General features: G+C 43.9%; 1 protein-coding gene across 2 annotated transcripts; it reads left to right on the top strand.

The window, feature by feature from the left end:
• Positions 1-71,756: 71,756 nt before the first annotated feature.
• CHRM2 (cholinergic receptor muscarinic 2) lies at positions 71,757-242,133 on the top strand. Of its 2 annotated transcripts, none has more exons than XM_082240576.1 (4): positions 71,757-72,591; positions 98,376-98,534; positions 128,351-128,489; positions 238,369-242,133. In XM_082240576.1, the coding sequence occupies exon 4, from the start codon at positions 238,409-238,411 to the stop codon at positions 239,813-239,815; it is 1,407 nt and encodes a 468-aa protein (XP_082096702.1). In that variant the 5' UTR covers positions 71,757-72,591; positions 98,376-98,534; positions 128,351-128,489; positions 238,369-238,408; the 3' UTR covers positions 239,816-242,133. The 2 variants fall into 2 exon arrangements, with proteins under 2 accessions (XP_082096702.1, XP_082096701.1); XM_082240575.1 differs by lacking the exon at positions 71,757-72,591 and adding an exon at positions 97,303-97,480.
• Positions 242,134-288,358: the final 46,225 nt, after the last annotated feature.

The raw sequence follows: 288,358 nt of genomic DNA, 5'->3' as shown, positions 1-288,358 counted from the left end.
TGCATGGGGGATGTTGTTCGAGGCATTATGAAACAGGACGGCTTGCAATACTCTTAGAATTAAGTCCTTGCCGGGAAGGCTTCATATGAGGTATGCTGTAAGATAATCCTCTTATTAAATGGATGTAGGAGGACATTTTTACAGCCAAAACAAAAAAGTAAATTAAAACGGAACTCGGAGTCATTTGTTGAAACGGGGCTCTTTCAATAGCTCAGAATGGCCTGTTGCCATCCCATCTCCTAGTTACTTGCTGTCGTTCCCTTTTAACAAATGGGCTGTTTATAAGGGAACCACTTACGCGTTACCAAAGTGGGCAAGGGGAGGCATAGATTTGCATAAAAATTGCACCTGCTCATTTACATGTATAGGTGCAAATTTAAAGATGATTACTATGATTTAAATAGAAATGCAATGGGGAAGAAGACTGTACAGACGTACCTTGGTTTTCAAACAGCTTAGTTTCCGAATGTTTTGGCTCCCGAACACCGAAAACCAGGAAGTGACTGCTCCGGTTTGCGAACTAGTTTTGGAAACCGAACGTCTGATGGGGCTTCCACAGTTTCTGATTGGCTGCTGGAGCTTCCTGCAGCTAATCAGAAGCCACACTTTGATTTCTGAATGTTTTGGAAGTCAAACGGATTTCCAGAATGGAATAACTGGCCCACTTGATAGCTCCATGTGTGCATGACAGGGTTGCCTCATTTTTTTATTTAATGATATTTTGTCACTACAAAACAAACAAACAAAACAACAACAACAAACACCAAGTTTTTAAAAAGTTTAAAAAACAGCATTTGTGTTTTCACTGTGGCATTTTAGGGTAGAGAATTACTGATTTAACTATTAAAAGAGATGTTGAAACCTGGAGTTGCAAACACTATACAGTGGTACCTCGGGTTACATACGCTTCAGGTTACATACGCTTCAGGTTACAGACTCCGCTAACCCAGAAATAGTACCTCAGGTAAAGAACTTTGCTTCAGGATGAGAACAGAAATCGTGCTCCAGCGGCACAGCAGCAGCAGGAGGCAGCATTAGCTAAAGTGGTGCTTCAGGTTAAGAACAGTGTCAGGTTAAGAATGGACCTCCAGAACGAATTAAGCACTTAACCCAAGGTACCACTGTACATATTTTCCCCTTGTTCCTTTGTTTCAGTATCAGTTCTAAGGAGTGCTGTTGTCATGAGAGAATGCATGTTTTCTGGGGCTTTCATATATGTATATGTATATGTATATGTATATGTATATGTATATGTATATGTATATGTGTATGTGTATGTGTATGTATATGTATATGTGTACTCTCTCTCTCTCTCTCTCTGCTGTGCTGGGACAGCTGTCTATCCCTTACTTTTTCCCTCCTAGATGCTCTCCTATTTATTGATTGATTTAAAAAGGGACATGGTAACGCAACATAAGGCTTGGCATCATCAAAGGAAGAAAAGCCTTTCTCCCCTGGTTTGGACAAATCCATGAGCTCCCTGGCCATTTGATGGAGGATTGCATCATTGTGAAAGGTTTTGCAAACATCCACTAATCCTTCCCCAATTCTAGGCCCACTGTAAGGTGGAATGAGAAGGCAGCGAAGCAAAGAGACACCATCTGCAGCTACATGACTGCATAGCAATAATCTCTACACATCAAACGTTCGCTAGGGGAAATTGGAAAGAAATCCAGTTCTCTGAATGAAGCTCTTGACAAAATCTCCATATTTGGCATGGCAATTGGCTCTTGCAGTTTCCCCACCCCCGCCCCTTTGTTCCTGATGAGTGACAATAGCTTGTTCTCCATTCTGTGCAAACAATTGCAAGACTCATCCGCATGGTTAATGTCGCTACCAACTTTTCACCTAACTATGTTCTTGGAGTTAATCCCAAGCCAATAGAGATTCAAAAGATCTCTCAGGCCCACCGTTACATTTTGTCTGACTACTATTCATACTTCCTATGCCTCCCTTTACTGCCCTCGCCAAGCAGAATGTAAGGTCTTGCAGGCAGGAATCTTCTTGTTGTAAATGTTTCTCTGAGTGACGGCAGCTTATCCCCCCCCCCCCCGGTTACTGCCTAGGAGAGTAACAAGAGGATCCAGCAAATTCCACATCTCAGAAGGGTTTATGACCCACAGCAGTGGTGCAATCGCTCCCAAGTCTAACAAGCTTTGCATGGGAACAGAAGATGGCGTTGCAACTGAGGCTTGTCAAAGTGAGTGTGTCACCAGGAAAGGCAGGTTGTTGCAACATTGGGAAAGGAGTACTACAAGGCTGTATATTGTCTCCCTGCTTATTTAACTTATATGCAGAATTCGTCATGTGAAAGGCTGGGCTGGATGAATCGCAAGCTGGAATTAAGATTGCCAGAAGAAATATCAACAACCTCAGATATGCAGATGACACAACCTTGATGGCAGAAAGTGAGGAGGAATTAAAGAACCTTTTAATGAGGGTGAAAGAGGAGAGGGCAAAATATGGCCTGAAGCTCAACCTCAAAAAAATGAAGATCATGGCCACTGGGCCCATCACCTCCTGGCAAATAGAAGGGGAAGAAATGGAGGCAGTGACAGATTTTACTTTCCTGGGCTCCGTGATCACTGCAGATGGTGATAGCAGCCACAAAATTAAAGGATGCCTGCTTCTTGGGAGAAAAGCAATGACAAACCTAGACAGCATCTTAAAAAGCAGAGACATCACCTTGCCAACAAATGTCCATATAGTTAAAGCTATGGTTTTCCCAGTAGTGATGTATGGACGTGAGAGCTGGACCATAAAGAAGGCTGATCGTCGAAGAATTGATGCTTTTGAATTATGGTGCTGGAGGAGACTCTTGAGAGTCCCATGGACAGCAAGAAGATCAAACCTATCCATTCTTAAGGAAATCAGCCCTGAGTGCTCACTGGAGGGACAGTTCCTGAAGCTGAGGCTCCAGTACTTTGGCCACCTCATGAGAAGAGAAGACTCCCTGGAAAAGACCCTGATGTTGGGAAAGATGGAGGGCACAAGGAGAAGGGGACGACAGAGGACGAGATGGTTGGACAGTGTTCTCGAAGCTACTAGCATGAGTTTGACCAAACTGCGGGAGGCAGTGGAAGACAGGAGTGCCTGGTGTGCTCTGGTCCATAGGATCATGAAGAGTCGGACACGACTAAACGACTAAACAACAACAAGTGCAGAGGAGTGTAACTTCAGGGTTCAATAGGGCCAGCTCTGCCTGCTCCGTTGCACCTCCTTCAAGAGTGTTTTTTTGTCTGGATAGAACTTCCACTTATAGGGAATACCAGAGGGGTAATGATATGTGGTACCCTGAAAGGGAACACCCAATGCTGCAACATTTTGCTGCAGCTCCCACTTGCATTTGTTTGTTTGCTTGCTTGCTTATATGAAAACAAGAGGGTTGTTTGTTACTTCCTATGGAGTCAGAGAGCACGGTAAAGACAAATTGCTTCATCCCATCTCCAATGATGTATCCTCACTAAAGGAAGCTTTGACTTAATTAAAGGCAGCATAAAAGGTAAAGGTAAAGGGACCCCTGACCATTAGATTCAGTCATGACCGACTCTGGGGTTGCGGCGCTCATCTCACTTTATTGGCTGAGGGAGCCGGCGTACAGCTTCCAGGCCATATAGCCAGCATGACTAAACCGCATCTGGCGAACCAGAGCAGCACATGGAAACGCCGTTTACCTTCCCACCGGAGCGGTACCTATTTATCTACTTGCACATTGACATGCATTCAAACTGCTAGGTTGGCAGGAGCAGGGACCGAGCAACAGGCGCTCACCCCGTCGCGGGGATTCAAACCACCAACCTTCTGATCTGCAAGTCCTAGGCTCTGTGGTTTAACCCACAGCGCCACCCACATCCCTAAAGGCAGCATAGTGACTCTCAAAAAGAAACAGGTATCCAGATTGGTTATACTCAGAGAATAGCCATTGAAATCAACAGACACAAGGCAGTTATCTAAGTTCACTCATTTCCATGGGCCTACGCTGAGTATGTCTAACATTCTACATCACCCAGTCTGTTCTTGCATCCTTCTATGTAAATTTGCAGCCACAGGGAGGTTATGGAAGTACACAACACTGCTGAGCACAAATAAGGTGGAGGCCGTTTTACATCCCATGATAATCACTCCTAAGGAGGGTAAGATAAGGGTGATCGAGGCACAAGTCTCATGCTGCTCCCTGCAGGAGATTTCAAACATCACATGGCAAGAACTGCGGTTAAGAATTGAGGATGTGCACTTTATTTGTTTTCTTTCCTTTGCTTTCACTTGGAAGTTGAAGCACCACCCACAGTTAGAGACATGACGCCCAGTTTTATCAAGCGGAGGCCTCACTCAGCACAGCAAAGTGTGGAATGTGCTGAGTTTGACCTTTGGAAATGTTTCAGGTGGTGTGCTAAGACAATAAGAACATCAGCATCCCCAGGAAAGGAAGGCTACACAAATGACGACCATAAAACATTGCCTGTCCACCTTCTGAATTAGAGCCAATCTAGAGGTGATGTTCACAGAGGACTGTTATTTTCTAATAAATATATAGCAGGAACCAGGAGCTGTGTGTACGCCAAACCAGATCATGAAGTATAATGTCAGGATCAAGGGAAGTCATAGTACCACTCTATTCTGCCCTGGTTAGACCCCACCTGGAGTACTGTGTCCAGTTCTGGGCACCACAGTTTAGAAAGGATATCAACAAGCTTGAACGTGTGCAAGGGAGAGCAACCAAGATGATAAAGGGTCAGGAACCAAGCCTTGTGAAGAACAGTTGAGGGAGTTGGGTATGTTTAGCCTGGAGAAGAGGAGACTAAGAGGTGATGCGATAGAAATTGGATGGCCATCTGCCAGGGCTTCTTTAGCTGTGATTCCTGCATTGCAGGGATTGGACTAATTGACCCTTGGGGTCCCTTCCAACTTTGTGATTCTATAATTCCCTGTAATCAGGTTTATTTGAGGCTGTTCCTTACTCTCCAGGCTTTAGCGTCTGTGGTTTAGAACATGAGGATGCTTTTTCTGTGCTGTAAATATTGTTTTCTGTCACTAGGTGTCACTATAGTGCTGCTTGCATAGCAAACTGCGCTGTAGCAGCAGCAGGTGGTGAATAAGATTAATAAAAACACATTTCCTTGAAAACAATTGCTCATTTATTCTCTGTGGTTTTAATGAGAACCCACTTTCATTCCATGTTCTCCTCCTCACAGATAACCTCCACAGGTTAAGCTACAGCCAATCAACAACATGACAGAACTCTTAATAAAATTGAATATTTAGTGAGATGGGAAACATTTTTGTCACATATCTTACCTGTGGTATGCAGGTAAGCATACAGACCCACAAACAGGCTTCCACACTTCTATCACATGTTGGTTTGGAACTAGGGCTGTAAGGAGGCAGATATTTCTAACCCATCCCGTGCTTGTTGCAACCAGAGCAGTTGTCAGAAGCAAGGCAAGTTTTGTAGCTGGAGTCAGTCAGGGCCTTGCCCTCCCAGACCAGGTGGAAAAGGTCTGCAAGGCAGAGAACAGGTCTTCTAGGACTCACAGCCAAGATATACCATGAATCTACACTCAGGAATGGATGTTGTCTACCTAACACCACTGTTTCCAAGGAATGTCCATCCCTTTCCAAACTTTGGCACAAGTCAAGTGTAACACACTGAACACATGATCAGAGCTGGACTGGGTTGCTCACAAGCAAATTCACAAAGGAACCTGTTCCAGGCTAGGAATGTGGTGAAGCTTGGCCAGAAAGTAAACCTAGATGCCAGAAATCAGGACCTTGGTCAGCTCTTTGAGATCAAGGATAGAGCAAGACTCTGTGTTCAACTGAGTGCTTTAATAATTCCACAGGCCGGATGTTCTCACTACCTCTGCCTCCTCAAAGGGAAGCTGTTGGGGTTTCCCCAGATGTGGCTCCAGCAGGGCTGCTGCTCACTTCTGGTGGGTGGTAGTGATAATCTCCTAAACCACAGAAGATTTTGATGTTGAAGAGTTCTCAAGATCAGATGCTGGTAAAGCTGGCTCAATGGGCTCCATTCACAGAGTTTCCAACAAGACAGGTGTTTGTAGAGATTTCTGGCAAGTCTTCCCTGTCTTCTGAGTCAAGAGTAGCCAATATGGTGCCTCTAGATGCTGCTGGTTTCCAACTCCCATCAGCCCCAACTGGCATGGTCAGTGGTCAGTGATGATGAGAGCAATAGTCCTGGGGTGGGGAACCTATTAGCCCCAGCAACCATGGCCAATGGTCAGGAATGATGGCAGCTGGAGTCCAGGAACATCTGGAGGAGCAAAGGTTCCCCATGCCTGTTGTAGTCCAACAATTTATGGAGGACACCATACTGGCTACCACTTCTCTGAATCATTATGGCCCAATTCCAGGTCCATAACATTTGGCCCTTGGCTATGTAAATTTTCCTTTACAAAGAACACATGACAAGGCTTTAGCAACAAGGAAATTTGAATTAAATAAAGCCATAGAGGGAGTTGTTCCGAGCATGGTATTTTATCTTTGATCACACAGATCAGAGTGTTCCACTGAATATCTGCAAAGGGCCTGAAATATTTATCTGAAGGACTTTAAGCTTCTTTTAAAACACCCTCTTTTAACAGATATTTTTAACTGCACTTCTTTTAAAACAACAGATATTTGCTAAACACTAATGCCAAGCAAATTCTTTAATTCAAACCTAGCCATTCCTTAGAGGAAGAAAATTAGACAAAGCTTCTAAATGGGTTTTTTCAAAGTGGAATTTAAATAAGAAAGATTACTCATAGATCAGAACAGATATAGAGAGAATAATTAAATGGATCCAAGGTCTGTCTTCAGCATCTAAAGTGGATTTGCTTTTTGTGTGTCTATGTTGTGAGGGGATTCAGTATAAGAATCCCGTGTGGGTGAGTGTACAACAAAAGAATTGACTGGGTGCCTAGATTCAAAATGTGGAGCTACCACACAGAAAGACCCAACAGAGTTTAAACTCACAAAAGTCAAGTGTTAGGAATATATGTTGTTAGACCTTTCTTATCCTGTTTACAACACTCCCCTCTTTCTACCACTTTTGCAAGGAACAGACCACACACTTCTAAGTAAGTTTAAAACGATTTACTTATAGGTTCAAAGGTCTGATACATGTGTTGTCCCATGCAGCTGCAAGGAGAACGTAGGCAAAATACACTTGGGTAGATAATACAGAATATAGTTCCAAGCACATGGTCTAAGCTTGGGAGGAAGCTAACACAAGTCCTCCTATGTCGGTTACATGTTGTATACAGAGTGTGTGAGTGAGGGAAAGGAAGAGAAGGGTTCACTTTCTCCCTCTCCAGATGAGAGAGGGCATGACCTAGCTGAACTTAGGACTCTAACCCTGTGCTCTTAACCCCTTCATGCACTAACTAGTCTAATAATAATAATAATAATAATAATAATAATAATAATAATAATAATAATTTATTTATACCCTGCCCATCTGGCTGGGCTTCCCCAGTCACTCTGGGCAGCTACCAACAGAATATTAAAAACACAATAATTTATGTTATGCTTGATGCAATTTCCCACATATATAACATTATGTATAAGTTTGAATGTGTGTGGGGAGGATTGAGCAAAGAGATGAGGGGTCTGTGAGCATCCATTATCTACATAGTTAGGCATCCCTGCTTAAACTGAATGCTTGCCTTATTCTTAGCACAAAGGTTGCAAGCAGAGCCAGTGGGTGTGATCCTGCTCCACTGCATGCACTCAATCTATTGAAGATCTATAATGACTGCTTAGAACTGTAGGATACTGATTTAAATGTATACAGTGCAGACAAGACCTCAGTTGCAAATCTTTTTTGTTTTGTTATTTAAGTAGGTCGTTAATATTTCCCGCCCCCCGCAGCATCTAAGAAACATCCAGCTGTTTAAAGCCTTTAATTGATTAATCTGTACTTTGCGTACCTCCTGCGGTTGAAAAACAAATAATTGTGATGTTTTCAAAAGCAGAAGATGAAGTCTGAGGAAAGAATCCTCAAGGCAGGCTTTCCCAGTTACAGAGAGTGTTGCACATATGTTGAATTTATTTCATGGTTCATCATCTGACTATTAGTCTGGGTTGGGGATAGAAATCTAATGGAGTTTCATGACCCAATGTTCAGATTGAGGTGGTATTATATTAGTAGGACATGACTAAGCTTTTATATGTATGTATTTTCAGCATTCCCATCCAGCATTTCAATAAAAATGAACCCAACAAACAAAATTATATAGATAACCAAAATCAATCAAATTAAAAGTACAGAAATATAAATATTATAACACAGTCAAAACAAAAACATTATCAGTCAGAATTTAAGAGCCACATTATAATCACATTATAACACATTAAAATGTGTGGAACATCTTTCTATCAGATGTCAAAGAGATAAATAATTGTATGACCTTTTTTGTAGACATCTGAAGACAGCCCTGTTTCAGGAAGCTTTTAATGTGTGATGTTTTGTTGTGTTTGTGTAAATTCTGTGTGAAGCTGCCCAGAGTGTCTGGGGCAACCTAGTCAGATGGTCAGGTTACAATTATATTATTATTATTACTACTAAAACTACTACTACTACTACTACTACTACTCTACATTTCTATTATTCTATTATTATTATTTTGAGTAGGAGACCACATTGTCCTGCCCTTAAGTATGGATGGTAACCAACATGGTGCCCTCTAAATGCTGATGGACTACAAATCCCATCAGCCTCAGTCATCATGGCCAGTGGTCCATAATGGTTGGAGCTGTGGTCCATCAACATTTGGGCATCGTCTCTTGGCTATTCCTCATGTAGCAGAGCCCATAGTGTCCTTCTCCAAACAGCCAGGGGAAGAAGGGTGACTGGACGGTTCTCCATACGCCCTCCATTTCAGGGGTATCAGCTGGGTGCAGTAACAGGCAACAGAAGACTCTCCTGGGGATGATAGATGCTCTGTGAGGCTTCTCATTGCCTGCAGACGAAATGCAAGACTCATGGGGCATGAGGAAATTGACCAGAGAGAATCCAGAAAAGTTTTCTTAAAGAATGATCTTACTAGACTGAATCAGCCTGGGACCATCTTCCTGGCCTAGCCAGCCGTCCCCAAGTCACCCATGCAGGTCAAGGGCCATAAACACAATTTCCACCATCCTCAGCTGGGTCTGACAAGAGTTGTAGTCCAAAATATAAGGAAGGCTTGCCATTAGCTACCTCTATTTTAGATTATTGTGAGTTCACCCCCTAAGGTATTGAAACCCTTGCCAATGCAACAATGATTCCATGCCTGAGAGTTAGGGGGAAAGCTTGCATTCCATTCAATGAACTGAAAGCAATTTAGGCACATGAATGAATCTATCCTTCCCATAATCTTGTATGGTAGGATAAATGTCTGTTTTGTGGCCTTTTGAATTACAGAGACAAACACTTAGGTTTTCAAAGCAGTATGGCGAATTTAGTTAGACATATCTTAAGCTCTTCTAACTAGCATATAGCCTCTAGCTTTGCATTTCCCAGATCTCCACATATCCAAAACACTTCAGCTGTCCTTATCTAGCTTCTATAGGCACTTTCCGCAGCACAGCTTCTGTTCATGCACAGATCAACAGCACATAATTTTAGAAGCTACAATATATTTTATTATTCATTTTTATTTCCTGTATTTACAGTCAGGTTCATTTTTAATCTTAGCAAGGGGATGGCCACTGCCAATCAATGCCAGCACTCCATCACCGGCAGCGGGTAGAACATAGAGACCACAAAACAGGCAGTGGTACATAGTGAGGCAGGAAGCTGCCTTTGTCCTTCCAACTTAGTTTTGTCTACACTGACTGGCAGCGGCTCTCCAGGGTTCCAAGCAGAGGACACTCTCAGCTCTGCCTGGAGATACTGGGGATTAAACCTGGGACCTTCTGCAAGCAAGGCAAATGTTCTACCACTGATCTAAAGCCTTTCCTCGGCAATGTTAGGAGCCAGTGTGGTGTCGTAGTTAAGAGCGGTAGATTTGTAATCTGGGGAACCAGGTTCGCTTCCCCGCTCTTCCACATGCAGCTGCTGGGTGACCTTGGGCTAGTCACACTTCTCTGAAGTCTCTCAGCCCCACTCACCTCACAGAGTGTTTGTTGTGGGGGAGGAAGGGAAAGGAGAATGTTAGCCGCTTTGAGACTCCTTCGGGTAGTGAAAAAGTGGGATATCAAATCCAAACTCTTCTCTTCTTCTTTTCGGCCCTCAAACTTCAATGCAAGACTTCACAACAGAGAACTTTTAGTGCCAATGTTCTCCATTCCCACATTTGACCCTATTTGTGAGTGATCAGCTGTGAGGCATAGGTACTCTGCACAAGTTCTGAAACACTGTCGTTCAACTCCCACTTCACACAAATCTTGGAGTGCAGATCACAGGCTCGAGCTCCTACTTCAAATAAAGAATGTCATAATTGCACACTGGTGGGTGTTTTGTTCTTTTTTTAAACAAACAAACAAACCAAAACAGCAGCAAAATTATTGTTCACTTTGCATACGTTCCTTTACGAAACACTGTTCAATTTGGAGCTGTCATTTCTGCAATTTTGCTTCTCCGACTTTGGAATATCAAGCTGCATTCTTTCTACATCAACTTTTCATCATGAAGATCCTGCGTTCAAAACTGGCCTGACAAATTAATTAGCGATGTGCAGAATAAAACCAAAGCCATCTCAGTCATCCATAAATCTTCTGGTCCTGAAGTAAAATACACACTCTCTCTCTCTCTCACACACAAACACTTTCTCTCCAACCGACACTGTGTACATTTTGTAAGCATAGATATTATGCTCCTAAAGACTACTGGAATCCTTCCAAGGCTGATTCAAAGGTGTGAAGGGCAAGAGATCCATCATAGCTCAATGTACTTTTCTGTGTGTGCTTTGCTCTTCCCTGTGTGTAGAATGCTACCTTATGCTGAGGGTATATGCTTCTGAAATTACCCACAAGCACCTTACAAATTTTGGGGGATATTCTGACTATTGCTTGCAGTTTGACACCAATGTGGACCGATTCAGCTTGGGCTTGGGCTATGTCTGGTGGACAGCTCTAGCAGACATTCATTATTACTATTTTCCATCCTATTTCCACCTTTGATGCATAACAAATCTTCCTTTCCAATATCCACACCAGTCATGAAGTTAGGCATGGACTTTATTGTCTCTCTCCAACAGGAAGAGGACAGACAGAAGAAACTTCTGACTCCACCCAGATACAACTAAGTCTACTGCCATCTAGTGATAAAACAAGGTAATAACGCTGTTCACAGAGGCACAGAATTGGGGAAACAGTGATCTCAGCAATGACTATTCAGATACAAATGCTTAAAAATTCACCTATAGACTCCTGCACTCAGATTTGCCATGTGGTGAGAAGAGCAGAAGCTGTTAAATGACTGGTTTTAATCTCAAAAAAAGCATGTAGCCACAAGGTAGTTCTGAGGTTCAATGGAAAAAAGAGATTTCTCCTGCAGTTGTTCTAAGTATGGAGTGGGCCTTTCAGGCTAGCATTAGGTGGCTGTTCATGCATTCCATTCCCCTCTGAAGAAAATGTGTGCAGTAAAAGAAATTGAAGTGCACGCTTTGATGACAGCGGGCCCCAACAGTTGCAAGATATCATTCGGAAAGGAACGGTTGTGAGATAGGTGAACGGAATTTCACAAAGCTCATTTTGCAGATCCTTAATACTGACTTACCAAGTCTACTACTACTACTACTCCATGTTCCCTCTATTAATGAAAAGATTCATTTGTAGCTTGCAAAATGTGGCAAGTTTTGGGTATTTTTTGAATAGCAGCACACAGTATATTTCCTCTGTGGATACATGGGCTGAGAAATACACAGATTGTACCAAGGTTGCCTAGTTCACTCATTCTATAATTTATGCTTTAGTCCAGGGACTAAAAAACTCTCCAGGTAGGTTCTCATGATACCATTAAAATGTTACAAGTACATACTTGTTGAACACAGAAGTCGCTGGGAGAGATCATCAGGGGGTTTGGGCTGGGTGTTCATCAGTATGCAGATGACACCCAGCTCTACCTCTCTTTTAAATCAGAACCAGTGAAGGCTGTGAATGTCCTGTGTGAGTGCTTGGAGGTGGTTGGAGGATGGATGGCAGCTAACAGATTGAGGGTGAATCCTGACAAGACAGAAATACTGTTTTTGGGGGACAGGAGGCAAGCTGGTGTGGGGGGCTCCCTGGTCCTGAATGAGCCATGCTTGCTTGAGTTGATGGGATCTGTAGCTATCGTTTATTATTATTATTTATTAAATTACACTACAATGCAAATGTCATTTGAAACCATTTCATTATTTTTTAAAATTAAATTTGCTCATCACTTTATCTTGCCCAGTGCAGCCCAAAATGACTTACAGCCAACCAAACCTTTGGAACCATTGCAACCTGGATCCTTTAAGAGCTGCCTCATAATGCTGGAACTTTGTGGTTATGTGGGAGGAGCATGTGGGGGTATTTGATTGAACCATTACAACTACCTACCTTATCAGAAATCATGTGTCCATGAGCCCATGTCATGAATCCAAGTTAACCCATAATGTGCCATTTTGTTCTACTCCTGGATGCAGATAGTTTGGCCTCCGTTGCTGAATTATTTCCCGACCAACAGCAACTCAGATGAAAGCTCTGTATTGCCTTTGATTGCTCTGTTGGCTCATCAGTGCACTTGTTCCAGTTGTTCCAAAGAACAAAACATGAATAGCTCACTGGTTGCAGAGGGTTGATTATCCTCAGTGTGGTGGCTTTAAAATGCACCACTTGGGAGTCCCTGCCAAGCCCCAAAGCATGAGTATGTCATGGAAACCATAGAGCAGGTTTGCTTTAAAATGCCTTGCTAGTGAAGGGTGAAAGGGTCAGTCAATTTACCACTGTCCCTTCGAAGAACAAGAGACGTGCCAATCATGCCGTAAATACTTTCTCTGAGTTAACCTGCATCTCTAACCCTAAAGGATCCCTACAGAAATCTCTTGCCACTGCTCTTATACTCCTGGCAGATGAACAAGGTGGCTGGCACAATCAGCAGGGCATAAACTCTGCAGATTTAAATTGGTTTAATGTTCAGCTAACCATGAGTGGTGGTTCTGAGGAGGAGGGATCGAACAGAAAGCTCACAGTAATGTCACCAAAATACAACCCACAGGTTACTTTGCGGGAAGCCAAGGGAACTAAGTTAGTATAAAATTGATGCAAGTTTTTTTTGGGGGGGGCACAATCACTGTTCGGCCCACTGAATTGAATGGAGCTCACTCTCAGGTGTATACAGGGCCAGATTTAGGTTTGATGAGGCCCTAAGCTACTGAAGGTAATGGGGCCCTTTATTTGTCCAAATGTCCTTTGTCAACAACAAATTGTCACTGGTTTTTTGTGTGTGTGTTGTTGTTGTTTAGTTGTTTAGTCGTGTCCGACTCTTAGTGACCCCATGGACCAGAGCACGCCAGGCACTCCTGTCTTCCACTGCCTCCCGCAGTTTGGTCAAACTCATGCTGGTAGCTTCAAGAACACTGTCCAACCATCTCATCCTCTGTCGTCCCCTTCTCCTTGTGCCCTCCATCTTTCCCAGCATCGGGGCCTTTTCCAGGGAGTCCTCTCTTCTCATGAGATGGCCAAAGTATTGGAGCCTCAGCTTCACGATCTGTCCTTCCAGTGAGCACTCAAGGCTGATTTCCTTAAGAATGGATAGGTTTGATCTTCTTGCAGTCCATGGGACTCTCAAGAGTCTCCTGCAGCACCATAATTCAAAAGCATCAATTCTTCGGTGATCAGCTTTCTTTATGGTCCAGCTCTCACTTCCATACATCACTACAATTTATGGAACTAATAGGTATCTAAAGCCATTTGCACATAACAAAATATGTATTTTATCAAAGTAATTGTTGAACTGAAATACAATTAAGAAGCATATCAATAGTGAAATACTGCTTGTTTAGCTGATATGTAAATCCGGCACTGGGTGTATAGCAGGAGTGGGGAATTTTTTCCAGCTCAAGGACCACGTTCCCTTTTGGAAAACTTTCTGGAGGCCACATGCAAGTGGCAGAGAGGGCCAGAGGCAAAAGTGAGCAGAACAACAAATGCAAATTTTACCTTTGTATGATCACTAATTTCTACACACACATACACACATCCCTCTCTATCCAATCAAATGAGAGGCATTATCAGAGTTCAATGGCACATTCCAGCCAGACAAAAACACCCAAGGAGAGTGCAAAGGAAGGCTGGTGAGGGATGCGACCTGGGCAGAGTCTGGAGGGCCAGGTAGACAGGCCTGGAGCCAAATTTGATCCCCTAGCCCTAAGGCTCCTGACCTCTGCTGAATAGAATTGTGGTATATACACATTTGTATGGAAAGAGGTCCCATTCAACTCAAAGGTGATTATTTCTAAGAAGTCACATCTCAAACTATTATTATGACTTTTGTTCATGGATACTAATGCTTCTACATGGCCGGTGATCATAATATATTGCCCTATTTCACTGCCATAAACAATTATGGCATGAAGATCGATGGCCACCTTCTACTGACGTCTACTGTTTGTCCAAAGCCTGACTTTGCTCGACAATATTCTTGCTCCAAATGTGATGGCTGTATAAAGCTGCTAGCTCTACGCCAGTATTCGATGTAGGGACTCTCTAGCAAAATATTGCTAATACTAGAGGGGTTGTGAAAGGTTGTGAAAGGAATATGCTTTTGTAAGAAAATCAGGAATAGGACCTCTGAAAACTGATTCTAGGATTTTACTTGTATAAATTCAATTTAAAAATAAAGTTACTTTGGATCCAGAGGTGGTTTGTGGACCATTGCTTGGCTATTTATGGTCTGGATCTAGCTCATGAAACCTGTCCCTCCTGGAGCTTTTGGTTAATTTTAAGCAATATGTGCTTGTTTTATTCCCCACCTCTCTGCTTCACTTTTAAGGAAAATAGCAGTGAGGCTATTTGACACTTTAATACCTTTCAGATGCCTTTATTGTATGCATAGGAAACATGTGACCCTCCAGATGTTTCTGCAACTCCTATAAGCCCAGTCAAAGATCAAGGATGAAAACAGTCAAAGTCCCACAACATTTCAGGGAGTCATTTTGGGTATCGCTGCTTTAATGCATCATCCCTTTCTGGATTTTGCATGCAATGGCCATAGTTAAGATAGCCCAACTGAGCCCCAATGCACACCTTCTCCAATGGAAGCCAGTTATATCATCTCACTATTCTCACATGATGACATAAGTTGCAAAGTTGGGCTTTTGCAAAGTCATTGCCCTACATCCTAGTTATTGAAAACCCAGCCACTCATAGCAGGCTCTTGAGAAGGTACTGGTGCCTTGTAATGGAGTCCTCCACAGGATAATCCCAAAGGGGGGAAAAAGCTATTTGTTTTGATCATACATGCATTATAGCTCCAAAAATGGCCACAAGAAGGGGATTAACTGTCTTCATCCTTTTATGTTAGCAAATGAGCTTTGAATGCATTTCTCTTGGATATATTGTGTGGTCTAACCATTTTAATACAGGCATTGTTTTGTTAATGCTCACTAATGCCTAAGGAAATGTGCAGTGATGCACAAGTGTCCCCTGTCATTCCCTCTGCGCCCGTGGCTGCTCTCTGCTAGATTATCAGACAGCCTACCAAAAGTGATGATTACACCTTAAAAGAAGTTTATTGCAGTGCTTGTCCTCAGGCCTAAGAGATGCCCACCTTTCGACATAAATATTTTGCCGCTTTCCTTGTGTCTTGGCATAAATACTTTTGCAAGCAGAGAATTGATAGTATGAAAACAGCAGGGTTTGGCACTTCTGTCCTAGTTTCAAATGCCTGGATTCAGCTGTGATCAAATCACAGAATTTCATCCTGTTGACACTGACTCTTCTCCAGCTTAAAGCAACTGATCATTGCTTATCTTTCCAAGAATCAAGGACTATCCTACTGAGTAAGACAGAAGGGGGGAAAAACCAATCACAGTGTGTGTGGTGGGGCAGAGCTGTGGAAGTGAACCAAATTAATCTACTCTCCCTGAAACAATATGAAACCAACAAAATGGCCACACTTCTCCAAATTATGTGATGTGGTTCTCCAACTGTACAAAATGTGTACATTAGTGCAAAGCATACATATGAGTTTGCGAAAATAAAGTACAAAGTATGTTATACTAAGGAAAATTGCTTGCAAAAATAAAAATGTGTCGATTAGGCAGAAATCAAAATTGATGGATTCATCAATCCCTACCTTCAGCTCAGCAGAAAGGAGGCTGCAGCTCCTTCCTCCGCCATGATGGTGCAGTGAATAAGGCACCTTGGTTGTGGTGCCTGCCACAAAGGCCCTCCAGTCTAAGACTTTTGGTAGGCAACTAACTGGTGCACCTCAGCCCCTTCCAATCTATGCCCTGACAATCTTCCAGAGAGAAACTAAATGCAGCATTGAAGTTATGAGGCAGCAACAGGGGCCCAATCAACAATGGCATAATGCATTGGGCATGTCACTCCATGCGCCTCTTTATATATGCAAGAATCTATACAGCAAACAAGCTCCGATCTAATCGGGGACACAAAGATAACGGTATTGGACAGGGCTCTTAATCCAGTTTGTTTGCTGGCTGAGGCTTTGTCAACTTTTCCATTCAGGAATTGGATTAATGCCTGTTAAGCACTAGCCCACTGACACCTTCACTTTATTAAAACGCAATGGCATTTTGGGAAAGATTTCCATTTGCAGCAAGTAACTCAGCTTTATGGGTTGCAGGAGGAGGCTCAGGATGTGGCTATTGATTCCGTTAGAATAAAAAGCAGACTTTAGTCACTATTAGACTATCGAACCATTCTGTCCTTAAGGCTAAATGTTGTATGGTTGTTGGGGAGCTCTATATTTCCCTAGGAAAGAAAGACAATGTGGGGAACTTTTTCTGGAATCATCCCAGCACAGTTTTTTGAGGGAGCAAAAGATAAAAAGTGTATGTCCACAGATGGCATGATATTAGCTACACACAAAGAGCAGGGCTGTTTCAGACCTATGTCTGCCCAGGTCCACAGACTAATCACCCACTTGCCAGATACCGCCTAGCTATCCATGTGTCAAGGACTGCTGGGTCTGTGTGCAGCTTCCCATGTAGTGTAATTCTGAACTGCAAGTGACCAGTTCTGAAGTACCTTCAGACCCTGGATAGACTCTGTCCTCCTAGGCTGGACATTCTATCCTCTCAGGCAGGAAGGAGTAGCCTGTCAGGGTTCAGACTTGCCAAGACCTACAATATAAGGTCTTCTCAGAGAGGGGCAAGGGGAACAGGGTCCTTGCAGTAGATCACCATGCTACCAGCAACCCTAATGAGCCAATGGCTTCAGATATCCTTGGTCTAGGATTGGAGGGCCCCACACAAGTTGCCTGGCTTCCAGGCTGGCTCATGGTTGCTCCTCATATTCCCCAATGAGCAGAAGAGACAAAGAGACAGACAAGAGCTTCAGAACTCCCAGGAGCTTCAGAGAAGCCAGACAGGAGCACTGCAGCTGAAATGCCCAGTTAGCAGAGCGGGAAGAACATGGAAGGCTAGATCAGGGCCTGGCTGAGAGCCAGGAAGGGGTGGAACCACCAGCTGCTACATAAGCTTCCAATACAAGCTGTCTCATTGCTGAAGAAACAATTCTGTCCCAACCTCTAGCATTCCTGGCTGGGGAAATGGAACAGTTCCTTTTCCAGTTGAGTTTCCAATCACAGCACAAGGTCTCCCTGAGATCTGGTGGGTTCCCATATTCATGGTTTTTCTTGACTTCTGGCTTGCTCCACAGTTTTGCCTGCTGGTTTATCCTCTGGCTCTGACTTGTTCTTTGGCCCTTTCTACTGGAACGGGATCAGCCTTGCTCCCATATTCCCACCCCTGGAATGTAGCATTGAAGACAAACCTTACATATTATGAAATAGATATTGAAGGGCATGCACCAGATACATTTTCCCCCCTTTTACTGAAGAAAAGGAGTCTGTTATTGGGCTTTAAAATTCCAAGATGAGGAGCAGCCTTGTATTTTATTTTCACATTTGACATTCTATTTAAAATAGAATAGTAACCAAGGACACCCAATAAGTGGGTGCAATGCTCCTTAAGTCATAACTGACTTTTTGCATATGGATGCATGATATGAAATTATATTTATATTTCACAAGACTTTATGTATTGTACTATATAATTTAAAACAGAGGTAAGTCCTAAGCATGCATATACTGTACAATTGTACAACAAGAATGCTGGATGCAACACTATGGCAGGAGCGAATTCAACAATTCAGGATTGCCTTTTCTTTCTAGTAAATGCAGAGTTGCAGAATGTAGATCCTGAATAAATGTTTCTCTGAAAGGAAGGCAAGAGCATATCCGATGAGCAACTTTAGCACTGTTTTGAATTGGCAGATGAGAACTGATTTGACTCCAATAGAGAGTTTACATCATGAGTACATGATATGCAGAGTTGTTGAGCATAGGATGTCAAGTGGCTCTTCCCATTAGATAGGATGACACCAAGAGGAAAGGAAGGCAGTTTGTAGGATGAATATAATGATTAGGTACAGGCAGCTTCTGATTTAAGAGGAGCTTGAGGAGATAGAATATTGCTGAAGGAAGAGAAAGAAACCTATTAATATAATCTCAACCTTAAATGGAGAAGAAGGGGCTGTTGAGACCCTCATTTAATCATTGGTCGCAGAGCATTCCAGTTCTCCAGTGGATCCCGGGGAAAGAATTTTGTGCATTTGTTAACAAGATATCAGCTTCTAGTTCTTATTTTAGGGACAAATTTCTCTATATTTTTGAAGGGTTGTGTAGAACCATCACAGCCCCCAAGAAATGTTGCCAGGCATCAAAAGGCTCTTGGCTTTCCCTGAAAGCCTCCAGTGTCTTCCCAAGGAGTAACATCAAAATCCGCTTGAAATTTTACACTGGCTCGATACCACCTGCAATCTCCTAGGTATTGCAAAATGCAGACACATGACAGACCAAACTGTCATGAAAATGGGTTATATTTCTTCACAATATAACAATAGACAGGATCTCCAAACCAATAAATCAAAATAATTAACTGAATCAAAAACAAAGTACAATTGTTATGCAGTGGGGGGGGGGGGCAAATGCTGGAGATCCCAAATACTCTCTCATGACTTCATTCTGGTGGAAAGTGAGAATTCCTAACACATAATTTTCACCAGAAAAAAACAAACAGGTAATTCTGAACTTCAGAATCTTGGAAGATATTTGAATGAGAATTTTGGAAGCACTCCTGAGAAAGAGGGCATGGAAGATGAGGCTATGAGTTAACCATCGTTCTTCCCAACTTCTTGTATTAAATTTTTAATGAAAAATACTTCAGGTGCCTGGGATAAGGATTGTATATTGATGATGTGTCAACACTGCGGTGATGGTAATGATGGCGACAGCGCTGTAGGACTCATATTGATAAGACAGAAAGCCTAGTATTTCCCCAGGAAAACGTTGGTTACAGAATGCAAGAAAAAGATAATGAAATGCTTCTGGTCGGAGCAGCTATCTTACCTGAGCTGAATGCTTGAAATAAAAAACCCCTATCTATCTGCAGGTGGAGATCTATTCACTGGAATGCGTTCCACTAATAATTATGATGAACAAATTAATTCCGAGAAAGCCATAAGGTCTTGGGTAGAAATAGTATGGGCTGAGAGAGAGAGAGAGAAAGAGATTCATACAATGTGTTATTTGCTGTGGTTTATTTGCTCAGCTTTACTTCATAAGCTTCAAACTGAACTCTGAATGTATGGCAGTGTTGACTCTTGCTTGCATCCATGGAACAGCAAAGCCCAAGTTCATTTTCTGAAAGGGCATGGGGATAATTATGATTTCACATGAGATAGGTGAAATGTTCTTTCACGGGGGGAGTTGGTGAATGAAGGGCTGGTTTGCTAAAACATGCTGGCCTGCTTGCTCAGTCCAGCTCCTCAGCATGAAAAGTCTCTCACATCTCATCAAAGGAGGTAAAGGGGGTTCACGCATTGCATCCCACAAACGTACAGTCAGCACCTGCATGCCGTAGAAACGAACAAGTGAATACTCCTGCGCACAAACACGTGTCCACGTGTAGCGACAGCCTGTGTAATGTGTATTTGCGGCTAAAGTGAAGAGGTCAGAGGAAAGGGCACTTTTGAAGACTAGGGTTGTGAAGGAATTCAAGGTATTGAAAGTGGGGGGGAGGGGGAAATGAAAGGGATTCTGGGTTGTGGGTGATAGGAGGGGGCAGAGTGATGGCAGATGCGATGAAAAGTGAGTCAAGTTGGAGGCTGTGGGGTGATGTAAGCAAGACAGGTGGGAAGGCAGGAATCATTTCCTGAGGTGAGGAACTTTTTCTTTCCATCTCACACATTTTAGAAGATTTCCACTCGTTTTCTTTAACGACAAGTCTAATTCTGAGCATATATTCAGGCAGGGTTCATTACATTGTGCCATACAGTAACCTTACACAGAATACCTATTTTTAAAAAGGAAATGTGAAACATGCAGACCAAGTCAGTGCCAATTACTTTTTCCCTATTAGCTTTTTTTTTTAACAGTACGACTCAGCAAGTGAGAATTTGCTGAACACTATGCAGTGAATATTCACGAAATCAATAGACAATTCTTCTCATTGCTGAGTCCAAAAGGAAAATGACCCAGCAGAAAATAAAAGATGCTTGGCTAAATCCTTACTAAGTTGTTCTTGTCTTTGCTCAAGCATGACTCTAAATCAGCGATGTGCCACTGTGACTTTTATTTTCCTTTTCTAGCAGGCACAGGTAGGTCTATTTTTCTTCCTGATTGCATTATATGATGTGCCACTCGGCTGAGAAAGTGCATCGGAGGATGGGGCTCTGAGGTCACAGTGATCAGGATGGTTTGTTAAATTCCTATTCTGCTGTTCCTCCCAAAAGGGTCCAGGGAGACAACGGAGCTGTAAAGGCAACACCATTAAAAATAAAATAAAAATAGATTCAAAACAATTAAAAATAACTAAGAATGTCTAAAGACGTTTTAAAACTGGTACATAACTTCACGGCAAATCATTTTAACATTGCTGGGAACAGTATCTTTCAGGCATTAAATACTTGGGTAAAAAGGAATGCTTTTAAAGTCTCCCTGAATGTTGATAATGAATGAGACTGATGTGTCTCAGCAGGGAGGACATTCCACAAGTGGGAACCACCACTGAGAAGGCCCTGTCATGACCTGCGGTGGCATAAAAGGGTGGGGAAGTTGCAGTCCATGGACTAATTTCAGGTGGGTGGCAAGGAGAGGGAAAGATGACAGAAATAGCAGAATATTGCTTCATCTAGCTCAATATTGTCTGCATTGACTGGCTATGGCCCTCCAGGATTTCATACAGGGGTTACCCATAGCCCTACTTGCACATACTTTTTAAGCTGAAACCTCTCAAAAGTTAAAACAAGAAACCATACATAAAAGAATGAACAACAAATCATTTTAAGATCTACCCCCAAATGAACGTAATTCACATTCAGTTCAGCTGGCAGTTATGGGATCTACTTGTCAGGAGCTTGTCCTACACTCGAGTAGGACCTTGGCAGAGACACATGACCAACTGGCATGTTCTCTCTCTCCTGGTCAATCGCTGAGGAGCTTCATTAGCTTTCTTCAGCTCGAACATCACAGCGACTGATGCCAACAGACACCGGCACACTTAGGGATCCGCAGAGTCTTCACAGCTTGCGTAACAGAACCCCAGCAACTCAGCATTTTGGCTAATCTACTTTATTTACATATAAATACACACAGAGCACTGCAACATGGCTCCCTCTCTCTCTAGCATCAGATAGCAGAGAGAAAAAGAACAAAGGACAATAGTCCCACTTCATGGAACACAGTAACACAAACATCCTGTCTCCGTCACTTCCCACTCTGTGGAGTCAAAACATATACCGTCATGTGATAGACAACAATCCCATAACTGCAATCATGGAGCAGGAATTTTAACACTACTTTCATGTGTAGTTCAGAGATTTTAGAATAAATTCAGTGAACTTTGTTGAACTGAACGAATTCATTCCAAGCACTTACTGTAATACAATTATTCTAACACCGAGGAAATGAACTTTAGTATCCACTGAATGCCTCAAAAGCCCACCCAATCCCTTCTGGAAAAACATGAAAACTTCCTCAGCCAACAATATTTTGTTCTTTCCCCTTAAGACCAGAAAATGGAAATGAAACCATTTTTGAATGCAGAAGATTTCCATCCTGATCAACCAGGTCTTGGGACAGAAGGGTCTAAACCCGCAGCCTCTTTCCCCCCAAAATATCAGCCTCTTAAAACCAGCTTTTGGGAACTTTCCACTTGGTTCCTCTTAGGCTTAAGAAAGCTTTCTTACCAAAAGAAATGTCTAAAAATCTCTCTTGGCAGAAATTGAACTGGGAATGAGATCATTCCTTAAGTCCTCTTACCACAAGACGTTATCGGCAGGAAAAAATTAATCAAGGCTTAGACATTTCATTGCACTGTTTTTAAGGGTTGGGATGCTGCTGCTGTAAATATATAGGGGGGGTTCTCTAAGAGTTCTATTAAAACATTCTGGAAACCTCAATTGAAGCTAGCTACTAGATGCACTACAGACCTTGCTGTCTTTTCCTGCAGCGCCTTTCAAGAAGCCCTCGAAAATCTCAGGTCATTCACAGAAAACATCTTTTGCTTTGCTGTGATAGAAGAAGAATTCAGAACAGAGGGGCATGGAAGTAAAATATTGTCATAGTCCTTTCTTCCCTTGTTAGGTCTACTCTTAAGGTCCAAGCAAGTCCATAGTTGTTTGAGGTGCTGCTCTGGCTCCCTTGGGAAAGTACAGCTAGCGAAAAAAGATCAATCCACAGCTTCAGGCTAAATAGTACGAGTCATATAGGACCTTGTGTTCCATAGAAATAAGGCCATAGCCTCATTTTCAGAGAAAACATGACCCACGCTGGCAGTACCACCCAGGAGAAGTACACAAGCTCTGAGAAGGATCAGGCATCAATTTCTGTTCAGTGACAGCATCATTATATCTTAAATAACATGTTCTGTTGGCCACTGAAATAACTCAAAGAATGCTGTTTCCTTTCGTGAATGCAAAAGACTCTACTTCAAGAGCCCTTCTGAGATATTTCAAAAAGCACAGGGCTCACCAAGCCTTTTTGACCCCTGGGCATATTTGTAAAGGGGAGAAACTGTCCTGGGCAACATATACCTCAATTAAGCACAACTACATGCTTCTCTTAAGCCCAGTTTCCCAGACACTGACCAGACCCAGATCTGCTTAGCTTCAGCATGGTTGTGGTTCCCATGTGCTTCGACCTGGGCTTCCCATTGGACTTCCAATGCCCCTTTGAAACGAGAAGAAAAGGACAGATAGAACTGGATATTATCAGCCCACTGAAAGCCTCCGCCATCAGAGATCAGGAACCTTTTTCAGGCTGAGGGCCACATTTCCTTCTGGGCATCCTTCTGAGGACCACATGCCAGAGGTGGGTGGAGCAGCTTTTGTACAGTAGGCCCGCTTCTATTCATGCTCACACACCCCTCTCTATCCTCCACCCTGATAAGGAAGAGTCATGAGCCTCGGCCCAGTAATGTGTGACATTTTGATGTATTTTTAAACTTTGTTGGAAGCTGCCCAGAGTGACTGGGGAAACCCAGCCAGATGGGTGGGGTACAAATAAATAAATAAATAAATAAATAAATAAATAAATAAATAAATAAATAATAATAATAATAATCAAAAAATAAAGGATACAGGCAAATGGAAGCACTTGGATTTGATGCAGGGACAGGGAGGGTTGTGGCTTGAGTAGAGTTCCCAGGGCTATCTAGAGAGGCTTCAAGAGCCACATTTGGCCCCAGTCCTGGCATTCCCCACCCCTGATGCAGACAAGACAGGAACCCAGCATCACCTTTGGCTCCTGTCCTCAAATAAGAGCAGAAACTACACACACAAACCTATTTCCCAGATGCATCCTAACCAGTCTCATTGAAACACTTCCCGCATCCCTTGAAATTCCTCAGATGTCTTATCTGAGCGGGAAGCTGTAAATGTGCCTCCAGATTTTGCTTTAGGCAACATGCAGTGGGAATTCTACCTGTTGTAAATGAAAAGACCGAGAGTTTATTTTGAGACAAGGATGCTGGCAGAGTTTTGATGAGGGTAAAGCAAGATAAAGTGATAGTGGTGACCTTACGTTGGGAGTGGGGAAGAAAGAGTTCTAGAAATATTGTATTGCCAAGTCTAACAGTGCAATCTTATGTGTGTTTGCTCAGAAGTAAACTCTCTTCAGCTGGGCTTCCTCCCGAGTAAATAGATATAAGATTGCAGATTGACAGTGCAATCCTATGCACGCTGAAAGTAAACCCCACAGAACACAGTGTGCCTTGTTGCCTATTGAAACCTTTTAAGCTGACATCTTTATCCAAGTTTTAAAAATAATTTAATAATAATAATTTATTATTTGTACCCCATCCATCTGACTGTGTTGCCCCAGCCACTCTGTATCTATGTTGGATTCCAAATTGTGTTTTTTTAAAGGAATTATTTTAATTGTTTATATATGAAATTGTTTTATAAATGTTTTCAGTTGCTGATGTTTTCATTGTTAAAGATATCTCATAGGAAGCAATTCATGAATGGAATCAAAGAAGCGACTCTTTTATTGGAAACATGCAAATCATGTTTTTGTTTTTAAAGTCCGCTTTCACATTTCTAGTTTGGCTCCAGCTCAGCTCTCCGACTCCTATTTTGAAATCTATATGGCTGATATTTTATCTCAGGACCGATTCACGTGACACTACCTTCCATCTGCCCAGCTTTGAAATTGTCCCCTAATGCCAAATAACATCTATCAACGTCAACAGGAGCTGACCTTTTCAGGAGATTTGCACATGTCACCCTGGTGTTTAGATCACTGCAGATAGCATTGTGGAAAGTCACTGGAAATTGAGTTGAACCAGGAAGATGTGCTGAGTTTCAGATGGGACATGCATTAAATCAGCTACTAGATTGCTTTGTGGTTTGACAGTTCACTGCAAAAGGAACCCCCATGACGATTTCAGCACATTTAAAGGAGTATACTGTTTTCTCCCGTATGATTTTCGCCTTTTTCCTGAGATTACTGCATCAATGGCATGCGTATTTTCTCTTCCTCTTCCAAAGAGGTGAGGTTTGCTTTAAATATTTAACTATATAGGCATGCACACATGCACACATTTGGATGAGCTTGCACAGGAACACTATTTGGTGAATTAATACACACCAGATTACCTGAAAAATGTCCAAGCTTGCCTCAAACTCAATTAATCTGTAAGCCATTAAATAAACGAAAGAGAAAAATGTTTCCTTGTTGTGCCAAACTATCAATACATTAATGCTGTTTGCTCCAGCTCCAGGCCATTAAAATGACAAAGCTAGACTAGCTGTACACGCATCATTTTCAGGGAAACGAGACTCATGTCCTAATCTTCTCATTAGTCTGAAGGCACAGCAAAGTTACCCTTTTGGGGTCCATCTTCTGGAAGTCTTTCCCCTGCAGATAGTGCTTTCCATCTCTTCAGCTCTGAGATTGCCCTCTATCAGTTCACTTATGTTGGAAATAGAGTAGACACAGGACAGAGACAGAGGGCAAACTTTGCAAGGCCTAAGGTGCTGTTGTCACCTCCTTCTCCTCTGAAACTATAGAACAGTTCCCTAGTTAACAAACGGGACTGACATGAACTGCCCTCATGTGTTGAGGGAGGTGTGATGTTGTTTTCCTATTGGCCATGCATCCTATTGACCATACCCTCTTATGGCGGCGAGTATCAGAAGGGGCCCTACTCATGTACCCAAGAAGAGCTCATGAAGATGATCCTGCCCTGGCATAATTCCTCTTTCCCAGCATGTATAAAGGAGCTCTATGTCCACGAGAAGAGTCTCACACTCACTAAATGTGCAGCTGGTGGATAGGGATGGGTGAGTCTCCCAAATCTGCGTGCTCTCTGCTTCTCATTTTTCCAAGCATAAGTTCAATTCTCCACATTTCCACATTTAGTTTGTGGATTTGGCTGTGATTCCTACATTGCAGGGGGCTGGAATAGACTAGGTCTCTTTCAACTCTGTGATTCTAATATATATACAGTATATATATATGCTTTCGTAGATTTTCACGGGTACAGGAATGCAGGTTTTGGTGTCTTCGGGTGTCTTCCCGTGTAAGAGTCGGGGTGTCTGTGCGACGTTTCGACGAGGTCTCACTCGTCATCTTCAGGCTGGTGCTTTCGGCTTCTTGTTACTGGAACAGAGCTCTGTTCCAGTAACAAGAAGCCGAAAGCACCAGCCTGAAGATGACGAGTGAGACCTCGTCGAAACGTCGCACAGACACCCCGACTCTTACACGGGAAGACACCCGAAGACACCAAAACCTGCAGTATATATATATATATATAGAGAGAGAGAGAGAGAGTCATCAACATATTGATGCAAATTTAACCCAATATACTCATGCTTGTGTACATTTTTGCATAATGTACACATTTATTCAGAGTAGTTTACCCCAATATAGTCCATTTGTGTGTATTTTTATTTTATTTGTGTGTGTATTAGTTTTCACTAATATGTGGATTTTTATTATCTACCCCAGGATATGCATTTTTTGTGCACATAACTTGGCTGAAGAAGTGCTTTCTCAGACCCTCCAAATGTCCCTATTTTCCAGGGCTCTCCCTGATTTAGAGAAGCCGTCCCGGTTTCTGATTTGATCCTGGAATGTCCCACTTTTCCTTAGGATATCCCTATTTTCATTGGAGAAATGTTGGAGGGTATGGAGTTATTTGACACACACCCCCCCCGAGCCATCTGAAGGCAAACCTATATAGCGAGGTTTTTCAAAAAAATGTTTGTTTTTTTATTATGTTTTTATATGTGTTGAAAGAGGCCCAAAGTGGCTGGGGCAACCCAGAAAGATGTGTGGGGTATAAATAGTAAAATTATCATTATGGAATGGGACATCCCTATTTTCATCGGAGAAATGTTGGAGGGTATTCAATTCATTCTAAAATTCAGAGGATTGCGCGTTTTGAAGGATGGCTGCATTTTGGTCCTTGTATTGCTTTGGAATGTGTGAATTAGGTCAGTTCACCTTTAACTGTGAACAGAAGCAGATTTATCTCCCCCTGCCCCCAATCCTTAACCACTACAGTGGTACCTCAGGTTACAGACGCTTCAGGTTACGGACTCTGCTAACCCAGAAATAGTACCTTGGGTTAAGAACTTTGCTTCAGTATGACAACAGAACAGAAATCACGCAGCAGCAGCAGTGGGAGGCCCCATTAGCTAAAGTGGTACCTCAGGTTAAGAACAGTTTCGGTTTAAGAACAGACCTCCAGAACGAATTAAGTTCTTAACCTGAGGTACCACTGTATATGCAATCCCTACCAGTGAACGTGTGGTCCACAGACATGCTGGATGCTACAGCAGTTTGGACAGAGCTAGGCTGTATGTTCCCAGAACCCACATCATTCTTTTCAAAAAGTGAAAGCAATGCTTGAGTAATTCCATATTGATCCTACTGGTTTAATGGGCATAATGTGTTTTGGCTGAATGGGTGAAAAAGGCTACGATCACACAGGAAGTCAGGTGCCCAAGCAGAACATAGGACACCACAGAGCCCTGTTTCAGCTCAGCTCTATTTATTTCCAATTTATCATAACACAAAAACACCTACATCTCTTTTTACTGGGTTTTATATCATGACAGAGAGATAATCAGATAGAGAGAGATAGTGCCGAGCTATGTGGCTTTGTCCTTGATAAGCAGGAAGAAAAGGAGCTCTCAACAGACAAGAAGGTGGGGTCAGATGTGCAATCTATTATCAACCCACAGTGATCTTCCTTTTCCTTCCTTTGAAATTTGCCGAAGCAGGTATCACAGTGCAGGGTGATAGCGAGCCGCTAAACAAAAGCTAATTCTTCTCTTTTCTCTTTTAGCTGCTTTTGGGGAAAACCTTAGAACCTATTGTTACTGCTCATTACAGCCCTGGGAAACCACCATGGCAATTTTCAGTTCCATTTACATACATATGTGTTTGAGGGTGTTGGGTGGAATGAATGAATTGAACATTTAATCTGCTCTGCCAAGGGATTTCCCCCCCTTCCATTTAGCACTTATGTTTAACTATTATAAGCCAATTGAGGATTTAATGGGTTCCTGTTTTGTCACTTGCCTTTCTCTCAGGATGACATGTTTGTATCATTGCCACACACAGACCTTGGGGATGGCAGTTAGCTCTGTTAAAAGTAGTTACCGTGCATTTCTATTTCCACTATCTGGTAAATTTAGAGAACTACAGAGGTAGCTCCAAAATAAGGCACATGTGTATTAAGCATTCATACTGATTTGCTTGCACAAACATACAGAGGTGAGACTATGGGCTCTTCCACACTATAGTTTGTCCATTGCCTAGTCAGAGTGGCTTTCTACTTGACCCACATGTCTACGTATATTTGTGAATGGTTTCCCCCTTGTCCCACTCCTTTCTCAAGGAAAACACACTCTTTGGTGCTAAATCAGAGCAAACATCAATCCGGAGAAAACATGAATTGCTCTTTGTTTTGACTGAGTGCTAAAGAAAGGTTTCCCCCAAGGGAAAGCAAGACAAGAGGAAATGTGGATAAGCCCTGTGTCTTGCCTTTATTGAGCATTCATCTTGTTTGTGGGGTGGTTATGCCACCACAAGTATTTATCCTGATTTGCTTGCAGAATAATAGTACAGTGGTACCTCAGGTTAAGTACTTAATTCGTTCCGGAGGTCCGTACTTAACCTGAAACTGTTCTTAACCTGAAGCACCACTTTAGCTAATGGGGCCTCCTGCTGCTGCCGCGCCGCTGGAGCACAATTTCTGTTCTTATCCTGAAGCAAAGTACTTAACCTGAGGTACTATTCCTGGGTTAGCAGAGTCTGTAACCTGAAGCGTATGTAACCTGAGGTACCACTGTAGTAGTAGTAGTAGTAGTAGTAGTAGTAGTTGGGCAGCTTCCAACAAAATATTAAAATACAATAGTCTGTTAAACATTAAAAGCTTCCCTAAACAGGATAGTTGCTGGGGCTGTGCACAGCTGCCACAACCCACCCTGTGGCCCTGATCCAGAGGACATCAGGCTGACCCATCTTGGGTCAACCTGGGGAATACTAGCCCACCCTGGATCTGGCCCCCCCAAAATTCCAGGGACAGGGCTAATGTTGAATGATAATTATCTCCGCCAACAATTCTTAGACTACCTAGACAGAGGCTATACGCTTCTTATTACAGGGGAGAGACCAGGAGCTCACCAAGACAGTAGCCAAGTTCCTCTATTTGATTTTCTGCCGCCAAAGTACGCTACAGGACCCTACCCTTGCTGGACAAGATCGCATTGGGCTATTTATTCTGAATGTTTGTAATTTGCCAATAAAGGTTTGATGATGACGATGACAGTGTGGAACCATCAGGATTCTGGTATATGCCACCCCAGGCTTACCCCAGGCTTTGAGATTCTCTTCCCAGATTGCTAGATCTGACAGATTTTGCTTGTTCGTTTTTCCTTCAGTGCTTCCTGCATTTTCCTTGCTAAATGCAGCAGTGCGGATAGCTGCGGGAGCCCATTGTATATAACTATGATGAATGCTAAATAGGTAGCACTCAGGACTCCAAGTAAAATAGTAACAACAGAAACCATGGGAGCTATTGTCCCTTGAGCCATGCTGTGTGCAGCCTCCATTCATTTCAATGAAGATCACACTGATTTCACTTCTATGCGTATTTTTTAAAAAAACAACAACAGCAACAACCACACAAAGTGTTGGAATAAATCAAGAGGTCATTGATAACCACTCACTACATATTAGCAGGAAATATAATAATAATAATAATAATAATAATAATAATAATAATAATAATAATAATAATAATTCATTTGTACTCCACCCATCTGACTGGGTTGCCCCAGTCACTCTGGGCAGCTTCCAACATATATGAAAAAGGTAATAAAACAATAACTGCTTTGTAGTTAAGGGCATTAGCTATGAGCTGGCAGTTCTTGCTTTGAATCCCCTCTACACTCTCAGGAACTCAGGAAGGTTATATAGCTCCAGAATTGGAAGGAGAACAAGGAATTCATGGAAAAAGAGAGAAGGTACTTCATAGGATCAATATTTTGCACCAGAGAGGGCGTGTCATCTGTGCTGGGTGTAACCTGGGAGTTAGCAATGTTCCCATGTGGATTGTGACTATCAGGCACACTGATTCAGCATACTGCAAATGCAGTACCTGCAAATGCTTCTGCCTGGAAGGACATTTTAACATGATGTATGGCATGGGTGTGGGTAGAGATACGTTTTTATCCCTCTCTCACTAAAACTAGGAGATATCGATTGCAGCTGAATGTTGGAAGGTTTAGGACTTCTTCTCATAGGAGGCAGTGATAGCCACCAACTTGGGTGGCTTTAAAAGAGGATTAGATAAATTCATAGAATCAAACCTATTACCCGCAATTGTCATGACAGCTGAACAAGCTGCAGCCAGGATCATCTGTGTGGTAAAATGTCAATTCCTAATTTCCTTTCTTTTTTATATATAGTAATTTATTTATTTTTATATAAATTTTATTAGTTTTTTAAGATATCATTTTATATCTTATATAGTTTTTCATCAATCATATCTGAAAATTTTCCAGTCTATTCACTTAATTTACATTTCTTACTTTCACTATTACGTTTAAATCTCATAACTAATATCTCTATTCTTTCTCTACTTTCCAATGTTTCATATATTCCTCCTTACAAAACTTCTTGTAGTCCTACTAGTGTAATTTGTTGATTACAGTTGCTCTTCAAATAGTTCGTATATTTCTTCCAATCTTCTGTGAATCTCTGGTCCCTCAGGTTTCGAATCCTTCCTGTCTTTTTATCTAATTCTGCATAGTCCATTAATTTTGTCTGCCATTCTTCTTTCATCGTCAATTCCTAATTTCCAGTCATAGATGGAGATCTTGTGACAACTCCAGTAGTGGTGAACCTTGGGGAAGTGGTGAAACTAGGCTTTATTTCACCCAGGTAAAAATAACCTGGGCTAGTTCCCCTGTAGCTACAGCTCTGCCTTGGGGTCTTGACTTTCAGTGGTGCCCTGGCAATGCAACAATTTAGTGGCCCCCTCACACACCATTCTAAATCATAGTTGCAGTGTCCCCAAGCTCTGTGCCCAGTGGGACCACTCCCCTAAATCTGCCTCTGACTACAGATGTTGTTGGCTTACAATTCCCATCACCCCTGACCATTGATTGGCCATGCTGGCTGGGGGTCATGGGAAAGCCTCGCCTCCTCCTGGAGGGGAGGGGTTGTGAGCGGGAGACTGTGGTGCACCCAACAGGGAAGCTCAGCGGGGGCATGGCTTGCCGCTCAAATGCGGCCGCGCCAGCCATCCCCGCCATTGCACACACATTTTCTTCAAGTCAGTGGCCATCGCCTTCCCCGACAATTTTGGGTATTCCGCTAAAGGAATCCGGTGGTCGTTGTGGCCTTTTCCTTACCTATTAACCTTACATACTGTGTCCACGTGTCTTTATTCCCGAAGCGGGGATCGGGTCCTCGAATCACAACTGGAGTCCAGCAACATCTGGGGGAGGGAGGGCAGAGGTTTTCTCCTCTTTTTAAATTATGCCTGCTTTTGCCTTGTTGTTACTGAGAAGCATGGTGAGGGCTAAGTAACTTTTATTGTACCACCTGGCCCCTTAAATGTTCTGATACTTCAGGCATAAGTATTCAGAGCAAAAGCAAGTTTATTGGATGTTCTTATACTTTGTCATTTTACAGCTGTTCTGATCAAGCGCAAAATCATATAAAATTGTCAATTCCACCTCCAGCCCATCTTTGCTTCAAACCCTCATAACTTTTAAACAATCAGTGAGTCCAATAAAGAAGCATCGTTTCAGCTGCTCTGTTTCTCTGCTGATGTGGGCTGAATGCAGTGACTGGCAAATGAATACCCTGGTCTCCACAGCCCTTTTTCCTGGCAGATGTTGGATTCATGTAGGTAGCTTATACTGAGTCAGTACGTTGACCCATTTACTTTGATTGGCATAGGCTTTCCAAGGTTCCAGTCAGAGGTCTTCCCCCCAATCAGCCCTGTAACCTGTCTGTGGTCCTTGTAAGTGGAGATGCTATGCAAACTCTGCACTCCAACCCTGACCTATGGCTCATCCCCCAAAATTGCACAAACTTCCTTTTTTAAACAACAACAACACTTTTTGTGTAACATACAAAGTAAGATATGCGAGTTCTAGTCATGTGGTCAACACACACATTTTAGCATGGGGAAGAATACATGAGTGGCCACTCCAGAAGCTCTACTGGAAGTTCAGAAAAATGGATGTAACTCATAGACCTTCTGTTGCTGCTTCCTCTTAACATTCAAAACTGTGTACACTTGAACGGACTCCCCCAGAAGGTGGTAGAGATTTTTAAGCAGAGGTTGGATGGTCATTTGTCATGGATCCTCCCAACTCTACAATTCCATGATTCAATGAAGAGAGGATCCACAAAGAGTCTGTTGCCCCTTAAAAATCTGAAAACAACATTGTAGTATAAGCTTTCATGGACTAGAGTCCACTTTTGGCATATATATGATGTGGTTGGCTTGGTAGGTGGATGAACCAGGTTGACTATGGTGGGTCTAATTTGGTGCTTGATGTCTTTATAATGGATCACAGGATATGGTTTGAAGGCTTGTGCGGTCACCACCTTGCTGAAGCTAAGCAGGTCTGGGTTTGATCAGTTCCTGGGTGGGAGACATTCTGGGTTCCATGATGGAAGAAAATGGGGTGTATAAGGAATAACATAAAATAAAAGATTGTATCCAATTTGGTTTAGATATGCTCAGAGTAGACTCACTGGGCTGTATTCAACTAAGTCCTAATTAGAGTAGAGCTATTGAAATCTATGTGCATAAGTTAGTTGTGTCCATTGACTTCAATGGGTTTACTGAGTAGGGCCAATGTTGAATACCACTGACTGAAATCAATGAACCTAAGTTGGTCATATTCATTCATTTCAACACCTCTGCTGAGACTAGGATTAGCAATGGATACCCCCCCAAATAGAACAGGTCAAGCAGGCTGCTGGTCTTGGGTTTCCCATCCCCATTACTTTCATCTGACTAGATCCTTAGCACCTTCAAATCTCTACTTCAGCTTCAGTTCTAATGCCTAGCTGTTCAAGTGATACCAAAAATAGAAGGACAGATCCTCTGAGATATTTTGAAAAGGGCACATGTGACAATGCAATCTGTCTCCTGTTCTTAATAAGACAAAGAACTCATGCAGGGGCTTGGCTACTTCGAAAGCTGGTATTATTACTGGAGGCAAGACTACGCACATAGTGATCTACTTCCAGCCTTTAATATTGTATATAAGAGGGACTAGGTCTGAGAAACAAAGAAACATTGGCGATGATGTGAACAACACACATATCATGCAGTGATGATTAGAATAAACTGCAAGTGCGGGGTGCATTTGCTTAACATTACTAATTTGCACGTTTTTCTGTGTTTCATGTGGGTTGCAGCATGGAGGGAAGCATTTATTGGCAAAACCTATTTGGTGTTTTGCAACTTTCTGACTAGTTGCAGGACCTTAGCCAGACCTAGCAGAGTATACACAGAATCCACGGAAGCAATTGGCGACTTGGCTGCAGACAGGATAGACGAAGCAGGAACCAGGATTTTGTAGTTAGGTGTTTATTATATACAGTGGACCATTTACAGGAACAGAACACAGATCTTTTGCTAGCTCTCTCTGACACGACTCACAACTCCTACACTGACACAGAACTCTGAACTCAAACACTGAACTAACACATTCCAGTTAGTAGGCCATTAATTATCACTCCCTTGAGAGAGCTTGACCAATCAGGGAGCGGTCTCCATGTCTCTGTTATCACCAGGCAGACTTACTCCTTCAGATTGCCTTCTGGCTGTCTGCCAAACCTTAATCGACTCTGTGTGAAACATGTAAGCATCACCTGAGCACAAGGGCTGGCTGCTCGCTCAGCCTGTCCCAATAACACTGTGTGTGGTGCTTTGGAAATCATAGAAGCATAGAACTGTAAAGTTGGAAGGGACCCCAAGGGTCATCTCGTCCAACCCCCTGCAATGCAGGAGTTTGCAGGTGAATCGAACCCACAACCTTGAAATTGTCAGCACCGCGTTCTAGCCAACTTAGCTAAGAAAGTGACACATCCGGCAAGCTCAGGTCAGCAACAAGTAACCCATGGCCTGTCAGGTATATTTAATAATAATAATAATAATAATAATAATAATAATAATAATAATAATTTATTATTTATACCCCACCCATCTGGCTGGGTTTCCCCAGCCACTCTGGGCGGCTTCCAAAAGATTTAGACTTCAGCTCTCATCAGACAAAGTCTAAATGGTCAATAGTCAGGGGCGATGGGAGTTGTAGTCCAAAAACACCCGGAAGGCACCAGGTTGAGGAGCTGAGGGAGAATTGTGTTCATATTTACTGGTCCTCCCCATATCGCTTGCTTGCGCTGACCTAATGTGCCCTGCCTCTTGGAGCTCAGCACAGACAGGCCACCTGCTTTCCATCACTGTCACTCAAGATGTTGCTTGCAGATTTTAGGGTGTTTGTGCCAGTAATTAAACTGTGCCAGCAAAGCACTATTAAATTTAGTTATTGCAGAAAGGAGCAAAAGTAATTGATTGGGTCTGACTGGCTCATCAATCCCCCCCTCCACCTGAACACAATAAAACTGGGGGGGGGAGGAGGGAGGAGTTGGAAAGAAGGGGGCACATCAATTAAAAAGAACATACCAGCATCTCAGAAGACATTAACATTGATTTCATTCTAGGGGACTGGCTCTAGCAGCATGGCAAAAAGCTGGGAGGGTCAATTAAAGAGGCACACACCCCAATATATAAGGTATTTCTAGTGGCAGAATGCAAAAACACTGCAACCCCACAAGAAGTGGAAATGAAAGGGAAGCACTCCAGAGAGCTATAAAGGCTGATGGGCAGCTGTTGTGCTGGTTGCTGTTGTTGTTTGCTGTGTCTTTGTCACAATCTCTAAGCTTTGGTCCTTCTGTTGAATATTTTGCTTTTTGTTATTTTGGATCAGGACTGGCCTGACAGCCCAAACGACCTGAGCAGCAGATTGAACATGAGAACACATTCACCAGGTATGCCAGCTGTGGCTGAATCCAAATCAGGATAACCTGGCCACTGTAGTCCATGCATTGGTAACATCAAGGCTGGATTACTGCAATGTGTTCTACATGGGGCTGCCCTTTGGCCTGGTCTGGAAGCTCTAGCTGGTGGAGGATGCAGTGGTGAGGCTGCTGATTGACACCAGGCAGCTGCCGTCACTCTATTGTTTTTTATGCCAGCTTAAAATATTTTTGTTTAGGAAAGCCTATCTAGACAGGTTGACATTTTCTCTTTTTATCTGTTGTTGATTTTAATCACCTTTTGAATATTTTAAAATACAGTGGTACCTCGGGTTACATACACTTCAGGTTACATACGCTTCAGGTTACAGACTCCGCTAACCCAGAAATAGTACCTCTGGTTAAGAACTTTGCTTCAGGATGAGAACAGAAATCACGCGGCAGCAGCAGCAGGCCCCATTAGCTAAAGTGGTGCTTCAGATTAAGAACAGTTTCAGGTTAAGAACGGACCTCCGGAACGAATTAAGTACGTAACAAGAGGTACCACAGTACCTGGTTTTTTTTACCAAGAATTTTAATGTTTTATTCCTGATATGTTGTAAACCTCTTAGAGGTTGTCACTTTTACAGTCAAGCGATATATAAATGGAGTTAATAAATTAAATCATTAAACTTGTATTGTCCTTGAAGAGTTGTGCGCCACCAAGGAGACATGGGCAGGAAGGCCTCCCACAGCCTTGTAGGGGTTTGAAGAAGGTGAGACACAGCTACCCCTTACCTTCAGCAATGGGGACAGCTTGCCCACATTATCAGGCTTAGATTACACCCACATTTAAAGCGCATGGCTTCTCCCAAAGAATCCTGGGAACTGTGTTTACCCCTCACAGAGCTTCAATTTCCAGCACCCTCAGCAAACTACAGTTCCCAAGATTCTTTGGGAGAATTCATGTGCTTTAAATGTATGGTGTGAATGTGACTTTAGGAGCTACTTGCAGATTAGATTCTCAATCATTTTCCTTACACACAGATCTGTTCTGTATTAATAAAAGGGGCCCTTTATGGCTATCTCCCATTGAAGCAATTACAATTAAGAGAGTTAGTATGGGCAGACAATGGACAACCTACAGGGAACTGCTGGATTTTATGTGTATGTGTGTGTGTATAACCCAAACTGAAATCAATGGAAAACTTAAGGAGCCATGTTACGGATGGGTTACAATATCACCAGTTATATGACTTGCTTAAATTAGATAGAAATAATGGATTTCTAGACCAAAGCTCACAATTTGAAGAAAAAAAACTTTTACAAAATAAGGATAAACTTTTGTCAAAAATGTATAAATTTTCTGCTAGAATGGGAAACAAAAGACAAACTTGTTAAATATTCAGTGACACATTTGGCAATAGATATAGGACACAATATAGATCTCAGTCTCTGGGAGAAACTCTGGAAAAGCGACTTGAAATTTACTGTATGTTATTCATTGAAAGAGAACTATTTGAAAATGATTCATAGATGGTATTTAACTCTGAGTAGGTTGGCTAAGATTTATAAAACAGAATCAGACATTTGTTGGAAGTCTAAAGAAGCAGAGGGAATGATTTTTCGTATGTGGTGGGCATATAAGACGGTAAAAGTGTATTGGGAAATGATTTATAATGAATTGGGGAAAAAATGTTTAAAACTACTTTCCCTAAAAAACCCAGAGTTCTTTTTGTTGGAAATAACCCAGACAGAAATTCCTAGGTGTCAGAAAAGCTTATTTATGTATGCAACAACTGCGGCCCATGTTTTGTTAGCCCCAAAATGGAAAATGAGCAAGGTCTCCACCAAAGAGGATTAGTAACTTAAATTGACAGAATATGCAGAACTTGCAGATTTAACATATAGAATAAGAGAGCAAGAAGAACATACATTTAAAGAAGTGTGGAAAACATTTATTGACCGTATGGAAAATAACTGTATACAGCTGAAAACACTGGCAGCATTAAGATAAATTCAACAGAGTAAATAATTTTTGATGGATGTAAAAGTGTAAAACTGATTTGAATAGTTATAGCAAAATATGCAGGGATGTGTGATAAGTAAAATGAACCATGGAAAGAGAAGAAGGAAAGTCGCTGGATATTTTAAAGTTTATTTGGAATTGCAAAATTGAGAATTTAATAAAAATTACCAACAAAAAGGGGAGGGCCCTAGTTCTCCCATGTTATTCTTGCCTTGCCACTTACTTCCATTCTTCCACTTGCAAAAACAAGTCTTCTAAGGGATCAAAAGCCTGAGAAACACAGACCTAATTGAAACACCAGTGCAAGTGGAAATCCATGTAACTCATTAGGTCAGTTAAAGGCAATTTGTGTTGTTCTGTCCAAATGACACTGACCTTTCTCCACCTGACAGTGGGAAGGAGGAATCTATCTAATCCATGGCACATCTGCCTGTTGGGGAATGTAGGAAGTGACCTTATATTGGATCAGATTGATTTCCCATCAAGCCCAGCATTATCTACTCCAGTCCCGTCCCCCCCCAATAGGTACCCTACAGGTGTCTTGGTGGCCAAATAAATGTTTAAAAAGAGGACTAGAGGATTCCTGGAGGATCAGTAGCTTCTATGCTTTATCTCCAGTGCTGAAGGCAATGTGCTCCATGTTGCTGGGAATCTTAAGTAGAGAGAGTGCTGTTGTTGTCAGGTCCTGTTTGCAGGTTTCCCCGTGGGCATCTGGTTGAGCACTTTGAGAACAGGTTGGGCCATTGACCTGGTCCAGCAGGCTCTTATTAAGTTCCTAAGAAGGGCATTTATAAGAAATGGAAGAAATGGGAAAGTAGGAAGGAAGAATATGCACTAGGAGTCAACAGCTGCAGGGAGAAGGTCAGGTGGGCCAAAGCTCAGAATAAGCTCAGGCTTGCAAGAGATGTTACAAATAATTTTTAAAGGTTTCTTGCTTAAATGCGATGTTCAAAGCAAAAGGAAGAACAAGCAAATGGTAGGTCCTCTGGGTGGAGAAGATGGAGAAATGCTATTGGGTGACAGAGAGAGGATGGAACTGCTCAACACCTACTTCATCTCTGTCTTCACCCAGAAGGAAAGCAATGCCCAACCTGGTGATAACAGAATAAACGATGTAAGGAGGGAGATGCAGCCCAAGACAGGAAGAGGTGGTAAGGGACCACCTAGCTACTTTAAATGAGTTCAAATCCCCAGGGCCTGATGAGCTGCAACCAAGGGTGCTAAAAGAGCTTGCAGATGTAGTTTCAGAGCTTCTGTCTATAATCACTGAGAATTCCTGGAGAACAGGAGAGGTCCCTGCAGACTGGAGCTGGCCAATGTTGTCCCCATCTTCAAAAGGAGGAAAAAAGAAGACCCAGGTAACTTCCTTCTGCCATAGGAAAACATTCCTTCACTCTTCAGCCCTCACCTCTTCATTTGACTCTTATTAGTTTTTGTTGGCTGCCTGAGCTTAATATATTCTCCATGCTGCGCTTGCGAGCCGCTTGACTCATTTCCCCCACCTTCCTGCAATTTACACCATCTAACATCAGCCAGCATGCGTTGTTTAATTTTGCGAGGCATTTTGGGTTGCAGATGTGTATGAAAGGAGCTATGAAAATAAATATGTTTTGTATTCTTAATAGCCCGCTAAGCTGGGCTGGTTCTGCAGCTGTCTGCTTCTTTTGATCCTCCTGTATCCCCATCAGAGCTCCAAGAAATCCTTTCCCAGTGCACACTTAATCTATTTCTCTCTCTTTTTCTGGACTCTTACTTTACTGATAAAGACACTCCAGACCTGAAAATCAAATCCTCCAGCCCAGCCCAGCAACAGGCTTCTCCTCCTTGATCTATTGTGGGGAAGGGCAGGGGGAAAAGGAAATGGAACGAAGAGACGTCACCCAAGTTCATCATTATCTGCTTTGGAATACAAATGTGTCTGGCTCAGAATGCCTCCCCCCTCCCCTGAATGTCTTCTTTAGCTCAGGATGTAAAATGTGATTCCTTTCTGCACATGCACAGAGAACACTCGGGCTGATTTCTAGGTGCATGTCAGCAAATGTTCTAATGTCAACCCTTTGTTGTCAATTGAACTCTGGTTGATCTCTGTGAAAAACTACAAATCCAGTTGCGTAGTAGGGGGAGGCATTTATTGTCTTTTTATCTCACCTTTCTTGCAAGGAGCTCAAGGTGGCATCCACAGTTCTCCGCCTCCCCGTTTTATCCTCACAACAACCCTGTGAGGTCAGTTAGTCTGAGAGAGAATGACACAGAAGGGGTTTTTGTTGTTGTTAATTAAGGTAAAATCTTTTCTTGTTTGCTGTGGGTGGCACAACCAGACCACCCAACAAATCAGTCTTTTCTTTGGTGAGTACGGGAGTAGCCAGTCACCCAATCAGGACCGAGTTCTTTGACCCTGGGTCCCCATGTGTCACTGCACTACAGTTCCCATCATCCCCAGCCATCTTAGCCAACGGCTAGGGATGATGGGAGTTGCAGTCCAAGAACATCTGGAAACTCAAGACTGAAGTCCTTCTGGGGGCTCTGCATTAGGAGACTGAGTAGAATTGGGAGTGGTATTTCCCATAATTTACTGAGGCAAATGTCTTTTCTAACCTGTTCCATACTGTCTGTAATCATGGATATGGTGGGTTCATTTGCCTGATTCGCATTCTGACTTCATTGCAATGGCTAGGTAGTGTGGGCAGAGATTGCTACCCTGGTAGTCACCTTGAGGCACCGGCATGGTGAAGAGATGCTGGCTACCCCTACCTCTCTTTTTCTGTTGACTAAAGGGGGTGAAAGGAGAGCATCCTTTTGGGCCTGGAGGCTTCATCCTTCTGAACAGAGGGAAGGGAGATGAATCAGGTGCTTCTTCATGTTCCCTTTTGGTGAGCAGGCAAGAAAGGGCAAGAGTCAGCCCATCTTCTGATCCAGTACTCAGAGAGGATACAGAGTGAACTGCTCCATTTGTCCAAGGAAAGGGCTGTAGCTCAACATTAGAGCAAGTGCTTTGCATTCAGAAGGTTCCTGGTTCAATCCCTGGCATCTCCAGGTAGGGTTTTGGAGTAGACAGTACTTTGCTGGAGTGGCCAATGATCTGAATCAGAAGAAGGCTCCAACATCCCTCCCAGGTAAGGTTGTCCACATGGACTGAATTAATCACTCCTGCCTCACTGCAAATCCTTGTGCAGGTCATTAATAACGTTGTCATCTTATGTCCTTATTTCAGATTGTGGGGGACAATCCAAAGCATGGTTGTGTAGATGTAAGTCTACATAACAGTCTTACTCCAGCCTTGCAATGCAATCCCATGAATGCCTATGTGGAGATAAGCCCCAGTGAGTTCAAGGAAGCTCTACAGGTGCAGCCCTAATCGGGTTTATTCAGAAGTAAGCCCTCCTGAATTCAGTGGTGCTTTTGACCAGCCGAACAAAAGAAACAGGACACATCAAGTGAAGCAAACTAATTTTTGTCTCATCAGGTTAAGTGTGTCTTTGTGTGCATATGTGTTTAATCTTAAATATATGCCTTTCAATTCCCACCGTCCCTTGCCCCATGTCAATTCCTTATCCATGAATGCATAACTCTGAATAGAATTCATCAATTAAGACAGAAGATTCTTCAAAGTCTTTCATCAAATTCTCATTTAGCTCTCTCTTTTCGTCTCCGCTTTCTGTTTCACTCCTTTTCATTTCGCTTGCAATTACCAGCACGAACCTTATTTATATGTTTAATTCACTTTATGATTACAGGTACCTTCTTGCACTCTCTGGCAATTATCAGCAGGGTGGGATGTGATTGGCATGGGTAATGAGGGCCGCTCTCCATTTCAACAACCAGGTGTCTGATCCTCTGCCTCCCTGAATGAAAAGGCTGTTTTCTTTCTATGAAGGTGTGACGAGTGTCTATGTGCTTAGGTCAACCCACATGAACAGGGGCTTTCAAATGCCACAGCCACCACCTGCTGCACCCATTGTGGGGGACCAAGTTTCTGGAGAGGGCTGAAACATTTGAGCCAATTCTGAGGGTGTAGGAAAACAGAAGGAACATATGAAAGAGCCTTCAATACAAAAATGGTTTATACTAACTTAAACCATTGGTCCATCTAAGACTGTGTACACACCATACATTTAAAGCACATTTTTTTGCCCAAAAGAATTCTGGGAACTGTGACTTATTAAGTGTGCTGGGAATTGTAGGTCTTTGTAGTGGAGAACTATAGAGTCCAGGAATCTTGGCTGTGTGTGTGCTTTAAAAGCATGAGGTGTACACAACCTAACTCAGTATTGTTAACACCAGCTGTTAGTGGCTCTTCAGAGTTTGAGCTGAATCCTGACACCTCCCAGTCCTCCCTGGAGATGCTAGGATCTGAGCCAGAGACCTTTTGTGTATAAGGCATGAACTCTACTACTGAGCTAAGGCCCTTCCTCTAAGTACAATCCCTTCTGAGATACAGTTCAGCTCAGCTACAAGTCTACATGGCCACTTTTTAGAAGTAGCTCCAGAAAAAGTACGTAAAAGAGATCCTCCCCTGATACCAGCCATCTAAGGCCTACGGTTGACAGAGATGACCCTCTGGCTGCTGCCCATTTGGTGATAACCCATTACAGGGCCTTCTCAGTGGGGGTTCCCTGTTTGAGGAACAGCTTCTCTGATGAGCTGTGCCTGTTTCTGTCATCTGTCACCTCTGTTTCAGGAGGAATTTTTAAAAGTTACTCAGCCATGTGATGCCTGAGAGACAGCAGCCCTGAGATTAATAACTGAGGATATGTGATTGCTTTTAAATGCTCATCTAAAAACCATTTGCCTTAAATGTTTTTAGACGGTGTTACATTGTTTTTAGAAGTGTTGGAAAATGTTTTTTGTTTTGTTTTAAATTGAACTGTTTTTATGTTTCGGTGTTTGCCACCCCGAGCTCCCTTGGATGAATGGGAAGAGTACAAAATTCAACAAGTAAATAAGTAAGTAAAGCAGTATAGAATCATTTTGCAAAATGTTAATGTTACTACTTTTCACAAACGAAGGGAGCAGACCCTGTAACAAACCCGTCCCCCACAGGACAAATGGGCCAGTCCCTGCATAAAAGAATAAACACACACTAATCTGTCAATATTCAGATACCAGGAGTCAAACATTTCAGCCTGAAAGGCCACTCTGTGACTAATCTTGACATGTCCATTTAAAGGAACTTCGGATAGAAACTCTACTGAGAAACTACTGGAGTGCAGATGGTCAAAGAGTTCAGTTCTAATCATTTGGGTCTGAAGAGGGACAATGACTCCAGTCCTGCTGCAGGTATTAATTTACTCAGCAGCGTGAAGATTATTCTGCTATCACCTTTTCTCTTATCACCTGCTGAACCAGAGTGTCACTCGGCTCAGTTTGCATACATCCAAGCTCTAATTATATTGTCACTTTTCTTAGCAGTGCTATGTTGACTGGGTCATAGCCAGTTCCTGCCGACATGAAAGGTAATTTTGCATACATGCAAGCTCTGGATGAATTAAAGCAAATACTTGTTATGTTTGCTGCAACAGTCTAACAGGCTTTCCCTCTGGAAAGCATTAATTAGTATTGCTGTGATTATAAATGGCCTCAGCCCAGTATACCTAAAGGAGCGTCACTACCTCCATTGTTCTGCCCGGGCACTGAGGTCCAGCGCCAAGGGCCTTCTCAGTAGTGGTGCCTGCCCTGTGGAACGCCCTCCCATCAGATGTCAAAGAGATAAACAACTACCTGACATTTAGAAGACATCTGAAGGCAGCCCTGTTTAGAGAAGTTTTTAATGTGTGACATTTTAATGTATTTTTAATCTTTGTTGGAAGCCGCACAGAGTGGCTGGGGAAGCCCAGCCAGATAGGCAGGGTACAAATAAATTATTATTATTATTATTATTATTATTATTATTATTATTATTATTATTAGACTGGTTTTAATTCAGCAGTATATGTGCATGGTGTTTGACTTAAAGGTAAAGGTAAAGGACCCTTGACATTTAAGTCCAGTCGTGGACAACTCTGGGGTTGCGGCGCTCATCTCACTTTACAGGCCAAGGGAGCTGGCGTTTGTCCACAGACAGTTTTTCTGGGTCATGTGGCCAGGATGACTAAGCCGCTTCTGAAGAAACCAGAGCAGCACCCAGAAATGCCATTTACCTTCCCGCCAGAGCGGTACCTATTTATCTACTTGCACTTTTTGGCGTGCTTTCGAACTGCTAGGTTGGCAGGAGCTGGGATTGAGCAAGGGGATTCAAACTGCCAACCTTCTGATCGGCAAGCCCAAGAGGCTCAGTGGTTTAGACCACAGCGCCACCCACATCCCTGGGTTTTGACTTAGACCTCATCAAATTTGGCAGCATTTTTATGGTGAAGGGCATCTCTCTCTTGAAGACATCTCAGTTTCAGTATTTGTTTGATGAATGGGTGAATATGTGTAAGTTCATATCTCCAAGATCCCACCTGGCATAATCTGTCCTTTCTTGGAATCACTTCCCTTTATAATGGCCAAGTCTGTGGCATCTCATTTCTGTAGAGCAACTTGCATGCATAAGTCTTACAGAATGCTTATTTTCTCCCTTATCTGATAGGTGCGTTCCTTGGGGACAAACAGTCCATCTTGTAGACGCAGGCAGGAGCAAAAATAAAAATATGGTTTATGTAAAATATGACTAGATACTATAGCAACTGGGGTGAAATACTTAAAGATCAAATCAAATGGCACTTCCTGTGTAAACATAGGCAGGGCCTGGGCATAATCAGTTACTGGTTATTGTTTTATTGCAAATCCGGTTACATACCAACCAGATAAAATAAAACTGGCTTTTAAATATATATTTTTAATTAAAAAAGCTAAAAAAGAGAACCTCTTTTAATAAAGTTCCCACTGAATGTTACCTAAAGTGACATTTGAAGGTGAAATGTTGAAGCAATTTTGAGGGAAAGAAAAAGGACCACAGCATAAGTTCACAGAGTGGCTGAACATCTCTTATTGTTGGAGAGAAAACAGAAATTATAATGAATCTGTGAGATGACCGAGCCTAGTTTAAATGAATGGGGCAGGCTTAAATAGGTCAGAATCAAGAACCTTTTGTCATTGCACAGAACCTTGTAAAAAAGAATGGGCATGATGCACATGTACCAATAATTTGAAAAAAGGAACAATCCAGTATACACTATTAAACAGTAACAGGGAATGGTTATCAGTTACATGTTATACATCAGGGAAGTATTGTTGGAGGTATGTTTTTTTTTTGGGGGGGGCATATCATGTTAATCTTAGAACACTTTTGAGTGTTAAGAGAGTTGTCAAATGGAGGATGGAGCAAGCTTGCTTCCTCCTGCTCTGAGGCTAGGGCCTGAGGCAATGGATTCAGGTTGCAGGATGGGAGATTCCAGCTGAACATCCGGAAGAACTCTCTGACACTGGTTACAGGTGGGTAGCCATGTTGGTCTGCCATAGTCATCTGAAGAAGTGTGCATGCACACGAAAGCTCATACCAAGAACTAACTTAGTTGGTCTTTAAGGTGCTACTGGAAGGAATTTTTTTATTTTGTCTCTGACACTGTTCAGCAGTGGAATAGACTCCCATGTGAGGTGGTGGACTCTCCTTCCTTGGAGGTTTTTAAGCAGAGCCTGGGTGGCCATCGGTCATGGATGATTCCATAGTTGAGATTCCTGCATTGCAGGGGGTTGGACTAGACGACACTTAGGGTCATTTCCAACTCTACAATTCCATGATTCTGTGATAAGCAAATGCTGCAGATTGTCACAATAAAGTGTAGTCCTATACATGCCTACTAAGTTCAATGGGACTTTCTCCCAAATAAGTGGCATTGTAGTCTTACTATTTAAATTACAGTTGTGTTTGAAATTCCAGTACAGTGGTACCTCAGGTTACAGACACTTCAGGTTACAGACTCTGCTAACCCAGAAATAGTGCCTCAGGTTAAGAACTTTGCTTCAGGAAGAGAACAGAAATCCTGTGGCAGCTGTGCGGCGGCAGAGGGAAGCCCCATTAGCTAAAGTGGTACCTCAGGTTAAGAACAGTTTCATGTTAAGAACGGACCTCCAGAACGAATTAAGTTCTTAACCTGAGGTACTACTGTAATATGAATTTTCTCCTGGAATTGGGATCTTCCAGATTATAAGAACTTGTTGCCAAAGTAGAAGCAATAGGGAATATCCAATGTTAATCACATTCACTGAAATCAACGACATTAACTTTAGTTGATTGTGTACAACTAAATCCTACTCAGAGTAGACCCATTAAAATTAATGGTCCTAAATTAGTCATGTTCATTGATTCCAAAGGCTCAGCTCTGAGTCTGACTAACATTAGATACAACCCAATGAGTCAGCTCTGAATATCGCTTAGCCAGATGTCACCCAAAGTTTGGAATCCTCTTCCTTGTTATTTCCAAACTTTGTACATGCAGAGTTTACCACAGATTTTGGTTCCTTCAGTTCATTGGTGCTGTTTTGCACTCTCTCTCTCTCTCTCTCTCTCTCTCACACACACACACACACACACACACACACACACACAAACCTGGACATCTATGTGTTGTTGCAACACTAAGGGGGGGGAGCAGACTTGATATGATCATATTATCCAACTTGGAGCCCCTCTGCATGCAAAACAGAGAATCTACTACTGAGCTTCTTTTTGGGGAAAACATGTTCCTGGCAGATGCAGAGAACTGGACATTTTCAATCAATTACCATGTCCTAATTACTCATACCCAACAACACACTGAAATTGTTGCAGTCATCCATTACAGACTGGATGACTGCACTTCAGCATAATTTCCATTTGGATGTTCAAAACAGAAGGACAATAGTCAAATGCTAACATTTGGCCCAATCATTTTCTTTTTTCTTTCTTTTTTCTTTTTATTAAAGATTTTGTTGATTTACAAAAGTGTGTGCAATGTCTCTCTCTCGTATTTCTCCCCCATGTAACATTTTTACAAATCAGTTTCATTTGTTGAGACATTAGGAAGAAAAGGGGGACAGAGCCCAACAAGACAACAACAAAAATCCACCAAAAGCATACAAATCAATATGGCTAACCTGACCCAGAACACCCACCCACCCCACTCACACACGAAAACAAAGATCACCACAGTCAACCACAAATGAATAACCACACCCTAGGCCAACTCCAACCTCTCTCAACAACAAAGGAACACAAGTGAACATCAAAGAACCTGCACAAGCAATGCTGACACCAAACCCTACATATAGCAAGTAAAATAGAAACATCGCCACCCGACCCCACCCCCACCCATCTTTGACCCAACCATTTTGATATTCCGCAAACTGTTTTGCTTCAACATTAGAGGAGATTTTGCTCAACTGTCTATTTAAGTGTCTGATGGGGGTTTCTAATTCTTCTCCATTTTGTAAACACACCCTACCATGAAATGCCACATAGCATGAGGGAGCGTCAGAATGTAAGAGGACCCTGCTGGATCAGGCCATTGGCCCATCTAGTCCACCATCCTGTTCTCTCAGTGGCCAACCAGATGCCTGTGAGAAACTGGCAAGCAGGACCCAAGAACAAGAGCAGTCTCTCCTCCTATGGCTTCCAGCATCTGGTAAAATGCAGAGTGAAATACAGGCTGGTTGATAATGAAGGGCCAACTGCAAAACTGCTCCCCCATGTTTCCCCCATGCCTCTCCTGCTGCCGGCATCTCCACTTATTACCTTGCAAAAATAAAAATTCTCAGTTTTAATTATTTGCTCCTCTACATTCACCCTCCAGCTCCGTTAGTCAAGGACCTGCATGTCGACTTCCCTGAGGCACACATTTAATTGTTTGCAAACTTTTATTCTATGGACTTCTTGGTGCTGTTTGTATGCTGGGGAAAAGGGTGGCATTATTAATCTGCCCTGTTTTCATAGGAAAAAAGTTGTTTCTAAAACAAACAAACAGAAGACGCAGACCCAACTCTGCAAATGCCTGCTGCCGTATATATTTATTTATTTGTTGTTGCCGTGGACACACTGTTGGGTGCTTTCTAATATAGGAGAGTGCCTGGTTTTTATTTTTTTTCCTTAAAAAACCTCAATTAATTCAGGCTGAAAATAAAACTGTGTGTGGAGCAAGAAACTGCAAGACAGAGATAAGCCTGCCAGGATGTCGAGAAATGGCTAGCTACCAATACCTTAAGTGGAGAATGGGCAAGGGCCCTCCCGGATGTGAAATCCCACCTACAACTACATGGTATCTGTATGTGGTGGATATGCTTCCACCCATACTGGGCTCATCAATATCTCCGTATAAAGTTAGGCAGAGTTTGAAATATGCCAGAGTTGAAAGCACTAATTGCTTGGAGGAACGGAAAAATAATGAAAAACCCCTCTATAATCAAACTCAGCCACGTGAGAGATGCTCTCCCACAGTGCTGTCTTACAGAATTTCAAAAAGTGTGTGAACATAAGACAAACCTGATGAGTCAGACCAATGGCCCATCTAGTCTAGCATTCTCTTCTCAGTGTGGTGAGAAGAGAGCCAGTGTGGTGTAGTGGTTAAGAGCGGTGGACTCATAATTTGGTGAACCAGGTTCGCTTCCCCGCTCCTCCACATGCAGCTGCTGGGTGACCTTGGGCTAGTCACACTTCTTTGAAGTCTCTCAGCCCCACTCACCTCGCAGAGTGTTTGTTGTGGGGGAGGAAGGGAAAGGAGAATGTTAGCCGCTTTGAGACTCCTTCAAGTAGTGATAAAGCGGGATATCAAATTCAAACTCCTCTTCTTCTTCACAGTGGCCAACCAGGTGCCTGTGGAAAACCTCCAAGCAGGATTTGAGCACAAGAGCACTCTCTTCTCCTGTGGTTCCCAGCAACTAGTAAAGAAGGTCTGGGTTTCCTTCTCTCTCTTTCTTTCTCTCTCTCCAGAGGAAATTGACCCATTAGGGAAAATGGGGCACTGCTCCACCAACTTCAGCTTCTCCTCAGCATGCTGTCACACATCTGCCCTCCAGTAAGTAGACCTGCTCATCAGTGCCCTCTCCTTCATCTCAGTGTTACCCTTGTAGGGGGAATGGGACAAAGTTAGAATATGTTGGCTCTGCCTGTCCTTGGCTGTGGCTCCACCTAGTCTTGGGTTCCAATGGGCCTTAGACACCACTGTTTGTAGACCACAAGAATCTGAAGCAGAGGTGGGGCACTCATGGTCCTTCAGACAGGTCTTCCAACATTTTGGGAGGGCAAATTGGGACACACACACCACACCATCCTGACCACCCAATCTCTTTTCTTGCTCCACACCCTTTCTTCCACCGACTTGCCTGATCTCTGCACTCTTTCTCTGTGCTCCTTCTCCCTTCTCCCTTCTCAAACTCCACACCCCTTTGGAAAGACTAGATCTTGTATCATTGCTCCTAATAATGTGTGTGCATTTACAAAAGCTTTAAAATATTTTTTTCAACTATGGAGTTGAAGGAAGAGAATTCTCAGATGAAAGCTGTGATCTATTGCACACTTCCTGGGGAGTATGCCCCTTTAATCTCTCTTGAATTTGCTTCTGAATAATCATTCACGGTATCTGGCTGTAAAGGGTTGTAATAATAATAATAATAATAATAATAATAATAATAATAATAATACCTGTAATTCAAGCATTTTCTTCTTCTTTTTTGAGCAGTATGTAATAGTTGGAAGTGTTTCATTCCTGGGAATGTACTTTGGTTCTGCAGAAAGATCTGAAAGAACACCCTGAACAAATACAGAATTTAAGGAACTATATGTGTGACACGGTTAAGAAAATCTTTTCAGGCTTAATCCCATTACCTGGGGGGATATTTGCTATATTCCAAGCAGTGACAATTTTTGAAGTGAGCAATCAAGAGAATAATTATGTACTATTACTGAACAGCTCAGAAGGGGAATGGAAATTATTTGTTTTGAGGGTATGGAAACAACATGATTTATTTTTGCTCTGCTGCTGCTGATCATTTTCAAAATATTAGTAAAGCTACAAGCCCCCTTTACTCAGATTTCTCTCTCCCATTGCTATACTCCCTGACACCCCAGAGCACGGATGCTGACAATGCCATGTTGGCTATATCTGTGCTAGACGACAGGTAAATCACCACCTTCCGACCTTGTCCTTCACCACCTTACCTTTAAAGCCCTTTCTGGCTTAGCACCAAGCTGTCCAAAGGGGTTGTCCCCTCCCATGTGAATCAGAATATCCATTCAGATGAATTTACATAGTCCTCTGGCATATATTGTTGCCATTGGATCAGTGGTTGGTGGGAATGAGTGAAAGGATTTAATCTATGGTCCACCCCATTTATGGAACTCGCTGCTCCAAGAGTTTAGAGCAGCCTCTTTCCTTGTGTCCTTTCCCTCTCTTTTCCAACAATTGTTGGTTCTGTTGCAGTTTAAGATACAGCCTGCTCTGTGTTATTTTTGCTGCTTTCTGTTTATGTGGTTGTAATACCGGATGTATTTAAAAGGGGGTTAGAACACATGAACCTGTAATTAAAGAGATTTCAAGATACCAGTATAAATAATTCTATTCCTACATTGTGTGGACCTTCATTGCCGCGATTTCTATGTTCTGCAAATACCCTTACAAAAAATAAATTACTCACGGGGGGCAGGGATGAATAAAACAGGAAACGAATCCTTTCAAATAATCTTTTCAAAGAGAGGTTCAGGAATATGTCTAAATAGCTGAATATAAACATTTTTACAGTAATTACCCAGCATTTATTATAATAATCTTTTGATCTAATAACAGAACACTCTAAACTTTTTTTTCTAATTCATTTCTTTGCAGTCCATAGAGCCATTCTTGTGTAATGCTAAAGATGGGGAACTGGACCTTCTGCTTCTGAGTTTCTCAGAAGTTAATCCAATTAATGACAGCGTCTGCTTTTCATTTCAAGTTTTTGTTCTCAAGGCTAGAGAGAAAATACTAAGCATACTAAGACCTGCTAAATAGAGAGCAGTGGTACAATTATGGCTGCAGTCCTAGGCTTACTTACTTGTGAGCAAGCCCTCTGAACTCAGTTGGGCTTCCAAAGAAACATGCATAGGAATGGGCCACCCAGGTACATTTCTTTTTTAACAAGTGTGGGCATAATTCATCTGTCATGAGAATCCATTCAAGCGGTTCATTTCCCAGGTAGGAATCTTGAATAAAAGACAAGACCAAGGGATCTAAAGCAAAGCACCTGGCAAGCACCCTAATTTATTTTAGACTGCGCAGTAAGACTGAAGCAAGTCTGAAGGGAACTGCACTGAGCAAAGGGTCTCCACAGCTTTTATATATCTCTATACTTTTATATGTTAAAGTGATGGTGTTCCCTGTAGTGATGTATGGAAGTGAGAGCTGGACCATAAAGAAGGCTGATCACCTTTTGAATTATGGTGCTGGAGGAGACTCTTGAGAGTCCTATGGACTGCAAGAAGATCAAACCTATCCATTCTGAAGGAAATCAGCCCTGAGTGCTCACTGGAAGGACAGATTGTGAAGCTCAGGCTCAAATACTTTGGCCACCTCATGAGAAGAGAAGACTCCCTGGAAAAGGCCCTGACGTTGGGAAAGATTGAGGGCACAAGGAGAAGGGGATGACAGAGGATGAGATGGTTGGATAGTGTTCTTGAAGCTACCAGCATGAATCATAGAATCATAGAATCATAGAATCATAGAGTTGGAAGAGACCACAAGGGCCATCGAGTCCAACCCCCTGCCAAGCAGGAAACACCATCAGAGCACTCCTGACATATGGTTGTCAAGCCTCTGCTTAAAGACCTCCAAAGTAGGAGACTCCACCACACTCCTTGGCAGCAAATTCCACTGTCGAACAGCTCTTACTGTCAGGAAGTTCTTCCGAATGTTTAGGTGGAATCTTCTTTCTTGTAGTTTGGATCCATTGCTCCGTGTCCGCTTCTCTGGAGCAGCAGAAAACAACCTTTCTCCCTCCTCTATGTGACATCCTTTTATATATTTGAACATGGCTATCATATCACCCCTTAACCTCCTCTTCTCCAGGCTAAACATGCCCAGCTCCCTTAGCCGTTCCTCATAAGGCATCGTTTCCAGGCCTTTGACCATTTTGGTTGCCCTCCTCTGGACACGTTCCAGCTTGTCAGTGTCCTTCTTGAACTGTGGTGCCCAGAACTGGACACAGTACTCCAGGTGAGGTCTGACCAGAGCAGAATACAGTGGCACTATTACTTCCCTTGATCTAGATGCTATACTCCTATTGATGCAGCCCAGAATTGCATTGGCTTTTTTAGCTGCCGCGTCACACTGTTGGCTCATGTCAAGTTTGTGGTCCACCAAGACTCCTAGATCCTTTTCACATGTACTGCTCTCAAGCCAGGTGTCCCCCATCTTGTATTTGTGCCTCTCATTTTTTTTGCCCAAGTGCAATACTTTACATTTCTCCCTGTTAAAATTCATCTTGTTTGTTTTGGCCCAGTTCTCTAATCTGTCAAGGTCATTTTGAAGTGTGATCCTGTCCTCTGGGGTGTTAGCCACCCCTCCCAGTTTGGTGTCATCTGCAAATTTGATCAGGATGCCCTTGAGTCCATCATCCAAGTCGTTGATAAAGATGTTGAATAAGACCGGGCCCAAGACAGAACCCTGTGGCACCCCACTAGTCACTCTTCTCCAGGATGAAGAGGAACCATTGATGAGCACCCTTTGGGTTCGGTCAGTCAGCCAGTTACAAATCCACTGAGTGGTAGCATAGTCAAGACCGCATTTTACCAGCTTCTTTACAAGAATATCATGGGGCACCTTGTCAAATGCCTTGCTGAAATCAAGGTAGGCTACATCCACTGCATTCCCTTCATCTACCAGGCTTGTAATTCTGTCAAAAAACGAGATCAGGTTAGTCTGACATGACTTATTTTTCAGAAATCCATGCTGACTATTGGTGATCACAGCATTCCTTTCTAGGTGCTCACAGACTGTTTGCTTAATGATCTGCTCCAGAATCTTCCCTGCTATTGATGTCAGACTGACTGGGCGGTAATTATTTGGGTCCTCTCTTTTCCCCTTTTTGAAAATAGGGACAACATTTGCCCTCCTCCAGTCTGCCGGGACTTCGCCTGTTCTCCAGGAATTCTCAAAGATGACTGCCAGTGGTTCTGAGATCACATCTGCCAGTTCTTTCAATACTCTTGGATGCAGTTCATCTGGCCCTGGAGACTTGAATACATCTAATCTAGCCAAATATTCTTGTACTATCTCCTTAGTTATTCTGGGCTGTGTTTCCTTTGCTGAATCATTTGCTTCAAATTCTTCAGGTCGGGCATTGTCTTCTTTATCGGAGAAGACTGAGGCAAAGAAGGCATTGAGGAGTTCAGCCCTTTCTGTGTCCCCTGTTTGCATTTCACCATCTTCTCCTCTGAGTGACCCCACTGTTTCTTTGTTCTTCCTTTTGCTACGAACATACCCATAAAAGCCTTTTTTGTTGCTTTTAACCTCTCTAGCAAGCCTGAGTTCATTCTGTGCTTTAGCTTTTCTGACTTTGTGTCTACACGTGCTGGCTATTTGTTTGAATTCCTCTTTGGCGGTTTCCCCCCTTTTCCATTTTTTGTACACATCCTTTTTTAATCTTAATTCAGTTAAAAGTTCTTTAGATAGCCACCCTGGTTTCTTTAGGCACCTTCCATGTTTCCGTCTCATTGGTATTGCCTGACGTTGTGCTTTTACTATCTCCGTCTTAACAAACTCCCAGCCATCATGAACTCCCTTTCCTTTTAGTATTGCTGTCCATGGGATCTCACCCAGCACTTCCCTAAGTTTTATGAAGTCGGCTTTCTTAAAGTCAAGAAATTGAGTCCTAGTATGCTTGGCTGCTACTTTCCGCTGTATAGTAAACTTCAGAAGAGCATGATCACTCGCGCCTAATGATCCTTCCACATCTACCCCACTAACCAGGTCATCAACATTGGTTAGGACCAGGTCTAAAATGGCTGTTCCTCTTGTTGCTTCTCCCACTTTCTGGACAATGAAGTTGTCTGCAAGGCCAGTGAGGAATCTGTTTGACCTTATGCTCTTGGCTGAGTTTGACGTCCAACAAATATCCGGGTAATTGAAGTCCCCCATTACTACTATCTCCCTTCCTTTTGCATGCTTGGCCATCTGTTCCAGGAAGGCATCATCTATGTCCTCCGTTTGGCTTGGGGCTCTATAGTAAACTCCCACAATGAGGTCTCTGTTATTCTTCTCTCCCTGAATTTTGACCCAAATGCTCTCACTTTGGCTTTGAGGTTCTAAATCTTGGATCTCTTCACAGGTATACACACCCCTGACATATAACGCCACTCCTCCTCCTTTCTTGTCTGGTCTGTTTCTCTGAAATAGATTGTATCCCTCCATTATTACATTCCAATCGTGGGACTTATCCCACCAGGTTTCAGTGATGCCTATTATGTCATATTTAGTTTGCTGTACCAAGAGCTCAAGCTCATCTTGTTTATTTCCCATGCTTTGCGCATTAGTGTACAGACATTGAAGTCCATTAATCATTCCCCCGTGTCTCTTATTTAAGGATTTTTTCCTCCCTCCACTAGGTCCGCGTGCTGTTTGCTCCATTTGGTCTATGACATTTGGATGATCATCTTCATTAATTGATAGGCTCCTACCTTCAGGAGCACTGTCTCCCTCCCCCACATTAGTCAGTTTAAAGCCCTCCTGATGAGGTTTCTGAGATTTTTGGCAAAAACATTTCTCCCAACCGTTGTGAGGTGCAGCCCATCACTTGCCAGAAGTCCATCTTCAAGAAACTGCAGTCCGTGATCTAAGAATCCAAACCGTTCCTGTTTACACCATTTGCGAAGCCAGCTGTTCACTTCCACTATTTTCCCCTCTCTCCCTGGGCCACGTCGTTCAACTGGGAGGACAGACGAGATGACAATTTGTGCATTTAGTTGCTTCAATTTCCTGCCGAGAGCCTCGTAGTCTCTTTTGATCTTCTGGAGGCTATTGCTTGCAGTGTCATTGGTTCCCACATGAACCAACAGGAAGGGGTATTCGTCAGTGGGTTTTATGATTCCTTGCAGTCGTTCAGTTACATCTTGGATCTTAGCCCCGGGGAGACAGCACACTTCCCGAGACATCTTGTCAGGCCCACAGATCACTGCTTCTGTTCCCCTCAGTAGGGAATCCCCTATCACCACTACACGCCTCCTCTTGGGTTTGGTCGGGGTTCTTCCGTGAGCTGTCCGTTCCAAGGTTGCCTGCACATTCCCTGAGGACTGACTTTGCTGCTCGTCTTCATATACCTGATCGACTGTAATGAGGGAGAGATCCTCAAATGGAGTCTGCTCTTCGTCTTCCATGCTAGGGGAGAGGACCTCAAAGCGATTGTGTATTTCTAAACAATCAGAGTGAACCCTGGGCCTCCTACTTCTTTGAGTCACGTTTCTCCATATATCTGGCTCCTGTGTTGGTGAACTAGCCTCCTTCTCAGGGGAGTCCCCTGTCTCCTCCCTGGTGGAGACGGTGTGCTCTGTTGCTTCCAAGAAGAGCTCCAGCTCTCTAATTCTTTGGAGCGTAGCTACACGTTCCTCCAGTTGCTGGACTTTGTCTTTTAAGAGGGCAATCAACATGCAATTGCTGCAGGTAAAGCTGCCTGCAACCTTTGGCAAGATGGCAAACATTGCGCAGGAATCGCAGGCGACTGCAGCTGTTCCCTCCCCTTCCATCTTGAGATCGTGTCATTGGGGGTGGCTACAGAGGTCCTCCATCATAAAAAGCTTGAGGACAGGACAAATAACTTCCCCCCCCCCACAAAAAAAACCTAGGTCTCCCCCAACAAACGTTTGAGACTAGCTCCCCTAAATCTAAAAGATGGGTATAACTGCTCTGTTGCCCCCTCTGACCTTTACACAGGGAAAACAGCTAACCAGCCACAAAGAAACACACACACACACACACACACACACACACACACAAGAAAACCCTTTTTGCTCCTTCTTCAACTGCTGCCCTTCAGACTCTGATAAGCTCCTCCCACAGCTAATCCCCTGCCTCAACAGAAACCCTGCCCCCTCTGACCTTTACACAGGGAAAACAGCTAACCAGCCACAAAGAAACACACACACACAAGAAAACCCTTTTTGCTCCTTCTTCAACTGTTGCCCTTCAGACTCTGATAAGCTCCTCCCACAGCTAATCCCCTGCCTCAACAGAAACCCTGCCCCCTCTGACCTTTACACAGGGAAAACAGCTAACCAGCCACAAAGAAACACACACACACATGAAAACCCTTTTTGCTCCTTCTTCAACTGCTGCCCTTCAGACTCTGATAAGCTCCTCCCACAGCTAATCCCCTGCCTCAACAGAAACCCTGCCCCCTCTGACCTTTACACAGGGAAAACAGCTAATGAGCCACAAAGAAACACACACACACAAGAAAACCCTTTTTGCTCCTTCTTCAACTGATGCCCTGCAAACTCTGATAAGCTCCTCCCACAGCTAATCCCCTGCCTCAACAGAAACCCTGCCCCCTCTGACCTTTACACAGGGAAAACAGCTAACCAGCCACAAAGAAACACACACACACACACACGAAAACCCTTTTTGCTCCTTCTTCAACTGCTGCCCTTCAGACTCTGATAAGCTCCTCCCACAGCTAATCCCCTGCCTCAACAGAAACCCTGCCCCCTCTGACCTTTACACAGGGAAAACAGCTAACCAGCCACAAAGAAACACACACACACAAGAAAACCCTTTTTGCTCCTTCTTCAACTGTTGCCCTTCAGACTCTGAGTTTGACCAAACTGCAGGAAGCAGTGGAAGACAGGAGTGCCTGGCGTGCTCTGGTCCATGGGGTCACGAAGAGTCAGACACGACTAAACGACTAAACAACAATATACTTTTATGCATCTCTATAACTTGCCTGCATTGCAGGCAATTGGACTATATGACCCTTGAGATCCCTTCCAATTCTGTGATCCTAAGCAACAAACCAATCAAAGTAAGGTACATGCACCCATCAATTCTCTTTGTATTTGACAACTGGCACCAACCATACACGTGGCACAAAGTCCAAGCTAACAATCTTTGTTCAAATGCAAGGTTTCCAACTGCACACATGGCACAAGGTCCTTGATTGCTTACAAGACAAGCTAACAACCTTTACTCTGACGTTACAGAGAAAGTTAAACTTTAAACAGACAATTACAAAGCACTCCCCCCCCCCATAATTTCCTTCGCACATTCAAAGCTAAGCCCTTTAAAATCTCATCAGTTTCAGAAAGTTAAGTATGTGCCCCCTTCCCCCCCCCCCATTTGATGGGCAGCTGTGCAGCCTTAGGTGGAGCATATCCTATGTTGCTTTGAGAAGATAAGACATCCAGCCGCCATTGATTTGCAGCAGCTGGTGTTTGGAAGGTTAAAGGGGCAGGTTTTAGATTACTGTGAATGGTATTGGGCTAGGGATGGGGTGGAGGTTTTGTTTATCTGCTAATTAGTGGGCAGGGGTGTTAATGCTGTCAGCCCTTCCATCTTATGCTCAGGTTGTATACATGTGTAAATAAAACCATATATCCTAAAGACATCACAGTCTCCAATGACATTTATTTCCATGAAACCGACCCTTGGATAAGTGCTGGCACCCCCAGGATCTCTCAATGCTTGGAGATTGGGGTGTGCACAATGCTATGAATTGCAGCCTAAACCAAGCACACTTTTTTAAAAAAATAAAATAAAATGGAAAATCTGACTTAATTTCTATGGAATTTTAATCCATTTCCTCTTTTAGAAAATATGAATTAGATCCTTGAGAACAAAGGTACACATTTCTTGTTTCTATTCGTGGATACACTCACATCAGCACAATGAGACCCTCTTTGTCTCCAAAGCCTGTATTTCACTTTAGCCCTGAGCCAACCTGAAAAAGATGACTTAGTAATTGTAGCATTTCTTCCTTTGCTTTTGTCTGTGGGGGCTGCATTGCCTTCAGATCCATAGATATGGCATAAAGAGAACGTTTTTAAGAGGAGTACAGGTTACAGGAATCAAACAGGTTTCACTGAATCCCAAAGTTATATAGCAATTATGATACAAAAGGGGGGGGGACGAAAAGCCTCCTCTATCTTGAACCCAATCTGAGAGCTTCTGTAGTACGTGGAGAGACTTAAGAGTTGTTGTTTTTCCTGTCAGTTGAAGCAAATCTTGACATTTCATTCCTACAGACATCTTATACACATGGATGGTCAACAACATCTGAAAATAATCCCTATAAACAAGACAGTATTTTGAATCTCTCGTGCCTTCTAAAGTGCATTTGCTATTTCATAATAAATACATTGGAGGTGGGGCATGCGAGTAGGAATCAGCTGAGTGATAGGGAACCTGGGGCAATAAGACATGGTCGACTGGGACAGTGGTCTGCTTCAGCAGGGACAATATCAGTTTTTCAGAACATCCCTGGCTCTATCCACTACTTATTCTGACTCTTTATGAATGGCATTTTGAACACCTGGCAACCCTTTACAGCATTTTGTCCCAAAGGTGCACAAGAAGCTTCCTTATCCTAGGTCAGAAAATATGTCCCTCCAGCCCAGTATTGCCTACTCAGACTGACAGCTCTCCAGGTTGCCAGGATTCTAAGGACAATCTGAACCTCTTTGGCTTGCCATGGGAGATCCATATTCTTTGAAAACAATCTGTATTGCCAAGTACAGATAGGTAGCCGTGTTGGTCTGCCATAGTCAAAATAAAAAAATTCCTTCCAGTAGCACCTTAAAGACCAACTAAATTAGTTCTTGGTATGAGCTTTCGTGTGCATGCACACTTGGTATCTGAAGAAGTGTGCATGCACACGAAAGCTCATACCAAGAACTAATTTAGTTGGTCTTTAAGGTGCTACTGGAAGGAATTTTTTTATTTTGTATTGCCAAGGTTCAGCACAGAGCTGATGTGCTACTGTCTGGGTTAGAGAACCCATTTCTCTCCTTTTGTACTTTTCTCCTACTAAGTTTCCCTAATGTGTCTGCAGCCCCCAATAAAGGCAACATTTCCGAGAACAGCCTAGCATGGCTTTTACAGGGCTTTAGACTTCGGTTGGCATTAGTTCTTTCAGCAGCTGTTGGCTAATATGATTTTGGATGGCCTTTCAGCTACCTGCCTGAACAGCCAGTTGGTTGCCTAGTGGAACGACCCTTTAACTAAACATTAAACAGGAGTGTCACAGAAACCTTAGCAATCTGTTAGCGTGATCTGTTTGGGTGAAAGGTTTTCTGGTAGAAGAGGGCCTTTAATGGAGATTCAGCACTAAGTGTAGCTCACTGTTATCTGGCAAGAAAATGGGGACTAATGTGCAAGTCAGGATGCCTTAGTTAACATATTTTATCTGTTTTCCCCTGTTATCTACAAAGTAGGATAAACTAAAGCATACCAGCTTGCTAAATACTTTACTTAATCCCAATGAAAGATTAATTAGTAAATATTAGTACAGAGTTGTTTTTGTAAAAAGAAAAGAAGCTGATGCTTACAACTTTTAGAGTTGCAAACTGACTTGTTGCTGGAGGAGGCAGGAGCAAGGCTCCAAAGTAAACAGGGTTGCCAACTGATGAGAAAACTAACGAGTCTGTCCTGCTCTTGTGCTTTGAGCAGCAGTGTTTCCTGGCATAGAAACACTGCTAATGTCTGCAGATCAAACATACGCTAAAAGAACAGTTTCAGGTGCCAGTTCAAAAGCTAGCAATCCTAGAGGCAAACAGCATATAAGCCCTGTTCATGCATTACTCGTGTGTAGAAGGCCGAACACTTAGCCCTGCCTCCAAAGTCACAAAGCTCCTCCTCCAGGCCCCATCTTTATGGCCATGATGTTTTGGTTAATGCATTCAAAGGGGAGCCTTCTCTAAGCATGAATTAGAATTAGGATTCAGGCCCTGGACACTGCTGCAGGCATGGATAGACATGAATGTGTTTGATTTCAGAGTGGATTAACTCTGAATGGCCACTGACCATCACCAAATTTTAATTAGATCAACCCCAATTCACATTTGAGGTGAGGGGAGTCTACCCAACTTTAGTCTGGTCATTCCCACCCCCTACATAATTTGAGAAGCCTTTGGTTCAGTGGTAAGGCATTGAAGAGTGAAACGTTTAAGGAAACACTAGTGCTCTGAAGTCCTTGTCTATTGAGAGTCAGAGGGCCAGCATTCACATCTCTGGAAGCCTTACATACAGTAGAGAACCAGCTGCTAGAGGAAGTTGCCTTAGCAGACCCACTGGTCCATCTAGCTCAGAACTGCCTACACTGACAGTTGCTCTCCAGGGTTTCAGGCAGGAAGTCTCTCCCAGCCCTACCTGGGCTATGACATAGTCCTGGGAATCAGGTTTCAAATCCCCACTCAGCTGTGAAGCTCACTGGTCACCCTGGGCTATTCACTGCCTTTCAGCCTAACCTAGTTTGCAGGGCTGCTGTTCTGATAAATTTGGGGGAGAATCCTGTGTACCACCTTGAGTTCATTGGAGGAAAGGTAGGGTATAAATGCCATAATAAATGCATAAAACCAAGTAAGTGATTCTGGGAACATCAGCTGTAGAAAACACCCACTTCAGATTTCCTCTGGACCCTGGAGGAGTCTGGATATCATCCAATGTGGCTGGGGAGAATCTAATGGCTGAATGCCTCCACCCCATTTTCTGGATCCCCTCACCACCACCCAAACCAGATCCAGAACCATATTCACTGATTTCTTTCTCCCGGTAATAAACATTACATAAATAGCAGTGATTCATTACTCTCCTTTTCTTGGCATGAATTGAGAGGAGCCTGGGAGTGATTAAACAAAGTTAGTGAGGTCTGATTCTGTGCTAATGGCTCTGAAATCTCTGTGTGGCCAATAAAGCACTCATGCAGCTGATGGCGCTGGAATGGTTTCCAGTGGCAAGGGAGAGTCGTTTTTACAGTTAGAGTCCTAAAGCAAATGCAGTTCAGTCAGCTGGCTCAGCTCACAGGGAGACTGGAGCAGGTAGGCATGGAGAAGTCTCCTTCTGTCACAAGCTGGATTCTGATCTCCTCATCTACATTTGGAGCCATGAAATGCCTTGCTGCACCTGTGCATCCTCACACTCCAAGGGACTTTATTAGCTGGACAATGGCAGGGTAACCGGTGGGACCACTCTCAGCATAATCAAGGATGGTGATGATACAAACACCTTCATCAGGAAGAGCTGAAGGCTACTACTAATGAGAAAAAAACAACCCAAACATCTCATTAATTTTCAAATGGAATGCATTTTATGATGAATATTCACTGCCTCGTTTTAGTATGATGAATTCAGTAGCTTCTTCACAAGCCATTTTTTGTGCTCATGTTCTTGTAGACCTATGCTATACATGTTTTTTGGGGGGCAGATATGGATGCCTGTGTTAATCTGGTGAGCAACGTTAGTCCATGCCATGCTGAAAAACCTGCCCAATGTACCAGCACTTATCAGATTCCAGTGAAAGGTTTGATTTTGCTCAGTAGCAACCCGGTGGAACTTAATGTAGGGGTTTTGTTTTTTCACTGTGTAAGCTTTACTCCTTATTCCACTGCCAGTCCATGTAGGTAATACTGAGAGAGATGGACCAATGATCTGACACAGTATAAGGTAATTTCCTGTGTTATTATGCAATGGGTATATGCCACTATGCAACTGTGGGTGGGAAAGCCTCTGTGATTCCAAACAGCTTCTGGATCTGCTTCTTTGTTGTCTTCCTGTTGCCCTCCACATCTGCCTCCTGACTGATTTCCTGGCCCCCTGTTTTTCCTTCCCACCCCCAGAACTGTGACTCTGAGGTGGCCTTTTCTCAGGGCTACAGATGTTAGCCCAACTAGTCTTTCCTACTTCCTGCAGCTTCTCTAGCTGCTGAGAACCTAACCCTGCCAGCATTCTAAACTGGGCTTCTGACATCCTGTGCCTTCTCACCTGAGGCACACATGATCTCCTGATAGTTCTTATAGCTTCCTGTGCCCTCAAAACAACCTGCTTATATCTTGTGTCTGGATATATGCCAGAACGGGGAAAAAGCCTGTTAGATCAGTTCAATGGCGTATCTAGTCCAGCATCCTGTTCTCCCTGTGACCAACCAGATGTATCCACACAGAGAAAGTAGCATGAAAACCATCCCTTCAGGTAGTCACTGGGTACTGCAAAATTCTGCCAAAGAACTAGGGCAGGCAGATTTTGTTTCCATGTTTACAGTCTAATGAATCTTCATCTTGCATTGAAGTAACCCAGAGAACCCCCTGCTTGCATAGAGTTCCTTAGCAAGTGTATTAGGACCTCATATGTGGATGTAGAAGCCATTCGTTTTGGAACATCCTACAGCAGAAGGCAACAGATTTAGGATGGCATTCAGCTAAGCTTCAACAGTTGAAATTAATGAAGAAGCTAACTTAGGACCATTCATTTCTGAGTAAAACCTAGTTGAATAGCGCCCTTAACCTTTTGCTCTGTCACACTGATGTTTTCCCCCACTGGCATGGTTATGAAAAAAGCTTGAAAAATTACCTGGGACTAGTAATTGGACTTCCTCTCCCCACCCCACCTCCAGGGATTACTTCTTATTGCTTAGGGCTTGTCAGAATCTTTTCAAATATCTTCCTTTAATGTCAATAAGAAGCTGAAGGGCCTGTCATCAATGAAGCCTTGAGTATAATATACAAAGTTTGGAAAGATGCTCAAGCTCAGGAACAAATTAATTGGAGTGAAAGATGTGTGTATAAAATATGTACAAAGGAAGCATTTCTGTGGGGGAAATACCCACTGACAAGAGTGGAACAAAGGCACCGGCTACACTTCTTCCTCAATTATCCATGTTCTCAGTTATTGCTTCAGTATTCTGAAGCTGAATAAAAAGTGTAGAGCCCAGCGCTGTAAAAAAAGGCCAGCAAAGCAAAGCAAATTAAGAATGGTCCCAAGGCATGGTCTCAAGGCACATAATTCAGCAATCTCTTCTAAGCTAAGCAGGTCTGGGGCCGGTCAGTTCTTGGATGGGAGACCACCTGGGAATCCTGCCTTGAGTCTGATGGAACAAAGGTAGGGATATGAATATAATAAATAAAAAGAACTGGCTGTATAGAAGAACTCTGTGCCTGTAGAGTTGCTTTAAACATTGCTGCAACCAGAGGTAAGCTTGAGAGAGGGGGGAGGGGGTTACATAGCACATAATTAGACTTCAGACTTTCCTCCCACAAAATGTAGTAATAGCCACCAACTTATCCAAGGAGGATAAAGCCAGCAACCATAAGAGCCATCTCTCTCTGGTGTCATGCCAGGTAGCACGCTAGGAATCTCAAGTGGGGAGAATGCAGTCAGGTCCTGTTTGCATGTGTCCCATAGAGATCTGGTTGGCCACTGCAAGATTATGATGCTGTACTAGATGGACCTCCAGCAGCAATCTTCTTATGTTCTTACTGGGGCTTTGCATCTGATTTGGCCAAAGCTTGAATTCCAAACTGAACTGAGATGGTGCAGAGGAATCCTGGCTTGGTCCAATTTGGGTTGAGACAGCTCTGGACTGCCCTGGTTTGGGCAGCCCTGAGTGATTTGTCAGAGGGCATGGCATTGGGTGGGAAAGAAGCAGGGTCTGCTTTGCCTGCATGTTCCCTGCATAGAATGCCCTGAGGAGGCAGAGCCCAGCAGCTGAGCAGAGGATTCAATCCTTCAGGGTTCAGGGCTCTCATTTGCAAGTGTCTTCCCTGCAGGATTTAACCTTCCTTCTCTCCGTTGATGGGGAGGAAACATGGATGGAGACATACCTCCATCTTCCAAACCTTGTAAAAAGTCAGCCATCTATGAAAGCAGGTAATGACTCTTCATTGAGTTGATGGTAGTGAAGCCAGTCAGCACCAGTGGGTGGATGGTGATGAAATCAAACACACTACACAGCTTGCCAGCTTGCATAAAGCTTCAGTTGCGTTTAGGTAAAGGGACCCCTGACCATTAGGTCCAGTCGTGGCTGACTCTGGGGTTGCGGCGCTCATCTCGCTTTATTGGCCGAGGGAGCCGGCATACAGCTTCCAGGTCATGTGGCCAGCATGACTAAGCCACTTCTGGCGAACCAGAGCAGTGCACGGAAATGCTGTTTACCTTCCCGCCGGAGCGGTGCCTATTTATCTACTTGCACTTTGACATGCTTTCGAACTGCTAGGTTGGCAGGAGCAGGGACCGAGCAAGGGGAGCTCACCCCGTCGCAGGGATTCGAACCGCCAACCTTCTGATCAACAAGCTGTAGGCTCAGTGGTTTAACCCACAGTGCCACCCGCGTCCCTCAGTTGGGTTTAGCTCCCCACTATCTCAGTGTCTTATGCTCTTTCTCTAACTACCATAGTAGGAGACAATAAGGCTCATATTGGAGCTGTCCAAGAGCTCTTTCCTTCTGCCCTTCACATAAGAAAGCTTTTGAACAGACTTTTACCTAACTTGGCCTCCCATGACTTGGCCAGCTTTGACTGGCCTTTACCAGCTTGATCTCACCAACTGATTCTCTCCTGCAAGAGGTCCTTCTGCCATGGAATCTCTGTAAATACTGGTATAGGTATTATTGCAAAGCTAACATTGGAATTCTGTCTTTACATCTAGCTACCTCCTTAAGACATTTGGTAACATTTATTCAATCAAGGGCCACATTATCTCCTGAGTAAGCTCTTGAGGGCCACATGCTGACTGCAGGTGGATCCCAAGTCAATGATGCACAAAACCTGTCCTGCTTCAATTCTCACCAAATTAAGAATGCACTACTTTTTTTTGCACAGCTTTTTTGTTACATTCATAGACCACAAAGGAGAATATTTAAAATGACCTTTTCGTATTGGTGTTAAACACAGGGCAGAAAGCTTCGCATATTCAGTATATGAAATATGGGTCAACAGCCCAACAACACAAATTAAAAAGACAATAATTTTTCTAAAAGCCACTCATGACCTTTCCTTCTAACAATGAGCAGGGTCCCCGCCCCCTTATCATCAATAAATGCTGGCCTACCTTAAATTTGAAAAACCCCTCTCCCCAATACACTTATACAAAGGGGATTTGCTAATACGCACAGATCTACATTTAATTAGTAAGCTGATTATCAAGTGATAATACCTAGTTAAAAGGTTTTTAACTAATTTTTTCTCACTTCCTCTGCAACATCAAAGGGGAATTAGGATGAAACGATGCACAGGCTGTGGTTTCCGGATGTTGCTGGGCAGCCCCTGGCAGGATGGCAAATGGTCAGAAGTGACGGGGTTTTGGTCCAACTCCAGTATCTGTACCATGAGTTTGCACTCCCCCCCCCCGGCCATTTTACATAGACACAAGTCCTTCTTTGAATTTTGCAGCAGTGTGGATAATGGAAACTTCCTTTCCCTCATTGGGAATGTCCAAATCCTATCTCTGGTTCATGGCATGTTGCACAGTATGACTTGTTCTGATAACTTGGCAGGATGGAGAAAGGCTTAACTGGGTCTACGTCTCAGGCTGCAGCCCTGTGCCTCCTTGCCTTACCTGGGAGTGAGCTGAACAAAATCAATTAGGATTTATGCTACTGAAATCAGGTAGACATGTATAACAGTGTTACTCGACCTGTGGGTTCCCAATGCTGTTGCACTACAACTCCCATCATTCCTAGCCAGCATGACCAGTGGTCAGGGATGATGAGAGTTGTAGTCCAACAACATCTGGGGACCCACAGGTTGAGAACTGCTAATGTATATGGTTTCACTTTCATTATCTTTTTACAATATACTAAAAAATGTGCCATAAGCATGCTCGAGTCCAAATGGCTTTTCAGTGACAATCACTCAATATCCTGTCTGCACATAATTAGGCAACCCAGGGTCATCGTTATTGTCACATTTCACATTAGGCTTCAGTGATCTTCTGGTGGCGTTTATTTTACAGTATTTATATACAGATCGCCACGAGAGCCCATTCTCAGGTTGAAATGTGGAATATAAACAAGGCTGGCTCTATGACTTTTTGTGAATGCTCGGGTCTGGCGTCAGAGGTTGATTGGGTTCTTTGTTTTGTATATTTGTATCCTGCCTCTTAATCATAATAATTAACAAAACAGCTAATAAATATATAATCATTTCAATAAAAGCCCAAAATTGCCTAGAATTAAAAAAAAACCAACAACCATTAAATACAGTAGACAATCACGACCACCACCCCATATTAAAGACTGGCACATGCATGTCCACCACATTGGCATCTTCAAGCCATCTGGTGTTTAAGTGTTCCATAGCTTATTTCTGTTTACCAGTTCCCTTCAGAGTTCCCTTACCCAATTTTGGAGCCTGTGAGCTGTTACCAGCCTCTTCAAGGGAGGCCCTTCCTAGCTTTGTAAAGTAATTCAGGTGATGTATTGCTGGAGGGGGAGTTCAGAATTTAGGTAGCATTTTAGAGACAGTTTCATCAAGCAATACCAGAAAGGTTGCATATATCTTATGCCTGAAGGGTTACCTGCATCAGCAATGTACTTTTAATGCAACCTAATTACACAAAACTGTGGATAGCGAAAAGGAGATAGGGAGGAAATGAGTTGTGAAACTCCTGTTTGAGATAGATTTCTGCTCTTCTGGAAAGAAACAGGCTAGATTTCAATAAAGGTGGGGAATTTGCAAAGCCATTAGATCTCTTCAGGGCATTTCAAATCTTTTCTGTAATAATCATATTAAAGAAGATTGATTTTTTTTAAAAAAGAATGTGTGTGAAATGCTATTTTTCAAACTGAAAAGAAAAAAATAATAGACTTGGATTCAGACGGAGACATAAAATTGCTCAAGATATGATAAGCTTCTTTCAAAGTAGTCCATGTGGGATGTTTATTTTATTTAGAAAGATTTAGCAGTTGCTTAATTGCAAAACTTTCTAAGCAGTGTGTGTGTGCGCGCGCGTGTGTGTGTGTTTGTGTGTACACTGTAATGAAAAATATTGATGAAACACAATTTTATCAGCAATGCAAGCAATGCTTACAAGTGTATAAGGTAAGCTAATATCAACAGTAGCATTTATGGACTGGGTGAAAAGGGGATATAGATTGACTTTCCCAGAATGGTCTTTCTAGTTTTCCTCCTTTTGTCAGTGGAGGACTGACAAAACGGCAAGATTTATAGGTGAAACTTGGTCAGAAAAACAAGCAGCCCTACTTTTACTTCCAAGACATGGTCACTAAACAGTTGAACAGGGAGCAGGGGAATTGTTATTTGCTGGATCTGCTCACTGAATCTGGATCTGTCCTGGTAGTCAATAGAAACAGTGAATGGCGTGCTATGCTTAGACAGCTATGAACTTCCCTGTGTTACTGTCCTCAGCTTCAAAAAGGTTGCCCACCCAAATGCATAGGTTACTCAATGAAACTGAGAAACCTCTACAATGCGCCCTTGTCATTAATGATTCTCTCTGAGCTCTGCGGAGCAGAACATCCAGTGGATTAGCATAATTCCCCGCCCCCCAAAAAAGATGATTTTTATTGTTTTAGGCAATCTAGCTCTCTTTTTATTTTACAGTGATAGCTAGCCTGTTTCCCTAAATCATGTATTGCACTGACGTTTTCCTTGACTGTCAAATGGTAGCTCCATAGCATTGTGGGGAATTAAAATGGCTAACAGGTGCACAGAACCATTCACTGTGATCAGAGCCTACCGTATACTTGATATCAGTCCTACCAGTGGCGCCATTGATCAGTACCACTGCTGCCTCCTCCTGTACACTACTGCATCTGCTGACTTCTGCTGGCTCTGACTGGTGAAATATAACAGAGCACCCCAGAGTGAAAGGAGGAGGCAGTAGTAAATAATGGACCCAGCATGGATGGTCAAGACTTAGAGCTGCAATCATCTACTTAACCTGGGATTAAGTCCCATGGAACTGAATGGGACTGGCTTCTAAGTAGCTATGTCTTGTATTGGACTGTGAATGTGTTTTCACTTCTCAGCTATCTCCAGCTACAGCCGTTGTCTAAAACACACATCTGTCCACAGGCTATAGGATTCCTGTCTTGATACACTATTCCATGCATTTGAAAACAATATACACCATGTCCAAGGAGAGCTTTGTAAATTGATATGAAAGAAAATAGACTGTTGCACTGAAAAATGCTATCTTGAAAACATTCTAGAAAATGATACTCACCAGTTTAGACATTTTGTTGAAAACAGAAACAAAAAAATTCCCTTGAACATTCTATTATACAGGAATCTCTCCATTATGAGAGCAGTTTATGTAATGATCGTCACACTTCCCAGACATTTGTCTGAACAGCATTGACCTATATCAAACTTGATGATGTATTTCATACTCTGTAGGGATCCTCTCCCTTTGGAGGGACAAAATAAATAAATAAAGGAGTATTGCTTGCTCATGCTCAGCTACTAACCTGTCATGCTGCTGAGGGTTTCTTTGTTTTTTTACATTATGATTTCTACTTGATGAACGTGAATTCTGTTCAGCATGTGTCATGTTCTCATTTCCATAATGAATCTGATTTCTTTTGCAATGCCACCCCGTTCTACTCTGTCAAGGCTTTCGCCGGTACACACTTTGGTGTGGATGTGTCCCTACTTTACACTGACCATTTCCCAGACTTTTTAAATAGTCTTTCTTTTCGTATGTAAGTTACCTTCATTTCCACAGCTGATTGTATGATAAAGTCTCTTTCGTTTTATCTCCACTCTAGTCATTTGCACCAGAAGTGACATTTCCCACATACTTGGGTACTCTGGAAAATCCATGCAATGTTGCTGCCAAAACAATGGCTTTCTAGTGTTTTCTCTGGTATCCTTCCATCTATTTTGAAAGGCATATTTTATTCCATTTCTTTGGACTTTCAATGCAATTTCAGTGCCAGCCATTTAAATGAGAACTGGCAAAGCACTACTGATTCACCCAGCATGGTGGAGTGGTCTGTGATGCAATGGATGATAAGATGGGAGGAATGTGTTGCCGGTATGACATGTTTTACACCAATGAAGATTCTTTTGCCACAGAGTTGGTTGTGTCTGAGAGTAAGGATGCATGGGGTGGGGTGATTATATTCAGTTTGCATTTCAAGGCGGATCTACGAAATTTGCACTTTTGGAAACAAAAATGCGAACAGTGAAATGAAACACAAGCACCGATCAAAATTTGCACTTCTTCAAATTTTGGAGTGCAGCCAAGCAATGTGTACACAAATGCATATGTCAGGATAAATTGTGCATAAAATGCATTTATTGTTGAAAATAACATTCAAAAACATACTACAGTCATACCTCGGGTTACAGACGCTTCAGGTTGTGTGTTTTCGGGTTGTGCACCGCACCAAACCCGGAAGTACTGGAACAGGTTTCTTCTGGTTTTGGTGCTTTGCGCGTGCGCAGCTGCAGCTGCAGTGCTGCGGGTTGCGAACGTGCCTCCCGCACAGATCATGTTCGCAACCTGAGTGTCCAGTGTATATTGGGGGGAATTGCTTGCATGAATGCATAAATTAGGCAAAACTGCATACAAAAATGTGATCCTTCAGATAAAGTTGCACCCAAATGCTGGCAAATTTTCATGAGGAAAATTGCAAGCTGATTTGAAAATGTGGACAACTGAATTTAGGACTGGGGAAAAATGAGAAAATAAGAGAACAGCAATTGACAGATTTGTCCATTCCTATCTGAGAGTGCACTTGAAGAATGTATTAGGCTTAAGAAATTTATTTCTGTGCACCTAGAAGCTCCCCCATCTTATATTTGATATCTTCCCACCCGAGCCCAGCACATAGTATACCCACTTACTAATAGGAGAGGTGAGCGACCAATATTCTGCTGACCAATATTCTACTATTCCGCAATTCATCTGTAATTAGCATCAACCTTCCACACTGGGCCTTCAGTAAGTCTGACATCTCCAAGTGATATAACCATAGAACTGTAGAGTTGAAAGAGACCCTGAGGATCATCTAGTCCAACCGCCTGCAGTGCAGGAATATGCAGTTGTACTATACAAGGATCAAACCTGCAACCTTGGCATTATCAGCACCGTGCTTCAACCAACTGAGCTATGCATGCTCTATAAATCATCATTGTCACTTCCTCTAAAGGGATCGGCAAGCATGGGCAGGTAAGCCTTTTTAATCCTTGCACTGTGCAAACAACCAGTATTCTAGGAGCAGAGCAGAGCCTTTATTTCAGTAAACCATTTAAAAAGAAACAGTACTGATTTTTCATTAAAGGCTATATGCAGTGGTGTCCAAAGAGAAAAAGGCTAGAGGTATGAATGTAAAGGGAAATATTCATTGTTAGTGCTTCAAAGTTGTCAATGAATCTTTCCATTTAAGTTATTATATTCCCCACCCCCAGATGACCCACAGGCTATATTTGGTTTATGAGGTGAGGTTTTTGCAAGCTAAGTATCCTTGATACTTCCTCTTTCAGTCTTAACTATGTTTTCCCAGGTTATTAAGGTCTAGAACACACCTCTCCCCGTGCATTAAGAGAGCATTCTTCTTCAACAACAACAAAAATCTGATTTAATAACCACCATAATTACTGCCCATTTAAGTGCTCTGCTTTGTGGAAAATAAAGGAGAAATTGTATATGGTAACAGAGATGGAAAGCAAAGAAAGAAATAAGAATAAAGGAAATGTAATGGTACTTCAAGAAAAAGAATAGCATTTCCAGTGAAAGGCCACAGTACCAATTTTCCAATCATGACTAATTGGTGTGTGCGTGTGTGTGTATGTGTGTGTACACACATACACAGCTATAAATATGCTGAGAGAGTGGAAGGGGAAAGGAATGATAAGCATCTCAATCATGATATTTGAAATTACTGGTTATCTCAAATTACTAGTGCACTCCTATAACCCTACAACCATCAAAGCAATTCTTAACCATTCTGGCACCCAGTGCCACACACCAAATGATCTGAGTATCCAGTATGAAGTTATCTAGATGAACTACCATCCTCTCTCCAGTTCCGATAAAACCATTAATGCAGAGTAGAATCCTCACTCCCTTTATGCCAACATTGAAAGGATGGGAAATGGCTGCTCTGATTTTGAGCACAATGGGACAAAATTGGTGAGTAATTTCTCTTAAAGTATCTCAAGCATGTACACCAGGTACTTAGATGATTCCTGGGGATGCTGAAATGACTGTTCCTGTTGATTACTTCTCTCTCTCTCTCTCTCTCTCTCTCTCTCTCTCTCTCTCTCCACATACACACACACACACACACACACACACACACATGTCCTGAGAGGGTAAACTGCAAACACTGCCTGATCCTTAATTCAGCATGTCCTACCAAATTAACTTATTTATCCTTTTCCCATAGACAAATATTTATAGATAGAGCTTCTGAAGTTAAGAAGGGTTTGGAGCATTCAAAAAGGAATATGCTTTCCAGAACTAGTACTGATCTGATGAAGTGGCCTCTAAACGACAAATGCTTAGGCTATAATAAAACTTGTTTGTCTTTAAGGCGCTACAAGACTCACAGTTTTGAGGATCACAAACTAATAGGACTACTCCCCCCCACACACCTTTGGATATAGATGGTGCGAGGGAGGAGAAAAGGGAGATGGGATCCAAGTTTATCAACCCTAAAGAAAAAAAATAAGCTCATTTTTATGTAGAAACAACTCACAGGGAAACCATAGTTTGTCCCCTATAAACAATAATGACGAGAAAGATAAAGACTTTGAAAGATACATCCTGCTAAAATCCTTGAGGAACTGTCCTTTGGGGGCACCTTCCAAGCTAGAAGGCAAGGGAGCGAGGCATGGAGCTGTCCAGCGTGCTGAAATTGCTCCGTGAAAGTTGTCCCGATCCCGGGAGCGATAGGACGACGTTTTACGTTCATTGCCTCTGTTTGACTTTGAGCCTTGGCATTCACATTCGCCGGAGTTTAGGTCATATGCGGCTGCGCTTCTACACGCAGTAACCTGCTCAATAAATCCGGTAATTATTACACTGTTAAACTGCTGGCCCCTTTCCAAAAGCAAGGCATTTAGGTGCAACTGGAGTTACAACAACCGCGGGAAACTGATTGTGTATTAAACTCTTGCAAATGCATGTCGTAAATGTGTTCCTTTGCCACACACACATACCCCTTCCCCCAGCTGTATATTCATCGGAGGATTTTGGAGAGGGCATAGCCTCTTGCTAAGAGAACTTCCAACCCCGCTCGCAGTAAATCCATGGAAAATTCTGTTTATCGAAAGGGCTGCTATCTCAGCCTCTGTAAATATGCTTTGCGGCTAAATCTGTAAGGGTCCTCGGGGTCATTCTCAGCGTATGCGACCCTTCGCGCTCACTTAAGTCCCCGTGATGTTTGAATATGTCATCAAATACCGAGTGTACCGAGGCAGCCGGCCACGATCTGTCAGGCTGCACAAACACCTTGCTTGCTCACAGAGCTATGTCTGACCAAAACCTTCACGCCCCACTCTCGAGTGACCTGTGAAGGGGAAACCTCTTCCCCTGGGCTTCCAACCCACCTGCCTACTCCCCCCCCCATGCCTATTTTGCTTTTTTGGGGGGAAGAACTGCATGCATGTTAATAACCAGATCCACAATTTAAGAGAACGTGTGCATGCATAACACGGAAATCAGCCTCGCTTAGTCCATTTGATCCTAGTCACTCCTACCAAGTAAATGGAAATGGGGTGGCAGTTGTGCAAAACCCCGTCTCGGTCACGTTTACTCGGAATCAAGTCCCCACTGCATTCCGCGGTGCTTACTCGTAGGTAAACGTGCATAGGATTGCAGCCTAGCGAACTTCCCCTATGGCCAGATCGCTTGACCACATTGGAATGGTCTCGTTTTACACGATGGGGCGATCTCACCCAGAGCTATTGTTCCTATGTCACCCCTGATCCGCGTGTGTGTGTTTGCTTATGTTTGGGTTCTGCAAAGCAAAAGATTTCCCAAAGAAATGCGAGACATTCGCGCAGTCCTCCTCTCCGAAAGCTGCGACCGGCTTGTCACTTCCATCACTAACAATCTGGTCCCGATCGTTCTGCTGGCGCGTTGGGGGCTGCTAGGCACTCAAGGGTCTCGCCAACAGCCGTCATCGGGGTGGGGGTGGAGTAGGGGGTGTGGAGAAGAGCGCCTGGCTCTCGAGTACTAATGCCGCGTTGAACGCCTCTGGAAGGATTTGGAGGAAAACAACGCCGCGTTCTCCACCAGCGAGCAGCAGGTTTGGGGGGCGCCCTGAGCGGCTCTCGGCTGGGCAGCGAAAGAGGCTGGTGGGGCGCTTTTCTGAACAGCGGCTTGACTGAACGCGTCCCCTGATTGAGCGCACCCCACTTCCCCCTCCGACGATGGTCTAGGGCCCCTTCCAGGTTGGGGTTCGGGCACTTTCTGCTTCTCCAACGGACAGCCCGATATGGACCCGCAGCTAGCCCAGCGCGCGCCTCTGTCTTTCCAAGGTAGGGCATTTCGCCGTTTCACCCGCTGCTTTTCAAGGAACGTCTGGCTCGCTCGTCTTTTGTTCCCATCCGCGTTAATGTAGATTATTTTCATTGCGCACATTGCACGACGAATCTCGTCTCTGCCCCGAACTTGACATTCGCTCACACTTCGGTAGTGCAGGCTCTGGATGGCCACGCATTGGCCTGGGGTGGGCGAAGAGGACGGGGGTCCTACACCTTTAGTCGTCTCCTAGGGAAAGAAGGGAGTTCCCAGGGATGGCTTGTCCCGCCGGTGGAAGACCCTCTTCTGCGACGCGGCTTTTGAAGGTGTAGAAGCTCTTCTGCATCTGCCTACCTTCCCTGTAAATCGCTTAATTCGGTTGTAGCTGGTTGCCAGTTTCCATCAGCCCACAGAGCCAGCATGGCCAATGGTCAGGGAACATGGGAGGTGTGCAACATCAAGGGGGCCACTCCTCTTGGGTCCCTAACCCTGACTTAATTTTCCAGTCAATTGATGTACTCAGGTCTGGAGGCAGCCAGACGTGTGAGTTAGCTAGGCTGCAGGGACGCAAGGGGGGTTATTTTGTAGTATTTCTAATGGTTCTATTTTCTGATTAATTTACATTCTCTTTATCTTTCTGCCAGCCGTTTGGGACATATAGTGAAAAGCAGGGTACACATTCTTTAAATAAGTAGGTAGATAAATGTGGAAAGTCCTTCCATCCAGATGTGTACTCTGAGAAGGCTCTTTCACACATGATGAACTTGTTGAAGTGCATGTGTGGAGGAGCCCACAGAAGCATCTTTCCCAAGAAGGGTTGGCGCTGGGAGAGCGAGAGGCAGTGGAGGTACTGAGATGCATGAAGGTTGGAAGGCGGGTGAAGGTAGAGAGGAGAACGGATGACAAAGAAGTTTGTCATTGCTGATGTTTATTCATGAAGGGGAGTACAATAAAATAGATGCAGAAGTTTAAATCAAAGTGGGAGTTTGGTGCTTCGAATGAGTTATGTATAGTAAAGGAAGGAAAAGGGAGTGCTAGATTCCAAAGCCAGTATCAAGGATTGGATCAAAATTTACAGGGCAACCTTAAACATTTCTACTCATAAATAATCCTCATTGAATGCAATGATACTGACTCACAAGTACATGGGGTTAGGATTGCAATCTTAGCTGTGTTTTAAATTGGTAATGTCTACACAGCCTAAGTCATTCTTTTTCTCCATTTGGATTGAAGCTGGTTTGGGGAAAAATGCACCAGAATGCAGTATTTCATAAGAAACAACAGGATAGGTGTAGATTGTAGCCACCATCCTGTCCTATGTGCACACACAACTTCCTAAACCATCGTTGGGAGTGTACTGGGTGTGCAGTAAACAGCAGTGTGTACATAGCCTTAGTTATGTTTATAGCAGACCCATTGAAATCAATGGGACTTTAAGATAGTCATGAATAACTTAGGCTGCAATACCCATTTATCTGACAGCAAATCCCATTGAATTCAGTGGGAATTCTGAAATTCCGGGGAAACAAGTCTGTTAAGTCCGCGCTGATTTTGATGGGTCTATTCTAAGCATTGAGTATGGATCCAGCTGCAAAACAAGTGTAGCACAGGTGCAAAAAGCACCACAGTTGATGTAAGGAAGATGTTTATGGACAATGCAATCCTTTCCACATTTACTCAGAAGTAAATTTCACTAAAGGTTATTCCCAAGTAAGTGTACATAGGATTGCAGACTTCAGTGCAGTGATAGAAAAAATGCAAAAAATAGCTTAGTTAACTTCTATATAGCATTTTTTTTCAGCCTTGCAGGAGGGGGTTATTATGCATAGGAGGAGTGGAGTAAAGTGCAGCCAAAGCATGAAAGATGGAAACCAGCAGGGGCTGGAATTAGATGCAACAAAGAAGTTAAACCCAATGCTTGGGTTCTGTGTACTGATGGGATCAGGCATTGAGATTTGGTTACAACTATAAAGTAAAATTGGGACTGGACAAGGAAGATAGAAGCATGGCAGAGTTGATGTGGGCAGACAAAATATGAACCGACAAGCTCCAGCCCCCCACCATAATGTAGGAAAATGTTTTCTGAACAGCCTCCCTAGTGCAGCAATGCTCCAGAAACGCATCTCTGTGCCCCTGTGGGTGCCTATCAGGGATGCCTTCAGAACAGTTATTGCAGAGGTCTTGAGAAAACACTTCTGGGAAGGTCAGATGGGACAGCTCTTGGGGGGGGGGGAGAGAGATGGTGACTGTCATTCCCTGGCTAAGCTCTAGTCAGAAACTCTATTAAATATCTCTCCCTCCAATAGATCGTGCTTACGTTCCGGTTAGATAGCCTTAATAGTGCTGCCTTGGCTGCTCTGGGGTTTTGCAGTCAAGAGCTCCAGGCATTCAGATCGAGGGACCATTTCCAGAGTTTTATGGTCATTCGGATGCCCTTGAATCAGCTACATTTTTGCCCCTGCTGCGCTTCCCTTTTTATCCATACCTCTAATTTTCTTTGGTAGCAAAGTTGTTGTTTTTTAAGTAAATCTCAGATCACATTTATAAATGGATTGGTTTGATTTCTAAGATGAGGGAAATGGAATCAGCCAGCATTGCCAATTCAAAATCAGCAGTTATTTCTTATCTTGGATAGACACAAAGGTTTATCAAGGCTATGCTTGTGTACATGAGCATAGTCAGATATTTGGTTGTGTCTAATTGAAGAGGCAAGGGTTCTTCCAGGGTCTCTCAAGCCTGCAACCAAACCGGAGGAGCCAGTCTGACTATTGCTGCTTAAGTGAGTCAGAACCATCACGAGTCTACTAGGCTCAAGTCCTGAACACATTTACCTGTGAATAAGTCCCATTGAATTGGAACAGCTGGGTGTTCCTGCATATGAAGCATGCTGTAGTATCATCCAAGTAGAACTTTAGGGCAGATGCCCAGGTCCTGTTAAGCAGGAAGGTCCCCAAATGCAGCAAGGTTAGTTTTCAATATGTTCCTAGAATCATAGAATTGTAGAGTTGGAAGGGACCCTGAGGATCATCTGGTCCAACCCCTGCAATGCAGTAATCTCAACTAAAGCACCCATGACAGATGACCACCCAACCTCTGCTTAAAAACCACCAAGAAAGTGAAGCCCACCATCAGAAAGATCTTCCTGATGTTTACTTGGGAGTCTCCTTTCTTGTAACTTGAAACCATTGGCTCAGGTCCTACTATCCAGAGCAGGGGGAAACAAGCTTGCTCCATCTTACATTTGACAGTCCTTTAGATATTTGACTATCACATCTCCCCTTAGTCTCCTCTTTACCAGGCTAAACATACCCATTCCCCCTCAACTGTTCCTCATAAACCTTGGTTTCCAGACCCTTTGTCATCTTGGTTGCCCTCCTCTGCACACATTCCAGTTTGTGAATCTCATTCTTAAATTGTGGCACCCAGATCTGGACACAGTACTCCAGGTGTGGTCTGATCAAGGAAGAATAGACCGGGACTATTACTTCCAATGATCAGAACACTATACTTCTCTTGATGTAGCCTAGAATAGCACTAGCTTTTTCTTTTGCTGCTGCATCAGAAGGTTGACTCATGTTAAGCTTGTGGTCTGCTAAGACCCCTAGATCCTTTTCTGCACCAATGAAAGCATGCTATGTACTACTGACCTGCGATCCATGACAATAGTTCAGCAGCTCAACTTCTTTTACCCAGATCTACTTCCCAACAGCCCTGAGGCAAGTTGCAGAGTCATAGTTTCTGTGGTAGGTACTCCTACAACAAAGGCAAGACCCACTGTGGAAGAGGATTTTTTCAGTACCATTCTAGTAATGTTCCAAATCTCTCCAAGTCCACCAGACCTTTTCATTGGAGCTCTCATGTTTTTCTAGGGAATATAGGAATGACATAGTATCTGCACTTCAAAAGTGCACATACCACATACGCATATATCAGCATTTCACTAAAGACTTCTTGGACTAGTCATTTGGTAAGGACACCCATAATTCTCTGCAGGAGAGCTCAGCTCCTTCTAAAAGAGAGGAATAGGGACCAGTGGTCCTTCATATTTTACTGGATTTCACCAGCACCAACCGGATAACCAATGGAAGTTTTAGCCTAGCAAAATCTGGAGAGCTATAGGTTTCCTCTCCATGCCCTAACAGTATTACAGTTCACCAAGTTCCCTAGTCAAAAGGAGTAACTGTTAAATTAGTTTAAGTCCACACCATGGATAAGCCTTCAAATGCTGTGGCTACTACCTTTCAGGCGAGAAATTCGGTGGTCTGAAGCTCCTGATGTGTTTCTAAACGAGACTAAGTTGCTTTGCTGCTGTTGAAGATACTGCCACAAAATAGTGTTTAAATGGTAATACACTGCAGAAATTGCCCAGTTATCCAAATGTCTCTTGCCTGGAACTTTCAGGCCATTCCCACAAATGATGCTTACATTGGCTTTTTTCATTTCCGGCATCAGGGATTCAAATGAAAATCTTCAGGCAGCCTAGAATGTGCATTCAGTTTGAAATTGGCTTCTATACTGCATGAAAAGACATTCACGAGTTATAGTTGCCGGTCTAAAAACTGCTCTTATAATTGAACTAGCACTGTGCAAAAGTGTCCATAATTTTTTGGGTGCAGAGTTATTAAAATCCATCTTGAACTCTACACGCTTTAGACTAGGGCCAATGCATGTGTAAGGAAAAGAACCTTCCTCATTTAACTGAGCATTCAATTATCTGAGTGTCTTGGATGTCCCCTGGAGCATTCCGATGAATGGTGCTGTGCTATTATACTAATAATGATGATAACAGCACTGAAAACAATTCTGTAACGATGATCCTCACATGAATTAACGTCACCTACGGGCCCATCGTCTAACATTTTGTCACTGCTGTTTCTTTATTTGATCAGTTCCTTAACAGGGAACGGAGAGGCATCCTTTAAGGCTAGTCTTAAAATACACAATGCACAATTTGGTACCCAGCAAAATCTGAACATCCACCAAATATTATGACCTGCCTGTCTGAGACAGCAGCCAAACAAATAGGCTTCTTGTGCCCCGTATGTGTCACCATAAAAAGGCTCTTGGTGGGTGGCATCCTTATGTCTGATGGTCCACAAGCTGCATATACCTGCAAAAGAACTTTCTTCTAAGTAAGGGGTTTAGGACTAGTAAGGGGTTTAGTCATGCTGCACGATCCAATACAATTTTTCTTGGGAGTGACTCCAATTGAGTTCTGTTGACAGGGAAACTTAACACCCAGTAAGCATGTCTAGACAGCAGTTCTGTGTTCTATTGGAGTCAGTGAAAATTACTCCTGAGCAGATATGCATAGGCTCGGCGGACAAGTGTTTCAGCATAATGCATTACTGCCCAACCATAACCATTACTGCCCAACCATAACCATGTTTACGCAGAAGCAAATCCCACTTTGTTCATGAGAGCTTATCTCCAAGCAAGTGTGCCCAAGATTGTGTCTTCCATGCTCCATGTTCAAATGTGGGCTTTGCCTTCTGACTGTTTGTGTGCTGGTCATATATTTCTAAATCTGAGTTCTCACCCACATACCATAATACCCCATTCCCATTTCAGTGTTCTAGCACAAGCTCTGGCTTTTTAAACTAGCAGTGTCAAGTGGTTTGAGCCAAAGGTATACTATATAATAAATTATTATTATTATTATTATTATTATTATTATTATTATTATTATTCTGTTGCATGCAGAAGGCAGAGTGGTGTTACTGGGTAATTCTAGACCCTGGACTTAAGAGTCTTACAAGGGATTTAGATTGCCATGCATATTATTGCAATTGCAAAACACACAACTGACATTTCTCTTCCCCCTCATACCCCCTCATTCCATGCTTTGCAACTGCTTCTGTAATCCTGATACGCAAGACAAAAACAGAGCTTGCCAACCCTAATCATACACTGAACATGTGTGGTTTGGCATTTTAAGTTCACTTAAGTTTAGAAGAGGGGTGAAGAATCTCAAGTCTTGGGGCTGAATGTGGCTCTCTAAGCCTCTTCGTCTGGCCCTTGGGACTCTCCCCACAAACATTGATTTGGGTGGACAAATCAGGATAAATGCTGAGTAAACAGGATGTCTGTAAGCTGCGTAGGCTACAGAAGAATGAAACCAGATCCAGATATGTTCTTCTACCTTGTTCAACTACCTGTGCCCACAGAAACATCAGATTCTAGATAATTTTATAGCACTGCTTGAAATTACTCTGGTGTAAGTTCTGGTGCAAGAACTTGTGGAACACCGCTGGCAATTATTTTCCTTCCACTCATAGCTCATTGGATCCAAACCATCCCTTTCCTTCACCTTTTTTGGCTTACATAACACAGAATCATTGACATTTATGCAGAAGAATGTCCTGTGGTGCATACACTCAATCAAGTGTCTATAGCAGGCATCCCCAAACTTGGCCCTCCAGATGTTTTGGGACTACAATTCCCATCATCCCTGACCACTGGAGTTGTAGTTCCAAAACATCTGGAGGGCCGAGTTTGGGGATGCCTGGTCTATAGAAAGGTAACCTTACAACAGGAGCCACCAATCTTGTGGAGCACATTTGGATATTTTGAGAGTGAGGTGGGCACCACAGATTATTTGCTTTCCCATAGGGTCTGGGTAAAAGTGGGGTCCACTGTAATTAAAACAGATCCTTTTGCATTTGAATAAATTTACTTAGCCCCCCCTCCCCCCGACAAAAGGTCATCAAATTAAACCTTACATTGCACCATAAAAAGTCCCAGATCTTATGCTTGCCAACATCTTGTAGTTTTTATGGTTCAGTAAATGGAGACCAATGTAATCTATAATTTGGTGGACTTCGTAAGAGTGGATAACCCTAGGGAAGAAAATATATGAAATTTCAAGAGGCTCCATTTTAATGGATCCAACCTGTGTTGGATCCATGAATGCATGTTTCTCCCACTCCACTTTCTCTCCCTATCCCTAAAGGTAGAGGGACCCCTGACCATTAGGTCCAGTCGTGACCGACTCTGGGATTACGGCACTCATCTTGGCTTATTGGCTGAGGGAGCCGGCGTACTGCTTCCGGGTCATGTGGCCAGCATGACTAAGCCGCTTCTGGTGAACCCGAGCAGCGCACGGAAACACCGTTTACCTTACCACTGGAGCGGTACCTATTTATCTACTTGCACTTTTTTTGGCATGCTTTCAAACTGCTAGGTTGGCAGGAGCAGGGACCGAGCAACGGGAGCTCACCCTGTCGCAGAGATTCGAACTGCCGACCTTCTGATCAGCAAGTCCTGGGCTCTGTGGTTTAACCCACTCCATTTACCTCCCCCAGTCTCCCAAATTGCTCCCTTTCCCCTCCCACCCCTGCTTCCCTCTCAGTCATTTTGCTTTCTGCCCAGCTACTCAGGTGCCAAACTGAGTCTTCAAAAGCACACAGAGTTGAAAGATGTGAGAAAGCGTGCCACTCTTTCAACTTCCTTATTCTGCTCTATGTGCTTTCCAGGAGCAGAGGTGGAGGGGGACAGACATAGCTAGTTTTGCCATCTCATGATAAAGGGAGCAGTGAGTGGTGATGAGGTACCAAAGCTGTGAGGGCCCCAGGAAAAGCCTTCAGGGGTGCCATTGGGCCCATGGTCACAGGTGGCCCTAGGGTTGCACTTTTCTGGGAATTTCTCCAGAACAAGCATCACCAGAATCTAGGAATGCTGTGCAAGGGTAATATCACACTTACATCCATTTGGCTGGGGCTTGCACAGAATGATGATTTATGATTATTATTAATTATTACACTCTGTGCGTGTGAACTCCAGTTCCCAAAATTCATTGAAGGAAGGCATGTGCTTTAACTGCGATTTAAATGTATGGCGCGCATGCTGTGATTATCTCCTTATTGCAGATAGAAAACTGAGGTTAAGAGAGAGTAGCTTGCCTAAAGCCTCTTAATGCATGCAGGGGTGGACAAAAACAAGGCATTACCTGATTCATAGATCAGACTGTTGTAGTGCAATCCTCATGCCTGTATATTCAGAAGTGAGTTCAGTGGGATTTACTCCCAAATTAGCATGCATAGGATTGCAGCTTTAGCTACTCCCCTGTATCAGCTCCAGGAGAGCTTTCAAGAGTCCTGCGCACTTTCTGTTCTTAAAAAAAAAATTGAGTTTGTTGATGACAGATGTCATACCAGATTTAAAAGAACATTGTTTACCAGAGAGCCACAGGATTTCAGAGAAAGAAAAAGAGGGAGAGAGAGAGATCTGCAGAAATGGCTTACTAATACAACATAATTCCTAATTGCTTCTGATATGAATGCTGCAGCAAAGAAGGCAGCAAAGGAGCTCATGTGTGTTCTAATGAAAAACAAACAAAAATACTGCAAAGTCCAGAAATTGGACTATGAAGTCAAGAGTTAGATGGCTTTAAAAGTCTGGTCTCATATTTCTTTTCTTTTTAAAACTAGAATCTCTAAGGTCTATCAATATGTTTCAAGACAGATGCAATGCTAAACGTAGCTCTAGGAAGCACATTAAGAGTCCCCCCCCCATGGCAATTTCCTTAGGACTACAGCATGTAGCTTTTTGCATGTCTCATTTTTCACTCCAGTCAGGACACCACAATTGTTCTCTTCCGATTTCAGCTCTGATGCTTCAGTTATACCAAGCATGTCACCCCACCCTATATAAACACATAAATACATGCCACAGTAGCAAACAAAATCAATACCCTGCCACACACACAATCTAGGGGCTAGCTTATTTAATTAACCAAAGGCCTGGGAGTAGATATATCTTTAAGCACCAGGCAAAAGCATTTAACAAAGGTACCAGGTGAGCCTCCCTTGGGAAGGCATTCCGCAAGTGGAGAGTCACTGCAGAAAAGGCCTGTTCTCATGTTGCCAACCTCTGGAACTCTCACAGAAGAAGCCCATGAAGGGCCTCAGGTGATGAATGCAGGGTCCAGGTTGGTTTGAGGCTTTATAGGTCAAAACCAGCATATTGAATTGGGGCCAGAAACTAATTGGCAGTGCAGCTGGGCCAGGATTGGCTCAAACCAATTTGTACAGGTGAGCAACCTGGTCGCTGAATTCTGAACCAGCTGAAGTTTCCAAACTGTCTTCAGAGGCGGTCTCACATATAATGTTTAGCAGTATTCTAGCCTAGCGGTTACCAGAACATAGACAACAGAAGTTTGGCTATCCCTGTCCAGATAGTGGCACAGATGATGGAAGGCACTCCACACCAACAAGGCCACTCAAGCCTCAAATGACAGCAATGGATCCAGATGCATCCCCACGCTGTGTACCAGCTTCTTCAGAGGGACTATAACCCCATGATGAGTAGGCAACCTCCCATCCATCTGGCCTAGGAAACCACCCACTAACAGTAAGGTAAAGGGTAAAGGCACCCCTGACCATTAGGTCCAGTCGCAGACGATTCTGGGGTTGTGGTGCTCATCTCGCTTTACTGGCCGAGGGAGCCGCCGTTTGTCTGCAGACAGTTTTTCCGGGTCACGTGGCCAGCATGACTAAGCCGCTTCTGGTGAACCAGAGCAGCGCACGGAAACGCTGTTTAGTTTCCCACCGGAGCGGTACCTATTTATCTACTTGCACTTTGACGTGCTTTCGAACTGCTAGGTTGGCAGGAGCAAGGACCGAGCAACGGGAGCTCACCCCGTTGCGGGGATTCAAACCGCCAACCTTCTGATAGGCAAGCCCAAGAGGCTCTGTGGTTTAGACCATAGCGCCACCCAGTCTTACCTGGATTGAACTTCAGATATTGGCTCTCATTACCAGGGCAAGACAATGATTCAGCACATCCACTGCCTCATGTGCAGATGCAGAGGAGAAGTAGAGCTGTGTGTCATCAGCAAATTGCTGACAATGTACTCCAGACCTCCAGATGACCCCACTCAGATGTTAAACAGCATGGGGAGGGGCTGAAGAAAACACCCCAAACATCACCTTCTGGAAATGACCATCCAAGTAGGACAAGTAGTGCCACCCATCCCTAACTTGGACAGCTGCTCCACAAGAATACCATGGCTGATTTGACCCACTTGCTAGCAAGGACTGTGGTTCTGTTAACTTCTAGATAGCTGAGAACCTACCCCTGAACGATTGCCAGAGTGGTGACTCTTCCAAGAGTAAGACTGCAGTCTATTGCTGGGAGATGGTAGCGGAACAAGAGCTGGACTGGCAGGTACAGAGACACCACAAAGTATCAACTCTGTGTCCGCAAGGTCTACTCCAGCCTTTGCCAACCTTGTGCCCTCCAGATGTTGCTGGATCGCAACTGCCATCAGATGTGCTGACGGTGCCTGATGGGAGTTGTAGTCCAACATCATCTGAGGGGCTTCACACTGGTGAAGTGTGGTCTACTTTTTACTCGCACTGACTGGCCAGTCTCTCTCAAAGGATGACAGAGCAGCAAACATTTATTTCTTCTCTGCTAAATTTCAAAATCTGAGACCTCAACTGCATGGGGAGAGCAAAGCTTATGGGGGGTATTGTTTCATTTTTATTATGTTATGCGTTCTGTGTTTTTATGTTGTAAACCTTCCCGTGATCGTTGGGTGGAGGGCAATATATAAATCTGAAAAATCATCATTGCTATCATCATGGAGCTCAGTGAGATTTCCTTCTCAACAAGCATGTATGGGATCCTACTCTAAAGCTGCTGTCTGTGAAGGTAACACACCTGTTAGTGAGTAAGCCACATTGAACACAGAGAAACTTGCTTCTAAGTAAACACACATAGGATTACAAGGCTACAAAATGTTTACCTAAGAGTGAGACATGTGTAGGATTGCAGTACATGACTGATCATAAACAGATTTACTTTGGAGGATAAATGAGTACTCCTGTTACTTTCAGATTCTCATGTCCCCCGTCTTTAATCCAGTTCTCGACATCAGATTGCAATTTATTTATTTTTTAAACGAGTCTTAATGGAAATCTATCAGCATTTTGGTGCAGATTTCTCCTAATATACATAATGTATTTTTGCCTAATGTACACTTTTTGCAATTCTATTTGCCCTATCATCATCCTTTTTTAAAAAGGTCATTTTCACAAATATATACATTTATATGCACACTTTGCCCCAAGAGGCAAATTTTTGGACACATTACTTAGCTGAAGAACTTCACTGCAACATCTGGAAAAATGCAAATTTTGAAGAAGGCTGTGTTTCAGTTCACATATTGTTTCAGAAAGTGTGAATTAGTAAAAAAAATAAAGAAAGTGTCAATTTGGCTCGTGTTCCAATGCTAACTGAGTTGAATTTCTGCCCCATCCCTACTTGAGAGTAAACCCCATTTAATGATGTGGTCCAGCTCCGAGGGCCTTCTGGCAATTCCCTCAATGCGAGATGTGAGGTTACAGGAAACCAGGCAGAGGGCCTTCTCGGTAGTGGCGCCTGCCCTGTGGAAAGCCCTCCCACCAGATGTCAAGGAAATAAACAACTATCTGACTTTTAGAAGACATCTGAAGGCAGCCCTGAAGGCAACTTAGGGAAGTTTTCAATATTTGATGTTTTATTCTGTTTTTAATCCATTGGGGTTAATTGATTTAATTTAATTGATTGATTGAGTGAATATTTTAACTCTTGGATGTTTTAAAGTAGGTTTGTAAATCTTTCTTAATTTCACTGTTTGCTTTTTCAAACTGCTTTGAGGGTTTGTTTGTTTTTTTACAATCAAGTTATGTATTTTAATAAACAGGCATGCTCTGGATCTTGCCACCTTCTTTAAGGTGCTACCCGACTTTTGCTATGTTGTGCTTTTTCTATTTTGTATGGACAGGAGGACTTCTGCAAAGAGGTCAGTCACCCCCAAGAAAAGACGCAGGGGCATCGGAGAGAAAGGGAAGCTGAGCACATAGACAGAGTAGGCCTGCCGTAGCTCTTAATCCACCTTGCAGTTGAAAACACTGATTTGCGCATCTGATTATTGAGGCATGATTAATTCTACAGGAATCAAGGTGCATAATCAAATATTCACAGTGCTCACTGGAGACAGCAGAAGTGTGAGTGTTGTTTTCCCCACTGCTGCCCCCTTAGCAACTTAATGATGACCTTGAATAAAGAGCTTTGACAAGAGGAGGAACGATTGAAACGTATAAAAATCAACTTGTCGCCATCTAGCCTGTCCATCAGACCAGCTGTGATAGCACAAATGTATAGGTGTTTTCAGAGCTCTACCAGGAAAAGAAAATACTTAGAGCCTGATCCTCTCCTCTGTTTTAGATGGAGTCTTACATAACCAAACACAGCAACCTGTTTTTCATTAGCATATGGGGAAGAGCTACCCACGTCTACCCCTCTTTTCTCTCATATTTTGTCTCTGCAAAAGCTGCTTATTTTTTTGCAGCTTTTGGCCACTGGGGAAGGACTGTAGTTCAGCATTAAGACACATGCATTGCCTGTTGACCACGGTCCAGTGTTGTTGGACCACAACTCCCATCAGCACCAAGCATCATGGCCAGAATTACTCCAACAAAATCTGGAGGGCACCACATCAGCTACCTCTGGTGTAAAAAGCACCGAGATAGATGGATCAGTGGTCTCAGACCTGGCTCATTTAAAGGCAGCTCCCTCTGTCTCAATATAATTAGAACTGTTATAGCGGACATACTAAAATAAATGAACTGTCATTGCTTTCTTCCAAAAGGCCACCAGTGTACAATGGCTCTCCCAATGGCCACTGGAATGCATTAAACACAAAGTACAGTAACTGATTGCTTCTAGTTACAGGTAGGTAGCCGTGTTGGTCTGCTGTAGTCGAAACAAAATAAAATATTTCCTTCCAGTAGTACCTTAGAGGCCAGCTAAGTTTTTCATTGGTATGAGCTTTCGTGTGCATGCACACTTCTTCAGATACTTGAAATTGCTTCTATTATGTTTCTTCAGGACTCTCCACAAAAGACAAGACACACACACAGACATCTAAATGGCCATTGGAATGCATTGGTTTGTGGAGGAAGCCTGTGCACTCATTCATTCATTCAGTCATTCATTCATTCATATACTATCCCCCCTTCTTTCCAAGGAGTTCAGTGTGGCATACATAGCTTTTCCCTTCACAACAATCTGGTGAGGGAGGTTAGGCTGAGAGTCATTGACCCACCCAAGTTAGTTTCATGGCTGAGTGGAGATTTGAACCCTGGTCTCCCATTTCCTAGTCCATCACTTTAACCACTACACCACACTGGCACCTAGTCTCAGGGTTGTAAAAGGGGAGTGTGGGATAAGAGTACACCAACCCTCTTGCAAGACCAGACCAATGTCTAGTTAAGCCCACCATTCCAGTCTCCAGCAAGGAGGTTTGCCTGAGAAGCTTACAAGCTGGAATGAATATGCCGATCATTGCCTCTTCACCCAGAGCTTCTTGACGCAGCTAAAAGCATCACAGCCACTCCCCTCCACCTCCTCTCCATCCTCAACCTTTTATGCTACTCCAGAAGCACCACTGGCTACTGGTACCTAGCTATAGTTGGCTTCCAGTGCCAGAGTGAGTGGGAAGCTAGCAAGACATCTTAGGCTGTGTGCCTACGGCACAGTGGAGCATAAGATTGGGCTGTCTAGTCTTATTGATCACATCCTTGTGTCTCCTTACACAAAACACTACAGCTGCCAATGTACATTTGGAGCTGTACTTCTCATTCTGCCTGCCTGCTACAGTTCTGGACGTCCCATCTAAAAAAAAATATAAAGTGGGGGGGGGAAAGGATATCATATCACAGATCTGGAAAAGATACAGGAAATGGCAAGTCTTTCGCTATTTGGATGAATTGCAGTGCCATTCTGAATGTTCTAAAGCATATATATATATATATATATATATGCAGGTTTTGGTGTCTTCGGGTGTCTTCCCGTGTAAGAGTCGGGGTGTCTGTGCGACGTTTCGACGAGGTCTCACTCGTCATCTTCAGGCTGGTGCTTTCGGCTTCTTGAAGATGACGAGTGAGACCTCGTCGAAACGTCGCACAGACACCCCGACTCTTACACGGGAAGACACCCGAAGACACCAAAACCTGCATTCCTGTACCCGTGAAAATCTACGAAAGCATATATATATATATATATATATATATGTGTGTGTGTGTGTGTGTGTGTTTGTGTGCGCGCGTGCGCGCGTGCGTGTGTGTGTGTGTATGAAGGTTCGAGAGGGAAATAGAGTTAGCTTCCATTGCGAACATATTGTGCTTTACATGTCACCTGTGAACAGATGTACTGTACTGAAAAGTGTGCTATTATTACCACAGAACTTTCCCCCAAACATCCCAGCTAGACAGGTGTTTGTGCTTTATTATGTATTTCTAATTGCGTTTATATCCTACTCCCCCCCCCAGGGAATTCAAGATGGCACACCTTGTTCTTTTCCTCCAATTCACAACAACCCTCTGAGGTAGGTTAGGTTGAGAGGCTGGGACTGGCCCAAGGGCACCCCTTTGCACATCATGGCTGAGTGAGAATTTGAACCGTGGCCTCACAGGTCCTAGTCTGATACTCTAACCATTATTACATCATGCTGGCTGGGTGGAGACAGCTTAAGTCAGGAAAAACTTGAGAGCATTGGAAGCTGCCATATACTGCACCAGATCAGACTGTTGGTCAATGTGGCTCAGTATTAACTACACCAGCAGTGAGAAAAAGGTAGCCAGGGATCCACAAAAGACGTACAATTCAAATTAAATAACAGGGTGGCTCTACCAGCTTATTGAGCCTAGGAACTTTTGTGTACCAGAACAGAAGTTTCATACAAATGTCTACTCCTTAATCCAAGCTTTCTTCATTTCAGCAGCCTAACTAAAGGGGAGAAATGTCCTTTATTTTGCTGTTGGCATTGAGAACCAGAATCCCTTACTAATCTATTGCCAGCCAGCCATACCCTGTTCTTTCATTTTAACTGTACCTGGTTCCAGTTGGTAGACCTCAGAGTTCTAGTGAAAAATCTAGCTAAATCCAACAAACCTGAAGTCAGCCCACCCCTTGTCTACACTGACTGCCCTTGGCTCTACAGGGTTTTAGGCTGTTTCCCAGCTCTAACTAGAAATGTTGGAATTGCACCTCCGTCATGCAAAGCAGGCGCTCTGCTACTGAGCTACGATGAAAAAAAATACTGCAAGTAATCAAACTATTCCAGATCATCACTGAAGTGCTTTTATGATTCATGTGTGAAAATGCTCTGCAGCAATGAGCATAATTAAATCCAAAGTGGTTGTTGCTTTGTACCTACACAGTAACACGGCACAGGCAAAAGTCTGAAATTTGGTGCGGATGGGGAAGGATGTGGCATTTTGGCAAAGGATGACAGCTCAGCAGTGCAGTACATCTTTTGCATGAGGAAGGCCCCTGGCTCAGTCCCTGGCATCTCCGGTTAGGGCAAGGAAAACCTAGAAAGGTGCTGCCAGTCAGTGCACCTGAACTAGATGGACCAGTGAGAGAAGGCAGTTCCCTATATTCCTGCATTATTGGAAGGCCGTGCCTTAAGGATGACAGCATCTCAGTACTGCATCTAGAAGAGTTTGTATCTGAGCCCATACAAAATATTCTTCCTCGAGTCCCAAGTTGTCCTGAACCCCCTGGCCTACCTTGCAGCAAGTCAGTAGAATGCCAAGTCCAATGTCCAATGGTTAATCCACTCCAGCAAAGTCCAAAATCCAAAGGTCAGGAAATGCAATCCAGGGTAAAGCCAAGTCTTAAGTCTAACAGCCATGAAAGATAGTCAAACCCAAAACATAGTCCTGTAGAGGTCCTGGAGCATCCAAGCAGAGGTCCATCAACATGGGCAGTTGAGCAGACAGCACCTCAGCTCTACTTTGCCTGCTGATTGCCACATCTGGGCTTGATGAAGCATGTGATCCTCACCTGTTCCAAGCCTACTGCAGCTGAGGAATCACACACCTCCTTCCAGAGCTAGTGAGCTTCACCTGGCCATCTAGGGAGCTGGGCTATGGGCCTTTCCTTGCCTCAGTCTCCTGCTGCTCCCTATGCCTCAGAGCCCACCGTATTCAAGGATACCAGGACCCCTCGGCTCTGGTGATGGGTCCTGCTGCTCTGGTTCCTGTGCACTGACCCCCCATTCCCTTGCCATCCTCTGTCACCCTGTGAGTACTTTTTTCTCCATCCCCTGCTTGACCCAGTGTGTCCCAGTCCCAGCTACACCCCTCACCAGGATCCTCTTCTTCCTCCCCATCCTCCTGCCAGTTCATGATACAAGTTTCCACTGCTTGTATCTGGGCCAGGATAGCTTTCCAAAGTCATAAAGTGTGCAGCTTCATGGGTTATGAGAGGCAATGTCTTAGGACACCTCTCATTTGAGACATCTGCATTGCAATCTTATGTGTGGGTGCTCAGAAGTAAGCCTAACAAGTGAAACAAGCTTATCTCCCTGGAGGGAAAAAAGATCTATATAGCATTATTTCCAGGTACAATTAATCAGCTAGATTAAAATAAATCTGCAGCTCCTCTAGCATGTTTACTTGGGCTAATGCCATCCAGCTTGAGAAGACTTGCTTCAGGGAAGGTAAGTTTTGGATGGGGTTGTTGGTGTGCAATATGCTGATTCCCTTTCAAAGATCTCAGATGAGGGTGGATCACCATTTGTAACTCAAGGGATGCCTTCCCTCTGAGGCAACCTTACAAGAGACGGGTGGGGCAAGAGACAAAAGAAGGCAGGGCAATGAATGTATTTTTTTTTACCTTTGTACAGAAGACTATTTTCCACACATAGTCACACACACCCCTTTATGCAGACAAGCAATAAGCATTATCAGAGTTTAAGGACATGGGGTGGGTAGGTGTGAAAGTGAGGGATGTAACCTGGGGACAGAGTGGAGGTGGTCTGGTGACAATTCTGAGGAAAGTCAGAAGAGGACCACATTTGGCCCATGAGCCAGCATTTCGCCATCCCTGATCTAACACATTGGACAAACTAAATTCATTTTATCCCATCTGTGATATAGATATATTGCATTGCCACCATAGTGGTGGTCTACTCAAGAGTAGCATGTCCCACCACCAGGTACCCTTTCGCTGATGTAAGGTGGTGATTTCTGTCAAAAGATGGAGGCAAGAAGTTCACGGGCCACTTGCCGGCCATCTCCGATTCAAATAAAGGTTACTATTTCTTTATCTAGCTGCATGCCTTTTCATGTTTTCCCTTCAAACAGAGGCTCCATTCAAGCTGTGAAGCTATGCAGGGTCTCCACAGCCCCTGTGTGCTCTAAATAAATGCCATTCAATGGAGGGGATTCTTGGGAGTCAGTTTTATTTCAAATAACATGCCATAAAAAAGGGAGAGTAGACCAAACCAACACAACAAATGCTTTATGTTTATATCTAGCTCACTCCTCCGCCAAAATGGCCAATTCCCTAAAGCCAAGTAAAAGCTTCTTTCAGTCTAATGACTATTAATTAAAATGGAATGGTTTTCACCCAAGGAGAATTAACTGTTGTTTGCCAAAATGGATCTCCTCACCCTAATTCGTTTGTCGGGGTGCCAAGAAGGCAGGCTTCATGAATATTTCAGCACAAGGAAGGGTTTTCAGAAAAGCCTCCACTGGATTAAGGAGCAATAACATATTATTCCCCACACTTCTCCCTACCCAGAGGGGTCAAATATTCTGTAGGAAAAACCCTGCTGAATCAGACCAAAGGTCTAGGACCAAAGCCCACATCTGACCCCCCCCCCCCATATCACTCTTTCTCCCATCACTGTGGTGACAGTAGTAAGTACATCAGTCCACTCATGATGGGGGGCTATTAAGGGCATCTAGCCCAAGGCCCCCTCCCCTGAAGCCATTGCTTATCTAGCAACCCATGGCCCTCCAGATGTTGTTGGACTCCATCATCCTTGACCATTGGTCATGCTGGCTGCAGCTGATGGGACATGGAGTTTGATAGTAGCTAGAGGGCCACAGGTTCCTCAGTCCTGGTCTAGTTCTTGGCTTATTCACACACTGCAATGAACACACGTACAAGTGCTTGTGTGGAAGAGTGGACACTTAATGATTTACACACCTCAGCTATTTGTGCATACAGGTTCACAGATTATATATGCATTGAAGGTAACATGGGAGCACCTTCAATGTTAAGTTCCCCTCTTCCATCATCACCACCACACTAGGTACTAGTGAACTCAGAGTTACCTTTGAGTAAGCATTTTTAGGATGGGCTAAGACCCATCATGTCTTAAAATGTCACTTGGCATCTGCTTTTTGAATTTTGCATTTCTTGATCAAAACAGGTATTTCCCACCAAATTAGGAAGATGTTCTTGTTTTTAGATTCATTTTTCTTCCTCAAATTCATCCTTATATCTCACACTTTCCAAGACCAAATGACTGACAAGGGCAAATGTTCATCAGACTTGTGGGCACTAGAGACACAGACTCTTTTCAGTGGTGGCCCCATATCTCTGACACTCTTTCCAAAGTAAAATATGTACAACCCCTCTTTTAGCTTTTAAAATAATATTACAAACTTTTGTGTGTGTTTCAGTCCATTGTTTTCTGGGTAAGAAGTGTGTGCTGGGCTTTTAAATGTAGCTGCTTTTGGTTTTGTAATTGAGTTTTTTAAGTGTTATATTGCTTTAATTATGCTTGCACGCTACTATGAGAAAGCATTGTTTAATAGAAATGTCTTAAGTAAATGAATAAAATTGATTGGGAGATGATTCAGGATAGACTGAACAGAGTACGATTTTCCACATAATATACTCAATGGAAACCACAGACACAAGAAAAAATCTGCCTCGGCTAGTACACTTGAAGGAGTGTCTCCACCCCCATCATTTAGCCTGGACACTGAGGTCCAGTTCCAAGGGCCTTCTGGTGGTTCCCTCCCTGTGAGAAGTGAGGTTACAGGGAACCAGGCAGAGGGCCTTCTCGGTAGTGGCACCCTCCCATCAGATGTCAAAGAAATAAATAACTATCTGACTTTTAGAAGACATCTGAAGGCAGCCCTGTTTAGGGCAGCTTTTAATGTTTGATGTTTTATTGTGTTTTTAATATTCTGTTGGGAGCTGCCCAGAGTGGCTTGGGAAACCCAGCCAGATGTGTTGGGTATAAATAATATTTATTTATCTATTTATTTAAGCCACCAGCTTAGATGGCTTTGAAAGGAGACTAGACAAAGACTTAGAGGACAGGTGTGTCAGTGGATCATGGTAGTGATAATAGTCAGCAATATGTAGCTGCATATTTTTGGAGGCTTTGTGCTTCTGAAGGGCAGGGGAGAAATTATGGGAGAGGGCTACTGTTAGAGCCTACTGTTAGAGGCAGAAGGGCTGTTCACGTGTTACCCATGCACACAAAGAGTTGAACTGTACACTCATACAGCCATTCACATGCACCGTTTAGCAAATGTACAATCTGTGTACAAGAGCTGAGCTGTATAAATCAAGTAGTATACAGTCTTTCACATAAATACTTATGTATCTTGTACATTTCAATATACCCCCCAGATATTTTGATCAGGGAGATAATAGCATGTCCCAAGGAGTTAATTACTCATGAGGACCAGTATCGCCACTCAAAATAATTCTGTGGAGGATCCTGCCCCTTTTGGAATTTCTAACTTGATGAACTCATTTTTCCCCCCATGCTGCCTTCAACATGGTCTCCACTAAACACAACCACTTATGCACAAGTTTATGATGGACAATATGGAGAAGAAATTGACAATAGGTTTATTGAAAATACCACCAGCAGCCCATTCATTTGGCTGGCCCTTTGTTGTTGTTGTTTAGTCATTTAGCCGTGTCCGACTCTTTGTGACCCTGTGGACCAGAGCACGCCAGGCACTCCTGTCTTCCACTGCCTCCCACAATTTGGTCAAACTCATGTTGGTAGCTTCGAGAACACTGCCCAACCATCTCGTCCTCTGTTGTCCCCTTCTCATTGTGCCCTCAATCTTTCCCAGCATCAGGGTCTTTTCCAGGGAGTCTTCTAGGTAAAGTGAACCAGCTGCCTCAAGCATTGAATGCTGAGAGACAGAGACAATAGCAGCCTCTCTCTCCACACACACATGGATAAGATCAGGCAACATAATTCTCCATGGGTAAATATAACAAATTGAGATGGAAGGATCTTTGAGTTTGAGTTCTCCTAGTTTCTCATTTTTTTTTCAATCTTAAACTCAGTTCTCCACAATTCTACAACTATTTGTGATTTATTTTTAATCTTTATGAAAATTCTTCATTGTTTTAGTGCAAATTTCTCCCAACAAACACATTTTTGTATGCAGTTTTGACACACATTTTGCAAGCAGTGGTATATTTTGTATGCTATTTCCTCTAATATATTTATTTTATGCCCACTTTTACCTCATATATGATTATTATTTTTAGAACATTGGTTGGAGAATTGCATCATAAAATTCAGATAACTGCAAATTTTGAAGGATGGCAGTGTTGTAGTTTTCATATTATTTCAGAAAGTATGGATATGATAGACTTACCTTTAAATATGAAGTGAATTTCTCCCCCAACCCTAGTAACAAAGAGGGAGCCAAAGTATTACAATCCCATGGAACGTACTGTCATCTAAGAAAATATTTATCTCTGGCTTCACCTAAATTATTTGAGATTATGGAGGGGGAAGGATAGCTTCAGCCCTATGAGAAGAACAAGCATAGTAATGTGGATTGTGTTTCTTCTACTTAATGATCTTACTTAAAATGCTGCTTCAAAACTAATTCTGTGCATGTTCAGGGCAGAGGAACCAGCAAAAATTATTTGGTCGATGACCTGTGGCTCTGGGAACCCACAAACAATGCATGATCTTTGATTGTTGGACATCAAAGAAATATTGACTCTGTACATATTCCTTGGAATTTAATTAATCATTGTTCAGAATCTCCACATTGTGCCATCCTGCAGCAACAAAATTCAGAGGATTCTGTATGTGAATAGATTTCCTGATTAAAAGAAACAAAAGAGAATTACAAAGGGGCAGACCATCGGATTCATTTGTGTGTTGAAATGTGATGGTTATATATCATGTGTAAAGAGGTGTTAAATTGCTTGGAACTGGAAAGTCCAACGCTTTCATTTCCCCAAAGCAGATTTACGCCTACAGTCTACCATGATTTTCTGGCAAAGTTTGCCAATTTGACCAATTAAACAAAGACATGGCATTTGCCCACTATGTAAATATTCTAAGTTCAATATTCAAGGTTAAATCTCATTATCAGAACCATCAGAGGTCATGCGAGGGTAGTTAAAACAAACTTTCCTATTTTGGATGCATCATTGATTCCATTCTTAATCTCAAGATCTTTGAGCATTTAAGATTGGGGAAGGATAACACATCCATCTTGGGTCCTGGTATCACCCCCCATAACAATTCTAAGGAGAAGTCTACCCCTTTGGGGATTTCTAGCTTGCTGGGCTCAGTGTCCTCTGTGACATGCAGAGTGACACCACCTCCAGGACCCCCTGCCCTGCCCCTCCTACAGAGTTTCTATCCAGAGATAATGCTGTTCCACTGGTTCTCTCTATTCCACCATTATTATTATTATTTTTTGTCCCCATCTTTACTCAAATCTAATGCTCACCTTATTTGGCCAAATTACGTTGCGAAAATTAAGGTGCACATTAGATTCAATGGCACATTTACATTCGCCAGCAAATACTTTTTTGTTGTTTCATTGTTCACAGGTTGTACAATGACAATAAAGGTATTATTATTATTTATTATGTTTCAAAGTTCTGAAAATTGAGGTGCGCATTAGATTTGATGGTGAATTGAACTTGAGTAAATATGGTATGCCCACTACCTCAATGCAATCCTCCAAGACCAAGAATTCCAGTTCACCTACCGTATTTTTCTGTGTACAAGACTAGGTTTCTCCCCTAAAAAAAATGTCCAAAATTTGGGGGCGTCTTATACACGGATAGATCTCTCCCCATTTTCTTAAACCAGAGTCCCCCCAAAATAGGGGGCGTCATACATGGGGGCGTCTTATAGACAGAAAAATACGGTATATTGGCTCAGAGGCTTCTAGCATTAACATATGGACAAATATACAGAGTCTCTTTCCAAGTGTTTCTCCTGGAGCTTGTGTTTCGACCTGCCGTACTTTGGCCTCTCTAAGTTGCTGAACTCACAGTGCTTAGTTCTATACCCACCTCCCACATTTAATTCTTCACTCCCCCCCCCCTCCATCTTCATCCCAGGGGGAAGATTTGTTCTGAACCAATCCTTACTCAGCTCCTATCAGCTCCCTCTTCCCCCCTGTAATCAGTTTAAAAGCTTCTCTGACACTTAAAAGAAAAAATAATAATTTTAAGCACCACCAGTCTGGTTCCATCACAGTTCAACTAGAGCCTGTACAGGTCCAGCTTGTTCCCAAATGTTCTTTGGTGCCAGCAAATCCAAATCCCTCCTGACACTGTCTTCTCATCCACCCACTAAGACCTCCAAGCTGCACTGTTTAGCTGGCCTTGTAAGTGGAACTGGGAGCATATCAGAGAAAGCTACCTTGGAAGCCCTGGCTTTAAGCACCCTATGCAGCAACCTACATTTTGCTTCCAGGACATCACAACTATAGTTCCCCATAATGTTGATGCCAACATGCATCATGACCACCGAGTCCTCCACTATCAGGCACAATGGACGACACAACATCCATAACTTTTGCACCAGATAGGCAATTCACCCTGCAGTCCGCATGGCCATCACACACCCATCTATGTTCCTACTGATCAAATCTCCTGCCACCAGGATTCCTTCACATGCTGGAGAAGAATCCTCAGCGCAAGATGATGGCTGCTCATCCCTCATGGAATGAGTCCCTTCTAAGGAACCATTTCCCTCTACCTCAGAGTGACACCCTCCTTCTCTGAGTCTCCTCTTCTCCCTGACAACAGGGAAGCCATCACTGTAGAAGTGGGACACTGCTATGTCTCTGAAGGTCTCACCCACCAACCTCTTTGCCTCTCTCAGCTTCTACAGGTCTGCCCTCTGGCCCCCAGGGAACACATTTCTTCCTGTAGAGTCTTTGTGCTGAGGACAGACCTACAACTTCTGTCCAACATGCAGATAGTCACAGATGTGACGTATACTGCTGGCTTTCTACTTGCATAACTGTTGTGTGGGTTTTTTTGTAGCTTATTGAATAACTTAGGTTTGGTTTAGGTCAAGGAACGGAGGGTTGCAATAGTGTGCCTTGGCCTCTTACGCTGCTGCTGCTGCACTAGCTTGGTATTTAACTCACCCGGATACTTTGTAGGGTAGGACAGAGACACTTTGGGCTCCCTGTAGCTGAAGGAGTTGAGGAAGGTACCAACCAGAGCATTTGTGTGAAAGGTACAGTAAGAATGTTTGTTGTGCACAGGGTTGCATCTATCTATCTATCTATCTATCTATCTATCATCTATCTATCTATCTATCTATCTATCTATATCATCTATCTATCATCTATCTATCTTTCTGAACGGCATAGGTGGCTGGGACACAATTCAAGCTCTCCTTTAATCCTCAAATGGTTTGGGACCCAAATACCTGATGGGCAAAGCAGCCTGCCCATGCCTTAAGGTCCCCAGAGGGGGCCTTTTCCAAGTTTCCATCATCTAAGGCAGACTTCCCCAACCACACTGGCAGAGGCTGATGGGAGCTGAAGCCCCCCAAGTCAGTAGAAGACCAGGCTGCAGAAGGTTTCATCTACTGGAGCGAGCCTTCTCTGTAGCACTATTTGGGTTGTGGAATGCTCTATACCCACCTCACCACCCCAAATGACACTGTAGTCTTTTTGGCACCAGGTTTGTTTGCCAGGATACTTTTTTTTTAAGAGTTTTGGTGGTGAATTCTGAACCTCATCTGCTTGTTGTTTTCCTCTGCCTCAGTTTCTGTTTCTGTTGCTGCTGCATGAGTGTTTGATTTCTAACACCCCATCCTTGTATCTGCATGCATGAAGGGCCAGTTTATAAATATTTTTAAAGAAATGAATAAGAACTCTGCACATGCCCAGAATGTAAGAACATAAGAAGAGCCCTGCCGGATCAGGCCCAAGGTCCATCTGGTCCTGTTCTCACTGATGCCTATGGGAAGCCCTCAAGGAGGACTTGAGTGAAACTGCCCCCCTCCTTTCATTTCTCCAATCCTCTGTTTAAGCCACCCAAGTCCGTGGCCATCACTGCTCCTGCGGGAGTGAGTTCCATAGTTTAACTACCTTAGGGTGAAAATAAAAAAATTCCTTCCAGTAGCACCTTAAAGACCAACTAAGTTAGTTCTTGGGTGAACCTTAGTAGCTTAGGGTGAATAATGCCTTTTCCCTGCTCTGAATCTTCCCACATTCAGCTACACGGGATGTCCAGGAGATCTGGCGTTCTGAGAGAGGGAGAAAAACTTCTCTCTATCCACTTTCTCCCCAAACTGTACAAAATTTCATACACCTCTCTCATGCACCCCTTGAAGCCAAGGTGTCGGGAAATCTGGAGAAGGAGCACTTTCTTGGGGAGGCGGTGAACAGGTCCAAAGAAACAAAGAGAAACAAAATGGATCTCCGATGTGAAAATCTGAGATTCTTCCCCACCCGCCCGCGCGCGCTTCCCCTGTTTTTGTTTGGGTGTTTAAATGGGGGTGGTGGTGCGGCTGGAAAGCCAACCTACCCCCCCTCTTCCCTTCGGAAGTGGCGCCGAATCAGCGAGCAGCGCCACGGCCATTGGAGGAGCCGCGTCTAATCCCGTCCGCGGGAGAGAAAAGCGCCCCGCACGCCAGCGCCTGCCGGCTGCTTGCTCGCTCCCCGTCTCCGTCCCCTTCCCCTTCGCACTCCGCCTCCGAGCGTCGCGACTGGCGCGCAGTCGAAAACAGCCAAGCCGGGGCGAAGCTGGCCAGCCGGCAGCCGCCGCTCCGGAGCTCCGCCCGCAACTCCCATGCCGAGGAGGCGAGATCCTCGACGGGGTCACCGCCTGGGCGCTCGCTCTCCTGCCAAGGTGGAAGCGCGTCTTCTGCTCGTGGGGAACTTTGGGGGAAGGGGAGGAATCCGGGAGACAAGCATCATTATAGCCATTTATTATTTATTTATCATTTGTCATCATCATCATCATTCCTGCATAAGGGACTCCTGCTATTTGGGTTGAGCATGCCTGATTTTTCTAAGTCTCTCCTAGCTCGGGGTGGTGGTGGTGTTTATGTGGCTTGTGTGCCTTTGGAAAGCGGTTTCAATTCGGAGTGGGGCTGCAACAAGCGGCGCCAATTCGAGAGCGGGGTGCGTGGGTAGCTGCTGCCCCGCGGCCGACGGTTTTTTTTTTTTTTTGGCTGATGGCAAGGCGAGATGCCTCGGGTTTGAGGAAGACAGGACCTCGGGTGGCTTGCCTGGGCGCGCGCGCGCACAGCGCGATCCACAAGCCTGGTGTAAAGGAGAGGGCTTCTCTTGGAATCGATCGGGACTGGGAGCAGAGTCTTCGGGCGAAACTGGCGTGAGCACCGAGCTGTGAGTTCGAGTTCGTGAAGCGGGGTGGGAATCCGAGACCGCTGCTTAAACTAAGACGAGGGGTTCGAGGGCGAGTCCTGTATAGATGCTTATTGGAGACAGGCTTCCAGCGTTTGTGGGGGTTTAAATATTGGCTCAGGTAAGCGGAGGATCGAGCGGTGGTTGTTGTCTGTGGCATGATGAGCTAGCGGCTTTCCTCGCTTTCTAGCTGTGCAGCAAGATCCTGTGCACGTACGGCTTACTCTCAGGGAAAGAGCCACTGAGTTCATTTAGGTTTACTCACGCAAGTCGGCATGCCTAGGACTGCAGCCAGCGCTCGTCTCTCTCCACCTCCTCTACAGCCCCAACTAATGTGTTTTTCATCCTCCTCCTCCCCCCACCCCCTTTTTGGAAAGATATGGAAGAACAAGATACCGAGGCTACCGCTGGATTCTGACTCTTCCGCCGTCGCCTTCCTTCACCATCTCGCTCCCAGCTTTCTGTGGACTTCCCGATTTGCTGAAAATCTGCAACAGTGTGGAAAAGGAATGAAACTTCTTGAAACTGGATTACAGGTAGGAGGAGATTCCCCCCTAATAAAAAGTTATTGCGATTTATCTACTGTTTATCTTGCATTTATCTCCTAAACCCTTTGCTCCCCACCCAGTTCCTGTTTCCAAATTCATGAGGACTGCAGGCTTGACTTTAGAAATTTTTCCAGGTTCAATCGTCTGGTGAAACAGGGCTATTTCTACATGAAACAAGAGCAAATCTCCTCAAAATAATGCATTCCTACTCCAGGTAGGCTGGAGTAGCTCCAAAATAGGTAGGGTGGCGGTAAATAGTTGTAGCATTTTAAAGACCAGCAGATTTATTATGGTATAAGCTTTGCGGACTAGAGTTTGCATGATCTCCGCCAAGTACTTTTGGCTTGTGGGACTAACATTGCAATCCTGTATCTACTTACTCGGGAGTCAGTGTCAGTTAACTCAAGGGGCTTGCTCCGTTGAGTCCTGTCACACAGACGCAGGCAGGAAGGCCAAGGAATATGCTTTGCGTATTTTATTTCAAAAAATGGATTGCTGAAAGAGCAAAGTTTGGGATCAGGGCGGTCTGAAAAGAGGAGGGGTAATCCCTTATCAGGAAGATTACAGGACTGGAGATGGGGGAAAACAGGATGGTGGAATGGGGACATTGCAGCCTGACAGGTATTAAACACTTTTCAACTTCCTTGATCCCATTGCTAAGACTGTTCAGCCAGAACCAATTTGAGAATATTTGGAAGTAAGTGCTGGAGTTTGCTTCCTACTAGCAAATTTAGTTCGTGCATTTTAGGACCACTGCATTAAAAGCACTTAATGTCAGAAAAATTGTACTCATAGTTTGCCTGGCATCCTAAGCAAAGGCTCTTGAGTTCTAGATGAGCACAATTGAGGATGTAGTCCTATACATCCTTATATGAGACTAAGCCTCACCAAAGTCAGCTTCACTTGCTTCTGAGTAGACCTATTTAGGATTGTAGTATTTGTAGGAAAGGTCCATGCTAGGGTCCAGTTCTTAGTACCATCAGTTACAGAAGGGCTGGGAAAAGCCTCAGTCCCAGTTCCTGAACAGCCACCTCCAGTTCAAATAGACAGCACAAGGGTAGGTGAACCAATGGTTAGAGTCACTCTAAGGCAGCTTCAGATGTTCCCAGTAGGAAAATCGGGTGCAGAATTCAGTGGAGTGGAGGAAGAGTAGCCAACCACAGGAGACTGTGCTATCACTGCATTTTCAGTAAAATATAATTTGTGTAGTAGTGGGTTTCCTCCTTTCCCACCTTTGATCACTTTTTAAGCAAGCCAATTTTCTGTCCGGGTTGAATTTGCCCATGTAAGTAGTCTTGCTTGTGAAAGAAATAGGTAGAAGCCTAGGTTGAAGGGACCTCAGAGGTCAACTACCCCAACCCCTGCTCAATGCAGGATCTGCAATGCAGGGTGTTACTACAGCATCCTTGACAGATGACCACCCAGCCTTTGCTTAGATAAGCAAAGGAGAGACCCACCACCTTTTAAGGCAGCTTTAGCGCTTCCTAATATTTAGCAGAAAGATTGTACTGGATGAGATTCACATGCCGCTAATGGAGTTTAAGAGAAGATACCTCTCTGCAGGGGGGTGGGGGGTGACAGTCAATAGGACCAGAGATGTATCAGTGGAAGGAAGGAAGGAAGGGACAAAGTCTCTGGACCACTCTACAGGCTACAACTGAAAGCTCCTCTTGTATGAATGACATTTATGTATGCCAAGTATACTTCTAAAGGGTGGATTGGCAAAGGCTTAGAGAAGCATAAGGACAGCATCATAGTGGTAAATTCTGAAGTGTAGCAATCCTCGTGACTGAGCTCCTGCACCCATGTCCCTTCTAAGATATTAGGACAAAAACAAACTTTTGCCTAAATGCTGACATAATGATTTCAGTGCTGAGGCAGTTTTATTTATTCTTCCCCTGCTCCCACTTTGCTAAACATTCAGCCCGACGAAGAGTTGCGAGAAGCTCAAAAGGTTGCTTACTATTTTGTGATGCTTTTAGTTGGTCCTCATAAAGAGTTCTTGGAATCTTTCAAAGCAACCGTGGTGGTTTAAACATGTAGCCATGCATGCTAGCGTAATCTACGTTTCCTACGTTTGGTGCATTTCACTTGGGGGTGGGGGACGACTTCATTTGGCAGGGGGTTAGCGATTAACACCCCAAGAGACTTCGTCATTGTCTCCGCTCTTAAATAAGTGGTGGCGCTTTGTCCCTGCCTGTCCGTAATCTACTGCACCACTGTGTGGTTTGGCAGGGGGAGCTTCTCAGGTTCTAAGAACAGGTATCTGGGAAAATTGCAGGCGGGAGACTGGAAAGCAGTGGCGTAGCGTGAGGGGTGCAGGGGGGGCCGGGCGCACCGGGCGCAACATCTGGGGATTAGGGTTAGGGGGCGCAAATCCACGGGTTAGGAGGCTTTGCCCCGGGTGCTGACAACCCACGCTACGCCACTGCTGGAAAGAGATGGAATTCTGTGTCTAGAGGAAACTTGACTCCTTTCTCCCATCCTACCTCATCTGCCTTTGTAATGCTCATTCCGCAGGATACTGCCCAGTATCCACTAAGACTGCTGGACCACCAGCACAATATTATCTACACTGGCTGGCAGTGGTTTCCCAGGGGTCTTTCCCCAGACCTTTCTGGAGCTGCCAGGGTTTGGACCAGGGACCTTCTGTATGCAAAGCTGATGTTCTGATACTGGGCTATGGCCCTTACCCACCCCAATATACACTAGATCACCCGCCAGGGCTTCCTCAACCATATGGTGCATGGGTATTGCTCCGTTCAGGTGAACAGCACTAGCTTGCAAGCATCCCACTTGCATACCAATTTCAAAGGCGCTTGCTCTGGGATAATAGGCCTGAGGACTGTAATCAATGTGCTTCCTCTTATGATGCAGCATCAGCACAGAGCTGAGGAGAGGGAGTAAAGGACTAGAGTGTCTTCCAGAGCAAGAAGGCATAGGCCAGGTCTCCCTCCTGGTGTTTGATTTCAGATTTAATTCAGCCAAGGAAATTATTTCTATTTCTTTTTTGGTTCCTTGCCAGTGAAGCATTGGTTAATGTTGAGCAGCTATGTCATTTGCAGGTTTCTTCCATATTTCCTTAAGAATGATTTCTTAGAGAGAGTCTTCTTGCCTAGAGTACATTTCCTCTACCCCAGTGTGCATGCAGTTTTGAAGGCATGTATCGTTTAAATGTGGTAGATGAAAATCCTTTAATCCTTTAATCCATGCCCATTCTGAGACCATGGGTGATCCAGTCCATTTCTCCTGATGCAAAGAGTTTTGTTTTTAAAAATTATCTTTGGTGAAATTTTGGGATGTTGATGGAAAATGGCAAATGTTCCAACCAGGAATGTACTGTTCTGCTTGTCCAATCATCAGTAGCAGTACAGAGCTCACAGAAAGCTCACTCCTGGTTTTCCACATCACAAGATTCCTTAATCTCATCAGCCTAGAATAGGGGTGTGTGTGTGTGTGTGTGTGTGTGTGTGTGTGTGTTGTTGTTGTTGCATATCTACTGCAAACTAATCTTAGGTCTACCAATAGGTCCCAATCTATCATCCTTGAAGCTCTCACTGCAAACCACTCAGAGATCTCCCAGTAGATCTCCTACTACCCCCTTGCAGATCTACTGCTGACCATTTGAAGACCTACCAATAGGTCCCAGTTTCTACCATTTGGCCACTCCCACACTTAGGGAATTCTGCTTTGGGGCAGTGTGGCCGTCACCGGTTAGTATTTCATCCCCTGTCCCCTTCGTGTTAGAGAAATCCTCCCACTTTTTCCACGCTGCAGCTGCTGTTGCACAAACTGAAAACCTTCAGCACATTTGCAAGACGGGGGAGAAAAAAATAGTCCATTTGTTCCAAATGCCAGAGCAGCCCTCAGCCCAGGAAGCTGTTGTATGTGTTAGAAGAAGGAGTGGCTGGTTCTTAAAATAATAATTGGGGGGGGGGGAATGCTCCTCGTCGCTGCAAAGAAGTTTTATTTATCCTCTGTTCGTCATCAGAAAGCTGGTTCCATCTGAAGATGTCTTGAGGTCTGGGGGTGGGGGTAGCCCTCAAATTAAATGCTGCCGTGGAGCTTCTACCCCCCCCTCTCCCTGCTTAATGGGGAACCTGGTTGCAGTAAATCAAAGATTCACTCATTTGGAGCCTAATTAATCAGCATCCCACTGTAGTGAAACAACGCTTTCTTCCTAATGGAACCTTTGAAACTAGCATGTGGATCACAGCGAGGTCTCCAAGAGACATCAGGAGGGGAAAGCTCTTCAGTGTGAAACACATTTTATTTATGTTTGGCTACTGTGGCTTTCAGCTTTATTCTGAAATGTTTCTGTTTGCCTCTCCCTTGGTCTTCTTCCTCCTTTTTTGCTGCTGAAACGCACAAAGCTCCAAGCCCGTGGTCACAGTTCCTTTAATGTGCACTCACAGTGCTGGTTTTTTTAATCTGCATTCATGTGGCAGTTATCCAAATTGCATATGGATCCTGCGTTTTATTATAAAATACCACCGTTTGATGCATTGTTTCTCAAACCAGTTTCACGCCAGCTGGAGTCCTCGAGCCATTCCTGATTCCTCTCTAGCCAAGGTGTGGACTAGTATAGGGTCAAGACATGCCACCCTGTCAATGTCCCTGGTCTGCACGCCAACAGAAATGAATCTGACACTAATGAAGCTATGCTGATGTGAACTGCTAGGGGAGAAAGGGCTGTGAAATGCACTGAAAACAAAAACTTTGATGTGCTCAAAAGCAATGATGTGAACACACCCTGGGACATTGGGGTGCCCATGTATTTTGGACTTCAATCACTTTCTGAGTCCCCCAGTAATAAGCAGGTGGAAAAGAGAGAGAGAGAGAAGTTTGGTATGTGAGTGAGTCTTTACTGGCCAATGTGACTGCAGATTTGCATCAGAAATAGTTTTTTTTTTTTTTTTTTACAGCTTGGCATGCAAAAACTGCAGGCAGCTTAAAATCTCTCTCTCTCTGTGCAGGCGTAGTAAAACTGCATCCAAACCCCGTCTCAAATAATAAGAGGTCTTTTAAGATATATGGTTTCCTTTTTAATTTCACTTTTTGAGGAGACACAGTAGAAGCATCTGAGACTTTCAGAGACACTCGTCCTCATCTGGGTAAAGGAGGTTTTCCAAATAAAACTTGCTGCTGCTGTGCAACACTCAATGTACCGAGACAGCTTGAAGACACAGGATAAGACAGAAATCCAGATAGCAGATAAGAAGGGCATCCTTTTGGCTGCTAATGAAACACACCTTGATGGTTGCATAGGGAGAAATGGGCAGCTGTTCTGTTTCTCCAGCTTTCCCATGGGAGAACACTCAAAACTGCAAGTGAAACATGGCACTGCTGCAACGGACAGCCAAAGCTTCCTGCTAGAGGAATATAACAAAGTGGGACCTGCAACAAAATGTGGCAGAAAAATCTTTGCCCACTCATAGGAGTGGTCCTGTTCAGGGTTGCAACTAGCCACCAATGCCTTCAGTGTGGTGTGGTGGTTAGAGCGATGGACTAGGGTCTGGGAGACCAGGGTTCAAATACCCACTTGGCCATGGTTAAGCTCACTGGGCCAGTCACTGCCTCTCAGTCTAACCAGCCCCGTAGGGTTATTTCAGGGATTAAATGAGGAGGGACAGAATCATGTACAGTGGTGCCTCGCAAGATGAATGCCTCGCAAGACAAAAAACGCGCAAGACGAAAGAGTTTTCCATTTTTTGAGTCGTTCCGCAGACAAATTTCCCTATGGGCTTGCTTCGCAAGACGAAACGTCTTGCGAGTTCTTGCAAGTTTGTTTCCTTTTTCTTAATGCCGCTAAGCTGCTAAGCCGTTAATAGCCGCTAAGCTGCTAATAGCCGTGCTTCGCAAGACGAGAAAACCGCAAGACGAAGAGACTTGCGGAACGGATTAATTTCGTCTTGCGAGGCACCACTGTACACCATCTTGAGCTCTTTGGAGAAAAGGTGGGGTATAAATGAAAAAAAGCAATCTTATAAGCAGCTGAGGCTGCCCCACCAACCTCAGTTTGCACCCACCTGCTTGACTTTAGGCTTACTGCCAATTGAGATGGGGGAATCTGCCTGCCGTTGGCTCTGGCTGCACCTACTGTGGGCCTGTCCGTTAAGGTTGTTGCAAGTGGATTCCTTGATTTGGACCTCGTGTAGAGTACAAAATGAATTTGCTTTCCACCACAATAAAGATTTTCAAAGCTTTACTGGAAACAGTCTAAAGATGGTTACAAATAAACTTTGCAAAATACAAAATAGCTCATTGCTCTTAAACAAGCAATGCGGTCCCATCTTCTTTTTAGTCCTTGGTGCAGTTCAATAAACTTTCCTCTTTCTGATCCCGGAGGGAGATGCTATGCTTGTTCATCACTCCGGTTTCACTTTCCTGAAGAGAGATTGCAGCTCCTGTTTATGGTGATGAGTCATCAGTTAGTCTAAAGACTAAAATGGAAATATCCAGCCGCATTCGCCAGAGACAAACCTCTTGCCTGATGGACACCTCTCTGCATAGCATTTTAAATTCAAACATTGAAACAATTACATTTTATGCCTATTAAACTAATACCTTTAGCACTCCCACCCTACCAGTCCCAAAAGGCACCAGCTAGCACTGATTATAAGCTGTTAAGGGTTCGGACAGGCCAAATCCTTTTCCGCCCCCACTCCCTCCTTCAGTTTTACATCATTCATTTGCAATGGACATAGCGTTCCCTTGCTTCTGGACCAAATATGCTTAATCTTAATGGGCTGCTCTGCGGTGGGTGGAGGATTCCTCCTTGTTGTTGTTGTTGTTGTTGTTGTTGTTGTTGTGTGTGTGTGTGTTACTGTACTGCTTCAAAAAAGCCAGCATTCCCTGAACATGCTGATTTCTCCTTATTAGTTCTCAGTGGCCCCGTTTAATCTCCAGTCCTGTCGGCACTGAGTCTGCCATTAGTGGGGAGAGTGATGTAACAATGCAGATCCCTTGCTCTTCTTTTATGGAGCAACGTATCCCACGATCTCTTCCGCCTTAAGTACCTGAATGCCTCCATCTCATGGTTTATGGCGACATCGCTCCCCTTCCTTTCAATGACACATCTACAACCTTTGGGCTTGCTGTTCCGAGAACATCAGCTTCACTATCCTTTCGGTTACGATGACTGCATTCTGGCTTTTAGTGCTCTTGCTCCACGTAACCTCCTAAGTGCCCCATGGGCTTTAGCAGCCTGGTGAGATTGGATTACCTAGGCCACTCGGCAAGTGTCATTTCGGGGAAGCGACTTCTGTTCTGCAGTGTGTGCAGGGCTAATGGGAATGTCTGCTTTGCAATCCCCAAGGGTACCAGATGCTCTACAAATGCCAATTCTAGGTTCTGGGGTTCTCTTGTACAAGATGCTCTCTGCCCTCCCTATGTGTGCTCACATTCTCCTCCTTGCCATTCTTGTGACTTCCACTCCACTTGCCTTCCCTTTTGGACCCCATTCCAAGAGCAACCCAATGGGATGTTTATTGCTATTAAGGGTTGCTCACCTTTGCAGGCCCACGGGCTCATCTGGATTTTTGAGAGAGTGCCATGGATCACTTTTTACCATTGCCCCCTCTTTTCATAGGGGCTGAGGGAAGGGACCAAAGGTCAATGGAAGAGCACTTAGAATGCCCCACGGAGGACCTTAAGGTCCATAAATAGCAACACCCTAGAGGTCCCTAAGGAAGTTAGATTGGCTTCAACCAGAGCCAGGGCTTTTTCAACACTGGCTCCAGCCTGGTGGAACGCTCTGCCTCATGAGACCAGGGCCCTGCAGGATCTGATTTCTTTCCGCAGGGCCTGTAAGACAGAGTTGTTCCGCCTGGCCTTTGGCTTGGAGCCAATTTGATTCCCTCCCTCTCTTTCTTTTTTCCTTTCTCCTTCTGTGATGAGGCTGCATTTTAATGTTTTAATTTAATCTTGTTTTTAAGTTGTATTCATTCAACTTGTTTTTATTATTGGTTGTCAGCTGCCCAGAGCCCGGCCTTGGCTGGGGAGGGCGGGGTATAAATAAAATTTATTATTATTATTAATCATAGAATTGTAGAGTTGGAGGGTCCCTGAGTATCATCTAGTCCAACCCCCTGCAATGCAGGAATATGCAGCTGACCCATACAGGGATCGAACCTGCAACCTTGGCTTTATCAGCATCACGCTCTAACCAACTGAGCTATTTTGCATGTGGAACACATTCCAGGTTCAATCCCTGGCATCTCCAGATAGAGCTAGGACTGATCCTGGCCTGAAACCCTGGAGTCGATGATGGCAATAAATGGACCAGTGGTCTGACTCTGTATAACTTCCTGTGCTCCTCTGTTGACGCTGATTTTTTAGTCCTTGCTTGGATTTGGGAATCGATTTAACATTGGAATTGCTGTGATTTTCACAATTTCGTCTATATTTTTCAGCTGCTTTGAGTGAGTCCTTTGGAGGGCATAATGCGCACACACACTTGTACCACCTCTCCAAGGGTAGAGGACTAAGCTTGTGGGAGGCTACAGCTCCTCCCGTCGCTCACCTGGAGAGAGTGAGCAACAAGGAGAAGGAGCAGCAGGAGGCTTCGGATGCTAGTATTGGACCTTCTACCAAGTAGCAGTTCTTGGCAGGGGCCCAACAATGCCGACTTCTGATGCCGGCTCTGATTCTTCCATCTAGAGATGTGCTGCGTTGCATCCGGTCCTTTGTCCAAGTGAGGTTGGTGAGGACACTCACCTCTGCTTTCTCAGAGCTAGTGCCCACATCACAGAATGTGAATCCTGGCCATATCTGCTTGGCTTCTTCCCTTGCTGTTTGACAGGTGAAAAATGTCTCTTGGGATGACATGGGACCAGGCCATGTTTTTAGCTCATCACAGATGTATTTATGGTAGCTTTAGTCCAGCTGGATCTTTCTGCTTCTAGGATCGTTTATGTGTGGGGGTTTTTTAAAATACAAATAAAATAAAATTATGCTGTTTAATGTTGCGTGCCTCTCCGAGTGCCATTTGGCAGAGAGATAGGTCTATAAATATCCAAAATAAATTAGTGGCTGGCGTGTAATTGCAAAGAGCATTGAGTTGCGAGTGATCCAGGAAGCCCATATTTCAAACTTCACCCAGTCCTTGAACTCAGTAGTCTGCCTTAGATAAGCCAACAGCTCAGAACTCTTTACTCATTAACTCCATTTGCAGGACATAAACACTGGCCTGCTGCACAGAGTTGTTGTAAGGAATCCTGAGATGTGGAACATTTTAACTATGAATCTAGCTATCTATTTATAAATCACATTTTGCTAACAATTACACATGCCAATGATACCCTGATATGGCAGTAAGTAAAAACAACAACAGGGAACTGATGAGTTGTATCCACAGCTCTTCTAGACCAGGCTTCCTCAACCTCAGCCCTCCAGATGTTTTGAGACTACAATTCCCATCATCCTTGACCACTGGTCCTGCTAGCTAGGGATCATGGGAGTTGTAGGCCAAAAACATCTGAAGGGCTGAGGTTGAGGAAGCCTGTTCTAGATCCATTGAAGTTAGTGGCTATGGCTCTAACTTAGTTTCATTGAATTAAATGAAGGTCTACTCCGAGTAAAGCCAGCATTGGAAACAATCCAATGTTTTTATGTAGCAACACCCAAAGTTGTTATAGAATTTAAGGCTGTTGCCCACTGAATGACACTTCACACTATTGATTATATGACTTTTAGTTGATGGATTTAAACAGATAGTTCAATTGACATACATTACTAGATGGGTAAAAGCAATATTTCTGAAACAGGAAGTGTTCAGGGCTGCTGCCCTATTCATACTTATATAAGAATAAGTCCCATTGGACTCCATGATACTTATTTCTGAGCATACATGTATAGGATAGGACTGTAAATGATATATTCATGAGTCAGGAAGGTATCACATTGGAAGAAATATTCCTCCTTCTTTGTCAGAAAAAGTGCTGGGGGCAATCACTATCTGCAGTTTTTAAAAGCACTTTTACCAAAAGTGTATGTGTGTGTATTCAAACCTGCTGCCCAATTAGCGAGGGACACCACTGTCAATTAAAAGTTTTTTAACTGATTGATCAGTTGATCGAACATTGCAGCCCTAATGTAATTATTTAATACATAGATAAAAATTTATACTCTAATTAGCAAGTGGATAAGGTTGCAGTTGGACTGTAAGACTGCATTCCTATATGCACTGACTAGAGAACAAAGGGGATTTACTCTCAATTCAAATTGAGTAAAATCTCAGTTGGATTTTCTTCCGAGCAGATATGTGTAGGATTTATTTGTTTTTATTGACCTGTAGAAGTCTTTATATACTGTCCTTTCATAAAATATCGGGTAAGTGTCTAGCAACACCAAAACATTTTTCAAAAAACCATTAAAACAATACCAAAAAAATCATTAAAATGACTGGCTCCTCAAGAAAAAATTAAACAACTGCATAAGTCTGCCACCATAAAGTCTTCAAGAGACGCCTGGAAGTCTAAAGCAAGGATGCCTGCTGAATCTCTGACGGAAGAGTCATCCACAGTATGGTACCAGTGACACTAAATAGCAGACTTCTGGTTGAGGCCAGTTGACTCGGCTGGGATATAAGGGTTCAGGCAGGTAATCTGGGCCCAAGTTGTTCAGGGCTTTGCATATTAATGCAAGGGCTTCAAATTGAGACACACTACTGCTGAAAAAGATAAGCCAATGCAAGACCATTTAAACATCTGGAGTCTAAATTGCCATAAGCAAGCCACTGATTTCAGTGTGTGTGTGTGAATGTGAGTGTGTGAGAGAGATTTGCAAGGAAGTCAGTCATTTCTGGAGTCAATAGGAGGGATAACCTACCCATTTTGCCAGTTCATATATTTTGAGTGTCACTTTTTCATAACCAGATAGCCACATTCTGTGCACATAGCACGTATGGGTTGTTAAGCTGTCAAAACAGGGAAGTCCAGATGTACTTTCCAAAATTTCTATGGAACTGTAAGCATCAATTGGGTGTCATGATTTTTGTACCTGATGTTTTCTGGACAAATTTGTAACCACCCCAACCATAATATTTCGTGTGCATGCACACGAAAGCTCATACCAAGAACTAACTTAGTTGGTCTTTAAGGTGCTACTGGAAGGAATTTTTTATTTTGACTATGGCAGACCAACACGGCTACCTATCTGTAACCAACACCCCAACCATAAATACCTATGCACATAGCAGCTCATTCTATAGTGCATAGGGATAATGGGAATGACAGCTCAAAACATCTGGAGACATCGGTTGCTTGCTTGATGACGCCTAGGTTGTCCAGGTGTGCTGTATTGGTAGATCTCCTGCAACTAATTGGTTTCCTAGAATAAATGCACCTCAAACCCCTTTGATTGGTACAAGTAATAGAATCATAGAATTGCAGAGTTGGAAAGGTTCATTCTAGTCCAGCCCCCTGCAATGCAGGAATCTCAACTGAAGCATCCATGAAAGATGGCTGTCCAACCTCTGTTTAAAAACCTCAAAAAAAAAAAAAAAGCAGAAATCTGCAAGCTTAACTACTGCTCATCAGAATTTGTAATTATGGGAATGCATTTACTACCCTTGGATAAATCACCTTATATTCTATAAGAGCTTTTCAAGAACATCAACCTCCTTTGGCAACTGTTGTTCATTCTTGCACATCCGTTCTCTTTCAATGAACTTGACCACTGAGTTCTTTTTTTATCCCTCTGACTCATTTTTTCCCCCAGCTTTGTGTTTCCTTTGCTTTTTCCCCCCTTTAAAAATGCCTGACGGGAACCTCTTAATGCTATTGATTAATCCCAAGCACGTTAGCTTGACTGAAGTCACCCACTAAAACATTTTTATCTTCCTTTATATGATGACCTACATGTGCAGTATTCATGTGTGTGTGTGTGTGTGTGTGTGTGTGTGTGTGTGTGAGAGAGAGAGAGAGAGAGAGAGAGAGAGAGAGAGAGAGAACACACACACATGTTCACTGTTACCAAAGAGCTCAGTTACAAAAAAAATATGAAGCTGGGTCTTAAGATCCCCTCACTTCCCCCTGCATGTATACACCTGCTAGGAATGTTTTCTTTTGCTTGTGAGATGGAGAAAAAAGTAGACTCCAAATGGACAATGGTTTCCAGTAGTGGTGAGTGGCTTTTCTCAAAGAATTCTGGGAGCTGGAGTTTGTTAAGGCTGCTGAGAGTTGTTTAGCAGCCTCTATTAGAGGGCTGCCATATGTCTGGATTTTCCCAGATGTTACCGGGATTCCAAAGGCAGAAATGCTCAACAACTTTAGGGGTTTCCTTAAAAAAAAAACTTCAACAACTTTCGGGGCATCCTGATTTATACTTTCAGAAATATGGCAACCCTACCTTATTCCCCTCCCAGAGCTACAGTTCTCAGAGTTCCCTGTGAAGAAGGCTTGACTGTTAAACCGCTCAAAGTTCTGTAGCTCTGAGAGGGGATCTGAGGTGGTCTCAGTGGCGTAGCGTGGGTTGTCAGCACCTGGGGCAAGGCAAGTAATTTGCACCCCCTAACCCGTGCATTTGCGCCCCCTAACCCGTGCATTTGTGCACCCTAACCCTAACCCCCAGATGTTGCGCCCGGTGCGGCCGGCCCCCCCTGCACCCCCCACGCTACGCCACTGGGTGGCCCAACAACTCTCAGCACCCTTAACAAACCGCAGCTCCCATAATTCTTTGGAGTGAGCCATAACTGTTTAAAGTGGCATGACACTGCTCTAAATGTATGGCTTGAATGTAGCCAGAGACAACACTCATCTACGTAGATAATCCCATGGCCTGACACAATGTAAATCAGATATTTACCTCTTATGACATCCCTTATTTGATATTTAATTGTTTTGTGGGTTTCCTCTTCTTGAAATTCTACTCTTCCCCAATTTCAGTTTAACTACATAGGAGATGTTTTACCATTCAGTACCACCTAGCAGAAAAAAAGATGGAAAACCACACAGGTGCAGAATACCTGAATATTCTCAAGCAGAAAATATCTCTGAAAGCACAGCATGAGATATAATGATATAATATCAATCCCACATTCCACATTTTCATAGATGGAATTATTATATCTCACTCCATATTTCCTTAGATTTATTTTGCTTAAGATTACTAAAATATCAAGTTTTGCATCTGAAATGGTTTCCCACTTTGGCTTCTTTTTACATTCAATCCAGAATTGCAGCATATACATTTTGTCCTTTTACTGATGCGCCCATGTCCTGCTTCCCATTGTGAGGTAAAATACCTCACGAAAGCAATCTCAGCATAAGTATGCAGAATCTCATTGATATAATCTCTCTTTTTGGGAGGGGGTGGCAGTGGCAGGGGGGTGTATTATCAATGCACATAACTACAAATATATGTTGGTAATAGGAAAATACGTGAATTGAAATCTGTGGCAAACGGTGGGCCCAGCACTCTATATGCCATGATGTGTGACTCTATTTTTTTAAAAAGAATTGGTTACTTTATAATTGGTTACTAGAAGCAATTTCAGCAAGTATCCCAATAAAGAAAAAATGAAGACACACACACACGACCAAATAATTTGGAAACCCGTAATCCAGAGAGCGATTCATAGGAGGAGAATTCAGGAAACATTCAGGAAGTCTGATCCAGCAACAAATCATCAGAGTATAGTGTTGGAAGGGACCCCATGGGTCATCTATTCCAACCCCCTGCAATGCAGGAATATGCACCCAAATGAGGTTCAAACTCGTAACCTTGGCTTTGTTATAAGAAAAAAGCTGCCCTTTTCCTCTTATGGGGTATTCAAGAGTCTGTATAGAGTGGGTCCCCTATCAGTAGGAGAGGATAACAGAGGCCAACCAGAGTATATTGAGGAGCAAAGTGGCTAGTAAGCCTGATCTTTATTAACTGTTGCAACAGGGTCCCCACTCACCACACGCAGAAGGGAGGAGGAACCCAGAACCATGGTGTGCAAGCCCTTTATAACACACACACACACACACACACACACACACACACACACACACACACACACACATATATTATACTCCCCCCCAAAAAAAAATCATACATACATCACAGAAGGATGTGGTCTACATTAGAGGAGGCAGTCTACAGCAGAAATCCTGTTTGCCAGGATACCTGATAATGGTCACTGATTGCATTACCTGGGCAGCCTGGCCATTCTTTTGTGTTGGTTAATACTTTAGTTCCTGAATGCAGGTCACAGGCTCACCCTATTCATACACAAATATGCCCTTAAGACAGGATTTGTAAGCAAAAAGACAAAGGGAAGGCTTTCCCCATTTCCTCCCTCCTTTCAGAGAAATATATTGAGGTCAATTTGGGAGAGTCAAAATGGCTTCAGGATTGCTCTCCTGTACTATTTCAGACATGTGGCTTATATACTTATGTATGTGTTTGCCTTGTACATTTATGAACATTTAATTTATACTTGAGACCTTAGAATTCTTATAACAGCATTATCAGTACCACACTCTATCCAACTGAGCTAACAGATGCTATTCTTACATTCTTAGGTGTGACTTAGAAAAGGGTGTGGCCTGAGGAGATTTCTGAGGGCCAGAGGCAGAGAGAGAGGTGTCTGGATGGCTGTATTTACCTGGTGGACTTGAGGCCTCTGACCCTCTTGCTACAGAAGAATACGTTGGCTGAAGCAAAATGAATTGGGTAGCAGAACTGAGTAATGAGAAGTGTGTTGGTTAATGTCTGCCTCTCTTTACTACCTCCCGGTCATGTCTGAGAGAACTAGGAATCACCTGAGCTCTTTACTAATTCTGCAAGGCGTTCAAAGGGTGAGACCCTACCATGGGAACAAACATAAAAGAGATTCCAAAAATGGCTGGCTGGTTGCTTCACAATTGGAGCCAGTGCAGGATCATTCTGCTTCTATTCACAACTGGGTTAGGCAACAGCAGGATTAGTCGTTCTTAGGACCTCGAAACGTGTAAAAGGACAGTGTAAAACATTTAAAGAATCCCACAGAACAAGTTTATTGCTGTGTTATTTGCAGCACAATAACTCATTTTAATTACAAGACCTTCGGAGTATTAAAAAAAAAGTCAATATATTGGTATGCTTCCTGAATCTCAAGTTTTCCCACCATTGTTAGCTAGCATGAAATATTAGTTCTTCCTTCTTCTTTGTTATTCATTGGTTTTGACAGGTCTTAAGGGCCAATCTATTAAAGTCTGAATCACCAAAACATAGGGGTGGGGGAATGAAATAGCTCTGATAACCCTGGCCTCCATATTTTGGGGGCCACCATGTCTGGCAATGACAGCCATAAGCAGCCATAAACAGCATTTCCCATCGACCTTGAAAGCAGGATCCCAACCTCCTCCCTTCCTAGAAAATGTCAAGGAGGGAGGAGAAATCCGAGGGCTTCACACTGCCAGTATCACAGAGAGGGGAAGGAGATACAGGCTGCCGCCACTAAAATGACGGCAAAGCAACAACAGAAAGTAAACCACTGTCACCACCATCACCACAAAGAGGAGGAGGAAAATCGGGGAAACATCAAGGCAATGGGAGACCCACACACTGTGATTTGCCCCCGACCCCTCCTCCTAGGAAGGGTGCTGCCCATTCACACACTTATCCTGATTTTGGGATGCATCAGCTGTGACTTGGAATGGCATCTTCTTCTTTGGTGATCACTCATAGATGAATAAGATTGTCTTCCATAAACACAGTTTTAAAAGTGAGACTGTGAGTGATTGTGGAGGCTAATTCTGGATCCGCACATCTTTCCACAGTGGGGACATAGGTTTCTGGGTGGGAGTTGATCACTGTGTGGATTTGCCAAATGTGTTTTCCTCTTAGCTCGTTTCTCCCTTTCATCTTGAGTTTGAGCCTCTTCAAAACCCATGATACCTTTAGGTTTCCCTGCGAATGTCCTGGTCCTCAAACACTCTGCACTTGAACCAGGAGAAAGCTGCACTCGCAGAGCACAGGTGATGCTGGAGTTTGGCATCACTGTCAGCCCTAGTGGAGAGATAACTGCCCAGGTAGGAGAAGTGATCAACATTTTCCAATGTTACACCATTGATTGGATTTGTGGTGCTGCAGAGGGGTTGTTTTGTGCTTGAATGGCATCATAAGCTGGTCCATGGCATCATGTCGGTAGTGAGATGGCTGTCTGCAGATGCAGGGGAGCATCATTGTGCAAAGCTGTCTCACAGCACATAGTGCAGTCCAGAAGTTTCATGGCAAGACTGCATTGAGGGGCTGCTCATATCTGTTGAAATTTGAGAGACTCCTTACTTCAGGAGGCTGGAGTCAGTGCTGTTATTTTGTTCTATCCCAGACCATGATTATTTCCTGGGAGCTATTATGACTCTCACCTGTTCACTGCTTCTACGGGCTGAACGTCTAATGTTGCAAACAATTAAGTAGACCTCTGTAGTAGTTTGCATCCCAAAGTCACTAATTCCATTGAAGTGTGTCTTTTTATAATGTTGCCTCAATTAATATTTCAGTTTTGCTTTGTTGTCCCTGGGAGCTTAAGGTTAAGGGTGGGCAATAAATAAATAATAGTTGTAATTCAACATAACTAGAAGAAGTTAGCTCCTAAGGCACCACACAAACACTCCAAGGTGGCTTTAACTCTTGTCAAAATTCTTGTCACCATGCTGAAAACTGAGATGACACCCTTTCTGGTATCGGAAAGGTGATCCCTGAAGAGCCAATCTAAACCCATCCTTGCAGACTTTTCAAATGAAGTGTACAACTTTTATTTACCCAGACTTTTAATTAGTTCTCCTGCTTTAATATCTTTGTCCTTCCCATATTGCAAGTTTTATTGCTTCCCCCATTGTGATAACAATTATCTTCTCCCCCTTTTGTTGGTGTTGCTGTAATGTCCTCTAATGTTGTTAATTGTTTTTTTTTTTATTGTGCGTTTAAAATTTTATGCGGTTATATTGGGCTGTGTGCCTTTCGGCAGATGGGTAGAAGATACATGATTGAAATAAATAGATAAGGCTGCAATGCCAACGTCACTCGCCTAGGAGTAAAACCCGCTGAATCTCAAGGCTGGGAAAATAAGAAACCGAGAGAATTAAAATTGACATCCCTTGTATTGCTTTATTGGAGATTCTGCAACCCACAAGTCTGCTCACATTTTATTTCTATGAGGGTGCATTCTCTCTCCCCTCCACATACCCTCAGTGCCTTTAATCTTTTTTGTCACGTATTCTTGAATCCCCCCGATAATGTGACCATGTGGTCCCCAGCTTTTTTGGCCCAGAGGTGCATTTGGGAATTTGAGAAATCCCCGTAGGGACCACAGGATATCCATCTCACACAAGAAAACCTGATGATCCTCATAGTGCCCCCCTAAAACAATAGACATAACACCAACCCCCCTAAAAAAAGTGAAGAATGGACAAAATTAGGCAATGCTCCCCCCATTGGCAAAACACCCCCAATCAAAGACTAAATATGTAAACAGTCTCCAAAAGCTGCCCCCCCAAAAAGATTGGACAATCCCTCCAAATGAAAATAAGCAAGCGAAAGACAACACTTTTTAAAAATCCAAAATGTAGGCAAGATACACACGCCAAACAAAGAAATAAAAAAACTAGGAAAGCAGCATCATGAGGGGTGTTCTGGGAGAGGCAAGAAGTTGGGGTACCTGGAAATGTCAATTTCCAGCCAGGTCAGCACCTTCCCTCAGCATTTTCCATGCTGCCTGGGGTTGAGGGGAACTGGAGCCCAACAACATCTAGAACACACATAGGGAAACTCCAGCCCTCCAGATGTTTGGGACTAAAATTCCCATCATCCCTAGCTAACAGGTCCAGTGGTCAGGGATGATGGGAATTTTAGTCCCAAACATCTGGAGGGCCGGAGTTTGCCTATGCCTGATCTAGAAGGCCAGAGGTGCCCTTACTCCTGACAGAAGAGGATGCTTGAAAAGTTCCTGGTTGAGATCCTTCCTACTTCAGAACCTAATTATGGGACAACAACTGCTCAAATGGTGGTTTAAGGCTGTTATCCTAAACCTTGAGAGGAAGCTCCATTACATTTAACAGGATTTAAGTAGACATAGTTAAGATTGCGCTGTAAAGTCTCCAGTTATTGGGGCAGAGGTAGGGACCACTTAATGAAACTCACTAACCTCGCCTTCTGCTTGCCCACCCAATTCAGTCAAATCATACCTTCTAAATAAACCAGTATGAGGACCACCACAATAAGTGCAGGAGGCATCTCCCTCTGACTCATCAGTAATTTGAGCGCTGCATATTTTACACCAAGTTCAGGTAAATCAAAGCCCCAAAGTCGGAGAGATATTTGGAAAGTGAGAATTCCATAAGCACCTTTAGAAATGACAGTGTACCAGTGCAATGAATAAACACATTAAATTGACTCTTCTCGCATTCTTCGCTATATCAGCCACTTTAGGTAGGCAGGTCTTCAACAATGATATCCTGTATACTATGAGCTCTGTTTGCTGAACTTTATGTAGCTGAAATGACACTATTGATGCACAAGCAGAAGGTATAAGCTGGCTTGGGGAAGCTCAACAATCGCAGAACAACAACAAAAATCCCATTTTGGTCTCCTGAAAGAATGTGTGGCTGGTTGAACCCGTGAACCAGAGCATACCTCAGTGGTAGAACAGCTGCTTTGCATGCAGAAGGTCCCGGGTTCAAACCTAAGCATCTCCAGATAGGGCTGGAAAAAAGTCTCCTGCCCTGAATCCTGGACAGTTGCTGCCGGTCAGTGGGGGCTCTACTGACCTAGATGGACCAATTGATCTGGCTTTGTATAAGGCAGTTTCCTTTACATTTTGATGCAGGTCCTGCCTGGCAATTCCTCATGCTAAACAGCTGATGGCCTTTTCTTTTCTTTTTTTGAAAACTACCCGGTCTCTGCCATCCGAGTCTGTTCCAAATGATCTAGACAGCACAGCTTTCTTATCAGGCTTGGCCACTTCATTTCTGAATTCCTTTGGCATTCTTGGCTGTCCCATCTAGGACTTGTGACATGGTTGCTTGTTTAGTTTCCCAGATTTTTCCATCACCTCCTCTTGGACACCTCAACAGCTATCAGTGAGGGTATTTTTAAAAGAAGGCGGAAGGGTATAGATAGCCCTTCCACATCCTCTGCTCTGTGCCAAGATGCAAATAATCCTTAGTTTTCTTTCTGTTTCTTTACCTCCTATGAGCATGCTCATTTATTTTTATTTCATTATTTCCCTTCCTTCCTTTCATGCATTATTACTACGACTGATTAACCCTATACAGCTTAGGCCCAGGCTATCTGAAAGACCATATTATCCCATACAAACATGCCCAGGCTCTGGGATCTTCAGGGAAGGCCTTTCTCTCTGTGTGACCACTCTTGGTGGGGAAGCAGGAGAGGGTCTTCTTGGTGGCTGCCCCTAGACTTTGGTACTCTCTTCCTAGATGGGCTGCTTCCTTGTCCTTCCACTGGCGGGTGAAGAATGTTCTTTTCTGACAGGCCTTTTTTAAAAAAAGGAAAGTATAGTGCTGTGCTGCTTTTATTATCTGTATTTTGATGCATTTCTTTGTTATATTGTTTTAATTCTATTTGCTTTTTAATGATGACCTTCTGTATGCTATCAGCTTTTTGTATGTTATCTGCCATGCTTTAATTGGTGCAATATGCTTTGAGTTCCAGGCTGGAGGGAAAGGCGGGATATAAATAATAGAATCATTGAATCTTAGAGTTGGAAGGGACCCAAGGGTCATCTAGTCCAGCCCCCTGCAATGCAGGAATCTCAGCTAAAACATCCATGACAGATAGCAAAAACCTCCAAGGAAGGAGAGCCAGTGTGGTGTAGTGGTTAAGATTCATAATCTGGTGAACTGGGTTCGCATCTCCGCTCCTCCCCATGCAGCTGCTGGGTGACCTTGGGCTAGTCACACTTCTCTGAAGTCTCTCAGCCCCACTCACCTCACAGAGTGTTTGTTGTGGGGGAGGAAGGGAAAGGAGAATGTTAGCCGCTTTGAGACTCCTTTCGGGTAGTGATAAAGCGGGATATCAAATCCAAACTCTTCTTCACCACCTCTCGTGGGAGTCTGTTCCACTGCCAAACAGCTCTTATTGTCAGAAAGTCCCCCCCCCCAAATGTTAAGTTGGAATCTCCTTTCTTGCAACTTGAAGCCACTGCCTCAAGTCCTACCCTCAAGAGCAGGATAAATCAAGCATGCCCCCTCTTCCATGTGATAGCCCTTAAGATATTTGAAGATGGCTATCATATCTCCTCTCAGTCTCCTCTTTTCCAGGCTAAACATACCCAGTTCCTTCAAGGCTTCGTCGTAAAGCTCAGTTTCCAGACCCTTGATCATCTTGGTTGCCCTCCTCTGCACTAGTTCCAGCTTGTCAATATCCTTCTTATAAAAAATAATAAAATAAAATAAAATAAAATGAAGAAATGCAGCAACATATTTATGGTCTCAATTGTCCTGGAAGTACCAATGTTACGCAGTATGTTGAGGTGATGTCAACGTAGGAACCTGGGCAGTTGCCTTAGGCATTGCCCAAGGCCAAGCACATCATACCAGCTTAATTTATCACAGATCCACATTTGATCCTGATTATCCACTCCATCTCCCCCCACCAGTTTAACCTTAGAACAACCCTGTGAGGTAAGGTAGGCTGATGAGAGAGTATGGCTGGCCCCAGTGCGTATGAATTTTGGGGCAGGCTTTTGAAAGAGAAAGGAAATAACAAACTGAAGCAGAGACACCTGGCGCTGAACCTAAGGTTGGGAAAATGAAAACCTGAAATGGACAGATTCCTTCACACCTATCTGACCTCCAGAACTGACCCTCTCTTTCACCCTCTTAGAGAGATGTGGGTGAGATAATAATGAATGAATTGTAGAACAGTTTACATCATTTGATAGGCTCGCGATCACCCTCCAAGATGCACATTCACCCTTAGCTGCAAGAATTGTAACTCTGTGTGTATGTTGTTGAACTCCCCTTCCTCAAAAGCAGCCACATGAACAACCTGAGTCTCTTATTCTGCTTTGACATCTTCTCTGGCTCTGTGAACTTAAATATAGAGTAGAAATCACCAGCTCCCATTTATTAGACTTATGTTTGCTTTCCGTGAGCACAAGGTACTTGACATATCATGCTTCTCACTGGGTACCAGGGAACTAGAAGTATGTCCCCCCCCCCAATGATGACTGCAAGCATCCTTTCCAAGCATCTACTTTTCATCCAAGGTTTCAGAGTTAATAAGAATAATGATTATATCCTGTGCTTTCTTAATGTCCTTGGGAGAAGGCAAGGCATATGGCAATTTGCTTTACAGCCTGTTAAACTGGAGGTCGAATAACTTTGTAATTCTGTGACTAGACCTCCAAAAGACTTGAGCATCCTTGACATGACTATTTTTGCCCTGACAGCTAAATGGAACCTCCATATTCAGAGGCAGTATATAATGTGTGAGGTGGTGGGTGCACAACAGAGCTCATGCCTTCATTGCCTAGAAACTAGAGTGTTGGGCTAGCTAGATCTTTGGTCTGATTCTGTAGGGCTTCATCTTGTGTTATGAGACTCCCAGAGGTGTTTAAAACAACCACCACAAAATTTCTATTGCTTATGGTTGCAAACATTTGCTTGAATCTATGTAGATAATGTCGGGTGAAATTTCCAAAGCTGGGGGAGTCTGAGCTTAGTGGACCCCTCTCTCTCTCTCTCTCTCTCTCTCTCTCTCTCTCTCTCTGTGTGTGTGTGTGTGTCAGAGAGAGAGAGAGAGAGAGAGAGAGAGAGAGAGAGAGAGAGAGAATCTCTCCATATCTACTTGCCCTTTGCTGTAGCTAGAAGGAGAATTAATAATGCACAGCTAAGAGAATATTTAGGGACGTGAGTGGCACTGTAGGTTAAACCACAGAGCCTAGGACTTGCCGATCAGAAGGTCGGCAGTTCGAATCCCCACAACGGGGTGAGCTCCCATTGCTCGGTCCCTTCTCCTGCCCACCTAGCAGTTTGAAAGCACATCAAAGTGCAAGTAGATAAATAGGTACTGCTCCGGCGGGAAGGTAAACGGTGTTTCCGTGTGCTGCTCTGGTTCGCCAGAAGCGGCTTAGTCATGCTGGCCACATGACCCGGAAGCTGTACCCCGGCTCCCTCAGCCTGTAAAGCAAGATGAGCACTGCAACCCAAGAGTCACCCACAACTGGACCTAATGATCAGGGGTCCCTTAACCTTTACCTTTAAGAGGGTATTTGCACATGGGTTCTATGTGTACAATTGATCAGGCTGAAGAAGCATTCTTGTCTTGGTTTATAATTTAGGGTGCAGAATTCAAAAGGGTTTTATCATAGAGTGGAAGCCCTGTCTTGTCTTGTTTACCAGTCATGCTTGGAAACCTGTACTGCTTCCCACCAAAACAGACAGAGCCCAATTCAAAGCTGCATAAGACTCAATTGCATGTCAGATGATGGATATTGGGGATGCAGCAGTGTCTAATCCTTCCCTCTACCAAGTTTCCGAACCTCTGTCTCCTCTCCCTCTCACCCATCTGCCTTCAAGGGCTCTCTCTCACACTGCGTCATATAGTCCTTGAGATTCTTAATTCAAACAAAAGCCTGAGATGAGAGGAAAGAGAAGCATCTCTTCTCTCCCCCCACCATCCTGTTACTTCTCCAGCACCAAGGAAAGTAATTGAGATGGGGTGGGAAAGGTTTGGAGGCAGACTGGAGGGAGAACCAGTAGTGGCCGGTGCTTATTGGGAATGATGGACTGGAAGGTAGGGAAGTCAGCAGTAAGTAGGGGTAACAGCAGGTAGAGGTGGAGCCAATAGAATCTAATAGCAGGTGGAGCTGGAGTGAATCAAAGTGGAGCCAGAGCCAATGACAAGCAGAGGTACAGCTAATGACAGGTAGTGTCAGCTGATTCTAGTTTTGTTCCCACCTTCCTCCTCTACAAAGGCCAATCCTGAAACTATGGAGGAAGAAATTAGCAGGCAGTGCCTCTCCCTATAATTTTAGGTAAATAAAAAGGCAGGCAATTGGGGGCTTGGTGAGGGAAGACAGAGGTTGCTGGGGCAGTGTCATATCTGCCATATTGGGCCAGCCTCCACTGGGGAGGAAATGACGTCTTCTTTGGGTTGGGTTGAAATCTAAGCCAGAGAATAACTTTCAGGGTTGTGATGGTTGCCTTTTATTTAGGGCAAGCCTTCTGGAGCCACCGAGACACCTTGTTTCTGAGCCAGGAAAGACAGCATTTGGTGACATCGCTAGCCTATACGCCAATCAAACGGGGCTGGGGGAGAAGTATTTGGGGGTGGGGATGCAAAAAAGGGGGTCTGAGATTTTTTTGCTCCCCTACTTCCCTTACTCATTGCCTGGCAATTCTCCGTCTCTGTCCTAGCGGCATGCTTTGCTACCAGTATGTCCGCTTTTATGGCTTTAATGATGCATTCAGAGCTGGCAAAAGCTGTCAAGAGTGACATTAAAGGGGAGGCCGAAGTCAATCTGTGCGCTATATTTAACCTGACACTGTCAGCTGAGGGCCGGCACTTGAGCCTCTGTGGCAAGAAAATAAACCGGGCACCTCACTTGTGATCATCCTCCCTATCTTCACAAACACTTAGAAGTCCTTTTCTCTTCTTTTCGCATGGGAACAAGGAAGCAGAGAGGAGAAGCTTATAGGTAACACCAGAGCTGAGTGTCCAGTCTGCTTCTGACATTAATGATAACTGACCTGTTTAGCTGTCATTAGGGAGAGAGAGGACTGGAAGGGCTCTCCATTCAGTTCTCATTAAAACAAACGTAATTTGCCAAGGCTCATCCACTGGGAGGGAACTGGGAGGACTCTAGCAGAGAAGTCATAACATGAGAGAAGAAAGCTCCTTCAAAAAGAATGTCCAAATGTTTTATCTGCCCTGTGACCTCAAATCCATCAACATGCAGCAAGAGGTGGCGATGTCATATTGAAGCAACCAGGAGAAAAACAGAATAGACCTCTTTTGAAAATCACCTCTTTTGAAAACAGAAAGGACATTTCTCATGGAGTTAATTAATAGAACCATCGGTCTCTGGTTGATGTCATGTGTTTGTGCCTAAGCCTGTTCTGTCTCATTTCCATATTCATCTGTTTTTGAAAGAAACCTGTACAAGAAGTTGTGTCCAATCCCTTACATCTCTAGTTAGGATTGGGGAGAGTCCTGTTGGAAATCCCAGAGAACTACACTCAGTGTAGACAATACTGAGCTAAATGGACCAGTTGTCTGACTTGGGATAAGGCAGCTTCTGTGTTCAACACACACACACACACACACACACACAGACAGACAGACAAGGCCATCTTACCCATAGAGACTAGTGGCACGGGGCGCCATGGCGCCAAGTTCTGGAGGGCACCAGGCAAGAGACCGGGGAACACCGAACGAGTACGTTGATTGAGAGAGGGTGTGTGCACTGCTCCCGCCGAGCGCCAGCTCGTTTTTTTCCCTTTTAGCCTGCAGACGCCAAATTCTGTGGGATGCCAGAAGGCTAAAAGGGAAAAAACCAAGCCAACTCTCAGCGGGAGCGACGCATGCACCCTCACTCACTCAGCACACTCATTCGGTGTTCCCAGGACTCTCGTCTGATGCCCTCCAGAACTTGGCTGCCCGCCTCCTCCAGCCCTAAAAAAAAGGTCCAAAACTCTGGGAAGGGGGGGGCACCGGAGGGATCTTTGCACCATGGCACCAGATATACTTAAGATGGCTCTGCACACACACAATCACTACGAGGCAGTTGGCCGTTGTCAAACAGCTCTGACCAAAAGGAAGTTCTCCTAATGTTTAAATGGAATCTGTTTTCTTACCATTTCCATCCATCAGCTTTAGTTCTGGCCTTTGGCCAAAGGTTTCACAGGGGAAAAAAATGGATTTTCAGGAGGGTTTGGGAGGAAGAGAGAAGTGGTACTGTGTGGGTGTTGGGTTGGGAGTCTCAAGCAAAAGCTCAGCAGTAGAGCATCTGCTTTGTATGTCAATTCAATCTTTGGAAACTCCAGGTAGGACTGAGGGAAAACTTGCCTGAAATGCTGGAGAGTCTCTGTCAGTCAGTGTAAGTTAGATGAGCTAGATGGACCATTTGGTCTGATTCAGTGTAAGCCAGTTTCCTATGTTCCCAGCAAGGAAAATTTGATTTCTTTAAGGTAGCAAGATGGTCTGCATCTCATATGTAGGCTCCACATGAATCAGGTCTTGTATCCTAACCCTTGAATTTGACCAAGTTTGCATTGAGTTTGCAATCTTCCTAATTCACACTTTACAAAAATAAAATAAAATACAGGAACCAAAACAGAGTCATTCTTTGCAATGTTCGTTCCTGTGAATTATTGCAATGCAGTAGTCCAGCCAAGTAATGAGCGTGAAGATGTAGCCATTCTTTGAAGCGTTTATTAGAATTCATGCATGCATGAAAGTAACATGCAAATGTGCACCACAGCAAGGAAAACAGGTTTGCAAAGAGGTGCAGATTAGTGAAAACTGCATAGCAAATGATGAATATTAGGCAAAAATTGAACTGAAATGCTGCTGAATTTGGTGAACTGAACTTAAGACTAGGGAAATGAGAAAGGGAGGGTGAAATTCACCTATCCCTATTATTGGAACAACATGGCAGGGCTTGGACCTTAGAAACCTGGTGCCAGTCAGAATAGACAAGGAGACGATACTGAGCTAGACAGACCAATGTTCTGACTCAGCAGAAGGCAGGCAGCTTCTTGTGTAGGAGACCTACAGGCAGCTGGTGGTGGCAGAGTTGCTAAGAGAAAGCAGATTTTGTGAAGCTGATGAAGCTTTGTGAAATTGATGAAGCTTCCCCCCCCCCAAAAAAATACCCCATAAATGTCCAGAAGAGGTGTGCATTGCACAATCACAGAGGGGAAAGCACAGCCTTTCAGATAAAATAATAGGAAAGAAAAAGGTTCACGGCATGATGGGGACATTGTCAGAAGAAGTAAGGACACATTTTTGTTGCCAATGCTCAATTTTCTTGCTAACAGTTGGCAGGTCAAGAGATCAGGGCAACCGCTGCCAAATGAACACAACAGGAGGATACTTGCAGGAAGAGGATGTGGTGCGAAATGCAGCTTCAGATTTTTATATACAGTGGTACCTCGGGTTACAGACGCTTCAGGTTACATACGCTTCAGGTTACAGACTTTGCTAACCCAGAAATAGTGCTCCAGGTTAAGAACTTTGCTTCAGGATGAGAACAGAAATCGTGCTCCGGTGGCGCGGCAGCAGCGGGAGACCCCATTAGCTAAAGTGGTGCTTCAGGTTAAGAACAGTTTCAGGTTAAGTACGGACCTCTGGAACGAATTAAGTACTTTAAAAAAATTTCTCTTTTTAATGTGTTTTTATGCACCTTTCCCACTACTATACACAGTTTAATGCATTTCTAGGGGGTTGAGAACTGCATCTCAAAATGTGGGGAAGTACAAATTTCTAAGGTTTGCTACACAGAATCAGGTGGTATGCCTTGAATCCCATTTAATCATCAGAGGTGATGAAGCGAATTTGTTTTCTATTGCTCTAGAGCAGCGGTTCTCAACCTGTGGGTCCCCAGATGTTGTTGGACTACAACTCCCATCACACCTAGCTAGCAAGGCCAGAGTTCAAGGATGATGGGAGTTGTAATCCAACATCTGAGAACTGCTGCATTAGAGGCAACCGTCTGGAAAGTCTCTTCATTGGTTCAACAGCAACATGCAGATTAGAAGGTTGCAATTCACCTTGGGAGATTTAATCCCTTCTCCTCCTTGTCCCCCTGCCTGTTTATGCTGCGTGTTTGAGTCAACAAATGTCTTTTCTTCTGCTGCCATGTGTCACCCCTTCATGCAGATTGTGGGAATGTGTACGCCCAGCAATCACATTTGTGTGGGAGAGACCATGTGTTCCTCTGGAACAGTTTCTCGGTGTCATTTCTTTGCTTTTTGGCAGTTGCTCAGCTTTTTGTTCTCACCTTTGGATCGAAGGCCATGTAACTCAGCGCCTGAAGCCCTGAATTAACGTTGCATAATTAAAAAATGGGGTGGGGGGATGCCAAAGCCAATATATACAATTTGTATAGACGGTCTGTATTATGCTGTTTATTTGCCGGTATTTATAGTGGGGCAGTGCACTTTGCAGAATGGGAGAATCATGTTGACTTAAGTTATTTCTTCACAGAGCAGTCTCTATTTATTACTTTTCTACCACACCTTTCTTCCAAGAAGCTCAGGGTGGAATACAGAGTTCTTCCCCCTCCCCTACCATTTTATCTTTATAAGAACCCTGTTAGGCTAAGAGACAGCAAGATCACCATGTGAGCATCCTGGCTGAATAGGGATTCAAACCCTGGGTTCCCAGATCCTAGTCCAATGCTCTAAGTGCTACACCACAATGGGAACCACCCCTGCTCAATGTTCAGTTGGCCCTAACAGTTACCACTATATTGTTGATGGGCAATTTAGGAATTAATTTAAAATTATTGGGGGTTGGGAATCAGAGCTTGTTTGACAATAGGAGGTTTATTTTTATTTTTTAATGTAAAAATATTCCTGAGCTGCTTCCAAATAAAACTGCTGAGACTTTGCACATCTCTCCCTTTTTTTTTGGGGGGGGAGGGGTTAGCTCTGTTTCATCTTCAAAATGTGGAATATGGTTTAGGATCAGGGCCACCATGCTTAGGTCAATATAATATCCCCACTTGTCATGGTTTGGGTGGGTTTCACGGACAAGTCAGAGATTTCCCAGAAGGTCGGCAAAAATGCCATCACAGGCCATTGCGAAGTAGGATAGAAACAAACTGTTCTTTTGGAAGGTCTTGGCAGTTTTCTCAAAACTATATTGAGAAGCTGAAATGGAGCGTTGGAGAGGGGACGAAAAGTTGAGCTGTGTGATTTATTCATTATTTCCTAAAACAAGTTTCTCCGTTTTCCATCTTGAGCAAATTGAAGAGCTGAACCCAGGAGTGAAAAATGGTGTGATTTTTCAAATCGCCCTGTGGAGACGAATGGATGTATAACTTACGGGACTGCACTTCAGCGGCTGGCAAAGGTTAACATCTTCCTCCTTGGGGGGGGGGGGAAGGAACAAGACCTTGTTTTACCATAACTTGGGTATGATTCATACAGCACTGGAATGAACAAAAGCGAACAGCAGTGCAGCCAAAAAGTCATGTCACTGGCTTGTAAAAATGATATAATAGTTATTCTCGGTGAATGTGAAATATTTTAATTGGGAAACTTGTCGAGCATTCTTTTGCCGGGTTTGGTAACCTTTGCCAGCTGAAGGGCCAGAGTTCCTCCTGGGCAACTTTCTGGGGGCCACATGCCAGTGGTGAGTGGAATCAGAGGCAAAAGTGGGCAGATCAACATATGTAGATGTAACCTTTGCACGGTATGCTAGTTTCTACACTCTTCCCTCTTTATCTTTCGTCCAGGTGAGCAAGAGGCATTAACAGAGTTCACTAACATATTCCAGCCAGGCAAAAACTCTCTGAGGTGCTGCCAAGGGGCACCTGGGCAGAGGGTCTGTGGGTAGGGTGAGGGGAGAGCCCTATGGGTCAGACAGAGAGGCAAGAGTTGTGGAATGGACATTCCCAGTTGGTGCATGAACCATAGCTACCTGTTGAATCTCTGTAATTTTTATATGACAAATGTATGTGTGCATTGTCCTGATTTTCACATAATCATAGAATTGTAGAGTTGGAAGGGACCCCAGGGGTGGTCTAGTCCATGTTCAGGCAGGAATCTCAATTGAAGCATCCATGAACAGCTGGATAGTTCAGTCCATAGAGCATGAGCCTCTTAGGTGGAATGTACACATATATAAAAAGCGCTATGAAAATATATATTTTTAAAAAGTTTTGAAAGATACATTGATTATTGCATAGCTCACTCTTGCCATCTAGTGTCACGTTTTCATATTGCACTTTTCAACACATTTAGAATATTTTATTTGCAGCTGTATAGCTGAGTCCTTAATCTCAGCGTCGTGGATTTGAGCTCGGCATTGGGCAAAAAGGTTCCTATTCTGCAGGGGGTTGGACTAAATTACCTTTGTGGATCATTTAGTCCTTTGCAGTTCTATGATTCTATGACAGGTGGCCATGCAACCTTTGCTTAAAAACCTCCAACTCTGTCCTCACTGATAATGGGCCTAACAGGAAATCGACGATGGTGGCCATCACTGCCTCTTCTGAGAGCAAGTTCCATTGTTCGGCTATGCACTGTGTGAAGAAGTATTTTATTTTGTCTGTCCTGAATCTTCATCTATTTGGCTTCATTGGATGTCCCCAAATTCTTGTCTAATGAGAGAGGGAGGGGAAAAATATCTGCCCACTTCTTCCATGCCACACATACAGTGGTACCCCACAAGACAAATGCCTCGCAAGACGAAAAACGCGCAAGGCAAAAGAGTTTTCCATTTTTTGAGTCATTCCGCAAGACGAATTTCCCTATGGGCTTGCTTTGCAAGACGAAACGTCTTGCGAGTTTCTTTCCTTTTTCTTAAAGCCGCTAAGCCGTTAATAGCCGCTAAGCCGCTAAGCCGTTAATAGCCGCTAAGCCACTAATAGCCGCTAAGCCGCTAAGCCGCTAATAGCCGTGCTTCGCAAGACAAAAAAAACGCAAGACGAAGAGACTCGCGGAATGGATTAATTTCGTCTTGCGAGGCACCACTGTTATTTAATAAACTTCTACTATGTCATCCATCTCTTCCTTGCCTTTTCTCTAAACTAAAAAGCCTCAAATTATTGCATCAATGGCATGTTGCAGAATACGCACACACAAACATAATCCATCTGGAGGGAATCTTAGATTCTACATTTCCCACCTTTGCTACAGGTGATGGCATCAGGAGAACAGGCGACGCAGCATTGCAGGAGAACAGCATTCCCTTCATGCCTCCGGTTGGCTTAGAAGAGGCCAATGATACGCCTGACAAGCGGCTAGAGCACTGAACACTGAACCCAAGTCTCCAAAGGTAAAGGAAGGTTTCAGCTCTTCTTTGATTCTAACTAGGCAAGCGGGATGAATAAAGATGAAACGCTTCCCCATTCGCTTGAATTCTTGCTGCCCTTCTTTGAGGGCTGGCTGGCTTGGTGCGTTGTTATGGGGGAGGGGTTAATACAAGGTGGCAGAAAATGTAACTGGGATATCCCAGGAGTGCGTTCCTGGCTTTTAAAAGAACATCTTGCTGCAGCAGTCTCGGAGACAGCATTTTCTCTCGTTATGTCACATTTCTTTCCCATAGCCAAGGAAGGAAGGAAGGAGAATGGATGATTAAGTAGCAGTGGAAGGTGATGAGAGTAAATAAGGCAAAAATCAATTACTTATTTTGATGGCTCATTTTCCACCCCCCTTCACGGGTTGCCCCATATATTTGTTTTTGGTTGTTTTGCTAATTAATGAGCTTTCTTCCTCCCACTGAGCACTGCTGCAAAGTGGCATTGCTGTGCTGCAATATTAAGAGATTACATTTTTAAAGAATCACCTAATGATTTAGCTAACTTCCTGTACTGGACAACATAGATTTGGCCCTTGTGGGGAAACCCCACTTCCTCATCTCTTTTCAATGCATCAGTTCTCCCACTCCAAGCATGGCTCTTTCCCCTCTCTGAGCTAGTGCTTCAAACCTGTTCCTTTCTCAAAATCCATGTGTCTGAGAACATAGAATTCCAACATAGCGTTGGAAGGGACCGCAAGACTCATCTAGTCCATCATTCTGGAAGTGCAAGAACAAGACAGGACTTGGTGTAGTTAGGCTGAAAGAAGGTGAGATGGGGAACAGTAGCAGAGTCACCTTGTTGTTCAGATTAAGACAGCAGCTGTAACCCAGAAGTTTTGCTGTGGATCGGCTTTAACTTACAATTAATCTACTCTGGCCTATTGATGTTCAAGAGACTTTCTTTATTGCTGGGCTGGTTACTCTGTAGTACCCTTCTTTAGCCAGAGCTCGGTGGTGGCGCTCTACGTAACATCCCAAGCATAGGCCTTGTGGGTCTAAGTCCAGACCAATTGGTTAGCTTTCTTCTGGTAGAGTATCTTGGTTAAATTGCAAATGTAAATTGAGGAAGATAACTGTGTTTCAGGGGATTTCTCCACCCCCCCAAAAAAAAAAATATGTTTAAGGTTATGATCACTCCCTTGCTATTCAGCCAAGTTGGCCATTCATTAAGCTTTATTCTCTTAAAATATTGGTGGGTATCTTCTGTAACCATTCATGTTTGTCTTCCATTTCTGTGTCGACTTCTTTGAAAAATTCAGTGACAAAGCAGCCTAGGTATTCCCTGCTCATTCTCAATGTGTGTGTACATCTAGGATACCATGCATTCTTTATACCTCACTTGTTCGTCATGAAGTGTTTCTAACACATCGAGGCAATTTCCCCCAAGCTGGTGCCCTCCAAATATTATTGGACTACAAATTCCATCAGTCCAAGCATAACCAATGGTCAGGGATGATGGGAGTTGTAGTCCAAAGCATCTTGAGGGAATCAGGTTTGGGAAGACCAGATAAAGGTTTCAGTCAGGACAGGATGTTATGCCATGCTGCAGTGTAAACACAAATAAATGTCTATACCTAGTCTGAAAGCTGAGCAATTTGTCTATCTCATACTTCCCGCTGCTACAGTACCTTAAAAGTTTTATGCTGAAGAAGTGCAAAGTTTGATCAGAGTTACAAAGGAGGTCAACAGCAGAGATCTGATTAGCTCACCCATTTCCTGTCCTAAGTTTACTATCCAGTTAATAACTCTCAACATCTCCATATCTGTATGTCAGCCAGACTGACCTCTAAGCCACCAATGGACTTTAATCTTTCCTTTATGGACTCAGAAATCAGAAGCTAATACTTCTCCCACTCCCTAAAGATAGAAAGAGAAGAGGGGATATTTAACAACAGAAAACTCAATAAAAGCCCCTGCGTTATGGAAAGCCTATTAAGTAAAAAATGTATTTTAGCCAATTAGCAAGGGTCAGTGAGTTATCCTCACAAATCTGGCAGCAGAGGAGCGGAGGTGGGGGGGGGATGAGTTTAAAAGTAGCCAAAAATTTATTTAGCAATGTATTTTATATCCAGATCTGAACAAATAATGGATCCTTGCAGCCAGATCATGCAACGTTAACTTCAGAGGTTGCCAACCTTTCTTAGCATACAGACACATTTGCAAAGTGGAGAAACGTCTGTGGCTGCCAGACACCCACCCACACACGAAGTCAACACACACCGGAACCTTTTCTACTGGCTACAAAAGAATGAATGCTTCTTGCATGCCTAATTTCAGTGAGAGGAGCAGCAGAAGGGACTACAGCTGTGGGCACTGGCCAATACCTTTGTGGGTGCATGTGTACCTACAGGTTCGATGCTGCTGACTCCTTGACCTAATTTATGGCTTGGAGCTCCTTTCCTTCCGCATACTCTTCCATTCTTCCATAGCAAACTGATCCATGGCTGGAGACAGTAATGCATCTGGATACCAGTAGCAGCAAACCATGGGGTTGGGTTTCCTACCGGTATCTCCATCTCCTCAGAGTATTGTGAAAGAATGATGTCAATCAACATTTGATGATCTCCTTCTACTGGTCCACAATAGAAAGTGTCCTATCATACTGCATCACGGTGTTGTATGCTGGTTTGACATCAACTGATAGGAAGTGCCTACAGAGGGTGGCACATTATGGGCTGTCCCGTGAATCAGCTAGATGACATTGTGGAAGAATGTTGCCTCAGGAAGGTGAGGAAAATTATCAGGGATGATTCACACCCTGGCCGGCACCTTCTTGATCTCCTGCCCTCAGGCAGAAGATATAGAAGCATGATTAGTTGCACCAATAGGGTAAAGAACAGCTTCTATCCATGGGCTGAATGAAAAGATAACAACAGGGCAACTGGCTTCTGGGTTTGGTGGGTGTGCGTCAGTAAACGAGGGGAATTAAGACTAAGAGAGCTGAGTGGGGGGTGCTTGTGTAATCTCACTGTATACAAGTTGTACAAGTGACAATTAAGTATTTCAATGTGTCTGGCAAGGCAAGCCACTGTGACATCAGGAATGCTAGCCTGGGTGGGCCTTTGGCCTGACCCAACAAGCTCCAATTATGTTCTTAGCATACCCCACCTATTTTCTTAGGCTCCAACAGGATTCAGCTACTCTGCATTATGTACAATCACCTCTTGCTTTCTATCACTTTTCGGTCTAGCAGTGAAGAATGCTTTTGTAAGCCCTCCATGCACATGTGACAGTGGGTGGGTGGGTGTTGCTGTTACCACTTCACATGGGTGGGCTGACTCACACAATTTGTATAAAGGGAGGCTGCCTGAACTTTTGATTTGGAGGTTTGGGGAGTGGCTCTGATAGCCTTTGGGGGCTATCTCAGGGGCTAAATTACTTTCCCTGGAGACTTGGGAGCTTACAAAATCATGACACCACCCCTCCTTTGCAGTGTGTCGTGTCCAGGACAGAGGGTGTTCACATAATCCGTTTGCACATAATTTTCATACTACTTGGACCTCTTATTGAAAATGAAAAATTCAACAGGAAAAACTTCAAACTCAGCCCATGATTGCATGTATTAGTTTGTTTGGTACTTAATTATATGCAAAGTGTGGTGATTGTCTGCGTGGGGAAAACCAAGTAGCCTAATGTTATTGTGATGTCAGGCTGCTGACAAGGGATTACAGTGGTACCTCGGGTTAAGTACTTAATTTGTTCTGGAGGTCCGTTCTTAACCTGAAACTGTTCTTAACCTGAGGCACCACTTTAGCTAATGGGGCTTCCAGGTACTATTTCTGGGTTAGCGGAGTCTGTAACCTGAAGCATCTGTAACCTGAAGCATATGTAACCCGAGATACCACTGTAATATTGTAGGTGAACCAGTTGCACTGGAATGAGTAGGATTTCATTTCACTTTGCCTGACAAGCAGACCAATGTGACTTTTCCCTGGGTGTCTACATTGTCGCTTAATAGGGGCTTGTACCTGGTTGTGAGTGCTGTGTTGAGGGCATCTAAACAGCTTTATGTTGGCCAGTGTGTGTGTGTGTGTGTGTGTGTAAGACAGTTAGATAGGGATGTGGTGATCACTCACAGGCACTTTTAAGGTGATGGAGAGGGCCTCAGGTTTGTTGCTCAGGGTGGTGGGACTTATAGGATTCCTTCCAAGGCCAACTATTCCATTTACCAGAATCTGGGGGCCTGGAGGTGGGCTCTGAAGTGGTTAAACAGTCAAGCCCTCTTCCCAGGGAATTGTAGCTCTGTGAGGGGAATGGGGTTCTCCAAACAGCTCTCAGTGCAGTGGTACCTTGACTTACAAACTCCGCTAACCTGGAAGAGTTACCTCAAGTTGAGAACTTTGCCCCAGAATGAGAACGGAAATCATGTGCCGGCGGTGCAGCGGCAGCAAGAGGCCCCATTAGTGAAAGCACACCTCTAGTTACAAACTGTTTCAGGTTAAGAACAGACCTCTGGAACGAATTAAGTTCATAACTAGAGGTACCACTGTACTGTCAATAAACGACAGTTCCCAGGATTTTTTTGTGGGGAGCCATGACCATTTAAAGTGGCACAATACTTGAAAAACAATTGCAATCAATTGACTACGCTTGTAGGATTACAAGAAGTTTTGTAAGGAGAACTATATGAAATATTGCAGGGGAAATTTATGAGAATGGATTTTAAGTTATGGACTGTTGAAAGTAATAGTGGAAATAATGAAATGCAAGGCTAAGTGATGAAGGTTGAAAATCATTAGACGTGGTTGATGGAAGTCCTAGGCTTATAGCCAAAATGTTGTATAAGATGAGAGGAGATGTTATGTTTTGTTTGTAAAATATATATAAAAACTAATAGATAGATAGATGATAGATAGATAGATAGATGATAGATTGATAGATGATAGATAGAAGTGGCACAATACTGCTTTTAAGGCATAGTAAAGATCAGGCCCGTATTTTAAGCAACCTATGTGAGACTATGGAACACGTTTATTGCTTATATCAGGGATGGGGAAACCTGTGGACCTCCAAATGTCTCTTCATCTGTGACCACTGACCATGCTAACTGGGTCTGACACGAGTTGTAGTCAAGCAACATCTGAAGCACCACCGCTGGTCCACATACCTGGCTTACATTAAGACAGCTGTGTTAATTTCTGCTTTCCATTCTTTTTGGTGCATGAATAAATGTGTATGCACTTTCACTCTTCTGTCAAACAAAAGGCTTTTCTTTTAATCCTAAGGGGGAGGAATATAATAAACCTGGCTTCAATAAGCTCATATGCTTGATAGGCTTAATCCTATGCAAGGTATTTGGTTATATCATTATCATTAATTTTATCCTTGCTTACATTTACATAAGCTGAAATACTTAAAGTGTTATCAGTTTTGTTTCAGAGGTCTTTTAAAAATGATGTTTTGTAACGAACCATGTAGTTAGTTTGAAGATTTATAAATTTGATGGAATGTTTTATTTTTTAATATATATATATATATCAATGTCTACTACAGATATAAAATGTAGAATATAGAACAGCATTATTATTCAACTCAAATTTTCAAAATCAATATTCGTTCTAAGATATATGAGCTTTCTGAGATCTGATAAGGTAGATGGTTGCCTGTGACACTTCATGTATTTTTAAAAAGTGCTGTAAGACTCTATTGTCTGAGGGCTGCAGAATAACACATCTACTCTGCTAGAATAAAATAAGCAACGGTTATAGCTTTTTACCAGCCTAACTTAGTTGTTTGAAGTGTTGAAATACACAAAGCTTTCTCTGTGGCCCAGGTGTTTGGTACAGAAATCAGATAAAATCGATTTACCTTCCTGAACATCCAGACTTCTTGGCTTGTCAACTGATTGTTCTGAGAACAAAAAGAGGGTGTGTGATGTCCCCAAGTTGCAGTTTTCATTTGCTGTACCATTTCTGGGAATTAAAAAGAAAAAAGAAAAGTGCTGCACAGAAAGATTGTTTTCAAAATGTCTACCTGAAAACTGAACAATGGTGTGTTGAGAATCTTGGCATATCTCTGTCTGATTAATGAAAATACTCATGGCTTTTTTTTCTTTTTTCTTTTAAGAATCTCTTGTCCAAGCTATGATGGGAGGAGGGTGTCTTAGTGGATCATTTTCATGGGTGAGCGCAAAATCATATAGTCCACTGTTGCTTCTTCTAAGAGGTTTCAGAATAATACAATATTGCAGTGTACATCAATATTGCCCCATTTTGAAGGTTCAAAGGCTGAATCACACAAACAAGCGCAAGACCCAGGGGGCACATTTTCAAGACTCATAATGTAAACTTGTGCATGCCTGCTCAGAAGAAGAAGAAGAAGAAGAGTTTGGATTTGATATCCCGCCTTTCACTCCCCTTCAGGAGTCTCAAAGCGGCTAACAATCTCCTTTCCCTTCCTCCCCCACAACAAACACTCTGTGAGGTGAGTGGGGCTGAGAGACTTCACAGAAGTGTGACTGGCCCAAGGTCACCCAGCAGCTGCATGTGGAGGAGCGGAGACACGAACCCGGTTTCCCAGATTACGTGACTACCGCTCTTAACCACTACACCACACTGGCTCCATTCCATTCAGTGAGACTTTCCATTCCGTTCCATTCAGTGAGACTTACTCCCATGTAAGTTTGGATATGGATTGCAACGTCAGCGGCTAATTCAGCTTACTGCTATGTGTCTGACCTATCTCTGTGGACAAAATATGCTTGAAGTCTTTGTGGGGGGCTGAAAAGAGACCATTTTTGCAACTGGCACAAGCAACTTGTTGCTTTTGATGGCTGCTGCACCAAAGCCTGGCTGGTGTTTATTCCAAGGTGTCCTCCTTTTTTCAGTGTTGCCCATGTGTGAGTCAAAGCTTGACTTAGGTTGGCTGTGTGTCTTACTTTATGCAGGACAGCCTTCTGTTTGAAGGAGTCCTCTATTTGAAGGGCTGTCCCATCCAAGTCAACTCTCATGTAGGGTTGCCATGTTTAGAAAAGCAAAGTTCTTGAGCTATTTTAAAAGATGTTTGCCAAAATATACACTTCTGACATTGGTTGCCGTACGCCCAGATTTTCCCGGACATTTCAGCGATTCCTGCCTGGATGCTGTTTACAGCGGCCGCATCCTGGCTATGTCCGGGAAATGGCAACCCTATCTAATGATGAGGTTCCCCTAGAAGGGAGAGCCAAAGGGAGACTTGAAGTTGCCATGACTCACAACCTTGGCCACTATGGGGAGATGTATTATATTTCTTTTGAAAACTATAGTGATTCTACTGGAGCAAGGACTTTTGGCTGCGCAATGAACCTTCCCCACTGTCTCCTCTCTCCACATGCCTCCTAAAGCTGCTCTGAGTGTCCCATCACCCTGAAGCAGATTTGAGAAAAGCAAGGGGGCACACATGGGGGAAAAAGGAGGGGACGTTATGGTGAACAAACAGAAATTCTTGCATTGGGGAAGCACTTTGCTGGATCCTGCCTGTAGTAATGATTCCTAAATTTGTCACTCTGTGTCTAAATTGTTGTGTGCACCTTTCCTGCGAATCAATGTCAGTTTTTGTCCTCTTTCCCCCCAACAATGCGTAAATGGCCACCCTGATTTGACTCCTCGTCTAGAAAACAAACACACACAAAAACTTCAGGAGCATAACTCCCTGCTCAGGAACAAGAGATCTACAATAGATTGGAAGTGTCAGTTTCTCAGAGAAGAGAAGAAAGACGTGAGACCACGAGAGATCTGAAGAGTGATTGTGGCTTCATTACAATGGCTGCTTTGCTGCTGAAACAGGTTATTGCCTGTCACAAGTTGTTTTTATTTTCTAGCTGCTGGCTGGTGCAGGTCTTGTCCTGAAAATAAAAGCAATCCATCCTTCCCCCCACCATCTTTTTAGGTTTCTTATAAAAAAAATCTCATCACTCTTCCTCTGCTCAGGGTTGATAGAGTCTTGTGCATCCCCCCCATTCAGCTTCTCTCCCTGTCTCTCTGTTATACAAAAGTAGATGGGGTGAGCCGGAAGATCGTGACTGTTTCCTCCAGGTCTGCCTACTGTGCTGCATTAGCATTGTGTTCTAAGCTATGTAGACAGTATAAGGCAGTGGTCACCAACATGATGCCCATGGGCACATGTGTACCCACTGTGGCCTTACCTGGTGCCTGCAGGGTGCCTGCTGCCCACTTCTGCAATCCTTGCAATAAATATCCTGTTTTGGCCCATGGGATAGGTTGTGGCATGCATATGGCTGCAAGGTTTGCGTGGGGTCTGTGCCCGTTTATCCACTTTGCAAATGTGCTCATGGATCCAAAAAGGTGGGTGACCTCATGGGTACAGCACTGTACTCTTCAGCCAGAGCATGAGTGATCCTGAACAGATCAAATTCCAAAGTAGCAAGTACAAAAGCAATTTTAGATTAGCTGTTCATTAGAAGTGCTTATACCCTGCCTCTCCTCCCAGGGCAGGTAATGACTGTCTTTAAAATTCAATCTAAAAAAAAATAACCCAACTTCAAAAATGCAGCGTCAAGCAACATGTTTCCTTTGTAGCAGTATGCCACTAACAACTGGGTGCCTGATGAAATGATAATGTTTTAAGGTGGTTGTGGGGACAATCTGATCTCAGCTGGGAGTTCCATAAAGGGGGAGCTAGCAATATGAAGTTCCTGCACCACCATTCCACTAGGAAAGTGTCTAACCTGCATTCTGGAATTGGTGTTCTCTTTCTCTTCCTTCCCCCTCTTTGCAAGATGGGAGTGATTGCATCAAGGTTATTGTACCGTTGCACACATGTGCTTCTATCCGGTGGTAAAGCATCAAACACCAAGAGAAGCTTGGTTCAACTATATCACATCAACACTGGTGTGGTGGCGGCGCATGTTTTATCCGTGCCCATTTGTGTGCCAGTAATGCAGAAGAGGGAGATAGAAAAGAACTGGGAACCTGAGAAGGGGGACTTGTGGCCTTCCAGATGTAGCTGGACTGAAATTCCCATTATCCTTGGCCATTGGCTATGCTGGATGGGGATGGTGGGAACTGGAGTCCAAAAACATAGCCAGGGCCACAGGTTCCCCAACTTTGCTGTAAACTGCCTGCAGTTCCTGTGTACATACAAAATTCAGAAATTTAAAAAGAAAGAAAGAACAGAGGATGCCAAAAGCATCCTTGTGCTCCGGAAGCAATTCAGATGAGAAGAAGTTCAGAAGCAGCCATAATCTGAAGGAAGTCCCAGAGTGAGAGTGCCAGAGGCTTCTGGCTGTCCATTGTTTGAAACAGAATATTGGCTAAATGGACCTACATTAGGTTCAGAAAAGGCAATTTCTTATGTTCTCATAATTATACTGGGATTTAGATTTGCTCTCTAGGCTATTGGCTTGGGGCCAATTCAGATGTTACATTATGAGCAAAAAGAGCAGAAACAAGAATTTTCTTCAGGGCTCTAGTGCCTTTTCCACTAATGAGCTAATATGTGAATCACAGAAATACAAAATTCACTCATGGTACTTCTGAGCTGTGAATATTCAGGTTCACACACCTAAATGTGTACAGCCTTGATGACTTACCTAAGGATACACGAGCAGCTCTCTGCTTTCTCTGAAAGGGGTTGAGCCTTTGTGAGTTTGACTGGGAGAGTGAGGTGACTGCCTGGGGCAGCAGCAGTCTATGGTGATTCCTCTTAAACCTCCCATCCATTTCCATCTGTTGCTACATGGCCTATAATGCCCCCTCCCCCATCCTGCCTCAGGGTCAGTGAGGGGTGGCAGTGTTAGGTTCAACTGCCAGTTCCATTGTGGTACCATCTTGTCCTTTGCATCCGACAGCAACATCTCTGGGGACAGCCCAGTGGCTATTAGCTATGTTCTTCCTCCACTGTTGGAGGCAATATGCCTCTGTAAACCAGTGGCTGGGTATCACTAATGGGGAGAATGTGGTAGGACTCAGGTCCTGCTTGTGGACTTCCTGTAGGCATCTGGTTGGCCACTGTGAAGACAGGATGCTGGACTAGATCATTGGCCATTGGCCTGATCCACCTGGGTTCTGTTCTCGAGTGCCTGGTGAAGCCCCACCAGAAATGTACCTGGGGATCAAGTGGAAGGTGGAGGTGGCAATTCTGGATGATCATGGGTGGAAGGAGCTCAGTGCATTATTGCTTTCACCACTTAATATCTCGTATCCAAATAGGTGAAATGTTTCCACGGAAAGCCCATTGTGCTGGAGGATCTATGACCATTCTATCCCTAGGTTAGATTTATGATGGCTCATTTACATGTACAAGCCGCCATTGGGTACTGCACTCATCACAGGATAGACATGAAGTTTGCGATTCTGACCCCGGGGTAGCTCTGGACTTCCGGGAGGTATTGGTAGGGGTTTCATTCCCACATTCCCACTTCAGCCCCCCCCCTGAGGACCAGAGGTCTGCTACTACACTTGGCCAACTCCCTGCTTTCCCTCTGGTTCTTAGCATATCACTCACCGCCTGGTCTCTTTGAACCATAGTCATTTCTTGTGCACTGCATGGTGGGAGCATGGAGAGAGCACCAGTAGTGGCAGAATGTATTACAGGCAGAGGTCTGTTCAATCATGTAGGATAACATGTGAGGGCTACTGTGTAGAGGCACCAGAGCTTGTATGCAGACCCTTGTCCTTAATGTCCCCAGATGTACTGCCTCTCTTTCTCTCCTACATATTTGTACATTGAGCATGAAGGTCTGCAGGGACAGTCTGACATTGTTTAGCTGAATGTGACCACAATCTTCCCTTTGACTATTTTCAGGTGCATTGCACGATTTGAACCTCTACACATGTTTTTGAACACCTGAGTAGATTTTGTTTTGCGGGGAGGGGGGAGAAGGATTGCATGGTTTCTCGAATCTGATTTGTGAAGGATCCAGCATTTAGATCTAAGATCCAAGTCATCCCAGTGTGGACCGATTTAGTTCTTACTGAAAGCCATAAAGATATCAGAAGCATATTTCTCCTCCCCACTTCTCCCTTATAGTAATGAGTAAGCTTTGTTTATTTCTTTTCCCACTTTCTCTGTAAAGTCAGGGAGCACCCATGATTACATTCCCATTTAACGAATGAGGCAGTCTTCATAAACAGTTGGTTTTCTTCAGGTCGCCGTCTAGAAATAATGAGTACAACCGTTTGTTCTTCAATCTGTCTTGCTGTTCTGTTGCTATCCTCCCAGCAGTCCCTAATTCTTTTATAACAGGGTGTGTGTGTGTGTGTGTGTGTGTGTGTGTGTGTACGCATGTATTTTATCACTTGCAAAGATCCTCTGGTTTCAATTTCAGGTGTGACACAGAAGAGGGAGAGAGAGGCAAGGACAACATAAACAAGGTTTATCAAGTGGGCAAAAGTGGTCCAACCCCCCATATGTCCCATCTCATACCTCAAGACCCATAAGCAATGATATCTGCATAAAATAAGAAAACAGGCAGATAGTGGAATCTATGCATGCATGATATCACTACAGATACAGGTAGCTAGTCTCCATGGCTGCCGAGGGCCAGTGCCTTTGGGTAGATACTGGAGGGAATAGAGCATTTTAGGGGGGGTCTTGTGCAGGATCTGGGTCAGAGTCCTGGAGCCTTGGTTCTGCAGAGGATAGCAAGAGAAACAGCAACTGGAATATCTTATTGCACTTCACATGTTTTGTATTGGATATGTAATACAGTGTTTTATATTGCAATCAGTATTTTATATAGCTGTTGTGTATTGGATTTTTGTTTTGTGGTGTAAGCCACATTGAGTCTTATTTTAATAGAAAAGTGAGCTCTCTCTCTCTCTAGATATAAAAAAAATCTAAATTGATACAATACATTTGCTTCCCTGTCAAAGGCCTCAATCTGCTTGACATTCTATAATGATGACTTATAGTCTAAAGAACATGATATAAAATGAAGAAAAGCATGTGTGAGAGGAGGAAGAAAAGCACAGAAACAAAGGAGCGTACAACCATAGAATTGTAGAGTTGAAAGGGACCCCAAGGGTCATCTAGTCCAACCTGCTTGCAATGCAGGAATCACAGCTAAGCAAATCAGTGACCAGCATTTTCATCCTTCTTCATAATGGCTAGTGAATGATCAGGTGACATGACTGCTGATGGAGGCATTTATGGGAGAGGAGAAGCCAAATGTCAGTTGATTCTAGGTAGGAAGGGGAATCATTTTCTAAGGCATACACTAATTTAAAGAGTGAGGAAGAAAAAATAACCAGAGAAGAAAGAACTCCACTTATTGATTTATTTGCATTCATATTTTGTGATGATCAGCCAGAGACTCTCTTAAATATGGATGTCATTTTTCACGGTCCAACAGCTGATGTGTTCAGTGAGTAGGAACAAATAGTATAATCTCCTACAGGTTGTGAATGTCTCTGCCAGGGTTGTACCACAGGTTGCAATGCAGCTAATGTTACTTAATGAGTGTCAGCTGGAGTGCACAAGCAGAAAAAGATCAGCTAGGTCTCACACTTAAAAAATATATAGCAATGGTGAGCTTTTAGGATGTATATTGTACCATTTCAACTGCCTCTAAAATGGGGCCTCCTCTGCCAAACTGTCAAAAATTTGGCTGCCCTGACCTTATGAAGGAATACTAGAATGCCTGGAAATGTCATGCCAGTTGGATGGTAACACTTATAGGCTGCAGAAGATGGTCTGAGTCTCACCTTGAAAGCCATGGGAAATAATGAATGAATTGGAGGAATGAAAAAGGAACGACTGAATTCTGTTTTGAAAACGAATGTGATGCAAAGCGAAGAAATGACTAACAAACCTTACAATGATGAAAATGAATGGAATAACTAAATGCGGGAAGGAGGTGGAATCTGGCACACCCCTACTAGAGGGGAGATAAAGTTCTGAAAATAATGCCTTGCTTCTCGAAGCAGCAGTTTATTCTTGCAGTCTATTTTTCTGGGATCAGCTGAAGGGAAATCATTATAGGGTCTCTGGGAGGATGCATTACGCACACACACACACACACACACACACACAATGGCTTACACTCCTACACAAGCAATCGTCTTTACTCTGTTTTTCCTTTTGGGTTCAGGCCAGCTCAATATGCCTGCCAAAAACCCACTTGGTGATACAAAGAACAGCCATGAGCCTCTTGATTGTTGCCCTTTTCCTGTAATTTTAAAACATCTCCAGCTATCCTCTTACTGTACCACCTTAGCTGTAGCGAAGAGAACAACGGGCACGATTGGAAAAGAGGGATCTAAATGAGACATACCACCTGCGAAGCTCCTCTTGCCCTACTGCCCATGCATAGGAGGGGGCTGAGGAATTGGCACCCCACATTGGGAGCACAAAAGGAGGATATCAGGATATGCCAAGAGACTTGATCACCACCCTGTGTTTCCACAGCGATAACCATTTCCACAATCTCCTACCTTGAGTTGCAGGAAGTACTTAGGTGGCATTTTATGGCTAGGCATGGACAAATCTGTCAGTTTGGTTTCTCAGTTCTTTCTGAACTTCAGTATAAAGGTAAAGGTCACAGACAACTCTGGGGTTACTGCGCTCATCTCGCTTTACTGCTATCCAAGAAGCCCCTGTTAGGTCCTGGGTCCATTCTGGAAATGGCCCAGGGCTAGAGTTCCCTGGGATGCCCATGCCCTGCAGTTGCCACTTCCATAACATTTCAGAAGCCACAAATCATAAGAAGGTGGAAGTCTTGTCAAGCTGCTTTGGGCTATATACAGAGTCTAGGCCCCTCAACATACATGAGGATGCTATTCTGAATGCCAGCATTGTCTTTGGAGTTTTAATGGAGCAGACTCATTTATTTCCCTCTCTATCAAAACTTTTTTTGTGGGAGTGGAATATGGCTGTTGGGCTCATCCATCCACCCTCTCCACCAAAGAAGGCCAGTTTCCTCTGTACATCTGGCATCCTCCTGTTCACTGCTTGTTTCCATCTCTGTGATTTCATGCCTCTCGGATCATGTCTCTCTCTCTCTCTGCACTTCTTTGAGCAGTCCCTATAAAGGCTAGAGGTTATCTTTGTTCTCCTGTTTGCTACAATTGACTAATCTTCACCATGTAAATGTTGACAGTTCCCTTCGTTCCCTTTTTTTGTTCGCCAGAAGCCGTGGCTTTTTGCATATACACTTTCCTCTTTCTTCTGCTTCCCATTTCCATTTTTGGTGTTGAGCTTTTTGCAATCTGATCACCAGGGACATATTGACACTGATCGCTATTTAAAAGAGTAGAATGTAGGCATTACTATTTCAACGCTCAGGTCTTCAGTGCCTTTCCTAGGAAAATAAGACCTCTATTTACAGTGGGTTCTACCTTCCCAGTTAAGATCTTGAGCATCAGGAGGACCCAAAGCTTTTTTCTTTATTTTTTTTACTTCTCGACTGTTCAAATCCTCAGAGGTCTAAACACCCCTGAGCAAAACCCTGAGCCTAAGGCAAGCCTAGAGCCAGCTCTGTCAATGTTTATTTTGTTTTCCTCTCCATTACAGATTTGTCTGTCCCTATATTTAGAAAACAAGATTCGGTTCCAATTGTATTCATTGTCAAGCATTCCTTCCACCTCGCTTCTCTTCTCCCAGGCTTAGTTTTGCCTCCTGCACAGAGAGAATTCATCATCATCATCATCATCAGTCTATTTGTTTGCCACTTTCCCACAAAATTGGGCTGAAAGTGGCTCACAAGTAGGGAGGGTCAAATATGTCATTTCTTGGTTCTCCAGGTTTTCATATCAGTTTGTGTGTGGGGTTTTAAGAACAAGTTCTCATGAAATTTCATCAGCATTTTGGTATCAAATTCTCCTACTGTATATAATTTTCAATGCAATTTCCTCCAATAGACACATTTTTGCAAAACTATTCTCCCCAGTAGAATGCATTTGGTATGCTGTTTCCACTACTCTATGTGTTTTATGCAAACTCACCCCCCAATAGATTTTTGAGTTTGTGTGTATGCATTATTTGGCTAGAGATCTGCATTATGCAAGTGTGAATTTTGAAGGATGGCTGTATTTCACATCTGGTTTCAGAAAGTGTAAATTAAAGTAGGTCCTCTTTTGCCCAGGCAGACACATTATGTGACTCATGAGAGCAGCAAAATAGCCAGACTGTACAATGGTGATGGGAAAAATCAGGCCAAATCTTTATTGACAGTGACAGGCAGGGCTAGGGTGGGCATGGCATTGGGTCCCAGGATCAGCCCATTATTCCACAAGCCCCATGTTGATGGAATGGATCCGCTGGGTTTGGATTGCTCCAAACTTGTTCGACGGGAGTCAGCAGTGTTGAACCTTGCTGTGGTGCAAGCCAGATTCCAACCAGGCAGATACCGAACCCACGCTTAAGTTTGCCATAGTCAATCCTCCCCTCAGGCCCCTTATGGGGGCCCTCTATACTGTGTTGATCCTGACCAATGCCATTTCCGCCCTCATACAAACAATGTTCTTCCACCTAACAGAGGAAAGCCATAATTTCACTGTGGGAAAGGCAGGAAAAACCCCCCAACCGAGTGTCAATCATTTTTGAGAGAGAGAAAAAAATCCTTTCTGGCTCTGTCAACCAATGACCCAAAATTGCTCAGTGAAGGCTCTAACTTAAGGGTGGATGGGTGGGCAGCTCTCAAAGCAAAATGGCTGTGAGCTCCAGGGGATGCAGTTTTGTATAGGCTTTCCCCTCCCCTCTTCAGCAAGGGCTCATGGGACAGCTTTTTCCCATGAGCCCATCACACAGAGAAGATACTGGGCAAAACCTTGCCCAGTATTTTGCTGCAATCTATGGGCTACAGCACCACCAGGCTAAGGCGTCCTGTGCTTATTGGGCACAGAATGGGGCTTAGATGCAAACTGAATTGAATCTCTTCTCCCATCACTACTCATAATATACTGGTTGAACAGTGATAAATGTAACAATTGGGGGGGAACCACACTGAGAACAATTAAAATAATCGTAATTCCAATAAATGCAGACAATAAATCCATACAAGGTTATATGGAACATTATACTAAACAATACAAACAAGGCAACTGAATTTAACACATGGTAGAGAGAGCAATGTCCATCACAGAAATAAAACAGTACTATACAAAACTAAGGGGGAGAGGAAAGTACCGAAATTAATTTTAATCAGCATAGACCTTCATTAATGGAATGAAGTTCTCCAGGACCATTAATTTCAATGAGTCTACTCTGAGTAGGGCTAGCTTTGAATGCAACCCATTGTTCCCAAAGGACATCACACTGAAGCTTGCCACAATTAATTAATTCCTGGACAGAGCGAAATGGAGCTGCCTGGAAAGATTCATGTCTAGTAATCAAGCTGGGCTATTCTTGTGCTGAAGAAATTTACAACTGCCTAGCCAATCCAAGAGTTATCAATACTACAGCTAATAACTCAGAGGTATTAATCTCCTGACTAGGGGCCTACAGCCAAAGGCTTGCTAGTTAATTCAGATCAATATGTGAACTTCATTTCTTCTCTCTTCTGCAGCTCCTGGCAATCTGCTTCTTTTTCCTCTGCTCATTCTCACTACCAGTTTTTTGATTGCTGACAGATGTCTCTTCTGGCCTTCTGTTTCTTACATTCTGTCCAGCAGGGAGCCTCTTCCCTTTGATATCTTTCCAGGTACCAGTGTAGCTCCAACCACCCAGATTCCCCTTATTGGATAATAAATGGGGAGCAAGTCAAGAAACCTCAGAAACGGCCTTGAACTGAATCAGACCATTCGTCCATCCAACTCAAACTGGCAGCAGTTCACCAGGCTTCTAGGCAGGATCATTCTCAAGCCCTATATAGAGACGCCAGTATGTCATGCTGCCACAACAGGGTCAGGCATCAAGGTCAGAAAGGGAGGTACAACTTATTCATGAGAAATAAGGCCATCAGTGACTATCTGCCCTGGTGACTGCACCAGACCCTCCAAGTGTTCCTATTTTCCAGGGACATCCCTGATTTAGAGAAGCTGTTCCAGTTTCGATCCTGGAATAGCCCACTTTTCCTTAGGATGTCCCTATTTTCATTGGAGAAATGTTGGAGGGTATGGTGAAGCATATGCGTTGCATGCAAAAGGCCCCAAGTAATATCCTTGGCATTTACAGTTAAGTCTGGGAAATATTCCCACCTGAAATTCTGGAGAGCAGCTGCTAGTTAGTATCCACTGACGATGCTAATGTGTCCCCAGGTTTTTTTGAATACCAAATCTTAGTGTGACCCACGAGATTTTTTTGCAGTCTGGTAAGAGTTCCATGTTTTGTGACACTGACCTTTTTAGTATGTGACTACATCTGAAAATACACTGCTGTTAAACTAGCTTTCCCCAACCTTGTTGTTGTTGTTAGGTTGTTGTTGTTTTTATTTTGATTATGTATTTTGTGGTTTTATATTTTGATTTTATTCTATGAGCTGCCCTGAGACCCCTGGGGATAGGGCGGTATATATATTCAAGCAAGCAAGCAATGATATGGAGTTATCCAACCCCCGAGCCATCGGAAGGCAATTCTGTATAGGGATTTTAGAAAATGTTTAATGTTTTATTGTGTTTTTATATACGTTGGAAGCTGCCCACAGTGGCTGGGGCAACCCAGACAGATGTGTGGGGTATAAATAATAAAATTATCATTACAGAATGGGACGCCCCTATTTTCATTGGGAAAATGTTGGAGGGCATGCTGTGCTCTGCTCCCACTGATGGAGACAGTATACTTCAGAATAGAAACCACAAGAGGGGAGGGGAAATACCTTCCAACATGACACGGTCCAAATCTGGGACACCGTTTTCTGGGTCTGCACCCCCACACGAGTCACATGACCCACACAAAATAATGCCCTCCCCCAAACTCACTTTTTCAGGCATTTTCTTCTTCTTTTTTTGCATGCCAAGCTCGGGAAAAAAATGCAGCCTGTAATCGCACACGATCATGGCAGCCATTTTCTCTCACGAGAGAAAATGGGATGTCCTGCGTTTTCCAGGGTGGCTGGGTGTGAAAGTGCTGTTGTGCGCTTTCCCATAGGTATCTCCTTGTCAAATGTGAGAGCAGGGTGCTGGACTAGATGTGCTTTTGGCCTGATCCTTCACACACACAACACATATATTAGGCATAACTGAATAGAACCAGACAGCTGGACAAGACCTCAGAGGTCACCTAATCCAAGCACCTACTGATGCAGGAAATCTGCTGCTATAGCATCCCTGATGGGTGGTCATTATATTAAACAAAGCATCCTCTCTAGCTCTACCAGACCCCGTGAGATCTAATTCTGTGTAAGCACGGACCAGATGGCACTGTTAGCTACCTTTCCTTCAGGCCCCACCTGTTTTGCAGAAGAGCAGCCCGAGGACAGTAAATCACTTTGCAAACTAATCCACATTTGGCATTCATTACAATTGCTGATGGTGGATGGCAGCAATAAATTGCAGGGGAGTTTCTGCAAGTCAGTACTGACGCCATCAGCTGCGCGTGGGCATGAAAAGCCTCTCCACGTTAACAGTAGTAAGAACTGCTATTCTGCATTCTCAAGCTGCCCCCCCTTCTTTTCTTTTTAGAGCAGGGAAATGAAAGCTGAGAAACACAGCCCAGATCCAAAATATATATGTTTCAGTCCGTTAGGTTATTGCAGTTGCCACCTATAAAAAATCCTATTCTTTTCCCCGATGTGAAATGCGCAAAAGCTTCTCTCTGTATCTTTTCTTTCCCTGCCTCCTTTCACGTCTTCTTCCCCTCTCAAATGAATATGCAAAGTTTCATTGAGATGTCGCTAAATAAGCTGCTGGAATCAGGGCAACACCCATCCACCCCTCTAGGGTTAGTGTTTGATTAGTTTTCAAAATAGCTTAGCGCTTCTCCAGAGGCAGTCTTTCCCCCAGGAAATTTGAGGCCACAATCCTGCATGCTTACCTGGGAGTATTTAGTTATATTTTATACTTAATTGAATGGTCCCGAGGTGAGATACAAAAATGCTACAATTAAACAAAACACAATTTACATTCAAATCGTGAAATAAAACCTTGGGGGGGGTGGCCAAATTAACACACCCATACCCAAAGGCAATAAAGAACAGCATTGCAGGAGGAGGGAAGACAACTCATTCAACCAAAGACAAAGCAATGAGAATCATACAGTGGTGATGGAAGACACACCTCAGAGGGGAGGTCTTTCCACAAGCTGGGAGCCACCACAGAGAAAGCTCTGAGTGAGATTTACTTCTGTGCAGAGGTGCATAGGCATCAAACTTCTGAGCAGAAATGCCTTGCATTGCAATCTGTGTTACAGGTTTACTTCTTTCACTCTTTAGGTAGAGAAAGGGTAATGTCAGTTGCCCACACTGACTGGTTTGTTAGAATTGCATTTTTTCAATCTAAAGAATGTCCAAACTGGCTCACAACATCAGAATGATGTATGAGAAGAAAATAATGCTTAATAAAATGTAACAGTGTTCCAAGGCAGTTCATTAACAAGGCAGTCCAGGCCAGCAAAACTTAAATCAAGGAAGAATCATTATTTTCATTGTCCCATCAACACATCCCATATTAACACATTTGGTCAAGTCAAGACTACACTAAGGTGATAATTCCCTGCATGCACTTAACTGGAAGTGTGTTCATTAAATTTGGTGAGACTTACTTCTGAGTAGACATCATCAGACTGGACAATCCATTTGCAAATCATATTAAAGCATAGCAACAGAAATAACAAGGCAAAATCTAAATTACGTAGTAAAGTTAGATATCTCCGAAGAGAGGGGTAGGCAAAATGTAAATCTGGATATGCCGATAGTCCTCTAGCTGATTTCTGACTTTTGACTGTTTAACAACAGCAACAACAAAATGAAAATCTGGAAGGATAACAAGGAATGGATTTGTGCATGGAACAGATGCAAATTCAGTTCAGTTCTGATACTCAAGAAATATTCCTGGGTTCAGAATTCTTTATTTCTATGTCTCTGATACCATTATGTGGTTGGTGGATCGTTGGGCTCCAGTAAAAACCAAAATGGGACACGGGTGGCACTGTGGTCTAAACCACTGAGCCTCTTGGGCTTATTGATCAGAAGGTCAGTGGTTCAAATCCCTGTGACGGGGTGAGCTCTCGTTGCTCGGTCCCTGCTCCTGCCAACCCAGCAGTTCAAAAGCATGCCAAAAAAGTGCAAGTAGATAAATAGGTACCACTCTGGTGGGAAGGTAAATGACATTTCTGTGTGCTGCTCTGGTTTTGCCAGAAGTGGCTTAGTCATGCTGGCCACATGACCCGGAAAAACTGTCTGTGGACACACACTGGCTCCCTTGGCCTGTAAAGCGAGATGAGGGCCCCAACCCCAGAGATGTCTGCAACTGGATTTAACTTTTTTTTACCTTTAAAAACCAGAGTAGATCCCACAAGCTTGAAATCTGTACACACTCTTGAACTAAGGATTCATTAATCAGTCTGTTGATGTTCTTGATAATTTTGAATATGTATGCTAAGGCCATTCTGCCCTGCTTCCACATTAATTTGTGTTTTGTTCTGTTGTTTAAAGAATAGCGCTGTACAGATTTTCATACCAATTTCTAAAACTATTTTATTTCAAAATACACATTTCCCCATCATTTCCAATATTTCTGAATAGTCAAGGACTGCATCACAGCATTCAAAGGAGTGTAACATCCAGGGAACAGCTAAATCCCAATCCACAGACTAAACTGAGAGGTGCAGATCAGGTCCACAAGCATATTTAATATTGACCCAGACTCAACAACAAGGTAAAAAATGGCATGAAGCACAATGTAAGATCTCTTTTATAACAATTCATTTCAACACAAATCAAGAAAACCCAAGTAAGCTTACAATCAATGCACCAGCCAATGAATCAAAATCAGCTCATACATATACGTCCAAGGCAGGGATGCAGAAGCTGTTTGCTAAGTCTCTTCGGGTACATCATTAAGATGTGATGTTAATTTCCCACTGAGCCGAGTGATTTGGGAAGACAAATGTGATAAAGTGAATGAGACTTGCAATCCAATAAATCCACTGGGGACATACCAGCAAATGCCTAATTTGTTAAGGGTTCTGAGCGTGGTTAGGAGACCCTTATTCCCCTAACAGTGCTACAATTCCCAGAGTGGTTTAACAGTCAATCCTTTTTTCCCCAGGGGACTAGAAATTGCAGCTCTGGGAGCAGAAAAGGGCTCTCCTAACAACTCTCAGCACCCTTTACAAACTCCAGTTCCCCTGATTCTTTAGGGGAAGCTGTGACTGTTGTGATAGTGCTTCAAATGAGTAATGCAGGTGGATAATATTCTACATCATGTAGAATGTATATTGAGTTTCTCTTTAACATTCTGTCTCACACGAACAATATTCATACATGGTGCAAGTACCAGAAGAGCAGCTCAATTCTACGTTGTTGTTTTTTCATCTACACTTCTGAAAAAAGGCCCCCAATATATCTTTTGCAAACCTTTCTGCAAAACATGGGGTTCCCCTAAGCCTGCTGATATTTTTCTTTTGTGTGCAGTACTTTTAAATAGCAGTAACCGCCAGACTTTAAAAGCCTTTGAAGAAACGTCTTCCAACCATCGGTGGCCACTGAGGAAACATCTTTAGCTGTTTGCTTGTAAAAAGATGAGAGAAAAGGTCATCTCTTCCCTTGGTGAGCAAGGGTGGGGGGGAGCAATGTGAAATCGAGTTGCGTCTGAATCCCATCCAAAGCTAATTTGGAAGGAATTGCTCCAGTGAAACATCAGTGAGAGCTTCTGAGGAAGTTAATAAAATAATTTCAGTGTGATTGGCAAAATTTCTCAGGGGTATAGATGCGTTTCTAACTTGCTCTTGGATTTTTGCCCAGGATGAAATTCCAAGGGAATTTGAAGGACCAGGTAAAACATCTGGAGGGGTGTTAAGGGAAGGATTTTCAATAAAACTTCTTCTGAGGAAGTGTTGTACATCTATGCTCTGAGAGGTGCACATGTTCATGACTGTCTCACGGTGGCAAGAGTAATTTTGGATAATTTCCAAACTCAGTGCACATATTTATACTGGCAGAGGGGACTAATGGGAAGAAGTACAGAGAAATAACAACAGTTCCAGCTACAGACCAAGCAATTACGATTTAATGAAAACACATAGTGGCCTGGTTTGCACATAATGCTAAATGGTGGTTTAGCATTATGTATGAACCCATGGTTTAGTATTATGTAGGATTTATTAACTTTAGTTAAAGGTTGCTCAAAAGCCAAGGTTTCCACTTGGTTTCCAGACATTAGTTAATATTAACCATCACTTAGTATACACGCAGGTCAAACCTTTTTCTTAAGTGGGGTTCAAGAGCTGTCACTGCTGCAGAGCTACAGAGCTATGAGGGGAGAGCAGCAAAAATCCCAGCTGCTCTCAATGTTCTGTTGCTTTGAATGCTGCTTTTAACCATTTGTGACATCATAAACCAAGGTTCAGGTGATCATTTGCCAGATGCCACAGTTTTAACTATGGTATATTAAATTCCATTGAAAAGAATGGAGATTATTTCCAAGTCAGTGTCTGTGTTGAAGCAGGTAGATGATGTCATCCTAGAGGAATCCAATGCTGTATCTTGACGCTACAAGAAGTATCCAGTATGAAATAATAATAATAATAATAATAATAATAATAATAATAATAATAATAATATTTTATTTATATCCTGCCCTCCCCAGCCAAAGCTGGGCTCAGAGCAGCTAACAACAGTAAAAATAGCACAGTTTACATAAAATCACAGTCAAATAATTGAACTGTCAGAATCAAATTAATGGTAACCATTGGGCTAGAGTTCTATGAGGATTACAGAAGGAGAGAGGGGGTCAGACTGTGCCTTGGCCAAAGGCCTGATGGAACAGCTCTGTCTTGCAGGCCCTGTGGAAAGATGTCAAGTCCTGCAGGGCCCTACTCTTGTGACAGAGCGTTCCGCCAGATCAGGGCCACGCCTAAAGCTTCCTCATGCTATGTCATATCGTTGGTCCATCTAGTTGAATATTGTCTGCATTGACAAGCGGGGTTTCATAGAGAGGTGTTTCCCAGTCCTACCTGGAGATACCAGGGTGATTCCAGGGGAACACTCTGGATGCAATGCATGTCTCTGCCACTGACCTATAGCCTCTCCCCTGACATATTATGGGAATCGTGACTGCATTTCATTGGGAAGTAAAGCATAGAGAGTATGATATGTGCAGTATTTTTGCTCCTCCATGGTAGAACCCTTGCTGAGCATGTTCCATGTATTGAGGTTCCTGCTAAGTTTCTCTTTCCACTGTTGGAATCTCTGCAATGCAGCACTCCAAGAGAACACAGTATTAGAATAACACTAGCTGAGGCTGATATGATGCTTTTGGAATTATGCAGCTGTGAGGTTGGAATGGTTGTCTTTCCGGTAACTCAACGCAGTGCTCAGTTGTGGATCGTGATTAAGGAAGCCTATGCAAATCTGTTTCCTTGCATCTGCCTTCAGATAAATCTTTTCATGTGACTTGTCCTCTGAACATCTTCCAGGCACACCAAAATATGTTGCAGAAGATTCTGTGGAACATTCTCCAGGCAGTAGTGGCTGCTGCCCAGTAGGGTGGATGAGGCAGAAAGGCAGAGAAGCCAACCATAAGTGGAGCCTGAGCCAATGAAAAGCAGAGCCAACTGATTCTAGATTGGTCTCCAACTTCCCCTCTGCTGAGTTCCAGATGTGAAACACTGGGACCAGTGTATTTTTCTAGAAAAAGAGGTGCTGTAACTCACCATGAACACCTCCCTCATTCTCTTAGAATGGCAATGGCGCCCACCTGAGATGTGCCAGAACTGTGTTCCTGTGAGTTTCCTCTGAAAAGAAGCCTTTACTGAGACTGAGAGAAATAAGCTGAGTATGAACTGAGGTTGATGGGGCAATGACCTCTTCCGTCTAATGGACCAGCCTCCACTTGTTCTTCAGCACTTACTCAGCTCTGCAGGACACTGACTAAGCCTATTGGGATTCACTCTCACTTTCACCTCCCCATTGCCTCCTACAAGACATCCCACATTCCATTGCAAGTGTAGTCTGAGATGGGGGCAGAGGATGCTTCTGGAACTCCTGAGAAGTTTGCAAGGGGTGGAAACACAGTTAGAAAACCCACGACTTAGGGTTAGCTATTCCATATAGCACACCACTGCAACCGTCTTGTGAATTTGCTTGCTGCTCTACTGTCTTCAGTGTCTTTACAGCTACATTTTTTTCTCAGCATATGATACAGCCAAGTGTGAAGATAAGCTAGCATTAACACCTGCTTAAAATAGAAGGAAAAAACTCCTTTATAAAATATGAACTGGGGAGTGCATAATAATTTATGTGTGACACTACAGATAGTAAGCTATTTCTGTAGGTTTGCAGAGGTGTTGAAGAAAGATACGCAATCCAATCCTAACCACATTTTTTTTTTTAAATAGAAGTGCATCCCATTGATTTCATTGCCATTTGTATTCATATAAATGTGCTTAAGTCTGCAGTCTCTTTTGGTTGCTTAGGTTTTTAATATAGCTTGAGAATGGTAATTGCACAGCACAGATTAAAAAATGAGAGCATTTTCTCAACACTTTCCATAGCGATTGTATCTTCAATTATATATGTTGCAGCATATAAAATTAGGTGCATGTCGATTTCCAACACCATCACCACCAGTGTAAAATGACAATCCCAAATGAATTTTGCAAATGTCCCCAAATAGATAGATAGATAGATAGATAGATAGATAGATAGATAGACAGATGATAGATAGATAGATAGATGATAGATAGATAGATAGATAGATGATAGATAGATAGATGATAGATCATAGATAGATATAGATGAGATAGATAGATAGATAGATAGATAGATGATAGATAGATAGATAGATAGACAGACAGACAGACAGCTAGATATTATTCCCATTTTGGGGGACACAAACACAGCTAGATGCTGACATTCACAGTTAGATGACTACCAGCACTTGCAGGTATAGCTCTGATTTTTTTTGAACATTTACAACATTTTACAACAAGACTGTACCATATTCAGGTGCAGATGCCCATAGTGGGAGAAGCAAACATTTTAAATGCTCATCTGCATAAAAACTAATCTGTGCTCCCTTCTGGGAATCACGTACCTCATATTAATAGAACGACAGGTGTGGGGGGCTGTGTTCTTTCTGTGCACAGACCTCTCTGTGATGTGTGTCTTTCATTTGGAGAGGCTTCTCCCCATTTCCATGTTACAAGCAGTGCTTGAGATGCACTCTGTGTCCTGCTGCCCAAGCAATCTGACATCTTGTAATAAGGGTAAGGAGCAGATGGAGAGGGAAGAGCTACAGGCTTCATGGAAAAAATAAAAATAAAATAAGCATTTTCCTATAAAGATACTGAGGGCACATGGATCTTCCCCCTCGATCGACACTAAACAGGCTGTACCTGTTAGAGGGTCATGTTGCCACAGGAGAATTCCACCCACCCCCTCACCATATGATCACACCTAGATATATTCAGGTCTCCTTGTTGATCGATGCCCACCTCATTGCACAAGGGGCTGATGGCTTTCAACTAGATCCTGACTCAGAACAAGAGGAATGGGGGGGGGACGACGACAGGAGGAATGGAGAGAGAATGATGATGTTCCAAGCTCCACCTCCCAAACCAGCTTTGCCCATCTGAGTCACCAGAGTAGGATGGCATGCAGTGACAGATGGTGCGCAGAGAAGAAAAATGCAAATGAGCTCCACGGTAGATTGCAAGACCTATGAGCAAGGACCGTGCCATTGCTATGCCATGCAACATGTTTATCTCACCACAGGCACTAAATAAGACTCTGACTGTGGCGATGCTGCTGTGACCTTTTGGCATGTATTTCCGTTAGGCAGATCTGAGCAGCGTGCCTGCTGGCTCAACAAAGCTATAACTGTATCTCTCTGTGTGCAGTGTTGGCTGCTGCAAGCTGGCACTGGTAGGGCAGAAGGCAGAGAGGGCAACATGGAGCGGACCCAGAGCCAATGGCAGGCAGAGTCGACTAATCCTGCTCCATGCTGAGTTATAGACTGGCGACCCTGAGACTAAGGGTGCTGTCAAGGGTGCTCCCCAGCCAAAGGAATGCTTTGTTGTTCCTACAGGGGCCCCACCACCACCACTGCCCCTCTCTCCCAAGTCAAACGCTGGCCCCAATTCCCTCAGTGCACACTCATCAGCGTCCTGCCAGTCCATGGCAGGGGCATTCAGACATGTGGAATATTGCATTCGTTTTCCTGGTGTTTTCTGAAATTCCTTTCAAACTACAGTACCTGCTGTGTTATGGAACTGTGGATTTTAAACCAATACACTGGCTTGTCATGCTAAATTTCATCCGCACTAGTGAGTACGATGTGATACAATGAGTGTCATTGGATAACATTGCTACTCCCCTACCATGCTTTCTATACACATGTGCTTCTGTTCATGAAAATGGCAGGAAAGAACTACACGCTAGTATACCACCCCAAACTTTGTCATTTCACCCCCACTATTTTGGAGGTTCAGGGGGTTACAAGTAGATTTTTCTGGGATCAAATAACAAAGGATCAGATAACACAGAACTGAGCAGTAAACCTGCATGATATTCCATTAGTTTTCTAGAAATGGTTTTAACATTATTTGAAAGCTCAAATGCAATGCAAAAAATAGCAGTTATGGAAACACTGGAGAAGTTGAATAAGCTGAGGTGTGAATGCAGCCCAAGAAGAAGTAAACTGACAGCTAATGCCTGGAGTAGATGTAAGAAGGCAAACAGGAAGCTGGGGGCAGATTGATAGGGCAGTGAGCTATTTGCCCTAATGGATCAGCCTTCTGTCTGTCTGTCTGTCTGTCCCATCTATTATATATCTATCATCTATTACTTTTCCAGTTTTCCCACCCCTTCTCAATAATGAAAACAAAACAATCAGAGTAAAGTCTCTATTTATAATAAGCAGCATAAGCAGTCAAGAAGGGCTAGTCCCATTGCAGGAGTGGAAGGACCACAGCCAAGTGGTAGAGAAGAAGTTGATCCTTGCAGGTTTAGCCCAGGTAGGACTAGCAAAGATCTCCTCCCAGTCAGGGGAGCCCTTCTGTTGGTCAGCAGAAGCATTTGTGAGCTTGGTCTGACTTGGTGTAAGGCAATTTCCTGAGATCACCTAGCAAAAACTGTACAGAGATGGAATAATGCCATTCTGCATTAGTGCTGGGCTGTGTTTGCCCAGTTTTGTGGATTTTACAAACTGTGACATTCATTTCAGCCCTCCCCTCAAAAGAAGAAGAAGAAGGAGGAGGAGGAGGAGGAGGGAGGGTGTGTGTTTTGAGACGGAGGCCAAAATGTTGCAAACTGTTTCTTGGTGAAGGGAGTGCTTACCATGGCAGCTGACTGTGTCCTCCCACCCACCCACCCCCTCCTGTTTCTTTTTTACAGTTTTAAAAATAGTGCCTCTTCCAGTCTTGGCAGCAGCAATTTCTCTCTCTCTTTATGGTGTTAAAGCTGCCATATCCCCCAGCACTGGCAGCTGGAACAGAGTTCCAAGCACCACCTGGTTTTTCCTCCAAATGTCCCTAGAACGACATTATCCATCCCAGAGGATGGATATGAGAGGTCACCACTTTGCTGAGGCTAAACAGGTCTGGGCCAGGATGGGATGGTAGACCCCTTGAGAACCACACGTGGTCTGCATTGGGTTGAAAGGCAGAAGAAAGGTGGGCTGTAGATGCCAGAAAATAAAATTATTGTTGTTATTTACTATTAATTACATTTGTATCCCTCTCCCAAGGAGCTCAAGGTGGCTCACATAGTTCTCCTCCCCATTTTATCCTGACAGCAGCCCTGCAAAGTGACTGAGGTCAAGGTCACCCAGCAAGCTTCATGGCTGAGTGGGGACTTGAACCCTGGACTCCCAGGTCACAGTCCGACACTCTCATTACTGTGCCACACTAGCATTGTTCCAGAGGCATTTGGAGAGGCACGTATGACAGCAGCTGGGATATGCCTCTGGTCACCAGTCATGGCTTGTGCAGTAGCTTTTAAAATGTTTAAAAGAAAGGTGATGAAGAAAAAGGAGTTGCCCCTATTAATATTTTTAATTGCGCAACAGGAAAGACAGGAAGCCACCAGTTGTCATACTAAGCAGCCCCTCCCTAAAATTGTTTCAACCAGCTTTTCTAGAAAAAGACATGTTGGAACTCACCACGAACTGCTCCCTCGTTTTCTTATAATGGCAATGGCGCCCACCTGAGAGGTGCCGGAACTGAGTTCCAGTGACTTCTGGCTGAAAAACAGCCCTGATTCCAACCTCTATTGCCCTCCTTCCCCAAACAAAATGGTGTACTCAATATCACACATGTGACTGTAGATAGCAAATTGGGGAGGGCAGATATCCATTCTGCCTGAGAGAGGGTTGGTGGCTTTGCCTAAAGGGTATAGAATAAGTAAATAAAATAAAATATAGAACAAATCACCAGAAAGTGGGAGCCTTTGACCTGAAACTGGAACCTCAGGTGGTGTATGGCCCTGTTCTTGATCTACAAGTAAATAAGAAACTTCTTCAGGTAGCCTAGCAGAACAGGCAGGTGTTCACCAGATTCCCAATTGTCAGTAAATGTGGAACAAGGTGGATCCATAAAGGGAGACCATTTGAGATTGCTGGGCAGAATGCAAAGGCAGTAGGTAACTTCTCAGCCTTTACAAGTCATCACTCAATTGCTGCTGCATCATTTGCAAAATAGCCATCACATCCTGGTCACAACAGACTGAGCTTTTGTCTCCTCACTTTTCAACAGAGACCATTTGCTTGCACAGATGCAATTCATTGAGTGATGAGCACCAATGCTGTCAATAGCCAAAAATAATAGCTTGGAATAAGGTAGGGTTTCCCTCCTCTCCCCGGCTCAAAATAGTTGCAGCCATTGTGAGTCGAACTCCCTTGATTTGAAATCCTTACACATTCATCCCATTTAAGAAAAGAGCTGAAAGTAGAGTTTGCACATCTTTAATGAGGCATCCAGCAATGTCAGTGCAGGTGTGAATCAGCTATGTGAGGCTCAGACAAATTGAGAACAAGGTGCCTACAGTTTTCTATTACTAATGTTCTTGTGGATAGATCCCACACGTCCTTTCTCAGAAGTCCCAATATAGTCAGTGGGACTTACTGCCTTGTAAGTGCATACAGAGTTATGGCTCAACACAAAACTTAAAGAGCAGGTGTGCAGAACCTTTTACTCTTTAAGGGGCCATTGACCAAGGGGGGGGGTGAAACTCATCTGGTGGTGGTCAGACCCAGATCGAAGGTGGGCAGTGACAAAAGTGGGCACAGTTTGCAACAACTGGAGAATTGCTGTCTTCTTTCTCTCTCTTTCTGCCATTCTGCTCCCACAAATTCTTGCTCTCCCCCACATTATTTTCTTCCATGATCATAGGACTGAACTCCTTCCTCACACATCAGATCACCTGCAGCACAGTCTCCTCATATCTGCATAACAGCATCCTAGAGCTGTATGCCATGCACATTGTGTAACATGTGGCTAGAATTCCCTCTCTGTATTCAACCCATTTTTCAACACACTTACAGCTTATATATAGCATTATTGCCAGGCATGTAACCATATATTTTTCCACTGGAAGTTCTTTAGTGATTGCACATGAATCATCCCATGATTTCTTGATGCTAGCAACAAAACCCCACATTCGGCGCGGAGAGTGAAATAGTTAAACACAGCAGCATCTGAATTGTCATCTTGCAACACCTGAGCCTAGCTCTTGCTGAGATGATTGGAGCAAGTAAGAAAATGTCCCAGCTATTGTCTACATCTCTCCTCAAACCCCCCCCACACAAAGAAGTCAGTTTTTAGTAGTGGCTCACACAGTTCACATAGCCAAAGGATCCTTTGCCACCCTAACAGCCAGAGATTTTGTTTACTCTAGAAAGCTGGTATTTTGCAGGGAACAAGCAAATTGCTCCAGAGAGCTAGAGATAGTGAACTGCTGTGTGCCCAGTGGCTAACAAGCACTTATTCCTTCAACGACCTATTCATACATTGGATCATCTGCTGATTCCCTGTGGTCAGAGTGTATTTGCAATGTCCTAACCACAGAACGTAGGATGTGATGTATTGATTGAGTTCCTTTGCATCATCTTGTGTATCGTGGGTCATAGGATCAAATTTCCAGCACAGGTATCTTGCAGCTGTCAGATTCATAAGACTCCTGTGTGTGTGTGTGTGTGTGTGTGTGTGTGTGTGTGTGTGTGCATGTTTTTAAATTTTAGTCCCCAAGAGTCTTCAGGAGGTGGGAGTGCAAAATGAAAACCTCCCCATTCAAATAAACCAGCCCCAATTTGAGTCGCATCCAGTTCTCTGCAAGCTGAGACCATGTCAAATTGGGGCTCACTCCCTGCTTCCTCAATGCCACCAGTCACCACCTCCCCCAAAGCCAAGCAACTTAGTTTTGAAGAAGCCAAGGCAGATGGAGGGTTCCCTTAAAGGCAAAATAACTCCTGGGTGTAGCTTCATTTGCAGCTAAGGGAATTTAAGGAAGGAGCTTGGGGAAAATTTTCATCAGGACAACAATGCATGTAGAAAGTGGTAATTACACCCTTGCACATCTCATTGCCAATATCAATCAGATCTCTTGACTGTCTTAAAAAATAATAATCCCTACTATAACCACCATCAGATATATGAAATGGAATCACACACACTGATGGTCAAATCCCCCAGTTTTGGTTTGTCTCAGTTTCTCATTTTCCAAATCTTAAGTTTAGTTTGCGACATCTCAACATCAGTTTGCATTTTTTTAAAAAAGTTCTCTTGAAAATTATCAGCATTTCCCCTCATTTTGTATGTAATTTTGCCTAATATAATTACATTTAAAATGTTCTTCCCATTAATATATGCATTCTGGTGCTCTCATTCCCCTAATAAACACATTTATTTTGTGCAGCTTTTTGATGGAGAACTGCATCAGGAAAATGAATTTTGAAGGATAGCTGCATTGCAGTCAGTTTAGTGCTTCAGGAATTTCAAATTCATTACATTTGCATTTCAATGTGGACCATACTGAATTTCTATCCCTCTTCCCATTCCCACCACACATTTCATATACCATCTACAACCACTCAAAGTGTGAGCGAGAACTGATGGGGCTACCCTGGAAGAGGCACTGGGTATCACAGCATTTTGGGACCACAGTGGCTGATTTGACTGTTTCCTACTAGTTGGTTTGGACTGGCATCAGTGAGCAAGGAGACTGGCACAGGCCTCACATAGCCAGAAGCTCTGATGTATTCTGATTCAGCGTATTTGACACTTCCAAAACTCTCCATGTGGAAGTGCCGAAATATTCTTGGAGGCTCTTGGATTAAAGTCTTTTTGCAATGTTAGCATGTGCAAATGATCATCAACCTTTGCATCCACCCTCCCTGCTAGCATTTTGTTCCTATCACGATCCTATCTACCTGCCTGCATTGAGAAAAGACTATACAGACCAGTGATTAGTGCCAAGTAATATTCCATCACAATGTACTTTGAATAATAGCATTTGACACAGATTTTGTAAAATGACAAGGTAGCCAGTTGGGCAGTGCTTAAAATGAACAGTACTATCTGCTGTCTCCTTTAGGACTTGGAGCAGCTCTGTCACTTGCTGGCCTTCTAAACCAAGGCTCACCCTTAGAGAAATCGTCTCAGGTTTTGACAGGAGGAGACAATGAAGGCGACTCAGCACAATGAAAAGCCCTTCAAGTCACAGTGACTTCTCATTAGTTCAATATTCCTCAGAAACAAAGAGCTAGAATACAATTGGATTTGGCTGGGCCTTCAGCAGACATAAGAACCTAAAGCTGAGACATAGATACTGCAAACTTTTGAAAACAAAACAAGTAAACAGATTTTTAAAGTTCAAAGATGAATGGATCCATTGGTTTTCTATGACCAGTTGGGTGGAGATAGGCACATAGGAAGTGATCTAAATAATGGATTGTTTTGTGCTTCTCTTGCTGTCCTCACCTTCCCGAGTGTGTGTGTGCGCGCGCACACACACAAACTCTTTTTGCACATCAAAACTGCGCCATGAAATAGTTCATAGTCTGCCCTGAAGGTTCAGGGGCAGGGTTGGACCAGCCTTTTATAGGGTAGCTTTCCTTGTGACAATTACTGACTGATACAAACATAAAGAGGAGAAGTCAATTGTGTCTGTTGTCATCACCAGCCATATTCAGCCACCAGTGCTATTTTCTAGTTATTACTGTTGATTAAATAAACACCTATAGTTGTTATACAGAAGCCTACATCACATATGTGACCCCCTGGGTTACTATGATATTTCCATTTCTTTTTGAGAAGGAAGCCACGGACCATTGGGCAAGATACACCTGATGGCTATCCAAACAGGCCGAAGTAAACAATTCAGTTAAATCATTATTTATTATTAAACCAAATCTGTTAAGCTATTATGCTGCTGCATAAACTTCAGTTGGCTACCATGGAATTGTGTAGCTTTCTATGTAAACTTGTGTGTGTGTGTGTGTGTGCGCATGCGTGCACACATGTACACATTTGTACACATATGTGGGGGAGGGGAGAAGTGGGGAGACACCCCAGGCACAGTCTTCGAGTTATTTAATACCACCGGAACCAAGGAAAAGAAACACTGTGATACAAGTTCCATTGGCAAAGGAAGCAAGCTCTCTGGTTTTTCAGCGGTGAGCCTTTCCTTCTCTCTCTCTGTTTTGCTGTGTCATCCCTAGGCAGGGAATTCTGAGCAATATGCCTCAGCTGGTGCATTTGAGGCTAATATACTATTACAGTGACAAGATCTAAGTGAAAGTGACTGAAAGTAGCACAAATTACCTTTCTTCTGCGATAGGGAATCTTGTTGCAGCAATATTTGAAGTGCTCGCTTGCAGCTGCTCGAAGGCTAGGAAGGGAGATAGGGGAGTCCAAGGGAAATAAAAAGGGATGCGGAAGAAGGGAACAGCACATGCATTTCAGCCTTAAAAAGTAAAATAAAATCTTTCGGCTGCTATCTGATAGTAGGAACTCCACTTCCAAATGTGCTGGCGTTGAACTCTGACAGCGTTTCCCAGATGCTGTTTTGCTCTTGGAAATGGATGGAAGGCAATCAATCCATTCTGCTGCGATTCAATAAATCCATCAGGTTCTTGCTGATGCTTCATGGGGGGAAAAATGTTAAAAACCGCTCACTTTAGGTACAATTTAGCTGATGGATTGGACACTGCTTTATTATTTATTCTTCATTTCTCCCACGGGTCTGCTTCGGCTACTCTTGTCACCGTTCATTAGGCAACTGTTCACTGGGCACTCTTCAAAATAGCTCCATTATTTCAGCCAAGATGACTTGGATATAAATACCTCTGATAGCCAGAAGCTGGCAGTTAGTGGCGGAGAATCGATTGTGCCATCATGATTGGTTTGCGGATCTTCCTGAAGCATCTCTCTGCCTGCTCCTGGGAGGCAGGATGACAGAGCAAGACGGATCAGTTCATCTGATCCAATACGGCAATTCTTGCATCCTTAGAGCTTTCGAAAACCATTTCCATATCTAGGATATGCATTTCCTTCTCCCAGTGTACATGACCTTTTTTACACCAAGGAGGTCTTTACAGACTCCAGAGTGGTGTACAACTTCAACAACAAAATGCAAAAAAAATCATCCTTTGCCATGAAACGGGGCACCACCACAGAAAAGGCCCTCGGGCGGGTTTTGCGCCCGAAACGGGGCACCACCACAGAAAAAGCCCTGGGACCTTCTGCATCCTCCACTGAGCCCTTTGTGCAAACATAAAGAGCCAGTGTGGTGTAGTGGTTAAGAGCGGTAGTCACGTAATCTGGGAAACCGGGTTCGTGTCTCCGCTCCTCCACATGCAGCTGCTGGGTGACCTTGGGCCAGTCACACTTCTTTGAAGTCTCTCAGCCCCACTCACCTCACAGAGTGTTTGTTGTGGGGGAGGAAGGGAAAGGAGAATGTTAGCCGCTTTGAGACTCCTGAAGGGGAGTGAAAGGCGGGATATCAAATCCAAACTCTTCTTCTTCTTCTTCTTTAGAAACATAGGAAGCTGCTTCATGCTGAGTTAGACCATTGCTCTGTCTGCATTGCCTACACAGACTGGCAGTGGCTCTCCAGCATTATGGTCCGGTTTCTCTCCCAGACCTGCTTAAGAGATGCTAAGCATTGTACCTGGGACCTTCTACATGCATGTACCTGGGACCTTCTGCATCCTCCACTGAGCCCTTTGTGCAAACATAAAGCAATTCCAGGAAGTGACAACACTCATATAAGGGCCTCAGTTGAAGATCTTCATGCACAGACAGGACATTAGGGTCCACCACATGTCCATGTTGCTGAATTCGAGAGGGTCTTCACATGTTAGAAAATCCCATGCAGAATTTCTGGCATGCCAATTTCTTTTTCTCAGGTGGTGAAATCTAGGTTGGGCTTCTTGCATGCTTCTTCTGAGTTTATCATCGGACCCTTAGACTGGAGTTTCAAAGGTGCTCCCTTTTAACAGAGCTTATAGGAAAGTGATGTAATGCCAAAGGCTACTTGTCTTCTGCTTTTGAGTTTCCATGTACTGAAATGTGCCCCCATCCCAGATGCTGTTGGGCTCCCACTCCCATCATCCATAACCAGCCTGGCCAAGGGTCATGGAGGATGGTGTCAGGGATTGGAATGCAGAGGCTGGTGAGTGAGTGAGAACATCTCCCCCTTCTCCTGCCGCTAACAGGGAAGGGGGAGGGAGTGTTGATTTACAGCCAAGCCAGGAGCAAGATAAACTGGCGAACAGCCTAGTTATGAGGATTTAACATAAGCAAGAACAGAAATGGGGCAGATTGCGGATACTTCATTAGAAAGAATAGGCGATCCGCCTTCCCCTCAAATGCAAAGGTCTTGTAAGGATACAAGAGCAGGATGTGCAGAGGAATTTGTCCATGGGAAGACTCCGTAGAAGCAGGTGTTGCTGGCAAAGGGGGAAGGAGGAAGAGTCAGAGTGAGCAACATCATTATACTGGCAAGACATGAATTCTTGTCTGTTATCATAAGAGACTGAATGCATCATAATTAAAGCCATCTTGTTTCCTCCTGGCTCCTTGAAACCATCAAGAGGAGAGTGGGGGAATTCTTCAGTCCTGACAGATGGGAACTACAGTCCAGCAACATCTGGAAGCCATGGGTTTCCCACCTCTGCTCTACAGAGATGCCACCAGTGTCATCTAAACCTGAGATGGGGACTCTTGGCTTATTCTTATTCATTTGACGGGGGGGGGGGGGAGGATGAGAGATGGAGAGCACAGGGCATGGAAGGTGCTGCAAAACAAGAGATGAAAAAACAAAGAGGCCAAACTCACCTTTGCCTTCTGCCCTGCCCACTACTGGTCTTAACCCCTCCCAGCCCTGGCTCCAGCCTCACCCACTGCCACCAGTATGTAGCCTCCAACAGGCTAACCCCCAAAGGGATGTGGTGCTTTGCAGAAAAAAGAGGCATAGAGACTCAGGTGTAGGGTTCAGTGATACAGAAATGAAGCAAGACTCCTATTGTAAGCCATAAAGCTTCAGAGAAGCTAAGGGTTTATTCAAAGAGGCTGTACCATGGATTTTTCACTAGAGTTGAGCCAAACATTAATATGTTTTGATTTTTGTGTCAAAATATACATGTTTGATGGGGGGCAGCTTTTCATCAAAAACCTACACAAGTTGCAAGGAAATCAACAGCATTTCTCGTCTCCTAGACATTTTTCACCATTGGAACCCAGTTTTGGAACCCACAGTTATACACCCTTTGCCTGTCTAGTCCAATATTGACCACTCTGATGTGGCTGTGGTTGGCAAATGTTGAGACCTTCAGTGCCAGCAGGTAATGCCTGGCATTTACTGATAAAGAGAGTGTTGGCCAATGCAGAAAAGAAGATTATGTTTGAATGTACTTGTGTTGTTTGCATGAAGCATGTGCTATAGACCAAACCAAACACATCTGGATGGCTTTGTGGCAACGGGCAAGCAAATCAATCAATGCTCCTTTTGGCAGCTGATGAATTACTTAGTGTGTGCTGGGAGCAGCCATGCAGTAGATCTAAAGAAGTCATTACATGTCCCGGTTTTATGATTACAGAGGATCATAACAGGATCAAGGAATCATTTCTCACAGGTATGGCCCAAGACATTTTTCTGCCTGGGGCAAAGGACAAGACATTCCCTACCCTACATTCCATGGACTGCCTCCACCCAGGCAGTGGGACAGTGTCTTTCATTGCACTAGAGGGCAGAAGGTTAACTTAGAGCAGTGGTTCTCAAACTTTTTTCTCTGGGCCGCACTTCAAAATAATTTGCTTGCGCCACACCAATTTTTTTATTGATGAGAAATACATTGGACAACAAAAAGAAACAACTCCTAGCAGTGCTAGATTTGTAACACTGAACACAACTACTTTATAATATGATCAGGGGGCACCCAGAAAGCATAAAACAATGTAGTTATGTAAAAACACGAATTATTCCCAAAATATAATATTGATTGTTCTTGAATCTTTATGCCACACTAGCCATCCTCTCTTGCCCCACCAGTCTGGCATTCTACATCCTTTGAGAAACACTGACTTAGAGGCTACAAGGTACACACTGGTCCCATGCAAAGAGAAATGGCCAGAGGGCTTGGGAAGGATTGGTTGGAAGGAAGCTGCCACTACCGCTGAATGTCTGAGATGGTAGCCTCACTCTGCCTAACGATAGGCTGATTTCTCAACTATCCCTAACAGACAGCATGAGAAGTATGAGAGACCAAGAGTGGCCTCAACCCCAGGGTTTTCTGGAGATCACTGTGGAGTGGGAGAGATAGCAGCTTTATGTTAAGAGAGATGGGTCCAGGAGAGGAGAAGCCCCACGCCTCCTGTAACTGCCATCTTCATGGTCAAGTTAGCTAACTTTTGTGAGTCACCTTTGGAGGTCTGTATTGGTGGAAAGGTGAGAAACAATTGTGTGATTGACAGATGGATAGATAGATAGAGGTTCCCAAATAGGGTGCAGTTGTGTTGTGCTTTATAGAGGACATTTCTCTTTTTGAGTACATCCTCTGTTGAAGGGCTGTCCAAATCTAGAAAGAAAGAAAGAAAGAAAGAAAGAAAGAAAGAAAGAAAGAAAGAAAGAAAGAATAGTAACAGGCACCTTGAAATTGCCCACCAACACTTGGCACCTAGACAGCAGACTGAGCAAGCACACAGGTCACCTGGTCATGGTCTTCTTCTGCTAAGATGCATTTCTATCTAAATTATAGTAATTATTTCTAAATTTGCATCTATACATGCAAATTCTATGCAAATCCATTTCATCTTTTGTCCTCCCCCCCCCCAGTGATGGATTTCCTCTTTTTTGTCACCCTAAGCTGAATGCAACAGGCAGTGTCAATGTTTTTTTTAAAACCAATGATGTGCAACACATAGGCATCTGTCTCCAAACATGGGTGCCTTTCCACAAGTGGATAATTTAAAAGGAATGCAGTGTTGTGTTCATTTAACTGTTGCATAATATCCCCCAAAGAACGCATTTTGGAAAAAAAAAAGCATTTGGAATCATCTGTTAAATGTACCAAAGAGTCATGTGGCCCCATAAATGCTAACAACATTTATTGTTTTATAAGCTTTTGTGGGCTGGAGTCTGATTCATCAGATGCATAGAATGTCCTCCTGATCCTGTGCCATTTCTTTGTGTTATCAGCACGACCCTCCTTTCGGTGTTTCCAGTTTTGAGCATGTGCAGATCAGTCCCAAAATCTCAACTGGATCAGGCTGCTCTATTCAGTGCCATCTTTGTGACCCAAACAATCATATAAGAAATGCCAATTCTATTGTAAGAATATAGGAAGCTGCCTTATACTGAATCAGATCACTGGTGCACCTAACTCAGCATTGTCCACACTGACTGGCCATGGCTCCTCAGGGGGCATTCCCAGTCCTTCTAGGAGATCCCAGGGATAAAAACCAAGGTTGTTCTGCATGCAAAGCAGATGCTATACCCATTGATCAGTCACGAGGATCCTAATAAGGTATTCACATATGGATGCCTTATACCCCCAAACTTCAACCCATAAGCTGCCTTTGAGCAAATGTCCGTAGCAATACAATACCAAGGGAGAGAAGTTATCTAAAAATATCTGATAAGAGGAGCAGAATTTCCCTTTAGGAAATGAAATATTTTTAGCATTTTCTGTGAGGCATCATCGGTCTTCCTCTAAAATGCAGTGACATTCATTTAATGGGTGGATTAAGAAGCAAACTGTAACTGCCTAATCCTGGAGCAAGGAGGAAGCAAGGAGAAATGTATGCCTCCAGGAGACCATTGCAATGAACCATGTCTCTAGGGGTTGTTTCTGGTGAATTAAATGCAATTCCGCTGTTCTTGAGGCCTCACCTAAAAGAAGAATCCAATTCTTCTCATGAGCGCTGTACCCTGAAGGTTAAACAGAACTGTTCCACGGGGTAAACGTGTTCACCTGGGGATAATGCCCATTCACAGAAATACATTCTGTCATCAAGGATCCCACTCCAAAGGCAACCACCAAGATCCCATTACATTGCATCGTTTCATCTGAGTGCTTATAAGCATGTAGAGATATAATGTGACGTTAAGCTTTTTGTGTGTGTCCCGGCATTAATCTGCAGTGAGATGGATAAAACGGCTGCGCTGTGCATTTTGGTGCCTGCTGTAAAGGAAAAGTGGTTTCAGTCATTGCGTATTCAAGGGGACATGGCCACAAAATGGAAGGTGTTCAACTAAGCCATATTCTCTTGAATGATTCTCTTAAAAACATTGTATCTCTTGCATTGACCTTTATATTTGTAAGTCGAAGCTCAAGTACAAGGTATCCGTTTAGGGTGCTGCTGTTTTTCTAGAGCACAAACTCTGAGGCCCAGTTTGCATGTTATCTGCAGGTGTTCCTATGTTGTTGAGGGTACCACGTACAGCATCGATGACAAGGATAGAATGAAAATGTGTGGTTGCCTAGCAGAGTGTTGGTGGCCACATCAGACACACAAACAGCCACAAGCTTACTGTAGGAATGGGGAAACCCATCTCATTGAGAAAAATACCATATCAGAAGAATGTAATGTGTGCAAATAGCCAGACTAAATGGAGGGTGAGAGTCACCTTGTAGCCAGCCTTCCTTGATAAATAAATAAATAAATAAATAAATAAATAAATAAATTTATACCCCCATCTGGCTGGGTTTACCCAGCCACTCTGGGTGGTTCCCAACAGAATATTAAAAACACAAAAAAACATCAAACATTAAAAACTTCCCTAAACAGGGTTGCCTTCAGATGTTTTCTAAAAGTCAGATAGTTGTTTATTTCCTTGACATCTGATGGGAGGGCGTTCCACAGGGCAGGCACCACTACCGAGAAGGCCCTCTGCCTGGTTCCCTGTAACCTCACTTCTCACAGGGAGGGAACCACCAGAAGGGCCTCGGAGCTGGACATCAGTGTTGGGTGGTGGAGCCATATTTCTAGATGGGACGTTTGCAGGGTAGGGGAGGTTCATAGTGCCAGCCAATCCCCCACCCACTCACAGTCCTCTTTGACCCACAGTCTGTCCGTTCAAGTCCATATTACAAGTTTAGGGCAAACATATTTTAGGGTGTGTTTCTCATTGAGGGTCCCTCCTTTTAGTCTTGCTCCTGGTCATGTTTTGGTGTGTGTGTTCAATGTAACAGAGCCTGAGTCAGTGCAAACAGGAACTGCGGAGGAAAAACAAGCAGTCTCTCGTGAATTGTGGGTTTTTAAGGGAATATTTGCTGAGATCTTTCATAGGTGCCACATTGTCAACTGCTGTACTGGGCATAATTATGAAAATAATTAACAGGCAGATGCAAATAAAAGAAAATGGGAAATACCAATATACAAAAAAGTCCAATAACTGTCATTTCTTTGGTGTCATTTTGAAACAAACCACCCAACCAACTACGGTGTTTGTTTTTAAAGGTATACTCTATATCATGCCATATGTTTCTGTACATATTTAAATAACTGGTGTGCTCCACAACCCTGATTAGGACTCCTCTTGTTGAGTTTCTTTCAGCCTAATCTTAGCCATGTTTACACTGAAGTAGATCCCACGTAGTTCAATGGGACCTACTCTCAGGTAAGTGTGCATAAGATTGCAGTGTTTGTGTGAAAGCCAGCATGGATTCAGAAGACTGGGAGTCAAACTGTCAAATCTTCATTTCTTTGGTGTGAAGAGGAACTCAACAGTCCCAGGTCGCCTTGGAAGTCAACGTTGGTGTGATACGTTCATGACTCGACACCATGGATCTCCAGGTGGGTCAAGATTATAGAGAAACACCAACCTGGAGGACTCCATGCTGTTGAGCTGTTCACGAGCAGCAGAAACCAAATGGGCCCTCTGCACCTGCCGACCTCCAGGTAATTTCTCTGCTCTGTACTGAAGCTATTGGGATTCTGTTCTTGCTGAGAGTCAAAGGAGCAAAGCAAGTCTTCAGACTGTCATCATGCAAAGCATCCATATTCTCTCAACTAGAAGAGGACAAGAGAAGGACAAGGACTACCACTGCAGCATGTGATGTTCCTTCATGATATTTGCTATTACCAGAATGTTGGTCTGTACAGTGGCGTAGCGTGGGGGGTGCAGGGGGGGCCGGCCGCACCGGGCGCAACATCTGGGGGTTAGGGTTAGGGGGCGCAGATCCACGGGTTAGGGGGCGCAAATTACTTGCCTTGCCCCGGGTGCTGACAACCCACGCTACGCCACTGGGTCTGTAAATCAATGGCCTAGTTCTCACTGGTGGGGGGAAGTGTGTATGGGTACCACCACATCAGAATTCAATGATGAGGCTCATGCAGTCTTAAAGATTACATAAACAAACTACTGCATGTTGAAAACTACCGGGAGAAAGACTAAACTAGAACCCTTCTCTCTAACACAGTCTTCTCCAACCTGCAACTCCCATCAGCCACAGCCAACGTGGTCAATGGTAAGGGATAATAGGGGTTGAAGTCCAAACATCTGGAGGACCACAGATTGGGGAAGGCTGCCCAGACATCTAGTTTTCTGCGTAGATGGGTTGGTTGTTTTGTTTTTTATGGTATGGAAGAGCATTTAATTAGCTCTGCCCACCCTGAAGTTGGAAGTAGTAAGGCCAGAGACAGGTTTAGCATGTCAATGAGAACTAGACCATTGAGTTTGTCTACTTAGGTGACAGTTTCCTCTCCCAGTTCCCCACAATAATTACAATGCTTTGATACCATTACCAGTTTAACTGAAATGTGGGATATAGATAGAGCTGAAATGACTTGTTGGTGGAAGTGTCTCAAAAAGGTTATCTTCTCATCCAAATGTGGGGGCTTTTAATCTCCTGATTGCCATTTTCCAGTTGGGGATTTACACTTGAATTTGCTGGCTTTGTTAATTTGTTACTACAGACATATAACTATGTTGAATTTGGACTTTTAAAAATGCAAAGGGATGCAGAAATGTGGTGAACTGGACTTAAGATTGGAAAAAATGAGAGAGTGAAATTGGCAGATTCATCCACTTCTACTGTTACCAGTCATTAGCATGTCCAAATCATGGTGATGACAATACATCCAATGTTGTCTGGGTACATGGTGATGTCATCTTGACAGAGGTGACACCCATGAAATCACATGGGTTATTACAAAAATCATCAGGTTGTATCCAATGTTAGCTTTGTTTTTGTTTTATTGTGTATTTTAGATTCTTATTTTGTATTTTTCTCTTGCAAACCGCCGTGGGATCTTCGGATGAAGGGTGGGATAAAATTTCTATAAATAATATTAATAGTCATACTCAGAGTATACCCACTGAAACTAGCTTAGGGTCAGTGGGTCTACCCTGAGCAGAACTTACTTGGATGCATACTGATCAGTAGTGAGGGAAAATGAAAACAACAAGGCCAAAAATGGAAGAAAAATGGTATTGAGAAGGACAGCAATTAAACAACTGAAATATATTTGCAACTTGTGTATCAGATTGTTCTGAATAAGAGCAATGAAGATGAAAATGAAAAAGGGTGATATTTTCCATATGTAATATCATTTCCCACTTGTAATTAATTAATGTATTTTGTTGTGTTAAATATATGTTATTAGCTGCTATGTGAGAAATAATAATAATAATAATAATAATAATAATAATAATAACAATAATAATAATAATATATTACTATTACTATTACTATTACTATTACTATTATTATTTATACCCTGCCTACCGTGCCCCAGCCACTCTGGGTGACTCAGAGTTACAAGCACAATAAAACATCAAATATTAAAAAACTTTCCTAAACAGGGCTGCCTTCAGATGTCTTTTAAAAGTAGGATAGTTGTTTATTTCCTTGACATCTGATGGGAGGGCGTTCCACAGGGTGGGTGCCACTACTGAGAAGGCTCTCTGCCTGGTTCCCTGTAGCTTTGCTTCTCACATTGAGGGAACTGCCAGAAGGCTCTTGGCATTAGATCTCAGTGTCTGGGCAGAACAATGGGGGTGGAGGCACTCCTTCAGGTATTCTGGGCTGAGGCTGTTTTGTTTGGTCAGAGTGGGATGATGTTTGTAAAGAAATTGGTGCCAAAGGGTTTCAATACTCTCTAACTCAGTGTTGGACTGTAGCCACTGTGAGCCTTGGATATTTGGGGAGGACAGTGATGGAGTGACCTGCTTACTAGCTAGGATCTTAGAATCATAGAATTGTAGAGTTGGAAGGGATCATGAGGGTCATCTAGTCCAACCCCCCTGCAATACAGGAGTGCTGCCCATAGCTGTCCCTTGGTGGGCTCAAACCATCAACCACCTGGTTAACAGCCAGACACACTGACCCATGTACCTGCATTCTATTTCATCCTGGATAAGAAATTGAGTTTTCTCAGAGCTGCTGCCCATGACAAAACAAAGGCAGTAAGAAACGCTGAATTGTCTATGGCACGAGTTCCATATTTTGGGAAATTGCTTGATTTTGGTAACAACATGTATTTAAATACGTAGTTTATCACAAAGCACATAATAATTATGGTTTTTTTTTTAATCTCAATCTCTGAATGCATTTTATCTTGTACTATTTTTTCCCCTTTTTAACCCAGTACCGTGTCACAAAATTTGGAGCAGTACAAAATCCAAAGGGTCATTTTGTTCTGACCCATGTATTCCCTCCCCTGGGAAAACAAATTAGGTTGGAGTGAACAAAATTTGCACTGACTGAAACCCTCCTCTAGCCCTAGGAAAAAGCTGTTGTTTCATTCTTGCAGCTATTAAGTGTGCAGGATGAAGTCTCGGGTAGAACGTTTGGTTAGCTTTTTCTTTGGGGACTGATACCTGTTTGTTTGTTTCTGGGGAGAAGGATAAATATGAGGTAGAAATTACACTTGAAATTACAAGACACATGTCCCATCTCTGTGCACTAAACTGTTGTCCTCCTAGGACCAGCCTGACACCAGCATTCCATTTAAGATGGAGGATCTTCTGCGTCTTTTTCTTTCCCCAAGATTTTCATTTCTTTCTTTCTTTCTTTTTTATCCCTTGAAGAACAGGCAGGATAGGGGATGGATGGGGTTAGACTCTGACTCCTGTAGACAATATGTTTGTATTCTCCTGTATTCATTGTGACAGGATTGTGCAATTACTTAGAATTACATGGTCGCTGGCTCAATATTTTGTGAGTGACATTCCATGCGCTGCGAAAATCCATAAAGGACGGGCAGCTGAGTGGCCATTTGTTTCTCTGAGCTCTTCAAATTGCCTGTAATGACTGGGAAAGGAGAGAGGGTGCTAACCACGCAGAGTGGTGTTAGTGTATTAGTCACTCTGGAGTCCTTTATTAGCATACTGCTGAGCTGATGCTTGCAGTGGTAAGAGCCCATGCTGAAGCAATTGGCACTTCACAAATATTCAGGGAGTGGGCATACCAGGAGTCCTTTTTGCCTTGTGCCACCTCAAAATTGCTTGGCGTTCAATGGGGCCCAGAGTAAAGTACTTGTGCCCCCTTACTCATGCACAATAATAGATGACGGGTCTGGTTGAATTATCTTCTCTCCTGCTCTGTTAAAAGCAACACCACGTGTTTGCTTAAGTGTGTGTGTCCTTTTATTGTTTTTAATTGTAAGCTGCTTTGGATAGTCATCTGCCCAGAAAAGCAACCTAAAAAACAAGAACCCATTATAAATAAATACATTCAAAAATTAGCTTTGATGGGGGCAGGGATTTGCAAATAATTTCCTTCATGTTATTCAGTGATTACAAAGTGATGACATAAAAGCTACTGCTTTCATGGAACAGACACACCAGTTATGTTGTAGGAACTAACCTGGGATGGCACATTTTAAACCAGATAACAATAGAGTAATAGCATGGGGGGTGTCTTCATAGAACAATAAAGCAGAATGATATATGGGCAGTCCAATATTAATCTACCACTCATGCACTATTATTCCCTCAATTACATGTTACAGAATATACCAGGTGCACACATGAAAGCCTAAGAGGGGCCAAAGGTTTCTTCTTTAAATCTTGGAAATCCTCCTTCTGATTAGCATCAAATAACTCCTGCAAGTGCTTGTGGAATATCGTGGGGGCTGTTCTGATTGGGCTGTTTTTAACATGTTGCAGAATATACTGTATACACCGCAAAACAAAACAAAAACCCAAAACCCTCAGTCTGGAAGGGCAACTTTAAATATTTTATTTTTTTCTTATTCCCCCCCCTCCACTTGGATTAGGCTTAGTACTAAAATAACAATTTGTATAGGTTCCTATACCTCCCTTCTGTCTGTCAGTTAAGCTAACAGTGTGTGTACACACACACACACAAACATTGTTTATAGCATTTTGCAGCATATGGATCTTGCTTTGCAGGGTAATTCATTGCAGCTGGTGCCTGATGAGTTGTGATATAAACATTATGTGCCATAATGGACAGATCAAATGGCTCCTTTCAACATTCTACTGCTTTTGTGGCCATGAGGGCTTAGCAAACAGCATGGCAAATATATTATGGTGACTTTCTTTATTCCTTGAAGGAGCCCAGGACAGCATATAGTCAAGAACAAACCTGTTCCGTGCAAAATGCCAGATTGTTGAGAGACCTTGTGCCTTTCAAAGAAGCTCCTCCTCAATACATAGTCTTAGGAACCCTTGTATCGTGTTCAGCCGAGCCATCGGGGTGGGACTTTGGGGCCCCAGTCGTAAGGATGAGCAGGAGGCTTCCCAAATGCAGCAGGGCTCCACAGAACAACGGATCCCTCATGAGACCATTAAGCCCAGACGCTAAAATGACCTAACTGCTCTTAGGTAATTCTGTTGGGAATATCAGAAGTGGTTGTAGGAGAAAGGAACTGCTGGATGTAATGCAACCTTGTTGTCTAAGGCTAAGGGCATTCCTAGATTCTAAAACTCACAGATCACAAGATCACAGGCCTGGGATATCATCCGGATTGGCTCCCTAAATCTAGGCCAGCCCTACACCTGGTCTCTCTACATAGAGGTCCCACTCCTATTTGAGTTTCACCCAGCACTTCCTCTTCCTTATAGACCTTAGCCAGTCTTCTCTGCATCTCCAGGGGTGGATCTACACACAGGGGGAAAAAACATGCTATAAATAAGTCCGAAATTAGATCGTTATAACAAAAGAGAGAGAAAAAGAACCTATGGAAAATGGTGTTAAAATATTTCCTGCTCTCTGGCACCACCTGGTGTTTCATGTTTATAGCCCATTCAAATCGTTGTTTCTTTAGAAGAAGAAGAAGAAGAGTTTGGATTTGATATCCCGCCTTTCACTCCCCTTCAGGAGTCTCAAAGCGGCTAACATTCTCCTTTCCCTTCCTCCCCCACAACAAACACTCTGTGAGGTGAGTGGGGCTGAGAGACTTCACAGAAGTGTGACTGGCCCAAGGTCACCCAGCAGCTGCATGTGGAGGAGCGGAGACGCGAACCCGGTTACCCAGATTACGTGACTACCGCTCTTAACCACTACACCACACTGGCTGAGTCCCAGATCTCCCATGAGAAACTATGCATCAGCTTCCCATCCTGGGTGGTTGGGCACTATGCTTTGCATGCTCAGTGTATTTGCTAAACATCCCTGCAAATGTGCAATGACACATTGCTGTGTTCGCTCTGTCTCTTTGTTGCTCTCCCTTCCTTCATCTCACAAACATCCCAGCAGTGAAGAGTAGATTGTAAGCCAGAGTTGGCACGATGGTAGTAACTCATGTAACATAACCCCTGGTTATATTCATCCTTGTCTTTCCACTCCTTTCTGGGCCCATTCACATAGGCAGCAGAAGCAGCGTTTAGCAAGTGATAAGCTTAACCCATGCACTTAACAGCTGATGAGTTCAGTTCCCTTTAGGGGCACTTCATCCATATGACCAGAAGGCTCTGTCCATGCTAGATGATAAGAGGGTAAAGCTATCAATGGCTACTTGTCATCCTGGCTTATATTACTTCCAGTGTTGGATGCAGAATGCCTCTGATTACCACGGGGGACATGGGTCGGAGACTGCTGGTGGCTCCATGTCCTGCTATTGGACTACCCATACAGGCATCTGGCTGGCCACTTTGTGAGCAGAATACTGGGCTGGATGGGCCTTGGCCCTGATCTGGGAGAGCTCTTTTTGTGTTCTGGAGCCTAGCATCACTGCTATCGCTTCTCATCCCATTATGAAACGCAATTGCCCATCCTAATGAAACAATGCAACGAAACTAGAGAGAAATTACAGTGGTACCTCAGGTTAAGTACTTAATTTGTTCCAGAGGTCCGTTCTTAACTTGAAACTGTTCTTAACCTGAAGCACCACTTTGGCTAATGGGGCCTCCTGCTGCCGCTGTGCCGCTGCTGCGCGATTTCTGTTCTCATCCTGAAGCAAAGTTCTTAGCCCGAGGTACTATTTCTGGGTTAGCGGAGTCTGTAACCTGAAGCGTCTGTAACCTGAGGTACCACTGTACTAGCAGGAGAAAAGTGGAAAATATGAAAAGGTACCAAATAGGCAGGCATATATCCAGCCAAATGAGCTCCTGCTGCTCTCTCTTCTTATTGCTGCTTTATCTTCAAACCAAACTTGGACCACACAATCCTTCAAGCAGAGGACTGCCCTTTGTAAAGTAGGACACATGGCATAGGGTTGCTTCCAAGCACTTTGGTAGGAGTTGACACTCCTATCAAATTCTGAAGAACATCTAGACTAGGAAAGGCTTACCATGCTTCCGTTGTATCCTGTGAGCCCTCCATGCTGGTGGTTGCATTTCACAAGGGTAAGCTTGCTGTGGAATTGGCAGGGAGAGCCGGCTAGCAGCAGCAGGAACAGGATCAACAGCTGAACCCAAATGCAGAGGCATCTGCGGTCAAGTTCATAATGCTGCACGAGATTTCAAACTGGGGGAGGGGGAATCCCCCTTATTTGTCAGTCCTTTCCCAATCATTAGAGAAAATGGGTTGGGAGAAGCCACAGTTTGCCTCATCTGCCGATTTAGCAACAGAATAAGGTCAATGGAGAGGGAACCCCAGTCAGTGGCCTTTGGGAGAGGCGTGTAGCATTCTCAGAGTGGCATTCCCACCATCTCGCTCTGAACCAAGGGATTCCAAGGGCTCTGCCAATTATGGTTAACAGCCTCTCATAATCTTAAATAGAGCCAATTTGACAACCTTTCTTGTCCTCAAATATTAGCTTCTGGTTGAAAATCAGAGCCAAGCACAAAAAGAGGGGGATATAAGGAGGGGGACGGAGCCAGTTTTTTCTTACTACACAGGATCTGCATGTCCTTCAGAGATTTCCACTCTATTGACTCACCAAACCCATTTTTTTTACTATTGTTAGCAATGCAGAGCTATTATACTCTCCAAAAGAATGAGCTGGGTATTATTCTGATGCCATCAGCGCAATTGCCAGCTAAATTCTAATCACTGGGGCTTTATTGTTTGTGTTGACGAATGGAGAGGGAAAGCCAAAAGCTTCTGTTTTCAGCCACCCGGCTGGGCTTGCAAAGATGGGCAGGTATAGAGAGAGAGAAAGAGAGCTTTAACGTTTTGTTGCAATCATCACAATGGTGGTGGTGGTGGAGGAGGAAGCTGAGGTGACATTGAGCCAGAAACATGCTTCATTGCCACATTTTGCTCTGAGACATGGAGGGCCTCTTCGCAACCTCCTTTGCTCAGTTCAGTCTCCCAGCCATCCTGCCGTGAGCTGCTCTGCAATTATGCAAGATTCAAGCTTGGCGCTGGCAGTACTTTGAGATCACAGTGGGTACCTCTAGTCTGGTTTTGTGTAGGTGTCTTCTGTGACATACCACTGACGCAATGATAGCATGTTAGTGGTGGATTTATAATGGACATAGAGTTGTAGAGTTGGAAGAGACCATGTGGGTCATCTGGTGAAACCCCCTGGATGCAGCAATCCTTTGTCCACCCCACGTTACTAGTTGCTGCATGATGCTTTTCACATTTTTGCCATCTTGCCCTGTAGTGTCGCAAAAGATAGACAGAAACAGCAATGCCAAAACACCAGTGCTATGAAATGTTGCAGGACTTCACTGGGAAGTTACAAGGTGTGCACTGCTTGGGAAGGAAGCAGTATGACCACCGAAAACCTTTTGCAGATGCACGTAGTTTTGAAAGCAGGATCTGTGTATAACCACCCCTATACCAACATCAGCACAAATCATCATCACTACACAAGTAAAAGCATATCTGGCAGGGCTTGACTGGTTCTCTGTTCTGTGAGTCACATGCCTGACTTTGCAGACTCTGCCCTCTCACAGAGGCCAACCAGATGCCTGTGGGAAAGCCTCAAGTAGGACACAGGGGAGCAGTGTCCCCTCCTGCAGTTTGCAGCAAGCAGTATTCAGAAGCATTATTGCCTCCAGCTGTGGAGGCAGAGCAGAGCCATCATGGCTGGCAGCTATTGAAAGCCTTATCCTCTTTTAAAGCCACCCCAGATGTTGTCCTTCATTGCTTCCTGCAGGAGCAAGCTCCATGGTTTAGCTATGTGCTGCATGAAGATGTACTTCCTTTTATCTGCCCTTAATTTTCCAAATTTGGTTGGTGCCATTGGCTTTTCCCTAATGAAAATAGGGAGATCATCTTAGCCATGTTGTCTTGTTCTCCTAACTCAACCCACTAATGTAATTAATGTTTGTTTTTCTCGAAAGTGACACATCCTGAAAATGCTTGATATCATTTTTATGATGAGATATGAAGGTAGGTAGTGGTGGCAAGACCATTTTAGCGACAGAAGAGCTATTAATGCATTGCAGCTGCAAAGACAGATGTTATTAATAACCCAGCTATGCTGCCAACTACCCAGGCCAGAAAATCCATCATGATCTTGTAGCTGACAGTTGCTGTGGTGGGGAAAACGGGGAGAGAGCCATCTTGATTGAGCTATACAAATTTCTAGGCCTCCTCTAAGGCCTCAGAAGTTTGTGGTGTATATAGCAGCTTGGTAGCCCCTTGTGTTCTGAGATTATTGGTCTGCTTGCCTGGGGCATCTTGATGTGGACATGAAAAATCGCAAGCCTGGGAGAGGAGAAAATCATTGTACGCTTCCATACATCATCCCCAGGATGCCGCTGTCTAACAGATTTTCCCCACCAGGTCCCCACACTTCAAATAAAGAAAGTGATAGATATCATTAGCAGTTTAAAAGCAGGAGAGAAAATCCCTCAGTGTGCTTCATCAGGACTGACCCCACCATATTACAAAGCTAGACAATTGTCTCAGGTGGCAGGTGCCAGCAGGGGGAAACAGCAGCAGGAGCCCCAGTTTCTGCCAAACCCAGTGACCATTTCCTTCAGGTAGAAGATAAAGCTGTGTGTGCTATATGCAAAAGGCCCCAGGTTCAACTGCATGCCAAGACACCCGAGCCACAAAGTTCCCAGGAGAACAGTAAATCACACTGACATGGAGTATTTTGGTTTATGGGTTCAAATAGGCCACAACTTTATTGGTTACAGATGTGAGTGGTTTGGCTTAGGCACTGGGGTGAAGCCAGGCTATATCTTGACTCCTGCCTGTCTGCAGGGAGTCCACGGAAGGGTGAACCACCGATAGTGGGTGCCCTATAACATACATCAGATGGTGGCACCACCCCAAGGGGTCCCTGTAGGGGCTGTGACATAGCCCTAGCCCATGCCCAGGCTTCAGACAGTATTCACACTCTGGACCCCTTTAACAGGATACCCTTACTAAGGAGGGGCAGGAGAAGACAACAGCCTCCCCTCCAACCGAACAAAGGCTTACTCAGTGCCTAACCTCACAAAAGTTGTGACGATTGCTACTAGGTAGGCAAGGAAGAGGGTGCTGGCCAGCCATGCCAAGATTAAATGGCCCGTGGCCACACCCACCCTAGGAGCAGATTGGCTGGGACTGTCCCCAGCACAGATGACATGGCTGGCCGTGGTGTAGGGGGTGGAGAGGCAGTGTACCTCCCCCTATGCTGGAAAACTGTTGAGGCTCAGCTGACTGGCTGCAACGCCATACACCAGATAAAAGGTGGATGGACTTCCTGGCATCTCCTGGTATGGCTGGGAGAGACCCCTGCCTGAAAGCCCAGAGAACCATTGCTGGTCAGCATAGACAATACTGAGCTATATGGTCCAGTGGTCTGACTCAGTATAACTTAGGTTCCTGTTCTCCTACATGGCTGGCCCTCTGGACTTTGTAAGCTAGTCCGCTGCCTCAAATGCAGTGGAAAATACTATCCCCCTACCATTGCTGAAATAAGTCTCAACTGCTAGTCCTGGGGAAGATGCATCAACTGGTCCTTCATCTCAGGCATGTCCTGTGCTCAGCTATGGGTGGAATTCACTTGGTGTCCTGGTCCTTGTGGATCCAGCAGACACCTCCACTGATGAAAGAGAAGAGGAAGCAATTTCTGCCAGCACACCATTCTCTTTGCAGCACCCCTCCTTCCACCTTGTGCTGGGAGGCATGAGAGTCAATTCCCAGAGGGCACTGGGGACTGCAAAGTAGAGGGAGAAATCAGGAAACATTGCCTCCCCTTTTTCCATTAGAAGAGCTGCATTCTGCTTGCAGACTTCCCATGGGTATCTCATTGACCACTGTGAAAACAGGATGCTAGACTGGATGGGCTTTTGGCCTAATCCAGCAGGGCTTTTCTTATGTCTTGGAAATATGATATTTAGCCGAATACATTTTGACTCTGCCATTGGTCCAACAGAGCAGTTATCTGAGATAGAACAGATTGAATATACTTTTTTGCTTAATCAAAGACAAGTTGCAGCTTTGCATTGGGCAGTGGGCCAAATCAAATCTAGCAGAAGCTGAGCCACCAGGCCTCCACCTGCTTCCCTTTTTACATAGTTCCTGCCACCCTGACCTTCTTAGGCTCAGTGTTGCATTTTTGGAATTCAGCAGTGAGGAGACCAGGGATGAAACTAGAATTAGTTGGTTCAGCCTGTTGTTGACGCCACCTAGTGTTGGCCTCCTGCCTTATGCTTTACCAGTCCCAAAGGACGCTGACCACCACTGGTCAAATCCAGTTAACCTTTCAGTGCATCCTTTCATTGCATTGGTTCTGCAGTGATGCACACCTTCCTCTCATTCTAAGGATGGAGATGCACACTGCACATTGCCAAGCATAACTAAAATCTCACCTGGCCATTGAATTTATTGCTACATATTCTCCCTTTTATAGGGACTGAAGCTGCCATTGGTTTGTTTGTTTTTTTCTTTCCGAACAAAGTTCCACTGTTTTGTTGTTGTGTTGATGTGCCTATAACTGCAGTACCTTATTCAAAAATTAACAAGCATTACAAATACCATCTCTGTTGGTAGAATGAAATGTAAGCAAAAATCACCAGGGTGATTTGGGTCCTTGTTGAAGTAATTGGAAGTTTTGATGTTTCATTCATGATTGATAACTTGGATTGCTTTTGCAACAGTCTTTGCAATCTCCGTCATGTCAAAATAGACCAAGCTCCTTCCTTCCTTTCTAGCAAACATTACAATCCTCTAAAACCCAGTTTCTTCTTATTCTTATCTGTATTATGATAGTCTTCTAAAAAGCCACAATCAGTGCTCCATTGTGTTGAAAGCTGCACAAAGAGACAAGCCATTGTAACCTCTGCCCCCACAGTTTAACTCAAGATTTTAAATCTCCAGAAAGAAATTGCTTTTGCAATAAGCGTGAAGCCTGGTGTTCAATCTGTAGGGCTAATGTACAATGGGCTTCGTATCATACCACTGCATTTTATAGTGACTCTGATTATGTTTCAATAGCCAAGATGCACACAGGAAGGGTATATATGATCTTTCTTTCAATTGCTAATAATTTTTTCAAGAGAGCCCTTTAAAGTATCTGCTTCCCATCCTAAGATTTCCTTCTTCCACATATACACACACCTCTTACAGCAGCAAAGTGGAGTGGTTTCAAAATGGGGAGTAAAATGAGTTGAACCTCCTCTTTGCTTTTCATTCTCTTTATATGATCTCCTCCCCCTGAAAAAAAGACATATAGCCAAAGCAATCCTATGGGTAGGGGAGATAAGAACACAAAACCTGAATCAGACCAGCCTGATTCATGCTGGACCATTAGGGCAAATGGGATGCTGCCCCACTGACCTCAACCATCCCATGCTCTCTGACTTCTTACTTACAACTAATCCTGGGGGTAGCACTGCCTGCCAGTTTTCTCCTCCTTTGTCTCAGTGTTTCATTTTTGGGAACTAAGCAGGGAGAAAGATGGGGACAAAACTGGAGCCAGTTGGCTCAGCCTTTCAATTGGCTCTAGGGCCACTGAATGTTGTTACAGATGGAACCTTGAAAGTCGAACGTAATCCATTCCAGAAGGACGTTCGACTTCTGAAACATTCAAATTCCGAGGCACGGCTTCCAATTGGCTGACAGCTAGGCTTTTTGCAGATCGGAAGCCATGTCAGATGTTTGGGTTCCGAGGAACGTTTGAAAACCATAACACTTACTGCCAGGTTTTTCATGTTTGGGAGCCGAAACGTTCAGGACCAGAGCAGTTCAAGAACCGAGGTTTCATTGTATCCTTGCCTTCTAGCTTACCACTTCTAATGGGCACCAGTGGCCACTGTTATATATTCCAAGTGCCTGAACAGGACTGCTTTGTTTATTATTTGTTAGTTATAGAAGAGAACAAGAACATTTCAAGCGTGCCACGAAATAGCACACAGATACCAAAGTCACCTAAAATCCAGCGTTAAAACAGAGTAAAACAATTTGGTCATTTGAAAAGAGGATTTGAGAAATTCACAGAGGATAAGGCTATGAATAGCTACTAGCCGTCATGGTTATATTCTACCTCCAGTGTTGAAGGCAGCATGTCTCTGGATCCCAGTCTCTGGGAATCACAGGTGGGGAGATCACTGAGGTCCTGCTTGTGGGCTTTGCACAGGCATCCAATTGTCTACTGAGAATGGGATGCTGAACTAGAGGTTTTGCTAGGTGGGGCTTAAATGGACCACGTTTACAGTACCCAAACTTGGTCCATAAGAACCCTAAAATCAGAAGCGGCTGGAAAAGCAAAACAAACTTTCTGCTTGCTTCTTTGTTTGTTTGTAGCGAGTCCATGTGATGGCTTGTTTCTTTTAAAAGGGGGGCTTTCTGAATCTGGGGAGTTGGAAATCACAGCATGGAAGACGACAGCAGTAAGCTGGGAAGTGCCAGCAATTTTCCTTTTGACATTTTGCACCCCCTAATAATTTTGCACCCGGCACCACTGCCCCTCTGCCTCCCCCATGCTAAGCCACTGCTCAGTATGGCCCACACTGACTAGCAGCAGATCCCCATGGTTTCAGGCAGGGTCTTTCTCTGGAGATGACAGAGACTGAACCTGTGACCTTCTGCATGCAAAGGTGTGTTCTCTACCACTGCTCTGCCTCCCATCCCCTGCTTGAGCTTGGTTTTGCTCAAATCCTTCAAGCATCTTTGGTGGGGGAGGAAGAGACGCAGAACCAAAAAGTGCCCATCTCTTTCTTCCAGAAATACCCAAGCACAAAGTCGTCCTTTTTTCCCTTTTGTCAGCAACTGTGAGCAAATATGTCAAAGTGAATTTTTAAACTTGAACCAGCTGTAAGGTTAAATCTATTTTAAAATAAATCCATCCTGAACTGATTTCCTCACATTGAATGTCTGTCTTAACACTCCTTTCTTTTCTAGTGTTAAATCAGGAAATGGGATAAAAGATAAGAGGCAGAGGAGGTGAACGTGAGGGGTGGGGAGGAAGGGAGAGAGGCAGGTGGCAAACTAGGCTCTGGCTGAGAGAAAAGAACTTTTTCTCAAAGGGGACTGGGAGAGAGAGCTTGGCAACACAAGGAAACTGGGCCTTTGCAGCCATGGTGAGTCTCACCTACCGCAGTCTATCAGGTCATCGTAATACTGTTACTATTAGCACCACCTAATCCCTTATATCCCTGCTCAATCACAGGTCTTTTGGGGAGTCGTTGTTTATGGTCTCCCATGGCTCAGATGCATAACTCGTATGTGCCAGCAGCACTCTGTTAAGTATTATGGCCCCAGTTTTATGGAATTCCCTTTCAGCTGAGGGTCAGACAGACCCTGCTCCCTACAGAACTTCCAGCGCCTACTGGACGCTTCTTTTATTATTCCAACAAGCATTTTAAATTGATGTTGATTTTATAGTTTAAAGTGGTTTTTTATATTTTGTATATTGTATCTTTGCAAACACTTGTGGAGGCTATTGTAGTTAAGAGTTCAGATAAATAAACAAATAATGTCCTAGACTTGGAAGAAGATGCTGCCATTCATCTTGTACTGTCTTGGGAACATAGGAAGCTGCCTTATACTGGATCAGAGCACTTGTCCATCCATCCAATACAGCACGGTCAACACTGGCTGGCAGCAGCTCTCCAAAGGTTCAGGCAGGGGTATCTCCCATCTTTACTTGATGCCAGGGAATGAGCCCAGGACCTTGTGCAGGCCAAGCAGATGCTCTGTTGCTGAGCTGCTGAGTTGCTATTGCGGTGTTACAATTCAGGATTCTTTGGGTAAGAAATAAGTTGTTATGAGCTAAGCTTTAGATAAGGAGTAAACTGGTACTTTATCTGAGTTGTTTATTATAAGTGTTGGCACATACTTGATTTACCAATAAATAAACAAATCATTTATTTTAAACATTTACATTCCACTCTCTGTTTCTTTAAAAATAAAAATTGCAGAGCAGATTACAGCAACACCCTAAAACCAAAAGCAACAGACCATCTACATCACAGTAACAAGACATTTTCCTTTCTGAAATTATTCTCTTTGTCGCTGTGGTATTAGGCTTTTGAGAACTCCCATTAAGAGAGGGTTCTGTCTATCTCTTGATGCCACCCTGTTTGTGCAAGCACATGTGTCAAGGAGAGTCCAGGGCACTCACATTTCAAGCGAAGCTGTTAAGACTTGAACAGTGTAGACCAAATAAGAGTCTAGGAGCCCAGGTCCCAGAGAGCTCCATATGACTCAGGGCCTGCAAAGCCTCCCTCAGACAGTGCTGTTGCCTCAGCAGCCTGCACCCAATGTAACCTTAATGGCATTGCAAGCAGGGTGCTGAGGCTTTCTGAGGTTTTATAAAGCCTGGCCAACCTGATACTCACTGTTATTCCCACCGCCTTTAAGGAGCTATTTGTTATTTCAAGGGTTATCTTATTCTGCACCTGCTGGCTCCTACAGCATGGGGGTGGTGAAAACTGTTTAGGCAAGGCAGAGCTTTCCAAACCATGTGTCGCAACATGTTAGCGTGTTGACTGCAGTGTGTGGGTGTGTCGCATGTACTCTCCCCACGCTCCTCCCAGGGCCAGGAAAAGGTTAGTGTTCAACCTCCAGTTTCCTAGTAAAACTGAATTACTGTGTCACGAAATGGATGCATGTCTAAAAGGTGTGCCACCAATATGAAAAGTTTGGAAAACTCTGACATGAGGTGTCCTCTGAGCTGGAAGAGTTGGGCATGGACACACCCTCTGGCCTGGATGGTCTAGGACTGGGAAGGGATGGTTTCAAGGGCACTGCCTCCTCTTTCTCTGAACTGGATTGAAGATCATGGCCTAAGAATATGACAGAATGTTTCATGATATATATGTGTGTTTAAGTGTGTTATTTCTATAATAACTTAAGTTGTGTGTGTGTGTGTGTGTGTGTGTGTGTGTGAAGAGAGAGAATAATCTTCATAGCTCATCCTCCCATATTGAAGTCAGATACTGAACCCTAAAAACTGAGCCACCACTTGGCACAAATTCTCATCCCAAACCAGGGGCGAGGAGCCTGCTGTGGCTCTCCCGATGTTGTTGGACTCCAATACCCATCAACCCCACCCAGCCTTGGTCAGAGATGATGGGAGCTGCAGTCCAACGCTGTCTGTAAGGTCACAGGGTTGTTGTCCCTGTCCAATTCTCCTTATTCAAGAAGAAGAAGAAAATAAGTCCTAAACAGTAGACTCCACAACGGATTTATACCAAGTCCGATCATTGGACCATATATCTCAGTATTATTTACACTGACTGCCAGTGGCTCTCCAGGATCTGAGGCAGGGAATTCATCTTCTCTTCCTGGGGACTGAACCAGGGAGTTTCTGCATGCTTAAAAACTGCACAACCACTAAGCTGTTTTTGAGCACCAAGTAAATAGATATTCCTGAATTACAGGGTGCTGGACTAGATAACCCTCAACTCTATGATTCTATGAAAGTGCTGTAAAATCCACTATGAGGATCATACTGACGAAAAGGCTGGGAGACACTGATTAGACTATGAGTCTCTTTGCACATTTCCCCCCCCCCCTCAATTCATTCCTTTATAAACTCTGGTTCTAAATGTCTGTGGGAAGTGGAGTTCCCTCCCTTCCCTTGGAGAAAAATACCTTCGCTATTACTACAGTTGCAAGTAGGCACTCAAGCTACATTTTCCAGATCTTAATTTCATCTCATTTGTATGCCCTTTTAGCCAGGCAAAAGCAAATCCTCCTGCTTCCTTAATATTGCCACATTTGGTAATTGCAGATGGTGCACCATGTCCTTTTGGCTCCACCATCCAGCCAGCCATTTATCTTATCTCCCACTTCTCTTTTAAATGCCCTATCTTTGTCTACACCTTTGTGTGAGGCACCTCAAAATGAATGTGCTTCTCTCTATGCTGCCTCATCAATGTGATTATGGCAAGATGTGCGATCGCCTTTCTTCTCCATGATAAGATGTTTCTCCGCATTGTAGTTGACAATTGCGCCATTCTTCCGATGCCACTCTAGCACACAGAAAAACCTGTATCCAATTAATGTCCACTATTGCTCGCAGGTCTCCTTTCTGCCTCGCCTCTTTTCAAGCTTCCTGTTGAGTAATGCTTGCTTCCGATTATATTTCTCAGAGGTCTTAATCTTGCAAATGGAATCATATTTAGTTAGCTCCAAATCTCCTCTCCTCATGCACAAGCTAACTTGTGGAAATGTGAACTGGAAAGAGTTTAGATCAAGTTTCTCTATCATTTAAAATCATTTCAGAGAACATTCAGAATGTAGACGAGTTTTAAGTCTCCCCCACTCCATATCACACAAATCACCATTGTTCAGGCTGGACAGACAAATCTGTCAGTTCTCTCCATTTCTCCTCTCCCCGCTTCCAAATCTTCAGTTCAGTCTATCTCATTTCTACATCAGTTTGCATCTTTTTGCAGTTACAAAATCCTCAAGGAAATTCATCACCATTTTAGTGTAATTTCTTCTAATATACACAGTTTTGAGAGTCATTATTCTGGAATAAAATGTATTTTTGTATGCTGTTTTTCGTTTAAATATGCATTTTATGCACACATTTGAATATATATTTGAATTGGAGAACTGCATTGCAAAATTCAGACGAAAGCAAATTTGGAATGATAGCTGCATTTTGTTTTGGAAAGTGCAGTTTAGGTAGGATCTGATTAAATTAGGAACAAAAACAGAACTTCTCCATTACTACTGCTGGACCACAATTCAAATTGTGCTGCCAAATTGTGGCCAATATTACTTTCCATCTTTTTTTGTATTTATGAGCAAGACCTGGAGGGCAGGGGGAGAATGCACATATATCTTAGCTACTATTGTTCTTTTTATTTAGTATTTGTGTGGAAGAGATACCGTTGATTCTTGGGAAAGATTTATTTCAGTGTAGCACACTCCCCTTTTCATGATGGCCCAGTGGGAACAGAATTGTTTATTTATCTATTTATCACATTTTTTTACCCCACCTTTTTTCAAGGACTTCAAGGTGTCATGCATGTTTCTCCCCTTCTCTATATAATCCCCACAACAACATTGTGAGGAAGGCTAGGCTGAGAGCTGGTGACTGGCACAAAGCCAAGAGGGGATTTGAACTCAGGTCTCCCAGGTTCTAGTCCAGCGCTCTAACCACCACACCACACTGGCTCTCAGAATTAGGTGAAGAGCAGAATTACATTATTCCAACCTCTATTCCATTTCACTGGGTCCTCTTTAGTATCCAGTGTCTTGCTTTTATACTTTCATCAGCTTTAAATGAACAATGAAAATGTGGTGTTTTTTAAAAGTCAGTTGGGGTGAATAATTAGTGATTCTCCACTCACACATTCAGTGCAAAACAACTTCAGTCTTTCTTCCTGAATATGAAAAAAAGCAAAGAGCCACAGTGCTTCTGGCTAGAGTGTAATCAAAAAGTAAATCGAAACTTCAGAAGTTTTAAAGGTTTGAGATTTTGCCAGTTATAATCACTAGAGGAGCTCTTCAGGGAAAAGCTTTATTGTGTCACTTGCCAAGGGTACTGCTGGTGGACGTACATTTTCCTCAATCCCTTCAGTTTCTTTTGCTCCCTTCCCCTATTCCACCTCATTTTTTGTATCTACCTCCCAAGGCTGCTTCTTCTAGCCTACCTATATTTTCAGATGATTCTTGTAGATTATGATGGCTGTGATGGTGTCTGCTGAGGTCTGTCAGAACATTTGCAGGTCACATGAATGATGCAGGGATTTGGGACAATGACAGTATTAAAAAGAAAATGATTGTTTCCTTTACATGCATTTTGGCTATAGTTTTATGTCATTGTTCTGCAACCTTGGTCCCAGAGTGTTATTATATATACTACAACTCCCACCATCCCTCACCATTGGTTCAGCTGGTTGGGGATGATGGAACCTGTAGCCCAACAACTTATGGGGAGCCAAGGTTGAAGAGCACTGTTTTATGCCATCTGCAGACAAACCTGGGATTGAATACCTGGGCAGCAACAGCATAGAGGGTCAGGCAGGAACTGATCAGCCTCATCCCCGAGCCATTAACTGTTTCTAAGTGGTTGTGAGCATTAGAGCAATCTGCTTATGCTGATACAAAATGTAATAGTTGGATGGAAATTGCATTTCATAAATTGCAACGAATATTCCTTCCATCATAAAATAAAATAAAATAAATATTTTAATGAGGCTTTTGCTTAGTGTTTATGTATGGTACTTTGCAAACCTCAAAGATGCCGCCACCACCCTGCTTTGTTCATTGTCTCGACCCTTATCTAATTCTTTTTCCTTTTGTAGCAGTGGCACCAGCAAAAGCCTTTCACTCTCCAAGAAGGCTAGAGATGAAGAGTCATGCTGGTTGGATAGGAGATGTCAGGGCTGGCCAGGCAGCAAGAATGCTGACTGTGGTTGCCTAGGGCTGTGCGCAGCTCCCCCTCTCACAGCACAGGGCTCCATTCATGCACCACCACTACCCCATGATGGCCCTGTCTGTACGTTCAAGTGAACCCATGATACACTAGCTGGCATTCAGCATATTTGAGTGTGCTTGTTGCCGTGTATTTGCTAACAGAACATTGCTGTTAATCTTTTGTATTATTTTGTTATGGGGAAATTATTATTTTTTTACAAAACAAACAAACCAACCCAACAGCACTTTATTGGACCTTATGCATGGGCAAATCCATCGCTGTTGAAGAAGTCCCTCCCCCTCCCCAAATGAGATGTCATTAAAGGAGAGGCTTTTAAGCTGTGTCTTTCTGGCTGGCAAAAGATTCAGAGATGTGTCTGGAATACAAAGTGTTCCAATAAAAATGCAGCTGCAAGGACTCACAGTGATGCAGATTTCTCGCTTGTCTGCAGGGCTAGTTAACTTATTCACTAACCTATACATGCTGAGGTTTCCTCTTCCCCTCTCTCTTTACACACACACTTATCTAGATCTGGTTATGTTTGTCTTTTTACATCCTTTATTTAATCAAGTAAGCAAAATGCTGGAGAACCGGAAGGTGTCTTACACCAGATCAGACCATAGCAGTGTGGACTGCACTGCCTGTCAGCACCTGTCCAGTGTTTCAGACAGGCGTATTTTCACATAAATACCTGGAGGTGCTGGGGATTGAACCTGGGACCTTCTATGTACAAGGCGAATGCTCTGCCACTAAGCTATGGCCCATCACTGGCAGGGATTTACAGAAATCCTGGGGAATAGCAGCTGTGTCTAACTCTACATTACCTGGACAGCAATCACATTAGCTGGAGGCCACTTTTGGGAAGGGGATGGATGACCCCACTCCTTCCCAGCCCATGCACATATTAGCCACAACTCCTATTCCTTTCACGATACAGTTTTCCAATTGGCAAATGAGACAGGAGTGCATTTGAACACAAGGAGGACATCACTGGATTAAGCCAGAGGTCCATCACTTCAACTGTCTGTTTTCACAGTGACCAACCTGTGGGGAGCAAGCAAGCAGGCCATCAGTGCAACAGCACTCTTCCTACTTGTGTGGAACGGCAACTCGTGCTCAGAGGCACACTGTCTCTGACAGCAACACCAGACTGAGGACAGTGCAGGTGGTTCCCCCACACAGGGCACTGAGCCAAGGGGGCACAGAACAGAAGGGGAGAGGGCAGAGGGCATGAAAATAAGAAATATTGGAGGGGGTGCCAAATTTTGCCCTTATCAGGGTGCCATATTACCAAAGTTTGCCCTGCCAACAGTGAGGGTGCAACATAGCCATCATGGGTTTGTTGTTGATGTTTAGGCGTTTAGTCATGTCCAACTCTTCGTGACCCCATGGACCAGAGCACGCCAGGCACTCCTGTCTTCTACTGCCTCCCGCAGTTTGGTCAAACTCATGCTGGTAGCTTCGAGAACACTGTCCAACCATCTCGTCTTCTGTCATCCCCTTCTCCTTGTGCCCTCCATCCTTCCCAACATCAGGGTCTTTTCCAGGGAGTCTTCTCTTCTCATGAGGTGGCCAAAGTATTGGAGCCTCAGCTTCAGGATCTGCCCTTCCAGTGAGCACTCAGGGCTGATTTCCTTCAGAATGGGTAGGTTTGATCTTCTTGCAGTCCATGGGACTCTCAAGCGTCTCCTCCAGCACCATAATTCAAAAGCATCCATTATTCGGCGATCAGCCTTCTTTATGGTCCAGCTCTTACTTCCATACATCACTACTGGGAAAACCAGCACGGGTAGCAGTCACTAATAAATTTATCTGCCATGAATTTGCCTAACCCTCTTTTAATGCTATCCAGGTTGGTGGCCATCACCAAATCTTGTGGGAACAAATTCCACAATTTATGCACTGTGTGGAAAAGAGCTTCCTTTTGGCCAGGGGTTGCTAGTTCCTGACCTCCTGCTTGCACATTTGGCTGATACTTCCATTTACTCAAAGACCTGTGCCAGAATATTTTACTTGGCTGCTCAATGAAATGCTGCCTAGGAAGATATAGCCTGAGCTACCTGTAAATATATAGCAGCTGCAGAAAAATAGTGGTGCTATTATGCAGAGAACAATCAGGTTATGAGTTTTGGACATCCCTCAGCCTCTCAAAGGTTTCCCAAGGAGAATGTTATCACAGTATAAACTGATTTGTATTCATCGGTTAGCAAGTAGGACCATTGGTCTGCCATAATAAGGCATGTGATGAATGAGGTCAAGCCGTGTAAGAATGCCTGGCTGGACTGCACTGTTTGTCTCTCTGAAAGATGACAACTTCAGCTGACAGACATTGATTGCCTCCTAACAGGTATGGGAGGAAATGAAAACAAGGTGGGTGGTTTTTTGTATTTAAAAAGATTATGTCTTTTTAGAAAGCATAAAGGCCACCAGTTTCAAAATGCTCTGTCTGCAGAGCTTTTGGAAATAATGTCATGAGGTCAGGACTCCAGCCCACAGCAGGTCCTGAGGAAGTCAGGTGGTGATTCAGCTTGTTTTGCACCATCCCACTTTGACCAAATAAGAAAGCCACAGGAGGAGCCATTGTATGAGATCAGAAAACAAAAACAAAACAAAAAACCAAATCAGGTGGTATGCCTTGAATCCCATTTAATCATCAGGGGGTGATGACGCGAATTTGTATTCTATTACTCTAGAGCAGCCTTTCTCAACCTTGGGTCCCCAGTTATTTTTGGCCTCCAACTCCCATCATCCCTGACCACTGATCCTGTGAGCTAGGGATCATGGGAGTTGTAGGCCAAAAACATCTGGGGACCCAAGGTTGAGAACCACTGCTCTAGAGGGTAGAACCCAAGGCAACGGGTTCGAATTGTGAGATAATTTGAGCTCAACTCTAGAAGGAACTTCCTGAGGGAGTGAGCTGCTTCACAATGGAGCAGACTGCCTTGGAAGGTTGGTGGAGTCTCTCTCATTAGCAGGTTTTCAACAGAGGCTAGATAGCCCGCTAATTTTGAGGTTGCTCCCAACTCCCAGCTCTGCAAGCCTGATTCTCCACTCCCCTTCCCTCCCTGCTTTTTAGCCCTCTTTCCGATCTCTTTCCAAAGGAGAAGAGACAAGACATTCATTAGCTATGCTGTGTGTCCTCCCCATCAATATCCAGACAATGTCTCTTTTAGTGCAGCCTGAAGGACGGCTTTCCCAACGAGCCCTAATCACATGTACATTTATCAAGGGAAGAGGATTTTAATTGAGTTGCCTGTCTAGATTAGAAATATCCTCTGTTGTATCCTTGTTAGCGGGCAGGGGAGCCGAGGAGCAAGGTTTTCAAAAGTGACCTTTGATTTCGGAGGGGTGCTGTATAGCCACTCTGGGATGTGATTCCAATGTTGTCCTCAAAAGCACAGGTCGCTGTTGAATTGTTCTTGTCATTGACTTTGTTATTTCTGTTCTTGAAGGAGTGGATGGAATTTTAAGGCAAAAAAGAAGAACCAGGAGGTATGTGATGTGTGTAAGCATGGCCGGCTCTACCCATAGGCAGAGTGAGGCGACAGCCGCAGCTGAAAGCTGCTGGGTGTGGACAGTGATTGGAGCCCTGCAGCTATGCTTCTTGAGTCTCCTAGTCATGCCCTTCAGTTGGGAAGACAGAGGGATGTTTCCTATGCATTCCCCGTAACCACCCTGCTGCCCTCAGGTGTGGCAAGGGACTGTATCCCACTGGTAGCATTGATGCAAGATTTAATTTCCAATTCATTTGGCTTCTGTACATGGAATGGAGAGGTGTGGGGAAGCAGATTAACTTTCATGTAGGCTGTCAAAATGCCCTGCTTAAGGCTTGGAAAGTCTAGCAGCTTCTGCCATGTGTGAAGCACTTAGTAATCATCATGAGACTCTTAATCTCAGGGTTGTGGGTTCAAGCCCCACATTGGGTGAATGATTCCTGCATTGTAGGGGGCTGGACTAGGTCATCATTGTGGTTCCTTCCAGCTCTACAATTCTTTGATTCTGTGACAAGTTTTGCATTCTGTGTTGCTATGATGCAACAATTTTCAAATTGCTTTGAAAATCCAGGAAGTAAAACTATCAACTGGATGACAAAGAACAGGAGTGAACCAGATCCCTATAATATGGATTTAATGCAAAAGCACATCTGATCTCTGAAACAAACATCACGTCATTCTGATCCAGAGGTCTCTTGTAAATGTGGAAAGCTCCACTGTTGGCTGGAGCTGATGGTAATTGTAGAACAAAACATCACAGGGGAGCCAGGTTGGTGAAGGAAAATGTAGATTAAGATAAACTTAGATAAGACAATGTAGACCCAAAGTTTTAGCCTCATTCTTGCCTCTGGTTCAGTTCTCCACACTGTCACTCAAGTCACATCACACCCACCAGCCTCCAACAAGAAGACAACACCACAGATCTCCTCAAAAGGGTACCCATTTTTAAAAAACCACCACCACAACAAAACCATTTCCCGATCTTTCTCAAATATAAATTAGCTGGAACAGCCATCTCTAGTTTTTAGAAACAAATTAGAGTTCTGTTATCAGGTTAGAGCAAATATTCCAAGAGAAAGAGAGTATAATTAGATCTTCAAACACACAACCTTGCCTGTGAAAGCAGGCTGTGACCTAGAACATTAAACTAAGTCGTGGATACAGTGCAATGCTTATTGCTTCTTGGAGCGTGGCTGGCAGCTGCCTTGTTTCAAACAGTTAGGATGTTCTTCGTCACTGCCTCAGGAGGGAGCAGCTCACTGTACCCAAAGCCAGCTTAGTTGTTTTCTTTGAAGTTGCATGAGAATACACAGAGGACCGAAGTGATACTCTGTCATTTCCTTAAGAAGCAACCTTCCCTGATTAGGTTGCTCCTGTGGAGATGCTGTGTAAATCAGATGCAGCATAGTGTGCGTTTTCTACTGATTTCTTGTCACTAGGAGGGTGGTTTGGGAGTCAGTACATAATAAAAGCCAGTCTCCATAGATTGCACACATTAATTCTCAGGGCCGTCTTAAGCATATGTGGTGCCTGTGTGCAAAGATCCGCCCTGTGTCCCCCCTCCAGGTTGCCCAGAGTTGTTGACCATTTTTTAGGGAGCTGACACCATGCTTATCTCTGCTCAGGAAAAGAAAACAGGAAACATAAGGAGCCCAGCCCAACAAACCAGCCCGAGGCGTTGGTGTCAATAACTGAGTGAAGCCAGGCACCTCGTGATGTAAGCAGTGTGCACTGGGCAGGCCTTTCCATGGCCCTACACCAATCCCAGGCACACAGGAGGTTGGAGCCAGCTGGCCGCCTCAGCGCCTCGCTGGCTCGCTTGCCCCCGAACTCATGGCACAGAGCTGCCCACAGTAGAAGAGGCCGCCACAGCACTCCAACCAACGGGCGGGCTCTTCCCCAGACTCCAACTCAGGCCCCGGACTCTCAGCCTGGCGCCCTTGAGAGCCCGGCGCCCAGGTGCCCCACACCCCTGGTGCCTATGGTTAAGGCGGCCCTTTTAATTCTTCATCTAGCCTTTCCTCCAAAGACATCAGGCTGGGTTTCCCTCAAAATTCTACCACCACCACCAGAGATTGCTTCTCATTTTAATACAAAACTCCCTGACTTGCACCTCCCGAAACATTACCATAACAAAACCACACTTTGAAATTGGCATATTTCCAATTTTGCAATGCAAAACTCTCCAACAAAACCATGTGTGCAGAATATGTATATTAGGGGGAAATGTGCATGGAAATGCATATATTCTCAAAAAAAAAAATAATAACATAATAATGCATTATATATGGGGAATTTACCTGCAATAGTGTGCAGATCAGGAAACAGTTGCACTAAAATGCTGGTTTATTTTCATGATGACTTTTTTTCTTTTTGTGAGAACTAAATTTATTATTGGGAAAATGAGAAACTGAGAATAATGGAAATTGACAGGTTCATCCATCACTACCCAGAGATATAAGAACATAAGAATCCTGTTCTCACCGTGACTAACCAGATGCCTATGGGAAGCCCATAAGCAGGCCCTGACCACAACAGCACCCTCCCTACCTATGATTCCCAACTAGTATTCAGAGACATACTGCCCCTGCTGGTGGAGGTGCAACATAGCCATCATGCCTAGTATCAGTGGATAATCTTGCCCTCCATGAATTTGTCCAATCCTCTTTTAAAGCCATCCAAATCAGCGGCCATCACTGCCTCCTGTTTATCAATGTTCTGCATGAATAAGTACTTTCTTTTATCTCTCCTGAATCTTCCAGCATTCCAATTCATTTAAACGTCAATGAGTTCTCATCCTACGAGGGAGGGAAAAAAACTTTTCTCTTTCAACTTTAACCGTGCAATGTTGACTTTATAAACTCTGTTTCGGCAACACTTGTCCATCTATATGCTTTGTTATTTTATCTCTAACACTGTTTTCCACAACTTTTCCCAGGCCAGGGCAATCCCCAGGTATGGAGGCTAATCTTAAGGACAGGTCACATACTGTTGCTAGAAGGTCAGCAATTTCACATCTGAGTTCTTTGAGAGCTCTCAGGTGGATGCCCTCCAGACCTGGCAATTTGTCCATTTTTATTTTGTCTATTATGTCCAGAACCTCTTCTTTCATCACCAATATCTGCCTCAGTTCCTCAGACTCCCTTCCTTTAAAGGTTAGCTCACATACCAAGATCTTCCCTATACCATTTGGCTCCTCAAGGACTCTTAGAATCCTTGTCAAAAAGTATGTACACTCCCCCCTGCCCCAGAGTACCCCCAAATAATACAATATTTGGGGAGGGTTACAACCTTCTACAACCTCAAAAGAACCCCCTCTCCTAAAGCTAGGTCAAATACTTTGACTTAGCACTAGGTGTGAAAATCCTGCATTCCTTTTCCTCTCTCCTGATCATTGATATGAAAAGCAGAACAGAACAGGATGACAAAACTAGGCAGTTTGGGGAAATCACTGTGATAGATTCAGAGAGGCAGGATGACTCTTCATATCTCCACACATTGTCTGCTCAGTGCTGTCCAGGTTTATGATGTGTTTAATATTGTCTTCCTCAATCATTTGGCATGTCCTCACCTTGTTGCTTCCTATCAGATGGCGAAAAGTTAATAGGCTTCCTGAGATAGTCAGGTGGCTTATAGGTGAAACCATCACCTGTCTTTCTCCATTCACCTGTTTGACTTTCTGCAGAAATCTGCTATGAGAGCCACCCATGGTTTTCTAGCTCAAGGTTAAAAACTTTCCATTTAAAGCTGTTGAGAGGTCATGAACTGATTTACTGGAAAGTAATTGAAACTCTCAGGACCCTGAACTCATTCTGTTTTGGGGTGGAATGCTAATGAAATTTGGTTCATTTCCCCAACAAAATTTAGAAGCACTTAATAGGGGAAACTTCCAAAGCAAAGGTTTTATTTTTCTATTTGTAGGAAGCCATGTAAGGGAGCAACCTACCACGAGAAGCAAGATTAATATTCACCTGGATTTTAAACAATATCTCTCCATATAGTTTTAGTTAGTTTGTAACTCCCCCCACCTAACTTACAGTATTTACTCGAATCTAATGCTCACCCTTTTTGGCCAAATAACATTGCAAAGCTCTTCCACAAACTTGCCTCTCTTGGGGTTCCTTGGAAGAACTCATGCAACAAATCAGCCCTGGGGATGTATTCAAAGAAGCATTGTGTGACACTCTGTTTCTCCTCCTCCTAGATAATGATAATAATAGTAACAGCAACAATAATACATCTATATTCCATCTGTGCTGAGAGCAGCACCAAGTTTGCCCTTAGCGGAAGTAATGGTGTCCTGTGCCTAGTTAAAGATCTGCTAGTGCATTCTAATTGAAACAGTGATGTGAAAAAATTCCAGCAGCCTAAGCACCTGACTATATGCCAGTATCTATCAGTGTAACATGTTTGTAGCGCAGGGCTGGGCCATCAGACTAGTCATAGCAACACCCACCTACACTATCTGATTTTTTGATTTTTGATAAACAAACAAACCTGACTGCGAAATATAGCTGAGAGAGTCAGACAATGCCTAGCTCTTTTTAAAAGAATGTCATTTAACTATTTGTTTGACATCATTTAACTTTCCGCTGCCCACTCCTGAGGGGAAGATTTTTGTCAGGGTTGTTGTTTTTAAAAAAGCTAAAGCTGGCATTCCCAGTGTTTCCCCAGATGCAGCAGGAGCTTTCAAATGGAATGAATAGCACCTGAAATTCTCACCCCTGTAATTAGTGTGGTGAATATATATAGATATGGTGTAATTGGGTTTGACTTAAAATAAAGCAAATTTTGTAACACCAGCAGTGAATAAATGTATGTGGCTGAATTGTATCGGGGTGTGTGTCAGGAGCGATAGAGATTTACAGTGCAATCCTACATATTAATCAGAAGTAATTAGCACCCAGAAATACCGGTAAGTACCAGTGAGAACCATAGCTCAGTGGCGGAACATCTGGTTCATTGCAAAAGGTCCCAGGGTCAATTCCTGGTGTCTGGGGAAAATTATTGTCTGGAGAATGGGTAATAGGATTGAAGTGAGATGAAGTATAGCAACCAGGCTTCTCTAATTTGATTTTTAGCAATTCAATTAGGAGGCTGTATGAGTTTTATTGTATACCACTTAGATTGTTTGTTTGTTTCATGTGAAGCCATCTATAACTTTTTAGCAAACGAACAAGAAATGCCTAACTATTCCACTAGTTACAGAAATGTTCTGCAAGGATCCACAGTAAAATTTTACACTCTCGAATAGCCTCGGTTTTTCTATTCTGATCTCCCACCTGTTATGCTTAAAATAAATTAATCCCCCCTTTTTAAATTTTAGGTTGAGTGATAACATAGCATTACAATTAACTAGCCTGAGTGGTTAAGAAAAATACCAAAACAAAGAAAGTCCCTTCCCTTTTATTTCCAGAAAAATAGAAGAGCTTTATTGGGGGGGGGGGAGTGTTATTGCATATTTCTTTCCTGCTTAGTATGTATTTGGTTGCTCAGAAGCTAAGCTGTGGGTGTTTGGGTTTTTTTAAAAATCAAACTTACTTGGTTGATTTTCAGTCTAATGCAAATAACTGCTCAAGAGAAACCATGTTAATAGGGTCAGAGATTAGAAGTGCGTCTGCGAAAATGAAAACACTTCACCAAAAAAGATCAACAACACAGAGAACGGGTAGTAGGGTTGAAGTGAGATGAAGTATATCGACTAGGCCTCCCTAATTTGATTTTTAGCAATTCAATTAGGAGACGGTATAGGTTTAATGACTCTTTGTTGACAGCCCACCTCCCTCGGCCGTTAGTTTGGGAAGTCATGCAGAACGTCGGCATCTGAATGAATTAGGGCATCTGGGCAGCTCAGAGGGCAAAGGAGCTCAAGACTGTGGCATACCCTGGACGTTGACGACAGTCTTTTCTGTGCCCTTTGAGCTGCTGAAATTTAGGGCAAATTGAGCAGCGACTTGACTTTGCCTACAGTGATGTTTTGATGGAGGCGAAACCAGTTCAGAATCTGGCCAGCAATGTTTCTCAGAGGCAAGAGGCGTCTGCATACCTTTCATATACTAGAGGCATAGTGGTTAGAGTGCACAGAGAAATGAGTAGTGAATCCTGCTGTTATGCTCAGGAAAGCTTGCTTATGTTGAGTCCTCTTATACATATCCTCTGATGCTTAGAGTTTGAGGGACAGCTGCCAGAGCTAAGCCGTAGGCTGACATCCGGTGAGAGCTGGGGGGGGGATGTGGGGAACCAGTCGCTAGGAAGGCTATCGCATAATCTCCAACCGCCCTGAAAATGCCAGGACCATCACAAAAACCCATAAGCCTTCACAGCTTCTCACTTTGTCACAGAGAGTCCTGAATTCCCATCTTTGTTGAGGCAAGCTAACTTGAAATGGCTTCATGTTGGGAGAAGTGGGGGGACGAGAGAGCAGCTGACTGAGGCATCTTCCTCCTCCTCCTTCTCCTCCTCCTCCTCCTCCCACTGGGTGACTTTCAGCCACTCCCTCCCACACCTCTCTTTTATCCTAACCTACCTTCCAGAGTTGTTGTTAAAATAAACTGGACTGGGGACTCATGTGTGCCACCCTGAGTGCCTTTGAAGAAGGGCGGGATAAAAATATCACACAGAAATAAATAAATGCCTTTTCCCCTCTTTTCCCCCCTATGGCACTCAAGGCATCTAAGTATACTACTACAACAACAACAACACAGCGATATTAAAATGTAAGCATAAAAGAGAAGATTTTTAAAAACAATCAGAAGCCCTGGGCATTTTTTTCCCCAAAACGCAGGAAATGGTTATAATAGCATGAGTAGTTAAAAATAAATAAATCAGCCTTCAATCCTATACATGCTCACCAGGAAACAAGACTCATCATTGATTATTTCAGCAATTATCAGATTTGGGTCCCCAAATGTTGTTGAATTACAACTGACTAAACTGGCTGGAGATGATGGGAGTCATAGTTCAACCTCATCTGGGGAAGAAGAACATGGGATTATTTCATTATTTAGAATATGTTTAGACCACCTTTCCGAGCAAAAGCCCTCTCAGGGCAGCTTGCATGGTCAAAGTGTAATGTAATCACAATAAATGCTCCTAGTAAAAGCTAGTCAATTTAAAAGAATGTTCAGCTGAGCCCAAATAAAATTGTTCAAATACAGACAAAAAATTATCCCCGGTCCTACAAAGCAAAGAGCAATTTCATGCAGTGAGAAAGGTGGGTTTTTATGACTCTCCTGATAGCCTGAATTCTTATCTGAATGAAAATGTCTTTGCCTTCCACCAGAAGGGCAACAAAGAGAGGGTCAAATGAATCTCAGGCAACATACACACTACTTTGTCTGATTTTAAAATGACAATTTTGGTGCTACAACCAGGACTCATTCGTGCTGATCTTCAACATACAGCTTCCCGTCTAGATTGATTCTAGATTCTGCTGGTCACAAAAGTGGGTGTGGTTACTTAATATGCAGTTCAAAATCATACCCAGGATTAGGTTAGCCACATCTTTGCCTCCCTTCATATGCCCCAAGTGAGTGTAAGAGGAATTGGGGATTGTGATCTTGGTATATACCCACCCCACAATGTCATAGGGCAGGTGTAAGTTCTACCAGGACCACATGCCATAGAACTATAGAACTGTAAATCTGGAATGTGCAGCTGTCCCATGCAGGGATCGAACCTGCAACCTTGGCGTTTTCAGCAGCACATTCTAACCAAGTGAGCTATCCAAGCCGCGGATGATACATCTGTTTTCAAATGGGCATACTGTGGAGTAATGCAGAGTTAATGAGCTTCTATGTTCAGGATGAAACCCATTTCTCAAGAAGTGCTTTTCAGAGGCAAGTGAGAGAGACAGTGAGAAAGCAATAGACCTAGACTGTGTATGGGCTATGTAGAAAAATCAAAACCTCATTCTGCATTGTTTCTAGACTAAAATGTTGTGTCTATACAGAGAGGAGAGTTCCAACGCACAAGCACCAAAAAGGCTCTTTCTCCTTCCCACTCTTCCCAGCAATGCTGACCCCTGATCCCTTTTGCAGCTCCCCAATAAGCTACATAGCTGAGCAACAAGTTGCCCATGGGATTCACACATCAAAGTCCACCTTCTGGCATTGCACCAAACTGGCTCGCAGCGGCTAATACACTAGACCGATGCTCGGGGTCATATAGCTGATTGCAAGGTCAATTCCAATTTAGAAAAGAAGATGTCTCTGTGTGGATATTTCTCCATGTGCCTCGATAACATCAGGAAAGTATGTTGGCTGAAAGCCTAAGCAAAAAATAAATCTTGGAGTACAGTTCATTGTGCTCTCCAGACAGGTGGTTCCGACACTTGCAGCCTGATTGACCCAGCCTTGACATCTTAATGTTGCATTTGGAAAACCAAATCAAATAAAAATCCCTTTCCCATCTCCTCCGATGCCTTAGCGGCAGGACACCTGTGTGCAACCAGCCCAGTGACTCTGCTTATAATTGTCGCAATATTAGCAATCAGCAGGCCAGCTTTCTTGATAAGTGTGAAAGCCCTCAGCAGATTGAAACACCAAAGACAAAAGTGATTTTTGGAGATGATAAAGAAAGAACCAACTGGAATGTATTTTTCCTTTTTAAATTTTATGTTGGGCTACCTTTATTTTATTAATTGGTTAAGACCCCTTTAAATTAACTAAGTATCCCCACACAGGGTAACCTCTTTTTTTAAAAAAAATAAAGAGCTTATAAATACTGCAGGTGGTAAACACCATCTTAGAAGAGGCATCTCTGCTTCACTTTCTCACATAAGGGGATACCTATTTTAAAATGCTGCATGCTATGAAAGCAGATCCAGACCATAGATTGAAAAGCACACCCAGCACACCTTTAAAGTACATGACGTGCCCCAAAGAATACTGGGAACTGTTTCTCCCTCAGAGAGCTACAATAACCAACCAGAGATCCCATGATTCGTTGGGGAAAGTCAGGTGCTTTTAAAATGTGCAGTGAATATGCTTTAAATCTGTGGTGTGAATTTGCCCATACTAACACCATTCCAAAACAAGCCCTTTTCAAAACAGTTGAGTTGGATACACACACTGCAGTGGGAATTAATTTATGACGAATGCCCAAATTATTTTCAGTGGGACCTAATTTCAAGTTCCTTAACCTAGATGTAGTCCATTGTTTCCATCACAACTGTATCTGATAGACTCGATGCATTTATTAAAACTCTTTTGATTAATCTACAAATATGTTCTGCCATGGTGTGGAAGCCCTTTTCTAGATTAGTCTTGCAAACTAATCAACTGCGGTCAACTACATATGCCTGCTCCCTATCTTGGAGAGTAAGCAGTTAGTCTATGCTTTTGCGACCTCTTGAATCAATAGCCATATTGAGATAACATGGGGCTAATGCTGAATACACTTCAGACATTGTGGATGGATTCTTGCCACAGGTGGGTCCGTTGTTTTGTTTCATTACCCTGCTGATTTCATGATGATCTTCTGGTTACCTGCCTTAAATAAAATCATCATCATCATCCTCACTATTATTAATAACGTGGCCCTCCACATTATTGTCAATTCCCCAATAGCATGGCCAATGGCAGGGATGGTGGGACTTGTGGTCCAGCACTAGCTCAAGGACCACATGTTATGACAGCCTTCTCCAGCCTATTATTTTGGACTACAACTGCCTTGGCCACAGACACCTCAACCATGTTGGCTGGGGCTGATGGGAGTTATAGTTCAAAACAGCTGGAAAACAACAATTCGAGATTATGCTGTCATAACCTAACAGTGATCAAACTAAGCAGCCAGGGCATTTTTAAAAAAAGCCTATTGTGTTATCTGTATTGGGATTTGCCAAACCAGGCTTATGAGAACATTTCTGTGGAATGCATTTTAATCTTTTTATTTCTTAAGACTTGAACAATGTTTATTTTGGTGGGTGGGTGACCCCCTCCATGTTTCCATAGGCATTCCCTTGGGTTCTTCACTCTCTAAAATAAAAGTAAAACCCACAGGGAAATGTTGGTGCACTTGTGATTCCCAGCAACTGGTATTCAGAGGCACACTGCCTCCGACAGTGGCGAGAGGGCATAGTCTTCATGGCTGGGGACCTAATGATAGCTTCCTCTTTCATGCAATCCTCTTCTGAAAGCCATACAGGTTGTGATGAAATATTTGTGCAGACCAGGTGTCATGCTGTGTCTGGCTGAACATTCTGTTTCTAGCAGTGATCATCAGGAAGCTCATGCATGAGCCAAGAAGCATTGATGTGCATGGATTTTAAAAACTAAATAGCAGGCGCAGGGGACCTGATCTACAAAGAGATCAAGGAACAGGGCAACTTCCTCACTTCCTCCCCGCTGCCCCTGTGGTTCCAATCCAGATGGAGGCCCTCACACCTGCTATTTACATTAGATGTAAAATTTCCATGAGCACCAATGGAGACCTTTTCTTCAGGTGCAAACAGCAGGTGCAGGAACCCCAATCCATACTGAAACTAAAGGAGGGATATGTGTTTAAAGTCCACAAGGTTCCCGTCTGGATGAGCACACATGCACACATCACATCTGCAAGTGGCTTTCTAAATGCTGCCCTCACTATTTTATGAATTGTACAAATGGCATCTTGCCTGGTTTGGTGTTTGAATATATACTTGGAAGATCACTCTTTATGCTGACACCTGGACAGCTGACATTTAGGCACACCCTGTCTCTAATCATTTTATCCAGCAAAGGAAGAAATGCTTTTTGTTTTTGTTCATCACCTGTGCCATCTCCCAGATTAAGTATATAATTAAAGCATTTTCATGGTGGCTGGCTTGTTCCTTCTGCCCATCACGGGATCTGAAGTATAATTGACTGTTCCACCCACCCGCTTTCCACTTTGTGTTGGAAGGATTTTGCGTTGTGGGCTTTAATGCTAGCAAATGATCTGGAACTCCATGGGGAGAAAACATCAATGATGTTTGGGCAAAGCAATCCTATACACATGTGATACTGGGGTTGTGTGTTGGGGAGGGAGAGATATGCCACCCCTATGCCTAGGGAAGGAGCCAAAACTCATAAAGTCTGTATCTCAGTAGGAGAGCATTTGCTTTGCATACAGAACATCCAGAAACCTCCTGTCTGAAAGCCTCAGGCGCTGTTGCCAGTCAGTGTAGATGATAGTGAGCAAGATGGACCACAAAGGTTCTTATTTAAGACAGTAGAATGGTCTCCATAACTAGGACTGTGCCCAGATTTGGCCAAAATCTAAATCCTGAACTGAATCAGGTCAATTCATGGACAGTCAGGCTTAGCCTGAGTTGGGTGGAGTTAGCTGCAGACTGACCCAGAGTTGTTAGGGGCATGGCATTGGGCAGGAAGGAGAGGGAAAAAGAAGAAACACCAAGAAGTCTTAAGAGAGTAAGAAGGACCTACTGAATCAGCCATGTCCTCTTTATCCCGGCCTTCGGCTGATTTACATCTGATGCCCCTTTAAACTGTGTTGTGAAAGGGTGTGTGTGTGTTATTGAATTTGTCTTTTTTATTATGTATTTTGCATTTTTTTATGTTGTGATTTTATGTTGTGAACCACCCTGAGTGTTGGTGCCTGGGTACATGGAGCTGGACCTCACTGGGCTTCTTGCACCAAGTTAGAAAATGCCAGGCAGCTGCATTCTCCCCCACAAGCGACCCTCGGGATGATTCATCACTCTTCTTTCCTGACGTGCTTCTGCAACATATATCTGAAGATATATGCATGCAATACAAAAACAGAGTCCAAGCAGAAGCTAGGCATTGGAGGTGTGGATTTCTAAGCTACTTTATCATGTACAAAACAGAACAAAGGAAATCATGGCTCCTCTCTCCTTCTTCATCTCTGAGAGAGCAGAAAAGCAATGGTACAACATAACGGAACAGGGTTACTGAACTTCCGTTCTCATGACTCCAACAGTATGGAATGTCAACACAGACATGTGATGAAAACAATCACATTTCCAGCAATGGGAGGAATGAAATCCCAACACTGAGATCTACAGGTATAGGGCATTCTAGAATAAGAATAAGAATAAGAATAAGAATAAGAATAAGAATAAGAATAAGAATAAGAATAAGAATAAGAATTATTATTTCTTAGTTACTTCTAGCGCACTGACACCAGAAACTGCAGTGACACTGAGAGCCAGTGTGGTGCAGTGGTTAAGAGCAGTGGACTCATAATCTGGTGAACCGGGTTCACTTCCCCACTCCTCCACATGCAGCTGCTGGGTGACCTTGGGCTAGTTACACTTCTCTGAAGTCTCTTAGCCTCACTCACCTCACAGAGTGTTTGTTATGGGGGAGGAAGGGAAAGGAGAATGTTAGCTGCTTTGAGACTCCTTCGGGTAGTGATAAATTGGGATATCAAATCCAAACTCCTCTTCTTTAGCGCCAACCTTGCATTATGGTACATCCCTGTGACCAAAACCCTAACCATCCACATTCCTCGGAGTTTGAGTGGGCTGGCCCAATTTGCTTATTTTTCCTTCTCTGCTTGCGCACCCCAAAGTGGAGCGCTCAGCTTTCTGCTGAAAGGAAGCCTTGTCTAGTGGCACACAGTGGGATCTCCAAAGACTGGCATCTTTCCTGCAGGTACATTTAGGAGAAGCAAGCCGAAACCACACAAACACTGAATGGAGCTAAGCAAGCAGCGGAGATGAAGGATGCATTATTGCAGCTGCCTGCTGTCCACCGCAGTCCCGGAGAACAACAGGACAAAAGCCAGGAGAGTAAATTGCAAAGGAGCCCATGCAGTTTTATGACACACTTCATTTGCAAGTAGCTGGGCCACCTCCGTGCCTCTTTACTGAGGAGAGGAGAGCAGGTGAATATAGATTAGAATTGTAACCCAGCGCAAGATGTATGGGCAGCATTAGGGAAATGACACTTGGAGCTGAACATAATAAAAAGCATCTCACCAGGGGAGCTGGCTGGCTGGGCAGCTTTATGAAATGCTATTACCATGCAGTTTATTCCACTCATTTCTGTATATACGTATGTGTAAGATTTGCTAGATTGTCATTTCTCTCTCTCTCTCTCTCCCTTCCTAGTTCTACATAATGAGCAATGGAAGTGGACAAAGGGCAGCCCTTAAGATGAGTAGAATGGAAAGGGAATTTGTTCTCAGGGATTAGGGGACTGAATAACTTTGCATGAGCCCCTTGCTTAAATCGTTCTCAGTGGTTCCAGGTTGGAGGAGGTCCTTGGGAAAGCGCATTCTGGTAGATCTCAGGAACACAAAGAGTTGCCTTCTAGGGGAGTCGGACTAGATTGGTGTTACTGACACTGACTGACAGCAGTTCTCCCTGGTTTCTGAATGGCTGCTCAATAAACAGCCAGCATCATCTAACTGCAAACCTGGTGCAAACCTATCAGGATGAATGCTCAATAAACAGGTCATCTAGAAGTAGCCTTACTTAAGTAGCTTCCTCTTTCATCTGGGATAATACTGTTCAGTGCCATCACACTTAAACTGTTTAAAACTAAAAGGAAAAAGAGTAGATTATATTTTCCTTTTCAAAGAAATCTGTTTGTCTGATGCTTTGATTATTCACAGTGGATCCCATAAAACCTGGTGGAGAACTAGAAAGTTATTTTCTGATTACAGTATATTTTAAAATATGAGGAAAGTTGGAGTATTGGTACTAAACTACTTCAGCAAAGAAGGTCCAACAGCAAAAGTTCAATTGCTCCCTAATGTAGAGTGTAATGGCAATACCTGGAGATATTATTTATGTATGTACATATGTGGAAGATTTATGACTTGCCTTTCACTCCAATGATTCTCAAAGCAGCAGCTTACAGGTTGTAATAATAAAATGCCACTGGCATAGCAGTAAATTTTGAGGTGTGGGAATGCTTCAAATAGAACCCATTGGTGCAGCCCAATAGAGGCAGTGCCTCTTTTTTAATAATATAATATAATATAATAATAATACACACAAATGCAACAGTGAGCAGCATTGCATAATACCCAGTTGGCAATCCTAAAATAGTGAAATGTCAAAAGTTAGTGCAGCTATTAGCAAGCTGGGGAGATGTTAATTCACATCCCTGCATGGCTATGAAGTTCACTAAATGACCTTGATTGGGACCAGCTTAATGTTCTGATCACTTTCCATCAATTAGTATGAGAGAGAAAACTATCAGAGGGAAGAGAAAAATTCAGTGCTCTACCATTCATCTGCAGCCTTTTCCCTTTCTGGACAGTCACAATCACAGGCTTAATGGCTACCCAAAGCTGCTTTCCAAGGCAGTGTTTAAAGACCCGAACCTGGAAGCCAGGGCCTGTACCATTTGCATGAGACCCACACAAAGAATGAGCATTTAGATCTTTGCAAGAAATAATAAAAAAGCAAATCGTTCTTGATTTTGTTTGTTTGTTTGTTTGTTTTAAAGCAAAAAAGAAAGCAAAAAAGCCAGCGCTGGCTTGTTAAATTCTTGCTAGCTTTTGTTATTACAGCTGGAGTTTAGCTCCTGCTTATTTACAGTTTCATTGAACAAAGATACAGGGAATAAAGAGTCCCTTACTGTTCGGCTCATAAAGATGAAAGACAGGAGGGATGCTAGGAATGAATCACCTTTTATTTAATGCCATCCTTGGCCCCGTACCATGAGACTCACGCCGACATTACTGTATAGCTTGAAGACTTTGATCCGGGTTTTAGACCAGTGCTGCTGTATTAAATGAATCCTCTTATCTTTCCTTATGCCTTTCTCAGCGCCTGTTTTCTCCTTTATCTTTCAGAATGGCCCTAATGCATTTTAAGAAATGGTATCTCCCTGTGTGCTTCGAAACGCCGATTGCCGTTGCAGAATTGCTGCACATTTCTAAATATAGAGGTGGGGCCAGGGAGTGGGTTTGTTCTGGAGCACCATTTAAAAATAAAGGGCATGCACTTCTAATTTAGAAGCCTAGGTATTTCCCTTAAATATTTGCCTACCTGGGAGACACTTGCAGAAGGTGGCAAGGTTGGGCATTTGCCAGCACCCCAAGACTAGCAGAGGGCCTATTGCCCTGGCAGTGCTACCATTTCTGCTTTGCAGAGAGAATCCAAGATCATCTGCTATCTAAGACAATTCTCTTTCCCTGTCCGGCCTCTTCCATGTAACCAGATTGGGCAGGGGAATGCAGGCTGAGAGTGCCAGGCCTGATGACCCCCCCCCCTTAAAAAAAAAAACTCCTGGAGTTGTCATATTATGTGAGGTGGAAACTCTGTCTTTCCTGAAAGGTCTTTTCGGCTTCACACTCATATGGGAGTTGAGTCTGCTGCGTCCAATGGGACACATTTACAAGGAAGCTTGTATAGGATTGCACCTTTAATGTGTGGAAGTGCATTTTCACAAGGACCAGGTTCTGATGCCACAAGTTTGGCCACCGGGCCTTTTCTCAGGCTTGCATTCTCCCTCCTCAACCTCCTTCCTCTGTAAAGTGCGTTGATTTCCTGCTTGCTGGCTTCCCATGGCCATCTGCTTGGCTGCAGTGAGAACGGGAGCTGGACGAAATGGACCTTTGGCCTGATCCTGCAAGGCTCTACTTACGTTCTTATGTCATGTTCAGGAGTGGTCGGTGGGAAAGGGGGGGCAGTGAAGCGGCTGCTGCTTACCCAAGAGGGAGAGGGACCAAGAGATGCTGAGGTTAGCACAATACAGCTGCTGGTCATTATCTTCATGGCCCACTTTGGATTGGTTTCATTGACCATGTCGAATGCAGAGATGCATCTCCCTATTTGGCCCTTGGAATTTCCCCAGACTATACTATGCCCCCTCACCAGGCCACCCCACTTAACAGCCCTGCTCTGCACCCTCCTTGAGTGCTTTTGCCTGGCTGGAATGTGTCCTTGAAAAGAGATAGAGCCTCTGGCTTGCTGGAGGGAAGATGAAGGTGTGCATATTTTTATACCTCTGGCTTTTATATGGCTAGAATATAGCCATATACTGAGATAAGATCACACCCATTGTCACACCCATTTTTGCCTCTGGCCATACCTACTATTAGTGTGCATCCCCCAGAAGGTTGCCCATAAAGGACTGAAAATGCTCCCCAGATGCATGGCCAAAGGCAAAAGTGGGTAGAGAAACAAATGCAAATCTTACCTTTCATAGAATCATAGCATTGGAAGAGACCTCAAGGGTCTTCTGGTTCAACACCCTGCAATGCAGGAATCTGAAAACATGCTCCCCCCCCTCCAATTTGAAACCATACCGCAACCTGCTTGGCATTGCAAATGTGCTGGCGGTTTATTGTTGAAGCACTTGGAGGGGATTTGTATAGTTTTTACATGTGCCCCTCTTTATCCTCCGTCCAGAAAAGGAAGAGGAATTATCAGAATTCCAGGACACTCTGAGCCAGGCAAAACCACCCAGCTTGTGAGTCTGGACCGGTGAGGAGCGGTGGCCTGGGGGAAAGTCCCAGGGGCCAAAGGCTTGGAGGGCCACATTCACCACCCCTGCATTAGATAGTTGGACAAGTTTCAGCAAAGTTTGGATAGGAACGCGGGGATTTTTTTGTATTAGTTCTTTCCTGCTGCACAGCTCTTAAGGAGAGACTCATAACACTGGCGTGCTATAGAGACGCTGCAGGGCTTCATTGATTTTGGAGCGACAAATTTGCATGTATATTCCAGGATCTTTTATATGGCACTGCTTTGGAACACAGCATGTTTAATTAGTGACCTTTGTATTATACTCAAAAGTTGCACCCACCTTGAGATCCTTTGGTGGTACTCAAAATAAAATGTTTTTTTAAATTAGCTAAACAACACCAAGAGATTAGTCTAGACTCATTGGATTCTCTAAAGTCCAAAGTCACGCTGCAGACTTAAATGCTAAAAAATTTTTTTGGTAAGCAGTCACTTATGGTGTTTTTTAAAAAAGTGAAACTGAGCTGACTAAGGAAAAACCCTGACCTGTAGTGGAGGTGTTTGTGCATGTGTGTGTGTGTTCGTGTGCAGGGGTGAATATTTTATTTTGACAGACAATTCTAGATACAAAAAAAAAGAGATACAAAGTTAGCTGAGAAGCTAAGAATTGAAAGTCAGTGTTTAGTGGAAGATATATTTGGTATTATTGTGTTTTATAGATCATTACACTATATAGTAATATATAGAATATATAGAATATATAGTAATATTAGAATTGTATTTAAAGATACCCTGCATGAAAACCCCTGACTGTACCTGCCCAAAATTTGACAGGCTTAAGCCATACTATGCCTGCAAATTTCACCCACTTCTGCACAAAGTGCAGTTTTAAGTTTTAGTGCTGTTTTAAGGTTTCCCCCTTATAGTGAACAGGGATGGCACAGAGCCTTGTTTTAACAGATCTAAGACTTCCCAAATAATGAGTCAATTTGGAAAGACACAGAGCATCTCAGAAACTGCTGATGAAGTGGAACCTCTCTTTTTCCTGGGCATTCCCTGTTACCCCACCCCACCCCAAAAAGAAGAAGAAAAATCTGCTCCAGAGGGCTGGGAGAGGACCCAGAGCAGATTTTTTTGGGGGGGGTGAAGGAAAAGAGGAAGGGGAAGTTCCTTTGCACAAGCAGAAGTCCTTGTGCAAATAGTGCAGCTTCATTTTATGCAGTCCTTTTATTGCAAGGTTCCCAGAGCAGTTGGCAAAGACAAGATCAGATTAGGCTACCTGGCTGAAGATATGCTTCACTTTATTAAGACCAGTTCATTCATATTCTTACGGCCTCTGAGTTATTAAGCAACTGGTATAACAGCTCACCCCCAAGAGGCATCTAATGGACGAAGTGAAGCCTTTGGATATAATTGGTGCCAATCTGAACTGGGAACTTTCTGGCTTGCTGTGATTGTGCTATGCTAGTTCGTAATATTAGGCAAATTAAAATGTCTGAGTATTAATCCTTGGCTCCGTCTCTTCCTCGTGCGTGTGTGAATAATAATATTGTTTACAGTCTAATTATCCGGTTCTTTATTATTTACAAAGATACTCATTTAGTGCCTTTCTTCACTGAGAACAGCATATGACTTTGCAAATGTAAAATGTGCTGCCCCAATTACATACAGAGACATTGCCTCATCCGTTACTGGAATGTGGGTGCCTCTTGGGGGTGGGTTATTATACCCCTTGCTTAATATAACTCAGCCTAAGAAGGAAGGCAGCACATGAGAGAGCCAGTCATGAAGCATAATATTATGGGAGAACACCCGGTTGGCATGCAGAAGGTCCCAGATCCAATTCTCAGCCTCTGCAGGTACAGCTTGGAGAGCCACTGTTTGAAAACCTGGATAGCCACTGCCAGTCAGTGCAGAGAAGACTGAGCTAGAAGGACTCAGTAGGAGACAGCTTCCTATGTTACTAACATGTTCATTTCCTCCTCTATGTTGACATGTTGACAGAGCTGCACTGAATTCTATGGCCTCTATTTGGCAATGCTAAAGAAACATTTGCAGGACCTTTTATTATTCTTGTTATCATTATTAATTAAATTTCTATACCACCAACTTTGGATCGCAGAGCGGTTTACAATATGCAAAGACAAAAGTCATACCATTTTGTTGTTGGCATCCGTCTGTCTTGAGAGACAATGGAGTGTGCCTCTAGGGGTGAAGTCAGACTGCTGGAGAATCACAGCACGTGTTGTGGCTGCAGAAACGGGTAACTCATAACTTCTGCCTCCTGTGATGTTTTTACTGGGTTAGCAGCACCAAAGTGACCTCCCTGGGGTGCAAGCCTGGGCAGTGAATATGGAGTCCTGGGCTGCCCAGATGACAAGACCCCATTCTTGGCCTCGCTGATGTGATCCAAAGGAAATCAGAGCAATACATTTAACACCAGCTTGGCTGCAGGAGTTGCCAGAAGGAGTCGTATAAGATGCTATCCAGTCATCTTCCACTCCTCCTCAGATCCGCCTCTCCTCATACGAAGCAACCTAGACCCTGTAATCATCTTCAGAGGCCCTATGAGAGGTCTAGAGCAGTGTTTCCCAACCTTTTTTGGGCAAAGACACACTTGTTTCATGAAAAAAATCTCGAGGCACACCACCATTATAGCCCCGTGACGTCAGCGCGCAGCGTCACGCCAGGAGGGACACGAATTGCTAGCAAATTACATAATCACCTCCTTGAGGGCTGGCTCATCTTCTCCGAAGGCAGAACCCCATTAATTAACAGCACAGACTCACACCGTAGCCAAGACGAGGGGGGAAAACCTCAGTCATGCACAGTCATGCACATGTGGGGGCTAAATGAGGACGAAGACCGGGCAGAGAGCAGGGTTCAAATCACCCCACCTGGCCAGGACAATCCCTGGGTGCTCCCTTGGGCCACTCGCCTGACCCACCTCGCAGGGCTGTTGTTGCGAGGATAACACGGGGAGAACCACGCGCGCCCCCGGGAGCTCCTTGGAGGAGAAAGCGGGCGATGAATGCAATGCACGAAATATATGAGAGGCGACCAGGTTTTGCAGGTGAGGGGCCCCCGCCAGCCTCCGCTTCCAACACCTGGCGCAACGACACCGAAGTTTCCCCCCGGGCTCGGCTCGGGGAGCAGCGCTGCTCCCCCCCAGCTCCCCTTCGCCCTCCCGGCTCTCTCTGCCGCCCACTGGGGACCCCCCTCACCTGCCAAGTCCGGAGCGCCGGTGGAAGTTGCATGCATGCATGCAGGGTGCCGCTTTGCCATTGCATTGCACTGCACTCCATGCAACGCCTGCACGCATGCATTGCCTTGCACGCCCGCCAAGGGGTCTCCCCGTGGTCCGATGCATCCCCTCTGGCGCGGATGCAGCATTGCAAAAATAAAAAACCCCTGACGCAGCCCTACCTGGGGGGCAGCCTCCGCCGCTCCGCCTCCGCGGGGATCCCCGGGCTCCATCCTGCCGCCCGATCTCCGCGGGGGCGCAGGCAGGCTGCGCGGGGTCTGCACGGAAGAGCCCCTGCCCGCCCGGCCGCCGCCGCTGCGCTCATTCCATGGCTGGGAGAAGAGCGCTTCAAACAAAACGCCCGGCCCGCCAGGCCACGCTGGGAAACGTCGTTCGCGCACCCCGCGCGGGCACGGAGCCCAAGGGCGAGGGGACTACGGATCCCGGCAGCCCCCGCGCCGGGGACGGAGGGGGATAGGCCAGGTGCAGGGATGGAGGGACGGGTGGGCGAGCGAGTGAGTGAGTGGCAGCCGCCAAGCCTTGGCCGAGAGCCAGGAAGGGCCTCCCCAGAGGAGGAGGAGGAGGAGGAGGAGGAGGAGGAGGAGGGAGGCGCAGAGCGGGAGGGAGGAAGGGAACCCCAGGGGTCATCTAGTGACGGCGCCCCAATCGAAAATTTGACTTTAAAAAAAAAATCTTTCGAATTTTTTAATTTTTCCCGCGGCACACCAGGCAACATCTCGCGGCACACTAGTGTGCCGCGGAACAGTGGTTGGGAAACACTGGTCTAGAGGATGGCAACACAAGAACAGGTTGCTGCCAGTGAGTTTTGATAGTACTAAGCTAGACAGACCAATTATCTGACTCGCTTCCCATGTTCCTGTGATAGAACTGGACATCCAATCATTATTCTGTAATAGAAGTTATGGACATTTTAGCCATGATAGACACTAATATGGGAACAGCGTTTAGCATGAGTAGCATCAGGCCTTGTTAGGTGTTATATATAATCTTCACACAGAAGATAAAAATATTGCTTCCCACTTGATTTGGATGTAGCTGTCACATCCCTGCTGCGTTGAATTCGGCACTAACAGCAGCTTGGAAAACTTTTCTGGTTATAAACCTAGCAAGAACAGTGAGTTCTTTCTTGACTGCAGTCTTACATATTCTCGCACCTCTCTCAGTCTGCATTCTCTCCATTTCATTCAAAAAACCCAGATGGGCTATTGAAAACCCCCAATCCCAAATTTGTAGTGCTGTCATAGAACAGAACTCCCCTTCTGATACTTCATTGAGTATCTAGCCTCAAACAATGGAGTCGGCAATCAAAACACAGCTGGTCAATTTGAATTTTATGCCTACAAACACTTGCAGAGTTTCTGGATCATTGTAATGGAGCTCTGTGGGAATCATCATTCAGAAATCCTAGTAGCTAGGGGAAGGAAGGTATCGGCCAGACTGCTTTTCTCAACCTTCAAAAAGTAATTGCGTGCCAAGGCCCTCCTGCCCCAAAGTTCCCAGGAGAACAATAAAGACCCAGACACGAAGTATTTTGGCTTATGGATTCAAATAGACCACAACTTTATTGGTTACAAATGTGCACAGTTTGGCTTAGGCATTGGGGTGAAGTCAGGCTATATCTTTACTCCTGCCCATCTGCAGGAAGTTCACTTAAGAGTAACCCCCCGATAGGGGGTGCCCGATGACTTACATCAAATAGGGGCTGTGACATGGTCCTAGCCCATGACCAGTCCCCCAGCCAAGATGATGCAGATGGCCTGACACAGGGGGGAGGCAGCAACCCTCCCCCCCTGACTTGGAATGCTATTGGGACCCTGCTGCCCAGCCGCATTGCCACCCACTGGGAAAAGGTGAGCGGACATCCATTACATACGGATGTGAAACATCATCTCTCAGTTGGTTCAGGTGCCTTGTGAAGATGTCCAGGCCATAATAGGACCCTGTTAGCTCTAATTTCCTCTTTTTGCCTCTTCCTTTCCCCCCCTCTTTTTTTGTAGCTATTCGAAAGCATGTCAAAGTGCAAGTAGATAAATAGGTACCACTCCGGCAGAAAGGTAAATGGCGTTTTCATGTGCTGCTCTGGTTCGTCAGAAGCGGCTTAGTCATGCTGGCCACATGACCCGGAAGCTGTACACCGGCTCCCTCGGCCAGTAAAGCGAGATGAGCACCGCAACCCCAGAGTTGTCCGTGACTGGACCTAATGGTCAGGGGTCCCTTTACCTTTACCTTTTTATTATACCATTCTAATTTTTAATGTTATTTTGCTATATTGTTTAGGGATATATATATATTTAAAGTACAGTAATGCATGGTGGCATAGGATGATGGTACTCACCTGACCTTTGGTGGAGCCACTCTGGTCAGGCAAGCACCGCCACCCACTGATTTATTTATAGAAATGCTTTTCAATAAATAATGTGAGGAAACTACCGGGGGGAGACCCTAAAAGTGATGTTAGCAAGCAACCGCTCATGTTCAGCTTGTCATTTCGGTGTTTCTAGGAAACAGAGGGGGTCTTTGGAGGAGGGTGGAGTGGAATGGCTCTGGAGATGAGGCCAACTGAGGCTGAAATGAGTCTCAACATGGAGCTACTGACTAAAGCTTTCTGGGCAACCTGGTGCCTATGCTCTGTAGCACTGCTCCCCCATGAAAACTAATAAAAGGAGGAACTCAAAAGTTGGTTGGTTTATTTATTTATTTATTTATTTATTTATTTATTTATTTAAAAAGCAGAAGAAATTCTTGCTGGATTAGGCCAAAGGACCATCTGGTCAACTGCATGCCTGTGTGATGCCCAAAAGCAGAACCTGAGTCCAACAGCACCAGCTCCTTCCAGCTCCCCTAAGACCCTGAGCTTAGGATACACTCCACCATCTTGGGCACAAGATTCACCTTGTATCAGCATCTGTCCTGTCTTAGCTTGGATCCTGTCAGCAGCCGCCACCTTAGATCTCTAGTAGAAGTTACTTGCTAGGAAACGATCTCCCATATTTACACTAGCTTTAGTTTGCATCTGGCTTAGGGGTAAGGATTGGACTTGGACAGCCTTTGGTCGCTTTCTAGCATTTTGGTTTTATGTCACTTTGTACCAGAAACCAAAGAGGCCCCACAAAATTCTCAGTCAAAGCAAGAGCTGCTATAACAATTCTATAACATCTGTGATGCGTTGGCACTGCCAGGAGCAAACACAAAATCAACTAAGTTGGTATATTCATTTCCCTGCGGGAACACCGGCTCTGTCTTCTTTGTGCTTTGACAATGACAAATTGTAAAGCAAGCGGAATTAAATTGTTCATTTAATCATATTCTCATTTTCCTTATGGCTCGTTCACACAATCCGTTTTCTCTCTAATGTTCCTCAGACTTGGGAGAAATGTACCATGTGAAAAATTCTGGATCTTGTGAGCAGCAATTCGCATGTCAACATTCTCCATTGATTCCGCCTCTGCAATTGTGAGAATTGCAGCTCACTCTTACCTGTGAGTCACAAGATCACTCATGCTGTCCCTTCACATATTGGGTATATAACCAGGGAAAGATTTATCAAAGGGGAAATGATCAGCCAAACTTCACAGTACAGTGGTTACAGACATTTCAGGTTACAGACACCGCTAACCCAGAAGTTATTGGGTTAAGAACTTTGCTTCAGGATGAGAACAGAAATCACACGGCGGCGGGAGACCCCCATTAGCTAAAGTTGTACCTCAGGTTAAGAACAGTTTCAGGTTAAGAACGGACCTCCAGAACGAATTAAGTTCTTAACCCGAGGCACCACTGCATTTATATAGCAGTGCAATGATTTTCAATTGGTGAGATAGGACCTACACCCAAATCTTTGTTGCTATTTGTGGCATCCATCTGTCTCGGGAGACAATGGAAGAGTGTGCCTTCGGGGGTAAAATCAAACCATTGGAGGGTTAGAGTGCCTGCTATGGCCATGGAGAGACATGTTTTATTGCAGGTGGGGCAGATAAAAGAGTTAGGTTTTGCCGCTGCAGATGCACCAAATCACAGCCCAGTTTAAGGTATCATGAAAAAAAGGAATAGGTCCTCCTCAAATGTTTAGGTTAAAGGTGGATCACAGCCTGAAAATATTGAAGACTACTGTGTCAGTGAGTCAATAGAGTAGCAAAGGGATGTCTGCACGTTCGGATTGGGAGCTCTTTTTAAAATACATCATTTTAAGATGTCTGAAAGTGGTTTCTCTCATCCCCCCCCAAAAATTCATTTTCACTTTCTTCCAATGGCAAGTCTCTTATGTCAATGTTTTGGAAGCTGATTTTATCATGAGAGGAAAGGAAAAAATGGAGTACACGTGCTATCTTTGTGCAAATATTTTCTTTTCAAGCGCTTCTTTGAAGTCCTTGGCGCAGGGCAAGAGTGCTTGAAAGCAGGGAGCAGCAAAATCAGTCACAAGCTTCATCAATGGCATTGCACCCCTTGCCGAGATCCATGACAGCTTGCAAAGGGATGCCGCATCGCCAAGGCTTTGTTCAGTTTCAGATGCAGAGGGTTGTGAGATCACAGTAAACATGCCCATGTTCTTTGCTTGGGTGGTGGTGTAACTTTGGACATGAAAAAGGGGCACTGCCTCTTCTTGGAGCAAAGGAAGCTGCCATAAACCAAGTTGAGCCATTGATCCACATAGCTCAGTGTTGCTGATGGACAGCACCTGTCCAAGGTTTTAGGTAACTTACCTGAAGATGCCAGGGATTGAAGTTGGGACCTTTTGCATGCAAAGAAGGTGTCTACCACTGAGCTAAGGTCCCTCCACCCCAAGGGCTAACTACCTGGAGCATACAGATGTTCTACATGTATAGAATGAGATGTAGAAAGAGGTGTCAAAATTCTGGACCGAACCATAGCAGATGGAGCACTACACAACTAATTGGTTTTCCTAGGTAATTATAAATACATGAAACAAAATGAATACTGGTAGCATTTGTCATCAGCTCAGTAGCTTCAGCCATCGTTCCATCATGACTGTTTGCTGTTGATTGGTGCTTTATGCTTTTGCAAAGGCAAAAGAGTCAGGTTTGTGCCTCATAGAACTTACACCCTTAAGATAATCTCTCCTGAGGAAACTATGGTCAGATGGGCTCAGGACATCGGGCATACGATATATCTGGAACAGTGGGAAAAACTCTGGCGGGTAGACATAAAGTTTACTGCCTGTTATACGATTAAAGAGCTAAAATTTACAAATTAAAATCCAACCTATGTTGGAAGTGTCAAGAATTGGAAGGGACAATGTTCCATGTCTGGTGGGGCTGCAAAAAGGTAAAACGGTTCTGGAATATGAAGAAATTTTAAAAAAGAAGTAATTTTAAAAATATATGCTTAGGAGCCCCATAGAAAAGAAACCCAAGGCTTACCTACTGATTCTATTGGGGAAAGATATTCCACAAGAAAAGAAAGTCATTTTTCTATACAGCAGCTGCCGGAACAGTATTAGCCAGTAAATGGAAAAATGAAATAATTCCCTCCAAAGAGGAGCAGATATGTAAAATAAGTGATTATATACAATTGGCAAAACTAACAGACAACCCAAAAGTTAAGACTACAATGGAAATGCTTTGAAGATTATATAGATAAACACTGTTCACAAAATGATATGTTGATATGTATAGATTAAGACTGTAGAGTTTATAAGAAGAATGATGTCTAAAATGTGATACGAAGATAATTAAGATAAAGAATGCAATGTTAAGATTTAATATAATAGGTAACAGAAATCGGGATATGGTAGGGGGCAGTCAAAGGCAGGTGGTGGGATTATATATGTAATCTTATTTATATTCTCTCTTTTTTTGTTTCTCTTTTGTCCTTTGTCTTTTTTGGTATTCTTTTGTTTTATTGTATTATTTGCATTATTTAAAATAAATTTAGTAATAATAATAATAATAATAATAATAATAATAGATAATCTCTCCTGGTGGAAATAAATTAGCAGTTCAGCAAATGACTCCTTCTAGAAATCAGGAATTAGTTCTGCAGTCTCGTTCGGAGGTCACCGAAAGGTCACAGAAAACGGGAGAAAATGGGAGAGTACGGTGCATACACACCGTACATAAAAAAGCACATCTCAAGTGCATTTCTCCCCCCAGAGAATCCTGGGATCTTTATTTTACCTCACACAGAGCTATAATACCCAGCACCCTTAACAAGCTACAGTTCCCAGGGTTCTTTGGAAGGGATCACGTGCTTTAAATGTAAAGAGTGTACAGAGAGACTGGCTTTCCAACCCACGTGAATCTCCAAAGCCATTTCTTCTTATTTTAAGCAATTCACATCTTTCCCAAACTAAGCAAAGCTTTGCCTAACTACTTGGCATGCTTCCAGTTTAAGGAATCGCACAGCTTTCCAACACATTTTGAAAAGAGAATTGCAGTGGTTAAATATGAATGAGGAGCAACCATTGTTCTTTCGAGCCAGAGCTTTTCTCTCTCTCTCTTTTTAACAAGATGTAGCTGTGGAGGATGTTATCTCAGCAGGCCTACAGTTGCATATAATGAATGGGTCTTTTTACATTATAAAAGTAAAAGTAGTTCAAAGAGACCGTTTAAGGACATGCCCAGACCTAGGCTTCGAGCAAGCCCAAATTCAGTGTCACGTACACAACGACATCCGGGTTATTTGTGTAAATAAAGTCCAAGTTCAGGGATAACTTGGATTGGGACTGTAGCATGCAGGGAGGGGTGCCAGAGTGGTGCATGCTCTGGTTATCTCTCGCTTGGACTACTGCAATGCGCTCTATGTGGGGTTACCTTTGAAGGTGACCCGAAACCTGCAGATAATCCAGAATGTGACAGCTAGACTGGTGACTTGGAGTGGCCACTGAGAGCACATAACACCGGTCTTGAAAGACCTACATTGGCTCCCAGTATGTTTCCAGGCACAATTCAAAATGATGGTGCTGACCTTTAAAGCCCTAAACAGCCTCGGTCCAGTATACCTGAAGGAGTGTCTCCACCCCCATCTTTCTGCCCTGACACTGAGGTCCAGTGTCGAGGGCCTTCTGGCAGTTCCCTTGCTGCAAGAAGCCAAGTTACACAGAACCAGGCAGAGGGCCTTCTCAGTAGTGGCACCCGCCCTGTGTAACGCCCTCCCACCAGATGCCAAAGAGAAAAACAATTACCAGACTTTTAGAAGACATCTGTTTAGGGAAGCTTTTAATGTTTGACACACTACAGTGGTACCTCGGGTTAATAACTTAATTCGTTCTTAACCTGAAATTGTTCTTAACCTGAGGTACTTTAGCTAATGGGGCCTCCCACTGCCACCGTGATGCCGCCATGCTACCTGAAGCATCTGTAACCCGAGGTACCACTGTATTGTTTTTTAATATTTTGTTGGAAGCCACGCCAGATGGGTGGGGTATAAATAATAAATTATCATCATCATCATCACTCCCCTCCCCCCATGCAAATAGTGATGTAGTGGATTGCCCTGGGGGAGATTTTTAAAATTATTATTCTTATTCTTTGGGATCACACTGGAGTGGAAATATTGAACCCCCATTCCTGCATGTTAAGCTCCCAATCCATTTTCTCTCTGTGGGACGGGGAAACACATAATTTTATCTTTCTCCACTTTAGTCTTTCCACATTGAGCATCTTGAACTGCTGCAGTTCACCAGCATTTGGTACCGAGCCCAGGGGGACACTGCAACAATAATTTAGGGGGGAAGGCAAGAAGTGGGGGGCGGGGGAGGGGAGGGCACGAAAATTGAGCATCACACAAGGCACGGCTGAAATGAGAAAGCCCAAAGTCCACCACTGACCAGGTCCTGTTAACATCCTGCAAAAATGACGACATGGAAGGTTGTCCATTACCTCTAAGACCATAATGCACAGCAGGTGTGCTTTCAGGTGTGGGTGGGAGGTATTGTGGGAGCATTCTGGATTATAGTGCTAGCACTTCTGTCTCATTTTCTGACATTCCTTTCACGCTGCGGTAACAGCTTACATTATGGATCTTTGGCTTTTTGTTCAATATACCATCGGGTCATGCTAGATTTCATTCACTGTGTGGTGGGGCACAACAGTGAATGTCATTGGAAAGGTCCCTACTCTCCCCACACATACAGCTGCACATGTGTACTTCTGTTCTCCCTTGATACACCTGTGAAAATGGTAAGAAAGAACTGTATGCTGGTATACTGCCCCCAAATTCTGTCATTTTATTTCCACAATTTTCTGGGTTGATGGGGTTGCAAACAGGTTATTTCTGGAACAAATTAACACAGAATTGGGCACTTCTACTACATTCTGCTTGGTTTCCAGAAGCGGATTTTTTTATCATGTAAAAGCTCAAATATAATATGGAAATTAACAGTTATGGAAATGTTGGGGAAGTGGAACAAACTGCCATGTGAATGCAGCCCTGGTGACTGGTGTTGCTTTTCGTAGGGTGCCTATTTTCTAACTCTGTCCTGTCTTGTGCTTTGCGTTTCAGATTGCATATGTTAAACCAGGTCATCTGAAATATGCTATTAAACAAAACAAAGAACTTAAAAAATGTCCTAAATATTGGAGGGGGGAGGGATCTGTCAAAAGGGAAATGAATAGCTGGCCTATTTTGATGGAACAGATCGGAGAAAAAAAATCAGATTTCTTTTTGGCAGCGATTCTCAAGTGTGCCATTGCTAGCCCGTTTCTCGGTGCTAATAAGTACATACAAGTTATTACTGCAGACAAACAAGATACAAGGTGGGCCAGCCAATTATTGATTTTACTAACCCCTGGAATGCCTCTCTTAAATATACACAACTGTAGCAGGAAGTGCCTGAGGCTAGCTGCTCATGGGGAGAAATGTCTCGCTTTTTTATACCTGTGCACGCCGCCATCTACATCCTCTATAGCTACTTCATTCAGAAGGCTGTGACTGTCTGGTTCATAGAGAAAACATATTGAATGAGTCACCAGCAGACCACTAGCATTGTTAGGCTTGCTAGCCCAAATCCAAAGGCTAATGATCCCATGCTTGTGTCGTGCACAGCATTAGTCCTGCCGGGATGTTTTAAATATGTGGTGAAGTTAAAATTCAATTTGATTGCAGCCGCAGCCTCTGTAATTAAAACAGGTACAGATTGCTTATGAAATGTGACATACCCATGGTGTTTTAGGGATTTATTAATAATGGAGTCACTGTTGTGAATTTTAAAAGCTATATGCACAGATACATTGTGATATGAATATTCATGTGTCTCTGTGGGCCTGTGGTGTTTCAGTCTATAGTGATCCCAGGAAAATGTAGATTTATGGCAGAAGATGAGTATAGGGCCTCAGTAAGGTCCATTGCCGGTCATTGGCCAGGCTGCTTGGGACTCATGAGAACTGGGAGTCCAACAAAATCTGGGAGGACACATGTTCCCTATTCCTGGTCCAATGGGCAAGTACTAAGTTTCATTCTGGAAGATCTGTAGTTATGGACATTTCTCAGATTTTGGAGGAAAGATAGAGGCCCTTTAATGAAACTCAGAAACCCCACTGAGTGTCTTTCTTAAAACTTGGCAAAGCCATGCCTCCAATAGCCTTCTAGTCTAAGCTGTCATCAGAAAAATTAAGACTGAATTCACTCATATATGCTCTCTTACTCAATGAATACAGGCAACATCAACCAAAGATTTTTGTGTGAAATTCATGGCTATTACATATCAACCACCCCAAGGACTTCATATCAACCAAATAGTTCTTGATAGGGACAGAGAAGGATTTTCTTGGGTCTGCATTTGCGTGGACAGGCAGAGTCCCCAGATCCTGCACGGTCCCCCCGTCATGTGGAATAACGACTCAAGACAACGTGCTATGGGATTAAATTGGCCACAACTTTATTAAATTTCAAATGTGGGTAGACCTTGGCTCAGGCATTGGGTGTTCTCCCTCCCCGGTCCCCAGCCGGGGACCTAGGGAGCATCAGGGTTATCCAGTGGGGGGGGATGGGCCGGCTCTGGAGAACATATGTTCAAGCAGAGATGGCCGCCCCCGTTACGCCGCTGCCGCAGGAGAGAGCAATGACAACCTTTCGGTGTACTGCCAAAGCCTCCCTTCAGAAAACCCCTTTAACGGGGAACCCTGGTATCGCCGCCGCAAGAGGAAGATGGACTAAAGGATTCCGCCCAAGGCCTGATACCGCCAAAGTTGTGACGTTTTGCTACGGGAAAGGCGAAACCTGCCAATGCAGGGAAATTCCTTTCCGGCCCTTTAACAGCGACCTTAACGTAGCAGCGCCCGCATACCTGTGAAGAAAAGTTAACCTGCAAAACCTGTGAAGAAAAGTTAACCTGCAACATAAGACATTAACTGAGGGTGGGTAGGGTGGGAGAAGCTCTGGAGCCAAGTGAGGATTCCTAGGTAAGATCCTCCCTCTATTGTGTGGGCAGGTAATCCCTCCCCTACCTGGCCTGGTCTCCTTGGCAACGCTTCCCCCAGGTGGGATTGGACAACTGACTGAGGTAGGCAGAGACCTCCAGGTATCCCACCTGAGGGAAGGCAAAGCCAAGCCTATGCTGTTGGGGCCGCTCCAGATCTAGGGGCTGCACGCGTCCACGCAAAGGCCGCCCCCCGTTTTAAGTGGGGAGCAGTCATTCTAAGCACCTCTTCAACTAATAACATGTATTGAAATATAATTATCCTTTAGGTTTTTGTACTTATCTGAATTTTGCAATGCATTTCTTGGATCAAAACAATCTCCCAAATGCATAAAAATATGTGTGTGTTTTGGGGGGGTACATCTAGAAATGTGTGCATTGAGATAAAATACTGTCAGGGAACTGACATCAGAGGAAAGGGAGGTGGTAGGGCTCCCAGAGGCTGGGAGGGAGTCAGCAGCTAAAGCAGGGACCAGCAGGGGGAGGGAGGGGTCTCTGGAGGAGGATCTCAGGAATGCTGAGAGAGACGCAGCAGCCAAGGCAGGAACTAGCAGGGGAGAGGGAGGGGTGAGAGACACGTCCAGCGAAAACAGCGGGGAGGTGTCAGAAGCAACCATAGGGAGACCCATGCTTCGCCGGAAGCTGCCACGTCGTGAGTCCAGGAGACGCGTTTCCGTTAAGGAGCTTCTTTGCTGGAAGCGCTTCCGCAGACAGCCACTGTCAGACTCTACGAGTGACTAGAGCAGACATGTCTGAGGAGCTCTGTCACACACAGAGGTTTGTGGAGCCGCACAAACTCTGAGGGAGCACAATTTTAAGCACAAGCAGCTAATCATCCCATCACAGCAGTCTGACAGTCTCTGTACGCTGCCTGTGCAGGAGAAAGCATCATGAGCAACCCAGCCGGAGCCGGAGCCGGAGGAGCAGGGGGTGGAGCTGGTCCAAGCTTGGAAGAAAGATACCGAGCATTGGAGGTCCAACTTGCGCTGCAGACGGCGAGGCTCAAGGAGAGAAGGGCTCAGGATGCAGACAAAAAGGGGAGAACCACACAGTTCCCCAGAAAGGTACCAGGATTGGTGCAGAAGTTTGGGGGGGACCCCAAGGATTACCATGCCTTTAGGACAGAGATGCAATATGCCCTTAATGTGCAGTTTGATGAGTTCCCTGATGAGGAATCGCGAGTTGCTTTCGTAATTGGGCATCTTGAGAAGGGGGCGCGGGACTGGGTTCGACCCCTGATGGCAACGCACAATGACATCCTAAAGGACACTATGAAGTTCTTTCGTGCAATGGATATCATGTTTTCCAGCGATATTGAGGAGGGGGTGGTGCGCAGACAGCTAATGGCTTGCAAGCAGGGAAGCCGATCTGTCCGTGAGTACTGGACTGAGTTTACCATGCTGATTCACAGATTGGGGTGGGATTTATCGGCGGCACCCATTCAGATGCTATTTGAAGAAGGTCTTTCTTCGGCTGTGAAAGACGAACTGTCCCGGAGCCCCAGGGCGGTGTCTATGGATCAGCTGACCAAATCTGCGCTGACCATAGGAGCGCGCCAGGAGGCAAGAGCCTTGGAGAGGCGGGAAGGGAGAGGGGAACGTTGGAAGGAGTTCCGCATTCCAGACATTCCTGAGCCAGCTTTCCCGCCGGCAGAGCCGATGGAAGTCGGAACAGCCCCCGCGCACGCAGTTTCAAAGCCCAGTGAGGGGGCTAAGAAGGAGGGAAAGGGGGCCCGGAAATGCTATCTCTGCCAACAGCCAGGCCACTTTGCCAGAGTCTGCCCCCAGAGGAAGGAATGGCAAGGGATGGTGGGGGCTGTTGAGGGAGGAGAGCAGGGAGAAACGGAGCAGGTAAAAGCCAACGCCTGGTTGCCACAGTCGGGGCACTGCAGCCAGGCCAAAGAGCAGTGAAAGTGCCCGTGCCAGAAGCTCCTCAACCTGCTCTAGTGATTGAAGTGTCGCTAGAGCTGCAAAATGGACACCCCTTAAAAATAAAGGCGCTGTTGGACTCAGGCAGCTCCTGCAATTTTATGAGCAAGGAGTTTGCTGCTGAACACCAGATACAGACGATCCCTTTAAGCAACCCCCTGCAGGTGACCACGATCGATGGCAGGGAGCTGTTGGGAGGGGAAGTCAGTTTGCAGACCGTCCCAATGATAATGAGGGTGGCAAGGCACACAGAACTGATAGCGTTTAATGTGGCCACCTTGGGAGGCGCTCCCATTATTTTGGGAATGAGCTGGCTAGCCCTACATGATCCGCTGGTGGGCTGGCATCAAAGAGTGGTTTCCTTCGGTTCAGCACATTGCTTAGAACACTGCAAGGGGGAAAAGGGTTCAGCAGGGGCCCAAGCCACCCTAGCAGGGACTGAAGTAATGGAGAAGGTGAAGGTACCACCACAGTATGCAGATCTCAGCGACGTGTTCAGCGAGAAGGAAGCTGACCAACTACCCCCGCATAGGCCCTTTGATTGCCAGATCAATTTACTCCCTGGAGCACAGCTTCCTGTAGGCAAGTTGTATGCCATGTCAGACAGGGAAATGCAGGAGTTGCGAGAGTTCATTGACAAGAACCTGAAGAGAGGCTTCATCAGAGAGTCCAAGGCAGCGGGGGGTAGCCCAGTGTTTTTTGTGGATAAAAAGCACACGGACAAGCCGAGACTTGTATGTGATTTCAGGCGGTTAAATGCAGTGACAGAACCGGCGACTTTCCCTATGCCCAGGATTGATGATATTTTGACCAGGGTGCGGAAGGGAAAGATTTTTACAAAGCTGGACCTAAGGGGGGCGTACAACCTGATACGTATAAGGAAAGGGGATGAATGGAAAACCACCATGTTCACCCCTTTGGGGGCATTTGAATATCTCGTGATGCCTTTTGGATTACAAGCAGGCTCCGCGTGTTTTCAATCGTTCATGAACCACGTACTGGGGCCTTTGCTCTACAAGAATTGCGTGGCCTTCCTAGATGATGTGTTGGTGTATTCGGAGAATGAGGAGCAACATGTGAGAGACGTCAGAGAAGTGTTGAGCAGGCTGCAAGCCAACAGGCTGTGGGTGAAACTGGAGAAGTGTCAGTTTCATACCAAGGAGGTGGAATTCCTGGGGTACCGCCTGTCAGACAAGGGGTTGGCCATGGATCCCGGCAAGGTTCAAGCAGTGCTGGAATGGAAAACACCCAAAACCAAGAAGGATGTGCAGAGGTTCCTAGGGTTTGGAAACTTTTATCGTAAGTTCATCCGAAACTTCACCCACCTGACGGCGCCCATTACGGACTGTCTCAGCAGTAAAAAGAAGTTTGTTTGGACGGCGGAGGCGGAGCGAGCGTTTGAGGAACTGAAAAGGGCCTTCGCCTCTGAAGAACAACTTCTGCATGTGGATTTACAAAAAAAGCTGAGGGTCGAAACAGACGCATCTGACAGAGCCATAGGGGCGGTGCTTCTTCTGCAGCCGGGGAAGGAGGAGTCAGAGTGGCGACCATGTGCCTTCTTTTCGCGAAAGCTGAACAAATCCGAGAGGAACTACACGGTGTACGACCGGGAACTTCTTGCTATTCATGAGGCTTTCCGGAGATGGAGGCACCTGCTAATTGGTGCACAACATAAGGTGCAAGTGTGCACGGACCATAAGAATCTAGATTATTGGAGAACTGCACGAGTGCTCAACCAACGGCAGTTGAGATGGGCCCAGGAGTTCTCCAAATTTAACTTTGAGATTTGTTACGTGCCAGGCCCAGAGAACGTTAGGGCGGACGCTCTCTCACGCAAACCTGAATATTTGGAGGGGGAGGGAGCACCCGAAGAGACCCATGTCATTCCAGAGGACCGCTGGGTGTGTGGGGCGGCATTGGTGGGGCAAAGGGAACTGGTAGAGGGAACGGTGCAGGATGAATACGCCCAGGACAAACTCAGGGGTCTCAGGAGGGAGGGAGACAAACCCGGGGGTTTTGAGGAGAGAAACGGGGCGTTGTACTACAAGGGAGCGTTATATATACCTGAAGGGGAATTGAGGGAAAAGGTACTCAAGCAACTGCACGATAGCCCCACAGCAGGGCATTTTGGGCAACACAAAACCATGTGGCTGGTTACCAGGGAATTCTGGTGGCCCAAGGTCAGGGAAGATGTGCGGGAGTATGTGAGAGGGTGTGACCAATGCCAACGAGCCAAGGGGGAGAGGCGGGCACCGGCAGGTTTATTAGAACCACTACCCACGCCTGAAAGACCATGGGAAGCAGTGGCAATAGATTTCATGACTGATCTGCCAAGGTCTAGAGGGAAAACAGCCATCATGGTTGTGGTAGACCTGTTAACCAAGATGGCCCACTTTATAGCCTGCTCACATGCGGTCACAGCAGAAGAAACCGCTAAATTGTTTGTAGAAAATGTGTTTAGGCTGCATGGCGCCCCCTTGAGGGTGGTTTCTGACCGAGGGAAACAATTTACTTCCAGGTTCTGGAGGAAGCTCATGAGCTTACTGCATGTAGAGGTTAATTTCTCAACTCCCCGTCATCCAGAAACCAACGGGCAGGCGGAAAGAGCTAATGGTGTCCTCCAGCAATATTTGAGGTGTTATGTGAATGACAGAGAGAATGATTGGGTGGAGAAGCTGGCGTTGGCAGAATTTGCCTACAACAATGCAGAGAACGTGTCCACGGGGATGAGCCCCTTTTTGGCTAATCACGGGTGCCATCCCCGAGCCTTCCCGGGGGGGGGAGGGGAGAACTGGAGCGTTCCAGCTGCAGAACAGTTCGTTGAAGAAATGGAAGCGATCCATCGCCAGCTCCAACTTAATTTAAACAGGGCGAAGGAGGAATATAAGAGGCAGGCAGACAAAAACAGAAGGGAAGGTGAAAGCATTAGGGTGGGGGACCAGGTGTGGCTGTCCACCCAAGGGTTACCATTCAAAGGGGGTTGTAAGAAGTTAAGACCCAAAAGGCTGGGCCCATTTGAAGTCACGCAGCAGGTCAACCCAGTGGCTTTCAGACTCCGGTTACCGAACCACATGAAGCTGCACCCAGTGTTCCACAGGTCGTTGCTGTCACCGTATAAAGGGGACAGAGAAGGGAGGGTCAATAGGGGACCAGCTATGGAGGAAAAAGAACACAGCTACCATGTAGCGGAGATTCTCGATTCCAGGTGGAAGGGAGATCAAGTAGAGTATTTGGTAATGTGGGAAGGGGAGCCGGAGTCGGAAAACACCTGGGTCATGGCAGAGGATGTAGATGACGAGGTTTTAATAGAAACTTTTCATCAGAGATTCCTTCGTAAACCTCAGCCAGTGGCGAGGTTCCGGAGGGAATACTTTGCCACCACCGACGAAGAAGAAGAGTTGGAGGGGTTCTCTGATTCCGAGGCGGAGGAGGATTCAGCGAGCCGGAACGAAGAACGATGGAGGGAAATGTTCGAGACGTCTGAAGATGAAGAGGATTCCTTTCGGGGTTTTAGCTCCTCACCGCCCAGAGGAGAGAGTATGGGTGGGGGGGAAGGGGGCCCTGGAGGGGAGGTGGATGTCAGGGAACTGACATCAGAGGAAAGGGAGGTGGTAGGGCTCCCAGAGGCTGGGAGGGAGTCAGCAGCTAAAGCAGGGACCAGCAGGGGGAGGGAGGGGTCTCTGGAGGAGGATCTCAGGAATGCTGAGAGGGACGCAGCAGCCAAGGCAGGAACTAGCAGGGGAGAGGGAGGGGTGAGAGACACGTCCAGCGAAAACAGCGGGGAGGTGTCAGAAGCAACCATAGGGAGACCCATGCTTCGCCGGAAGCTGCCACGTCGTGAGTCCAGGAGACGCGTTTCCGTTAAGGAGCTTCTTTGCTGGAAGCGCTTCCGCAGACAGCCACTGTCAGACTCTACGAGTGACTAGAGCAGACATGTCTGAGGAGCTCTGTCACACACAGAGGTTTGTGGAGCCGCACAAACTCTGAGGGAGCACAATTTTAAGCACAAGCAGCTAATCATCCCATCACAAATACATATGTTAATAGTCTCCAAATATGAATATTTCTAGTTTGGGATTTTTAAAAAATAGTATAAGTAACTCACAACTTACATGGGGATTATGTTCCTGGTCATTGCGCATATAAGCAAAATCAGGTAAAGCCAGAAATCCCCTGAAAACCATAAAAAATGGCACTTACTGGTATAACCACCTCTCCTATACTCTAACCTCCTTTTATGTCTCTCCAAACTATTCTGCACATCCCTTCTTCTTCCTCTTCTTCTTCTTCTTCTTCTTCTTCTTCTTCTTCTTCTTCTTCTTCTTCTTCTTCTCCTCTCATAGCTGAGTAAGATTGTCTTCCATGAATACTGTCTTAACAGTGAGTCCGTAAGCGACTGTGGAGGCCACTTCTGGCTCCACACATCCTTCCACAGTTGGGACATAGGTTTTTGGGTGGGAGTTGATCACGGTGAGGATTTGCCAAGCATGCCTTCCTCTTAGCTTGCTTCTCCCTTTTGTCTGGAGTTAGTGCTCCTTCAAAGTCCACAACACCTTTGCTATTCTCCAATTGGAGTGCTCGCAGCCCAGTGTTTCCCAGTTGTTGGTGTTTATGCTACTTTTTTTTAGATATGCCCATTCTCCAGTCAACCTCTCCAACTGCCTCTTCTGTACCAAAGCACTCTCATGAAGGTTGCTGGCTGTTCCCCCCCCCTCCCCAATCTCCCCTATTCTCCCACCTACACCTTTTAAAATGCCATTTTCTGGCCACTGCCCCTGTGTACATCGTTTTTGCATCATTTTAAATTTAACAGTTATTAATTTTTTTGCAACATGCATAAAGCTGTGACTGCGTATGTTAAATAAGCATAAGTTGTGAGTTAACTGCATATTAATGTGGAAACGGAACGGAACAGAGTTACAAATTCACACATGTAAAACTGACATGAAGCAAAGATAGACTAATGCCGAGTTTTTTGATGGAGTCATTTCACACAACCAGCTGAGCAAAGCTGAGTGATAAGTCTTCCAGTGATGAGATGTCAGTAATGAAAATTCATGGTAAAATTAAAAGAGTTGTTAGCTATTTCTACTCTCAAGCACATTTATTCCAATGACTGCTGCTTTGTAGAGCACTCAAAAATCACACAGTCCTAGCCTAGATTATTTGTAATGGGCAGGGTGTCTCATATATTCGCTTACTGAATGTTGCGCTGGGGAATGATTTGCATGTGCGAATCAGCCTTCACAGCTAGAGCTTTCATTTCATCCAGTGACAACTCAGGTACAATATTTATGCAATAGAGGAAGCTTGCATATATTATTTCCCTGTAAGCCATCAAGTAATAAGACATTGTGTAGGTGTGAATTAGTCCTGCATTTCATAATCAAGACAGGGGAGATAGAGGCGGGGTGGAGTGGAGTGTCAGGGATACCTAATGAAGATTGTGTAGGGCAGCACTAGGGTGTCAATGGAGATGGGAGTGAGGCAAATTTGACTGATAAAAGGTTTGCTAGAGGCAGTGCTTTTTTCTGGGGGGACAAAGGGGGACAAATACCCCATAACATTTTGTGAATCTAAGTTTGGCCTCATTGAGGGGGAGGTATTTCAATATGAGTAGGAAAATGAGAGTACCCCTAAACATATTTTTAGGGGGGAAAGCACTGGCTAGAGGAAGTTTCAGTTGTAATGGCCATGAGGTTCGAACTAGTACTAGGCTGACATGTGATCTCCAGTTTCTTGAAAGTTTTCTTCCTCTGCTAAATAGACTTCTGCTTTTCTGTCTTATTTACAGGAGAGACTATAGAATTTCTGTGGGCATGGGGTTGAGCTGACATTATGATTGAGGGTGATGGGTGTGTTTTTCTTCCTATTCAACACTCTGCAACTTCTGAGCCAGTGTGGTGTAGTGGTTAAGAGCGGTAGACTCGTAATCTGGTGAACTGGGTTCGCGTCTCCGCTCCTCCACATGTAGCTGCTGAGTGACCTTGGGCTAGTCACACTTCTCTGAAGCCTCTCAGCCCCACTCACCTCACAGAGTGTTTGTTGTGGGGGAGGAAGGGAAAGGAGAATGTTAGCTACTTTGAGACTCCTTAGGGTAGTGATAAAGCAGGATATCAAATCCAAACTCTTCTCCTCTTCTTCTGCAGCTGTCTGCTTTTCCTGATCTCAAAAGGACCCCTAGGAGGAATTACTTCATACCCTCCAACATTTCTCTGATGAAAATAGGGATGTCCTAAGGAAAAGGGGAACATTCTGGGATCAAATGAGAAAATGGGATGGCTTCTGTAAATCCAGAACTTTCCCTGGAAAATAGGGACACTCGGATGGTTTGCTACTTCATTAGGTCTTCTCCTAAGCTTTAACTGAAATGGAGGAAGCTGAATGCTAAGCACCTGAGATTGGTACAGTTGCTGATTTTGTTGTTAAAGGAGATTCTTCAAATGTTCCCACTTTGATTTATGTAAAAGTAAAATAAGACTTCACTTTAAAAAAAGCCTTCCCTGCTTCTGAAACTTACAGAAAAGCCCAAGTGTGTGTGTCATTCAGGAAGTGTGGACACCCAGGAAGGCTATAAAGTGCAGATCACCAGAAATAGGACCTGCAGGATGAAAGAAAGGGCACTCACAAAATCTCCCAGCCATCTTGAAGGTAGGGTGAACTCAGTCTATAGGCCAACCATGAGAATTTCACTGGAATTTTATCTCTCATTTGATAAAGGCAGTTTCATTCATTGATAGAGTGGTTGGGGAAACATGAGAGACATTTGCAGGATGGAAAATCATAAAGGAGGGGAGAATGGAAAGGAAAATTCTGGGAGAGGGATGGAAGGATTTGTTAATTTTATTTAACTCGGTTTTTCATGTATCCTACCTTCAGTTCAGTTCTCCTCATTCCTGCAGCAATTGGGGGAGAAACTAAAATAAGTGGTTCCACTCTGCAATGCAGCATTTAGTTGTAGCTCTCACTTGCCTTCGTTTGTCATTCCTTGGAACAGCTATTTATTGCAAAACAGCCTTGAAGCCATTGAAAGGTTGTGCTTTAAAAGAAAATCAAGGAAAATAACTAGTGATCTATAGCTCCTTCAGCTGTTAAATATACCTTCCATTGTGTGAATGAGGCATGCATTGAAAACTGAAATAGCTATCAGCTTGAGTCAGCAATCCAAATTTGCTTTCTTTCTTCTTCTTTTTTTTTTTGCTTTTTCAGCCTGTCCCTGGGAGTTTGTGGGTAGCTTAAGTAATTCCCCTATTCCTTAAATCATAGGAATAAATAGCTCAGAGGTAATGGGGTACTGTATTTGGGATCAAGTTCCCATTTGGCAGCAAAAGAATGTTGACTGTGAAGAGACTGATTATTCAGGCATGCTATCCTTGGAATCTGGAATTGTTCCATCTGAATGCTTACAGAGAACCTTCTTTTAACCACACATATGCATGGTAAGGCTGCTTAAGGAAAGTTTGCCGTTGGTGACGGATTTCAGAGCCTAAGTCTGGAACTCTGAAACACCCATCAACACACACAAACATGCACACACACACACAAGCAGATAGTGCCTTGAAGCATAGCAAGAAACAGCCCATCATGTGCACCCACCAGCAGCACATGGGGGCTGACACTAGTCATTGCAATCTGGTGCCCCTGTCAGCACATTTGCAGTGCCCTGTCCTCACCACTGTTGTGCCCCTCCTGTTCGAAGTCCTGACATTGACTGCAGTGACTCAGAGGTCAGGTGGACAGAGGTCAAGTGAGCGCTGCAGCCTCACCAGGCCATCCGCTGCTGCTTGGGGTGTGGACTGTTGACATTGCACTTCGGCAGGGAGGGAGTTCCTTAATCATCTGATTTGCCTCACCATTTTCCCCCTGCAGGTAGCCAATCCACACCGTCTGGCAATCAAATATGATTTTGCCTCTTTCATTTGTAAGACTCTATGGCAAGGAATGGGTGTGTGTGCATTTTTCAGCCTGAGGGTTGCATTTCCTTCTATGGGGGGCTCATGCCAATGAGGAGTGGGGTCACAGGCAAAAATGTGCAATTGATGTGATGATCTTTGCTAAATACCCTGTGCTCCTGCTACACACAAGCCAGAGGTTTCTACTCAACCACCCACCCCCATCCATCTTTCCATCTAGGCAGGCAAGAGGCTCAAAGGCACTTTCCAGCCAGGCAAAAGCATTCCATGAGTTTATGCAGCAGGATGATGATAGAGGGTGTGGCCCAGAGAGAGTTCCAAGCGGCAGATAAAGAGGCCTGGAGGACCTCAAGTGACCCCTGGATGCTTCCTCTACTCTATGGTTTTTTTCTGGTCCACTTTCCTCCAAACTGCTGCCCAGAACTTTATGTTCTTCCACTTTGGTGTTTTAAAAAGCTGTTAATAGTTTGATTCAGAAGAGCAGCCGAATCCAGTGGATGCTTTATCATAATTAAGTTCAGTTGTGTCCCAGCTTTAAAGTTGGGAATAACAAACTAAACCAAACCCCAAGTTCTCCATGCTCACCATCCCTTCTGCCTTCCCAACGAGTCTAGTGACAGAATGCCTTGATTGTTGCTATACTTAAAATATATGTAAACCATGTTTCCAAGTGGACTTTCTGATCCAGGATTTATCCTCAAATGATCCCAGCAAGTACAATAGCATTTTCTGCTTCTTGGTTGTTCTTATCATTCGTCCTTGAGCATTTCCCTGTCACTCTTCTCTTTGAGATGCAAATGGGGAAATGGGCAGAGCTTCTCTTGGAAGGCAGTTAACTAGCCCTTTCCTTTTGCTGGCTCTTGCATTAGCAGCTGAAGGAAGTGTCAGGTGAAATGCTACACAGAAAATGAGCAGAGGACATGAGGAGGAGAACAAAGGCTTCTCCCTTCTGTTTTAAGTGACAGCTCCAGTTGCTTCCGGATCTATAATCACAAATCTACAATTGCACAGCCTCTTCCTGTTTCAGAATTCTGATCCTCCTGGAATATTTTTTTCTGAATTCTCATTCATTTAACATAAGAACAGCCCTGTTGGATCAGGCCAAGAGTCAATCCAGTCCAGCATCCTGATTTCACAGTGGCCAAACAGATGCCCATGGGAAGACTACAAGCAGGACCTGAGTGCAATAGCTTTTCCCCACTTGTGTTTTCTAGCTACTTGCATTCAGAGGCATACTGCCTCCAACCATAGAGGCAGAACATAGCCCCCGTGGCTAGCAGCCATTGATAAACTTATCTCCCCTGTATTGTCTCCTATATATTGTCAAGGCCACCCAAGTCGGTGGCCATCTTGGGAAAGCAAATTTCATTGTTTAACCATGTGCCGTGGAAAGGAGCTCTCCTGAATCTTCTGGCATTTAGTCACTTCCAGCAGCATATGTCATTTGCCTCTTTCCCACTTGCCAACCGCTGAACTGTTTTACACATGCAGACTGACATAGACTATAGCCACATTCACACCATGCATTGAAAGTGCTATGATACCACTTTAAATAGGCATGGCTTCCTCCCAAAGAATTCTGGGAGCTGAATTTTGTTAAGGGTGCTGAGAGTTGTTAGGAGATTCCTATACTTCCCACACAGCTCCAGTTCTCACGCTGGTTTAACATTTGATCCCTCTTCCCAGGAAACTCAAGGAATTGCACCTCTGCAAAGCAAATGGGAGTCTCCTAATCAGTGCCTTTTTTTCTAGGAGGGACTCAGGGGTACGCACACCCCTAAACATTTTGTGAATCTAAGTCTGCCCTCATTGAGGGGCAGTATTTCAATATGAGTAGGGAAATGAGAGTACCCCTAAACATTTTGTTTTTTAAAAAAGCACTGCTCCTATCAACTCTCACCCCCCCTAACAAACTATAGCTCCCAGGATCCTTTTGGGCAAGCCATGACTGTTTAAAGTCGTCTCTTAGTGCTTTAAATGTATTGTGTGAATGTGGCCTGTATCACGTCAGACTGCAGGAGAGGCAACAGTATTGAATTGCTCCATTAAAACAAACAGCTGGTGCCCTCCAGGTAGGAAATTGGTACTACCAGAAAGACAGTATTCTCTCTCTCCCCAATGTGCTTGTTTACAAGATGTAACCATCAGAAATGGCTCACCAGGTACAGCAGAGTCACTGGGATACCCTGCTGGCAGGTGAGTTACTATGGTGTACAGTGGTGCCCCACAAGACGAATGCCTCGCAAGACGGAAAACTCACTAGATGAAAGAGTTTTCCGTTTTGGAGGTGCTTCGCAAAACGAATCTCCTATGGTCTTGCTTTGCAAGACGAAAATGTCTTGCGAGTTCCTGCGGGGTTTTTTTCCTCCCCCCCTTTTTCTAAGCCGCTAAGCCGCTTATCAGCTGATCTGATAAGCTGATAAGCCGCTAAAAGCCGCTAATAGCGCTAATCCGCTAATCCGTCAATGGGCTTGCTTCGCAAGATGAAAAAACTGCTAGACGAAGAGAATCACGGAACGGATTCTTTTCGTCTTGCGAGGCACCACTGTACTGGGAGAGGCGGCATGGCCCAAAGTCCAGATGGAGAGGCCCTGATGGCTACATTTAACTCCTGGGCCTGATGCTCCCTTTCCCTAGACAGTGTTCCCCAAACGTGTGTCTCCAGCTGTTTTTGGACTACAGTTCCCATCATCCCTGACCACTGGTCCTGCTAGCTAGGGATGATGGGAGTTGTATTCCAAAAACAGCCGTATACCCAAGTTTGGAAAACACTGCCCTAGCATATACTGTGAGGTGTTGTGAGCATCCAGTCCCACAACCCTTAACAAACACCAGAGCAGCCTCAATCCCTGTTTCAAAGCACATTTCCCACCACTATATGGATAAATAGCTGATTGTCAGGCTAGTGATGTTGAAATTGCTCAGAAGGGCAGCTTTGATCTAGAGTAATTTGTGCTTAAGTCATTCTTTTAACCAGTTCCAGACAATTAGAACAGCGGTGAGCCAGCAGTAATTAAGTGTCGTGCAATTCCTCAGGCTGGAGTAAAGGCAGGTAATAGGGAGGCAGACCATAGCCTTCCATTAATAAACCAGCTTTGCTGCTCTCAGGGGAATATTTTTATTTGGCATTATTTCCGTTCTCACCAGAGGCATAATGTACATTTGTTCAGCTAATGTTACACAACTGTGAATCATCATTTGCTGCTTCAAAGCATGCACAAAAGTTTCTTTGCTGTGCTCTTAAAAAATCCTATCATTAGGGTAGTCAGAAAATGCCAGGGTTGTAAATGCCATTGGTGTTATGGATCCTGCAGGAAATTCTAGGTGACAGGAAGCTAGGAAAACCGGGTAGGAATCTAAAGGAGCACAAAGGGCAGCTACAGCTATACACCCGTCCATAGATATACAGAATGTTGGAGACAGTCATGTTTCTGAAAGTGCTGTAGTGCTTTCATCCCGCTTGCAGGCCTTAGAGGAGATCAGGGCGATCACTCCATTTCGATCCCAGATTAGGGGTAGGTCTTTCCCTTCCTACCATGTTCATAGCAGCTTACTCTTGCAGGAGCCCAGTCTTAACCCCACTGACTTAAAAATAAGCATCAGAATTGTTATCTGTCTTTTCTTTGAAATTCCTCAAATGTTTCTCCTGTGGAGAACCTCCAAGTCCTTGTTAAATTTTGTGACAGTTGATATTTCAGTGAACTTATTCTGGGAAACCCATTGAGACATGAAGAATGCATTCTTAGCAAAGCTCGAAAAGAATTATGAATACACATTACTGGGATTGGATTGTAACCCAATCCTAGTCATGTATACTCAGAATGATGTCCTATTGAGATCAATGGGCTTTCTCCTTGAAAGTAGATATGGGTTGCTGCCTCAATGTCAGATTTTGCATCTAATATAGCTATTTTCCTAGCAATATTCTTTAATACAGTGCATTTTTTTGTATTTTCATTAATACATGCATTTATATACCAACTTTTTCTTAATACATGTATTTTGGTACAATTTGGTTGGAGAACTGCATTGCAAAAGTCAGAGAAGTGTGGATTTTGAAAGGTACCTGTGTTTCAGTTTAGCATATTGATTTGAGACGTACAAATTAAGCTCGTTGCTCATTAAATGGCAAACAGAGCCAAATTTCTCCCCAGTCCCTACTATGGACTTAATGAACTCACACTCCCTTATCTTTAGATGGTAATGGATTAGCCAGCCCTGCTGCATTTGTAAGCCCTCATGCTCATTCTGCTTAGTGGACATCTGCCCCCAAGTCTTGCCCTGGTAGCATCACTAAATGTACATTTCTAATATCACATGTTCCATGAAATTTACAGGGCCATAGAGTACATTTCCCCACACCCTGTATGTTGAATAATCTGCACAGGTATTTCCCCTTCATAACAATGGAACTTTGAGGGATCCAATGAAGCTGAATGCTGGAGGGTTCTGGACAGTCAAAAGAAAGGACTTCTTCACATAGTGCAAAATTAAGCTATGGAATTTGCTGCCATGAGAAGTAGTGATGGCCACCAACTTGGATGGACTTAAAAGATGATGAGACAAATTCAGGGAGGAGAAGGCTTTCCATGGCTACTAGTCATGATGGCTATGTTCTACCTCCGCTTTCACAGGCAAGTATGCCTTTGAATAGTAGCTTCTGGAAACTGCAAGGCAGGAGAGTGCTGTTGTGCTCAGGTCCTGCTTTGGGGTTTCCCAGAGGCATCTGGTTGGTCACTGTAAAAGCAGGATGCTGGACTAGATAGACCGTTGGCCTGATCCATCTACTTCCTTGAGAATCACACATTATTTCCCTCTTGCCTCTCTCTCTCTCTCTCTCTCTCTCTCTCTCTCTCTCTCTGTGTGTGTGTCATATTGTCTTTCTCCTTTGTTACCACTATCTCAAAAAGGCAAAATCGGCAGTGAAAATGTATGATTCATGTAGTGAGAGATGGAATGTGCTTGTCATCAGGTTAGGAGCACAAGACAATTTTCTCACTCCCGTGGTATGCAAAATGAAGTCACTTTGCTGTGCTTACGCCCAGACGGATGAGTTTTTCCTTTCCTTTTGTCATGTACTAGTCAGGAATGGGAGTGTGGTTGGCGAGAAATCAGGTCAGAAGCAAAGGACGGCTACTTCATAGAAATATTCCAGTGTCACATTTTTATTGCTTGCATTCTCCAGCGCCATCCCTATCATTAGGCACAGTGAGGTGGCCACCTCAGGCAGTTGATTTTGAGTGTTGCAGAAAGGGCAGCAACTGTTGGGTCGGCCGGGGGCTAGGATGACCCTCAGGACAGGAATGATTCCAGCCTGTCTCTCCCATCAGCGTTCAGCTCTAGGGAGTTCCGAATCACCTTCCCCGACGATTTATAATGACTCATGTCTTGGAGACCCTGAGCACATATTCAGAGTCCAGCAGAGATAAACGCACACAGAGCTAGGCTGGGGTTGTAAGCACTAAAGCTACTTTATTAAGCGTAAGGCAGAACAAAAGAAAACATGTCTCTTCTCTCTGTTCTTCCTCGGAGAGAAGAGGGAAGTGAAAGCAAAAACAAATGGAAACAGAGTACAGTAAACATCCGTTCCCATGATTCCAGTGCTGGAATGCATAACACAGACATGTGATGGACCAATCCTACATATCTGCACAGTGAGAGGAATAGAAACCCAACAGCAGCTGGCTATGCGATTTATTATTACTGTATGTTTTCTGCCAGGGAGTGGGAGAGGTACTTGCCAGATTTTCTACTTCAGGTGTTAAAATAATTTAGCTACTCTTGGGTACTATGTTTGATGGGGTGGGGTGAGTGATCATTAGCACCGTGTCTTGGTCCAGCCTGTCCCCTAAGGTGCTATATTGGGTTTGGTTTTTTTAAATGTAGAAGAGGATCTCTACCTTCTGCAAGGCAGGCAGAAGTCATCAAGTATAGACCAGAAGAAGAGTTCTCATCAGGTCCAGCTCACCCTGCAGGGTGGAGTCACAGCAACAGCCTTTTGGCAGCAGTGTCACTAGAAGGGTCGAGACAGTGTAGGGCTGCCAGATGTGCTGATTTCCTTGGACATTGCCAGGGATTTCTGAAAGGTGGTGCTTTGTCCTGGATCTTAGGCAAGTCAACTGAAAGATCGCATTTATTTGGTGTTTTGTAAAAAACAAAAAACACCCTAAGACATTGGGGAGACTCCGGCTGCACAGATGCACTGGCAGAGTAGTGCTTCTACATTTTGGTCAGACAGGCTACTGTCTGTCTGCATGTACAAGACAGAAGTGATATCTTCCAAAGCATGTAGGAAACACCATCCCAATGGAAGGAGAGCCTGCCAGCAATGGCAACACAAGGCAGGGTCAAGGGACAGTTCAGGGTATTTCAATGAAAATTTGCAGACGGATAAAAGGATTTTGCTCCAAAATGTCCCTCAAGAGTTTTGCACATCTCCAGAAGGAGTCTCACTTGATACACTAAAAGAGGGCAGCAGGTGTCTTAAATTTGGTCTTTAACTGAGCCACCTTCCTCCACATGTCATTATCAAACTTCCCCTACAGCTAAACCATTACAAGGAAGAGGCCACACTTCAGAGTTTTGAATTAAACGTGTACTTTTTAAAATAATAAATAATACATTTCCGTGTGTACGTGTGTGTTTCATTTTAACATTATCCCTTTTGTTCTTTCCCCTAAATAACTTAATTCATATTTAGCATCTTCCAGGGGAAACTAAACAGGCCAAAGTGCCATTATAATCAATGTAAGATGAAACATTTAACTTGAGCTTTGATTGATGAAACTCAGGCCTCCTGAATTTTCCTTGGGATTTTCATTCCTTTGCATCTCGCCTTTCCTTGAGCTACATTTGCCAGAAATTGCATAAACTGAAATGCCTCACCATCTTTGTTTTCTTTTTCTTTCCTCTGCAGGCTTAAGTGATATTTATCTACCAGTTTGCTAGACGCAGACATGAATAACTCGACGAACATAAGCTATTTGGAGGATGTGATGCCTCTGGGGAGTCCTTATAAAACAGTTGAGGTAGTATTCATCGTCCTGGTGGCTGGCTCCCTCAGTCTCGTGACCATCATTGGGAACATCCTGGTGATGGTGTCCATTAAAGTCAACAGGCACCTGCAGACTGTCAACAATTACTTTCTTTTCAGCCTGGCATGTGCGGACTTGATCATCGGTGTATTTTCCATGAACCTGTACACACTTTACACTGTGATTGGCTATTGGCCGCTTGGACCTGTGGTTTGTGACTTGTGGTTGGCGCTTGACTATGTGGTCAGCAATGCCTCTGTCATGAACCTTCTCATTATCAGTTTTGACCGATATTTTTGCGTCACCAAGCCTCTGACTTACCCTGTCAAGCGGACCACTAAGATGGCAGGTATGATGATCGCCGCGGCCTGGGTGCTGTCGTTCATCTTGTGGGCACCCGCAATTCTTTTTTGGCAGTTCATTGTAGGGGAGAGGACTGTCCCCGATGGGGAATGCTACATTCAATTCCTGTCCAATGCAGCCGTCACCTTTGGCACAGCAATTGCCGCTTTCTACCTGCCTGTTATCATCATGACTATTCTTTACTGGCAAATATCTCGCGCCAGTAAGAGCAGGATTAAAAAAGACAAAAAGGGGAGTGGGCAAAACCAGGATCCAGTTTCTCCAAGCTTGGTCCAAGGTAAAATAGTAAAACCAAACAATAACAATGTTCCAACTAATGAAGATGGGGTAGAACATGGTAAAATTCAGAATGGTAAAGCCACAGGGGAATCAGTGATGGAAAATTGTGTTACTGCAGAGGAGAAGGAAAGTTCTAATGACTCCACCTCTGTCAGCGCTGTGGCTTCCAATGTGAAAGATGATGAACCCATCAAAGAGGACACCAGGGCTTCTGCCTCACAAGTCAATGCCAAAGTGGAGAACTCCAAATTGACATGTATTAGGATACTCACAAAGTCCCCGAAAGGCGACTGTTCTGGTTCTACCAACACGACCGTGGAGATTGTAGGTCCCGATGGGCAAAATGGAGATGAGAAGCAGAACATTGTAGCACGTAAGATTGTCAAGATGACTAAGCAGCCTCCCAAAAAGAAGACACCTCCTTCCAGGGAGAAAAAGGTGACCAGGACTATATTGGCTATTCTCCTGGCCTTCATCATTACCTGGACACCATACAACGTCATGGTCCTCATCAACAGCTTCTGTGCGTCTTGCATCCCCAACACAGTATGGACCATTGGTTACTGGCTGTGCTATATCAATAGCACCATCAATCCTGCCTGCTATGCGCTCTGCAATGCTACCTTCAAGAAAACCTTTAAGCACCTCCTTATGTGTCATTACAAGAACATAGGAGCTACAAGGTAAAACAGTAATAAGCGGGGTGTGGGGAAGGGAGAAGGAAGTTCAAAGTTTTATAAAACTATGCCACAGCACTTTATGCTCTAGAATGAAACCAAGAAGGCTATAGGACACATACTGATGGGGTGGAGGGGAGGGGGGGACGACATGTGCTCCATCTCCGACAACTACACTTCAGAGATCACCACTTTTCTGTCAGTGAATCAGAGGCAGGAAAGGGTGGGCAGGCCAGCTGAGGATATGAACTTGAGGCAACACGCCCAGATCTCTGGTAGTCTCATGCAGAAGGGCTGTTGAATCCATTCTTCTTTGGGGAAGTGTTCTCTTGTTTGAAGCCCGTTTAGGTTTGCTTCATCTGAAAGGGATCTGCATAAAAGCACTGGCATTTCAGTGAGAAGGACAAGCCCACTGAGGGTTGCGTCTTTGTCAGTTCTTCTGGCCTGGCAGTTGCCAGTTTTGTTTGTCTGTGTGTATGTTCATTTGAAAACAGTGGTGGTGGGGGAATCGTTCAACAATATCCTTCCTGTATGGAATGCTTCAATGACTGGAAGAGAGAGACACGGAACAATCCAATCAGCTCAACAGATTCCATAATTTTAAAAAGTGGTGGGATTTGATGGATGTTACTATTAATTATTTACCTCTCTCCTGCTGCTTGAATCTGCATCAGAAAAAAAATAGTATATTACCTCATAACGGGCATGGTTTCAGCCAGGCTTTTAAGCACACGCTACACTTGCTCCATCTTAAGTCAAGAAGACTTAAAAGTGCTGGGATTTGGCTAGGTTGCAACCACTGGAAGCTGTGATTGGTTAACGGGTGCCACATGGTGATTGATTCTTCCTTTTTAACTGGGTCAGACTTCGCATAGCACTGATGGGCAGTCCAATGGAGTGGGAAAATGGAACCAAGTGGCCCCTTTATCATTTGGCAAGCCACAGTGACTAGCCAAAGGCTTTTGGAAATGAAGCATTGGGGGCATTTGCAGCCCAGTCGGTTTGGTCTGTGAAATGGCAAAACATCCCAATGAGTCTCTTTAGGCTGTGCACTTCAGAAAGAAAAATGGTCCCCATTGAATTTTGCCCATCCATATCACCTCTTAATTTTATGTTTCCTGCTCTTTAAGCAAATAAATCTTCATAAGTTTTTTGTTTCCAAAAACTACCTTTGTACAGGTTCTTCTCCCTGCCCACCCCCAAACTTGGGAGAGACGAAACACCAACAGTTTGAAGTTCACTAAACAAATAAATTGATTAGTTATCTCAGTATGTAGTCTTCCAAAGTAAGATTTCAAAATAGTAGCTTTTTCACTGAGGCACCACACCTTGTAGGCTTTGTTTACAGGCCCAAGTTCTCAGTAACAGATGTGGTATACCTGTCACTGTGCTGTATCACTTTAGATCCCAAGTTGTGGGGTGGGAGAGACAGACTGGAATCCATTCGGGGGGGGGGAATCCCTACACATAGGTTGTGTTCAGATGAAACATTCGCTGATTCTCCAAATCATGGTTTGGAGCCATGTACCCAGCCATCATGGTGTCCTCAAGATATTGTTGGACTACAACTCCCATCATTCCTGACCATTGATCATACTGGCTGGGGATGATGGAGTCCAGCAACATCTGGCGGTACCACATTGACTACATCCAGTTAGGACGCTTAGAAATTAGCCACTTATGTTCATACTCCCACCTGTTCCCCTTGCATTCACCGCTTAATAGATTTTGTGAAACAAACATTGCCTGTGACATCTGAAACAGCAAACTGTAATATTAAAGATTCCTCCATACCAGGACTGCAAACAATATTCAAAATATTGTATGCAAACCCTGATTTGGAAGAATCATTCAATCATTCAAACCACATCTAATCACTTCAGATATCCTGTGACTTGACAAAGATGGGCATACAAGGAGGCAGGAGGGAACACATGAAGACAAGGCTTGCTCCTCTTCCTGCAAACAATTATTTGGATGTGACTTCTGAATGCAGTTGTAGAAAACTGACATGTCAAAAAGGATTCTAGCATCGTCTTCTATCTAATGTTTTAAGTAGAAGGAATTCAGTTTTATACAGAGGAGTATTCAATCACATAAACCCCAAACATCTAAAACAGTACAGCCTGAATTAACATTTACCACCTCAGCCAAAACTAGGCCTTTGTTGCATCGCAATAAGACTTGTAGAATGCTCAGTAGGCAAGAGAAAACAGAACACAAAAAATCCATATTCACTGGGTGTTATTTGGGGACCAGATCAGTTTAAAGCTATGATAAGTTTGTTCTGCAAACAATCAGCAGTGGTTCAAAAAAAAAAAATTTCCAAGCCAGAGAGAAAAAGAGAGAGAGAGAGATAGAGAGAGAGAGTTTTGATTTATTACACACATATTATAAAATGTGCTGTGAAATTCACAGAAGTTCCATTTGCATCAATTGCTGTAGGATCACAAAAAGGGGGAGCAGCAAAGGCCACTAGGTAGCCACTGGGGCAGCAGACTGAGCAGGCACGCAAGTCACATGTTTATAGTCTTCCCTGCTATGGTGAGATGTAGTATATTTCTATTTAAATTATAGTGATTCTTTCTACATTTGTACCTATGCATATAAATTAACACATGCAAATTTTATGTAGATTAGAGTCCTCCTTTGTATTCTTTTTTGATGATGCATCCCCAGAAGGTGGGTTGCTATTGCTTACCATCAGGGAGAGGAGCAAGGCAGCAGTGAGGTAGGTGTGGTGCAAATGTATTGGCAGGAGCAGCAGATTGGCTCTGCCAGTGTGTTTGCACTGCACCAACCTCCTTACTGCCTTATCCCTCCTCCTCCTGGCAATTGCTGAAATAGCAATCAAAACAACAGAGCAAATGCCTCAGTACTTCAATTCTCCCCAATCCTGCTTTGAAGTACAAACAATGCAGATGCCTGGGGGAACCAAAATGCTTGGAAGCTGATGCCTAAAAGATAAGAAACTAAGGGCTGTGAGGTCCGTCTTTACAAGGAAAATTTTTGAATTAAAGTTCTAACAGCATCTTACTTTGCCTTATTTTTCCCTTCCCTTGCTTTGTTCTTATCATCCCTATGCCATATATATATATCTCAGAGGGAGGTTATTTTCTGTGATTCAGAAAATAAATTATATTTTCATACATATCCCATCATATCCGTGTCAGTCATAGGTTAGTCTCCAACTTTAGTCATAGAGAGAGTAGACTCGCTGAAATCAATGGATTTACTTAAGACTATTGAGTTGTTTCTAACTAAATCATACTCAGAGTAGACCCATTGAAAATCGATGGATCTGAGTTAGCCATATTACCTTTTACGTTTTGAGCATGTAGAAACTGCAGAAGGATCTGAAAGTGTTATCACTTCATTCACTTACCAGAGCAAGGAAGGTCTGTCAATTTCACTTTGATAAATGACACCATCACTCCTGTTCTGAAAACAATCTCAAGCTATGCTCTTCTGTATTCCCCCTCCATTACACACTGCTCACACGAGACAGAATAACTGCAGATATACACAATGAATAGATGTATCATATATTTGTACAATACTAATCCAACTCTCTTCCCTTGTCTGACAATCAAAACTATTCACCCTTTAAGGATTCATGCTTCTCTCTTTGAAAACTGAAATATTTTTAATTCATTCTGGTGAGTGGGGCTGGGGCTGGGAATCAATAAGAGCAGAACCATTGAAACAAATCCCTCCTGGCTATTTAATGATTTCACTTTTCAAGTAAAGATTAAGTCATTGGGAATCTCTAAGGGGATTGCTCGATTTCTCATGGCTTTCCTTGTTGTCTCAGGCCTACAAGGCCCCTTGGCATTCACATCATGACATCTCCCCTTTTGAAGTCTGCTTCTGTTGGATGTAAATGCAATTTCTTCTCTTAAAAAAAAAATGGTGCCTTTGAGCTTCCCAATTGTCACTTGACTCCTGACTGCTTAGCAGGTTGACAAAGCCAATTACATGTTCCCAACTTGCTGCAGCTTTTGACTGGGCACTGCAGTGAAAGAGACGAAAGAATCATTGACAGCAATAATAAACCCTACCTCTGTTTGCAGAATCTACACACACTGAGAAAGGATCCTGCACCCCTTTACTTGGGATCCTTTTCCTTGCATGCAAACAAGGCAAAATTGGAAGGTTAAGCTATCAATTATCCTTACTCATTGAAGGAAGGATGACCAGCCCTATGATTTTCCCAAATGAGATTTGTATGGAGAAAACAAGTAGGTTATTTCTAGGCTATGTTGCCAAGAGAGGATGCACTATTGATGTTCTATACCAGTCATTCTTGAATGGTGACTGATCACCAACCAGCTGTGGTCAGCGGGAAGGTGGAATTTACCTGACTTCCCATCATCAAGAGGGGTAGGGGTGAGGTCAGTGTGCTGCAGATCCAACTTGACATTCCTGCTGATGTGTTTGCATCGCACTAACCTCACCAACTATCTCTTGCCTCTCCCTCCCAGTACACTGCAGTGACATTGGTGATGGGAGGTCAAATAAGTGTTCCCACGGCACCTATTGCTGCTGTCACCAACAAGACCGTATCATATCAGGAATAATTTGTGAGCATCTAAATCACTCTGAAAGGGTCACTTGCAAGAATGCTTCTCATTCAGTACTGATCTATAGCATTGTCCACAACCTTGGGTCCTCAGATGTTGGTGGACTGTAGGTCCCATCATGCTTGACTATTGGCTGAGCTGGCTGGGAGTGATGGGAGTTGTAGTCCAACCACATCTGGGACCTCAAGGTTGAAGAACACCAATCTATAGCATATGCCTTCCACCCATCTGTTTCTCTGATGATTCTATTTGTAAATCAAAAGTGTTTCATGGGATAAAGTAACTGCATTAATGAGACAAGGTGGCCTCATAAGACATATACCAGAAATCAAGCTGAAGCTTTTCATTGGATGGAGATAAATGGGGTCACCTGTAAACTTCTACAGATCAAACTGATGTTTAATTAATGGCAACAGGCAAATTCAAAAGTCGGCAGCTCCTAGTCCCATTTTTCTTCTTTTTAACTCCCAGGCAATAGCTATATAAATCTGTGAGGAGCTGCAAAAACAATGCATCTTTCCCCTGAGGGATATATGCGCAAGTTTCTGATTCAGATGCTATAAAGGGAGAGAGACAAAAGTAGAAATGTGACACAATTGTGCTTCCTGTCCTCAGCCCCTTTGCCTACTTCAGTGTCACATCCAAAGCCATCAACACAACCCCTACAATTGCTTCCCTCTTTGAAACATTATCATCAGACGTTTTGAGGGAAGAGGAAGCAATTGAAAGAGATTCCCCAGCCTGCTTCCCCTACCAATAGCCTTCTTTCCTGTTTCCATATATTGTTTCAATGCGTCTGAATTGTATCATGTGAAAACCCTATTTCTGGCAAGTGGACATTTTACCAAAACATTGTAGATTGATTCCTAAAAGGTTTTGCAGCGTGGAATGGCAAAACATCTACCTGCATTGAAACAAATCTGGACTTTGGTGTGGATGAAAGCAATCTTATGGCAGCTTACCAAATTTAGGCCTCTCTCATGTGAGGCATCCTTTAGGCATTTCATTCTTGCAATGTTTGAAGGTCTGAGCCTAGTGGGAGCTGGAGTGTACACCTCTGAACTTAGCTGGGACATTACTATGTATTCAAGAAGCCAAGAGCTTTCAACTGTACCTGAAGTCAGTCTCATATTTATATATGTAGCAAGATAGTAAAATCCATTTCAGGTTGAGTGTTCACATAGCTCCCATTTCTAAAACAGAAAGCATATTGCAGAAATGTGGAGAAACACTTGTCTTGAGGACGGGGCTGGCATTGGCACATAACATGTTTGGGCAAGGCCTGGGGCCACTGCAGCTGAGGGCTAGAGTAGCAGCCATTTTCTTCCTTTCATTGGCTTTGGATCTTGTCCCTGACATAGCATTCCTCTAGTCTTGTTTAGACAATACAATGAACACAAGTATAAGCTGTCTCTACCCATGCACAAGTGTTTGTGTGAGAGTGTACTCTTTTTGATTTGTACAGCTCAGCGGTTGTGCACATGGGCTGCACACTCATGAAACGTCATGAAAACTCATGGCAAGTGGACTCATGAAAGTGAAGAGCGTTGTGACAGCCAAACTGTTTGTGTACACATCTGTGTACAGACTGTACGCTTGTTGAATGTAACGTGTGAACACACTTGCAACAGGGCCCAGAGGCACTGTGGGGGCATTAAGAGGGCAACATTGCAGCCACACAGCCCAGTCCTCTCAGCACCCCTACAAACTTTCTGTGGTGGTGGGTGGGTGACCAGCCACTAGGGTGGTGCTTGGGTGGGTATGAATTGGGAGAAGGGGGTTCTTGAAGGCTCTACTTCTTCAAGAAAATAAATTGTCTCCAATACTGGGCCTATTCAGAATAGCCCTGTTGAAATTAATGAACATGTCTAACTTAGGCCCAGTTATTTCAGTGGATCTACTCTAGATACAACTCCAAACCCCGCTGGGTGTGTCCAACATCTTGCATGCCCCTCAAGTTGCTAAAAGAATCAGCATTTTGTACAAAATTACTCACTTCTACCTAAAGCAGTTTAATTCTACTGGATTCAATGCAACAAAGGCCCAGTTTTTGTGTCATCCTGTTGGTTGGATAAGCATTGGGAAGACAGAACATCTGGGCAGCTAGATGCTGCACGATTCACATGAAGGGATACTCGCATGGTATTCCCTATAGGAAAAGGCTTCTCTGGCATGATTATGGCTCAGTTGGAGAATGTGAGATGCTCTCCTAATCATGGAGACAGCCTTCCAAATCACATGGGGGGGAGGGGGGACCTCCTGGCAGTCAATATCCTGGTAGAATAATGAAGCAAGCATGAACAGAGTTAACACATGGTTTCCTATTGTTGATTACGGAAAGAACCATGCTCCAAAGTGGGTTCTTCCCTCCCTACCCTTCGCCCATAGCCAGCAATAAGTAACTGCAGGTGCTCACCATCCTCAAGACAAAAAAAGGGATGTCGTGTCATATGATCACAGGCAAGAATGTGGTATGAAAAACCTTACATGTTGGTAAAGTTCTGGTCCCAGTATCCATTGTGGAGAAATGTATCTCATCATGTGTTTGATGTACTCACACTTTGACCAAATGATGTTTAGTTACTGGAAATAGACAGTTGAGAAATGGGGGATCCAACTGTGTTTCCCCAGCCCTGCCAAAGGGACAAACTCGAGAGTGACTGCAGACAAACTCCTTTATGCCCTCCTACCGTATCTTCTGGGAGGATACAGAATGTCTGGATGCCACAGGTGATTCCATGTCATCTTTACAGTTGCACCCCAAAGATTGGCCATCCTGTACCGAACTGCATAATAGTGTTAGTAAGGGGCTGCCAAGGGTCATTAATAAATGGACTTTCAACAATTTATCTGTAACTACTGGTGCCATATTGAGGAGGACAGTGTTGAGCTAGAGGCTAAATACCATCTGTAAATACCTACCAGTGACGTGTTTTGACATGACCCAACCATCACTTGGCTATGTACAGATATAATACAACACCTGTAATATTGTTGAACTTTTGAGTTACAATGTAAATAAAGCTACAATGAATGTCTGATTACTCTTCAAACTATATGTACGAAGGGTGCAATCCTTCCTGCGATCTTTTGGGTTGTGTTTTGGGTTTTCACTTTTCCTTTCCTTTTCTTTTTTAAGAATCCTGTTGTTCCTTTACAAAGGCTAGAATTCTTGTCTTAAAAACTACTGTAAGAATGAGAGAGTGCATTACTCATAAAGGATGTGTGGACACTGACGGCAAGGAAGATAATGAGCTGAATTAAGATCATTATTGGCAAGGCTGCTGGGTCCGGGCTGCATTCTTGATGATGCCATATCTTTGATCTCATAGAAATAAGATAAGCACAAATGTTATGGTTGACTTTGCAAAGCCCAACCATCGTAATATACATATATACATATATATATTATAGATATATATTTATATAATCTGTATAGATATACATATAATTTACACAGTATTCATGCAGAGAAAGTGAAGCATGATGGAGAGAGATACCTCTGAGAATCTGTACATAATGTTGCCGTCCATCCAAGGTGGAGGGTATAGGAGGAAAGATCACAGGAATCAGCATTAGTGACATTATGATGCATTATGCAGGATATGTGGAGCTGTAACCCATTCAGAGGCCAGGGCTTCAACATAAGAAACCTCATGTAAGGCTGAATTGAAGAGAATCTGAAATATTTTGGAGACACACACACAAAAATCTACATGCAATATATGTGTATGTACTTCTGCCAAGTTGTATTCCTAGTTTGAGCATTGCATTAAGAAGCAAAATATACTAACTAATAAAAATGTTTTTGTATGTGGTACTTCTGCTTATTTGTCCACTGTATTGTGAGATGTGAAATTAGTATACTCTGCAAATTAAAAGAGAGTGAGAGCGAGAGAGCACAGGTTGTCTTTGCACCAACTCAATGGTCCCTGGAGAAAGTATTTCTGCTGCATGAGATCCATAGTCTCAACTCAAATGATAACAAACTTTATCTGGAGAAGAGAGCTCACAAGCCATTACTATAATTCAGCACTGGACTCAGTTCTCCATGTGTGCAAACAATTTTAGAGATAAGTCACTGCAGAAGAGGCCGATTTTCCATCAGTGAGCGCTACAGGGAGGCCACAGAATCACAGAGCTGGAAAGCGGTGCAGCAAAAAGCTATCTAGTCTAACTTATTGGTTAAGAGACTTGGTTATAAATCAGTTCCCCAGCCTCCCACAGTAACCTGCAAAAACAGACCACAGTGAGCCACACCACATAAGGAACTGAACACAACCTCACTCTCCCCATTAGTGATTCCCACCAGCACCTGGTAGTTGGAGGCATACTGCCCTGGACAATGGAGGTATTATAACATAATCACCACAGCCAATAGACATTTATACCCTCTGTGGATTTGTCTAAACCTCTTTCCATTTCATCCACATTGGTGGCTATAACTACATCTCTGACTGTATTCCCCCCCCCCCGGTATTTTTTCATTAGCCCTCTTCATGCAATGACTTAACTGTTGTATGTCATACTCAAGGATAGGGATGGATAAAGGTAGAGGTAAAGGGACCCCTGACCATTAGGTCCAGTTATTACCGACTCTGGGGTTGCGGTGCTCACCTCACTTTATTGGCCGAGGGAGCCAGTGTATAGCTTCCGGGTCATGTGGCCAGCATGACTAAGCCACTTCTGGCGAACCAGAGCAACGCATGGAAAAAACTAAAGCTAGTGTAAATATGGGAGATCATTTTCTAGCAAGTAACTTCTACTAGAGATCTAAGATGGTGGCTGCTGACACTTTGGCATGCTTTCAAACTGCTAGGCTGGCAGGAGCAGAGGCCAAGTAACGGGAGCTCATCCCATCACGGGGATTCGAACCGCCGACCTTCTGATTGGCAAGTCCTAGGCTCTGTGGTTTAACCCACAGCGCCAACCGCGTCCCTATAGGAATGGATACTTGTGTCCAATTCCCATATGCCCCAGCCATCATGGCCATTGATCACAGAGGATGGGAGCTGTAGTCCAACAAGATCTGGAAAGCCACCTGTTCTCAGCTGTCTCCCTGCTCTGGGTCTGTGGCTCGTCTTCTTGCATGCTTGAAGTCATGTCCTTATTATGGGAAATGCCTCCTCAGAAAGGATGCAAAGCTTACTGGACCTTCTCCAACCAGAGGATGGTCTCCTGCCTGTATACTAGACTAAAACTTCAGGGTAAGCCCAACTTTCCATTGTTAGAAAGTTGAGTGTAACTATCTGCTGTTCATGACATGCAAGAACTATCCTGGCAAAATGGAAGGAAACACTGATTGTGTACAGAACCATCCATTCTGAGTCTACTTTACTGTGCAATATAAAGTGAAGGAATCCCACTAGTCTGCAACAGGGGTGGTCTTTGCTTCTTTTCTCCCTGTCAACCTTGCCAGCTTTCACCTCACAAAGGATTCTACAGGTTAACACACACTTATTCTAAAGGTTTATGCAGCCCAAGACAATTGTGAATTAGTGGAGAGGCAGAAGGAGAATGGTCAAACATGCATTCTCACTTTTGTGCAGGACCAGTGCATACATAAGTTGTATGTGTGTGATCTGTGCATATGATCAGCAGCTAATGGGGAGAGAGAAGGAGAAAAGCCATTTCTCTCTGGTAAAAAAAAGATTTGATCTGTTTTATTTATTTCATTGCTCGGTCCTTTCAACATATTCTTTGCTGTTCGCTCTTTTAAAAATGGATGCAAAAGGTCACAGAACAAATTGGAGGGAAGCAGAACCTTTGTCCAAGGGTAACATTAGCAACTGAGCATGGAAGCTTGATTCAAAAGGTTTAAAAGCTACATTTATTTTGATTGGATTAAGCAATCCACTCTACAAAATCCCTTCCTTTGAAATCCCTACTGATGTTTCAGGCAAAGCAAATCCAACAAACTTGTTCACTTTAGGTGAAATTTAGCTCAATTGGAGATATACAAACTCGGCCCCCTGAGAAATTGTTCTGATCTGAATGGGATTATTTTAGCTTCATTCAAAATCGCCATGGCTCTGTGTGTGTTTAGTAACACCCACCAAAGTCATCTTGAATTTTCAGTCCTGCGAAATATGGTAGCAATTCTATTTTCAATGTATGCACCCTTCTCTTTAACAATTTAAAACAATTCCGTATATATCCCTAACACATATATGGATGAGACAAAAGACCACCATTTAAAAGGCTTGGTGGAAAAAGAAGATTTTTGATAGGAGCCAAAAAGACAACAGAGACCGTGCCTGTCTGGTGCATAGGTGGAGGAGAGAAAGGGATTTGCATTACTGGGGCTGGAGGCTTGACACAGTCCTAGCAGAAAGCATTCCCTGAAAGCAAAAAGTCTGAAAACCACAGAAGTCATTGAAGAGAAGAGAGCACCTCCTCCTGAAGTACTGATCTGAAAAAAGAGAAGCACGCAGAGAATTCTCAATGGATTTTTCTTTGAGAAGGGAAACTCACCACTGACCCTCCCTGACCATCCTTTTTGTACAGGTGAAGCTTACACTGAAATGTGGCCAGTTGCTCATCACTCATGGCCCATCTAACCTGAGTTAGGCATGGCATTAGCAGTGCTAATGCAGCCTGACAGCCCATTCACATTAGCTCCCCTCCATCAGTCTGCATTAGCATTCGCGTTAGCTAATATGCTATGAAAGTCACTTTCCAATAATATTACTGCTCATGAATACTAACCTGAAATGATATGAGCCATACAAAGGAGGGGGACTGCTAATCTGATTGGGTTGGCTAATATGACACAGCCCTGAAGGGGGAATAAGTGGCAGCCTCTGGTTCCAGTGCAGGGCGCCTCCTGACCCTGCTTTGCATCATTCACACAAGTGACAAAGAATAATGGATAGGCAAAGATGCATTGCACCCCAGAGTTTTCAGGGCGGCAAGGCTTGGGGGCAAACCAATCAGCTTTTCATTGTTCTAAGGCAGTGAGGGGGAGCCTGTGGCCCTCTCAGTGCTGTTGGACTCCAACTCCCATCAGCCCCAGCCAACATGTTCAATGGCCAGGGATGATGGGAGTTGGAGTCCAACAAACATCAGGAGGCTTGGGGCGGCCCACATGACTCATCTGAGTTCCTTTTAATCTTCGCAACAAGCGTGGGAGGTAGGTTAGGATGTGAATTAATATCACCAGGTGAACTTCTTGGCAGAGTAGGGAGATGAACCTAGGTCCCTACTAAACATGACATTCCACACCATGTGTACCCTTCAGCGGCGTAGCGTGGGTTATCAGCACCCGGGGCAAGGCAAGTAATTTGCGCCCCCTAACCCGGGGCAAGGCAAGTAATTTGCGCCCCCTAACACCTAACCATGGTCATTAATACGCCAAGATGCGTGTCTTTGGGCGTCGCGGCGCAGCCTTCTCGGTCTCCCTCCCCGGCCCGGCTAGTCCCGACGCGGCTTCTTTCTGGTGCAGGGAGGGGGCGGCTCTGGGGCCAGTGCGTTGGCCGGCCTCCGGCGCGGGTGGGGGGGCCCCGTCGGGGCGGGTGGGCGGTCTTGGCGCACAGGCACTAGAGCGCCGCCGATGGCGCGTTTGGCGGGCTGTGCACGTCCAGACAGCGACCCGAGCCTGGGCGGCGTGGCGCTTGGTGCCGGAGACTCTGCCCGCAGCGCCCCGTCAGGAGACCCGGCCGGAAGGAGCCTCGAGCCAGCTGTCGGACGCGGTTGAAGCAGCCAGGGTGGCATGGCAGGCGGCGGCGGCTCCTCGGCGACTCCACGCGGCCAGCCCAGCGCGCTGGCCGAGCCCCGCAGGCGAACGCTGCCCATCGGTGAGGAGGGGCTGCCTGGCGCGCCCTCCGTGGCCCTGACGCGCGGGGACCGCGGCGAGCGCTGAGAGCCGCTGCCTCCCGGGCGCCTTCAGCCGGGCGCCGCGAGACATGCGGCTCTGCTACAGCCTGCGCTGGAGGCTCTTCGGCGACTCCGGAGGCAGCAAGCGCGCCCCCCCAGAAGTTGCGCCCGGTGCGGCTGGCACCCCTGGCACCCCCACACTACGCCACTGGTACCCTTACCCTTGTTTACATTTTACCATACATTTTACCGCACGTTGGCACCTGGTGTGTGGTAAAATGGATGGTGAAATGCTAAAATGATCAATAGACCTTTTTTCTGGGTAGTTTTGCCAGCTCAGCTGAACTCAGATTAAACCTTGGCGAGAAGACTCAGTGATGGGGAAGAGCTCCCTCTGCCTGTTGCACAGAGAAGTGCCTCTGACCATCATTCATATTCAATGAGTCACTCCCTTCCCCTATGAAGCAGGAACTTTCAAGACTTGTTTGCCACCCATTAGGGAAGGAGATGAAATCCGACCCTTTAAAGGCAATCCTCCCTAATTCACACTCTCCAAAACAATATGTGAACAGAAACATAGCCATCTTTGAAATTTGCACTTCTTCAAATTCTGAAATGCAGTTTTCCAGCCAAAAAGGCAGACACTGGTCTAAATGTGTGCAAAAAATAAAATAAAATAAGATGCATCCATTAGTGAAAACAACTAATGCATTGTATTTGGGGAAAGTGTTTTGCAAAGATGAATGCGTTAGAGAAAATGTGTTTATTTTATTTTTTTAAGAAAAATTGTGATAAAACTTCTAAGTGGTTTACAAAATTGCCCACAAAAATGTGTCTGTAGAGAAGCATTTGCACTAAAATGCAAGATGACTTTAAAAACAACAACAAAACTACTAAGTGTTGTGAACATGTGGAGAACTGAACTTGAAGACTGGGAGGGAAATCAGCAACTGAAATAGACAGACCAGCCCATCCATGGCGCCTGCCACCTGCTCTGCTACAGGAAACAAAATGCATTCTAGCCAGATGGTTGACTATATCTTTGTATGTTTCCCCAACAATTGCAGTTGCAACTGCTCCTTTGCCTGGAGGACACCAACGAGGACGTGCCTAAAAACAATACAATCTATTACTGGTTTATGTAGACTGTCACTCATCAAGTTAACCAATCAGAAAGCACACACACGTAAGTGAAGGATGTAGCCATTGTGAAATTTCATAGAATCATAGGGTTGGGCGACCCCAGAGAATCATCTAGCCCAACCCTCTGCAATGCAGGTCTATGTAGCTGTCCCATACAGGGATTGAACCTATGACCTTAGCATTATCAGCACCATGTTCTACCCAACTGAGCTACTTCAGGAGCAAATAAGAGGCTTTGCCAAAAAATGACCCCATAGAAAGCTTGAGTCCCTGACACACCCTAAAACCAGCTTCTCCAGGTTGGTGCCTTCCAGATATCGTTAAACTACCTTGACCATTGGCCATGCTGACCGGGGCTGAGGGGAGCTGGAGTTCCTAGAAAGCAAGCTTGAGGCAATGAAGTGCCATGGTTGGAAAGGAAATTAATTAGGAAAAAGGAAAGAGCCTGTGAAATCATTCTGCAGTTAATAGAAATAGATATATATGCTCTGTTATTATATCCCCTTCGCTCTCTCCCTCTACCCCAATAAATCTAGCAAGCCTCCAGGTCTTGTGAGTAAAGTGCCACTCTCCACAGCTGCCATCACACAATTCTGCAAAAGATCCATCACTTCACACTGGGGAAAAAACAATTGGTGTCACAACAGATTAACATAAACCCCCTTTCCTTTCCAGAGCAGGGAATTTCTTGATTACCATAAGCCTCAGCCTCATTAAAATATCACAAGACGGAGCATATTTCTGACATTTCCAGAGTGCATCTCTCCCTCCCCCACCCTCGACTGCCCACCCTCAACTTGCTCATTGTTGCCAGAAGCCATTCTCAAAGAGGTGGGAGGACGATTCATTTTAACCAGGAGCAGTTTTTCGAGGATGAGCTCGTCTTTATTCTAATACGCTTCCAAGGTAAGGACTAAAAGACTATTCCCCAAACAGAGCACCTCTTCAAAGGATGGCGAAGACGCCAACAGACTCAGGAGCTTTTCCCAGAGATGCAGAGCTGAAATATTCACATTTGAATGTACTATCAAAAATAATCATAGGAAGGTCCTCAACCTAATGGATTCTTTGGTATAGGCAGAGAGAAAATGAATGACGCCGTTTTCAAAGGAAAACACAGAAATTTTGAGGATGTATCAAAGAGCTTCTGGAATTGCAGGAGAAAAGCCCACACCACTCACCCAAATTCCTCACTATTTCAACAATCTTCATTAAAAAAGAAGAAAATCCTAGATGGTTTGCAACACATAATACAACTATACAGTCTGCTGAAATCTGATAAATCCCATTAAAGCAGCAACAGCCACAGCAGCCAGATGTTTCTCAATGGCAGGTGCATCAATCACCAGCCAAGGCCTGGGTGAGCAAATACATTTCCTGGGGGCACTGAAAACTCAGCAGAGTTGATGCAGGATGAGAGAGGCCGATTTACATGAACAGGATGGACCCTCCAAATTCCACCCATCAGTCACAGCATCTCATTCCTCTAACAGCTGTGCTCCTGAGCATCTACGCTCTGTCCCCGTATAGCTGAGTCCTGCCCCTTTAGCAACAGGTGCTGACCTCTAATGGTTACTAGGCACAACGGTTATGCATCTGCTTCTACTTCATTCTCTTATGAGTTTTGTTCTCCCCCCCCCCATAAACAGAAAGGGGAGGCAAGCAAAGGGCCCTGATTTCTTTTCACATTGCTTTAAATCATTTCCTTTAATTAATACTTACAGACAAGCAACGCCCTGAGAAACTTTACACATTCTTTCCCTTTCTCTCTTCTGTACATCTGACTTTGAATTATTCAGATACCACAAAGAACCAAAGATATGTCCCCTTAGCAATCTCTCAGGAATTTTGTTGTCTTAAGCAGACAATCCGATAATAAAACAAGTTGCCATCAGATTATCTTGAAAATCTGTTGGTGCAGAATGGGTGAGGTGTGCCTTGACAGGAGCACGCTGCTGAATTAATATGGATGAGGATTCATGCATATTCACATTTCAATTGTTTGATGCCTTTGACTGGCTTTGCTTTAGTCTCCTCCATTAAGCAATCATAAAACCATCAAAAGCTCAGCTTTATTTAATGAGCACTTTATTAATTATGACTTTGCATTTGGTTAGATTTTTCTTACACCGTCAACTGTGCCATAATAATACTTATGGCTTACATTGGGGGAAGGGTTAGATTTTTCCAATAGTTTTAACTATATCATCATAATGCTTGTGAGTTATGTAACTTTTTTTTTTGAGTGTTCAAATTTTTAAAAACATGTCTCAGTAATTCTCACAACAGCCTTGTAAGGTATGCAAGTGATATTATGCCCATAATGTAGGTGTCTAAGGCCAAGAGCAGGGACGCGGGTGGTGCTGTGGTCTAAACCACAGAGCCATGGGCTTGCCAATCAGAAGGTTGGCGGTTTACCTTCCCACCAGAGCGGTACCTATTTATCTACTTGCACTGGCATGCTTTCGAACTGCTAGGTCGGCAGGAGCTGGGACAGAGCAACGGGAGCTCACTCCATCACATGGATTTGAACCGCCAACCTTTCGATCAGCAAGCCCATGGTTTAAACCACAGCACCACCCAACAAAAGCCTGAGCATCTGGAAAAGTGTAGCTAAGCATCAGGCCCAATGTGATGTTAATTGTGGGAATGCAATTAACACACACAAGTGCTGAGTAGTGTGTTAAGCCCTGAGCAGGGAGTTGAGATTGCCTAAGCCAACATGAGCAAAAACATTGCAGTGGCTGTGTGCTCATCTTATCACATCCAGATTCTGCTTTATGAATTCCCTCGCCCTATTTATGCAATGCATATCATATATCATATATGTTGCTTGGACTTATGCAATTTCAAGCTACAGTAGATCCAGTGGAGGAGGGAAAGTTTCAAAGACAAAGACAAATGATGTTGTGACACATCCCTTAATAACTGTATTAGATACTGGAGCTGTTGTGGCATCTTATGATATCGTGTGACATACACCAGTAATTACAGCAATTCTGCCAAACATCATGAAATAAGTCCCTGAAATGAAGAAGTGGCACCCGTCTCAGGAACGGGAAACTGATGTTCAATGAAGACCGCTGCTGAAGTTATGGAAAGACAGACATTTATAGAAGGACAAATTTTGTTCGACAGCTAATACTGGAAGGGAAAAGGGAACCCAAATGAATTTATTTCTTCACTTATTAGATTTATATAAAGATCCCAGGGCAGTTCGCAAGATAAAAACACAAGATAAAAGCACAAATGAACAGATAAAACAGGAAAACACACACACACAAACACCACCTATTAAGTTTTAGTTGTCCATACTGGACACATTGGTTTCCATTTAAATCCATTGTAGAGGGGTGTCATTTTTATTTGTTATGAAACCAATTCATGCCCTAAATTAAGAATAGTAAATCAGATATTCTTCTAAAACAGAGAGTGGTTAACCTCCTGACCAGAGAGGTCTGATCTGGCTCACCAAGCCATTTTCTCTGCCTCCACCAATTCTGAATCCAACTACAAGCCATAGTCTGATACTGTGGATTGCTCTGAAGTCAATGACCATGCTTTCCTGATTTAGACAAAATGGGAAATGGTTGTACATTAGAGTCACATGGTTTGATCACCTGTTGCAAAAATGAGGAGTGGAAAAACTATGGCTCTCTTCCTTCCCATTTTATCCTCACAACAACCCTATGAAGCAGGTTGGGCTGAGAAATTGTGACTGGCTCAAGGTCGCCTAGCAAGTTTCATGGATGAATGGGGATTTGAACTCTGGTCTCCCAGGTCCTAGTCTAACACTCTAACCACTATGCCACCCAGGCTCCTATGCTAGAATGGGCCTTTCACCTGATCCAGCAGGCCTCTCCTCACATTCTTATACCTTTTTTCTGGAGCTGGACATGCCAGAACCCAAAACAACATCAAAGGCAATTCTGCCACTCTTTGAAAATCTCTTGGCTAGGTGCTGTGATAGTTTCCTGCCTGTCTTTCCCTCCCTCCAGCAAACCAGCTGTCAGAACGCATCTGTCTCCCAACACAATGGATAAGTTAGGAAAGCTTTTGGCTAGCCTGCTTTCTGCTTTGCCGGCACGCTTCCTTTCCCCACAATTGGCAGTTTACAACCAGGAAGCAGTCCCAAAGGGGGTTCCCAGGTTTCCCTGCCTGTCCTTGCAGAAGAGAGCGATATGTCAGTGCCCTTGTGGAGAAGACACCGTCAACAAGAACCGCTTCTGGGGAAAGCTGAAACAGCAATAGCAGTGCTTTATTCTATTTTCTCCTCCAAAGCCCAGGAACTTATGAATGGGGACAGTCAAGCAAACTATTGGAAGCATATTTGGGGCAGAGATAGGGGATCTGTTTTTCAGCTCAAGGGCCACATTCCTTCATAAGCAATCTTCCAGTGGCCAAATCTCAGAGGTGGGTAGTGCCAGAGGCAAAAGGGGGCCCAGCAGCAAAAATGACTTTTAATAGTGCTTGGTGGGCTGCATTCTAGTCACACAGAGATATGTTCATGTTAGTCCATAGTCAGATTTGACGTAAAGGTCTTAGTTTCAATCATTGAGCAGAAGTCAGAAGTCAATTATGGATCAGAAACCAGGACAGGACCCTGTTTTGATGTATTCACCTTCATCAGCTAAGTGAAAACGCACAGAAAAGCTCAAAATACACGTTGATCTACCTACACTTAGCTGATGAAGGTGAATACATCGAAACAGGGCCCTGTCCTGGTTTCTGATCCATAATTGACTTCTGACCAGCTCAATGATTGAAACTAAGACCTTCTCGTCGACTCTATGGACTAACATGAACTTATCTCTACTCATAAACTCTATTCTCTAATTCTGTAACGAATTATTGTGTTATACATATCCTTATGAGTTTGAGTTTGTAATCTCTGTTTGTTTCTAATCTCTATTTGAGTTTAAATAAAAAAATTCCTTCCAGTAGCACCTTAAAGACCAACTAAGTTAGTTCTTGGTATGAGCTTTCGTGTGCATGCACACTTCTTCAGATACACAAAGTGTGCATGCACACGAAAGCTCATACCAAGAACTAACTTAGTTGGTCTTTAAGGTGCTACTGGAAGGAATTTTTTTATTTTGACTATGGCAGACCAACACAGCTACCTATCTGTAACTGGATCTATTTGAGTTTGCAATCCTTGTCAGAATACATACTTTTGAATGGATTAGTTTTTGTTACAATTGACTATTGATTTGCAAGTAGGGACCACTCCCAGTACTGAAACTTATATTAGCCTGAGTTCTTGGTGTGCTTTTTTCTTGGCACAGAATAGGGTCAGGAGCAGAAGAGTCTCAGCAGGTGGGACATAGCTGCTGCCCTAGCTTTCTGGCAGGAGGGTCACTATGGCTTACCATGGGGGAGAGGTGGCAGGGAGGTCAGCACACACATCTGTGGTGCAGAAGGTCTGAGGTTCAATCCCATACCTGTCAACCACCCTGGAAAAACTGGGATATCCCTTTTTTTTTTTTTCTCATGAGAGCACAGCAAAAACTGGAAGATGACAGCCTGGTTTCTACCTTTGATGTGTTGCCATCAGGGCCGTCTTTACCTGGGGTGCAAGGGGTGTGGGGAACCTGGGTGCTGAATGGTGGTGGCGCCAAATGTATACCAACTGCAAACCGGTCCCTCTTGATTGGCAGCAGTGAAAAGCAATGGAGCAAAAATCCCCCCCCCCCGCTCTCTTACTCTGTAGCATTAAATATTCCGGACGAGTCAGGAAAAGCAGCTTTTTTTCTGCTGTGTCGTTGTTACAGGTGAGCGCTCCCCCCAAAAAAGGTCTAAACTTCTCCCCTCCCCAAAAAGCTCAATAGAAGTTAATTTGGGGGCAGCTAAACTAAATTAGGGGTTACTGGGCGCATATGCTAAAGACGACCCTGGTTGCCATCCCCAGCAATCTCTGTCATCTCCAGATAGGACTGGAAGCAAACCATTGGGAACTACTGCCCAGGTAGACAGTACTTAGCTTGATGGACCAATGTTTCTTATATTCCTATGCACCACCAAAACAGTATTGAACCAGTTACTGGCTGCCTGGTCTGCATGTTCCTCCACAATTATTCACTTGAAGGAGTGTTAAGCATAGGAGCCAACTCATAGGGGCCAACTCCTTTGGGCTCCTATTTGAGGGACCACCTCACCTCCCCAAGTTAATGGGCACTGCCATTCAAGTGGTGTGTGTGTGTGTGTGTGCCGTGTCTTGTGAACGATTATAAGGTTGCTAAGTGATGTCCTGACATAGCTTCATGTCAGACACATTGTTTAGGAATTTTGCTGCCTGAAGTGAAAGATGGAAGGCCTCTCTGGTTTGCCACATCCAAATCCAACACCCTTGCTTGTTGCACTACACAAGAACCATTTTAGTGCTTTTCAAAAAAGAAGAAGTTTTTTATACATATAATGAATTTAAATAATAAGAACAGCAGCAACTTCCCCTGGAACCATTTGCAAAACATACCTAGACAGATTTCTCCAAGATTGACTTTCAAAGCAGAGGTCAAATAAAACATTGCGAGGTCCAGTCTCTTGCCTTTTCAAAATGTCATGGTTGTCAGTTGCTCAGAGACACGGGGATGTGTTACCATTATCAATGGAAAATGCTGGAATATCAAGAGGCTGCTTTTACTTTGAAGGTGAGATGCCTGTTTGTGACTGAGAAATATATCAACCTAGGGCAACAACAGGTCATACCTGTTTGCAGATCTGTTCTCTAAACATGGTGAGGGGTGAGAGAGCATCTTTTGTATGCCCTTCTAATATTCCCAAATGTCCACGAAGAACAGAATTGCTCGAATAGGTCCCACAAATGCAAAACCCAATGCATGAATGGATTGTTCTGAAAATCTCCATGTCTAGCTTATCTGCATAGATCCACCCCCAGTGCGCCATCAGGGGCTGGACTGAGGAGGAATGGTGACAGCCCCCACCTTTCTCTGCACCTTCCCGGGAAGAGCAGGACAGTATAGATTTGGAACAGTGGTTTGCTGAAGGGCATAGTTCAGAGGCTGACGAAGGAAATAGCTGGGATATATTGGGGGAGCAGGAGGAAGGAGAAGCATCATGGCAGTTAACAGACTCAGTGTCTCTTGAAAGCATTCCTGACCCCCCTCCCCAAAACCAGACTGACTGTGTGAGTAGCAGAACAGAAATATCAGAGGCAGAAAGCACTGACCAGCCTGTGCAGGGGTGATATACATTGGGGGAGACTGAAGGGGAGCAACAGCATCATTATAAAGACAGCGTTCCTTTGTTGCTCTCTGTGAATACTGAATAAATGATGTGGTAAGAACTCCTTTTGGTTATCTGCCTTTTTACTGCCACCGGGGGAGCGATTGTAATTCCCCGAAGCCTTGCTAGAGCCTTGACACCCCCATATTTCCATATTGTTCCTTGATCTCAATGAGAAGTGTTTTTTATTAAAAACCAGCTCTGGTGAAAATAAAAGCAATTATTGCCCATTGTATGCTTTGTTGTTGTTTAGTCATTTAGTCGTGTCCAACCCTTTGTGACCTCATGGACCAGAGCATGCCAGGCACTCCAGTCTTCCACTGCCTCCCGCAGTTTGGTCGAACTCATGTTAGTAGCTTAGAGAACACTGCCCAACCATCTCGTCCTCTGTCGTCGCCTTCTCCTTGTGCCCTCAATCAGGAACTGTCCCTCCAGTGAGCACTCAGGGCTGATTTCCTTAAGAATGGATAGGTTTGAACTTCTTGCAGTCCATGGGGCTCTCAAGAGTCTCTTCCAGCACCATAATTCAAAAGCATCAATTCTTCGGCGATCAGCTCTCAGTGGTTAAGAGCGGTAGTCACATAATCTGGGTAACCGGGTTCGCGTCTCCGCTCCTCCACATGCAGCTGCTGGGTGGCCTTGGGCCAGTCACACTTCTTTGAAGTCTCTCAGCCCCACTCACCTCACAGAGTGTTTGTTGTGGGGGAGGAAGGGAAAGGAGATTGTTAGCCGCTTTAAGACTCCTGAAGGGGAGTGAAAGGCGGGATATCAAATCCAAACTCTTCTCTTCTCTTCTCTACTGGGAAAACCATAGCTTTAACATTGTATGCTTTAGTATATGCCTATAACACACATTATTACATGTATTGTTATAGCTATAATATAATACACCTACTATAAAGATATACAGGTTTCCCAAATATATCACCAGCACGTAAACAGATACCAACAATGCATATGTTCCAGAGTGGTTTAACAATCAATCCCCCCTTCCTAGGGCACTTTGAAGAGAGGTGGGATCTGCTAACAACTCTCAGCACCTTTAACCAACTACAACTCCCAGGATTCTTTGGGGGAAGCCATGACTGTTTTAAGTAGTGCCATTGTGCTTTAAATGTATGACATGACTGTGGCCCCGGAGAGGCCAGGGATTGAACTTGGCACCTTCTTTATACAAAGCAGATGCTCTTCCAGTGAGCTTTGGCTCTTCAAAATAGAAAATCTCTACAGTGGTACCTCGGGTTAAGAACTTAATTCATTCTGGAGGTCTGTTCTTAACCTGAAACTGTTCTTAACCTGAAGCACCACTTTAGCTAATGGGGCCTCCCGCCGCCGCCACGCAATTTCTATTCTCATCCTGAAGCAAAGTTCTTAACCCGAGGTACTATTTCTGGATTAGCGGAGTCTGTGACCTGAAGTGTCTGTAACCTGAAGCGTCTGTAACCCAAGGTACCACTGTATTTGTATATGTAGTGCTTTTTTGCTAGAAAAAATAGGTGCCGGTATTCACCATGAGGTTGTTACAGTAAGTGCCACAACAACAACAACAACAACAAAGAGGTGCTGGTACTGCGTACCCCTGAGTACCCCCTGGAGAAAAAACAACACTGAGCATATCACAGAATTTAGCTTCTCACAAGCTTCCCAGAAGTGCAGGAACACACTCTTAAATGCTTTTCACTCATCTGTCATTGAGAACTCACCATCTCCAGAGTCTCCTGCAGGTCTTTCTTGCTATGGGGGAAATGACAGATTGTTCCAACCCCCCTTTCTTTGCTCCCCACTACAGAGTACAGATTCTGCCATAATTTAGTTTCCTACTCTTCCAAGTTTGCTTTTCCTTTCTCTAAGAGGTTGGGACAACACAGGGAAGAGAACATCAACTCTGTTAATTATTACTGAGCAAAAAATACAAGACGCTTCATAAACCAAGGCAGAAATATTCCCAACAGAACGGCGTTCCACTGGCAGAGGGAAATGGGTTTTTAAAAACACTCATGCTCAAGTCGACTGGCAGAAAGCAATTAAGGCTGTTTGGCTGCATTTAAAGGCAAACAGCAGCGGGCTTGGCGCACTGCACATTCGGAAATCAACTAAGCAAGGAACACACAAGAGCATGCTTATAACCGAGCTGTCATATCTCAGCAGATTCCTACCAGGGTCAGTTTGAAGGTTGACTCCGTGCCCTCTAGGGGGCACTGTCCTCCATTGGGAGCCCTGGCTGAGTTGCCTGGCTGGTCTGAACAGCCATGTCTAGCTCCTATTTTGATTGGAGCAATGCTATATTGGGGGCATTGTGGCACCCGAAAAAGCCAGCTAACCAGTGTTGCTTGGACCAGACAAAAATTATGAAAGAGCAAGCTTCAGTGGTGGAGTCTGCCAACATGCTGATAGATGCCCAATGATGCCAAGTGTTGAATCCGGTCCTGGGACCATTCTACAAGGTTCCATAATGTCCCTACTCTGACTGAAGGCTAAATGACATCATTCAGCAATCAATAAACAGTTTTTAATGTTTGATGTTTGATTATGTTTTTATATGTGCTGGAAGCCACCAAGAATGGCTGGGGCAACCCAGTAAGATCTGCAGTGTATAAATAGTAAAATTATCATTATGGAATGGGATGTCCCTATTTTGATCGGATAAATGCTGGAGGGTATGAGATCTATATATAAATAATAAAAATCATCATCATTTTCCATCTATAAGCTGATCACACCCTGCTCTACTTTATTTAGCTCAGATTGTGCTCTCAATAACAACTATCCATTATAACTGGGGGGTTTCTGTAGCCAAGATAACTGAAGTTGAATCCAGGCAATCCCTTTTCCCTTTGACAGGAGTAATGATGGAAAACATACGACACAAGACCATTATGAGTCCAGAGATAGGTAACCTGTGGATGCTAGACTAGATGGGACATTAGCCGGCTCCAGCAGGCTGTCCTTATACTCTTATGATATGATTGTACTGAATCCATTGGCAGTTACAGCCAGGTAAGTGGGGTCAGGATTACAGCCCATGCCATTCAGTAAAATAAGTTGAGAAAAGTTCTAATCCATGCACACTTTGAGGGTGACCAGCAGTATTTGCTGCTGCTGCCCTCCGCATGCAATTTGTGATCATCAAGTGCTATTTAGAACCGGCAACATTTCCGGTGGATTTTCAATTAAGATTAAGTGGATAACATTTTCATATCAATTGCAATTTAATGGCGCCATTAGCACAAAATTAGTACTAAATGGCATGGTGTGGCAAGGAGCAGGTCGAATGCAAAGGAGAACAGGGATCCCACAGGTGTGCTGGAGGGAAGGGGATTTCAGCAGGTGCACAGCGATTCAAGCAGGTGCGGTTTTTGCCACCAGCTGAAATCCACCCTTCAGCACACTCTAAAGGTACGTGAGTGATGTCCTTGCACACACTTTTCCATTAAGGAAAAGCTGCCCTGCCCTGCCTAAAAGGGATTCCCCTGGAAGCCATTATGAAAGTGTCCCAATCACTGCAGTATAATGTGCCACTTGAATCCAAATTAATTTCAGACCTGCCTGGCTCCTGCTGGACGACCTCAGGTGCAATGATCCCCAGGTGCAGCCTCAGAACCCTGAACTCTATACAGCTCCTTAACTTGCGCCTCTGCAGCCTCTGACTGTGTGTTTGGATTGATGCTCAATTCCAGGATCATGACACTGCCCTTTCCTCCACATGTTCTTGGCAAACACCTGAACAAGGCTTCATATAAAGGGATAAATCTGTGTCTGGCTTGTACTGCTTTAGACTGAAGGGAAAGCTCATCCACAAAAAGACACACAGAGATCTAAAATATCAGGCAGAAGACTAAGGAAGAAGGAGGAGGAGGAGGAGGAGGAGGAGGAGGAGGAGGAGGAGGAGGAGGAGGAGGAGAAGGAGGAGGTGGTGTTTGGACTTGATATCCCGCCTTTCACTCCCCTTAAGGAGAGCCAGTGTGGTGTAGTGGTTAAGAGCAGTGGACTCGTAATCCGGTGAACCGGGTTTGTGTCTCTGCTCCTCCACATGCACCTGCTGGGTGACCTTGGGCTAGTCACACTTTTCTGAAGTCTCTTTGAAGTCTCTCAGCCCCACTCACCTCACAGAGTGTTTGTTGTGGGGGAGGAAGGGAAAGGAGATTGTTAGCCACTTTGAGACTCCTCTGGGTAGTGATAAAGCGGGATATCAAATCCAAACTCTTCTTCTCTTCTTCTTCTTCTCAAAGCAGCAAAGTCACCCAGCAGCTGCATGTGGAGGAGCGGGGAAGCGGACCTGGTTCACCAAATTACGAGTCCACCACTCTTAACCACTACACCATGCTTGACTTATACTTTTGTATGTGCATGAGGAAGTGAGATGGCTTAGTTGGCAGAGCATGAGACTCTCAAACTCAGGGTTGTCGGTTCGAGCTCCATGTTGGGCAAACGTTTCCTACATTGTAGGGAATTGGACTGGGTGACTCTCAGGATCCCTTCAAACTCTACAATTCTATGATCATCAGATTCTGCCATGTGAAATCTCAGCTACAGCCCAGGACCTTCATACACACTGCCCAGGCTTGTGCTCCAGAGAAGTCACTTTGGTGTTCCAATGCAGCAGAAACAACAACGGGAGACAACAGTTATGAGTTATAGGTTCAACCTGATTGTTGTAAAGCATGAGTGGTGGGAGAGATCATCGTGTCTCGCTGGTCAACTATTGCCCACCTAAAGCCGGGCAGGCCATGATCAATAAAGTGCTGAACTGGTGATAAGACCCGCCGCTGTCTACCTGATTCAGTCGGTGCTTGGAGCTCAGAGAATCGCTCCTAACAACCCTCAACACCCTTTAGAAACTACAGTTCCCAGTTTCTTTGAGGGGGGAGGAGCCATACCTGTTTAAAGTGATGTGATACTGCTTTCAATGTTTACTACAGATGGGGCCTAAGTTCTACTCTGCGTAGATGCACTGCAATTGATTGGCCTAAGCTAGTCATGGAATACAACCTGTTGTTGTTGTTGTTGTTTTGTTGTTGTTGTTGTTATTTACTATTTCATTTTAAAACTTTCCTCAAAATACGGTCAGATGTTGCAGTCTGAGGAAACGTTTTTGCTTTAGGGTGGTATTCAGCAGCAAGTCTGAGTAGGCCTCTTTATACCTGGTGGTGTTTTTCTAGAAAAAAATAAGTGCCGGGGCTCACCACAAACTTCTCCCTTGTTCTCTTAGAATGGCAATGGCACCCACCTAAGAGGTGCCAAAGGTGAGCTCTGGTGAGCTCCAGCTGAAAAAAAACAAAACCCCTGCTTTTCCTAACCAGAAAACTCATATCTTTCCTGAGGAAATGATCTTGAGAATTGCAGTTTTGAACAGCCCTCAGCCTGAGATATTTAAGTGTAACCCGCAGTTAAAAATTAATGGCTGCTACCAGTCCACAACCATCAATGTTCCTCAGAAACGAAAATGTCTCCACAAGGAGGAGCCATATTCTCATTCCTGGGAATTTATGGGATCTGGGTGCAATTATCCATCATGCGGCTGATGTGGATTTCCATGTTTGCTGTCACTTGCCTTTGCTGAATTGCTGACACTGTGTCTCTGAATAATGTTGTATAACAATGCACCAGCTTTTATTTTTCTGTATATAGAAATTTGAGTTCAATGGAATAAGTGAATTATGTCTTCATTCTGCAAACAGTGCGTCTTTGGGGACTTTGGAGAGAACTAAAAAATATATATAAAGAGCATGGCAAGATGAATTTTATGCATAGCAGCCTATCCAGAATTTGTGATATGATGGCATGTTAGAAAACTGGCATGACAGTTTGATGGGTTGCCATGGAAACTGCCAGAGTTGAATGCCTGGATGCACAACTAAAGTTGCCAGCTACCCTTTATTGGGAGAAAAAGAGTTACGTTCAATGATAGCTACATATTAGAAAAAAGATAGGAAAAATATAGTGACCTAAAGACCAAGTCCAGTGAAGAAAACTTGAAGAAGCTGGGTATATTTTGCTGGAAGTAAAGGCAATTATTGTTATTATCTATCCTAAGGTCCTCGGGTGGGTTACAACACTAAAACACAATATTAAAAACCATATAAAACAACCCACAATCACAGAAATAAGGTGTCTCCTCAAAATATACAGTTCAAATGTCAAAAGCCAGGGTAAAGAAGTGTGTTTTTACCATTCACTAGAAGCTATATAATGAAATTGCCAGATGCACCTCTGTTTTCACAGCATTGCAACATGCCTCACTTTCCCTTCTTTTGTTTACTAAATTATATAGAGGGACACAAGTGACGCTGTGGTCTGAACCACTGAGCCTCTTGGGCTTGCTGATGGGAAGGTTGGAGGTTTGAATCCCTGTGATGGGGTGAGCTCCCGTTGCTCTGTCCCAGCTCCTGCCAACCTAGCAGTTCAAAAGCACGCCAGTGCAAGTAGATAAATAGATACCGCTGTGGCGGGAAAGTGTAACCAGCGTTTCTATGCACTCTGGTTTCCATCACAGTGTTCTGTTGCGGCAGATGCGGTTTAGTCATGCTGGCCACATGACCCGGAATGCTGTCTGCAGACAAACGCCGTCTCCCTCAGCCTGAGGTGAGATGAGCACCACACCCCATAGTTGCCTTTGAGTGGACTTAACTGCCCAGGGGTCCTTTAACTTTTTAGCTTTACCTTTACTAAATTTAGAAATTTAGAAATTGAATAGAAAGAGAAATCCTTGGACAAATGTATTTAATATAATGCTTGGGTGAATGAGTGCTAGGAAATCCTGCATGTTTAAGCAAATTATTTTTCTCTTTTTGTCTATCTCTGTGTGTGCACACACCCCCATCACCGCAACCCACAACCATCGCACTAATTCTGCTTCTGGCTTGCTGCAATTCATAATTGATCCAGAGATTAAAGCTTGGTGAAGATCAAACAAAGAAAGAAGTTAAAGTTCCCGAACTCTCCTCCTTCTTCCTGGGAAAAAGGCACTGAGGTTGGAGCAAAGCAAACTTGACTACAAGAAGCAAATAAAACTGGTGTATGATGTCAAAGGCAAACATCTCAAGGGGGAATGCTTGATATCACGAAGCAAAAGAAGTCAGGTTTCTCCTGCTGTTCCTATATGGGAGGTCATACCAGGATGTTAAAAGAAGCATGTTGCTAAATCCAAGGCACGTTTTATTTATTTAGAATGTTTCTTTCAGGCAAATGGTGCCCAAGAACAGAGAGTGAGCATGGAAATAAAAAAGGGAGGAACTCCCCGAAAATGACTGGGAAAGGAGCAAAACACCTGGGGTATGGAAAGGAGTAATTTCTCATGCAGCACGGTTGGACCATCAGGAAAATCTACCATTTAAAAATATTTATACAGTGGTGCCTTGCAAGACGAAATTAATTCGTTCCGCGAGTTTTTTCGTCTAGCGAATTTTTCGTCTTGCGAAGCACGGTGTTGGAAAAGTTTTGGAAAAGCTTCAAGAATCACCAAAAACCTCAGAAAAGGCTACCACACCGCGTTCTATGAGTTGCTCCTCGAAGTCAAGTCGCAACTGTATTAACGGTGTTAAGAAAAAGGAAACAAACTTGCAAAAAACACAAGACGTTTTCGTCTTGCGAAGCAAGCCCATAGGGAAATTCGTCTTGCGAAGCAGCTCAAAAACCGCAAAACCCTTTCGTTTAGCAAGTTTTTCGTCTTGCGAGGCATTCGTCTTGCGGGGCACCACTGTAATAGCAAAACTGAATGTCGTATAAAGAAACTCTTCATGAATAGCATGTTAAAAAAATAATAATTACGATAAGGTTAAAAAGCAATTTTTGAAAATAGACATCCATCAAATGGAAGTGTGTACACACACACACACATCATACCATTTCTTATATATTAATATCATGAAAGCATGGTTATTGTATTGGATTTAAAACTGGAAGATCTGAGTTCAAATCCTCATTAACTAATGTTTAATTTTTTTGGTAAACCACTCAGAAGCTCTCTTTATAATCAAGTGGTATATAAGTTTTGTTAAATCAAAATAAAAGCTTTACTCAAGCAGCCGCTAGATCTCAGCATCACCTACACCCCAGGGTTGTTGTGAGGTTAAAAGGTGTGTGTGGAGATGGGTGTGCAGCATCCATCTGTGATTCAATTGTTAATTTGCTTTAAAACATTTTTTTATTCCTTTCTTAGCTACCATGGAAGTGTCAGCTGAAAGGCTGCCTGGAAGTCTTTGAAATAAATAAAAAGAAAGCAACACAACTGACATGAAGTAAAACCAAAGACCAAAACAATGTTTTAATGCCAACTCTTCCCCCTGTGAAGCACTTGAAAATTGCTGAGATTTTTCTGTCTGCTGTAGCAATTGTAATGTGTTGTGCTAGGTACTGTACACGTACAGTATGAATTGCATTTCTGTTGCTTCGTTTGTTTACTTTTATTTATTCGTTTCCTTTCACTCTTCATTTCTGGCTTCTAATCCTTTCCACTCCTTTGACCTGCCTCTCTCCCCCCCCCCACCTACAGTCCATCCCTCTCACCTTGGAGGCAGATTAAAGCGACAGAGCACCATCAGCTCCTGTCATTCACAGCCACTGCTTCCGCCACTCTCCACACAGACATGCCATTGACCACTTGAGTGGAGCTTTTAGACCATTGGTGATCCAAGGACCATAGCTTGGGAACCCCTATTTTAAAATGTAAAGTCAAGCGCAGCACAGAAAAGAAGAAAAAAGCGCAGAGTTCAGCCAAAAAAGAACCCTATTCTCAATATCCCCTAAACCAAAGCAAAAATACAGCGAGAATCTTTTGAAATTGCTTTCTACATTTCCCCCCCATTAACCCACAAATTGGGTAATTAATATTAATAATTGTAAAAAGAATGAATATTGATTAGGCCATTACTCTGATGAGTGCCTGAAAACCCTGCAAGAAAACTGAAACGAGCTCGTAAAAATTCTACAAGTAAAAAAAAGCCCCGCCTCAGCAGTAAACTACCACGATATTAACAAGATATTAATGAAGTGGCCAAACATCTTCTGTGAATAAATATATGGTATTCCCAGGGTGATCTAGCCATGGTTTGTCAGGAGACAAATGTAGCCCATGCCGCCTTCTCTACTGGAGTTATCTATGCACTTGGTGTTATCTACGCTGTTGCGAGGAATGACTGCAGGAGGATAAAGTCCTAGGGCTGATTAATTTGTATTTGTTATCTTAACGATGCTTCTCAGATTTGTTTATACTTCTGAGCAAATAAATAAGTTGCAAAGAGAGATTGTGGTGTGATCAATGGGCTTCCCTCTCTGCCTCCATTCATCTCATGCACTAACGCTGGGAAAGGAAAAGTGGGGTCTTCTCCTCCACCTCCTATCCTTGAGAACTTCCAGCATGGTGTCAGGCTTCGGATAATCGGCTTCCTCCCCCATGGCTGTCAATGAGCAGATGGAAGAGGAAGAGTTTGGATTTGATATCCCGCTTTATCACTACCTGAAAGAGTCTCAAAGCGGCTAACATTCTCCTTTCCTTTCCTCCCCCACAACAAACACTCGGTGAGGTGAGTGGTGCTGAGAGACTTCAAAGAAGTGTGACTAGCCCCAGGTCACCCAGCAGCTGCATGTGGAAGAGCAGAGATGTGAACCCGGTTCACCAGATTACAAGTCTACCACTCTTAACCACTACACCACACTGGCTCAGATCAAACGGGAGGGAATTCTTACCAGTTAGTTTCATTAATAAACACAGCAAAAGACAACAGAAAGCATCTACCCAGAATGGCGGTGCTCCCAATGAATGTACCTCCCCCCTCCGTCCTTATTAATCTGTGTCACACTTCTGTGTTTTGTATTCTGAGCTTGTAGCCTCTGCGCTTTCTGTTCTGACACTTTCTGAGCTCTCCATGACTTTGGGGAAGGAGGGTGGATACTATCCAGAGACTGTGAATCTGTTAATTTTCTCTCTTCTAGTGTGTCTTCTGCTAGCTGTTCCCCACCCAGTATTTCCCAGCTTCTGCCTCCTGAACGATGCCCCTCTGCAAACCACTGTTCCAAATCTATACTGTCCTCCTGCTTCTGAGAAGATTCAGGATCAGGAGGAGGGGGTGGCTCTCACCATTCTTCCTCAGCACAGTCCCTGACACACGGCACCCATAATTACATATAATGTATATATAAGCATTGGCCCAAGCCAGGTCCCCACCATCCCTCAAAGCAAAGTTCACCAGTGTGTACTTGTGAAGATGAGAGCCCAATGGGTAATTCTGTGCAGTGGTGGAGGGTATCAACTCCCAGTCTTGTAGTCTTGAAAATAAGCCAATGTATATTATGCATAATTTATTGTAAAAGTTTGCAACTTTTGAATTTAATTAACACCATAGGTGGACACTTTGGGGTGCCTGGTCTGCCCAACCGACTCATAAACTGGGACAGAAATTCACTGGCTCAACTATTAAAACATCTGCTTTTGGTTCTTATCTCATGATTTATTTTTTGTGGGAGCAATTTGTACAACCCTTGCTTGCTTGCTTAAAAAAAAATCGAAAGAAAAGTCCATAATGTTCTAGTGAGAATTATGAGGTCCCATAAAAGGGTTTTATTTCCTTGCAGGTGCACCATTAGCAAGAGGTCACTTTTTCACCAAGATTGCGATCAGATGGTGTCAGCAAAGGGAACAAAACGAAATGTTAATGACGGAGGCCATGCTCTCCAGTTCTTTGGTGATGAATCAGTGTTTTGCAGCTTGTTCATGGAGTTACGGATCATCAACAAGCTTCTACCATTGTGTCCAGGGTATGTTCTTCCACGCAGGGGGAGTAGGGGAAAATGAGATCACAACAGTAATCAGATTCTGCCTTCTCTCAATTGAGTTATATGCAGAAGCACATCAGAATACTTCTACTATCAGGAACTGACTGAACTTTTTAAGTGAATTTGTGTAGCTGTTCTAGAACATAAGCAGAATGCTCCTTCAACCTTCTGTGCTGGATCATCGCCTTGTCATGGTGAGTGGGTTTGTATGTTCCTATGATCCTTGTGAGTGAAGCAATCAGGAATCTCATCCTCCCAGCAGGGTCACCCAAAGCGGTAAGGTCAAAGGGTAGGAGCTAGACAAAGAATGATCCAAGAAGTCCTCAGTGGCAGAACAGGCGGATGATGACAAGCGGTGTGTTACAATGGCTGTGAAGGTGAATGAAGGCTGCATCAGATAAGAATCTACCGGTTGTCGTGACTACTCATGCCATCGAACAGAACCTTACTGCGAAGACTGTGCGTTGGTCAGCGTACACTGATTTACACACATAAAACAAATCCACGTGCAGGCATCTTCCAAAAACCCATCCCAAACCCCAAAAGTCCCATTGCAATCTGCAAATGGTAATGGCGGCAGGATCATGAAATCTGGAAGCCCCTAGTCATGAACCGGCACATTAGCGTTGGATACAAATCAGTCATCCTGACTCAAGGAACGAGGCATTTGAGCAGCTCGGCAGCTGTATCCATGACTGAGCAACCCTTTTTAGGATCCACTCTGCTCACCCTGAAAGGGGGGTGGGGGCTAGAAAAGGCACCCTAAACATAGTCTGCCTCCCTTTTCCCTTGACTGGATTACTGCGGCCAGTCGGGTCACCACCTAGTGGTCATAAAAGACAATTGAAAATGTAGTATAAACACCAACAATTGAGAAACACTTGCCTGTGAGCGCTCCAATTGGAGAAAAGCCTTAACCAAAAGTGTCATGAGCTTTGAAGACACTCAAACTCAGGATGCAAGGGAGAAACGTGCTAAGAGGAAGGCATGCTTGGCAAATCCACACCGTGATCAACTCCCACCCAGAAACCAGTCCCTCAACTGTGGAAGGACATGTGGATCCAGAATTGGCCTCCACAGTCACTTACGGACTCATTGTTAAAACCGTGTTTATGGAAGACAATCTTACTCGGCTACAAGTGACTGCCAAAGAAGCAGAAGGTGTCTCGGAAGCTCTGGAGCAAGACAAGTTCATCCTGCTCTCCATTATGCAGTCAACGGTCAGTAGCCATACAGCCCCAGTGGGGGCAAATCAGACCAGCATACCAACAGGACACTGGGAGTAGGGAGAGTGATGCTGCACTCAAGTCCTGCTTGCAGCCTTCCCACAGGAATCTGGATGGCCACTCAGTCAGTTCTTGGCTTGACCCAGCAGGCTTGCCTGTGCTCCTAATTGTACTTAAATGCTAGAGCAAAGACTTTGCATGGAGAAGGTCCCAGCTTCAGTCCCTGACATCTTCAGTTAGAAGGATCATGTGGCAAGTGATGGGAAAGACCTCAGCGTAAAGACCTGAAGAGCCATATCAAGGGTGCCTATGCTATGTTGGAATTCTGCCTGGGTCAGAGGAATGTGACACAGCGTAGGCACCGGCAGATATTCCTGTCGACCTCCCCGCGTCTCCAATCTGCTGATAAGCAGGCGAGGTCTCGGCGATTCATCTCAGATGTGTGAGAGGAACACACCGTTCTCCCTCTCTCCCCTTTGGTGTCCCCCAGGAAGGGGAAAGAAGCAGACAGAAAACTATTTACATCCTTTATTTCTGTCTCTCATATCAGTACAGAGAAACACGTCTGCACTCGACAACAGCAAGAAGAAACTCCACCCATGTACTTCCAGTACAGGTCATATGACACACACACTCTGAGCTAACATCCGGTGCTCAGTACAGAATGGACTGCCCCTTTGTTTCCATGGCAACAGTCACAAACATCCTGTCTGGCTTTCCAGCCACAAGCAGCTGACTGAGCTGCTGGAGCCTTTGCTTGCTGCAGCATTGGTGCTTTATGGTAACAAATATTTCATTGCAGAGGAGTAGCTCCATCCACTTGACCATTTTTGTTGCCCTTTTCTGGACCTTTCCCAACTCTACAATAACCTTTTTGATTTGAGGTGACCAGAACACAGTATTCCAAATGTGGTTCCTCCATATCTTCCTTTATCACTAGTTTTTAGGGAAAGGCCCATTCCCAAGAACTTTCACTAGTTTCCTAAGAACTCATTTCGCTTCCCTTAGAATTCTTGATTTTGCCTTAATCTAAATTTCCAACTAAATTCCCACCCACGTTTTCAGTTTAGGCAAAATTCAGTAGGCACAGCCTTAACCCTTCACTTTGTCAGCCTCCAAGGGGTGCTAAGCAGAATGCTGACACAGCCAGATATTTATATCTTCTCAACCCTCCTTAAAGTATCTGTCTAGCCTCAGTTGTTACGACCTGTCAGATTCCAACGACGTCTTACACAGCTTTGTTTGAAATAAACTAGGCATTGCTAAACCAAAAGGGATTCTTTTGAAAGGCTCATCTCCATTGTCAAAGTGAGAGTTCTATACTGGGGTGGGGGAAATAAGAACCTGGAAAAATATACAAGATACATGAACTGAAGGTCTGATGGCAGGAAATCATGTCACCCAAACTGGAGAAATGTCATTAGTGTATCCAACTCCTGACCATAATCTGTTCCTCCTCTTTCTTGAACCCATATATAGATCTTAGTCTTAGGACTGCCATGATGTTGACCCATTTTGGAAATAACTCAAGCTACAAATGGCCCCTCAAAATTCTCCATCTTGGTTGCCAACTCAGTTTTAACACTGGCCATATTTTCAACTTAGCAAGCAAAATTGTCAGCATCCCAATTCAGGTGAGTCTCTAGACCACCCTTCCCGAACCTGGTATTCTCCAGATGTTTCAGACTGCAGCTTCTATCAGTTCTAGCCATCATTGGCCAATGGGCTGTGATGTTGAGAGTCATAGTCCAAAACAGCTGAAAGGGCACCAAGTTTGGACAGACAATTACATTCCGTTTCCAGCAACACAGCATACACATACAGGCATCAAGTGCCTATCATCTTTCTCCATTGAGTGTTCCAAATTTACCAGCGGGAGACTTAAATGGACAACAAGGAAGAGAGTGTTGTTCCCCACCCCTAGACAATGCCAGTCAAAGCAGAAAAATAGACAGAATGACACTAGCCTTAATGGAGAGAGATAGCTGTACAATACAAAATGGGCCAAAGCTGTCAAGCTGCCACGTTTAGCTAGCTTCCTGCTCCCAGCTTCTGAAAAGGCTAATTCAAATTGGGGCCTTGAGGGCAGTTCAGTACAGTGATAAGGGAAGCAGCCATGTCAAGGTTCCTTGTAATCTAAGATGCCGGATGTGCCATCTTTCACAGTTCCTTCTGCTCCCTTTTCTATCAGACAATGAAGGACTGATCTGAGGAGTAACTGAAGGAGTGGATGAGAAGTTCTTTCACTCTTCCCTTTTGTGTGGAGAGTTTCTTTGATGCTTGCTTTGTGCCGGAGGTGTGCCAAAGAGTCTTAGGCAATTTATGGCTTTCACATATTTGTTAACAGTTTTTCCCCTTGGGGGCAGAGCTGAACAGCTGCCTGCCAAGTGCATCCAGAGGTGATGGGCAGATAGACGGCTTTCAGTCAAATGACCTATAGCTGCAAAATAAACAGAGATCGGACAAATAAGCAGCCATGGACCAGCATCGAAAAACATGCTTGGAAAGTGTGGTGGTTGGTCCTATTTCAGTAGAACTGCTCATCATGAAATAGTTGGTGGCATTTTACCATTGTACTGTTGAGAGTGTATTAATTTATGGTCTGTGTGTGTGGTTTGGGAGCTGCACGGTCAGGGGAAAAACAATGCTGTCCAGGGTTGTAAAGACTGTGGAGAGAATAATTGGGTGCACTCTTCCCACCTTGAATCAAATCTACGCTCCCAGGTGTCATAAGAAAGCTGCAGAGATAGTGCAGGATAGTGCACACCCCGGAAATGATCTCTTTCAGCTTCTGCCTTCTGGAAGAAGGTACAGGGTTATAAAGACTAGGACTAGGCGCCTGAGAAACAGTTTCTATCCAAATGCGATTTTGGTTTTAAACGCAGTGTAAGGTAGTCTCTATGGGAGTATATTGTATTTAATGATGGGGTATCAGAGTTTTTAGGGGGTTAACCAGGCTGGGATAGCTGGGATAGCAGGCTTGTTGGTTTTTGAATGTCTGATGTAGATTTTTCAATTTTGTTGTTCTGTATGGGACAATGACAATAAAGATTATTGTATCGTATTGTATCGTATAGTCACATTACCCTTTTAAGGTTGTATGAGATGGTTAGAGCAAGATGCCATATGTAAGCTTCCACCCCTTTTAATCTGAGGTTTAATCTCAGAGGAAATAAATGCTAAGAGTTTTCAATCTTGAAAAGGTACTATGAAGCAGCAGGCAGGCAGCTCACTTACTTCCCAGCAAACCCGCTTCGACCAAGTACTCCAGCTCTATGGGAAAGGCTGTAACCCAGTGGTAGAGCACCTGCAGAAGGTCCCAGGTTCAATCCCTGGGATCTCCAGGGAAGGCTGAGAATGCCCCATGTCTGAAACTCTGGACAGCCACTGCCAGTCAGTGTGGGTAACATTTAGCTAGATGGACCAATGGTCTGACTTGGAGTGAGGCAGCTTCCAATATTCCAGATGTTTTTGGTGTCTGCTCCTCCTCCACATTTAACCTTTGAGGTGAGGTGGTTTCTAATCCTTAGTACAGTGGTACCTCGGGTTACAGATTCTGCTAACTCAGAAATAGTACCTCAGGTTAAGAATTTTGCTTCAGGATGAGAACAGAAATTGTGCTCTGGCAGTGCGGCAGCAGCGGGAGGCCCCATTAGCTAAAGTGGTACCTCAGATTAAGAACAGTTTCAGGTTAAGAACGGACCTCCGGAATGAATTAAGTACTTAACCCGAAGTACCACTGTATTCATTAATATAGGTACCACTTAAATTAATCTCCTAGGAGGAAAGACTAAGTCAGGTCTTTCCACCTCCAAATGCTAATCATGTGCAGTTGCCACAAAAGGTTTTCCCAATACGATGTTCAAAGATAGTTACTGGATTGTTTTGTAGGCGAAACATCCGATAATGTTGAAGGAAGTAAAGAGTTTCTATAAGGCTAATCACATTTCTTGGAGGCTCCTGGAATTGGTTTCAGCCTCAACATTTTTCTGATGAAGCCCCAGAATTCCCAAAAATTCTAAGAAAATGGTTGAAATGAAAGTGTATGATACATAACCAATTGGTCTCCAGCACAGGAGACTGAAACAAAGATATGGAAGCAGCCTGCAATTCTCTGGAGGCCTGACAGCCTTTCCCCAAAGGGTCATTAGGCTCTGTCCATCGCCAGCTTTTCAAACTGTGTCGGCATCTCACAGGCCCTTGTTCAGCAAAGCACTTGCCAGAAGACTGCAGCTGGCATGTTTTGATCCATATTGCTGGGAAGAGGACTATGAGGGATGTTGGAGAATGCTAGTGAAAGCAGAAAACAGGAGTGGAAATCACTGATGTTTGCATCTTCGTCCCATGTCTGGAATGGAAATCAATCCAATGACTCTGTGAGCAGTACTTGCTGTTGTTGCTTTCAGTCCGCAAATGTTATGTAATTGATTACACCTCCTGCCCCTGCTTGCCTTGCATTTCCTTTGCATCGAAATGAACGGGACGGAAAAATATAACGACAATGTAATTTATGTAAGTAAGTTAATATTGCCACAGAGGACAGCCAGATGGATAATGTAGTTTTATGAAAGAAGACGAACAGGAATGTAATGGACGCAGTGCTGCATGGGAGCAATACAGGGCAGACTGGAAAACTATGCCTACTTACATAGACATAGATTTGCCTTTCAGTGTGAGCTGAATCTAATTTTTCTCCCACTGATTATATCCTCTCCCATTTGATTTATCCCGGCACAGAGTCCAACAGTGGCAGTCACAAGTTAGGCTATTTTATTCTCATATAAGAAGGCTTAGTCAGTTCTTTCCTGGGCTAAGGTGAAGACCGCCATGGCAGATTTGAAAGCCCCCAGTCTAGGAAACGGCTGTGGCAATGCTGACTTTTCCGTTCACCGCTTGGGAAACAGTCTGAGCTCAACAAATATTTGCTAGGAACCTTCAAGTGCCTCACTCGGTGTTTTGTAATTGATTCTACCACCTCATTAACTAATCCATTTCCAGAGTAAATAGGAACGAGCTGTAAGAGGCAGAGTGCAAAAAAGGGCGAGGGGGCCACTGTAATGGAAATGTGCTTTTGATGGGATATCGTTTTGGTAAACTCCTTAAATTCATTAGTATTCCGGGAGTTGCCTTGCTTACATGCCTGTGCTTAAATGTCAAGGTTGAGCTGAATGCAGCTGTCAGAGGTGAGCCAGGAATCAAAAGGTAAGAGTTAACCAGTGTGCCAGAGCTGTGGGACACATACACACGGCTGTCAGTCTTGAGGATAAAATTGCCCACTTTCGGAGGAGGCACTCCAGAAAGAAATTTGGGATTCAAGCTGTTTAGGGCCAGGTGGGAAAGGATGGGGAAATCTGTTAATTTCAGTTCTTCGCATTTCTCATTTTTCCAAACTTTAGCACACTTCTCCACATTTCTGCAGATTTCATTTTTCTTTTGTTGAGAGCGGGGGTTCTCTTGAAATTTAACCAGCATTTTAGTGTGAATTTCTCCTAACTAATACATTTTTTTTTTATGCAGCTTTGTCTAATACACACATTTTTGCAAACAATTTCCCCATCCTTTTACAATGTATTTTTCTCCACCAATATATACATTGTATGCATATTTCCCCCATATGTGATTTTTTTTGTACATATTGTTTGGCTGGAGAACTGTAGAGCACATTCAGAGAAATATGGATTTTTAAGGGTACTGTAGCTTTGTTTCAGTTTGCATATTGGTTCAAAAAGTATGAATATCACAAGCACAAGCAGCACTTTGATTTTTTAAAAAATATTTTTTATTAATTTTCCATTTAAACATATATAATCACATCATTATTATCTATTTTACTTCTTTGGCTCTTTGGTGCCTATTGATTTTCTTCCCTCCCATCACTTGGCTTTCAAAAATAACCTTTATATCACAGCATTTTATATATTTTCCAGTTCTAATATAACTCATTGCAAAATACCTCAAAATTTAAATAAACGTAGAAAGGTAAAAAAAATCCCATTACAAGTCTTCAGATAACCCTACTAGTGTTGTTAATTGCTTACAATGATCTTTCAAATATTGTGTAAATTTACTCCAGTCTTTTTGGAATCCTTGATCATGCTGGTTTCGGATTTTTCCCCATCAGCTTTGCCAGTTCCACAAAGTCCATCCTTTTCACCTGCCACTCTTCTTTCTTTGGCACTTCTTGTTGTTTCCATTTTGGGGCTAAAAGGGTTCTTGCTGCTGTTGTTGCATACATGAACAGTCTTTCATCTTTTTTGGTATCACTTCACCTACTATACCCAGTAAAAAGAGTAAAAAGGCTTCTGGTTTTTTAACAAAAGTATTTTTAAACATTTTCTTAAACTCATATATCATTTCCCAGAAAGCCTTTACCTCATTACAAGTCCAGCACATATGGCAAAAGATACCTTCCATCACACAGGCAGGCAGTGTAGTGTGTTTTTAGGATCAATGTTATATATACCCATTGCCCATACATGGGTGACTAATCACAAAGCTATACTCTGCATTATCCTAAGTAGTTCTTGACATTGAATATATACATAATATATAAAAAAATGAATTAGCAATTGAAGTATTGATGAGCTTGGTGAGATTGATTTATTTTTAATCAGTGTCTTGATTTAACACATTGCATATTCTAAGCTAGTAAAGGAGAAAACTACACAACTCATTATTTTGTGGTTTTTTTGTAGTTTATTACTTAATAATCATAATGAGTTGTGATACATTCAACAACTTTATAAATAACTTTGATGAAGGTATTGAGGAGGTGCTCATCAAATTTACAGGTGCCACCAAACTTGGAGGGGTAGCCAGTGCCGCTGAAGAAAGAATCAGGATTCAAGATTACCTTAACAGATGGAACAGACTTCCTTGGGAAGTTGTAGACTCTCCTTCCTTGGAAGTTTTTAAGTTTTATAACATTTACACAACTGCTTTATAATATGATCATGGGACATCCAGAAAGTATTATACAATGCAGCTATATAAGAACATGTATTCTTTCCAAAATATAGTATTGATTCTCCTTGAATTGCCGCCACACTTGCCAGCCCTGTTTAGGGAAGTTATTTTCTGTTTGATGTTTTATCGTGTTTTTATTATTCTGCTGGGAGCCACCCAGACTGGCTGAGGAAACCCAGCCAAATGGGTGGGGGTATAAATAAGAACATTATCGTTATCATTATCATTATCCTTTTCTGCATGTGCAAGAATAATAGAGCTTGAGAAAGGAGACAAGAGGAAATAAGTTGAGTAGAGATGGGAGAGGCAAGAATCATGTTTAAATTTTTATTTTTGTTAAGGTTCCTGTGCCCACCATGGAATAAGGCCCTTTAAAAGGAGTTTAGCGCTAGCAACGCATGCCAGGATGCCTGGGAAGTTAAGCTGTTAATTATGTTCACAGCTGGGAGCAGCAATGCAAAGCCACCCCTCCATCATCCTGCTGACAGTGCCTCCAATTTCTTTTCCAGGTGGATTAGCTGTAAGGAAAAAGTTCCATTATGCTGCCCAATCCAGTCTTAGGTTCCACCTGCTCAGTTTCTCTGCCCAGTCAAAACCACAGGGCTGGAGCCATTCGTTCCAATTGCTCTATTGATGCAGACTGCTCTCGTTTCTGAATAATGAAAGTGGGTATGCACAAATAATTTAGTTGCCATCTGACAAAGCACTGTAACAGAATCTCCTTACGTAACAGTCTGTGGCTGTTTTTTTATATATATATAAAAAGAGTTGTTGTTTTTTACTTAAAAAAAGCAACTGGTGGCACATCACAGAAAAGTGAATAGATGAAACTCATTGTAAGCGACTGCAAACTGGCATAATGTATGCCTTTGATGGCTATTCAGAAACATCAGCTCATAACAGGAACATATTATATCAACAGCCTATTATGCCATATGCTCTCCACTATATTGCAAAACTTGGTTTTAGATGTTTTTGGAGGTTCTTCATTGACCCAGTTCTGGTAGGTAAAGTCAGGATGGGACATGCATCTTGGTGGCATTTAAAGGCAACTAGAAATTTATTCTTCTTCTTACAATTCCCTCTGAGAGTGACAGAACATCATCTATTCCTGTTGCTGCCAGGATGACTTGTTCTATTATTAAGTCCTAGTGTGTGGGGGTAAGGATCCTCATGCAATAGCTGCTCCAGGCCCTGGCCAGACAGATGGCACATTTTGGAGCTTTTTAAAGAGGGAATGGGTTAAAAGGAGAGAGGCAGTGCTGCAGCCCTTGAACCACCTCATAAAGGGATCTTCAGGACTGTGGGTTATGAAGTGGACTCAAGATCTGATCCAGATCATGACCCACCACTCTCCAATCAGGTGAGTTCACACAGTTATCCTCAGCAAGGAACAAGCCATGCATTTGAGAGGGTTCCAAAAAAAATGAGGGTCTCGCAATGCACAGTGAGGACATCCCTGTAATCTAATAACAACTCCAGCTCAGCAATGTGTTCTCAGTGGCTCAATGTTGGAGGTTTTTCGGACTGCTCAGCAGATACATTTGGATACATTCCAACAACTTGACCTCACCTCAACTAAGGCGTACTCCTCCATTGTCTTCAGAGAATGAATGAATCTTTATTTGCATCAGCCATCGGCCATAGCAATAAAACAACAATACGATATACAAAGAATAGAAATAAAAAGTCAATTATATAAAATACATTTTAGGGTTTTGAATCAGTAGTCAAATAGTGGATCTTATTCTTATTGCCCCAGCTAAAAACCTTGCAACTTTTGCTGTCGTCTGCTCATCTTGATCTGCCAAGAGGAAGGACACTGTGGCTGTGGTTGGGTGACCCAGAATGGACAATAAAAGAGGGGTGATAATCTCATTCCTCAAGTCTTTATAAAGAGTGCAAGCCAGAAGGGCATGTGCCACCGATTCAGTACTGCCATCTTCTTGGGGACATAAGCGTTTTTCGTGTGAATCTGTTGGAATTGTCCCTCAAGTACAGCTGAGGGCAACACATTCAATCTGTGCAAGAGTAAAAGTGTGTGTATATTTTAGAATTGCTAGGTTATGCAGATAGGGTGCCAGAAAGTTGAAATGGGAAGATGGAAAATAGTCATACCATGGGCAAAATTTTCTTATTGTGGCCAAGTTGTTCTGACGCTCCATATCATTTAGGTGCTGACAAATTAGACTGTTTGCTTTACTAAAACCCAAGGTGAGTAGCTGTTGTGGTGATTCAGAGACAGGTGGCTGTTGGTCACATTTGGACAAACACAGGTATGATATGTTCGCTAGATGCCCCGTGTTGCTTGAATTTTTAAAATCCTCAATATCTCAGCCAGCTTAACTATTGGAAATTGCTCCCAAGCTTGGAAGCTTTTGCTCCTGCAGCCAAGCTGAACTGGAATTTGTTTAAAAAATAAGCAGAGAGACTGACTGTATCTCATCACCAATGCCCAGGAGCCAGCTGATCTTTCTCTCTCTTTTTATTTCTCTTTCTCTAGAGTTCATGATCACTCCTCGACAATAAAACAGGAGAACCATAGTAAAATTTTATTGTTGGGCTCACACAGTTGTAAAGAACAGTTTGTTTTTCAGACTACTTGTGCACTTCTGTAGAATGAGGACCAGGCAAAACCTTACAACTGGATCCCAGAGTACCCCATATTTATACAGATTTGTCCCAAAAGCTCAAACAGACTCAACACTTGCTATTTATGCACCCATCTCCCCGTGGCTTCCAGCTCCATTCCTGAGTTTCACATGTCATGAGCTTAGGAAGCTGCCTGATACTCTCCAGGGTTTCAAAAAGTGGTCACTCAGCCCTACTTGGGAAATCCAAGGGATTGAACCTGAGACCTTCTCAGGCAAAGCAGATGCTCAACTCTCTGAGATATGGTCCTTCACAGGAAGCTCTGAAGTGTGAGTGTTCAGCTGTATGGGTTTAGAATCTCCATGTGATCAGGAATCCTAGACCCTTCAAACAGAGGGCAGTCCTCTGTAAAGCACACGTCCCCCTTACATGTGTGACATCAGGTGTGTGGCAGGTGGACATGGCTTGCTGAAAACAGCTTCATGAGTCCAATGGGGAGACCTGCAAAGCCATGTTTCATCCACAGGCCAGAGGTTCTCCATCCCTGGTGTAACAGAGCAATCCTACCAGGTCTGGGAAGGCAGAATTGAAGGTGGTAAAAGCACCCAATTCCAAGTGTGATAGGGCTTGTTCCCGCAGAGTGGAAAGGAAGGAGTGTCATTTCCCCCACTCCTTTGAAAAGGAAGCTGTGTCTCCATTGATTCCAAGCTTCCCTGGGACTCCTTCTATTTGTCCCCTCCAACATCAGAATTCTGACATCACAGAAGTACTGGCTGCTGACATTTCTGCACTCACAGATAAGGAGGCTTACAGTGTCAGATCTCCATCTCGAAGAGCAGAACTTTCTCTCTTCTGGCCCTTGGAAAGGAAGATCTGAAAAATCCCATGTCCCATGGAACACTCTCCCAGGGACCAGAGGATTGTGTTCTAAGTTGCCTTGATTACGATTTTATCTCTTCTGTTGTTATTTTTAGCTGTTTTCAACGGCCATTTTTCAATTTTATGGCTTTGTTTTCAATTGGTGCTCCTGCTGTTTTATTTTAATTTTAATTTTCCAGTGTGTTATATATGTATTTGTTGTTGCTATGATTTTATTCTACAGTGCCTCGAGAGATTTAACTGAAGACTGGCATAGACCACATTTATAAGCAACCTAACAATCGAGTACTAGCATACTCTCTGGCAATTCACAAGTGCTCGGAAAACATGCTTGCAGGAGTATAGTTGCCTCTTGAAGTCACTGCTGGGGACCTTCCTGTCCCAAAGGTCTTCTGTGGCTCTTGCCCTTGTCAATGCAGCCATTGCACAAACCAGTGGAGATGCTTCTTCTCCATCTCTCATAATAGTAGAATATGGGGCCACCCAATGAAGATCAGTGCTGGAACACAGCACATTGATGAACCATGGAATATGCTATTGCAATAAGGGAAAGTGCTCATCAACTTGGGTGGCTTCAAAAGAGGACTTGGCAAATTCATTTATGAAGGAGAAGACTGTCAAGAGCAACCAACCACAATGGCTATGTTCTGCCTCCACTATCAGAGGCAATATGTCTCTGAATGCTAGCTGCTGGGAATCACAAGTGGGGAGAGAGGCTATTGAGCTCAGGCCCTACTTTTGTGCTTCCCAAACTCATCTGATTAGCCACTGAGAGAGCACGATGCTGGACTGGATGTGTTGCAGCTTTTGTATCCCTGGGCTTACATTTCACAGAGTTCCATGGGAAGAGACAGTGCTTTTTTCTTTTAAACAAATGTTTAGGAGTACTCTCATTTTGACTCAATAAAATCACCATTTTATAGTTCAAATCAGGGGAAATAAATACAGTAATGGACAAAAGTACGAAGAACACGCATTACCTAGCTGACAGCTCACAATCACTTCCACATTGGAAGTGCTAGATTCCAAATCCTACTTCACACATTAAATGCTCACTTCGGTCTGAGACTCGGGAAACACTGGGACAGAAAATGAGGCTGCCATCAGGGGCAGCAATGGAACTGACGATTCACCATGCTATTCAACAGAACTAGAGAATTCATCATGCTAGAGAAGACAGTTTTTGTTTTTTGTTTTAAAAAAGTTTCTGGTCCTGTTAGATTCACAAAATGTTTAGGGGTAGCCCTGCATCCCCCCAGGAAAAAAAGCACTGGGAAGAGACATTGACTGTTAAACCACTGTGAGACTTTCAACTCTGTAAGGAGAATAGGGGTCTCGGCACCCTCAACCAGCTATGGTCCCTGTGATTCTTTGGGGCTTCCCCAAATGACTGTTTAAAGTAGTAGGGTACCATTTTAAATGTTTAGTGGTGATGGGTCCTTAGTCATTGGCTCTGGCTCCATCTACTATACGTTTCTCTGCTTTCTACCCTACCAGTCCCAAAGAGCACCAGTCACCACTGCAAAAAAAAAAGTCTCTGCTTCATTCTCTGACAACTCACGTTCCAAAGGCACTGGAGAGCCACTGGCAGACAAGAGTAAACAACACTGTGATTTTTTACCCCCTTCTTCCAAGGAGCTCAGGGTGGTATAGATGAGGATTGTTCCATCCAAGGGGAAGGGCCATATCTCAGTGGCAGAACATCTGCTTTGCATGCAGAAGATCCCAGATTCAATCTCAGGTAACTCTATATGGGATCAGAAACATTCCCTGTCTTAAAAAAAAATCTGGAGAGCAGCTGCTAGTCAATGGAGGCAATACAGATGGGCAGGGTACAAATCATAAATTATTATTATTATTATTATTATTATTATTATTATTATTATGAGCAAAATGTTGTGTTTTTTATAAGGTTGTCATCTGTTCTGGGACCTTACGGCAAAGACATTAATTGTTAGGAAACGCAATAAAGAGACGCGAGTCCTAGAATATTGATATCACTACTGTGAAGGAATGGGTGAAAATAATGTTTCTGAAAGTTTCCCCGTCATTCCTCAGGTAGGCCAGAGAAGCGATTGGCAGCACTGAGTGACTGCAGAAAACACACATATCTCCTGAAGGCAACTTTCTCGGAGCAGAGCCGAAGCATTTATTTAAAGTATATGTTTATTTCCTTGATAGCCGAAGACAGTCTGGGGGCCTCTTGCGATGGTATCGCAGGGAGGACTGCAAACTCAAATTCCAAATTCCCTTTGATAAGGCTGCCAGACTTGCTTTGCCTGTCGTGACATATTTATGCAAGAGAATAATTGAAAATGCAGAGTTTATTTCATGGTGCAGGTTGAATGTTTCCAGCCTTAGCCCCATCAATCTTTCCCCCCTCCCTGTTCATTTATAAGCTCATCTTTACTTGGCAGCAAAGACTGTCCAAGATTTTATGGGCTGTGGTTCATAAGGCAAACCAGCAAAAAGGAGAAAGAATAGCCACCCCACCCTCCATCTTACGCTGGTGAAAAGTAATTCCCATGCTGTAGATATTCAGGCCAAAGAACTGCATGAAGGGGTCTAAAGAACACAGAGTTCCTTTTCCTGAAGCCCTGCTGAGCTCATTTTCCAAGGTGGAGCCTAGATTCTCCACTAGCTCTCTGCAGCAGCCTTACTTTGCACTAATGAAGTTGGCTGGTCTCTGCAAACTCTATTACCCGCCCCCTCCCCACAGTGGAAAATAGTTTGATCAAATTTTGAATTCAGACACTGCCAGAGTCCTAATGAAGATGCTAGTGGGAACAATGCAGGATGTGAACACCACGTTCCACACCATGCCATACCCTGGGTGGACCCCCTGTGAGCTCCTCAACCCAGCCTCACCATCTCATTCCCCAGAAATAGTTCCTGGTAACAAGGCAGGAGCTTTGCTGGGGGGTGGGGTGGGGTATAGAGACAACTTGCTAAGAGGCCTCTGTGCAAGGCTTCCTTCCTTCCTAATGCCTAGAATGCTGTCCTGGAAGTAGCAGGAACCCTGAGAAACATAGCATTGACTCCATATTAAGGATTGAGGTACCATGGGAATATTCCATTTCCCAGGCTCCCCACCTCCCCAAGTATGGGATGATGCCACCGCAGAACTGAAGGCACAAGGAGGAGCAGAGTTAGGAGAGGAAAGGAAGGTTATTTAATCTTGTCCTCTCTAAAAGAGGGCATGTGTTGCGGTGAGACCTGGAGACTGACCTCCTGTGTTGTGAGTGGCTGGATTGGTTAGCCACAACACCCGATTGGTAGGTCCCTCAATGTTGGGTTCAATCTGGTCAATGGGGCACAATCTAAACAGATCAAGGGACCTATATATACCCATGCACGTGACCCAGAGCTTCCTCTTTCGGCTTGTGCATTCGGAACACCCTCCCACCTCTCTCTAATTTTAGGGCATTGTGCGATTGACCTTGCTATGCTGTCGTATGTCATCTGTCATTGCTACAGGGGCATGGCAGGAATTTCCCCATTTGGCTGATTGGCTGTTGCCATTTGGGTTTCATCTGCCGTGTAGCAAATCGTCACAACTTGTAAGGTTGCGGATAGGCACTGGTTCAGGTGATAGGAATGGGAGAGCGGTCTCACCATCCCTGTGTGAAGGGTATTCCGTTAAAGGAATCCAGGGATTTGATGGTTTGGTCAACCCCAGAGAGGGGGTTGTGCCCGTGCCTGAGTCCAGGGGGCATCTGGGTGGTGAACATAGTCTGTTCCTGACTTTTCGCCTACCCAGCTGTTCACCCTTGGCTGATCTATGCTGGTGCCCTGGGTCAGCGCTGGCTGCAAGGGTGCAGGGAGCTAGTCGAACCAGAGCCTATGCAACCACTCACCTTCTGTAATCAATAAAGTTGTGGCCTAAATTCTGCCAAAACCAAAACTAAAATTTGAGTCAAGTGTGAATTTATTTAGGGGGGAGGTCTCTGAATCTGAACACGCAACTTGGAGACACAATGCCCCTGTGACTCAAATAGAAGTGACAGAGCATGTGCTTCTCCAGTGTCTATAGAGACATTCGTATTCGTCTCATCTCCCCACTACTCCATAAGTACCCAGGGCGCACAGGTCAATTCTATACCTCCCTGCTGCTTTCAGATATCAACCCTGTTACAACATACAATGTTGCCAGATTCTGCACAGTGGTGTGTGCCACAAACTAGATTCAATGAACACTCACATCAGAGTGCTCTCTAAACTGATAGTTATAGTCTTTTATACACTATTTTTTCATGCTCTTCCACATCCATTAATGCTCTTAACCCTTCTTTTAGATTCTTTTAGTTTCCTTTAGATTTTTATAGTTTTTTTTAGATATACCTTCTGTTTCAATACTTTTTAGCTTTCCAAAACATTTTATAGATTCTAAATGATTGTACTCCACCCTACTTATGCTGGTCTATGAGTGTAATAAGGATTTGATTGATTGATTGATTGATTGATTGATTGACTGATTGATTGAAGAAGTACAGAAGTGTCTCCAGCAGCAAATGCAAGAGTGGCTGTTGCCATCAGGAAGTGGGAAGGAACATTTATCCCCTTTAATGCTAATTTCACTCTTCCCCCCCCCTTCCAAAAAGCCAAAATGTTACCCCAACTTTGCAGGCTGCAAATGGGCTTGGCAAACTGGGAGGACATTTTGCCCACTTTAGTTTTATTTTAATGATGATGTTGGCTGCATTGCTGTTTTGTATAAAATCTTTAAAAGAATTGTCTGACTTAAGAACGATCTACAGTTTTCCTTCTTACCACAACTAGCAATTTGTAAAGGCCAGAATTGTCAAAACAGTGAGCGCTGCAGCAGGAAGGTGACATTCACACATTGGAAATAAATTGTATTTCCTGAACAAATGTGTGCTAAGGCTTATTTTCTTTAGTGTTATCCTTTTGCTGCTTCGCCAATATTAAGGAAGCAGGAGGCACAGGTGAATGCAAAGCACAATTTGGAAAGGAAAACCCCAGTGCTCTCTTAGCTTTATTTGCACACACATTTGGCCACCTGAAAAATGAAAATAACAATATTGACTTACCTGTTAGGACTGGTGTACCGTTGATGAGATAATGTATGGTTCCATAAACCTGTCTCCAGTGCCCCCTATGCTATAAAAAGCATCATTCAGAGTAGTGGTTTGCATGACCCAGTAAAGAGATAATAACCCGGTAAAATTCAAAATCAGTAACAAACGCACATTTATTCAAAATATAGTTAAAATTCAACAAAATTAATGAACTTGATCCAGTGCTACCAGCTTTTGAAAGTCTGGTAATCATTTACACATCCAGTGTTCCTTGCTTCTTAGTCATCCCAGGAAA

This window comes from Podarcis vaucheri (assembly GCF_965113315.1).
Source record: "Podarcis vaucheri genome assembly, chromosome: 10".
Taxonomy (NCBI): Eukaryota; Metazoa; Chordata; class Lepidosauria; order Squamata; family Lacertidae; genus Podarcis; species Podarcis vaucheri.
The sequence above is the reverse complement of the archived record's forward strand: the minus strand, read 5'-3'. Positions and strand labels throughout refer to the sequence as shown.

Excerpts from the sequence above, each read along its gene's own strand:
- CHRM2 (XM_082240576.1), top strand. The coding sequence starts at position 238,409 with ATGAATAACTCGACGAACATAAGCTATTTGGAGGATGTGATGCCTCTG.